Source organism: Triturus cristatus, chromosome 9, assembly GCF_964204655.1.
Source record: "Triturus cristatus chromosome 9, aTriCri1.1, whole genome shotgun sequence".
Taxonomy (NCBI): domain Eukaryota; kingdom Metazoa; phylum Chordata; class Amphibia; order Caudata; family Salamandridae; genus Triturus; species Triturus cristatus.
In genome coordinates this window covers 337,683,915-337,972,272 of record NC_140592.1, presented here as the reverse complement: position 1 = coordinate 337,972,272, position 288,358 = coordinate 337,683,915, and the positions used below count along the sequence as shown (strand labels likewise).

The 288,358-nt window shown below is 44.9% G+C and overlaps 1 protein-coding gene across 1 annotated transcript; it reads right to left on the bottom strand.

The window, feature by feature from the left end:
* Positions 1-63,404: 63,404 nt before the first annotated feature.
* On the bottom strand, positions 63,405-246,030 carry GNAT1 (G protein subunit alpha transducin 1). Its single transcript, XM_085625083.1, has 9 exons — positions 245,699-246,030; positions 152,992-153,034; positions 139,653-139,794; positions 110,107-110,264; positions 76,500-76,628; positions 71,789-71,918; positions 70,799-70,952; positions 69,577-69,774; positions 63,405-65,400 (listed from the first exon to the last, which is right to left on the bottom strand). Exons 1-8 carry the CDS (start codon positions 245,802-245,804, stop codon positions 69,584-69,586), a joined length of 1,053 nt encoding a protein of 350 aa, XP_085481209.1. The 5' UTR covers positions 245,805-246,030; the 3' UTR covers positions 63,405-65,400; positions 69,577-69,583.
* Between the last annotated feature and the right edge of the window lie 42,328 nt (positions 246,031-288,358).

Here is a 288,358-nt window from a genome sequence, read left to right as displayed (position 1 = left end):
GCCCAGCTTTGCATCTCTAATGAGATGCAAAGTGGGAGTTCCTGACCTAACATGACAGGAGAAATGTCACTAAGCGACATTTCTCCTATCATCAAGCCCCACACTATGGAGCATCGCGTCAGGAAAAGTAGCGATAACCCCTGTTATCGCCACTTTCCTTACGCCTGCTTCAGGACTGACTTAGCCATGATATCCTAAGGAAGGTGGATATCATGGCTAAGTTTGTGAGTCCCTATCAGCAAGCTAACACCACACTACGTGAGATTATCGCTGGGTTTCCAGCGATAATCTCACGTTAGGCAGTTAGCGTGAGGATTTTTATCGCTGAGGAGATAAGCGTTGCTAACAGCACGCTATCTCAGCGATAAAAATCCACGTTACCCGGCGATAATTATCCTCACACTAAGAGCGCTGAGCGATAATTTTCGCCGGTTGTTGCTGATATGACCCCAAGTGTTCCCTTGTCTACATTATTTCTCATACAGGGTGGAAATGGTATAACTTGGAATAGATGGGATTTGAATCCTAGACAAACCCCGTTATCACTGCACCAAAAACCAGGAAAGTGGCATTGATGCCAAATGTGTCTTTTCGACAGTGTTCAACGTCAAAACAGATAAACTTAGTTTGGAATGGTTGGCAGAAGCTTCATATTCATGGTTTTAGCGCCCTCTGCTGGATTTAGATTGAACAGCCCTAGCAAGATTACGCTTGTTGTTGCAGTGCCAGACAGTTGTTTGACTTTTCTGCGGGGATCTGTTTTTTCGGGCTGGATGTCTTGACACTCCTTTAGGTAATCAGCAAGATTTCTGATAAGTCAGCAGTTTGGCCTCGCCAGTATCAGTGGACCTTTTCCTCCTCAGTGCACGAAATCAGTGGAGGCTGGTAACATTTGCGTTGCCCCCTTGCTTTTAAGCAGTGCACAGTATAAAACATAAAATCATAATAACTTTCTGTTATTATCATTTTATGTTTCGTGCTGCTTTACTGGCGGGCGCGTGGGCGGCGCTTCTCTGCTGTCGGAGCAGGGCAGGAGTGGTTTACTCACTCCTCAGTGCGCAGTGACTGTTTGGTCGGCCCTCTCTGGCCGCCCAAACCAGTCCTGTGCACTTTCCCTGTTCTCCATGCAGGCTGCATTACAGCCTGCTTGGATAACATGCTCACTCCTCCAGCCCCTGGCAGAGCACCGTGTCATGGCGCTCAGATCAATCACAACGCTGCTGCTTTGCAGCATTGTGATTGGTCAGGGAAGCCTGAATGCTTACCAATCACAACGCTGCATTGCAGCATTGTGAGTGTCAGTGGGGCCTGGCTGTGCTTCCTGTTCCAAGATGAGGAGAGCAGGAGCAGAAAGGGCGACCCGGCGGCAAGGTAAGTTTATATATTTTTTATATTGTGCACCCGAGCCCCCCCCCCACAACCACCCCTCCCCTGACACCCACTTCGACTCGCCACATGTGAGCCATGCCCGCTGCCACTGGGTAGGACGTCAAAGTGATGGGTGAGTCTCTTGTGGCGAGCGAGCCAGCCTGACTATCCTGAAAGGGTTAAGGGGGGTTCTCCCCAAATGGAACATTTTGAAAAAAGAGTGGGCAAATGGTACATATTCAAGCAAATTTGAGAAAGCAAGAAGGTTAATAAAACAATTGTGAAAGTATAGTGACATCAATAATGAGATTTCGTACGATAATGACGTAGGTAGCAGCTTATTCAGTTTAACCACAGAAATTCATAACAGACTTTGAGAAAACAATGCTGGATACCTCACAGATTTCTTTATTTATTGAAATAACTTTTTAAATTAAGGGCCTTATTTGTGAGGTTTTGCCGTAGGGCAGCACCGCAGGCCTTCCTGCTGTGCTGCCCTATGGCAAAAGAAAAGGGCAGAAATGCTCCATATATATCAGATATGGTGCATTCCTGTCCATTTCCCCTGCGCCGGTGCACAATGGGCTGCTGTGCGCCAGCGCAGGCACCTTTGCACCATCGTGCAAGGGTGCCTGCGTTGCAGGGATGATTATTTTTGTGCAGGTAGGGACTCCTTCCTGCACAAAAAGGAAAACCAAGGACAAATAATTATATTTCTCCTCGTATGGCTGGGTCTGAACTGAGGTGGCGAAGTGAGCTAAAGAACGATGATGGATTCAACCCAGATCTGTGACTGTGGTGAGTGTCTGAAAAGTTTCAGCGCTCCATCAATCATCTCCTTGTGTTTGTTTTGTTTGCCCTAAGTTGGCAGGGTATGCCAAGATGTGGGTTCCTTGCTCACTTTGCCACTGGATTCAAGCTAGCCTGGCTGATGAGGGGTGTTACCCAGAAACTGGTCCCAGCATGTTTGTTTGCTATCTAGTGAAGACCTGGCTTGGCATTTCGGGCTGTACTGTTCCCATGTAGTGGCGGCTGGTGACATTTCAAAGTGGTGAGCGGGGGGCATAAATCTGCTTGCTAAGAAACACACAGTGAACAACTTTTGTAAGGGGGAGCGGATCAAAGCACGCGGAGCCCATTATCGGCACCTGAGTTTTAAATATACTTCGAAAGTTGTTCACATAAGGGCCCGAGCACTCCGGTGCCATAAATCTGACACCACTGCCCTGGTTCCTTCAGCGGGGCACAGGCCTGTGGATAGCAGGAAAATGTAATGTTCTCTCTACTGAGAAGGCAGCACACTGACACAGGCGTGGGACGCCACCACCCCTCCCCCTATACTGTGTGAGGCGAGTTTTTAAACATATTGTAAGCAGGCTACTAAGGGGCCGATTCCGATCCGGGTCGGAAAGCACTCCAACCGAGCCAGATCCAGAGTGTTTTCTGGCCGAGCCGGAGTCCTGCAGTCCGACCGAGCGAGTACGATGCGGCCATATGATGTCAGACTCGGTTCGGTCGGACTCCCATAGAGGTCAATGGGAGCCGGTTGTACGACGCGTACATGGGCTCCCATTGACTGAATGGGTACGTCGTGGACAAGTGCGCCCCCTACAGTGAGTACGCATCGGTGCCATCCGCACCGTACATGCCTGTGTTGGGGAGACCCATGGGTCTCCACCTGTGTCCGAGTCGTAGGGCTGCAGGTGACAGGTGGTCTGACGTGGACCCCCAAAGGCAACCACCCGGACGATTTGCGAGCCGGACTCTCCGGCTCGCACAGGCTGTCCGACACGTGCATCGCACTGGCTCGGTCGTGAATTGCATCCATTGCACGCCACGGTTAGCTTACGACCGAGACGTACGGAGAGCTTCGGACCCGGAAACGAGTCGGTCGAATTTCATGTAACTCGCATCGTACTTGCTCGCTTGTACAACTGTACGAGTTGGGCGGAAAACACGCATACTGCGCGTAGTTTTTCCGTCCGGATCGCGTTCGGTGCCCTTCCGACCCGGATCGGAATCGGCCCCTAAGTTTCCGAATTACATAGATTAAATTCACAGTGTACAGCATGGGACAGTTAGGGGGGTGTGAGGCTATCATCTACATTCATATGTGTAGGCGGGGTACAAATATCGCCAAGGTAGGAGTTCCAAGGCCCCCAGACCCAGTTCCATTTCCTGGGACACCCCCTGGCTATATAGACTGACTTTTCTCTGAACATACACCAGTCTAGGTCTTCTTTCCAGGGTTCTACCCCAGGACCAATTAATTATTTTTAATCAATGTATAATTAATTAATAATACATTAATTAACTTAATTAACAATATAAATTATTAAATATTAAATTATTAAGTAATACAATATTTTATTTAAATTAAATTACTTCCCAACCTATTTCCCTATAAACCCACAATCCACTACAGAATTAAATTACGCAAAAAAATTAACATATAATTAATTGATACTAAATAATACTAAAAATATATATTATTACTAAGGGTGGGCGTAGTGGGCGTAGTGGGGCTACGTGAAGCAGCACGTAGTGTGCCCAAATCTACGTACACTACGCGCTTCGCGTAGCCCCACTACGTGCCACCCACCTCCCGCCCGCCCTTCTTTTAAATAATATCAGCAATATAAAATAAATTAAAGTAAAGCGACTTACCGTAAGCGCGGCGTCTCCGGGGCTCCCTCTTCTTCGTTTCTAATTTCTTCTGACAAATGCGCATGCGCGGACGCCCGCGCATGCGCATTTCTCGCAAGAAATGCGCATGCGCGGGTGTCCGCGCATGCGCATTTGCCAGAAGAAATTAGAAACAGAAAGAGGGAGCCCCGGAGACGCCGCGCTTACGGTAAGTCGCTTTACTTTAATTTATTTTTCATTGCTGATATTATTAAAAGGAGGGCAGGCGGGAGGTGGGTGGCAGGTGGCAAGCAGCTACGCTTCGCCCTCGGCGTGTGCGTAGCGCTGCCCTGCTTCGCCTACTTCGGAAAGTGCGAAGCAGGCAGCGCTACGTACACTACGTGGGCGAAGCGTAGTGCTACGCCCGGGGTTAATTATTACTTGTATTCAAACATACATTACAAAAATAATACATACTTTTAACACATATAGTAACACTTAAAACACACACAAAAAAATCGATATTACTAACTTCGATATTGTGGAACCCGATATTTCTTACCTGCATTTTGATATTCTGCACCACTATATTTTTGCAATTCGATATTCTGTCCATTCGATATCAAAAACTCGATATTCTGTCAAGTCGAAAAAAGAATTCTCGATATTGTGACTATTTACCCATTGTAACACAAACCACAGGTTTAAGAATAATGGGGCATATTTACAAGGGCTTTAGCTCTGCTTTTTTGGCTTACAAAGCCAAAAAGGCGGAGATAAAACCAGCGCCCTATTTACAAGAGGGTGCTAACATGCATAATCGCATGTTAGCACCCTTTTCCCCAACGCCTCCCTTTGCATCTCCAATGAGATGCAAAGTGGGCGTTACTGGGTGTAACCACGATGGACTACCTTGCAAATATCGCTGATGTTTACATCGCGATATTTACAAGGCAGCCCACATGATTTTAGCACACGTTAGAATTTGGCGAAACCATCTGTTTTTGCCAAAATCTAACGTTTGCTAAAATCCTGACTTAGCCATCCTAACATAGGGGGTGGATTATGCTGATACGACCCTGTGGGTCGTATCAGCAAGGTTATCGCCGTTTTGCAGGGAACATCGCTGGAAAACCTGTTATGTTCCCTGCAAAAGGGCGATAACCTCGCTATCTCTGGAATTTTTATCGCCCTGGAGAAACGCATTGTTAATAACGCGCTACCAGGGCGATAAATTACAGAGATAGCCTGCGATGATATTATTATCGCTAAGCACGGCCAGGGATAATTATTGCTGGCCGTTGATAATATGCCCCATAGAGTTTTCCGGTAACCTTTCAAATACATATTGTTCAGCCAAGCTCCTTCCCGGAAAGAATGATGGATTCAACCCAGATCTGTGAATGTGGGGGGTCTAAAAAGTTTCAGTGGATTGCGTTGCCGGCTGGATTGTTTTTGTGCAAGGAGGGGCACCTTTCCGCACAAAAACAATCCATGGAAAGAGGAAAAAATAAGGATAAATAAAAACATTTCTGCTCGTTATGCCTGCTTTGGGAAGGTGTTAGGTTTTGGCTCTGCCCAGGTTTGCATGATTTTGTAAATCTGGGGCAGCATCAAAATTCATGGGTGTTGCGTGGGAACCCCCACTGCAAAACCCATGTAACTCCTTCTTGACGCAGAGTAAGGAAATATAGCACTTTGGGCTGCCTTGCCGAACTCCAATATCTATGAGGCATTTCAAAGCCACGCAGGTTTCTTTTTCATTGCCTCATGGATATGAGTGAGAGGCCTGGGCTAACGTGGCGGAAAAAAAAAAAGGTGATGCTCTGGCACCGCAGGCCTCTTGTAAATATGTCCCAAAGAACATACATGTGTCTGAACTATAGAGCTAGTTGGAATAGAGTTTTTTCAGTGATATTGCTTTCTGTCCTCCCCCTGTTCTACAAACCTTCTTTGGTTCCAGCTTTATCATTTTGTCCACATACACTTGTTATTATGGATCTGCTTATTTTCGGCAGATATAACGTGTCTCTACTGACCGCGGTTAAGCGGTTATGAGCGTGGAAAGGGTGTTTCATGTCAAATCCTGCCATCGTGTGGTCATCTTTAGCATATTGCTGTTCAAAATTAAATTTCGTAGTAAATTTTCAAAAACATGCTGACATTGATTGGCCCAGATTAACAAAGGTTTTTGCGTTGGATTAGCATTACTTTTGTAACGCTAACCAGACACTAAAACTATTTGGGGGCATATTAACAACGAGGCGATAAAAAATTATCGCCGCTTTTGCGGCCGTTTTCGGCCGAAAAGCGGCGATAATTTTATCGCATTATTTACAAGGACACGCTATCGCGTGTTTCCTTGAATCAGCTCCTGTTTAGTTCACGCCACACTTTGCATCTCTAATGAGATGCAAAGTAGGCGTTCCCTGCAGAAACTAAGGGAAAATGATCTCTAACTGCCCTACTCCGTATTTACAATACGGCCCATGACACCCTTAGCGATGTAAAATACAGCGTTAACCACTGTTATCGCCAGTATTTTACGTCTGCTAATTTACATGACTACCCTATCTATGACATGGGAGGTGGATTCAGTGGCTGAATCCACATCTCCCTATCATCAAGGTTTTTTCTATCGCTGCGGGAATATCGCTGGTTTACCAGCGATATTCCCGCATAACTCCACTTTTGATGTAAAATTTATCGCCCTGGAGTAACGCGTTGTTAATAACGCGTTATCCAGGCGATAAATTACAGCGATAGGCAGCGATAAATATAAAAGCGCTAAGCGCGCTTTGCGATATTTATCGCCGTCTGTTGCTGATATGCCCCTTGGAGATTAACAAACCAACGCTAACTGGTATTAGCGTTGGTTTGTATAGAAAAGTAACTTAAAGCAGCATGAAACACTGCTTTGCATTTCTTTGACTGAAGGGGGTGTTACATGGGTGGTAAATGGGCGTTCCCATGCAACCACCCATGCTTTTTGCCGCTAACCCCTATCTACTAACCTTAGTAGACAGGGTTTAGAGCCAAAACTCAACACAGGCGTTAAAAGGAGAAATAGCTCCATTTCTCCTTTTTTTCCGACTTTGCATGTGTGCTGCATCATACAGCACACTATAAAGTAGGAAAAGCTTGAAGTGTCTCTAGACATAGTACTTTGTACTGGGAGGGTATCCTTCCTGTACAAACCTATGCTAGACTCAGACACACACCATAGCCCTAAGGCTTTAAAATAAAATGTCAACAATGGAGGATCTCAACATCCTCCGGGTCCTATGGCGGCAGAACCAGGCAGTGAGATGTTTAGGACCGGTGGTATTGAAGACTCTAAACACCAAAATGAGGATCTTAAAAAGGACGTCATCATGGATTGGTAGCCAGTGAAGTTTTCTAAGCGCTACAAATGATGAACTCTATGGGGAGCTTGAGCACCAATTAAGCAGATGCATGTTGTACCATCTGAAGTTTGTGGAGCAGCTGCTTAGAACTTCCTGCATAAAAATTGTTGCAGTGGTCAAGTCTGAAGGTTATAAATTACATCACTAGGTGCTAGGTATACAGATATTCTGAAAATGTTTAACACATGGTTAAAAATAGATGCAAACCAGATGCTGCTGGAGTGTGTTTCTCTGTCTCTTTGTGTATCTGACCGTGGCAGGGCTCCATTAGACAATGCAGATCACAGCAACTTCCTCAGGGATTATTTAGGCACTCTGACCACTCCCTTTAAAGTGATTGAAGCACACAAAGGGATGTGCCATTCAGTGAATAGGATGGGTAAAATAGGGTTGCAAGGACTGCTAGACAATAAGGCCACATTTATTATATTATTGCGTTGCCCTTGCATCACACACGGTGTCGCATATTCAACGCAATACTAAAGTCAGATTAACCAGCCAATGCAAGGCCGCTGGTAATATGCGATTGTGTGGCTATGGAGTTTTTTGCAATTTTTTTTTAGATTTGCCTCATTTGCCACATAATCCATCATCTGTCGCATAATCTGCAGAATTTAACAAAATGTTATTTCTAGCTGAAAAGGTCCAAAAGTTACTAAAAAGGTAGTGTCACATGTTGCTGCGCAGTGGAAGGCCCTTTGCAAATGTTGACTGGTCATCTATCTATTGCTTATTGCTATAGTTGGGGTGTTAAACTAGAACTAATACGGTGCAACCAATTCCCAGACAGTGTTAACAAGTTTAAAAATGGGAAAAAAATGAAAAGTTACAATCACAAAAAGTGCTGCATTATGCCATATAATTTACTTTTTCTTGCTGTTGAATATGTTCAACCCTGCTGCTTAATTTGGCATTCTCCTGGTGCATAAATCCAGTGGACCTGTGCAATAATTGTAAAACTGATTAGCAGTAGCAGCTGCTACTGGATGGGGGTGGTGAGGCATGGAGGGGGGATGAAATAAAAACACTTACCTGGCTACAGTTGGCTGCTGCCTCGTCTCTGACGTCCGCCCTCTTAATCTTCTTATCTTGTGCTTGTCGAAGTCCCGGCAGGGCAGCAGGAAGCACTCGGTCTCCCAGGCTCCCTATAGCCAATCACAACGCTACAATGCAGCGTTGTGATTGGTCTGAGTGCCGAACGGCGCTCAGATAGGCAGTGGGAACCTGGGCATGTTCTCCACCCAGGCTGTAATGCAGCCTGGGTGGAGATCATGGCAAGTACGCATGACGATTTGGCCGGCCCGAGACAGCTGGCCCAAAACCTTCATGCACACTTACAGAGTTTCCCCCACTCCTCCCCCTGCAGTGCTCTGGCGTCACAGAGCCAGCCCCGCCCGTACATAACAAACTGAGGCACTGCAGTAGGAAAAATAAAATGATAATAACGCAGCATTATTATAATCTTAATTTTCATCTTTGAACTCCTGGGGGAGCAGTGGGGCGGCGCTCTTCCACCTTAGCAGAGGAGCCACTGGTGCTGATTAGCCGGTAGCTGCTGCTACCAGCCAAAAATGGAATTCAAGTGCCTCCCATATTGAGGGCTGTACATATGGAGTAAATCAGAGCAAATCCATTTCTGTTGAAAATCTGTATACAACTATATGGCCGAGTAGCTTCTTATTTGCTCATTACTGTAATGATAAAATGAAATCTTTCTTTGTATTTTTCTTTTGTACAAATAAATGAATGAGCAATACTTGTAGAGCGCAAACAGCGACCTTGGCAGGTATCCCAGTGTTAATTCATCTATGCTACCACAAACCAGAGAGGACAAAATCACTGATTTCATCAGTTAAACGTCCAGACAACTCCCTCCGAGCTGTAGAGTGAAAGCCTATAACATGACCAAAAGAACTCACTCACTACCCCTCACAATCAATAAATATATTATTCCCAGGTGAACTTCGGAATTAAGGGGCATATTATCAAGCACCGCGTTAAAATTATCGCCGCTTTAGCGGCAGAAAACTGACGCTAAAGCGGCAACTATGGGCTTGATAATATGCCGCAGAGAATTCCAATAGAAGCCCAGGTTGAAACCAGAACATGGGCTTCTATTGGAATTCTCAAGGGCATATTATCAAGCCCATTATCGCCGCTTTAGCGGTAGTTTTCTGCCGCTAAAGCGGCGATGATTTTAACGCCGTTTCTTGATAATATGCCCCTATGAGTTTTGTTTTTTTCACATGAGATGTTGGCCGCTGAAAGGTGGAAAGCATCCGGTAATAGGTGCAGAAACGCTGATTCCTGCATGTTAATACCCAAAAACATGTTGTAAACATTTGGACCTGATGGTCTTTCAGAAAAATTGGGTGGTATCAACCAAACAAAAATCTTAGATCTGCTGCATCACGTTCAGTTCTGGTCCCCAGTATAAACAAAGCCTCCTGGGATGGCCGCAGCTTTGGGTACACCACCTTTCAACTGAGGAACAAAATGTCATTGCACCTTAAAAATCAATGGAATCAGCTGAAATCCTGGCTCTTTCCTTTATCTCTTTAGTGGGTTGTGCCCCAGATGTTCTTTTGATTCTTAGCGCCAAGACACCTGCGGGTATTCGTGTGCTTTAGAAATGTAATTTCATATATCCCCACCCTCTGAAATGCGGGGACACTTAGTAAAGGCAATTCGGGGACTGGGAAATAAAGGTTTTTTAAGGGGCCTTGGTAAAGGCAATTTGGAGGCTGGGAGATAAAGTTTTTTTAGGGGGTCTTGGTGAAGGCAATTCTGGGCTGGGGAATAAAAGTGTTTTTAAGGGGCCTCTCTCAAAAGGGGATTCATGATAAAATAACAAGTAAATGGCACACCTTAGGAATTAGATTAAATTTGCTTTCGTTCAAAAAGAGCAAACAGAAAATTGTATTTTTAATTTTTCCTTAGTGAGCCAATTAACATCCTAAAAATGTTTGGGTCTATCACAGCGTCCACTGAACCCACGTGATTGTAATTCTTTTTTAAATAGACATTTAAGTCAAGTGCAGCTGCCTATAATGTCCTACTAGATAAACAATATGTGTATATAAAAGGTTTCACAACAATTTATAACATCAGCAGGAATTTAGATACATTTAGGCATTCCAGTTGTTTAATTCAAACAAGAATTTATTTAAGATTTGCACAATAAATACTTTAATATATCCCATCAGTTGAGAATGTCCAATTTAAACCTAAAAGGAAATATATAGTCAGTTTTCTTATTTTATTGTAAATAACTTGTGTTACAAAACAGAAATTTCCATCAAAGCTTTATAGATAAAATCTGCACCAACTTCCAAAATAGCCATTTCGATAATCCTGGAGTCGAAAGCAATTGTAATAAAAATTGTAAAGCATTTCAACTGTAATGTTAGAATGTATTGTTTCCACTTTGAGGGGCATATTATCAAGACAGGTAATAAAATTATCGCCACTTTAGCGGCAGAAAACTGCCGCTAAAACGCCGATAATGGGCTTGATAATATGCTCTATGGAATTCCAATTGAAGCTCAGGTTAGATGTCCTTCACGGCTAACATGGGCTTCAATTGGAATTCCATAGAGCATATTATCAAGCCCATTATCACCGTTTTAGCGGCAGTTTTCTGCCACTAAAGCGGCGATAATTTTGTCGCCTGTCTTGATAAAATGCCCCTAAGTTTGTGTCAGGTCTTAGTAAACCTCTCCAACCCCCTGCCTCTGGGTTGGAAAATAAATGCCCCCTCTCCCGTAGCTGGTGGAAGCTCCAGTACTCGATCATAAATGTGATGCAAACCTGATGCAAAATCTTTTTAAAGCTGAACCTAGAGGTTCCTATGAATTGATGGACCAGTGGAAGTGGGCCACACGGTGGTCAGCGCCACCCTAAGAAAAATTGTCAGCACCAGCATTTTTTTACAAGCAAAGTAAGCACAACTACATTAAAAAAGAATCACTGTTTATCTCTGGAAATGTCTGATGAACCATGTTTCACTTTGAGGATCTCAGCAAGAGACACTTTGCGCTTAGTTTAGAACAGTGGTCGAAGTGGGGAACGAAAAGTAGGGGAACTGTGGGTGGAGAATCAGAGGGTGGGAATAACTCGAGGATTGGATCAGTGGACGGAGTCAGAGGTATGGCCAGAAAGAGCAAAACATCCCATTTTTTTGTATTTGTTTGGCAGACCAGTTACTGCTTATTATGTTATTTAATTCAAACAATGGATAGACATTTATTTAAGGTTTAATATGAGTTATTGACATTAAAAGACAGTCACAAAGTGGGATGCGTTTTGATGTAATGCAAATTTGCTCTTTCATTTGTAGGGGTGCATTATAATCATGGATAGTCCGCACCCACATAAAATCCTTTATCGTATTAACTTAGGACATTAGAATGTGAACTGTAATAACAGGATGGGTGACGTATTAGGGATAATTTCAATGTGCACGTGAAGAAATTAACGTTGCAATCAGATGTGTTGATTTGACAACATTAACGTACAGAATTCATACATGCTGCTGACAATTTGTCACATATTTGATGTGCTTATGTAATGTGTTAATTTAGATATGCTCAGTAATTAGTGTTCATTTTATATATGTAACTTCATGAGGCCTCATGCCATTTCTTGTGTTGGCTGATTTCTGTAGACCTGAATTGTACATTTACCCTGGAAGATCGGGCATTAGATTTAATAGTGAATTTCGTGTGCATGTTGGATATGTTCTTTCTCACGTTTCTGTTGCGGGAGGTGAATTCATCCTTGTTAGCTAGAATAAAGTCTTTGTTTTAGGAGTTAGGCTTCGGGAGAAAAGGATACATTGAACATTGATACCAATAATGAAGAACGGTTGTACTTTCTCATCGGTGTAAGCCTGGGAATCAAGGTCATCTCGCCAAGGCCTGGAAGCGGCGCTGCCTAGTGTAAAATCACCTACGAGGAGGTGGTTGGACTGGATGGTGTGATGCTGCAATGCATCTTGGGATACTACCTGTAATATTGATGTATCAAAGTTAGGGAAAGGACGCAGTGACTTCTTCTTTTGCCTGAGAGAAAGAGCATCTTAGAACGAGTTCTGTATCTTTATGCTACTTGACCCATCTAATGTGAAGAGGCTTCTTAGGAAGACTTCATAAGCTGACACCTTAGAGGATTTTGTCTTGGGAAATGCTAAGTAGGGATGTCACGCTAGTTGTAGTGTAGGGACAGACTAATGCATTATACCCACAAACTTCCAATGAAGGGGAATCTCGATGGCTGCGCTGTCATCTTCTGGATCCTGGTTCTTGAACGGATTATCCTGTGCTTGCTGCACAGACTTAACTTCACCCATAGGTTTGGCTTTGTATTAGTTCAAATGTACTTTTACACTCTCATCCTGAGGTGTCTGTATGTCCAACTGGTCTTGGTTTTGTAATAAACTAACTAAACTTGATCGGGAACCTGTGATTCTTAGGAGTCATGGTAAATAGGAACTGAAATGTTTAATTGGCTATCGATTTCTCTACCCTTCATGCTTTCATGCTGATAAAACGAGCCGTTAACTTGGGGTTCCAGAACAGATCTAGAACGTGGAACCTGGCTCCTTCAGTTTCCAATCACAGAATGTCCCAAATACGCTTAAAAGTGGAATCACAAGCCATTTGTCTCCGAGCCATGCAGTTTCAGTCATCAGCCCTTCTCCTCCCTTTTTCCACAAGAGCAGTTCAAGCATGAATGGCAAAATATCCTAGTTTGCAAATGTTTTCCACTTAATTATGGCTCTGCCATATTTGCCACCTAACACATCATCTGCCTCATATTTTAATGATTTTAACTAAAAAATATTGTAGCTCCAACGGATCAAAAGTTACTAAAAAATGTGACTTGTGTTGCTACGAAGTGGAGGGCCCTTTGCAAAAGTTGACTGGTCACCTTTCTCACTGCTGCATTTGTATTTTACGCTGGTATTAATAGGCAAAATCTTTGCAGAGACTGTTAGCATGTGTAAAGATTTAAAAATATTACAGCATCAGAAAATGTACCGCATTGCACTGCAGCCTTATTTTTGCTGCAACACTGTGACATAATTTTGTCCTCCAGTGCTGCATACGTTTAATGGCCCCAAAGCAGGCAGAAGTTGTTGAAAGTGCTTGTGCATGAAGCTGAGAGACCATAGACCATGAAGTTTGGGAACTTAGTTTGGTGTGCGTGCACATCCTGCATTGGCGATCCCTGGTGAGTTGCTCTACTACTGCTGAAACAAGGCCAATTGAGGTACCAATGGATGAAACAGACTGGCCTCAAGGGTCCTGTGACCTCAGGGACAGAGTCACTGTTGCTCTATGGTGTGCTGCTTTGCAGACCAGCAAACAAGACTGGAGGTGAACTTCAGTATGGATTGTACAGGCCTTCAAGGTTAACCCACACTTGCCACTGCTAGGGTCCACCTTCTGGTGCTAAGAGACCAGGGCTTCTAAGGTCAAGCAAGGCCTTCTCAGGTCTAGCACGGGGATATGCTCTCTCGGGAGAGTGGTCTAGTGGACTGGTCATGAAGGCTGAACCTGGTTCCCCATTTCCAAATTCGGCAGGTCCAGACATAGTGCCACATCCTCTCCCCCACTGAACACCATACTGCCCCACTGAGAGAAACTTGCACTGCCTTCAGCTACAACTCATTTTGTGCCCCGCGATAAACACCTAGATGGGACTTAATTCAAACTATGCACTAGACAAGAGTAATGGTGTTGCAGGGATTCTTCACATGTACAGAACAACGTGCAAGAAACCAGGACCTTTGAGGACAGTGGTGTACCAACTGCCCACCTTAATGCCCGGAACCCCAATCCGACTAGCTATAGTGTCTCATTCGTTCCCCGTACTACAGCGAAGCTACCAATGATTAGACATCCTAGAACATGTAACTCAGACTCTCTCAGTAATCGCGGGAGCAAGAACACTCTTTCGCTAACTCACTCATAATTGTACACAACATAAGTAATCAGAGAAACAGTATAGTTTAAAATTTTATTTTAACTAACGTGCTCTATAATTCAGTACACAAGCCAATTCTATCAGCAAAATGCATAAACTCAATATAGTTAGCATTGTTAAAATTCCATAAAATATGAACGGGGATATCATTTTATAAAGCTAGTGGAAAAAAGGCCTAATTTGCCTTGCCACCCTCCCCATGCTAGGAACTAGTTTATCATAATTATAGAAGACCTCTGAGCTTTGTCAGGGGGACCCCATACCTCCAGGTTTAGATGCAAAGATTTACATCTCCGGACAAACACAGCTCTTCCCCTCTGAAAGGTTTTCTTCAAGTACCTAACATGCCTGCAATGCCATATTAAAAGCACTCGACTTTCAGTAGTACAGTACAGCTGTGGTAGTATTATGTCCAACATGCGTGGGACTGACCAAGGCAGATTAACAGAGCACATTGTTTTTTGATCTTGAACACGCTGTGCAGACGAAGACCGCAGAGTTCAGCAAGAAACGTGCAAGGCAGACAGTTCTTATGTGAGCGGGCGTAAGCGGAGGATTTGAGAAAACAAAGTCATGTAGAAACGTGTGCAAAAGTGGCAACATGGCTGACAAGCATATACTAACTTATGCTAACTTAGCAATGTACGCAGTGAATCCCATATCCTCACTACAATGAAAAACGCAGCACTCATAGGGAATGCAAGATTAATTAGAGCGTGTGAAATGTAAGCCGGAAGAACATGGTTACCGTAACACTTTTAAACTCATTATTCAGAAATCAATAAGTGTTTTTGCCTGAAAGGTTAAGGACATGACTACAGAGCCCGTAAGGGACCTATTTCAATATCTATTGCTTATATCCTTACAAAACGTAAGCAGTATGGTTTAAAGAGACCACACCACTGAACACGGAGCCATGGTAAAAATTTTATAAACTAAAATAAGGAAAACAGTTGATAAGGATCACATGAAACTTTTTTTACTCCACCCACACTAGGTATTGCAGTACCTCCAGGAATGATGCACTTCCCCACCCAGGGAAAACAATGCTGTTCAAAGAAAGACGAGAAAATGAAAGTAGCGCTTCACTGGGCGCTAATGTGTTTGGGCGTTAATAAAACCAATCTGGCCACTTTACAACCACCCTCCCTTGCTCTATTTATTTATTTATTTATTTTTCGTATTTTAAACCTTTTTTTTCTCTCTTTCCCGAGGCTGCACTTTGGAATACAAAAATGACAGTAAAAGACAACATTTCCAGCAAAAGTGTTTCTTTCTTTTTTGGATCCATTTCCCAGGGGAACAAATAAAGAGGAGAGGAAAGAGAGGGTAAGAGCCATTTGTTGAAGTCAAGGGGGCAGATTTACAAGCCCCTTGCGCCATTTTGGCGTCACATTTAACATTGGAAAAGTGACGCAAAAGTGGCGCAAGGGGCTTGTAAATCTGCCCCAAGGTTTTTAGCAAGTGAGGAGGAGTGAGACAGAGAGAGAGAGGGAATAAGAGGAAGAGGCAGGGGAGTTACTGTGTTTAGCAATAACTTACGATTTACAAGCACCTGCTGCAGAGTTCCTTGTGCATTCAGCTTTCAGGCAGCAATAAAAATGTCATGATTACTCTTGTGATTAATGTTTCTGCTAGAGAGAGAGAGATTGGAGTTTTGTCTAGTGGCAGTATTGATTCGCCATAAAGTAGCGCAGAGGGTTAATCTGCTTGCTGCAAAGAACAGATCTGTATTTCATGTGGTAGCTTCGTGGATTATTAACGCCGGCCTTTACCAGTGCTTTCAAACAAATTAAATGTATGTGAGAGAGGGACTATGGAGAGACGAGGAGCACTTTTGTCCAGTGGTAGTGAGGAATTCGAGCAGGAAGTCATGGGGAGGGGAGGGCGACAAAAAATATTGTCGCGCCAGGTGCCACCAGTGATAAAGCAAACAAATGATGGACGGAATGCTGACGAGGGTCCGTGCTCTCCATGCCACTGGAATCAAGCTATCCTGGCTGAAGAGGGGTGAAACCCCGAAACCGTTCCTAGGATGCTTGTTTCCAATCCGTGGAGGACCTGGCATGGCAGTTCAGGCTGGACTGTTCCCATGAGGCACAGGGTCAAGACTGATTTGCATATGGCTGGGTTCAAACTGGAATGGCGTGGTGAGCAAAAAAACGATGGATTTAGGCCCAGATCTCTGTACTGGGGTGAATGTATGACATTTTTCTTTATTCTGTCCTTCAACTGTTGTTTTTGCATTTGTCACCCCCGAGTGGGACGGGTATGCCCAGACGTGGGTACCGTGCTCTCCATGCCACTGTAATCAAGCTATCCTGGCTGAAGAGGGGTGAAACCCCGATACCGGTCCTAGGATCCTTGTTTCCAGTCCAGGGAGGACCTGGCTTGGCAGTTCGGGCTGGACTGTTCCCATGAGGCACAGGGTCAAGACTGATTTGCATATGGCTGGGTTCAAACTGGAATGGCATGGTGAGCAAAAAAACGATGGATTTAGGCTCAGATCTCTGTACTGGGGTGAATGTGTGACATTGTTCTGCATTCTGTCCATCAACTGTTGTTTTTGCATTTGCCACCGTGCTAAACCCAGCCCTGCTTATAAGATTCCAATAAATGCTGCAGTCCTGGCCTCGCCATCATATCAGACTCACTACCATCAAACATTCTTCCGCCACCATTGAGACCTGCTATGCTGCTGTTCTGTGCTGCAGCTGTAGAGTTTCAACATTTTAAAGCTCAACCAAGGTCAAGGAACAGAAATCTACTGGCCAAGTCATAATTCAAATGTCAAATTAATTGCATAAATACACAGAATGTCACAGGATGTTAAAATCATTACTAATAATATAATATGACCTATTTGTTAAGGTCCGGTCTTATGCTGAAAAATGTCAGCTTGTCTTTGTGTTCGCTTGATCAATAATGAGAAGGACAAGTGAAAAATGCCGAAACGTATATTTTCGATTGTCAAGGCTGATTTATACAACACGACCTGGCATTTGCATTTTCTCAAGAAAACATACCCTATCATTTTCATCTTTTTTTTCCATGGTGTTAGACAACTTGAACTTTATTCAAGTAATAGTTGGTAACAATGCATTCTGATAATTATCAGAATGACATGGGTATATTTAATAAGCATTATATTATAGCTCCTTGAAAGCTGTTTAAACTGCTCAGTTTCATGCGGAAGTTGCAGTGGCCAGCAAGGTCAGGTGGTTTCCGGTGCAGAACATTTCTTGTCACCCCCGGCTTGACAAAAGGGCAAAAATATGGGTTTAAAACACATATTTTTGCCATTTTGTCACCCCGCTCAGTAATGACAGCCGGGGCGGCCCCCACCCACCGCATCCCCCTTCCTACGCCACTGGGAAGTTGAACGCCAATGTTTCCATTTGCACCACACTCCAGGGACCATTTATGTCTCTAATTAGACTTTAGTGAAGGGTGGCCTTTCCATCCCTACTCCAGGGAACTGCCACCAGCTACCAACCTGAGTATCACAAGGTAGTGGCAAAGGTGGGCATAGTGCCAATTAGGTGATGGTACCCCTACCTTCACAAGCAGCACCCCAAACTCCCTTCAAAGTTAGGGCCGGTTGGTATTTTCAACTCTTTGCATGGCCTGGCAGGGTGGAAAGATGGGGGTGATAGAAGTGGCGGTGCGTTCCTCCATTTACCAGAGTGTGCCGGGGGTAATCACCAGTGATTCTCTGAGCCCAGGCGGTTCACAATACTGCAGCATCAAAAGACACTCTTGTAATCCCACGGATTTTCTTCCTGAGGCACTCAAAGTATCCTTTGCAGGTAGTGGCACCTTTCCCCACCTCAATAAAATGTAAATGCTGTGATTTCAGTGCCCATGCCTCCTGCATGCACAACATCCAGCATTCCAGTTTTCTTAGGAAGTACTTGCGCATTCCTGGAAAGTTAAAATGATCAGGGTACACTAGCACCCTTGTACTATATATTACCAAAGGTCAGTATCATTTTTCGCAGAAGTGTCATGCACAAATGGCGCTACAGGAGTGCTGGTCAATCCTGGAGCCTATCCAGGGACAGAGATCTCCACCGGCCAATGTTTCTGTCAAGTGGAACTGGATAACAGCATGGCGGTGCTCAGCATCGCTCTGGCATTTTCCCACCACTCCCAGGCTGCCTTGCGAACACAGGCAACTATCACTGATGCCTGGGGTGGGTAGGATGGAATGGGGTATGGTAAAGTTTAGGCTATTAACGTAACTCATGTGGCATTGCCACATGTTTAAATCCACCCTTGTGGCATTACTGCGTGTTTAAGTCAACCCTTCTGGCAGTACCAAGTGTTTAAATCTACTCTTGGGGCATTGCCATATGTTTAAGTCCACCCATGTGGCATTACCACGTGTTCAAGTCCCCCCTTCTGGCATTACCACATGTTTAAGTCAACCCTTATGGCAGTACCACGTGTTTAAATCTACCCTTGGGGCAGTACCACATATTTAAATCTACCCTTTTCCCCCGAATCATTATCTATGGAGAAAATTAACTTCTGTGCACGGCTTTAGAGATTATAAAAAGGAAATTTGTATTTTAATTCTTAGAAAAATCTTTGGATCATGCTCTTTTATGGTCAGTAGACAACAAGACCGGAATGGGAACAAAAACAGTGTTGGCAAAAATGTTCAAACCAGCCGCCCCACTCTATTTTTCTATTCGTGTGTGTCTTTCTCCAGCCATGCACCAATTTTCTGTTTCTCTACTCTTCTGCTCTTTCTCTTATCTCTCGCCATCCCCCTTCTCTCTCTTCTCTTCAACTCTCTTTCATTCACCTCGATCCCTCTTTCACTCCTTGCTCTCAAGGCACAAGGCTGGTTGGCGAGTGTCAGGAAATATACTTTTCAGAGTTCTTCAACCGTGGGTTGAACTGGTGCCCATCCAATTTGAAAAAGAAACTGTTCCTAAAGTTTAAGAGCAAAGAGTACAAAGGAGAGACAACGAGAAGAAACACATTAAAGTGCCGAGAAGCAGACGGATGGACCTGAGGTGGAACATAAATGGAAACCAGGGAACATGCATAGGGAGAAACCAGAAAGTGACAACTTTTAAAAGCAGGATGCAGAAAAAAAATCCTAAACAGAAGGTGTAAAGGGATAGATGTGAGGGTGGTATGTCAAAGACAAGAGGAGAAGAAGAAAGGAGTTGTGGATTTTTCTGAAGTAAAATAATGAATTATATATTTTAGCAAGACCAACATAGAGAGACAATCAGTGTTAGCGATGTGAAAGTTGCGAGGTCATTTTAAAAATGAAAAAAAGAGAAAAAACTAATACTCACAGAAGCAGCAGATTTGCACCATTTTGCCTCAAAGGGGTGCGGCGTGGCTGTAATTTGGGCAGCTCTGCACACACTCCCATAGTTTTTGGCACAAAACCCAATCTACTAAAACTGCCAGACTGGGATATGTGGCAAAAACTAATGCCTCCTTGAAACAGGTGCCAATTTTGATAAAGGCTTTTATTTTACCTATATTTCACTCATAGGATGCATACTGCACAGGACAGCATACATCCAAAATGTGGAATTTGTTTGAGATTGCCTAGGCATAGAATGTTGAACTCGAAGGGTATGCTTCCTGTACCAATCCTACTCTAGACATCAAGCACACATCACTGTACCGTGGTTAAATAATTGTCCCTGGTCTGCTTATGCTCCAACATTGCGAATAACAGCAGCAAAAAGGTGGCGCCCTGTCAGTGCACCCCCTGTAGAAGAAGAGTCGACTGTTGAGGTTGGCAGGGCCGGTCTTGTGGAGTGCCTTGTGTGTGTGGGTGAGGAGCTTGAAGGATATCCTCTTGTTGACGGGGAGCCAGTGCAGGTTTCTCAGGTGGGGGGTGATGTGGCTGTGGCGTGGTATGTCAAGGATCAGTCGTGCCAAGGCGTTTTGGATGCGTTGTAGTTGTTTGATGAGTTTGGTCCTGCTCAGGGTAATCAGAAACACACACTAAATTATCCTGTGCTCACCCTTGGCACAGCGCAGTCAGGCTTAACTTAAGACGTAATGTGTAAGGTGTTTTTGTAAGACTTCAAAGAGTAAAACAGTGAAATCATCAAACAAAAATATTCCACACCAGATTGGAAAAATAACTCTTCGTTTAATAAATAAAACAAGACTGAATTGATAAAAATCCAATAAGTAGTACTTGATATATGAATTTTAAAAGAATAAACTGTAAAATAGTGCTTAGAAGCAATAGGCACTTACCTGGGAAATCTGGTCACACTGGACTGGGACAAAGCCAAAAGTTCAGGCTGACCACAATGGACAGCGGGAAGGTTACAGGGACTCAGTGAGGCTCGCTGAACAAAAGTGGGAAACGGCCACTACAACGCAGCCGTTTCCACACATAACATTAACCACGCATGCCTTACAACGCATGCGTGGTTAACACGAATAGCCTTTACCATGCATACCTTTACTACGAGATACGTAGTAAAGGCATGTGTGGAAAAGGTTAAAATTAAAAAAGGGGGCTGGGGGATCTACCCCCCCAAAAGAATTGCGTGCGAAAAGAAAAGGGGGTTGGGGGGGTCTCCCCCCCAAAAAAACGCACCTGATAAAGTACCGATCATGGTCACAATCGGGAGGCAATCGACGTCATTAGAGGAAATGGAAAGACATGTGCAACGTCAACAAGGAAGATCAAGGAGAAGAGACGACAGACGAGATGACGAGGAGAGGTAAGGGGAATTTTAGATTTAAAAAAACGCAGGGGTCTGATTTTAGGGTTAAGGGCAGGGGAGGGGTATTTGTAAGAAGGGTTTAGGGGTGGGGGAATAACCTTTACCAAGAGTATTCCCTTACCATGCATGAATTTACAACAAAAATCATTGTAAAAATATGCGTGGTAAAGGAATATTCGTGGTAAAGGTTATGCGTGGGAATGGCATTCGCGTTGTAACGCATGCGTGGTAAAGGCATGCATTGCAACAGAATGCGTTGTAACATCATACAACCAACAAAAGTACCTTAATCCTGGTTGCGACAACAAAGATATGGGGTGCTGCTGAGTGATGCGTTGGTGGCAATATCGCAATCGAGGTGATGCGTCAATTTTCTCACGCAACAGCCGCGATTTGTCGGTTCCGAAGGTGATGCGCCGGTCCCAAGGATGAGGTGCTGGTCCTGTTCGTGCAACAGTAGAGATGCGTTGATTCTACTCTCGCAATAGGGGATACATCAGTTCCACTGGAGCAAGCACCGTAGGCTCATTTTAGTGGTCTAGGTACATGAGCAGGGTGGTTGGAAGTATTGTGTGTCCCTGAGACTTCAGATCAGGAGGCCAGTCAGTTAGTGCTTGGAGTCATTCTAGGTTCAAGTGATGTAAGTCCAGCCTTTATCACCCAAATAAGAAAGAGCAGCAGGCAGCAGGGGAACACAGCAAGACAGCAGTTTTTCCAGAGCAGCAGTCCACCAGAGTTTTAGTCCTTCAGCACAGCAGTTCTTCTTCCTGGCAGAGTAGTTACAGGTCTAGAAATGGACTGAAGTACTCCAGTACTTATACCCAGTTGTGCCTTTGAAGTAGGTGGGACATCTAAGAAGTGTCTTTGAAGTGCACAGAGGTCCTCCCTTCCTTCCCCGGCTCTAGACTCACTACAGGGAGATTGCAGACCTTTGTGTGGGGACAGGGCACAGCCTATTCAGGTGTTAAGTGTGCGGCTGTGCCCAGCTCCTCCGTCCCATCTTCCCACAATGGCCTATCAAGTCACATCTAAGTTTCCATTTTCTGAGGCTGTCTAGAGGGAATACAGAAGGCCCAGCTGTCACCCACCCCAGACAAGGGATCAGAGAGAGGCAGCAGACATGAAATGGCTGAAGTAAAAACATGCCAATTTTCTAAAAGGGGCATTATCAGAATTGCAATTTAAAATTCGCCCCCACCATAAGTTGTGATTTTAAATTGTGATTCCAGAGATACCAAACTTGGAATTCTTGTCGCTTCCCAATTGGAAATTACACTTATAAAATGTAATAAGGTAATTCCAATGTGATCCTGTGGGAGAGATAGGCCTTGTAGTAGTGAAAAAAAAAACATAAGAGTTTTTCACTACCAGGACATGTACAACTTAAAAAGGCAGGGCCTATCTTAGAGATGACTTATATGTATTAAAAAAGAAGGTTTATGACTGGCAAGAGGTTTAACTTACAGTTAGATGGAAACCTGTGCACTCATCAATGTACTCTAATTTATAAATAGTTAATAAAATTCCAAGGGTTAGCATGCCCGTGGGTATCACCCTTCGCTCATGGATGATGCAAAGTCAAACACCATATGCATGTATAGAAAACTATGTGTTCCCTTAAACACTACTTCAGGTACTGCAAGGAGTCTCCACTCTTAGTATTAATCAATATTATCGTAGTTTCATTCCATCTGTCTTAATAACAAAAAAGTTACAGTTTTTATGAATCATTCATTCTATTGGTGTTTCATTTCCACACTGTGACCAACTTCAAGCTGTGTAACCACTTATTTTCCATCATTGAAAGATGGCTTTATAATCCTGTGATCCCCCGATCACCAACAATGCATTTCAGGCCTGGGAGGCCTTTTGTCATGAGGAAAGTATACCAGAACCAGAAAAAAACAATAACATAATTAAATATCTTGTATGTGGTACATTTCATCAATAATTTCCAATCGTAAGTTTAGAATTATACATAACAAATTCGGTAATCAAAATCCGTATTTTAGCTCAAAAGCATAAGCTTATTTCTTGCGTACCAGCATTATTCCTAATTATCAATTTAAATCAATCAGATGCAAATCAATAGTACTTCAATCAAATGCTATCCTACATCCTAAAGGATGTGTCCAAAACTGTCACCTAATGTCGAAACAGCCCTATGAATAGAAGCTCATTTTTCATATTGGCAACTGAGTATAATCGATTATGAAGCATTCTAAAAGCACAGTACTCATTAAACATTGAGTTAGCACCCTGGTCGGTCCTTTCCAAGTACCAGATTAATCCATATAGAAAAACATGGTGGTATGAAAACAGCCTCTTTTCTAATGTCTAAAAAAATAACAACCCCAGTGGGAAATCTGCACATACATGCAGGCGAGTGGTAAATCTTCCCTTTATTTGGACAGCAAACCTAACCACAGTGGTTTCCCTAATTTCACTTTCCCCAACAAGTAAGCTTCAAGTTATCTCCTCAAACTCCTGTGTCCAAATATAAAGTTCTGCTAGGAGACCTTGCTATTTATGAGCTCCCTGTTTGGAGATAGAAACAGGACTTGCCTCATGTGTCTGATGTATCAAAAAGTATCGACCACAGTGGATTGGAGTGCCTAGGGGGGAAATACATTTCTCAACATTGGAGTGTCCTCTGTACTCACCCAACCAGTAAACTTCAAGTTATCTCATCAAACTCTTGTGTCCAAATACAAGCTTCCTGTTAGGAGACCTCATTACTTATCTGCTCTCTGTTTAAAGATAGAAACAGGGGGGGCGTGGCTAGGCGCCCGAGGAGATGGCGGCGTTGGTGTGAGGGCTCCGTTCACACCGGAGATTACGGGCGGTTCGCACGCATGCTGCAAGCCGCGAAGGAGAACCTGATGCGTCGGAGGGGCTCTGGACTGTTTTGAGGCCCTCTTCATTGTTGAAATGCACTTACATTGCATTTTATCAGCTTTTTCTTCGTGTTCGCGGCTCGACAACGGCCGCGACCGCCATTTTGTTTTTTCCCGCGAGTGACTCCTTCAGCAGCTCGTTCATGGTGCACTTGGTGAAGCATGCCTTAAGAATCCTCAGCAAACAACTTGCAGTGAATCAGCAGTGACGGGCGATTATTTCCATTAATTGCTTAATATATTGGTTTTTCGGACTTAATTTACTTTCCTCATATCTGGCGGCCATTTTGTGTTCTTTGCCTACGTCTCCTGGCTTTTTTGACAGAACTGCTTGACTGGACTGGCACTTCGTCATAACAAATCTCCCTATTGCTCTTCTTCATACCTTGTTGGTGGTCGTCACCTATATTTTGAAATTACATTTATGGCCGAAAGCTCCGGCAAAACCCAGAAACGCAACTACATCAAAAACTCTAAGCTTTTTACGGAGTTGGCTTATCTGGAAGCCTCTCAGCTTCCACCCAGCAACGAGATGTCGCTGAATATAGATCTCTCTACACAGTCCTCAGCTAAGACAACACCTAAACGGTTAAAAAAAGATCCACCTTCGCCTCCCAAGCCCTCTGCGGCCATCTCGATGGAACTAATTCTTGAGGAGATACGGGCCCTGCGCCCCTTCATGGAGGAGACCAACGCTAAGCTGCAGGTTCTCACGGACAACTGGACCCGAATGGATGAGCGAGTGTCAACGGTAGAGCGTAACATGTCTTCTCTTCAGGACTCAGCCATCAAGGTCACAGTTCTGCACACGCAAATTTCTACCCTTCAGAAGCAGGTGGAAGAATTAGAAAACCGCAACAGGCGCAACAACCTTCGTCTTTATGGCCTTGCAGAGGGCTGTGAGGGAAACGACCCCATCACTTTTTTTAAATCTTTTCTTCCAAAGATTCTGCATTTACCTGGCGACAACCTTCTCAACATCCAGCGAGCACACAGGTTGGGACGAGCTCCCTCCTCTCTTTCTCCGCCAGTGAAGCCCAGAGGTGTTATAATGTATTTTTTGGAATACACTGACCTACTGAAAGTTCTATCCGCGGCCAGAGCCTCTCCTCGCATCACCTGGTCCGGCTCCAATTTGTTTTTCGCGCAGGATTACGCCAGAGCAACTGCAGCCCGCCGTAAGGCCTTCTTGGATATGCGACCTGACCTTCGTTCCATTGGTGCCAGATATGGTCTTTTTCATCCTTGCTTATTTAAAGTCACCCACAATAACAAGACTACGACCTACGAACAGCCTGAGCGACTCCGAAGTTACCTAAACTCCTGCGGACAGGCGGATATGGAACTTTCTGGTCCATCATCTTCCTTTCCACCATGACTTTTCCCTGAATTCTTATATTGATGCTCCAGTTTCTTTTTGCTCGTTTTAGTTTCCTTAATCCTGTTGATTCACTTTGTTTATTCTCTTGTTGAGGGCTTGTTCTTCATAGAAGTATCTCCTATTTGTTCCATATCTCTCGCCCTTATTATCTGTTGCCATTTATTCTTGTCCCCCTTTTTTTTTTCTTCCACAGATCTATGTTATGCGTTCCGTCCCGTGTCTTTGGTTGGACGTTCCCTTGACCCCGAGTGTCCTGCCTTCTCCAGTTGGCCCTACCTCCCTCTCCCCGCATCCACGTGTACCCTTGTCTGTTCCTGTACCTGAATATGCATTTATTCAACGATCCCTTGTGAGTATTCCTCAGTATTATTATATCACGTTTGTTCCTATCTTAGTCTTTTTTACTTTGTTCTCCTTTCTCATACTTTCAAATGTATTGGTATTAGCACTCTCCATGCGATCTTTTTCCTTACTTTTCACTCTTTCCTTGCTTATTTTCATTGTTTATTGGCTATCTCGGTCCACTTTCATTCGTTTTCATTACATTCTTCGATTTTTCTTTCCTCTCCCTTACTCACACTTGCTTATCGATTTTTCTGAATTTTATTTTCTGCTTTCTTGGATCTCAGCACCATCTTGTCTTTTCTTTTCTATCTTCCTGACTTCTATGTATCTTCTATTCATCTCCCTTCTTTCATCTGTTTCCTCCTTCTTCCACTTTTACTTTCTTTCTCTTTTCCCCTTTCCTCACGAGCTTGTTTCTCACCTATATGCTTTATCCTTTCTTTGTCCCTGTTTCTTTGTTCCTTCCTCCCTCTTTCCTCTTTCCTTGTTCCTATTTTTGCACATATGTTTAAATCTTATTTTCTTATCTTGGATTGACGTATTTAGCATTTGTAAGAGTTACAGCTCATGTTCTTTTAGTTACGTTCTTCCCTCAACCTCCCTCCCATTCGTGGCTGTATGGGCTAATTTTGATACTGTTGCCACTTATTCTCTCTTCCTTACTTCTGCTTGCATTGTTGCTTACCTATTTTGGTTCCTTTACTTCAGCATGTCCTTAATGTTTTTTCTTCTTTCTTTGTATCTCTTCTCCTTTTCATGGGTTTTTCTTTCATTGCTTTGCGTTTTCAGCTTTTTTGGAAATAAGCTACTATTATGTCATTGAATATATTGTCTTGGAATGTGAAGGGTATCAATTCTCCTATTAAGCGTCAACGGATTTTAACACATCTAGCTAAATTGAATGTTGATATTGCTTTCCTTCAAGAAACGCATTTAACTGATGTAGAGTCTGTTAAGCTTAAACGTGGATGGGTGGGTGAATTATTCTATTCACAAGGCGATGGCAAACGAAATGGTGTGGCAATCCTATGTCGCAAGTCTCTCCCCTTTCAGATCCTCACCCATGACTCGGATACTTCCGGCCGATGGGTCTACGCCAAGTTGTCACTTAGAGGTGTTCCAATTTCTTTGCTCAATGTCTATGGCCCCACCACAGGTGAACCTTCTTTTTGGGCTGATTTTTCCCCACTTTTAACAAAATTTGTCGATCACAATTTTATTTTGGCGGGGGACTGTAATGAGCCTCTTGATCCCTTTGTCGACAGGGTGTCCTTGACCCCACACACTCCCAATAGACCACACAAGTTGTTTACTCATGCTATTTCGCAACACAAGCTAGTAGACTCCTGGCGCCTTTGCAATCCAAAGCTACGGGAGTACACTTTTTATTCTCCTTGTCACCATTCCCAGTCACGACTTGACTACATCTTTGTCTCACACAACCTCGCTCAATCACTTTTACACTCGGAGATAGGTCCAATACTACTCTCCGATCATGCCCCTGTGCTTACAAGTCTTGACATACTTCCTAAAACTGACGCCCCTAGAAGATGGCGGTTTAACAATTCCCTCCTTGCCGATCCCAAATTTACAACCACTTTTACCTCTTTCTTTGATGAATACTTTTTGATCAACACAGACGATGCCCTCCCTGACCACATTATCTGGGATGCTTTTAAAGCAGCTGCACGTGACTTTATTATTCGCTACGTTGCGGACAAACGCAAGACTGCGCGTAGGGTCACTAAGCAGCTCCTTTCTGACATCAAGAAATTGGAACACACCTACTTTACATCACACTCGGCTGACAGCTTGAAAGCTCTTGTTGCTGCAAAAATGAAATTTAATGAGAAGTCCACAGAGGATGCTTCCCTGTACTTGTTGAAGTCTACTGCTAAATTCTATGGGGGAAGGAATAAAGCAGGGAAGCTTCTAGCTAATTATTTGAAGATCAAACATAACAAGTTAAACATTGAATCTGTATATGACTCCGCTGACAACTTGAAATACACGGATGTTGATATTCTTGCTGAATTCTCACGCTTCTATAAGACCTTATACACATCTGAAACTCAACCCTCCCCCAACTCCCTTGCTGATTTTTTCTCAACCATTCACAAGCCACCCAACTTCCCCATTGATCTTTCCTCTCTAGAGTCTGATGTCACACAGAAGGAATTATTCACTGCACTGCAACATCTCAAACCCAATAAGGCTCCCGGCCCTGACGGTTTTACCGTTGAATTTTACCTTCACTTTTCTAAGTTATTGATTCCACGGCTTCATTCCCTTCTTCATACTTTTATTGATCATGGCGCCTCCTCGGGGACATTCTCAGACGCCCACATTTGTCTAATACCTAAGCCTGGGAAAGATGTAAAATACTGCAAAAATTACAGGCCCATATCCTTAGTCAATATTGACTATAAACTCTTCGCTAAAGCGTTAGCGATCCGATTGGATCACCTTCTCCCCGATCTTCTTGGCGATGAACAATCTGGGTTTGTCAAAGGCCGACATATTACGGACAACACCAGACTTTTATTTAACATCCTATCAAAGTCCTCCCGTTGTCAGCACTCACTTGCAGCGATTGCCCTTGACGCCGAAAAGGCGTTTGATCGGGTCGAGTGGCGTTATCTCTTTCATACCCTTACCTGGTTTGGCTTTGGCCCTAGATTTATTTCCTTAGTTTCCCTGTTATACTCTCATCCCAGGGCTGCTGTTTTTGCGAATGGTCAAATCTCCTCTTATTTTGATTTAGGCCGAGGCGTTCGCCAGGGCTGCCCTTTGTCCCCTTTTCTTTTTAACCTTGCGCTAGAGCCGTTTTTGTCCAAATTGCGCCAAAATCCTGATATTTGTGGTTTTCAGATTGCAGATTCACACATTAAACTTGCTGCTTATGCGGATGATATTTTACTCTTTCTCTCCAATCCTGCAGAATCCGTTCCTGCCTTTCTAAATGAAGTCCGAAACTATTCCTCTATTTCTGGATACAAACTTAACCATGACAAGTGTGAGATCCTTCCTCTGACCAAATTTACTTTCAAACAAGATTTTAGTGAATCTCAGTTTACTTGGTGTCCTTCCCACATCAAATACCTGGGTTTATATATCACCCCCTCTGTTTCGGACACGGTTTCTTTGTGTATGTCCAAGTGCGCACAAAAAATTGCCGATCTCACTGCAAGGTGGCATCCCTTATACCTATCCTGGTGGGGCCGTCTTGACACTATTAAAATGATGATTTCCCCCATTATTCTTTATACGCTTTCTAATATTCCTGTCCCCATCCCAATGAAATTCTTTAAAAAGGTCAACTCAACGTTATCTTCATTTTTATGGAACTCTAAAAAACCTAGAATGTCTCTTGCTAGGCTTATTCGCCCCGCCTCTGAAGGTGGTGTCAACTTCCCCGATTTCCCTGCTTATCAGAAGGCCTTTTTGTTACGTCAAGCTTCCCTCTGGTTACAAGATCCCACGTCTCCTTGCCCCCTATGGGTTAAGGTTGAGCGCGCTCTTCTCTCTCCGTTTTCCTTTGCAGAATACCTTGCTTTTTCCCGCAAACCTTCAATGCTCCCTTCTTCTATCCATAAATACACCCTTAAGCTTTTATTGTCTGCCACCCCCGGTCCCCCTAAAACGGTTGCTGATTTCCTTGCTTCCACCATTTGGCATAATAAATATCTTTTAATCGGTCGTAAGCCCTTTTATTGGAAATCTTGGAGACGCCGAGGATTGGTCTGGATCTCGCAGCTTTTCTCTGGTTCCACCTTTCTCTCTTTTCCTGATCTTCGTTCCTCCTTTGACTTGCCTTTTTCCTTTCTTTCCAAGTATCTTGTACTCAGGGCTGCGGTACTGGAGGTTTATGAGCGACTCTCGGTTTCCCCGCTCACTCCTGTTCCGCTTAACCCTATCTCTCAACTTCACTCTATCTTGCGTGCTACTCCCAAAGCATCTCTCATCTATAAACATCTTCATGCGCATAAGCTACTCAGATCTAAGTCCAAGGTTGAATCCCAGTGGGAAATTGACCTCGGAACAAACTGGCCGATATCTCTATGGGACAAAATATGGACAAAAATCCGTAAAACCTCTAGAGCTGCCTCCCTGACACAATCCCTGTTTTTTATTTACAACAGACTACTTCACACGCCTTCTACATTACACAATCGATTTCCCAATACCTCAGACAATTGCTGGTCATGTGGTTCACCTAACGCTACATTGCCTCATATGCTATTTCATTGCAAGCATGTTCGTGATTTCTGGCTACAGGTGTGGGCTCAAGTTAATGTTATCTTTCACACTTGCATTCCCTTCTCTCTTACTCAATTGTTCTTGGGTAGTTTATCCCCTAGTTGGGACAATGTAGACATGTATGTTCGTATTGTTGATTTACTAATTGCCATTGCCTTCCAGCAGATTACTGTTAATTGGAAAGATACATCCAAAATTTCTTTCAAAGCATGGTGGTATAATGTTTGCCATAATCATAGACTCGATAATGCTTTTATTTCTTCTGTTCACTCAGCAACCAAACGTGCAGACTTATGGCATCCTATTACGTTATATTTAGATAATTGTGTTTCTCGTTCCTCTCGACCATCGCCTGATCAACAAGAGGTTCTTAAACCCCCATGATACCCTTCTAAAATTCCACAATTTTTTCATTGTACCATTTTGTTTTTACTTTCCTGTTCCTTTTCTGTACCTAATTAATTAGATAGGATTGATGCAATTTTTTCTTTTTTTTTTTTTTTTTACTTCTTTTAATACACCCACGATTGCTATTTTACTATTTTATTGTAAACTCTCTCTTACCAATTCTACTTTGTTGTAAACTCTCTTTGACATATTGTATTCTGTACTCCCCCTCCTTACCCTTCCACCCCCTTCCCTTCCCCCCCTCCTACCCGACATTTTGTATTACATACTCATTTTCCTTTGCCTAATAAAGTTCTTTTAAACTTAAAAAGATAGAAACAGGACTTGCCTCTTGTGAATGATGTATTAAAACTAGTCAGCCATTCTTGGAATGGAGCGGGAGAAACACGTTTCTCAGCATTAGAGGGTCTCTGTACTTGCTAAAAAAACGAATAAACAACCTATTTGACCATGTTGATAACCCTAGGTAAATGGGTTCCAGACATACTGATATGAATGTGTCTGCTCTACAAGGGAACATGTGTACCCATGAAACTATTATGTTAAGCCAAATAGCAAATAAATAATCCCAGGATTAAACATGAGCACATGAGAACAGATCATAGAAAACAACTGTATGCAATACAGTCATTAAGACCTTTCTCAGTTTGCAGTTTTCTGATCCAATAAAGTTCTCTTTGAAGCAGTAATTTTCTATTGTCAGTCCCAGATTTCAATGACACTAATTCCAGTGCAGTGTATTTCAATTAGTTGATGTTGTGTAGAGCTGTATTAAAATGTACAGCTACAGTAGATGGAGGGTTCTTAGTTCTGATATTACTTTTGTGTTCAATTGACCTGGTTTTGAGTTTCCTATCTGCTTTTCCTACGTAAGCTACGTAAGGGCATTTCAACAGGTACACAACATTCTTAATATCACAAGTGGCTGAAGTGTGTACCTTTCTTTAAAACATTTTAAGGCTCAATACTGTTGTTGTACTGCTGTTGCAATTTCATACTTTTTGATCTTTTCTGTGTGCCGCTTACTTATTTTTGCTGCTGGGGCACCGACGAGATGTATTTTCAATCGCTCATGTTCAAGAGCATTGGCTTTTTGCACTTGCACTTTTGGGGGGGGATATTATGATAATAGGAACTGTGATTATCTGTGTTTTTTAATTATTAGTCCTCATTCACGTTCATGGCACATGGCACTTTCAGACTTCCTGATTTCCACTGGACAGATATAGAGCTGACATTTTCAGTTGGCCGTCCATCGGGTAAGAATGGGCGGAAGATCTGTGTTAGACTTTGCTTTTTCAGCTGTTACAACCAGACATTTTGATTTTTGGTCTCCTGTTTTTGACCGTTTTGTTGATGGTTTTAGGACTCTGGGCACTTTATTCAGTGATAAAGTGCATATGGTTCCCCTGTAAATTGTGTTTATGGATTGGTGATTCCATGATTGGCATATTTGATTTACTGGTATGTCCATAGTACAGCGCACTGTGTGTGCCCAGGGCCTGAAATCCAGTGCTGCTATTGGGCCTGCAGCACTGATTGTGCCACCCACATGACCAGCCTCTAAATGTAACTCAGACCTGCCACTGCAGTGCCTGTGTGCAGTTTGTAACTTCCATGTCAACCTGGCAAGTGCACCAGCTTGCCAGGCCCTAATCTTCCCTTTTGTTACATATAACTCACTCCTATGGTAGGCCCAAGGTACCCATGTGGGCAGGGTGCTGTGTATCTTAAAGGTAGGACATGCACTGGTGTGCGTGACATGTCCTGGTAGTGAATTACAGTGTATTTCATATTTCGCTATTAAAAGGGTATCTGTCCCATAAGATAGAGTGGGAGTTTATTTATAACATCTTATATAGATAATTTCCCATTAGGACAAGATAGAAAGGTGGAGTTTAGTATGTTTGAACCTAGAATATAAAAAGGCATCATTTAGTAAAGATGATTTTTATATTGTGTGTTTGAAAATATCACTTTTAGAAAGCGTTCCGTCCATCATTTGTGGGCAAAAGAACGATGGATTTAACCCAGATCTTTTGACTGGGCGAGAACGTTTGCATTGTCAGCATTCTGTCCATCATTTGTTTGCTGTAACACTTCACGCTAAGTGGGATGGGTATGCCCAGACATGGGTCCCTTGCTCACTGTGCCACTGGATTCAAGCTAGCCTGGCTGAAGAAGGGTGTCCTACCCTGAAACCGGTCTCAGGATGCTTGTTTCCGGTCTAGGGAGGACCTGGCCTGGAATTTCGGTCTGGACTGTTCCCATGAGGCACAGGGTCAAGACTGATTTGCATATGGCTGGGTCTAAAGTGGGGTGGCGTAGTGGGCAAAAGAACGATGGATTTCACCCAGATCTTTTGACTGGGGTAGAATGTTTGCATTGTCAGCATTCCATCCATCATTTGTTTGCTGTAACACTTTTCACCCTAAGTGGGATGGGTATGCCCAGACGTGGGTCCCTTGTTCACTGTGCCACTGGATTCAAGCTAGCCTGGCTGAAGAAGGGTGACATACCCTGAAACCGGTCCCAGGATGCTTGTTTCTGGTCCAGGGAGGACCTGACCTGGCAGTTCGGTCTGGAATGTTCCCATGAGGCACAGGGTCAAGACTGATTTGCATATGGCTGGGTCCAAACTGGGGTGGCGTATTGGGCAAAAGAACCATGGATTTAACCCAGATCTTTTGACTGGGGGAGAATGTTTGCATTGTCAGCATTCCGTCCATCATTTGTTTGCTGCAACACTTTTCACCCTAAGTGGGATGGGTATGCCCAGACGTGGGTACCTTGATCACTGTGCCACTGGATTCAAGCTAGCCTGGCTGAAGAAGGGTGACATACCCTGAAACAGGTCCCAGGATGCTTGTTTCTGGTCCAGGGAAGACCTGACCTGGCAGTTCGGTCTGGACTGTTCCCATGAGGCACAGGGTCAAGACTGATTTGCATATGGCTGGGTCCAAACTGGGGTGGCGTATTGGGCAAAAGAACAATGGACTTAACCCAGATCTTTTGACTGGAGGAGAATGTTTGCATTGTCAGCATTCCGTCCATCATTTGTTTGCTGTAACACTTTTCACCCTAAGTGGGATGGGTATGCCCAGACGTGGGTCCCTTGCTCACTGTGCCACTTTTAGAAAGTGGGTATTTTTTTGCATAGTCATCCTGTGTGCCTCTGCTGGTTTGTGGATTGACTGTCTGGCTCTGGAGTGACAGGGGAGGAGGTTTGTGTATTCTCTCAGACAGCCACTGGTAAGGGGTGCGGTTTAATGTGTGTCCTGCCTTTCCTGAATAAGTCAGGGCTGGGCTGAATAGACCTGGGCTGCCTTCAGAGTAGTGGGAGGATTTTCACTAGCACCTGAATTGGCCTGGTCTGCATTTAGAGTGGTGCGAGGATATTTCCCTTGCACCTGAAAAGGCCATGTCTGCTTTAGACAATGCTGTCTCCACCTCCTGCAAGGAAGATGGACCAGAGAGAACAGAACTGGTTTGGGCTGAGCACAGGCACTCTCTACCCAAAGAACAAAGAGAAACTGAGTATAAATATTGGGACCCAGACCCCAGAGCTTTAGATTACTTCTGAACTAAGGAACCTGCCAGGAAGAAGGGCTGGAAAAGCTGTTAGGAGGAACTGCCACTATGCTGCGTGCTCTGCTTTGTTGGCCTGCTGCTTGCTGCTTTTGTACTTTCATCCTCCTGCTGTTAGAGTTTTCTCCAAGAGGCTTGAAGTAGAGCTTGCCTCCTGTTGGTAGTCTCAGGGAAATAAAAGACTTTGTGGAACTTGCTGGAAACAAGGAACCTGTCCCTTTGCTGTGTTGTTGCAGTTGCTGCTTGTGCCTTGGGCAGTGAAAGGACTGGACTGAACGTTCTGAACTTGTCCTGAGTATCTCCAAGGGCTTAAAATATAGCTCACCTCCTGTTCTGAAGTCTTGGGGACTGCAAAGACTTCACCAACCTCTGGGTACCACCTCTGAAACCGTTGTTTCAGTTGCCACAGAGGGGGGAAAACTTAGTCCGTCACTGGCTCCGTGTCTAGAAGGCACTGCAGAGGGCACCGTCTGCATCTCGCACCGCAACCCTGGTCTCACCGCCGACCGCCGCCTCCGCCACCGAGCCGCTGCTTGCACCGTGACCTGGGGGCACTGCACTCCTCACCGCCTCACTTCTCTTCTCCACCCTGGTCTCACCAATGCCGTCGCTGCTCGCTGACCGCAAATTTCATGACCGCATCGTGGCTTGGGGGCACTGTTTGTAATTCTCACAACTCACTGCCTCGTGCCGCACCGCAGTCCAAACGGACACCAGCTCCCTGCAACCGGCTCTGTTGCCTGCACCGTGATCTGTCAGCACTGCATCGAGCACCATTGTCTCTCCGCACTGCATCCCTGGTCTCACCAACATCGCTGGACTACCATTACTGTGCCGTTGCCTGCACCACGACTTGAGGGCACCGCACGCCATACCGCTCCGCTTCATCAAAATGGTTGCCACGACCGGCCCGCACCAATGTATCAGCAGCAACACAAAAGGTTCTGTTTATGAGTCTGCCGACACCTCCGACCGACGCGGTCAGACTGAACTGTTGCTTTCAGTACCGCGGTAGCACTGGACGGAGATACCGACTTCAAGGAGCTGCATTTTTAAAGTATTCTTGCAAAGTGCATATTTTTAAGTAACTGTATGTTGGATTTTCATTGTGCCAAGCTACCAAGGGGGCAAACAGGGGTTCTTTTAGGAGTGTAACTCCCTTACCCTGACTAGGAAGAAGGGTCCCTACTTGGAGAACCATTGCCAACTAGAGACCCCCATTTATAACAATTGTTTTCTTTCCATGGCTCAAAAACATAGAATAAACTCCCTAGAGAACTTCGGTCCACTTCAAAGCTTCAAGTTTTCAGAAGAAATCTAAAAACCTGGCTGTTCCAGCTAAATGAGCAACATGATCATCCTTTGGGCAGATGGCAGCTTTTCCTCAATGTTCAACGCCGGGACACTCTTTGTAGTATGCGCACACTATATAAATGCTGTTTCATTCATTCATTCTTTCATTTCATTCATTGGCGCGCCGAAGGCAAACCCATTTGCCCCCAGCTGCGTCCGGATCATGGCCAGCACCAGCCATGCTGCTGGTAAGCCTTCACATTCTGCTCCCCCTATTAAGTACACTAGGACTGAGTAGTTTGCATTGCGCCCTGCTTAGAGAGTACAAATGGGAGTTTCTTACGTTGTTAACCTTGGAGTTGGTTTTAACTGCTCCAGGTGAAGTTTTTCTCTTGAGCTTTCAGAACTTTCTAAAAAGGCATATTTACAAGCCCCTGTTGCCACCACAATGTCACTTTTAGTGATGTTCTGGTGGCGATTAAGGGTGGGCGTAGTGGGCGTAGTGGGGCTACGTGAAGCAGCACGTAGTGTGCCCAAATCTACGCACACTACGCGCTTCACGTAGCCCCACTACGTGCCACCCACCTCCCGCCCGCCCTCCTTTTAAATAATATCAGCAATGTAAAATAAATTAAAGTAAAGAGACTTACCTTAAGCGCGGCGTCTCCGGGGCTCCCTCTTCTTCGTTTCTAATTTCTTCTGACAAATGCGCATGCACGGACGCCCGCGCATGCGCATTTCTCGCAAGAAATGCGCATGCGCGGGTGTCCGCGCATGCGCATTTGCCAGAAGAAATTAGAAACAGAAAGAGGGAGCCCCGGAAACGCCGCGCTTAAGTTAAGTCGCTTTACTTTAATTTATTTTTCATTGCTGATATTATTTAAAAGGAGGGCAGGCGGGAGGTGGGTGGCGGGTGGCAGGCAGCTACGCTTCGCCCTCGGCGTGTGCGTAGCGCTGCCCTGCTTCGCCTACTTCGGAAAGTGCGAAGCAGGCAGCGCTACGTACACTACGTGGGCGAAGCGTAGTGCTACGCCCGGGGTTAGTGGCGATAAGGACTTCGCTTATTTACAAGGCAGCGTTAAGCCACTTAACATGGCTTAACGCTGCCTTGTAAATAAGGCACCATTTCATGCTATACATAGCGTGAAATGGAAGGACAATGGGTGTTGCAGTGGGTGTTCCACAAGGGTTTTGAAAATATGGGGCAGTGCAAAAATTAAGAGCAAAAAAAACCTGGTCTTACCCTGGCGAAACAAGGAGAAATGCTTCATTTCTCCTCGCTTTTACTGTTCCTATGTGTGCTGCATTTTGCAGCACACAGAGAAAAAGCAAAACGTCATTGTGTCCCTTAATGCACATGAACAATCTTTAAAGTAAATCACACGGGGCGGAGCCAAGATGGCGGGGTGAGCAGACGTCCTGCTCGAGAGCTCCCGCTGCGGATCTTTTCAGCACCGGCCTGACGGCCGCCAATAGCGCGGACGACGACCCTGTGGGGCAGCATTCTAAGCCCCGGAGCCAGGGGGGACCACTGCGGTGGTTGGAGCGGCGTCTGAGGTCTGTGGCCCGCTGGCAAGTGAGGCGATTGGCGAGGTGGTGCGGCTGGGCCTCTTTGGAACGGCCGGCGGCCGGTGCAGCGACGGTGGCCCTCGGAGCTGCAGCTGAGCCCTCGGGACCCGGGGACAGAGACGCTGGTGTGGGACGAGCTGTGGGGGCTTTGAGGACGCTGGAGCTGAGGTGAGCTGAGAGCGGAGCCCCGAGCGGAGCGGCGACTGGGCCCGACGAGCCCTACTGCGTGGAGACCGCGCTGGGATCGGCGCGTTGAGGCCTAGAGTCCGGCGGACGGCGGCGGCGGCCCACCCAGGGCCTGGGGAGCTGGAGTGCGGGCCGGTGGCCGTTCTGAGTGGCTGCGGCGAGGGACGGGACAAAGAGCGGAGGCAGCGCCCTGAGGGGTCCGTGGCCGGGACGGGCCCGCCGAGCTTGGGGAGCTGCGCTGGAGAGGTGAGCGGCGTCTTCCCCACCCCGGGCCTCGGAGGCAGTGTCGTGAGCGGCCTGGTCGGCACTGGCGGGGAGCTCGGTGGAGGTTGTGCGCCTGGGAGGGCCTTCCCTCGGCTGTTGGTGCTTGATCGGCGGAAGGTGAGAGCCTATTCCCCCCCGCCCCCAACATCTCTAAGACTGTGGGTGCCGGCGGAGGGCCTCTGGAGCGTGGGGTCCGGGGAGCGACTGGGAGGCCAGGCGGTGACGGACCATTTGAAGCAGACCGCTGAATCGCGCCTTGACGGTTGCAGCGGGGGGGGGGGCACGCCGGTGTCCCGGAGAGCAGTGGTGGGGGCGGAGACCGGAGCAACTGCCACTAGGAGGAGATGCGCAGCCGGCCTGAGCTCTGCGACACGAGGGGGCTACACAGTGTACACCAGCGTCCTGGGCGGAAGCGGCCCACCGGCGGAGCCTGCTAAGCCGTGGGGGATCGGTGATTAGCGGCCATACGGATCGCGCCTCTAGAACCCTGTCCCTCGGGGAAGCTCTGGTGGGGGACAGACGGGGCTCTCGCACGGGACTCTCCGGGTCAGGGGAGTGGCGCCATGTCCGGCCCCAGGAAGCGGCAGGATAAGACCCTCAAGGACCTGTTTTCCAAGGCGACGACCGGACAGGTAGTGTCTGGTATGGAGGAGGGCCCCTCGGGAGGAGGCTCGCCGGAGGCCGGGGGTACAGAGCCCATCACCAAGGCGTTTCTGGAGTCCATGTTTTCCGCGCTGCGGGATGACATCCACACGCTGAAGCGCGAGTTTACATCCGAACTCAAGGAGATTCGCCGAGATGTGGATGGCATTGGAGAGCGAGTGGCGGACCTGGAGGGTAAGAGTGATGGGTGGGATGTAGAGGCGGCTGCCCTCCAGCAGGAGATCATTAGGCTGCATGACCAGCAGGTGGACCTTCAGACTCACCTTGAAGACCTGGAGAATCGCTCCCGTCGCCATAACATCCGGATACGGGGGGTTCCGCTGGGTGACGCCTCCAAGGATCTCTTTGCCTACACGAGAGAACTCTTTAACCAAATCTTAGGGCGTCCCCTGGATATGGCTCTGTGTATAGACCGAGCGCATAGAGTGGGCCCTCCTAGAGCTGCAGCGGCTCCGCCGGCGGATATCCTGGTATGCGTGCAGGACTATCGCACCAAAGAACTCATAATACAAAAAGCTCGCTTGTCGCACCCCCTTCAGTTTCGGGAGCACAGGCCAGTGCTGTACCAAGACTTGTCTGCTCTCACGTTACAGAAAAGGCGCCTCTTCAGGCCTATCACCTCACACTTGCGGCAGCTCAACATACCTTATAGCTGGGGCCACCCCTTTCGCCTGATATTCCGTAAGGAGGATAAACTTTACCAGTTACGCTCTCTATCTGAGGCCAGCAAATTGTTAGGAGTGGAGCTTCCGGAGGAGGACGAGGATACTAGGACAGGTCCCGATGAGGCCGGGCCTCGTTGGAAGCAGCAAGGTTGTAAACGCCGTCTCGGAAAGCTGCGGGCCGTGGAGATCGCGAAGGGCCGTCAATCGGCGTTGGATGCGGTGGCCGCGGAACTCTCTGGCCCGGCCCTTGGCTGACTTTGAACGCTATGCTGAGTCGGGGGGTCCCGTCTCCAATGTCCAGATCCTTGGTGGGAGGAGGGCTTCCTTTCACTGATGGTGGATTACCCGATGACTCTTCACCGATCACCGACGAGTGATGGACTACATGTTCTTTGTTATGGGGGTCGACAGGTTTTTTTTGTTTGGGGGGGTTTGTGGGGGGGGAGGGTTGTTAGTGCTCCACGTCCATTTCTCCTTTGAATTTCTGGGTCCTGCTTGTGGCTGCGCTTTCCTGGTCTGTCTGCGCGCCGACCAGAAGGAGGTTACGCCAACTGTCCTTTCTTTTTTGCAGGGTTCCACATACACTACTCGTCATGCCTCCCGCCACCTTTAAAATTTTGACCCTCAATGTGCGGGGTCTAAACAACCCAGTTAAACGCAGGGCGGTCTTGTCATGCCTAGAAAATTCACAGGCCGATATCTGTCTTCTACAGGAGACACATCTCCTGGCTCGTGACTGGTGCCGAATGAGATCCCGGAAGTTTCCCTACCAGTTCTTCTCTTCCGGGCCTACGAAGACAGCGGGGGTGGCGATCCTGGTGGCTCAGACATTTCTGGGTGAGGTCCTACACAAGGTGGCGGAGATCAAGGGGCGGTTACTGACATATCGCATCGCACTAGGGGGACTGACGTTCACTATTAGCTCTCTGTACGCACCAAATGAGGGACCGGAGAGGTTCCTCCATTCCGCCATCACCGAGGCCACAGCCACACATGACCGCAACATCATCGTGGGGGGCGACCTCAACCTGGTTTTTGATAATGTTCAGGACAGGTCAGCCCAGCGCACGCACCAGGTGGGGGCACTTTCGACGGAGGGGCGGGGGCGGCTGTGGGATCTAGGGCTATGCGACCTCTGGCGCAGCCTTCACCCTGGGGCTCGGGAATACTCCTTCTATTCCAACGCACACAAGACTTATGCTAGATTGGATCACTTCTTAGCGACAGCCTCGGTGCGAGCGGTCACGACCGCGGTCGACATCGGAGTGGCTTCTTTGTCAGACCATGCCCCGGTTATGATGGCCCTCACCCTACCGCCCATGTCCTAACCAGCCAGAGTGTGGCGTCTTAGGGATACTCTATTGCACCGCGGAGAGGTGGTTAAGCACATCCAAAGCTCCATTCACGACTATCTTACACACAATGCCAATCAGGACACCACGCCCGCTACGCAGTGGGCGGCTATGAAGGCGGTCATCAGGGGGGAGTTCATCTCGCTCGCAGCGGCAGAAAACAGGGAGCAGAGGGGCAAGCGGGAGGCACTCGTGCAGCAGGTCCCCGAGTTGGAGCGGGTGCACCAGCGGACGGGGGCTCCCGAGTGTGGCAGCAACTTAAATCTGCTAGGCAACAGTTAACGGCGCTCGACCAGGATCGGGCAGAATATGCGGCATTGAGACTACGACATGCTTACTACGCGGGGGAGACAGGTGTGGACGCCTCTTAGCACACAAATTGAGAGAGGTCCGCCAACATCAGGAAGTCAAGGCAATTTTGCGGGAAGATGGCACGTCAACTTCGGATGACGGGGCCATATCTGAGACATTCCGAGAGTATTAAGCCGTGCTGTATGCAGGGGCCTCCCTGGACAGTTCAGAGGGGGCGGCGTTTCTAGATTCGGTCACCTTGCCTGTCCTGACGGCGGCACAAGCCGAACACCTCGACCGGGCTATTCATGTGGAGGAGGTGGTGACCGCGATATCTCGCCTCAAGTTGGGGAAAGCCCCCGGTCCAGACGGTTTTTCCGCTGTATTCTACAAAAACTTCTGCTCCGTGCTGGCCCCAATTCTCGCCCGGTTGTTTAATACCTTTGCAGTCTCGGGGGAGATACCGAGTGACCTATTGGAAGCCTCCATTACGGTCATTCCCAAGCCGGGGAAAGATAGATCCCGTTGTGGAGCTTACCGCCCAATCTCTCTCCTCAATATAGATTTTAAATTGTACACTGGAATATTGGCGGCTCGTCTCGGCCCCCATATGCCCTGCCTCATTGATCCAGACCAGGCGGGCTTTATTCCCGGGCGCCAAACGTCAGATAACACGAAGCGGATACTGCACCTTATTGAGAAAGCTACACGGACTTCGGGGGAATATATGATGTTGACCATCGATGCTGAGAAGGCATTTGACCGAGTGCACTGGCGCTTCTTGGAGTAGGTGCTGGAGAGGGCGGGGTTGGGAGAGCGCTTTCGCACGTTTATCCTTAATTGTTATCGGTTCCCCACCGCCACGGTCCGGGTGAATGGTCACACCTCCTCTCGCTTCCGTATTGAGCGCGGCACGAGGCAGGGGTGTCCCTTATCTCCCCTCCTCTTTGCCCTTTATATGGAGCCCCTGGCCCAGAGGCTGCGACAGAACCCGGGGATCAAGGGGGTTAAGTTTGGAGGCTTTGTTCACACGATTAGCTTATACGCTGATGATGTATTGATCTCGTTAGCGGACCCGGCGACTACACTCCCGGTGTGCTGGGCGGACTTGGATGCTTTCTCGCAGGTGGCCGGGTTTAAAGTGAATGCGGAAAAGTCCTTAGCTCTGGACCTCTCATTGTCACATCCCACCCGGGAGTTTTTGCAGACTCTACTCCCCGTTCGCTGGGCGTCGGACACTATACCGTACCTAGGGATCCGGCTGGCCCCCTCCCTTCATCAGGTGGTGGACGTTAATTATACCCTGCTTCGCGACAGAGTACGGCGGGAGCTTGATCGGTGGCGGCATTACCCCCTTTCCTGGTTGGGCAGGGTTGCGGCGGTCGAGATGACTATCCTCCCGCAGATTCTATATATTTTCCGCACTATACCTCTTCGGCCGCCGATCGGGTGGCTTCCCAAAATGCAGGCCGACCTGGCCAGGTTTGTCTGGAACGGTCGGAAGCCGTGCATGCGACGAACTCTGCTGTCGTTGGCGCCGGAGGCTGGGGGCCTTGGGGTTCCCGACTTAAAGCTTTATTTCCAGGCTGCTCAGTTGCGATATTTAGTAGAATGGAGCAAATGGGAATCCGAGAAACACTGGCTGTTTCAGGACCAGGCGGTGGCGGCGCGGCCCTTGCAAGAGATCCCCTTCCTGTGTAGGCCTCATAGGCCCCCCAATCTGTACGCCTCCTTTATTACACGTGTTCCCCTGGAGGTGTGGGATGCCACTAGTCTCGCCCATGAGCTCACGACCTTTCCGTCTCCACTCACACCGCTGACTGGCAATCCGGACTTCACTCCTGGGTTAGACAACGCGGCCTTCGCAGGTTGGAAGGCGGCGGGTTGCCGGTTTCTGTACCACATATATGGGGTGGAGGGGGTGCACTCGTTCACTCAGATGCAGGACGAATTTGGGCTACCTGAGACAGAGAGGCTACGGTATTTGCAGGTGCGGCACTGGGCGCTCCAGCCGCAGGTGCGCACTGAGGCCAATAGGCGATTCTCCACGTATGAGTGTTGGCTCCTCACACGCACGATGGACAAAAATCTCATCTCTGATCTCTACAAGCAACTGCAACTCAAACACAAGCACTCACACAACCCTAGCAGGGAGCGGTGGGAGCGGGAGTTGGGCAGAACCTTGAGCCATAAGGACTGGGAGGGCATTTACCATAGGGCCAGACACTCTGCATACCACATGGGGCTCACGGAGACACTTACAAAGATTGTAACATACTGGTATTATACTCCGGAGCGACTACATGCGATGGACAACTCTTGTGAGGTGGCGTGTTGGAGGGGTTGCGGCCAGCGGGGAAGCTTGGTCCACATACTATGGGACTGTACCCTTATTCAAGCATATTGGACCCAGGTGTTAGATGAAGTGGATAAGCACTTCCAGACTGAAATACTGCGCTTTCCAGCATATGTATTGTTAGGCCTTCCTAATCCCCTGACGTACCCATTGAGATCCCGTAGGGGCAGACAGATAGCCATTGCCCTAGGGTCGGCGATGCAAAACATTCTCACACATTGGCGCACCCCTTGAATTCCCACCTTCACCGGCTCGTTGCACCGTTTGTGGTACGTTCTGGGCATGGAAAAATTGGCTCTGGCTCTGGCCGGGGAGGGGGACCGATATTAGGAATTGTGGCAGCCCTTTCTGTCCCTTTTGGCAACTGAGTTTACAGAAATCACATGCCCCCGGTATCTCCGGCTCCTACACTTAACGGGGGTCCCGGGGGAGGGTGGACGATAGGAGCACGAAGGTCGGAGGGGCGCTGGGGAGGACGTGGAGCGCAGGGCAGGGGTGGGGGGGGGGTTCTGTGTTATTTTTTCCAGGTTATAGTTTTCATCGCTTATGCGCATGCAGTTCGGAGGACACTGTTACAGGACTTCCGTCAGGTATTTTCTTGCTGGTTTGATGAGCGCTATGCGCATGTAATTTTGTTTGTCGTGTGTGCATTATTATTAATAAAAACATTTAAACCATGAAGTAAATCACACTTTGCAAGTTCTATGTGTGCTGCATTCTGCAGCACACATAGAAGTTACAAAAAGCCATTGGTGATGTTTATGTGTAGGAAGGGACACCTTCCTGCACACCTCACTCCGTCACTTCATTGTGAATATGCCCCCTAGTTCCTTAACTGACAAGGTCTATGGACCTTGGATTCTAGATGGTGTAGCTGGCGTGTGTCTAAATTCCTGTGAGGCATCTTTCACTGCAGGCCTTTTAAACTGCTGTTGTTACCCAGACGCAAGTTGGTTATCTTCAATCTACTAATTGATAAGAACTGGGATGTAGTGTTCCTTACGGAAACTTTGCTCAAAGACAGTTCTGCTGCCAACATTGCTCTAGCTATCCTCCAAGATTTCTCTATCAAGCGATTTTGATAGAGATAATAAAAATGGGGGTGTGGTTGCAATTATACATTGCACTGCTTTCCCTTGCAATGTCTTTTACTATTACTCTAACTCCCACCCTGGCACCACCAGGTGCACTATTCTACCACCCCCACTGATTGGTCAGCCATATCCCTACAATCCCTCACACTTTATACCAACTTTATCTGCTGCGTGCCAACTTTGTGGTATTAGGAGATTTTATTCTCCAAGTAGATGACCCCAATGATAAATCTACACAGCAATTTGTGAGCACCTTGGAGGGTTTTAACCTTGAGCAACTTGTTACGGTGCTTACAAGGTACAGCCGGTGGTTAATATTATTTGGTCTAACCATGTCTTAATTCATTTTGAGATTATAACTTTCACCCCTCACGCTTTGTCTTGTGTGACAAAAAAGAGGTCTAGACCTTAGAATAAAGTGAATGATTTGCTTCGTTCAGATGCCCTCCAGTCCGCCACTTTAGTTTGGACTGGAGTTCTAGAGCAAGATACTGTGGTCTTCAATGACTGGGTTGAGAAGGCCACTGTCACGATTGCACCTATGAAATCCCACTCAACCAAGAGACCGAACCCTACAACACCTTGTTTCTCTGATGCTCTCAAATCAGAGAAATCTTGATGCAAAAAGTTAGAAAAGCAATGGAGAACCACATATAATGAGGATGAAAAACTGATTTATCAGTCCACTATTAAGAAATATCATGCAGCAATTTGTGCGGCTCAAAACGCATTTATTGCCATGTCTATTTCTGAGGCTGACAATTCACCTAGGGAGTTGTTTAAGGTGGGTAGCTCCTTTCTCTCCCCCTTGGCTACTAAAAATACTCTCACTCCATTGATGTAGCTCTGTGAAGGCCTCTCAGATTTTTTTCATAATATAATTGAAGCAATGTATGATCAATTTCCAATGTTTATTTCCACTCTTTAGAATGTCTCTTCCTTTACCTCTCCTACTCCCTTACTGTCCTGTTATGCCTCTTTATCTCATGAGGACTCTTCCAAGGAACTTGTCAAATGCAAGTTGGGATCTCCACTCAACTCTTGCCCCCTGGCCATTATCAAATTGGCTGTCTCAGTGAGAATCCCATCCTGAACAGTTTACTTAACGATTCCCTTGCCCAGGCGATCGTTCCATCCAGTTGGAAACAGTCTCTCTTACTCCCCCTACTTAAGAAGCCCTCAGCCTATCCTAAGATTCTCAGTAACTTTAGGCCCATCTGACTTCTCCCCACCATGTCAAAGCTTTTGGAGAAAAAGGTGAATAGGCAGCTTACACACTTTTTGGAGGAAAACTGTCTGCTCAATGACTCACAATCAGGAGTTCGCCCTGGTTATAGTACTGAGACCGCTCTTCTTGTGGTCTCTAAATATAATAAAGCACATCTTGATTCAAATCCCCTGGTCATGGTAAAGCTTTTGGATTTTTCAGCAGCGTTTGATACAGTCTCTCTTGTTATTTTGCTTAAGAGGTTGGAAATGATCCACATTAAAGACCACGCCCTGTTATAGTTCAAGTCTTTTGTTAGCAACAGTACTCAGGTTGTTTTTTTTCCTCCTTTCACCTCTGCAGCAAAAGAAAACCCCTGGATTGCAGAGTTCCACATGGTTTGGCTCTTAGCCCTACCCTTTTTAATATTTATCTTTCACCGTTGGCTAATATCATTGAGTCCTGGGGGACTGAGAGATGTTTCATATGCGAATGGCACTCAACTCCTTTTGGCTCTTCACAAAAATGTTACTTCCTCTTTGAGCTATTTAAAGTCTTGCCTCAAATCTGTTGTGGACTGGATGAATACCAGCTTTTTAAAGCTTAACTCAGATAAAACTGAGGTTCTTTTTGTTGGGGTTAAGTCTACCCCTGGGCCCACCCTTCCACTGTGGAAAGAAACCTTGGGTTAAATTTGATTCCAAGCTCACTTTTGAGCCTCAGATTGAAGCCTACTGTTTCCTCACTCTGAGATCTTTGAGACGAATACTGCATCTCATTCTTATGGAAGACTGAACTACAATTGTTCATGATCTGATCACTTAAAAACTAGACTATTGCAACAGTTTGTTGCTAGGGTTCCTGGCCATTCTCAATTTTCAGCGTCAAATTATTTGAACGCTGCTGCTCAACTGATCTTTAAAACCCATCCTTGGGTCTTGATATCAAGACGTCTGTGCTGACTTCACTGGCTTCTGGTGAATAGAAGGATCCAGTTTAAGGCCCTTACCCTTGCCCTCAGGATATTCAACTAAAAGGGACCTCATTAAACTCAGGCGCAGCTGCAAGTTGTCTTCTCAGATCTGCACATTGAGTTCCAACAATCTTAAAATGTTTCAAACTCCCTATATATATAGATCCAGGATAGGTAGCTGATCCTTCACCTACCTGGCAGCCAGGCCCTGGAATGCACTTCGACTTGCTTTGAAAGGCAGCCCTTCAGAAATGTCCTTTAGAAAAATACTAAAAAATGCTTCTTCTTGACTCTTCTACAATTATTTCCTAACCATGGTTTTTCTTTTGAGGACGTTGTGGGTGAAATTTTCCGTTAGCGCCGGGACACCTTTGTGAGGTTGCTGCATGCTTCAGAAAAGTATTGTACTGTATTGCATTGATCTGTCTGCCAGTCAATGGTGTGTGATCTTGGTATCTTTTATGATGTTGTTACAATTACCAAAAGGTTTGGTGCAATAATATGTTGTTAACTGTGTTCTCGACTTTGTTTTCAAAATTTCATGAATGTTTTGTGAACGTTCATAGGCAAATAATGTTGGGTTGATGAAAATGTGGCTCGTCTCGGGTTCATTACTCAAAAGCAGGCAGTTTTTCAGTATGATATGATTACTTTTATAGCACCTGGTTGAGTCTTTCAAAACAAACATACATCGTTTGGATGTATTGGTGCATGGCTTTTTACTTTCTACTAAAGCTTTGCAATACTTAGAAAATGTTCTATCTTCTGCTTCCCTTACTTTATAATTGGGATAACTCCTTTAAACAAATTTGACAATCATCTGCTCTTTCTGTCGGTTAAAGACATCGGGCCGATTCACAGAACTAATCTGAGATAAAATCCTAAACTTACTACTTTTGGTATTCACAGAAGGCATTTAGTAGTAGTAAAGTTAGGAATCCTAACTTTACTACTGCTAAATGCCTTTTGTGAATATCAAAAGTCGTAAAGTTAGGATTTTGTCTCAGTTTAGTCGTAGTAAAGCTAGGAGTCCTATCTTTACTACTACTAAATGCCTTCTGTGAATACCAAACGTAGTAAATTTAGGATTTTATATCAGATTAGTTCTGTGTATCGGCCCCATCGTTGTCTGAATGTATTATTTTCAACTTCAATAATTGAGGATATGGTAGATGATTTAGCAAGGAGAGTTGATACAAGCCTTGACTATGTAACAAATTAGTCTGATCAGTCTTCTTGACATATACCTCAGTCTGAAAAGTTCCATTTTTTATTGTAACTAATACATCCAAATATTATATTTTATTTGAATCTATCTCATATGTGAACTGTAATCTAGTATCCACCTGGTTCAAGGATTGTATGGCTTCCTCGAGTGTATCACTGGATCCTTGCCATATCAAAAATATGTAGTCAATGTATCTTAAAAATTAAGATAAATTGTTGATCCAATGTTTTTATGATAAAATATGATCTTGCTCAAACTTAATCATGAAGGGATTCGCGTAGCTCGGGGCAGCACAATTTTCCATCAGTTAGCTGTCAATATAAATCGTTGCCGCTTTTTAAATAACTCTGGTATAAAGTTAGTTGCATCATCGCCTACAAAAACACTTTGAGGCCTTCATTGTAATCCATCAGTAAGAAAGCTTTTGTAGATAACGATCTATGACTTTGCCAGTATTCTCATGAATAGACTCCTATGTAGATACAATCGGCCTGAGTGGTGGTCTCACTCTCAATGGAAGTATATGTATCTTAGGTAACATGTATATAGTGGGAACAGCAGGATTATCTGGAAGCAGGTATCTCTTTTTAGTCTCAGTGATAATGCCATTGCATTTGGCGTCAGTGATTATGATTTTCAATGCTTTAAGAAATTCATTAGTGGGGGGTCAGCATCCAACATTTTATAGGTTTCCAAATCTGCCACATGTACATTCCAATGGTAAAAGTCATAGTCTATCAGAACCAGTGCTCCACCTTTATCTGCATTTTGGAAGATAATATTGTCATTAGATGCTAGTTGTTTCTGAATATTCAGTTCTTTGTTTGTCATATTTTTGGATTCCAATTTGCTCCCCTAGACACTCCATTTCAATATGGCCTGCACTTTTTGATACATCAGACACATGTGGCAAGTTCTGTTTCTGTTTCCAAGCAGGGAGCACATACGTAGCAAGGTCTCCTAGCGGGGAGTTTGTATTTTGACAAAGGAGTTTGAGGAGATAACTTGAAGCCTACTGTTGGGGTAAGTTAAATTAGGGGAACCACTGTGGTTAGTTTGACTTTCCTAATAAAGGGAGGATTTACCGTTCGCCTGCATGTATCTGCAGATTTACCACTGGGGTTGATATTGTTTCAAACATTAGTTGAGAGGCTGTTTTCATATCACCATGTTTTCCTGTATGGGCTTACATCTCTGTTAGTCTGGTACTTGTGAAGGACGGACCGGGGTGCTAACTTAATGTTTAATGAGTACCGTGTTTTTAGAATGCTCCATAATTGATTATTACTTAATTATCAATATCAAAATTGGCTTCCATTCATACAGCTGTTTGGATGTTAGGCAACCTTTAAGGACACATACTTTAGATTGTAGGATAGCATTTGATTTAATTTCATATTGATTTGTGTCGGATTGATTTAAATTGAGGATTAGGAATAATGCTGATATGCAGGAAATAAACTTATGCTTTTAATACAAAACGCAAATTCGATTTTTAAATTTGTTGCATGTTATTCTAAACTTGCGAGTGTAAATTATTGCTGAAATGTACCACATGAAAGAAATTTAATTGTGTTATTGTTTTCTTCTGATTTTAGTACACTTTCCCGCTGACGAAAGGCCTTCTCTGCCTGAAATGCATTAAGGATCGGGGGGAGCACAGGAAAGCCATCTGTTAATGATGGAAATTAGGAAATTGAGTGGTTACACACCTGGGGCCGTATTATGGAGCCCTTGAAACAGGTGCGCCGGGCGCAAACAGAGAAAGTGCACCCTATTTCAAAGAATGCGCTGCTCCCAGGGCAGCCCCGAACTTGTGCTGCCCTGGGGGCAGCGCATTCAAGTGAAATACGGAGCGGCTTTGAAGCAGCCACTCCATGTTTCACTGTGCAAGCGGCGATCCGCCTGCACTTTTAAAGTGGATTAGAGATCCCCTTGAAGGTGGTTGCTGTGAGTGGCTGCACCCACCTGCAAGGGAATGTCTCCAGAGGGCTGCTTTTAGGGAGTGCACTGAAAGTGGGCACTGTCAGTGCCCCTCTTTTTTGCATCTGCGCCCGTGTCTATAATAATACAGCGGGGGCACGAAGGCAAAAGGATTCTCTCATTTGCATGGGGCACTCTCCATGCAATTGAGGAAACGATCTCTTGAGAAAGCACTGGTGCTGTATGTGCGCCAGCACTTTCAGTATTACAGAATGGACCTTTCTGTAATAACAAAGTGCCCCATGGCGCGCAAAGCGGTCCCAAACGCCCTCTGCACCCCCGGGGCACCTAGTGTAATACTACCCTCAAAGTTGGTCGCACTGTGGAAACAAAACAGTAATAAAATGAATGATTCATGAAAACTGGAACTTTCTGATTATTAAAACAGATGGAATTAAACAGCAATAATATTGATTAGTACTGATTAAGATTGGAGGGAGACTCTTCACAGTACCTCTAGTACTGCTTAAGGGGACGCATGTAGTTTTCTATACTTGCATAAGAAGTTTAACTTGCTAGGTCGACATTGCAGTTTAAAACTGCACACAAACGCTCTGCAGGAGGCCCAAGACATGGTTAAGGGGCTACTTAAGAGGGTGGCACAATCAGTTCTGCAGGCCCACTAATAGCATTTAATTTACAGGCCCGGGGCACATGTAGGGTACTTTACTAGGGAATTATAAGTACATTAAATATGCCAATTGGGTATGAGCCAATATCACCATGTTTAGAGGTGAGAGCACATGCACTTTAGCACTGGTTAGCAGTGGTAAAGTGCTCAGAGTCTTGAAGCCAACATATGTGGCCTGTAGCACTAGGAGCTGCATAGGGGATTGAGCATCTTTCAAGGCCACCCCTCTAGACAGGCATGTGTGGGACTATTCTATTGCCTCAGTTCCAAATTCTCTGACTAAAGACTACATGGTCTGTAGTTCCCTAGTTCATCTGTACCATGCTTCATTGGTACAGCGGTCACCAGTTAATGTACCATACTCAAGAATGGTTGGCTGCATGGACACCCGCTCACATTATGAGGAAAACTCACAGGAATATTCATAGCATAACTAATTGAGGCATGAATGATCTAGCCAAAAACAGTGTTTAAATCACCATATGTCTTCCATCTTGGTCTCAGAATCCTTCTAGGACATTTTGAGTGCGAGTCAATGAAACAGGGAGCACGGTTCCTTCTCGTTCATGTACTCTCCAGCATCAGCTGGTACCAGCACCCATCGCACCACAGCCTGAAGCGGCACTGGTCTTTCTGCTGCAAGTGGCCATGGTGCAAACACTTTAGTGTGCTTGGTACTGATCATGCTAGTTGCAGGCCTTTGCCCCTTCCTTATTTCTTAAATTCTATCTAGCAGGACATCCTATTCCTATGCGTATGCTAGATGATGGATCTTCTTAGCTCTTCAAACAGGGTTTGGCTTATCTAGCTATATACATGAAAACATGATCTTGCTATCAAAGGCATCCAACAATCAGATGTTTTTCATGATAGGCAAAATTGCTTGAAATACCAGCAACTGAGATAGGCTATGCGAGATTGGGGACAATTGTTCGTTGGTGGCTGACTTTGCTCACTCACTAAACCCTTTGCGTGAGATGGCGCCCAAATTCTCAAGCAGGCTCAAATCTAATGAAGAAGTCTCTCACTCAGATCACAATCTCCAGGTTTCTGGACTGAAAATACAGGACTCCCAAGGATACCACGATGTTCCAGTGTATGTGGCATGGCTCCTTCTCTTATGGGACAAAGAGCTCTTCCAAACATCTGAATGGGGCATGAGTACCATTACCCAATTTAATTTAATTAATATGAAGGCATGCGGACTTGTTCCATTATGGTACTTCTACAACTAGAACCAGCTTCTCTACTAGAAGATGTTTATGCTACTGACTTTGGCTAAGGTGCTGGAAGAAGTTCATTCCAACAACTGGCTACATTCAGTGAAGATGCAAGGCACATGTTCTTGCTGAGAAGGTTCCCAGTCAATTAGTCCAATTACTAAGGCATCCATGGCTATCAGTATTAAAGACTGCCTGTATCTCTGAATACAGTCCTTTGAGTCTTTGTCAACATTACCCACCCCGTAGTAACAAATGTGTTCTGCAGATGGCCCACTGTAATTCCTAATGGGATGGTAGAGGTATCTTGCAAATTATCATTTCTACTCAGGACCCTTTATGAACTTGGATTATTACTAAACAACCCAAAATCTTCTCTGACACTGTCCAGAGGGATGTAATCCATTGATACAATACCTGACATGAGGCTGTCAAAAGCATTTTCAACAGACAGTGCCTTTATTCAAGGCCATTTTAGAGGTTGTCTATATTAATCCCAGTCCAGCTACCTTTTCTTCCAATATTAAGGTGAGAGGGCCATGGCCACTACCTGAAGGTGGAATGTTCCACAATTGCAGGTCACGGCCATCAAATACTCAATTGATTATAGATGGTGGGCCACTTGGAGACCCATAAATTAGTTATCTGAGGACCAAATTAAATGTGCACCAAGGTATGCAACATTTACTCTCCAGTTTTAGTCTGCACAGACTTTATTTCCGAGCCTTTACTGTGCATGTACCTTTACTCAACATGCCTTTACTCTGTAGGTAGGTTTTTTTAGGGTTATCGGGTCCGTAGAGGTAAAGGTGGCAAGGGTTATTTGAGGGTTTAGGGGTGGTGGAGTAAAGAGGGAAAGGGTGATTTTGTGGTTCAGGCGTGGATAGAGGTAAAGGGGTTAAGGGTCATTTTAGGGTTTAGATGCGGATGTAGATAAAGGAGGGTAAGGGTAATTTGAGAGTTAAGGGGTGAGAAAAAGTTAAGGAGGGTAAGGGCGAATTTAGGGTTAAGATGTGGGTAAAGGAGTTAAAGGGTGATTTTAGGGTTAAGGGGATGGGTAAATGTAAAGGGGTAAAGCTTTGTTAGGGTTCAGGGATGAATAGAGGCAGAGGGAGGTAAGGTATTTTTGCATACACCCCAAAAAATAAAAAAACTGTTTTTCCATGAGAGGAGTTACTCTATACATATAATAATTCAATCAAGCAATGTCTTCCAATTTGTAAACCTGGGATGCATACAGGAGAACTACTTATAGGTAGCTGAAGACCTACAAGCTGCTGGTTGAAGAAGCCTGCTCTAAAGTATCGCAAATGCAGTCAGCAGGTTTCATCAATATATTCTCAAAGTGCCTAGATGATTTAGTGCCAATAATTTCCACTAAGGCAATCAACAAGGTATAAAGACACCTCCCAAGCGCCTTGAAAAAAGAGTACCTAAATGAATCATGACCATGGTTGGTGGCCATCTTAGGCAGTAATCATAAATGCATAACATTTTTACAACAGTTCTGACTTAAGAATCTTTCTAGTTCCATCACAGGATAACTTTAATTGATAATAGTAAACCTTCAGTCTGGCAAAGTTCAAATTTAAATGTTCAGTTCGACTTTCAGAACACTTGTTTATATTTCCCATATTCTTTAAACAATTCCAACCAACATCAACAGTTCTGTACAAAAGAAATCATGGATGCAGTTAAAGAATCTCATGATTGCCAACCAAAGAGTCCATGGCCATGAAGAAAGTTATACCCATAAATCGAAAGGGCTGCCATGTCTCATAAATGCGTTAGAGTTCAGGGCATTCTGGGAAATGTAGTTTGTCATTGAGGCGCTATTATGTTGTGTGTTCCTCATACACAAATCCTCTCCCCAGACAGCACTGACACTCTACATAGCCGTCAACTATTCCTTCCTGAGATGGACTCCTGAACATCGGATTTGGATCATCGCTTCCCTTGCACTTGCTGATTCTTGGATGTGAAGCCAGGGATCCATCCATGCTTCCTGACACTGTGTTCAGTTATTGGTCGATATCTTGAGGTATCATCAAAGATTTTTGCAGGAATTATGCTGGAGTGGCTGGATGTGTGATGCTGTCAGGCTTACAAAGTAACAATCATCAATAATTATGGATAGCTGACACAATTTAATATTCAGAAAGGTTTGGAAACTTGTGATTGAGTCAAATCTGTACACTTCTCAGAAAAAGGTGTAACAAGGACAAATGCTTTTTCTCCTCGTTATTTCCTCTTTCAATGCGTGATGCATTCTGCATCCATGTGGAAAACAGAAAATGCCTCTTTGGATTGTTTTTGTGCAGGAAGGTACACCTTCCTGTTCAAAAACCCTCCTACCCGTTACACTGGCACCCTTGCAGGGTGGCATAAGGGTGTCTGCATTGGCACTAGGCAGCACCCAGTGGGTCAGTGCTAGGAGGGAGCAGAAGTATGCCATATCCTAGTAGATATTGTGCATTTCTGCTCTCTCGATTTCATGCATTGCTGCCCAGCAACTTTGTCTGCCATGCATTGTGTGAAACATTAGTAAGTATGTCCCTTAATTCCTGCAACATTTTACAAATCAGTGAAAATCTAATTCAATGGTAAGCTCAGAATGTAGAAAATATTTTCTTTGAAGGCTGTTAAAATTTGCCTTTATTCAAGTGGCATAGAAAGCAGAGGAACCAGGCCTAAAACCTTCTGCAGTGATAGCAATTAGATTTTGTCTCGGCCAGAGTTCTGACCGAAAGGTGTCAAATACTGTAATAAGTGCTCTTCTTGCGGACAAAAGAGGCTTTGGCTCTGCTCATAATGATGTGGGCAATCAATCAGACCATGACATATAATTACAGAAGCAGACAATGCTAGGAAGCACCGTCCGAGGCTTGAAAGGTAGTTTTGTGGTGAAAGGGAAGTTGGGGGCAGCTCTCACAAACATAGACTGGAACTCTGTTGCTTCCCAGCTAGGTTCATGCTGTACAAATATTGTTAGATACATGCATACGTTCCTCTTTTTCTTCTAATTCAGTTGTCAAAGAAAGGACTTGCAGGTACATGCATCAACCGTTTTTGCGAGCGCAAACAGTGCGATTCACAAAAATCGGCCGTGTGTGCCCCCAAAAAGGGCATTTGCGATGCATCAAGTTTCAAGGCACTCGCATTTTGAGGATTTGCAATTATTTGCGATTTCTCAAATTGCGATTGCATTTAAGGAATCGCCTTTTGCGATTCCTTAAATGCAATGCAAGAACCACTTTAAAATAGCGATTTCGCTACTAGGGGGTGCAAATTACCATGAAGTTGAACTTGATGGTAATATGCAAAAACTTTGAAAAATGCACTAAAGTTGTAGGTTACACACACACATGCCCTTGGGGCATGTGTGTGCACAACATGTGTGCACAGAGCAATTTCAGGGGCGCAACAGGGTGTCCTTTGGACACCCTTGCACCCTTGAAATTGCAGGCGCAATTTGCGAGAACATATTGGTACTCGCAAACTGCGCATGCAATCTCTCATTAATTCCTATGGGCCTACCATAGGAATGAATAGGAAGCCATTCCTTAATTGCAACTCGCAATTTGCGAGTCGCAGTTAAGGATTGCTTAGGAATCGATATTTTCATAGCGATTCCTACATGCATAGGCTTATTCGAGTCCTTAATTACGATTCCTTAATAATCGCAATTAAGGACTCGCAAAATCCTAGCTTGATGCATGTGCCTGTATGTCAATCAATGCCTCTGAAGCAGGCCTTCCCATAGGCAAACGTGCTCCTCGCTCCAAGTGGGAACAATAGAAAGATGGGCAGTTCAATTGGTTTTACTCTGATGGAGAGCGGGTGGTACTTGATTAGAATAGGCTTATTAATTAGCAGGCCAAGTGAACCCACACTGCTAGGTTGGAATGACACTCCCCATCTCCATGTTTGAAAACCCAGGAATGACACTTCCTGTAATAATTCCTGCTAGAAAATTTAAGCAGTCCTGCAAAACCTAGGTGGAGACAGCAATGGAATTCAACAGGTATATGTGTATGTGCTAAACAATTCACTGATGTGGTGCTCCTGCCAGAGGAGACTGCGGAACGCATGCTTGTGCCAATGGGGGAAAGACTGAAGGAAATCTTGATTCAGTTTGACACTCCAGAGCTGAAAATCATTCTCCCATCACTAAGGTTGGCCACTTAGAAGTTCCCAGGATGTAGAGGACTAAAGGCATTTTGGAAGAAGAATCAGCAGGCCAGTGGCGCTTGACCCCTTGCTAAGAAAGTGGTGAGACGTCTGTCTCCAGCCACTAAGTGTGGCCTGACACTATGGGAACTGTTCCGAAAAGTGTAGGAACTTTGGAAGTGACCAGCAAAAAGACATTAAGTCATTAGCACATTGAAATTGTTTGATTCTCAGGGGACTTGGAGAAGGTGCAGAGTCTACTTAATGGAGATGAACCTTAAGAAGGCAAAATGTTATGGTTCATCTTGCTCTTAGCTTTTTGTATCGAAGTTTGAGGCTTTCAAAGGACCATGCAAACCAGATATCTGATCTCTTGCAGCCCTCAAAGATATGGCTTCCAAACTCGCCCGACTGAAAGCCTTCAAGCTTCGAAAGAGCCACTAAGCCACAACGTTAAACACAAATGGCAGCAAAAGGTGGCAAAGCAATGCCAACAGCAAAGTGACCTTAACAGCTGCACTTTCAATTTCGTAGTACTCTGAACCTTTGGTACCACATATTAAGGCTTCAGCGAGACTGGAAATTCAATGTACGAAACCCTGGAGAACTCACCATAGCCACAGTATCCTTCCTAACCCTGATGAAGATGCTGGAATTCCACAAAAGAGACTAAGGTGGTCAGTTAGAGTTTGTGGGTGACTTGCATGTACCATCAGACTGAAAGGCCACCCACCCTACTTAGAGATATCTCCTGTGTAATGGAAGCAGGTCTGCATTATTTTTTGATTAGCTGAAACAATCGCCCTCCAGTTAATCTGTATTTCTGCAAACAAAAGATAAAATATCTGTGGCCTACACTCACAGGGAGTTTATATGTGGTGTGTTTATTATTTCCTGCCCAGCGCTGCCATGTTTCTCATGGTAATCCGGCCCTGACATTTATGAATTGGAAACCTACCTTAAATAACTCTGTCATTCTGACACATAGACCCACTGGCCTTCTGGATGAGGGTTCACTAGGTCAGGTTTTCCCTGATCAGTGTAGCTGATGGAACAAGATGAGACTCAGTCAGGGAAAACCAAGTAGTTTCCCCTCATCTAAATGAAGCAAGGTAGCTATGAGCTTGCTGGAGCATGAGCCCATCTAATTTGTTGTAGTCTCAAAGGCATAAAAGCCACTGAAATATTTATGAGGAGTTAGTCAATTACCTCCAGGAGGTAAACAACAACAAAAAAATTACATTTTTAAAATACCCGTTGGAAAATAAAGGATTCTTTAAAAACATTTGAAAATTAATAATGTATTAAATCTTGTGCTATTTATTAACAAATGAATGAGAGAGGCATATCTAAAAGGCACATGGTGCACCACTATTCCTGGCTGTCTATTTGCAATTTTGAATCTGAGCTCCCCTCCACCTCCAGCATCCACACCCACACCCATGGGATGAACACAACTTTTCACCTCTCCTCTGGTTTCCCTGCCTCCCTGAGGCAAGTAGCAATGAGGCTGCAGCAGCGATGAGCATTCTAAACACATCTGGTTTGTTCTATCAGAGGTCCCATTACTATACGGATGATGTTAAGGAAAAACAAGGACAACTAGCACTAGACTAAATGGAAACACTTACACATAACGTACTGAACTGCTGCTGCAAGTGTAGCAGCAAGGAAGGAGTGTTATGGCAGCATTAAGGCCTCACTTAGAGATGCGAAAACGATCTGCACCACTTTGTGCACTAGCAGCAAATATGATTTGAGAGCTCTTGCTTTTTTTGTACTTCATGTTATTATTGAGTTCCAAAATGGGTCAGAAAGTACTATTTTTTCAACAAAGTGTAAATAGGTGTCAAAAAACAATAATTTATTTGTACATGAATCCCTTCTGGTGAGCCATTGTTTTTGAAGCCACGAGCTTAGAGCAACAACAACTAGGCGATGAATGGAATATTTGAATTAGTTTCAGCCACTGACATTCACTTGTGCGGCACTACTGTACATTATTTTTCACTCACCATGCCACTCTAGACAGAGGCCTGAATTATGCAAATAAGTGTCAATGATGCTCCTTATGGGAATAGGGTTCTGAACTGAAAGGCAAGGTCTCTTCCAGAATGAACCAAGAGCAATCCTAGACCGGTTGCACTCTGCACTCTGCTTGGGGTTCATCACTAGGGTGTAGCTTGAGTCCTATGGCACAGTGAACAAAGGATCCACGTCTCGGCATACCCATCGCACTTAGGACATAAACTTCATCAACAACAAGATGATGGATGGAATTCTTGAATTATTCTCAACAACTGCTAATCACCCAGGCCACAGTCCAGTCCATGCCACTGTAGAAAAAAGACCTGGAAGTTGATGCTGGACTGTTGCTATTGAAGCACGGTTGAGCTGGAGTTGCATGTGTCTGGGTGCAAATTGAGGTAGCATGGAGTGCAATATAATGGGAGATTAGGGTGGGGCCTGAGTAATTACTACATGGTGAGATTGATTCAAGCATTTCTTGTACTCTTCAGTGCCACCAGCATAGTTACGGGATTCTGGACTCCACTGAGATGAGAGGTTTCTATTGTGGGAAATGAATCTAAATGTATTTTGTTTGACCCTGTTTTTATTTTTTAGGACTTCTGACTACTGCTGGTGGAGTGAGAGAGATCAGAGGAGATGTGCAATTTAGAAAGTGGTGGGAGGTCTTGACCACTCATCCAATCAAGCATTGTGTGACATATGTAAAAGGAGAGTGACCCTTGGGCATTTGGCTTTGTAATCTTTGTTGACAGACAACCTCAGCATGATAGATTTAGTAAGGGTGATGAGTGGGGCACTGTTGGCTGTGTTTGCAAGCAGGAAAATGTTAGGGTTTGAAAAAGCATATCTCCATCTACAGGCCAGATATCTACTACTAAGCAGGTAGCAGCGTAAGACAATTTTGGCCTATATTGCAGTCAAGCCAATTTTCAATGCAATAGATATATATAAGTGGTGCATGGCAAAGACCTGTTTCCATTTAATCATATGGACATAGTATCGTGACTATTAACAAGGCGGTTTTAGCATGTGTGCATGATTAGGCACAGTAGCACAAGCCAAGATGGAAACTGTTGTGCGATTGCATACCTTCATGGCCTTCGTGCCCCATAAACTGACATTGATTCCAATGCATTTTGTCTAAGGCTACGGTTGTGATCATGATTATTTACCTTGTGTACTAGGTGTGCAAAGTGGATTATAGCCACATATTTGCCTTGCTACTTTCTAGAGATTGCAGAGTGGCTACTGCCAATCACAATGGCAACTGAGAAATCTGATGTACCTTCTGTACAATGACATAGGCCTGCGTAGGCTCAATGACAATTGTGCTGCTCTGCCATCCCGCATGCACCGTCCTTTTGTACATTCAATGGCATGTTTCGATGGGGTGTAGCCAAAACAAAGTTTTAATGTTCCTCATTTTGTTTGGTGATGCATAGGTAAAGCTGCATGTATAATTGCTGGCTTAAGAGTAGTAAAGGAATTTCTAGAAGCAAATAATATTGAGAAGAGATTGCAGGTAGATGAATTCAATATGCAACACTGGATATACTTTGAAGAATCCCAGTCTTTGTACTCCTCAAGGTCAGATTTGAATGGTTCTAGTTTGAGTTGCGGTGCGTAGATAGATGAAGAAGGATTTGAAAAGGGGAACTAGATTGTATCTTGCTCAAGATACTTCATCGACCATATCTGGTGAGATCTCATATGGAATTTTGTGCATTTAAGGATCTGGGATTTTTAGCTACGTAGTTTCTGACCATGAATCATGTGGCAGCTGTAATGTAGAAGGCATTGTGTGTCTCAAGACGAGTGTTTGGTTTGAACACCACGATATTGAGATGGTTATGGGACTGGTGGAAAGGGTGGGAATGAGTTTGGATTGAGATTGATGGCAGAGTTGCAGGTTGACATGTTTATGTAGGGATCAAACTGGCTCGGTTCCTCTGTTATGGAAACAAGCTAGCGTCATCCCACTACTGAAGTAACCTTCAGCAGATAGTAAGATTCTGTCTAATTCTAGACCCATACCTCCTCCCTAATTAGCCACCAAAATACTAAAATCTATAGTAAATAAACAACTCTCAGTGCTTTTAGAATCCAATCACTTCCTGCACCCCCCCAGTCAGGTTTTCGATCATGACACAGTACCGAAACAGCACTGCTGGAAGACTCTGAGTCACTAAAAATGTCCCTAGACTGCAGACACAATGCCACACTCATTTTGTTAGACCTCTCGGCGGTGTTCGACACTGTCCCCTATGACATCCTTTAATAACACCAGTCTAATTGTGGTTTCAGGGGTGTGGCACTTGATTGACTGACTTTGTTCCTCTCTGAATGAGAAGAAGCAGTCTGGATGAAACTTCACCTCACCAAGGCCAAAATAATCAAATGTGGGGTACCCCAGGGCTCTGCACTTAGCCCAACATTATTTAATGTGTACATGTTTCCATTGGCCACACTGGTAGAGAAATTCATCATTATGATAGTTTCATATACCAACAATACCCAGCTGGTCTTTTCCTACACAGAATCCTGCAAAGAAGCCTCCTCAAATTGCAAGACAGCAGTTTTAAGTTGGCTTTAAGAAATCCAACTACAACGTAACCTGGATAAAACATAAATCCGGGTTTGGATGGCACCTGGCCCAAAGTTCAACCTCCCCCTCACCTTGGAAGCCAGAAATCTGGGAGTCATCTTCGATAATGACCTATCTTTTAAGACCCAGATTCACTCAGTTGTTAGAAACTGCGTGTGGATGCTCAAAGCTCTCAGGAAATCCCTCCCCCTTCTTCCATGGGAAGCCTGCAAAACCTTAGTTCGAGCTCCGATCATCTCGTGGCTGGACTACAAGAACACCTTGTAGCTGGGTTTACCTGCATTTATAATCCAATGACTACAGGTGGTCCAAAACACGGCAGTGTGCCTCCTTTCAATTTGCAAAAAGGTACCCCCACCTCACCCTTCCTTACCAAACTGCACTGGCTCCCTGTGAATAAAATCCCACTTCCCAGATGGCTCCTCCCCTCCAGAACTCTCTCCACTGGAAGATAGATTGTTGGATTGGTACCTGCCTGAGAAAACCATATCACTGATCAACAATATAGCAGACCCCTTTGGGCCGCTGCGTGAGAAATGGGTGAGGGATGGTATCAAGTTAGATGGCGAAGACTGGCAAGAAGCGGTGTCCTCACCAAGAGTAATAGCAATTTCGGCCAGACTCCGACTAGTTCAACTCAAAATTCTCCATAGGGTAAACATCACAGGGCCTAGTCTGGTACGCAGGGGCAGGGCTGACAGAGGAGATTGTAGGGGAAGATGTGGCCAGGAAGGAAAATTTCTGCACATCCTATGGGAGTGCGAGTACATACAGGTATACTGGCGCAACATCCACGAAGTACTCAGCGAAGTGCTCGCTATTGTCATTCATCCCGATGCACGCAGATGCCTCTTAAACACATGGGAACCCACAGACTTGAATAACCACCGCACACAATGGGCCACACTAGGACTTATGCTGGCAAAGAGGAACATTGCACAACTGTGGGGGGCGGCTCTCCCGCCAACAGTGGAGGCCTGGAAAGAAGACCTTGACTGGTGCATGTATAGGGAAAAGACAGTTTATTCTGCCCGAGGATGTCCCAGGAAGTGGTCCAAAATATGGGACCCCTGGAACTTCTATCGTGGCCATATCTGCAATCCCCCGCTTAACATTGACACAGACGGTCCCTCCACCCCATAGTCTACACCCATGAAGCTCTGGCATAAAAAGGTGTTAAATGCGTTTCCTCTGAAAGTACTGTACTTGATTCCTCTGTATTATATTCCAGATGTTGATAAATGTTAAATAAAAAGAATTAAAAAAATAAATAAAAGGATCATCTTTAAAGCACTCACTTTAACACACAGGGCCCTGTATCACAGCGGTACCAGTTTTCTGAACAATAGAATCAATAAGTGCCAGCCTAGCAGAAATTTACATTCCAGCAAGGCCCACCTCATAGCAATCCCCCGCTTTAAGGAAACTGGACGTGGTCGGACGTCTTTTCTAGTATGCATTGCCAAAATCTGGAACCACATCCCCTTTCAGCTCAGAAGCACAGAAACTGAATCTGCCTTTTGCAAATATCTAAAAACCTATCTGTTTAGCCTATATCTTATCTCACTCACTCTTGTCTGTATCTCCTTGTTGGCAGCGCCGGGATACTAAATTCTGAGTAGCTGTTCGCGCTATATAGATTACCCTCAAACATCCATTAATTCTTCCTAGGCCGGACAATGATTTCTTTCTCCTAACTCTTTTGATAATTTGGTTGCAATTACGTTACTAGGGGTCTATGCATCCACTTCAGTTTGTGATTAAAGTATGCAGTTGATTGAAATGAGATTGAGTGTGAATGTTGGAATACGTCGGTCAGTGCCAGATCTGTTCAATACCCGATAGTCACTTCCATGTTCTTTTGAGTTATGCCACACATTTTGGTGATTTAATATGGAAGAACTTGGAAAGTACATTGCAGAATGCTCGAGATTTGTTTAATAAAGGATCCAGGTAGGTGAGGTCCATGGTCAGAAATTGAGTCTTCCTTCTAAGTGAGGAATTGCAGGAGAAATATTTTCTCTATGGCATGTGCTGGCCTGAGGAAACGAACCCGCACGGGAACCTGGAGTAATGCACTGGTTGAAATACAGGCTATGATAGGAAACATCTTGCGGAGAGTTGTATTGCTGACAATGACATACACATTGAACCCCTCTTCACGATTTACATACAGTGTATTGGTTTATCCATTGAACTTGGGAACAGGATGAATTAGAAGTAAAAATGAGTTATAGTACTCTGTATTCAGAAATATGGAACAGAGACCACATTTAAGGCCTACACCTATAGGTCTTGGTATTCAGTAAGATGGAATATAGAATACATTTAAAGGGTTGCACTGTCACACCATCGTAACAATATCAGAGATGGGTATTATAGTCATTTACTGCCCATGCATTTGACCATGCTAAGTTGTGCGCCATAATATTACTCATCTGAAATGAGAATAGAAACAAAGGCGAGTGATGATGTTAGGGAACTATCACCCAGTACTCCAAAATATTTTTTTTCTGCAGCCTCTTTTATGAAAACGTTTCTTGATCAGAAATAAACTGAGGAGATTATGAATCCTGTTCATCTAGATCAGTCCAAGTCTAATTTAAAATTTGATTGCGTAGATATTGCCTCTTTGAAGGCAGTGGGCATTATCCCTTTTATTGATGTTGAGATGTTTGTACTTAACTTAAAATTTTCACATTGTGACAAGCAGTTTGTGCTAAATCAGTTATGCTGTCCTGATGATGACCCAACTGCATGAGCCACTGCAATGATCATAGGCTCATAAATATGCCTTAGTTTCACTGTTAACAGTGTTAGTGATTGAACACATCTACAGTTTTATTGCAAAAAATATTATTTGTTTTATTGTACAAATATTTACTTAAACCAGTGTGTTTATATTGATGTTCCAAAAATATTAGGGCTACATTTATTCAACCAAAGTACATAGCATTGAATTAAATTACTATGTTATACTATATCATAATAAATAATTGTCCATGTTAGAGGTGTGGTCCAACCTAATATTTTACCCCATACCTTAGATGCAAGTCCTCGAAACCAAGTATAAGACTTAGTAAAAAGATCCCTTAATTGGAAGGTGTGCCTAGTGACAGCAAGAAATAGTCTTGTAGTAGTCCATATCCAGGATTCCCTATTTTCAATCCTTGAAGCTAAAAGATGTGCTTTGGCTACTGACAAGAGCAACAAATACTCAGCCCAGCACCATCTTGAAATATGGTTGTTTTATTGTTCCACCAGGAAAGGCGAAAAAAGGGCACAACTTTCCATCTGGGAGCTGCAGCGGTTGGACTTTTACTTGGGGGAGGTGTGCCAAAGGCAAAGATACATTTTGCCTTTGGTGATGATAATCTTTGCACAGTTCCTTTTGCCACAACGTTTCCTTACAACACTGTGATGAAACAGAGCAAACTAGGGCTACCTAGATCCGGGGGTGCGGGTCAGCAGGAACACCCAGTCAACCTGGAGAGACTACCCAAGGACAATCAGCAACCCTTTAAAATTTACCAGAATACCACTCAACTTCCCAAGAGTCCCAACATAAGGTGCTATATAAGCCTAACAATATAAGCTAAAATTACTAAGAATAAATCCAGGATCCTAAATCGATTAATATTGTTTATTAAAGCTTTACATCTAATGGGATAGCACAATCAAGTTTTCATGCAGTAATAATGAGCCTTAGTGAGGGACACCTTACCTGCACTACTCCTCCACAGTGGATGCTAAACATACAAAATAGTTCCTAAATATAAATGGGGAAATGCCACAATGCCTAACATAATCAAACAAAATAAATTATTTGCATACAGGGTTTTGGATATTGAGCCCACCTATGACTTTCAAACAAACCCCCCAACTGACGGGAGGAATATTTTACAATAAATACAGAGGGAGCAATGCAGATTGATGTACTTGAAGGACCCAGTGTTCCTGTAAACAATGCCTAGGAAGACATTAACTGGTGTTGCTCCTTAGAAGTGAGATGTTGCAGTGTGGGGAAATAAAGTTGTACTGCCTTTTCTCAATTGCCGACTTGGAGATAGAGACTTCAGTAGAAGAACAGAGGGGAGGTTCTGGTTTCCTGGAAAAGTTCAGCTCAGCATATGAGGCCAGCATACTGTGGGGCTTGCAAGATCCTTTTAGGAGGCCTTTCAGCATTCACCAATGTTTTGATCCGCTGAGAAATAATATTAGTGAGCTTATCTGTCTAGGTCTTCGCTGACTGACCACACACATCAGAGCTCAGTTTTTCCTGAGTAATGAGTGTGCACCTATCTAAGGATTTTCCTATTTACACACTTTAATTCAAGAAGCAAATTATAGCGATTGTGTAGCTAGTAGAGTTGCGCACAACATCAACCAAAGTTTTCTGATATGCACTTGGTAAGACTTCTGAAGTTATTGTAGAGGTGGTGGAATGGCAAAGGAGCTGGTGAGGAAATTCAAGTAGCCCATAGAGTGGTGGGAATGCAAGTCTATGACTTTCAACCTGTATTCATGGGCAGAAATATCATCAACAGCAAAGGAAATGCATCAAACTGGTTATTATGGAAGACCTTCCATTAGAAGTTGTTCATGAAAACATGGTAATCTAGGAACTAAGGCTCTGTGGTATGCTTTCATGGAAAAAGCTGAAACTAAGCTGCCCTTACTTATGAGTAATTACAGTGGCATTCGTGTTGCTGGCTGCCCTATTTTGTTTGCTAACTGGATGAAACAATGCTAGGACATGGATACAGTGGATTTGCTATTGAAAGATCTATCCTAGGCACAAGAGAAAATGAAAGAATTTGGGCAATTCCGAAACCATATCTTGTCATCTCCTCCCCTTACAATAGTGGGGTATAGTTTCCTCAGTGGTCTGTAGTCACTGGAATAGACAGAAATCCCAGTGATAGGTTAAACCCATGTTAAAAGTGGTCAGCCCTCAATTTCTATGACGGTAAAGAAAACGGAAAATCACAAAACTATCACCCGTCCATACTCCTTAAGTCGCTTGTGCCATCTGGCCTGCAAAATGGGGAAAACATATGTTAGAATCACTGTCTTTAAAAAAAAGCTCACTTGCCTAGGTCATCATTCATCTAATTCATCCATTCGTTGGGTCAATAAAGTATTTTGGTATAGTTCAACATGTTTGTGCGTATCGCCTATATGGGTACTATTCTTTAAAACATCAGCTTGAAATGAATACCCCAAACACTATAGTAAAATAGGGTTGCATAATGCAGGGAAGACTGAAGATGAAGCTTGAATATGGCTACCATGGACACATATCAAATAGATGGTTCATGAACGTGTCAATCTTCATGAAAGACCATGTACTGTTCTTCACTGGAGATCTCTTCCGTAAAATTGTGTGTCCTTTGTACATGTGCTTCTATAGCCCAGATTCCAGGCCACTGCAGCCTCTGGGAGAGTGCTGGGGGAACTCAGTCACAGTTTTGGGGGGATTTTAAAATGTTCTTGCATCATCAGCGTAAGAAACAGGGCAGTAGGGAAGCGGTTTGCTGCTTTGGAGGGAGGCAGGTCCCCCAAATATCAACGTTTACAGGAATGGTGAAACACTGCTACAGGAGTGATACATCCTATGAGTCCCTGAGGAAAAAGAGAAGAAAAAGTGAGAGTTACTTGTAAGCATTTTAAAACTATGACAACACTAAAGAAGGAGCCTGTGCAAACTGCATCACCGTAACAGTTTAGGAATCCTGATAATATATGCATACCAATAGAATTACAGAGACACTTAGGGGCAAATTTACAAGCCCCTATCCCCGCAGGAATGTCACTTTTAGTGACGTTCCTGTGGCGATAAACCCTTCGCTTTATTTACAACACCACCTTGTTAATAAGGCCCCCTTTTATGCTTATAACAAAAATGTAGGTGGTACCAGTTCCGAAAGGGAAGTAACAAAGGGGCAGCAGCCTATTGCGGTTGCAGCAGGCACAGGGAAAGGAAGGTAGGGTGTTGCTCCACAAGGGATGAGAAGGGTGCAAGTAGGGAGTGGTACTCTAAAGTATGCAACATAGAGATATAGGATTGTCAATGACGTCCCCTGTAATGGATACATGAATGCTGGCATATGTAGTGGTAAGGTCTGGTTAGTAAACGCCATCCCAACTGGGTGAGTAGCAGGGTGCATGAGGGAGATGATTGAGGAACGAAGCTAGCGATGATGTAACCATTAAAAACCAGTGATAGTTTGATGGTTTACTAACCAGACCTATCAGACTCCTCACATGAGGTAGATCTCTTTATTTTGATTCTTGCTAGGACGTTTGTCTGACACATCGGGGTCTCCACCACGACCCAGAACTCCTTAGCAACAAGTTGGGCACACACATTCGTATTAGAGAGAGAGTAAGCACCCTTATTTACCACTACATATGCCAACATTCATGTATCCATTACAGGGGACGTCATTGACAATCCTATATCTCCATGTTGCCGCTAATGTATTTCTGCATTTTTTTACTTTAACTTTGCCAATGACATTAGTTTTGTCTTTGTGTTTTCCCCTCCCTTCTTTTTCCCTTTTTGTCTCCACTAGGTTTGAAACAGAGTATACGTATAACCCGTTACTCATTACCTATCCAGGTATACGCTACCTCATCTACAGGTTTTTTGTAGCATTACAGGGTGTCTTTCCCTGACTCTACTTTTTTTCACGATTTCCTGACGGTCCTGATGAAGCACTTTGGGATCCATTAGGGACCCATGTAGAGCGCGAAACATGTCGACCACCTTTTATTCACAACTTCACTAGAACACCACTACACGGGTCGAGAGTAGAGGGACCATATTCGCTGAACCCTCTCTTTAACCAGCATAAAGTGCAGCTCCATCCCCGCACTGTGTTTTTTAACCTAACCCAGAGGACCCACTAATAAATCGACAGGGTACCGACGGGTTATTGTAATCACACGCACTATCACTAATTGGCCCCCACACCCTCATGCACAACTGCGGCTGCTCCTTAAAAGATCTCCGACAAAGAGCCCTCCAGAAGGGCCCGTGAGGGACTGCAGCGCCACCCCCACGAGGAGCAGTGCCCAATGATGATGCTCTACACCTGTATAGGTGTGTGAGGGCACAACATACTTTGGAGTACCACTCCCTACTTGCACCCTTCTCATCCCTTGTGGAGCAACACCCTACCTTCCTTTCCCTGTGCCCGCTGCAACCACAATAGGCTGCTGCCCCTTTGTTACTTCCCTTTAGGAACGGGTACCACCTACATTTTTGTTATATGTATCCTTTGGAGCATTGGTCCAGGACCTCATTCTAAGGCTCCTTGTCCCTTTTCTTGATTTTTGATTACCCCTTTTATGCTTACCTTAGCGTGAAAGGGGTGTTCAATGGGTGTTGTGTTGGGCATTCCGCCACAGCACCCATTGATCTTGACGCTACTCCCTATTTACAAGGGTGGCGTAAATAGGAGACAGCGTTAGAATTAAGATCAGGGAAAACCTGGTCTTAACATGGCGAAACGAGGAGAAATGCTTTATTTCTCCTCGTCTTTGCTGTTTGAATGTGTGCTGCATTGTGCAGCACACATAGAGACAGAAAATTGCCATGAATGATTGTTTTGGTGCAGGAAGGGACAAGCACTTAAACAATCATTTAAAAAATGACTATTTGCACGTTCTATGTGTGCTGCACAAAGCAGCACATATAGAAGTTACAAATCGCCATTCTGGATTGTTTATGTGCAGCAAGGGAGACCTTCCTGAACATAAACAATCATTCCCTCAAAGCAGGAGCCCTCGCACTATAGTGCAATTGTGCCTGCATTGCTAGGCAGCTGAATTTTTTGCCAACGCAGGGAGAAATGCCGGGGTGCACCGTATTATTGTATATACGGCGCATCCCTGCCTTTCTAAAGTGACGGAGCGTGATGTTAGAAATTTTGGAGCTAACCCGTGCTCAGCCACTTTCTTATACATATGCCCCACGGTGAAATAGGAAATAGGAGATGAACACAGTACCATAATTATATTTAGAGGAAATGAATACCAAAGGTGGAGAGAATAAGAGAATGCTACAGTTGAACAGAGTAATACATGAAGGAGGGTGAGTACAAGAGGAAAGTTAATCCAGATTGACAAAGATCCAATGAAGTTCAGGAGGAAATACGTGCAAACATTATCGGTGGCCGTAAATTCCGATACCACCCACTATCTCTGCACATATTTCCTTCTATTATTAGTTCAATTCCATGGACTGTAGTAAAACTGTGTGGACTTACCGGTTGGAATTTTGCAAAGAATTCCCAATTATATGGGGTTTAAAAATCACATATTTACTACCTTCTTCTAGCATCGGGTAACTGTGTGCAAGTAAACCTGTTCAGTGGGGTGTAAGGAAGAGCTAGGGAGAACGCAGTGGGAAAGGGAGCATGTTGCCTGTAAGCGTGGAGTATTATATGTTCCTAAAATCCCTTGGAGTGGGTCGGTCTAGAGCCAGATTGTACTGTAGCCCTTTCCCCCTCGGTGGGGGAAAGTTGGATTCAATGGGTGAACACGGGCTCACAACTCAACATGCATGCAGCTATAAATAATTGTCCAGACAAATACTTATATTTGTAATAAAACAAGTATTGTATTTTACTACTGCTAACACAAAAAGCAATACTGCATTCACAGACAACAACACAGCCCCCCAAGGTTAGGGATCTAGTGTTAATTTAGTCGGTCATCCTCATCTCCTTCCGGAGATGTGACCAGGCCCCTTCCTTGCGACCTCTCTCTGAATCGAAGAGCACCCATTTAAGTGGCACCTGTCTCTTTACTCTCCAGTGTGTCCTATCCAGTTTACATGAATGCAGCAATGCACAAATCTGTCTGGGGGATTCTCCTACCTTGTCTCCATGCAGGCCTGGGTCTCCCAAAAATGGAACACAGAGTCTGCCATGTATTGTACCATTCACAGGCAGGCACACATACACCCAGCACATGCATGTAACATACTCTCACTGCACAGCACTGCATTCTCCGTGTATCGTATAACGCATAGGCACATATACATCAAGCGCACACATTCAACATGCTTGCACTGCTCTATACCCTTTATATATTATACTACTCACAGGCACACATACATCCACAGCCTGTATTCAACATGCACCACTATGGAACACTAAAGCCTTCATGTACTGTACCACTCAGGCATGCATACATCCAGTGCCTGCATTCAACATGCATGCTCTCTGCACAGTGCTGCATTATTCCTCTATTGCAACCTTCCCAGGCATACATACACACAGCACAGCTACATCACTCATGCACTGAGCAGCACTCAAAAGTAACCCAATGTAGGCCAAGGGGTGAGTTAAGCACCCAGCAGTGGAACTTTGAATGAGTAATACTGTAGTCCTCGTTCCAGTGACACAGGTTAAGGTGGGTGCACTCCCACTGATCACTACATGGTATGTTGACACCACCACGCTTGTGCTGCTTAATTCCTGGTGAAGTCAGTAGCCTTCCATCACTATGAGGGGACCGCTTTGGTGCCCCTTTCCCGGTCCAACAGGACTGCAATCCGTGAGACAGGCCTATGTCAGAGCACACATGCAAGATCCATGTTTGCCTATGGCAACAAAAATCAGCTTTAGGGATTCAGATATCAGTACATTTGGGTCACTCAGGGAAGGGATGCACATCCATTGCCATGCGGAGGACTTTTCCGTCCCATCATAGAGAGAGACTACCAAAATCCAGAGCTGACAGACTGGACTCTACAGCAGGAAGGAGGCAGAGCATCAGAAACCTTACCTGGTGTTTAGAAGAGACCACAGTCTTTCAGGTTTTCCTTTATGATAATGTCTGTAACAGCATCAAACACAAACTTGACGTTCTCTGTGTCGGTAGCACAGGTCATATGGGAGTAGATCTCCTTGATATCTCGCCTTATGTTCAGCTCCAGAAACTGTTGCTTGATGTAGTTCCCAGCATCTTCATATGTGTTGGGTCCTGTGGGCAGACACATATTCAAGTATCAAGGTAAGTTGTCTGCTACTGAAATAAAAGTGTTATTATATTCAAATTATCAGTATTAGTTCCATTTCCATTCACCTAGGTCAATACATTTCTGAGTCAGGTTGAGCGACCATACCAGGATTTGAACAGAAAACATACAGGTTGGAGGCTTGGACACACACACACACACACACACACACCCACACACGCACACACACACACACAGGCACACAAGTTTCCAAAGAATTGCTCCGCTTCAAAGGCCTATTGTGAAACTGCCCCAAGTAGGATATTTAGAAAGGAATATTACTAGGAGAATAGTAAATGAGTTGTATGTGTAGACCGGCATGGGATGAGATTTTGAGTGTGTGGTAAAGGAATGTTTGGCATGTGAAGTCAGCGATAAAAGTATCGAAACCCTCATTCTTCCCAAGTAGCCAATCAGTTGACCACTAGTCTTTGGATCAGTAGTTGCCTTTAATATCATGGATCTTCACATCACACCAGGCAATGCCCCAAAATATGTACTTGTGGTATGAGTTGATTACACCGTGTACATCGATGGAGGCTCACTCAGTCCTTAAAACAGCATGGCACTCTTTCTTGAACTGTTGATCTCATACACTTTAATAGTCTTACTCATCCTTACACTGCTCAGCTCATGTACTTCAGATCCTCACCCACACATTGCTGATCTCGTAAAGTTTGATAGAGCTTCATCCCCAACCCTGATTACTGATTTTGTACATTTTATAGAGTCTTAATTGTTATTGCATTGTTGATCACATTGTCGATCCTATTGTTGATCACATTCCAGGGATGATGAACTCATATCTTTCAAAGGATTACTTATCCATTCATTAACATTATTATATACTTTGATAAAATGTCAATCCTTCCCATATTGCTGATCTCTTACTCTAAACTAAAGTCCTTATATTTCTGGGTGAGGCTCATTAGGTAATGAGTCCAGATTATATTAGGAAGACTACGCAGTATACACCTGTATATCGCTTACCGTCATAATCAGGGAAGCAAATGCTCAGGTGGGCCTTCTTGATCTTCTCCGTGAAGACATCCTTCTTGTTGAGGAAAAGGACAATAGAAGTTGTGGCAAAGTACCGGTGGTTGCAGATGCTGTTGAAGAGATGAAGACTCTCGTGCATTCGGTTCTAGAGACAATTGCGAGAGAAGGAACATTTATTGGGTACACTCTGTCCTATCCCAAACTGGAAACTGAGCTTGCTGAAGGTCAAACATTGATCAATAAATGAATGAAAGGTTTTTGGATTGTGTAGAAGAGCGAGCGTGTGGAAGGATATGTGGGCTAAAACTGGCCTGCAATACCAGGAATGGTGACACATTGGGCTTTACAGATATACCCAAAAGAAAGGCATCCCTGAACTAGAAGAAATGTAAACAATGAAATAGAAAATAAGATTTCCTGTGCATATGCAATTTTTTGGTTTTTTTTCTTCTTCACAGGGAATTTGTTTCCCATGGAGAAATTCCTTTCCCTAGTCCCCCAGCAAATCTGGGGGTGATTAGTTCCACTTCCCACTCTGACAAGGGAGTTACCCCAGCTTTGGTTTAAGGGACAAGAAGAGGAACTTGTGAATAGAAAAATACAGCCATGTTGTGAACATGCACAAACCTCAGAGGCTAAATGTGACTGGAAAACTCACTTACTACCCCTTCAGTGGGATTTATGGGTGCACAGAAACTCAGCACTCATGGCAGAAATTTCTGCGCACGTAAATGGGCTTATGCCTGCTAAGAACCACTTTGTGAATTTTTGGAAGGATTAATTAAGATAGATTCAAATGTAAATATAGATTTACAATTGAATTCACCTTTCCAAATAGGCACCTATGAATCTGTATTTATCTAAGGTAGAATCCCTGGCAGGAAGCATCATTTTCATCTCACTCAGATTGTATAGGTGGTAAATCAGCTAGATGAGTGATTGCCTCCTTCCGAAGGCAGATGGTTTGCATGCCATACTCACCACTTCATCATCTTCCACCAGGACCATGTCGTATGCACTGAGCGCAGCGATGAAGATGATGCACGTCACCCCCTCGAAACAATGGATCCACTTCTTACGCTCAGAGCGCTGTCCACCGACATCAAACATTCTAAAGAGAGCACATAAGTCAATAAATGTATCATTGTTCTTTGCACAAGAGGCATGCTCCTCAATGAGGATGCTTGGAAGAGGCCGACCAAGAAGACATTGACTGCTGGAAACACTAAGTGCTATCTTTTTAGGGGAAAACACGAGAGCATGTCATTCCTTGGAGGAGCAACTAGGCAATCATGGTATCATCTCTTTTGTCATCAGTTAATTAAAGGGGCTTAGAAGCAATCCATCATTGTTATTATGTACTTTTATCCTGTAATTCTCATTAGATTGTTTACCACATGTTTTATGTCCAAGTGCAATGAGCGAAATAAGCAACTTAAATAAAGTTACACCCATAAGCTTGATGGTCTGCCTTCCATGCCATATGTTTATAACGTCAAAGTGTATTTCGGTATTTCAATACGACACATTTTGCATACTTCTTCCTCTCATTATTAGTCAATATTGTCGTAAAAATACATGCATTTGGAAGACGTCCCCACCCTGCACTAGAGGTTTAGTTGAATATTGAGTATTTTAGATGTCCCTCGACCACTTCTCGAAGTAGCATACATTCACTTGCTAGACAGTAAATCTGATTTAGGGCACATTTTAAAATGTGGTGGACAGGGTATTCCGTCGTAATGGCGTTGGAGTAGCCTGTCGGCCAAACTCTTGGTTTGCCTCCCAATTTTGAGTTGGGTGGACCACCAAGTTCAAGCCAACAGAGTAAAATTTGAGAGAGCGGTCGGATGGCTTTTTTACCGTTCACTGCCGCCAGCAATATCCTGGTGGTGAGGGACAGTAGACATAAAAAATACAAAAATTCCCCCTAGGATTGAAAGCCCTTAGCCACTCTGATTACATTTACTTAGTCCATCAACCTCTAAATCAGGCCCTAGTTCTGAATTTCCTTGATGAAGAAGACACAGATCTCCACCCTCTTTTGAAGACTCCTCCACAAATCCATTTTACCTTATAATACCCCCTGGGTAATGTCATAAATGGCATTATCTTAATACAATGGCAATGTTGGCAATCACATCATAATAATAATATGGTAATGGCAAATTATAATTATAATTATAAAGAAGATGAAACCCAATGCATGCTGCACTCCCTCTTTGATCCCAATAGAGAGTTCTGTTAGAGTTTTTTAAATCGCAGCCCTGAGGAAGGTGTGTTTTAAAGTATGAATCATTATTTTCAGGGCTGGGGTTCAGTTCCAGAGTGAAATGGATTAGCAGGACTTTAGGTTGAGTTCCAGTGGTAAAACTTGTTGGGGACGCTGCCTGTCACAAATTAGGTACACAAGCCCCCACTGGAAAAGTAGACGTTGCAGCGGGCCAAGAATGAGACCTTTTCGTATTATACTGATAACCCCGTCTTAAAGCAGAGGATACTTAGGGCCTGACTTAAATCGCAGAAGATGGACGTTACTCCATCAGGGAAACAGAGAAAGAAACTCCATGACCCTGTTGGAGTACACCTCCTCGACATTTAGAGATGTCCATCAGCCCTGCGGACAGCTCTTAACATTGGCAAAAACAGCCGTCAGGGCATTTCCTGTCAATGTGTTACAAGTTTGATTAACGACTCCACCAAACATGATGACCGCTTGTCAAACGTTAAACTTGTTTTTGTTTTTCTCAAAAATAAAATCCTGTTTGGGATTTTGTTTTTGAACAACCAAAAAATAATGACCTCAAATACACCCCTCTCCCCGTGAGTGATGTCGCCCATGGTGTGCGGGTTCATTTATACTTTTTCACTGTCCCTTACTGTCAGGTTTTCATGACGGTGGGGGGGAGTTAACACTGGCCATTCTACCGCCCACTCTAAATTGGGTGGGCAGTCGAATGGCCGAAACTCTGAAGGCCCAAACTCCCTGGGGATGTCAGAGGAGTATGTCTGTGATGGAGCTGGAGTAGGCTCTGTCATCGACATACTTAATGTCAGCCCAACCGGTAAATCAGGGGGGCGGACCTAGTGTTTGGCGAAGGATGTAATCTGTTGCGATGAAGTGCCCTCTCCGCTAAACTCCAACTCAAGCCATTAGTGAGTACAGAAGGTAATGACAACCTAAGGATTCTCACATCAGGAGTTTGGAAAAGTCATAGTGACATTTAAGACTACATAACTTTCTAGAACAATCAAAGCACAACAGAGGATACATTTGGAGAAGTGTGGAGAAGTGTGGCTCAATGATTAGAGCGGCAGACCCTGATGCAGAGGTCTAGCCCGGGACCAGGGTTCAATTCCCCGCCTCGGCGGGTCTTGGGCTCAAAAATTCCACGGACCTGATAATTCTTGCCTCGGTGCCATTCCAATCATGGAGTCCCACTCTGCAACTCTGGGCAATAGCTTGCTTAATCTCCACAACGGCCCCCACAACGCTAAGGATGCCTGGCCTCCACCTTGGGGGTGCCCAGGGGTGGACGCCTCACAGGGAAAGCCAGGATGGGTTTCACAGCGGTATTCGTACAAGCGCCGAGAGGACTCTGGGTAGTCGTGCGCTATACAAGTATCCATACATTTACATTTACATTTACATTACATTTATTACAAAGGAAAATGCATTCAAATAACATTTTAGAGTTAAAGCGGGCTGTCTGCAGGATTGGCGGAGGCTGCCCGCAATATCTAGAGATAGCTTGCTACCTGATGGGGATTGGTATGATAAAAAGGATCACTGGTGTGGAAGATGCACTTCCTTCACTCTTGAATACCGATTAAGTCCATTGTTTTTTCTATCTTCCCCAAAGTCAGAGGTGTATTGCTGAAAATAAAAATGACAAAGGTCCTGCCCCACAGAGAGTTTTCTTCCCGTGTGTCAGCCCATTGTTTGCTTTAGCATGCCTCACGTGGCGGACTGGACAGAGCAATGAGTGTTGATGGTGGCCCTGTCCTAAATGGGACGGCCTCCACCTTTTTAGCCTTTGTAAAGCCATTGGCTCCTTGCCTGTAAATGGGACAGAGGAACCATAAGTTCATTGGGGCAGGTGCCCCAACATTTATGAAGGAACTCCTGAATGGAAAAATCAAATGTATTCTCTACTCTCCTGCAAATAACTTATTTATTTGAAGCAGTAATGTAATACTTCTACACTCCTTTCATGCTACAGTGAAGGCTACCTTCTCCAGACCCTCATCCTAGGTGGAGGGATCCATGCTATGTCGCAGAAACTGCTACGCTGGTTAGACCGGGCAGGACTCCGAGCTCATGCCTCTCATTTTCTCCCTCACACATGTGAAGCTACTGAAAGACCTGGATGACCTGTAGCAGTCAACCACTAGCCCATGAACACTCTTGATTGACTTCACACTATTCTTGATCCCATGGACAGCCTGCTTCTACTACTACTTTCAAGGAGCACCAAAGTAAAGCCTGTATGAAGAGAGAGGGTCTCATTACACAATGTTCACTGCTCCCAGGTGAGCTAAGAAGTGCCAGGGAGCCAAAGCATTGTAGCTCGCAAGCGGTGTTCATTGCATTCCATTGTTTTTACTTGCATTCTGGGATCTGTAGTCTTTGTTTTGTATACTGAATAACAAAACTACAAGTCCTAGGGTTAAAAAAAAAACAGGACTGGATGACCTACCCATGCCTGACCCGGATTAATCTCAAACTCTAACGGAAAATGGAAACTCCCACTTATTATAGGGAATAATAAAACCACCAACTGCACATTTAAAAGGATGCTGCTAGTCACTTTAGAGTTTTGTGACCTTGTTAAAGCACTCAACCTAACGCCACTGTGTAATAGAGATACACCCCGATAACTATCCGTACAATGCACGATTGGGGTGTCAGTTCTCCAATATATACTGTCTGTCTTGCTGCATTAGCACTCAAAATAAGTGGGCACCACTGATTTGTTTTTCACAGAGGTTAATGGCCACTTCAGACATTTTAGAATCAACATCTGGTTCAGGGTTTGCCTATGTAGAGCAGGTTTTTTTAAAATATCCACATAAGATGAAGTCATAAACAATCCAAATATAGGTTATTACATAATAAAATTATCCAGAAAACGTGCTCGGTTCTGGATGTCCTGGGCATATGTTGGAAACCAAAGATCCTGGTCTGACTCTGTCTTAAAATCGTGATTAGTATTCTAAAAGTCTTGAATTTCCTTCTCATCTCTTGTCTACTTTCAGACTCTAAGAAGGCAGAAAGCAAGGAGGTCGGATGGAATTCATAGGATTTACTTTTAAAAATTGGAGGTCTCAATGTCAAACACTTTCATTTCTATTTGCCATTTGTTGAATTTCACAAAACACTTTAACAGCTCTGCCAATGGTTTCTGTTCATCTGTGGTTGGGTTGTCCAATGTTGAAGAAGGTGCATTTATTTAAATGTCAGCATGTTCCTGTTATGTAGCAGCCATATCTATCACTGGTAAAAGACATCAGAAAGCAAAATCTGGGCCTGTTTGGGTGGCAGGAGGTAGGGGTACAAAAGAGACACATATCTTTGATCCTAGAAGTGCTAAAGATCATTTCTCAGTGCATGTCAACAGTTTTCTTCTGTCTCAGAATTAAAACAGTATGAATATTAGTGCCAGAAATATTTCGCTTCACCCTTAATTACCTGAAGTTGAGATCTTTCAAGCCGAATTGGGTTTCAATAATACCCGTTGTCTTGACTCTAGACCTCAGGACATCCTGCTCAGTGGGGACGTATCCTGGTTTAACCAATCGGTCGAGATCGTTCAGGTAACTGTCCAATTAGAAAGCAAAGAGTTAAGAGTTGATTGGCTCTTTTTAGGCACCTTACTTTGCTGACTTCCTTCCGGACTCCCTTCTGTGATCACTGTACTCTTTTTTATGTTGTTCATCTCTTCTCAGTTGAAGAGTCTTCCTTTTTTTAAATGTAACCTTTTTTCGTAATCCTAATTTCATGTCAATTTTCTAAATGACTCTCATCTCCCTCTGTGATATGTCTCCATTTACACCTTGCTCAGCTATGTTTGTAAAGCTCCAGGGTAAGTAGACTATTTCACACTTAATATTTTAATGTGTTTGTGCTGGAAAAAGCCTTTGCTATCGTAGGCCGAATGGTATTTTGGTCTTAAATTAGAATACTACACAGAAATATTGAATTTTCAGATTGTAAGTGTAAGAAGTAAACTAATTTCAATTATACAGATTGTAGGACATTGGGTTATTAGTTGTGTGGCCTGCACAAGTAATTAGGCCACAATTTCCCCTTACTGGGAAACCAAGCAACCCATTGTAGCTCTTGACTGTCAAAGTAGTAAAGGCCTACTCAGGGCTACTAATCACCAATCGCTAGCACGCAGTAATAACACTCAATAAATGACTGCCCAGACAGTGCTTACTCTTTAGAAAAAGGAAGGTACATTTATTACACGCACACTGCTATATACTACACATTAATATATAAATATGTACATTGTCATACGGAAAATACCATAGATGACATTACATGATCACCTTTGACCCCATGCAAACATATAAGGTAATTCTTCTGGCTTGATCAAAGGTTCGGGAGCTACAAACCACAGGTTAAGATATCATTTTGTATGTAATTGCCAACACCAATATTTATAATCAAGTAGGAATGCATATAATACTGTTAATAAAGCATTTTCACTGTGATCCAAAATCACTGCCAACATCATTAAACTAATAAAGCTTTTTAAAATGAGCAAACCATGCCTGAATACTCTTTGTAAATGTTCAGTCATGAAAATGCAATCATAACAAGCATTGGCATAGCCAATAGGTCTCGCTTTTGGGACCTTATAAGTATTTAGTTATGCAGCACAATATCCTTGGTGCAACAACATCAAGTGTTGCATGGCTAAACACTTATAAGGTCCCAAAGGCGCGACCTATTGGCTATGCTTACTTTGTTAGTCATCTTTGTATTTATTATTGTAAACTGAAGACATAGTTCAAAGCCAACAGTGCCTGTTCCTTGCAGTAGTAAGAATCATATTTTCTTGGAATGTGCATTAAACTAACTAGGGTTTCTACATATTCTAAGTACACCTGCTTGCGCGGAAGCACTTGTAATGTTCTTTTTGGCGCTGTCATAATACAGGACCAACACGGCAAACTTCAGCTTTGAGGTAAGATAATGAACCAAGTGAGGTTTTTTTCTTGAATGTCTTTTACGTTTTCAGAACTTCAGACCCCTTTAAGTAGATTGCAGCCCTTGTACCCATTTATGGATGGCGGCTTTCATATATTTAGTTTGTGTTTTGTCAAGGACCCTTAGTCTTTGGTTCACATTTTCTGTCACCATTAAAACAACATTTGGTGCAATAATTTCTTGTTAAATTAAGTTATACTTTTGTTTGTTTTGAAGGCGGAGATTAATCCCATATTAATAAAATGAAAAACTGCTTCTTTTTGTCAAAACTGGCCGCATCACATCGCTTTTTAAGTCTCGCCTGAGGCAGCGTATGCGCTGCCCTGGCGAGACTTTTAGTAAGTGGGCATTCAAAAATCCAATCACATGCTTTCTGTGTGGCTTCGAGCGTGCGGTTACGCGCACAGGTACGAGCAGAGGCGCCATCTGGCTTACCTCTCTCATCATGTGCTCAGCGCATCGCTCGCGGGCTCACAGAAAGCGTGTGGACGCTGCAGCTGCTTTCACTTTTGCCGTCGCCCACTCGCTCCGCTCTCTCCGTCTCCTTTTTGAAGACCGCTTGTTAAATGTAGAGGCTATCGGCGTTCCACTGGAAAGGCGTATCCCTCATCAGTCATCACTGCTTTAGCTACATTTTTATCGGCCTCTTCTCCCATCCCTGCCTGGCATCTCCCTCTGATGTCACTCGTGAAGTCGTACTCTCCTCTTTTTTAGACCCAGGCCACTTTGGCTCTGATGGCAGCTGGTGTGTATTACTGGTAAGTTTTAAGATTCAGGTATCGCCAATAATGCAGCACACCACTTAGTTGACGAGTGTTTCTGCAAACCTGCCTATGACCTATGCTTTTATTGGCCTGTTCCTGTGCCCGGTGTGCACCCCACCCGTGTCCCCTTGGTTTAAATGTCCATGTTTATTTGATATCCTTCAACGTTAGATCTCCGAAACCAACTACCTGCACTCAAATAATATGATCGCTGTTTGGTGTCCTTGCGTAAACTTCTTCAAACCCAAATCCTCCACCCTCTGGTCCTTTCTATCACACAGTTTCTCGTACTCAGCCCTTCCTTACCTTCCATTATCCGCCAAGGGCCACAATGCTAACACATTCCTCTCATTAAAAATTGCCTGCTTGATACAGGACTTCCGAAATTGAGAGAGCATGTCTGCGATGTTTTGGTTCCCCCGGTCGGCAGCAAGCAAGAGCATGAAGGTTCCGGTGTAAAAACAGAAGAAATACTATCAGTACTAAAAATGGAGGCCATGCTGGAAGGATGTGGAATATTGGCTTGGGGGGAATATTGGCGTTTTCTGCAACTATGCATTTCTTGCAGTGCCAGAGAGGGCTGGGATTTCAAACAAAAGGAACCACCTTGGAGTGAAAACGTGCCCCGTTTCGTGCTGTTTATTTATTTATTTTTTATTTAGGATACTTATAGAGCGCAGCGAATCACCCGGGGGCATCTCGGCGCTATACCTGTAACAGTTGCAACTACAAATAAAGGAACATGGTGATGCCTACAAATAAGGTGACGCCTATTTCTGGACAGCAATTGCAGCTTGACTTCAAAGCAAGCGGTGGCTGAAGTGCATGAAAAAGTATGGAGACCATGATGCAAGAGAATGTGGTGTGACAACCAGAGCTTGTGATTTTGGCCTTTGAAGCAGGGGTCGGCTCAGAATCCTGTGATTCGGGACAAATAATCACTTAATTTCCCCGTCCCTACAAAAAACAAGCACTGGCATAGCCAATAGGTCTCGCGTATGGGACCTTATAAGTGTTTAGCCATGCAACAGTTGATGTTGTTGCACCAAGGATATTGTGCTGCATAACTACATACTTATAAGGTCTAATAGGCGAGACCTATTGGCTATGCCAATGCTTGTTTCTTCTTCTAACTTTCAGCCATGCTGCGCAGCAGCCGCCCTGCTGTACAAGATGGCTAAAAGAATTGACAAAGTCAATAGCTCTCGCATAGGTGAGAACTTTTTGGCTTTGCAAATTGTTGTTCTAAGGAGAAGCTGCACGATGCGGCATTATGCCCACAGACTGATTCCTGCCATGTATTTTGAAATCCAACCCACTTGGATTCCTTTGAAAAAAGGCTACACTTCACATTCCAGGAGAATAAATGAGTCATGCTACTGCTGCTTTCCCCATATGGGAGTATCAAATGTCAGTTTTTGGTGAGACGCGCAGTTTCTGAGAGGAAATACAGCAAATGATTACAAGTAGGCTAAAGACGAGCTGGAACCTTTATAGTCGGGCAGGGCCGCACGTTAGCCAGTTTAGAGTTTCTGGAAAGGTCACTGGGTTTGATGGATTGTTGCAATTACTGTCGCCATTCATGTTCCTGGCTTTTCTTGTTTCCAGGCATCATATTACTTGCTCTTAACTTTCTAAAATCAAAACCAGAAGTCAAGCGCTGCAGTACGCCATTAACTGCATTCTTGCACTTGTGACAGGCGCGCTCTGCTTCAGTGCAGAGGCCATGTGTCTGCAGGACGTAAAGTTCAGGTTTTCTTGTCACAAGCATTGCGTGACACGTCCCCCTGCTTATTTTGGGGCTCATCGGCTTTAGCCATGATGTATTTTGCTGAACACTGTGCTTGATTACTACTCTCTACCATGAACGCGAATAGAGTTGTGCGTGCGATGGGCAGACCCGCCAAAGTCACGGCGTTACCCCTTTTAATGGCCACGGAGGTGCTTTAAACTAAGAATGAGCGGCAGGTACACAGATGTCAGTGAAGGCGAGGGAAAAACATGAAATTAATGAATACGTTTAGATACTTTAAGAGCGAAATGGAAAGCAGTCAGTGACAGACAGGTGGAAGAGAGGGAGAGCCAGGTAAACAGGAAAAGGTGACAGAAGGCAGAGGAAGAGAGAAAATGCCGGGGGAGTGAGGGTCATGCGGCGGGAGTATGGAGAGGCGGGCGGGTAGTGGAAGGGACTAAGGTGTGCGAGAGAAACTTAGGAGTGGGACGTAAGGGGTGTGGGGTGGGCGAAAATTAGAGAGAAGGAAGCATGGAGGAGCTGGGGTATAAGTGTATCAAAGCCAGCCGAGGAGAGGGAGTGTCAAATAGAGAGTGGATGGAGTGCTGGGGGAAGTGAAAGAAAGAGTAAAAACTGGCCGCGCGGCCGTGAAAGTGATGGCGATCGTGGGATGTAAGGGTGCCCGTGAGTGATGCACTTAATGAGCCAAGACGAGACAGGAAAGCCAGATGGTGCCTGTGCTCGTAACCGCGCGCGTAACCGCACGCTCTAGGCCACACAAAAAGCGGTTTTTGTAGCCCACTTACTAAAAGTCTCGCCAGCGCAGCGCATGCGCTGGCTCAGGCGAGACCTGAAAACAAAACCCCTAAAGGGCATCAGATTTTGACTACATCACATGCAACCATAAACTTAACCCCTAGAGGGCATACCTTTTTCAAACATTTTTATGTTACCATAAATACAAACATAGAATAATCCCCCAGAGGGCGCTGCACTCCCATCTGTAGTGCAGAAACTTCAGCCTTGGGAGTGCTTTGAATACATTAGGTAAAGTGGGCACTCAGTTGTAGTATCTCTGAACCCTGGTTTTAAATTAACGAGCTTTTTTAAAATTAATGTTCTGTGATTGCGGGGAATTTTGTTTTGTATTCTGTGTTGAGGGGTTGTGAATTTCTCACCTGATTTTGCTGAGTAACCTGCACAACTCTCCGGTCCACCGCAATCGCGCTCGGCGATTGATTGAGTGGAGAGAGTCTGTCATTCAGTCCTCCGATACATCGGGCGCCCATTGCAGCGGTTAGCGCTCTAGTGGACAGCCGTCTTGGAGTATAAATTCGATCGCGTTAGTGGGTGCGCGCAGCGGGCACGCCGTCAGCGCACCAAAGTCGCGCCAATGGTAAGCCCCTCTGCGCCTGCTCGCGCCGGTACGTGGCCAGCGGCCTGAGGATGCGGCCCGTCCCTCGGCAGGCACCGTCTATGGGTAGGACATGCTAGCCACGGGAAACACTCCTAAGGCTCAGACATCTGTCCTCATATACAGGGGGTAAGATTAAATTGCAAGCAGAGAACATCAAGCTGCACGAGGGAGGTTGGTGCTGTGAGTACTGTTGGTGGGCCCTGAGTATACAACAATAGGCTTCCCGTAACCTACAGCGTTCCCCCTATAATGTTCATAGAGAGGGGAAACAGAATGTTGGAGCAGAGGATCAGATAGGGGTAGAACAGAGAGCCTGCATGCAGGGGCTATATTTCAACGCCAGATCCATCGCAAAACATGTAGCGGAAATCTGGGACTTGCTGGATGATACTAAACCAGACATATGTCTCATTACGGAAACCTGGTTGAACAAGGATTCCACCCCGGCATTGGCAATGGCCTTCCCGGCAGGTTATGTGGTCACCCGATTGGATAGACCTATAAAACGAGGTGGCGGGCTAGCAATTGCCACGCACTCTCCTTATTATATTAAGACTCTGGATACAGTATTGTGGAAATATGGATTTTTCTGGTCAGTTATGTCCCCTATCTTGGACCCCAACATTCTAAGTGCATGTCGCAAGTACATGTATGCTCCCTCCAGTTCCAGTAATGATGACGCAACCACATGTGCGTCCACCGTCAACATGTCCTCTGTCAGATCCGCCATAAATGGGCTGGATATTCCATTCCTAAATATGAAAGGCCACCGGCTTTATATGGTTCACTTATGCCATTTTACAGTCCAGGCAAGTAGGCCCTGATTCTGTCATCAAACTCCTCTTGCCTTCTGCCTCTGAAAGCTCCAGTTCAAGCCTGCATCTGTGACCATGAACTTTGTCTCATTCTCTGCGCGGCTCACGAAGCCTGACATCAGCCTATTCTCTGCCAAGAACTGTATTTCACCTTCGAATTATCTGCTTCCCCCTCAGCCGATGCATTCCTGCCTAGTAGCTTAAGTAAACATTCTTCCAGTTACCAAGCAAAAAGGCCCATCTTCTCTGTCCTCATGCAAGTAATTCATAGCCCTGTTACCATGGAATATTCCTACCCCCTCGCATTCAGTGTAGACACCTAGACGCTTGTACACGCACGCACAGTCAGTATAGAATAGATTCTGTCCGAGAGTCCCTCTTTTATGGATAACATAGTTCTTTCAACATAGGATGTTAGATATGATTTGGGATTAGGTTGACTTGACCCCCCAGACTTCTTGTCTCCACACGTAGAGCTAAATGTCAAGTCCCCGTCACCCCCTAGTTACACGTCAATTACACGTCAGACTGCTGCGCGCGCATCAATGCCAAGTATTATCTTATAGATCCACCTATGTATTACATCATAGCCAATCATGTTCCTTTTTACTCATTATTACACCCATTTTCGGTTACGCAAACCAAACGTCAATGTCCTTATCAATTGTTACGCCTACTGTATTCACTTTATTATGATGTATGTATTATAAAAGTTACTGCTTGTCAATAAAGTATGTACTTCACTTCCTGAACTCCCGTGGTGATGGAACTTGAAGCATCCGATTATAATCGCTTATTGGAATAAAGCCCATTCTGAAACTCTAATATCACGGATTCTGCCTCTCATTTCATTGAGCTATTTTACTATGTTCCTGTATCAAATTCAGTCCCGGTAAAGGAGAAATATTTACCACATGATGGCGCCCGAACAGGGACACTTTCTCATCTCACGCGCCGGCGGTGCGTTGCAGGCCCGGTCTCCTGCCACAGCTGGACGGACAATAACGCGTACCAGCAGGATTTCCTGTATCTCCCTCCGGTCAAGCGGGGGCGACTGAGACTGCAATCAACACCCAGACGAGGCGGTGAGAAGTGCGAAGTATCCCGACCAGAGCCTAGCTGAGAGAGCAAGATCCGAGGTATACAGAGACCCACCAGTCCGAAGTCAAGCCCAGTGTCCGACGAGTCGAGTCGAGTCCAGTCCAATCCGAGTCAAGTTCAAGTTACTGAGGCCTTCCGTTTCCGAAGCTACCCGGTGAGTACCATTACTGGGGAGGCATTTCTGACGTGCACATAGGTTGTGCCGGTCAAGACGGGTTTGGGTACACAAATCCGGTCTGCACTGTTTTAGCAGTGTATCTGTACTGTTTAGCAGTATATCAAGTATTCCGAAGTATTCCGAAGTGTCTAGTTATTATCTAGTTATTGTCGAGAATTAAGCTTGGTGATTAGTTATGCAGACGATCATCATTGTTGTTTCAGTTAAAGGTTTAATGTTTAATGTTTAAAGTGTTTAAGTATATCGTGGTATGAATGACTGTTCATTATCGTGTTTATTGTATTAAGTCTGTTCAAATTCAAGTATCAGGTCAAAATCAAGTATAAGGTCAGTTCTCAATATGCCGTTCTTTTCGAAATTAAGACAGATCACTACCAGAAAAGGGGTTCTCGAAGAAGCCGTCCCTATTCCTCCTAGGGACACCCCAGGGCACTTTATGTATCACAAACATGGATTAGACGCTATATTATTTCTTGATTTATGGGTAGACTATACCAAGGGATTACCAGAAAGTCAGAGGTGGCCCACAGCAGGGACCTGGGATGCAGAGTGCATCATGAAAGTCGAGGAAGAGTTATGGAAAAGGAAAGTCAGACAGTCACAGAAAGACGCCGTTGAATTATGGCGTAAAGAATCACATAGACGAACAGAAAAAGCACGTAGACAGGAAGAGAAGAGTAAAGAGAATTCCAATAAAGTTCGAGAGAATCTATTAATTGAGGAAGGTATCCGAGTGAAATCAGAACAAGTAGACAGACAAAGAAATGCCCTTATGAATGGTATGTATCCCCTTCTGGCCGAAGGATTACCTAAGGCTACTCCGGAAACGCCAAAAGACGTGCCAACCCCATTGTTCCCCATAAAGGTACATCCTAAGGGGCATCCTAGAACCGCAGAAGATGTTTTTCTTTCCTCATATTTAGATGACGCAGCTCCCGAGTATGCCAATTCCGCCCCACATAGACCGCATACCAGGGAGGTTCAACGCCAAGATCCAGTACCCGTATCCCTACAGCAACAAATCGAGTCACAAGTTCCGGCAAGCACATCTGTTCCTGTATCCGCTCCTACAGCTACTTCTATGGCTGTGTCCACACCTGTAGTTGCTGTGTCACGTTCAACGAATCCTTTTACACCCGACGCCCCAGATGGGGCCGCGGGAGGAGCTACCAATGTCTTTTCTACGCCACCCAGAATAAATAAACTTACTTTTCAAGAGTCAGCGCATTCACGTACACCCAAACTCCTTAGTGCCCGTGCGCTTAAGGAACTTCTTATAGATTGTAGATATGACCCGGTGCCTGGAAAAGAGGACGAAATGACCCTAGCATCATTGCGTATTAGACGAGCCGCAGTGTATTTAGCGAAGTTACCAGGAATGACTGCGCATCTAGATAATATATATCATTTTGTCCAAACAGGGCGAGATCCAGAATGTATTTACAGAGCTATGGAATACCAGAAAGTAGAGATACAGGGGGAACTGTTACGTTTCCTCATAAACTGTGTGATCAGAAATCAAGACCGACCGGGGGTAGACCCGGAAGCCATGAAAATTCTTACAAGATGGAGCCAGAATATATCAGAAGGGAGACATGATAAACAAAACTGTATAATAGCCATGTGCCGAAAGATCCGTAAAGAAATAGAACGCCTACACGAAGAGAGATTAGAGACAGACGAGTTCGAACAAAACGAGGAAGAAGGGCCAGGACTGCCCACAGGACAGTCAGACACCATAGCCTATGTAGGTAGAGGAAGATCTTGTAATAGGAATCAGACTAGATATCATACTGACTCAATACATCCGACGTGTCCAGATAATAACAGGAATTTTCAAATACCTATAATTAATATAAGGTCTAACGAGCATTCGTTCCAAACCGCCGACAAACTACTCCGAGAACGAAGGGGTTATCATTTCCTCGATTCTATGGATGAACAAGATTTAGCCAGGGCAGCTGTCCATTGGGTGGACAGTCCCGGAAAATATAGTGATGATACAGTAGTACGCACATTTTTGAATCTTACCCCAGATGAACAAAGGTTAGCTGGGATTTATATGATCCAACAACTCATTATACTATATCGGAGTCAGCATTCGGACCCTGGTCCCTTGCCTGGCATACTGACTGAATTACTTATGAATAAATGGAGAGGTCCAGGTACTGAATTAATTAAAGAAATTCTAGAATCAAGAAAGCAGTATATTCTTTTCGTATGTTCAGAACATGTTCCATTGTCCGTCAAGGAAAGAACTACGTATCACATAGATAGACAGAATCCCTTACGAGAAGTGCACCCAATAAAGGGTGAGGACAATGAGTTTAAACGCGTATTTGTATATACGCCTATATCGAAAATAGAATTGTTAGAAATGAAGAAAGTAGTACCCAGTCATGACAAGGACCCAGCGGGGTTTCACCGAGAAATTAAAGACATGTTACTCATGGGAGAGTATACCTACCCCGACATTATGACAATATTAAAGGTGTTGATGCCTGCTGGCATTTATGAGAAACTCAAAGAAAAAGAGTGGGAGGTAGGTGATCAAAAGATAGAATGGTCAGCATTAGAAGCAGAAGAAAGGGCCCGAGGTCCAGGTTCGGGGCTTGGGGACAAAACTAAGGCATTACCAGGACTACTAGTACAGGTACTGCCACGTTTATTAACCACGAAAAAGGAAGATTGGGGTACAATTTCGGCCTGTAAACAGAAGCAAGATGAAGACACTAGTGATTACTATGCCCGTTTTGAAAAATGTTTTGGTATAAATAGTGGCATAAAAGCAAGTAGCGAATCATACCCACATCTGTTTGTAACAAAATTAGTAGAAAATGCTCTGCCTCCAGTAAAGAATAGAGTATTAAAATTCAAAAGTACCTGGCAAGGTAACACTCCAACACAAATGTTACAAATGTTACAGTACCACAACAATAGAATTAAAGAGGAACAAGAACATGAACACAGACGCATGAAAGACACAAAAATGAAAATGCTAGTTTCCCAGACAGTTCCAGCTGAAGGACATAAAAAGGGTATGACACATTCCGATTCAGCAGGACCTGTAAAAGGGACATGCAATTATTGTAAAAAACCAGGCCATTACGTACACGATTGTCCAGTTTTAAAACATAATATCGCCATAGGTAAAACACAAGAAAGATCACGGCCACTCAGACAAGACCAGAATGAACAAGGAGCTATACAGCATGTCCAGGCAATGCCAGCCGCACAACAGCCAATACAGTTTGTGCCAGCTGCACCCCCATTGCCTGTTGCTGCCACACAAACAACAACACGACAAATGTATCAGACCGCACAGTATGAATATCCCGAGTATCAGCGTTACGCATGAACTAGCCTAGAGAGGGAAGTTGACTTACCCCTTATCGAGATTCCTGTAGATCAAGAAGGACCTTATGTACATAGTAAATTATTAGGTCAAGATAGAAAATTTTTACTCGATACAGGGGCAAGTCGAACAACTATAAAACGTAGTGAAGTTCCAGGGGCACCCCTCTCAGGCTCACAGAATATTTCCCTTGGTTTTTCAGGAAAACCTATTGTTAATGAAGTATCACAACCTCTTCCACTTACGATAGGACCTCTGACCCGAACTACAGATTTACTGCTTACTAAATCATGTCCAGAAAATCTATTAGGAATAAAAACGTTAAAAGCTCTAGGAGCTATAATATGTTGTTCTCCGGAAGGAGTAAGATTGTTTTTACGTGATTTTAAAGGTCACTATGTATCTAGAGACATGGATCCCCGACTGCAGACTTTACCTACACATCTATGGGCACAAGGCCCTACTGATGTTGGTTGCATGAATATTACACCATATCGAGTCACGCTAAAGGCAGGAGTGGTGCTACCACGAATGCGACAATACAAGTTACCACCAGATGCTGTAGTGGCTTTACTACAAATCATTGACGAGCTCATTGCCCAAGGAGTAGTTGTGGAAACAGACTCCAATATATGTAATTCACCGATAATACCGATTCTTAAACGAACAGATCCGAAGGCCCCGCCAGTATATCGATTGGTTATTGATCTGCGCGAGTTAAACAAATGCATTGTGCCACAATTCCCTGTGGTCCCAGATATCTCGTCATTACTGACAGCTATTGATTCCGAAGCGACATTCTTCACTGTAATCGATCTCAAGAATGCCTTTTTCAGTGTCCCAATAGATCCGGAAAGCCAATATTTGTTCGGATTTAGTTTAAATGGACGTAGCTTTAAATTCTCACGCGCACCTCAAGGATTTACAGAAAGCCCCAGCATCTATAGCCAAGCATTGAAACGAGAACTTGACAGTATCCACATGCCAGTTAACACGGCTCTGTTTCAATACGTCGATGATCTGCTGATCACCGCAAGAAGTGAACCTGAATGTGAAAAAGCATCACTGACAGTTTTACAATTTCTAGCCGAAAAAGGGCACAAGGTGTCCCCTTCTAAGCTGCAATTCTGTGTCCAGCGAGTTGTTTATCTTGGACACTCGCTGTCCAAGGAGGGAAGGCAGCTTACACCCGACCGCATTCAGTTGATAGCTAACATGCCAATACCCAAGACACAAAAGGAGGTGCGGGCTTTCATAGGCCTCACTTCATATTGTAGACAGTGGATCCCGCAATATGCATTCCTAGCAAAACCACTCATTCAGTTAACCACACAGGAGGCAGCCACATCGACTGTTCTCCCTTGGACTCAAGAACATACACAAGCTTTTGAAAACCTAAAGAAAGCTTTATGTCAAGCACCTGTTTTAGCAACACCATGTTACAGAAAACAGTTTACACTCTTTGTTACAGAACGCGAAGGTACTGCTTTGTCAGTACTCACACAGGAACAAGCAGGAGCACACAAACCATGTGCTTATTTTTCTAGTACATTAGATCCCGTAGCTCAGGCTTTGCCTGCATGTCTGAAATCAGTGGCAGCAACAGCCTTAGCAATCAGACAAAGCGATGCCATAGTGTTAGGACATCCATTGACAGTTCAAGTACCACACGCAGTAGAGGTTCTTGTAAATAGAACACAAACACAACACTTGACCGTAGCACGACTTACAGGGTATGAACTTACATTGTTTCAGCCACATATAGAAATAAGACGCTGTAACACATTGAATCCTGCCACACTTTTGCCAGTAATCGGAACAGACCCACTAGCTCATGACTGTATTGAAGTTATTACTGTAACGACAAAACCCAGACAAGACTTGACCGATGTTCCATTGTCAGATCCAGACCTGACATTTTATGTCGATGGGTCATGCATGAGAACAAGTACAGGAGAGTTAGTAGCCGCTTATGCAGTCACAACAGATACTGAAGTCATTGAAACTAATCGTATAAATACTTTGTCAGCTCAAGCCGCAGAGCTCATCGCTCTGACACAAGCCTGTATTCAAGCCACGAATAAAAAAGTCAACATATACACTGATTCACGTTATGCATTCGGAGTTGTACATGACTTCGGCGTGCTGTGGCGAGAGAGAGGTTATTTAACTTCCCACGGTGCCCACATTCAGCACGGACCCCTCATTCATGCATTATTAGATGCAATACATCTACCCACTGCAATATCAATTATGAAATGTAAGGCCCATACAAAGGTTACTGATACCATTTCCCAAGGCAATTATCTAGCCGACAGAACAGCTAAACTGACTGCTCAAACTCAAACCCCCGATATGACAAAGACAATAGTCCCGACACCGACACATTGTATGACAGTTAAAGATCCTACTCTTGACGTAATTGACATACAGACACATGCTACACCGGACGAAATAAAGAAATGGACTGAATTAGGAGGGATCCAAACGGACCAAGGATGGATGATGAAGGAAAGGTCTGTATGGTTCCTCCCTGATTCAATGGTCCAAGTCATAATTAACACCATACATAGTCCAGCACATCTAGGAGAAAAAGCTATGCTAGACAGCATTCAACACATTTGGTTTAATAAGCATTTACGAGCAGCAGCCAAACAAAAGGTCCGTACCTGTATGATCTGTTGCCAGTTCAACCCAGGAAAAAGTGTTCCCGTAGAACAGGGTGGATTTCAGCCTCCTGATCACCCTTTTGAAGTCCTACAGATGGATTATATCCAGATGGAACGATGTCGAGGATTCAAATATGTTCTCGTAGTTGTCTGCGCTCTGTCCCGTTGGACAGAGGCGTACCCGGTTTCAGATTACACTGCCCCGACTACTGCCAAACAGTTGGTTCGAGAATTCTTCCCACGATACGGTTTACCACGTGTTGTCTACTCAGATAACGGCCAGCCGTTCTCATCCGAATTAATGAAACACGTTTCACTTCTGTTAGGTTATCAGTGGAAATTCCACTGTGTCCGACATCCCGAGGCAGCAGGTCTCGTAGAAAGACATAACCAGATACTGAAAATCAGACTGTCCAAAATATGCAGAGAGAAAGGGGTCGACTGGATAGTAGCATTACCAGTTGCACTCTTTTACATGAGAATGGTAGCACACTCTAGAACAGGGCTATCCCCGTATGAGGTGATCTTCGGTAGACCACCGAATATGTGGGGGACGCCCATACCACGTAAAATAACTGATATTGACTGTAATATGCTGACAGATTACTTGGCTTCCTTGATGTCTGCACTACAATCTTCTCGTTCACAGGTTGCTGCAGCCTTTCCCGACAACACTGAGGTGAAACCCCATGACGTTGTTCCGGGTAATCTTGTCTTTGTGAGAAATTTCGACAGAAAGACTCAACTGGAGCCCAGGTGGAAAGCACCCAAGTTGGTCCTGTTGACCACAAGAACAGCCGTGAAGATCGAGGGCCGCAAGGGCTGGATTCATTCAAGCCACATCAAAAAATTTCATGGACTACCTTCGGATATAGACATTGTGCCCTGCACTCCCTCCCAGACTGATACAAAACTCCCTTTTGTTGAACAGAACAAATCTGAAAATTACAAACTAAAGCTTAGGCCCACCAAGTCGAGCAATTTGATTGTTTAAGTCCTCTCCAAGGTGAAGCGGTTGAATTGTCTCTGACATGTATCCCCTGGACCTAAGTAGAGGAAATACCGGAAAAATGTTGAAACGACAGGCGTATTGTAAATCACTGCGTAGCCACTGCATAGTGACATTATTAATTTTGTTTTTATTGAGTCTTTTAATAATTATTACAAGTATGTTGTTGCACATATATTACCCTATTTCTAGACATGTTTATAATGTTGCTGCTGAACATTCTTTTAGTGACTTACCCCCGCATGAATTGTCTTACAGACTTGCGCTGCGCAATAACACTTTCATTAGTATGTTACATCATTCCCATCAGACTAGTAACGCCACCAATTGTTGGGTGTGTGGCCGACTCCCTCCCTATCAGAATTATGAAGGAGTCCTGCCTTTCTTTCCACATCCATTTACACATAATGGCTCCTGTGGAGCATGGTTTAGTTTAATTAATTCCATAGACTCAGACACAGCAGTTTACCAAGACCATTGGATATGGGGAAACCTGAACCTAGTTTTACTCAAAGTCTGCTACCCTGACAAGGAGGGTCGCCCCAAAAGAACAGGAACTGATCTAGAAAATGAAGTATATGGATTAGGTAATTTTACACCTAATCTCATGATTCTAAATGTCGTATCCGAAGTTGAGCTAGTCTTACCCACCATGTCAGTATTCCCAGCAAAAGGTGAATTATGTGTAAGAAAGGTTGGTTCCATACCTATGGGCCATAGTCAATGCACTACTACAGTAGAATTCAGTGATCAAGGCAAATCTTCATTCAGAGCTTCTCGCCACTCCTACTTTATATGTGGTCAGACTGCATATATGCGTCTACCTCTAGATTGGGATGGTACCTGCTACATTGCATTCCTTTTGCCACCTGTTTTCCTAGCTCCTCCTGATTATTACAGAAATATTCATTTAGTACACAACAGAGAACGGAGAGATCTCCCCATTGTCGATTACACTGAGACGGCATGGGACAAGTATGTAGATTTTAATAAAGGCATCTTTCCCTATATAGGTACTGTTACTAATAGTAAGCTAATACGTAGATTAACTAGAACCCTTGAAGCAGTAGTGAATGAAACTATTTCCGCCTTAGGCAATTTAACAGAAGAGCAGTCTGCTATGCGGATTGTGGTGCTTCAAAATCGTCTTGTCCTTGACGTCATCCTGGCTGATAGAGGCGGAGCTTGTAGGGTCATCGGATCAAGCTGCTGCGTATTCATACCAGAAAATTCGCCATCTGTATATAAAGCCATCACTCGCCTTCATAAGATTGTAAGCCAGATACACCAGAACCCAGGCACTTGGACTTGGTCCAGTTGGTTTTGGAATGCGGTATCAGCCTGGGGATGGAGAGTTTTATCCTTCCTAGGTATTGGCCTTCTCATACTATTCAGTTGCTGTCTATGTCTACAATGTGGACCAGCAATTTGTGGTCTATGTGCCACATCGTGCATTCCACATCAAGATTTTCATTCAAGATCCCGGAAGAAGAAAGAAGAACAAATGATGCTATATGAACAAATCAATGGATTGATGAAGATTGATATCTCTTGAAGGGCAAGAAGGGGACAAGGAGGGAATGTGGAAATATGGATTTTTCTGGTCAGTTATGTCCCCTATCTTGGACCCCAACGGTTCTATGTGCATGTCGCAAGTACATGTATGCTCCCTCCAGTTCCAGTAATGATGACGCAACCACATGTGCGTCCACCGTCAACATGTCCTCTGTCAGATCCGCCATAAATGGGCTGGATATTCCATTCCTAAATATGAAAGGCCACCGGCTTTATATGGTTCACTTATGCCATTTTACAGTCCAGGCAAGTAGGCCCTGATTCTGTCATCAAACTCCTCTTGCCTTCTGCCTCTGAAAGCTCCAGTTCAAGCCTGCATCTGTGACCATGAACTTTGTCTCATTCTCTGCGCGGCTCACGAAGCCTGACATCAGCCTATTCTCTGCCAAGAACTGTATTTCACCTTCGAATTATCTGCTTCCCCCTCAGCCGATGCATTCCTGCCTAGTAGCTTAAGTAAACATTCTTCCAGTTACCAAGCAAAAAGGCCCATCTTCTCTGTCCTCATGCAAGTAATTCATAGCCCTGTTACCATGGAATATTCCTACCCCCTCGCATTCAGTGTAGACACCTAGACGCTTGTACACGCACGCACAGTCAGTATAGAATAGATTCTGTCCGAGAGTCCCTCTTTTGTGGATAACATAGTTCTTTAAACATAGGATGTTAGATATGATTTGGGATTAGGTTGACTTGACCCCCCAGACTTCTTGTCTCCACACGTAGAGCTAAATGTCAAGTCCCCGTCACCCCCTAGTTACACGTCAATTACACGTCAGACTGCTGCGCGCGCATCAATGCCAAGTATTATCTTATAGATCCACCTATGTATTACATCATAGCCAATCATGTTCCTTTTTACTCATTATTACACCCATTTTCGGTTACGCAAACCAAACGTCAATGTCCTTATCAATTGTTACGCCTACTGTATTCACTTTATTATGATGTATGTATTATAAAAGTTACTGCTTGTCAATAAAGTATGTACTTCACTTCCTGAACTCCCGTGGTGATGGAACTTGAAGCATCCGATTATAATCGCTTATTGGAATAAAGCCCATTCTGAAACTCTAATATCACGGATTCTGCCTCTCATTTCATTGAGCTATTTTACTATGTTCCTGTATCAAATTCAGTCCCGGTAAAGGAGAAATATTTACCACAGTATCCTTATCAAATCTAGAATTACTGATATTTAGAGTAGAGCGCGACCTAATTACAGAATGGACGGGAGCGTTAGTATATCATCCTCCTGGAGGCAGCAAGAAAGAGTTTTGCACAACGCTACTGGAGAGGGTGGCTCCGTATATTTTAAATGCAAACACATTCCTCTTAGTCGGGGATTTTAATCATCATCTAGAGATTCTCTCCAATGTAGATTCAGCCAGCCTAGTGGCAGCGATGGAGTCACTCGACTTATCATCAAGAGTTGTTAGTCCTACTCATATTGCCGGCCATATGCTCGATACTATATTTTCAAATATTTTCGAGCTAGTGGTCGAACCCCCTCAAACCTTAGGTTGGACAGATCACTCGGCACTTAGCTTCACTTTGGCGTCTCCAAACCTAACTGCTTGCATGCAAGGTCACATAGATCTCCGCAGGCCCTGGAAAAAGGTAACCGCTGCTGCCTTCACCCAAGTATATAAGGTTCCCTCATTTAGTATGGGTGAAGACTGTGACGCAGCTTTGGGAATGCTTGAGGGTGCAATCATAGAAGCCCTGGATGTTATAGCTCCACTCAGAAGGGCAAGAGTGCAGGTTAGAGCAGCTCCTGCTCCTTGGTAGTCAGATACCCTCAAGAGGGAAAAAGCTACATGCAGGGCCATGGAAAGAAAATTGAGAAAATCCAAGACAGAGCAGCATGAACAACTATACCGAAAAATTCACAGAGCCTATCTTAACAGCTGCAATATAGCCAGAAGAGCAAACTTGGGCTCTCGCATTATTGAGGCAAAGAACTCCCCGAAGGAGCTATTTAAGATCTTAAAGGAATTTACTAATCCTAAGGCTAACAACCCATTGCCACCCCCCACCCAGGAGCTTTGTGATGATTTAGCCACCTATTTCACTCATAAAATTGATGTCATCTATTGTTCTTTTGAACGGGTGGAAGCAGACCCTCCTGGAGATCCTTTGTTGGAAATATTAAATCTGCCTAGGCCAGATTATTTCCCTCATGTTACGAGCGAACAAGTGGGGTCTCTATTAAGTCTTGTGAAATCAGGATCTCCATTAGATCCTGCATCACCGACTGTCATGTCAGATCTCAGCCCGGTCCTGGCTGATACGTTGGCAGAGGTCTATAACATCTCGTTAGACACTGTCACGTACCCAAGGAAGGGGAAAAGCGCACGCATTAAACCACTGCTTAAAAGGTGCTAGCGGATCCGACTGATTTACAAAACTATAAGCCAATCTCTCGTCTCTCCTGCTGCTAGAAGGTAATTGAGTCACTGGTAAACCAGCATCTGTCTTGCTACCTGGAACAAAATAACCTTCTGGATTCTTCCCAGTCCGGATTCCCTACCTCGCATAGCACCGAGGCCGCACTGCTGGAGGTCACGGATACTATAAGGATGACATTGGACGTGGTGACCCCAGTGAACTTGGTCCTTCTTGATTTGTCGGCAGCCTGTGACACCATCTCTCACAGGATCCTGTTGGATAGACTGCGAGCGATTGGTGTCAGAGGCATGGCTCTTAAATGGATACAAAGCTATCTATCAGAGCGCACTCAGAGCATTCAGTTGGGCACCTTTGTGTCACAAACCTCACTGGTGGACAGGGGAGTTCCGCAGGGATCTATCCTGTGTCCCACCCTGTTTAATGTGTATGTGGCCCCTTTGGCGGAAATTATTAGAAGCTGTGGGTTTGAGACCATCTCGTATGCCGACGACACGCAGCTGATTGTCCCCATTGAGGATGACATTGTATCCACTCAATCAAAATTTAAAAGCTGCATGTCTAGTATTGCAATGTGGATGAAGAAGAACTTCCTACAGCTCAACTCATTCAAAACAGAGATACTGCTGTCCGGGAAGGCCGAGGAGATCTGGTCTCCCGACTGGTGGCCTCTAGAGTTGGGAGAGGCTCCTTCCCCCAAAAATTGGGCTAAGAATCTTGGCATCAGGATTGATAGTAGGTTATCAATGGAGAAGCAGGTGAAGGCATTGTCAGGGACTTGCTTTGGAACCATGAGGATACTAAGAAAGATCTTTCCCTGGATTCCACTCTCGGCAAGAACAACCCTTATCCAGTCACTCTTGGTTAGTCGACTGGAGTATGGCAACTCATTGCTTGTCGGAATAAGGGAAGACCTACTATCTAGACTACAGGTGGTGCAGAATACCACAGCACGCCTTGCTCTTAATAAACCGTCCCGCACCCCTTCTGCACCCCTTTTGAGCCAACTTCATTGGCTTCCGATTAGGAAAGGAGCTATTTTTAAGATGCTATGTGTGGTCTTCAAGTCTCTACAGGGGAATGGCCCAGCCTACCTCAATAAGAAGTTTACTCTATATAATCCTACACGGCAATTAAGATATAGCACCGTAACTTCTTGTGCTCACATAGAATAAACAGAGCAAAAATGGGGGGTCGTGCCTTTTCGTATCTGGCCCCCAGTCACTGGAACACTCAACCAGAGAAGATCCGGTCCTGTACCGAGATATCCTTTTTTAAGAAACTCTTGAAGACATGGCTGTTTTAGGAGACTTTGACTATGAGCACTCATTTCTCTAAGCGCCGAGAGATCCCTGTGGGGATGATTCGTTTGCGCTATATAAATGAGTAATAGTAAAGTAAAGTAAAGTTCCAGAGGGGTCCTGGATTCTATGACCCTGCAGACATAAGGTCAGTTCCTTGAAAAACACTCTTTAGGTGGAGAGTTGCTGTGCTCCTGCAGCTCCCCCATAATTGACTTTGTTGGTGGTGTTCCTGCCCTTTTTGGGGGCCACCACAAGCAGAAAAGTAGGCAAATACAGTAGCCCGCAGGTCATTATGGGAAGCCGGGCAAATTTTATGAGCAGCTCTCCCGCTGGCCCAGGGAGAGCTTCTGCCTGGTTTTAGCCTCACGCAGCTTCTCTTTCCTTTGTTTTTATTTATTTTGGTGTGAGGCCAACAATGGGGGGCACAACTGTGCTTTCCCATCCTACTTTGTTCTGGGGGCCAGGGATGAGGTTTCAGCCCCCCTTTTAGTATAAATGACTCAGGGATGGGGTCCTTGGGCATGCCCCGTGCCTGCTGACATAAATAAATAAATCCTGCACTGCCCCCATGCTCTGGCCCACCCGGGGGTAAATGAAGAAACTGCGGCAGAGCCCCACGCATTCCGTCTGTAAAAAGGTCAAAGGTTGCCAATATTTTAAATGCTATAACATGTGCCCTGTTGGCCCGAATTTGACGGTCTTTGGCTCATTTTACCCTTCGCGGCGAGATCTAGCTACCAGGGGCAGACCTCCAAAGTGGTGTAATCCAAAGATGGCTGGTTCTCCTGGCTCCCTGCGCCAGCCTTCCTCCTGGTCTCTGGTCACAGAAGTCCAGAGATTTCACCCAAATGGTCCTCAGGGGGTTTAAGGGGGCCAGCCTCACTGGTCCTTGGGGATACCCACAGGTCCTGGGGTCAACTGGTGTAGATTCCTTAGTCTTTTCTGGGCATAAGGGGGTTCTTGCTGTTTTCCATGGCGGCCCCTGGGTCCAGCAGCGAAGGGCAGAAAAAACAAAGCAAGAGAGAGTCAACCCCTTGTGAAAGATTTTCTAAAGGGTAGGCACCCTTGGCCAATCATCGGGTGCCACGTTACATCACCCCTGTTCCAACCCTTCTGCATAGCATGCTGGGACATTTCAAGATGACATAATCCAAGAGTCACCAGTCGCATCTCCTCTGGGGGCCTCGTCACCGCTCCTGGCTGACATCACTTCCAGGGCCTTTCTCACCGCGTTTTCAGCAGGAAGCTCCCTCCTGTGTTGGCTCCAGAGGTCTGGGCTCCCAGTGGCTAGCCCATCCCTGGAACAGTGTGACAGCTGATTGAGTGATGCAGATCCTTCCGCCCTACCCCTTTCATCTTCAGGAGCTGAGTGAAGCAGTGTTAATTACTCCCTTTGTTCGGGGAGGCCTTTGTTCCTGCTACTGGAGAGAGATGTAGTTAACTGTGCACAGCAGGGTGACAAAAGGTCCGGGCTCTGATCCTGAGCTGAGTCAGAGAAATATGACAATTCTGGATGACCCATAATTTGTAGAGATATCTTTTTGGAACTTACATATTTTATATTCTCTCCCAGGTTACATCCCATCTCAATACATCACTGGTCTCTTTAGGCCAAAGGGAAGCAAAACTGCACTCTGAAGCCATTCCCTTCCTGTGCGTGTAATAAGGTGTCACTACAGACAAAACTCTAAATTGCACTGACATTACCTACTAGTACACACCAACATTATAATGCCTAACCGAGGTCAGGTTCTAATCCCGCAGAGTTCCCACTGTACCAGACTGCCTGTGCAGTTATTGGGCTGCACACAACAGTAGTCTCCCATGCTCAGCCCGCACACGTGTGCACATGCATGTGTACCCGTGTCTAACCAGCCAAGGGCACCTTACCCTTAGAGTGTCACAGCTGCCTTATCTTAAAAGACAGACACTGGCGGCAAACACGTGCAGTCCATTTGCCATGTGATTAGTGTGGGTGAGACACATGTAGTTAGTGAAAAGCACCCCCCGTAAAAAGACCAACACCAGGTGATCCAAAAAGCAAAAAGTCTGTACTTATTGAATTGGTGGTACCCAACTTCAGCACAGATGCAAGTCAAATTTGCTTATCACTGATACAAAATAAGTGTTCTTAAACATCAGTGACACTTTTCTAAACTACTATGAGGAATCCACCTGAGCTACAATCTTCGAGACCTATTCATAAAGGTAAACATACACGCGAGTAGATCTACCCATGTAAATTTACTCTTATAATTTGTAGTGAATTTACTAATTTTTGCAAGTAGCCATTTACTAGTCTAAATTTACTACAAAGTGTAGACTTAAATGTCTTCACCCCCTGAATTGAGGGGGGAAGCCTGATTTATACGTGTAAAATTACTACTAGTAACTTTTCACAACAAGAGGGAGATTTCTGCCACTGGAGCAGATCTCTCTATGACAGGAAAGTAAAGGGAAAAGTAAAAAGGTTTATTAAACTTAAAAAAGTACTAACATACTTTTATATTAAATATTAATGTAAATTGATCTTATATTCATTCTTAACATAGAACAAAATCAAAAATGCCACAGCACTATTAACTTTATTTTGAATTAAATATTTAATTAATTTCAATCTGATAATTTAAAATTATTCTTTACAGATTAACACACACCTAAAGTAAAATATTTATATTTATTAATGTGTAGTAAAAACTACTAAAGGTATGCATAGCATTAATTTAACTTAATTTAATACGTTTTTAAATAAATTTATGTTACATTACAGGGGTGAGTACCTGGACTACTGCGTTGTTCTTTCCTTGAATGTAAGGAAAAGTGCTTGGCTCCCAATCAACAAGTGGCACAGTTTCTCTCCACTGAGTCGATTCAGAGATTCAACTGAGCCTTTGTTATATTTTAATGATTTCTTACTCACTTCTATTTTAGCTTTTATTTTATTTCCTTGTAGTGATCACGGCCAGGGGCCTGGAACACAGGAGCACCCGGTCTCCAATTTGATTTTTATTTTGCTTGCCACCACTTTACTCTTGTTTTTTTGAACTGGGTCACACCCCTCTGCATGGCGCACCTCATAGCTGGCGCTGTTGAGTAGCCAGTCTATACTCTACTTCTGTGTTGTTCTTACCTTGTATGTTAGTAAGGTTCATAACTCCCAATCAACAACTGGAATGGTTTCTCTACACTGAGTGGATTCAGAGACTCAATTGAGTACTATTTTTTTAACTTTTCGCTTTGTGCGCTCTGAGCATCATTTACTGCATAGCACGAGTCGCGCTCAAGGTGGTGCTATTGCATGGCTGCGCACAGTGGGCGTGCATGGGGCAAGGATGCACAAAAATCAAACACCGTCTGTGCTCATCCACACCTCGGCGTCATCTCTCATCAGACCCCATGCTTCTTCTCACCTAGATCCACAAGGTGTTATGTATTACTTTACCTAACACCACCTCACTCATAATTTAGGTGAATATTCAGCCCTTTGTATTGCCTTATGCGTCTTTGGCCAGCCTCTTCCCTCCATTGCAAACGTTTTTTGACATTAGGACCTCACCTAAGCCCACACACACTTGAAGTCCTAATCACCTCTTCATAAACACTCTCAACTGATGCCAACTAAGGGCCATATGTATCAAAAAAGAGTTTTGCGATTCTCAAATTGCAATTTTAGCGAATCACAATTAGAGAATCGCAAAATGCAATGTATGTAGGATTTGCTAAAAATGTTGCGAATCCTACATATTCCTTATTTGCGAATCGCAAATTGAGATTCACAAATAAAGACTACCTTCTAGGTATGAATGGGAAGACATTCTCAATTTGCGATTACCAATTATAGAATCACAAATTGAGAATGCAATTTCAAGGTTGCAAGGGTGCACTCTTCTTTTTTCTTTAAAGAAATGTCACAACTGATTTTGAACACTAGATTTGTAACAGATGAGGTAGGAGTGGTGCCCATTTCTGTGAATCACCAGAGAGAATTGCTAAATTGTCTCTCCCAAAGACGATGAGTTTGGTTTTATTGAAGTTGAGTTTTAAGCCACTCTCATGCATCTAGGCAGCTATGGCAGAATGGCAGTTTTTCAATTGTTGATGACAGGAAGATGTGTAGTTTTCTATGGTGAAGAGTAGCTGAGTGTCATCAGAATATAATTCAATGGAGAATCTGAAGGACCACACAAAGGGGGTGGCATGTAGGCAGTAGCGGCTCGCACAGGTAAGAGCGGTGAGGCGGGGCACGGCGGGAGTGGAGGAAGTTAACAGACTATGGGATACGTAATATGAAATAAATAAATAAATAAAACCACTTACCTTGAGCTCGCGCGGTTTTATTTATTTATTTCTTATTACTTATCCTGTCGTCTGTCGACTTTCAACACCCCCCACCCCGCCTCTGCCCCGCCGCCTCACTGCTCTTACCTGTGCGAGCCACTACTGCATGTAGGCATTAATTAAGGTGGGGCTGATGGAAGAGCCTTGTGGTCCTCCACAGTGGATCAAGAAGGAGGCTGGTAAGCAGGACAGATTGCAATCTGCTAGTCAGAAAAGGCAAAAGCCATTTTGGGGCATGGTGCTGGCATCCTACTTTCTGCAGGCGCTGGATAAGGATGCTGTGGGAGACTGTGTCAAAGGCCAAAGAGCTGTCAAGGGGAATAAGAGCTGCTGACCGCCTGCATCAGGAGTGGCCCTAATCTGTTCTATGCTAGCTAGGAACACTGTTTGTGTGCTATGACTGGATCTTAACCAAGATTGGCTGTCATCCAGTAAGCGGTTATCTTCTGGGTAGTTAAAAATAGAGAATTCACCATCTTTTTTAGCATTTTGGCATGTTTCCAAGTAGCCTCTCTACTGAGGAGTTAGAAAGGTTAAACAGTTGACAGAGAGGGAAATTAAATGTTTCAGTGGCTATTTTGAAGATTTGGGGTGGGAAAGGTTCATCAGGTGAACCTGGGTGGCAGATTGTAAGAGCCTTGTGGGTTTCCTGGTTAATAATGGGATGGGATTGCATAAGGACTGGCTTAGGTTGTGTAATAGAATTACCTTTGACCTGGAGGGAGGGAGATGGAGCTGGACTAGGAAGATGGTGTAGAACATATCTACTTGGCTGTGGAAGTATGTTGTGAGGTTATCACAAAATTCTTGTGAAGGGATGACTCCTTTAACAAAGGAAGTAGGGTTGAGTAGGGATTTGACAATTTTAAAAGCTTCTTTGCTCAGGATGTAGCTTGAATTCTATCTTTGTAGAATTGACCCAGGCTAGCATAATCTGTTTATGCTAAGATGTGAGTGAGGCTTTGTATATTTTCTTGGATTCCTTTGAATACTGGATCCTCCAACTGCATTCAGGTTTTTTTCACTTTTTTCTCTTTGCTCAAAGAGTAGATGAACATCAGGGTGAAGAAGGGGACCAGCTCCTAGGGCAAGTGCAGATATTTATAATATATGTGAAAATATATGCCTTCAATTTATCTAGGTCTTTGGTAATATCCCTCTGTAAGAGGAAATGTTTGAAGTTGAGTAGCCTGGGAGAATTCTCTGAGTTAATTTTGTGCCAGTGTCTGCTGGTGATGGTGTTCGAAGGAGCACACTGGCATGGGGCTAAAAGACATTCAAAAGGGATTACATAGTGGTCCATCCAAGTTAGATGAATAGGGCTGCTGGTATTCAATGTGTATATGTTATAAAAAATGTGGTTGATCATGTTTCAAGCCGTAATTTTAGGGGTTGTAACCTGCCGGGTGAGGTTGAGGTCAGCCAGCCAGGAATCTGGACTTAGCGTCAGTGTGGAAATTGAAATCGGCAATCAGAGTAAAGATGGACAGCTTAAGCATATGCATGATGCAACCTTGGGGGCAAGGCAAGAAGGGTTATAAAAGAATGACCTGGTGAAGGAAAGGTGATTGTTAATTTTAATGCTAAATATGAGGAATTCAGTGTTACTAATCCCTTTTAAGTTTGAATTGGTGCAGGAAAACTCTAAGCAGTGAGTAATAGCTATGCCACCTCCTTGTTGGCTTTTTCTATTAAGGAATGCAATGATGAAGCTGTCAGGGATGGCTAAAGAAATGTCTTGGGCCGAGTGTACTTTAATGCAGTTAGTAATGAAGATGATATTTACTTTGTGTGATATGATAAAATCCCAGAGACTGATACTCTGTTTGCAGAGGGAGAGAGGATTATGGGCCATATGAATCAAGCCTTTTTCCCGTTTGCAAACGGGCAGATTCTCAGAATCGGCCCGTTTGCAAATTGGAAAAAGCCTTTTGGGATGTATCATCCCAAAAAGTAATCGCAAAATAGAGAATTGCAAAATTTGCAATTCTCTATTTTGCGAATGCAATTAAGGAATTGCAAATTGTGATTCCTTAAATGCAATTCTGGAAGCACCAGAAATTTGCTAATTGGCCTTAAGGAATTGCAAATTATCACCAACTTCAAGTTGGTGGTAATTCGCGATTTTCTTTAAAAAAGCACTTTTTTGATTTTTTTAAAGTGCCATATGTTGCACATACTTGCCCTTAGGGCATGTATCTGAACTAACTATAACGGGGGAATTTCATTGGTTTTTTACGAGTGAAATGTCCACCTAACTATAACTTGTGTGAAACCTATGGTTTTTTAAGTGAATTTGCAAGGTTTTTAAAATGCTAATTTCTAACTATAACGTGTGTGAAACCTATGGATTTTTCAGTGAATTTGTACGTTTTTTTAATTGCTAAGTTATGTATGTATTATTATATTTTTTATATATTTATTTTACAATAACTACGTATTAAAAAGTTTTTGGTTTTTTTTTGGATTTTTCACGGTGCGCACACTGTGCGCGCACCCCGCAATTTTTTGAAAAAAATTAAAATGTTTTTGTCTGCCTTTGGGGTCCTTCAGGGACCCCCTGACAAAGGCTAGGGGGTCAGGAACTCTCTACCCTGCCCCCTTTTCACGTTCGCCACCTTCCTTTTTCACTCTCGCACTCAAAACAAACAAAATTGCGGCCGTCACTTCCTGATTTCGACCGATTCGAGCGTTGGCTGACATTTAACCACCAATCAGAATTACGCTCGCGCACGTTAAGATGCACGCACAGTGCGCGCAGGGTGCGCGCTTATAGATATTTATGTGCTTTTAATTCAATATTCTCAGGAACTACTGAACAGATTGACTCCATATATGCAAAAGGCACTTTCCTGACCTGAGGACTACCTCTTTGCCAAATTTCAAGTAATTCTGTTCAGCCGTTCGGGCTGTACCTTCGACTAAAGGTTCTATGGGAAAATGCATGATGAAAACGCGTTTTGGGACCCCCCTTTTTTCTCGGCCCCCACTTGACGAATCCCCCCGAGACTTTCAGGGTAGGAGCTGAGCGGAGCGCCCCATTAGTTTTGAACATTTCGCGAAGATTCGTCAACCGGCACCACAGTTATTCAAAATAGAATTTTGAGATTTCCTATGGAAACACGGTCCTAACTATAACTATCTACTGGCGACCGCCAGTAGATGATATATATCTGTATATATATATATATATATATTTATTTCAAAGGACTCCCGGTCTGAAGGTGCACTCGCAAGCAGTCAATTGACGGCACCGGCTTCACCTCTACAAGATTAAAATCGCTTCGCCTTACGCGTTTCAGAGCGTTTCTGCTCCTTGTTCACAGGCATCTTCCTACGTGACACAGCAGGCAGTCAGGGAGGCTTTTCACAGCGTGCTCTTTAATACGCCCTCCAGTGGGCAGCAGGTGACAACAGCTAATATTGCATGCTGGTATTTGTGGTAAAGAGCACGCTGTGAAAAGCCTCCCTGACTGCCTGCTGTGTCACGTAGGAAGATGCCTGTGAACAAGGAGCAGAAACGCTCTGAAACGCGTAAGGCGAAGCGATTTTAATCTTGTAGAGGTGAAGCCGGTGCCGTCAATTGACTGCTTGCGAGTGCACCTTCAGACCGGGAGTCCTTTGAAATAAACATGATATGCGGCAGACCCAGCCGCGAAGGTTGCACCGCCTGGCCCAGAATGCGGGACCCCAGAGACACTGAACCCTTCGTAGTCTTCACATGGGGCAAGCAGTAAATCGGACTTCAAACACAGAATGCGGCGACTCCTTTATGAGTAACCCACTGGAGGGTAGAATACTTTCCTGAATAGAGTGAAAAGCAGGACCTACTAAGGTAATGAATGGATCACGGGGGCTTGTAACCTACTAAAGGACATGTACAAACCACAAATACCAGCATGCAATATTAGCTGTTGTCACCTGCTGCCCACTGGAGGGCGTATTAAAGAGCACGCTGTGAAAAGCCTCCCTGACTGCCTGCTGTGTCACGTAGGAAGATGCGTAAGGCGAAGCGATTTTAATCTTGTAGAGGTGAAGCCGGTGCCGTCAATTGACTGCTTGCGAGTGCACCTTCAGACCGGGAGTCCTTTGAAATAAACATGATATGCGGCAGACCCAGCCGCGAAGGTTGCACCGCCTGGCCCAGAATGCGGGACCCCAGAGACACTGAACCCTTCGAAGTCTTCACATGGGGCAAGCAGTAAATCGGACTTCAAACACAGAATGCGGCGACTCCTTTATGAGTAACCCACTGGAGGGTAGAATACTTTCCTGAATAGAGTGAAAAGCAGGACCTACTAAGGTAATGAATGGATCACGGGGGCTTGTAACCTACTAAAGAACATGTACAAACCACAAATACCAGCATGCAATATTAGCTGTTGTCACCTGCTGCCCACTGGAGGGCGTATTAAAGAGCACGCTGTGAAAAGCCTCCCTGACTGCCTGCTGTGTCACGTAGGAAGATGCCTGTGAAGTGTGAACAAGGAGCAGAAACGCTCTGAAACGCATAAGGCGAAGCGATTTTAATCTTGTAGAGGTGAAGCCGGTGCCGTCAATTGACTGCTTGCGAGTGCACCTTCAGACCGGGAGTCCTTTGAAATAAACATGATATGCGGCAGACCCAGCCGCGAAGGTTGCACCGCCTGGCCCAGAATGCGGGACCCCAGAGACACTGAACCCTTCGAAGTCTTCACATGGGGCAAGCAGTAAATCGGACTTCAAACACAGAATGCGGCGACTCCTTTATGAGTAACCCACTGGAGGGTAGAATACTTTCCTGAATAGAGTGAAAAGCAGGACCAACTAAGGTAATGAATGGATCACGGGGGCTTGTAACCTACTAAAGGACATGTACAAACCACAAATACCAGCATGCAATATTAGCTGTTGTCACCTGCTGCCCACTGGAGGGCGTATTAAAGAGCACGCTGTGAAAAGCCTCCCTGACTGCCTGCTGTGTCACGTAGGAAGATGCCTGTGAACAAGGAGCAGAAACGCTCTGAAACGCGTAAGGCGAAGCGATTTTAATCTTGTAGAGGTGAAGCCGGTGCCGTCAATTGACTGCTTGCGAGTGCACCTTCAGACCGGGAGTCCTTTGAAATAAATATATATATATATATATAGATATACGAGAGAAAGGCCAGTGCCTCAGCTGAAATGCGTCACATTGGCTGATTTACTGCAATAAAACTGAGTGGATTAACAAGTGATATCCGGTGCCTGTTTTTACTTTATGAACAGGTTGTGAATAGAATATGTATGTATATATGTTTTTGGAGATTTTCTTGTCAGTGAAAGCCCTGTGAGTAAACAGTGTAAAAAGAATAAAAGATTTATAAGACAAAAAAGGCTGCATAGCATCAGCCAGCTACAACCCTTCCAGACATCCGACCCAGTTATTGACTTGACTGAAGGGCTCCTATCACCAGGTGAATTGAACCTTTTGAGCAAAGGCCTCTATTTCTGTCCTGTACCGAAAGACCATAATACTGCCAACATGATGAGAGACCTAAAAACCTTCGAGAGAAGATGCAGACTTGCAGAATACTTTTACAATAATTCTAATGTTGATCTGTCAAGCTACCTTCCAGATCCATTTAGGAAGATTCACCATCCCAAATCATGGACTCCTCAATGTGGTAGAAATCCTGTCCTTGATACATACATTTTGTCCATCAACAAACTCATCAAGGAATCAACACCTAAAAGGATTTTTGATAACATTACCCGAGAAGAAAGAAAAGCTCTTCACCTCCTTCAACAGAGAATGGATGTAATTATAAAACCGTCAGAAAAAGGTGGTGCAGTGGTTGCCATGAAAGTAAGTGATTATATTGAGGAAGGAATGAGACAACTAATGGATACCAACACTTACAAACTTTTAGAAACTGATCCCACAGAAGACTTGAACAAAGAAATTAAGAACATGGTTGTAAGATACAGGAGCTTAATCCTCATTGATGAAACAACAGCAGATATACTTGTTCATCCCGAACCAAGATCTGGGAGATTCCATATGCTTCCCAAAATTCACAAAATGAACAATCCTGGCCATCGCATCATCTCTGGCAATGACACAGACACTGAGAGACTATCTTTATTTGTCGACCTGCACCTCCAGCCCATTGTACAGGAACTTCCATCATTTGTTAAAGATACCAGTCACTTCCTTCAGATTATTGAAAAATTAAACCAAACCTACACATTTGATGATGATACTCTTCTGGCTACATTTGATGTTACATCATTATACACCAATATACCACATGAGGATGGGCTTATGGCATTATCTGAAGCTCTTAATAATAGAACTGCGAATAGGCCATCAACAAATGTGCTTACCAACTTTGCAAGAGTTATCCTTAAATCCAACAATTTTACATTCAATGGCAAACACTATCTGCAGATATAAGGGACTTCCATGGGCACTCAGATGGCTCCATCCTATGCAAATATATTCATGGGCAAACTAGAGAACTGTATACTTGCTACTTCTAGCATCAAACCACTGGCATGGCTACGATACATTGATGACATATTTATAATATGGAATGCAGGAAGTAGAACATTGGAACAATTTACAGCTTATATCAACAATATCCATCCTACCATCAAATTTACCAGCAGCAATACTAAACAGAAGCCCCATCTCCCTTTTCTGGATGTGCTACTCACCATTCATGAACACAAAATTACAACTGATCTGTACCATAAGCCTACAGATGCTCATTTGTATCTAAACTGGACTTCATGTCACACACACCACACTAAACTGAGCATCATCTACAGCCAAGCACTCAGAATAAGACACATCTGCAGCAATGAGGAAACCTGTAAAGACCATCTACAGGAGCTTGCTACATTATTTAAAAGGCAAGGCTATCCTCTACATATCATACAGCAACAAATTAACAAGTCTTTGCAGTTACCCAGAGAAGCACTTATTTGGAATACCAACGGCAGAAACAAAAGTGACAGAACTCCATTTGTAGTTGACTATCATCCATCAGCTCCCAACTACAGAAATATAATGCAAAAAACATTTCCCTTACTGTCCACTTGTGAAAAATTGCAAAAGGTTTTTCAAAAACCGCGAGTCATTGCTTACCGCAGAGCTCCAAATTTACGATCTCTTATTGTGAGAGCTGAACTCAAGCAAGCTGTAACAAATGCAGGGGTTCATTGCTGTGACTCTAAAAGGTGCATCACGTGTGAATATCTTTTACAAACATCATCTGTAACTAGTTCTGTTACGAGAAGGACCTATGCAATAAGGCAGCATCTTACATGTCGCTCATCATGCATTATTTATGTGATTCAGTGCCAACGGCAAAGCTGTAAAAAACAATATGTAGGCCAAACAGTGAATGACCCCCGTACACGATTCAGGAACCACAAATCGGCAATAATTAATAAGAAAATTGACCAGCCTGTAGCCAATCATTTTAACCTTGTGGATCATTCACTATTAGATTTGAAGATTTCCCCCGTGGAACATGTTTCAAAAGAAGAACTACTGGACTTCAGGAAAAACTTCTGGATGTACCGTTTAAAATCACTGCATCCAGATGGACTGAACATTACTGACAACACAGCCTGATTACTGCATATCTCAAGATCTCTCAGGACTGCATTGATTCCACATTCCAAATGGAATCTTCACTCATGATGCTTTTTGAAAATTCAGCTGTGTCATCTTTGCAGCCACAGAGCAAACCATCTTGTACTACCTGAGGAAGGCGGAAGCTGAAACGTTGTAGTGGAAATATATTTTTGTTCTTTGGTGAATCTATCTGTTTGAGTCACTTCTTTCTTGGATATTTTATTTCTTTGTGACTCATTGTATCCTTTGGGATCCAGATTTTTGCCCTGGCTGGCTGTTGTTTTCTTGTCATCCTTCATCTTCAAGTATATATATATATATATATAGACATATATACAGATAGATAGATAGATAGATAGATAGATAGATAGATAGATAGATAGATAGATAGATAGATAGATAGATAGATAGATAGATAGATAGATAGATAGATAGATAGATAGATAGATAGATAGATAGATAGAAGTTAGTTTAAGTCCCTGCCTCCATTATTTTCTGTGGGAGGTGTTGCAGTAGCAGGGGTTGGCCATGTATGGGTGCTGGACTTCTCGAGGTTTGAGCTAGAGAACATTATTTACTACTGTCATGGGTCCTTATTGGCTGTAGTAACTTTATAAGCACAGTTTGTAAATAGGAATGTGATTACTCCTTTATGGACGGGTGCAAGACCCAACCTAAACCTCGCCGTGTTTCTTCATTAACCCCTCCTTACTTCTCCCTACACCACTCCCATTTAGTAGCCAATATTTCCCATTTTCCAGCCACTATTTCCGTCCCTCCCACATGTACTATTAAAATTTAGCTGTACATGTATGGAGATCTCCACACATTAAAGATTGGAGAGGTGTAGGCGGAGGTCTCCTCTTGTAGGTTTGTGAATAGCAATTTGTAGAACATGAGTAGCGTTACTTAGTACCAACAGCAGCATCTTTGGTTAAATCGAAAGAAAAAGAGACACCTGAACCTTGATACCACCACACATGGAACATTTAAATGCTAGAGGGAAGCACAAAAGCAGAGTAGGCATCTGTAGGCTGAAGAAGCTTAGCTCTTTAGTTCTCTCTCTCTCTCTCTTTTCCAATTCTTGTAGAGCCTTTATCTCTCTGTACATTCCCATGTTCTTTAGTGCCTTCTTGTACCCGTCTTTCATTCTCTCTGTCTGTATGTCTATCTCTCTCTTACTCTACTCCTCTTTTCTAGTCCTTCCTTTATGATCTAGACGAGCATCGAGCTCCATGCTGACCCTTTTAACCATCTCGGGCAGAATTTTCAATCTTTATTGTACTTTTAAATAATAATGGGGACTTCACCAGGTCTTCCAATTATCATGGGTGTTAATTATATACATTTAAAGGCTAGACATGAAACATAATATCATCATATTTCTTAGCATCCTCCTAAGTGCCAGATTCAATCTCCCTTTCCTTCCCATTCTTACCGAGTTTTCATTTGAAATCTCTCGAATCCCTCCCTTCTCGGTGATTTTTACTCTGTTGATAAAGCTCTCCAATCAAATATCTCATTCTATCCTGCCTTTATCCCTTTCTAGTCTTCAGTTCTATCCTCTGTCACACAATTCACCCATTTATGTTGTCTCTTACTACCTGTATCTTTCACTGTGCCTTTAAACATTTCCCTCATGGAGAACTTTTGAACTTTCTCCAAGCACCATCACTCTGAAAATACGTCTAAACAACACAAACACTAGCGTCTACCCACTTCATTATGGGAATTTCTACATTCAATTTTCTCATATGCTCTCATATTCTTAAAGATGTAATATTTGCATCAAAAAAATCCCTTACTAGCTGGCCGAGTCATTGAGTTGGTACTCTGAGGCCCGGTCGAAGCAGGCCTGGACGCCTGAGTCTTTCCAAAGACGCGAGATGATGTCAGCCATCTCCTTGGGCATCTGTCCCTCATCAATGGTATCAGCCAAGTGCATCAATTTCCGAGAATCATCCTGCAGGGCAAAAAGTAAGGATAGGTTTGAAAATTTGAAAAGTAGAAAATTGCCTGAAGAGGCATTTACCAACAGCAATCAGTACAATTTGAGGCAAGAGTAAGAGCAAGCACAGCATATAAAAAATACATTATTCAAATTAAGGCTATGTTATCAAGGTACAATTTTCTCTGCAGATGCAGTGCATAAATTATCTTGTCAGAAAATCATATGCACGTGTCAACACCCCAGGGCAAGTGTTTTGGGATTCATTAATTAAATAATTTCTCTGGCAAGAAATTAAAGAAAGAAATTGCTGTAAAAAAATTGGAAGAACTTGAAATCATATCCTGATTAGAAGTCCTACAGACATTATATTCTTCGTATTATTAAGGAATGGCACTTTTTTACTAAACCTTTCAGCTGATACAGTGGTAGAACTTTTGCCAAAAAAGTAATGCTTAGCATTACTTTCATTTTGCCGGGGAAAAAATGGGGGATCTTTTCTTCAGAACAATAAATCATAGTCCTGATGCTCAGGGAGTTTTCTCTGTGCACTTGTGGTGCTTAATAATCTTCCATGCAGAGATCTGCCATGCCTTGTGCCTTCTGGTGCAAAGATACCGGCGGCCTTTTCACAAAAGAGTAGCTGGCCATCGGCATTTAAGTGGGAAGTTAGCTGAGGCTCTGCTGTCAGGACCCTAAAGATTACCCCACCCCTAAATGAGGTGGTGGACTCATGGGTTTGGTGGGAAGGAGTTCCCCAAATTTGCAGCATGATTCCTACTTCACCAAACCATTTGGCCCTCATTACAAGTAGCCTGTTAAATTCTGATATGTTTGGTAACTCCTGCTACTGGGAACTTCAAACCCGAGCCATCCGCACCAGGTTAATGTTCCAACTTTTAATCGCTTCGAGACACTTACTAATCTCGAATCAGTTGACTGACCACGAATGGTGGAACCACCGCAGACTGTAGCACCTAGTAGTACGGGCGTTCTTCTTGGAGAGGGACCTCTGGTTCCACAACCTAGTAATGAAAAAATCCTTCCACATTGTACTGTTACGGTAGTAAATGCAGAAACAGTAAATGACTCAGCTGTTAATACTTTGACCGTTTCTATTCTACCCCCTTCTATACAAGCTGACCCTACATTAACTGACATAGATAATGGGAGGGGGAACGAATGTGGTAAAGAACGGAAGGATAAGTGCCAGTTCCTGTTCTGGAATGTTGCTGGATTAAAATCTAAGGTGACTAGCACTCTTTGGACTGAGTGTGTGAGTAATTTTGACATTTTCAGCCTGCAAGAAACTTGGGTGGTGGATCCTATCCATATAAGTGGCTATAAAACCTTCCATACCCCAGCAATTACATCATCCCATGGCAGGGCAAAAGAGTTTTTTGCACGTATATCTCAAATTACTTGAATATAAGGAAAATTGTACTAAATGTTACTGAACGGTATTATCAAATTATTAGCCTCCATTTAGAACACGCATTCTGTATAATCATACTGAAATTTTATAATAATGCTACACCACAACTGATTGAGGGTATATTGAGAACTGTGAGCCGTCATCTACATAATCTACAGCCTAACATAAATAATGATGTATTTGTTATTTGGGGAGGGGACTTTAATTCTTCCCTACGTCAATACACTGACAAAGCGGTTTGCGGTATTTCCTATGAAAAAGGTTTCAGTTTTTCACATTTCCCATATACATCGTACAGAAATCTTCTGAATTACGTTATGTTTACATCTGATATGGGCTTCACTAATAATTTGTGTTCACCCATGGTCCCTTTCCGACCTACCTTTAACGGTCGAGGTACTTCCTCTACCATAGATTTTATATTAACATCAAGCAGATATGCCTCACATATTAAGGATTTTAATACCCATGAGATCGCTTTAAGTGACCATTTTTCCTTAAGTGTAGATGTGATGGTGTATAGTCAGGGTATCAATGCTAGAGCTGCTCCCTCTCACTCCGTAGATAACATTACCTTGAATAGGCAAAATGGATATGCACGTAGATGGGCTAACTTAGATTCTGAGGAATTTATCAGAAAAGTTGGGTTGAATTGTAAAGATACGTTTTTATCCTGTTTGGATGAGAGGTCGTCACATCAGGAAATTACAGAAAACATTTCTGCTATTTCAAAATATATTAAAGATACACTCCTTGTCAAAGCAAAAAGAAAGTTACATATTAACAAGGATGGTTTTACACCTGCTGCACAACGGCTTATTCTAAACTTAAACGTTCCCTACATGCTACAGTGAGAAATCAGGAGTTTATAAGAGAGGCTAGAAGAGATTACAAGAGGGCATTAAGAAAGAGAAAGATGGCATTAAAAGAGGAAGCATGGCGCGCCATGCATGATGCCTCGGAAAATCGTGATTCTTCTGCCTTTTGGAAGGCCGTAAATGCGCCCTTCCTGGCTGATAAGGATATAGCAACTGTAGAGATCGGTATTACTGAATCAGAATAGATATTACCCTATTCAAAATTCTTTGACATTTCAGTGATAGATAATCAGGGCACCATGCCAATTATGGCTGATATTATGCCTCCTAGTGAACCCTTAAGAACTATCTCTAGATTTTACTCTTAGTGAGGTTAATACAGCAATAAATTCAAGTAAGGGAGGCAAGGCTCCAGGGCCTGATGGCAGTCCGGTAGATCTTTTTAAATCCAATTTAGCACTATGGGGACCTCTTTTAACGCAAGTTTTTAACGCATGTAGCTCACGAGGCCTACTACCAACCTGGTACGAAACTGTAACTGTGCCAATCTTTAAAAAAGGTGATAGGACGAACCCAGCCTGCTTCCGGCCAATTTCATTGCTGGATTCAACAGTCAAGGTTATTGGGCGGGTTCTACTGGACAGAATGCAGGAGGAATAGGCTATCATAAGCGACCTTTATTATGGCTTCCGTAAGGGTCTGGGCACAGTCGAACAGGGCCTTAACTTACATATCATTTTAGATAAATATACCAGGGCAAGAGGGGGTAGATTCTTTTTGATTTTTGTTGACTTAACGGCGGCGTTCGACTGTGTCATCCACGATAAGCTGTGGTTGATTTTAGAGGGCATGGGCGTGGACGTTTTAATATATGCTTTTTTGAGGCAGCTTTATTCAGGGGCTAAGGCGAGGGTCCGCTATGGGTTGGGTGGCGAATGCACTAGTCACTTTAGAGTGTTAAGAGGCGTAAGGCACGGCTGTGTACTTGCCCCGTTTCTCTTTACATTATATATAAATAATTTAGAACATGTTTTAGTTAAGGAGTGCAGGGATCTGCCGACAGCAGCGAAGCGCCCTATCCCTACACTCTTGAACGCGGACGACGCGGTCTTAATGGCTCATACGCCGCTTGGTCTCTAAAGGGCTTTTAACTCTTTTTTTAATTTTATGTCAAATTTAGGGCTTAAGATAAATTGTTCCAAAACGTTCGCATTGAATTGTGGGGCAGGATCAAACAAGAAAATTAATACCCTTTTTATAGACTCAAGGCCTATTGAGTGTGCTAAAACATTTTCCTATTTGGGGATTTTATTTGATTGGTCAGGAGCATGGATTCAGGCAGTTAAAGCTAGACGGCTGTTGTTTATTAAGTCACTGACGGCGCTATCAAACTTTAGTCGCAAATTAGGCAGACGTCCACCGGTGGAATTGCTATGCATTAATAGGGCAAAATGCGTGGCAATAGCCGCCTATGGAGCTGGAATCTGGGGCTATGTCATCATAAATGCACTGCAGAGCAAGGAAAATATGTTTTTTAAGTTTCTTCTGGCAGTACCGGAAAGTACTTCAAATTATATCTGTCACTCGGAATTGGGCATGCCATACCTATAGGACATGATTAAGATTCAGCCTGTCCTTTTGTGGCACAGAATTTGGACGGCAGATTAAACCACTTTTAATCGCCAAATTTTAACAGACGTTTTGGAGATTGACAGGGTCAAATACATAAAATGGTTAGAATATGTCAAAATGTTTCTATTAAAATTAGGACACATAGAATATTTTAATGAGCCACAAACTTAAAGCTAGCTGTATACGTTTTCTGGGTGAAACCAGAGCTATAACCGAAATGAAAAAATCAACGGTTCAAGTTCATCATCTTACTTTGTTGACCCCAAGTATACAACCATATATTTCTTTAATTTTTGGCAATTTTGATCGATTCTTGTTGACACTCTTCAGGCTGAATATTTTATGTAGATCTTTAAGTTTCCCTGTATTAAATGACTGGTCAAGAGTACTATGTAAATGCCCGTGCGATGACGTTTCTGTACAGTCAACCATACACATAATATTCTTCTGTAAATATTATATTAAACCAAGAAGAAGATGGATTATTCCGGTACTAAAGAAATTCGGATTGAGACAATGTCGCCTCGCATTTCTGGCACTGCAATTCTTAGAAGAAGTAATTGTTATTGCCGCTGCTCCCGCTTTTTCCCCAAAAAAATTAATTATCGTAAATCCATTATAATGTGATTTTACCTATGTATCAAATGTGTGCTTAATGGAGCCATGATATGATTATGATTTTTTTATGGAATTTTAACAATCTGTCTATTGCACTGTGCTTTTATGGTTATTTTTATGGTAACCGAATAAAGATCTTTTGATTTGATTTGAACTCCTGCTACTGTTCTTATAGAAATTATGAGTTTTGTGGCTAACACTGCACCCCAACAATTTTCTGGATGTAAATATTGGCAGGCCAAGTCTGTAAAAAGTTACTGCGGGAAAAATGGCCTATAATTACTGGAAGATCATATTTTGGTGTCATAAACCCCAAAATATTAGCATTATTCTGGATTGTGTGCTAGCTACACAAATACAAACATGTCTCCAGTGCCCGATGCTCCTTACACTAACTGTCAATATAGAACAACGTGTCCAGTTTAAAGCCCTATGCATTGCGCATAGAATGTTGATGACTCCTTAGAGTTTAATTGGCTCTTGGATGCACTGGTCAGATATTGTTCATAGTCCTAGGTGTTAACAAAAGTTTAATTGATGAGAGGTCCTTCTGGCTTGTTATATCAAAGCTCTGCAATGCCCGCCCTTTGATGACCCAAGCACTAGAAATCCATCTCACTGTTAGGCAAGCTCTGATAACTCCCCTATTTTGTAAGACCACTGGTCTTTCCTTTCTCCTAGTCTCCCTTGCTGCTTTTAGCACCAGGATGCTACTGGTATTAGTGCGCTTCTTAAGTAACAAAATAATATTATTAATACCCCCAAAACTTGTAATAGGTGCTATTTATCACACAGGTAAATTCCAACTCCAGTGGAGTCAGATTTTATTGGGTGCCGTAACTATTGGCCGAAACACCAGCCAACTCGCAATGTGGGCTCAATTGAGTCCCATTCTATTTTGTAATCTCACATTTCCGACAGGCACATTTTTAAAAGAACCCCTTTACCCTACTTCAGCCAAGAATAAAGACAGGTCGATGCTGCACCTATCACTCTGTTACCTGGCCAATATTTCTCCCGTAGAAAAGAAATGGACAATAGAAACTTCTATTTATCAGAGGCAAATTAAAGGTCGCTTCAGATTCTTACGATAAAACCCCATTTTGCCCGAAACTAAGGCCCTAATGCAGGTGTAGCGTACCTTGGTAGATATTTACGAAAAGCTGTAAATACTGTTTCACAGGTGTTGTAAATACCTCCATTAAGGAGTTCATCATGGAGAAATGGGGAATTACATGCAGAAAGAGATGCTTATTATAACTATGTCAAAATGTAATTGAGTTTTCCTCACATTTTCCCAAGATAAAATTTGGCAAGGGTGACCTGCCGAACATTATCAAGGGAATGCTGCAGGGGTGCAGACATCACCATAAATTCAAAATTTGAATCTTGACGAGACAGGGGTTGAAATTATCCTCCAAACTCACATTTAGGGCGTAAATGTAAGTGATACATTGACACCTGTATCCTTCCTCTAACATGGTGCTTTGGAGGCTCTTGCACAGCAGCCAGTCAGCCATTTTGTATTATTAATAGCAGGCAAGGTGCCCAGTTGTACTATTTCTATTTTGTGCTTAAAACATTTAAAATGTCAGCCCAAAAAACTCTGGGGCATATTAGCAAGGGCAGTATCCCTGCTTTAGAAGCACTTTCTGCCGCTAAAGCGGCGATATTTTTGTTAGCGACAGCTTACAGGCGATAGCACCCGTTTTTGTACCGCTTTGCATGTCAGTGATATTTATCGCTAATGACATGCAAAGGAGGCGTTCCCAACTTGAAAACGACTGAAAGCAGTCGCAAAAACACCTTCCGCCTATTACCAAGGCCCGCGAAGCGATAAAAAAACGCACGCTAACCGCGTTTATCGCTTAGATTTTACACCTGGTAGAAACCTGACTTACTCATTATAGTCAATGGGAGGTGGATTCTACGCTTAAGTCCTCACCTGCCTATTAGCAAGATTTCCATTAGCGATGGGATTTTTATCGCTGGATATCTCACGTTATTGTTTGGATTCGCTGCTATCGCTGGATTTAATATCGCCTTTGAGATAAACGTTGATGATAACGCGTTATCTCTGCGATAAAATCCAGCGATAGCCGGCGATAAAAAAACCAACGCTAAGCGCGCTTTGCCATAATTATCGCAAGTCCTTGCTAATATGCTCCTCTGACTTTAAGAACAACCTATCAAATGAGCTAGATGTGTTAACAGACCTAGGTGTTAAATAGTAATAAACAGCAATCGCCATGGTCTAGGGGCATACTTGAGTGATGCCTTAGTAGAGGTAGATGTAAGGTCAAGTGGTATATGATGGAGGGGTGTGGCTTGACGCCAAAAAAAGATGGCTGCTGGCTAGAAGAGTTCCGTGGCGACTCGGCAGATGTGGCGGCTTCTCCCTGCAGTTATTCACCGTTTTACTGCTTCCACATGAAGTCCTCCGTGGATAAAGGTTTCTGGAGGTTTTTCATCTGAATTTTACTTTGCAGGTGAGCGTTTTACACATCAAAATAGTGGCGGGAGCGTTTCCTTCACGGGACTCGTCCCCGCCATTTTGTTTTTCCTTCAAAAAGCTCCGCGCTCTCTACATGAAAAAAATGGAACGTTTATGCCTCATTGTCAAAGCGTGTTTATTTTTGCCCTATCAATCCTCCTACCAATGGGCAATTTGCATATTTCCATGGAAGATAATGGATAATGAAAGATATATTTTTTATTAAATATCTTTTCATTCAGTCAGTCTTTTTTCTCAGTGCTGTAGTATATGATGAAAATGCACTTTCCTATCTCAAGTAACTCTATGCTACAATTTGACTGAATGGTAGAGCTAGAATTATCTGTTTGAAGAGCACCAATTTGCGGCAGAATATTGCACTCTTTCTCACATGGTTTTTGTCGCTTATCATCATATTTCATCAGTGCCTCTCTGTCAAGCAGGCATGGACTACAAATAAGCTGCCTCAGTTTATTGTTCAATTCTCGCTCTTAGTCCCTTTTTTCCAGGGAAGTTTCTTGCTGTTACTTCAACGGCGTCTCCTGTCGTGCTGCCACGACTTTTCATCTTTACACGCTGTTTTGTTATTTTCAGCGTTTCCAACTTTCTTTCAACATTTTATGGGGAGAACAAAATCTTCTCGTCGTGTTACTGGTTCTTCATTGCCTCTCTCCTCTTTAGCAGACCATAATCCTTATTCCCTGTCATTAACTATGGAGAACTCTGGAAGTAATCCATCACTTCCCATTAAAGAACCACCGATAGCTTCATCTAATATCCCGCTGCCCACCAACAAGCTTACTCCTAAACCAACCAATTCATCAATACTATCTTCTGGAAAACGCATAAAAAGGATCCTCCTTCACCTATTGCATCTCCTCCTACAATCACTATGGATGTACTTCTTGAAGAGATACGTGCTTTGTGGCTTTACATGGAGGAAACGAAAAAAAGGCTTCAAAATCTGGACGACTAGTGGTCTACGATGGAAAATAGGGTCTTGCGGATTGAACAGCAAGTAGATTCAGCTCAAGTTTTGGTGAACCAAGTTCCTTCATTGAAATCTGAAATTGCATTACTTAAAAAACAAGTGGAACATTTGGAGAATCGAAGTAGGCGTAATAACTTGCGCATTTATGGTCTGGCAGAAGGATTGGAATGTTCAAGATGCCATTTCATTCTTCAAGTATTTTCTTCCACAGGTTCTTGGTATTCCTAACTACTCTGTATTGAACATTCAAAGAGCACATTGTCTATGACCTATTTTAAAAATGGCAGCCTCTTTAGCTTAACCTTGAGGAGTTATCATATACTTCCTGGAATACACAGACTTACTGAAAATCTTGCAAGCAGCTAAGCTCAAGGGCCGGGTTTCAAGGCAAGGTTCTAATCTCTTCTTCGCACAAGACTATGCCAAAGAAACAGCGGATAGAAGAAAGAAATTTCTAGAAATGAGACCATTGCTCTGTTCTCTTAATGCCAGATTCGGTCTCGCTCATCCCTGCCTTTTCAAAGTGATTTACAAAAATAGAACTACAAATTATGAAGATCCTGCTCTACTACAGCGGTTTTTGGAACAATGCAGAGAAGAAGATGTGGATGTATCCAAACATGCCATTGTTTAACTTTGTGCTGTTATTTGGTTTAATTTTCTGTGTTGTTCAATTGTGGTGTTTTTTGTTCGTGCCTAACTCAGTTTCTTGGTTTTCCCTATGTTGTATTTACTTTTTATGTTCTTTTCTTTTATTAGGTGCGGTATTCCCTTTGTACATATTTTTGTTATGCCTGGTCTGCTTGGATGATATCGTCCCCTGCCTGGTCCACCCTGCGTTGCCTAGTTAGTTGTGCCATCTTCCTCATGTGGCTTCACCACCCTCATCTTGTTTATGTCTTTTGTAGTTGGTTATTATGTTATTGGATGTTATGGTGTATGTTGCCTATTTGTTCTATTTGTTTCTTCCTCATTTCTTCACTCCACTTATCCTTTTTCAGACATCTTTTTTCTTTCTCTAATGATGTCTTCCTTTATCTCTTCTTTTCTTATACTTTCTCCTCCTCTCATACTTATTTTCTTCTTTCTTGCTCTTCCCCTTTTTCATAACCACACATTTGCTTCCTTACAGGATTTACCTCTACTGTTTCGCTTTTGCAATCCGTTTGCTGATTATTAATGCATACTTCATATTGTTACCTCTTTAGATGTTTTAAATATTAATACATACATTTTTATGTCTCATTGATTACTGTAGATTGCTTTAAAAGTTGTTTAATGGAATGTTAAAGGTTTAGATTCTCCTATAAAAACTTCAACAAGTACTTTCTCATTTATCTAATTTGAAATGTGATATAGCTTTGTTACAGGAAATTCATGTGGTAGAGAAAGAAATCCCTTAACTTAAACGACAATGGGTTGGTCATGTTTTTGCCTCCCCGGGTACTGGTAGTCATAATGGTGTAGCCATTTTATGTCATAAACGTCTTCACTTACAAATTCTTGCTCATGATACTGATGATGTAGGTAGATGGACCTCTGTTTCACTATTATTGAAAATATTCCTTTGACTCTTTTTAATTTGTATGCTCCTACTGCCCCTGATAAAACTTTTTGGCCTACAATATTATCCAAATGTATGTCTTTTCATGATGAATACCTGTTAGTGGGAGGGGATTGCAATTTGGTTATGGATCCGATTATTAACCGCAATTGTCAATCGATATACATTTTCTCACCTATGCATTCTAAATTCACATCCACTATTCACCATTCACCAAAGAGCTCCAGTAGATGCCTGGCGATTATGCAATCCTACACTTCGAGAATACTCTTTCTTCTCTCCAGTACACTCTTCCCAATCTCATTTAGATTACATATTTACTTCGAAGGCGCTCACACAACATATCACTAATTCTGATATTGGCTCCATTTTAATATCTGCTGATGCCCCCGTCTCCTTAGATTTAGATCTTCTTCCTCCTATTCATAGTACACGCAGATGGAGATTCAACAACTCTCTCCTCATAGACTCCAACTTTACCCGACAATTTGATTCCTTTATCACCACTTTCTTTCTTGAGAATAAAACTCCTTACATGTCTCCACAGATTATCTGGGATACATTTAAAGCTGCTTCTCGAGATTTTATTATTTCCTTTGTATCCCAATGAAATAAATCTTCTTTACTCACTCTACAATCACTTTTGACGCACATAAAACATTTAGAGCATTTCTTTTTCCAAACAAATTCTAAATTCTGCTTGGATGAGCTAATCAAAGCCAAATTCGAATTCAACAAAATATCTACTGAAAATGCGAACTCATTTTTGCTCAAATCCTCAGCCAAATATTATGGGGGTCAAAACAAAGTGGGGAAACTTTTAGCCAATTATCTTAAGTTAAAAAAGAACGCACCAAGGTTAGTTCTATCCTTTCTTCAAACAATCACTTAGTTCACAAAAATGAAGATATTTTATTAGAATTTTCTCAATTTTTTCAAACTCTTTACACTCCTGAATCTTCAGTATCCCAAGATAATATACTTCAATACTTATCATTTATTAATCCACCTTCTTCATCCGATCTAGACTTTTCAGTGTTACAGGAGGATATCCGAGAACCAGATATCATTTCTGCCATTCGTTCCCTTAAGCGTGGTAAAGCCCCAGAACCTGATGGTTTCACAATTGAATTCTACTCTTATTTTTCTAAAGCACTTATTCCCAAATTACATCAATTATTTCAATTTTTTATATCTTCCAAAAAGTCCGGGGGCTCTTTTCAAGAAGCTTTGATTTGCCTTCATCCCAAGGAAGAGAAAGTTCATACTCTCTGTAAAAATTATAGGCCCATATCTTTAATTAATATGGACTATAAAATGTTTACAAAAATTCTAGCTTTGCCCTTAGAGAAGTTCTTACCCTTATTAATTGGGCGAGAACAATGTGGTTTAATTAAAGGCAGACATCTCTCAGATAATACTAGACTATTCTTTACTTACTAAGGCCAAATCGTGTAAAGATTCTTTAGCAGCTATTTCTTTGGATGCTGAGAAAGCTTTTGATAGAGTCGGTTGGCCTTTTATTTTCTCCACTTTGACCTGGTTTGGTTTTGGTCCCAAATTTATAAACTATATTTCCTTACTGTATTCTTCTCTGGTTTCCTCCATTTTAGCTAATGGTCCTATTTTGCTCTTTTTATCATATCCACACACTTCTTTGCCTGCTTTCTTATCTGAGGTACAATCCTATGCCTCGTGTCAGGTTATAAATTGAATAGCGCCAAATGTGAAATCCTCCCATTAAACAAAATTTGTTTTTCTGTTGATTACATTTCTTCGGGCTTTCATTGGGCCTCAGATAAAATCAAGTACTTGGGATTATGGTTTAAATCTTCCATCAAAGAATCTATGTTAATACATTTAAGAGAATTACAGACACTGTTGAAAAATACTACATCCAGGTGGAATTCCATGTTTTTATCCTGGTGGGGTCATCTAGACACGATCAAAATGATGCTGGTACCTATTGTACTCTTTTATATTTCTAATCTTCCTATAAATATTCCTGAATCACATTTTAAAACAATTTACTCTATTCTATCGAAATTTCTTTGGAATAATAAGAAACCTTGTATGTCTTCACAGAAACTTAAACGGCCATAACAATTAGGCGGTGTCAATTTCCCAGATTTCCAAACATATCACACCGTGTTCTTTCTTAAACAAGCTTCTCTATTGCTCCAAGAGGATGACGACATTTCACCATTACCGTTATGGACTATTATTGGAAAACAATTCCTTCAACCTTTCTCCTTCCAATAATTTCTATCCTTTACTCGTCGTCCTTTGTCTTTTCCTCTCCCCATTTTTAATAACAGTTGCAGAATTCTCTAACCTTTACTTACTAACCAGCTATCCCCTAAAGATCGTTTTTTGCAGTCTTCAATATGGTATAAGCATCTTAAAATAAATAATAGGGTTATTTTTGGGAAAAATTGGCATATTGAAGTGCTTCAATGGGTGCATCAACTTTACCAAGATGATGCTTGTATTACTTTTCCAGATGCTCAAGCACGTTTTTCTTTTCCTACCACTTACTCACCTAAATATGCATCCTTAATTTCATTGATTCAGTCAACATACAATAGTTTAGCACCCAATTCTCCCTTACCATCTTCGCCTCCTATTATTTCTGTCTTAATTCTTTCTCCATCTGCATCTCAAATTTATAAGCATCTATCATCTTCTCCAAATATTCGTGATAAAACAGAGGTAGAACTTTTATGGAAGATTGCTTTCAAATTGTCTCTTTCTATTCCTACTTGGAATAAGATTTGTATTAAGATTAGGAAATCATCCAGGGCTGCTAATACTACCCAAACTCTATTTTATATTTATAACAGTCTCTTATTAACTTCTGCCTCACTCCATAAAATAAATCCTACTCTCTCTCCTTCTTGCTGGTCCTGCAACGCATCCCCAGCCAACCTTCAGAACATGCTATTTTATTGCCCCCATGTTCATAATTTCTGGAGACTAGTTTGCAGACAGATCAATAAAAATTTCTATTCACGAGTGCCCCTTACTTTTATTAATGTATTTTTAGGTAGTGTGTCTTCTGATTGAGAATTACACTCAAACAATTGTCATATTATAGATCTACTCCTTGCAGTTGCTTTCCAACAAATCACCAGGGCATGGAAGAACACAGCCAATATCTCTTAACAAGCTTGGTGGTATGGGATTTGTTATAACTATAGGCTAGAAGGGGCATATGTCCACACCATTTCCCTTGCTATAAAACGAGAATACTTATGGTCACCTATTACTCCGTTTCTTGATATATCTGCAAATACAACAACATTTCATAATCCCCGAGTTGAAGAAGTGCCTAAACCTGCATGAATTTGTATTTGTTGTTTATTCATTTATCTATGTTTTACATTTATATTATGTATATTTTGCATATCTTTCCTTTACTATAACAAATCATTATTTATTAATAATTGTATAAGTGGGTATGATTAATATTAATATCTCATAAACGTTACCTTCCCTCCCTCTCTTTTCTCCTCCCTTTCCGTTCATTTATCACCTTGACAAACTTTCGCAGTTAAGATTGTATTTTCTTATGTCTGTATTTATTAAGATGTTTTATATTACATCAATAAACTTCCTTTTCAACAAAAAAAGTAGTGTATGATAGGATATAGACCACATTTTAGTGGAAGAGAGCTTGATCTCTGTGGCGTAACGAAACTTGGGTGGCGTAACATAACTTGATGTGGCCCCACTGCAAAATACATGGAGACCCCCACCGCCCCCGCCGGAGTCAGTCAGGAGCTCTCAGGCTAAGGTACTGTGCTGAGGAGGGCCCCCCGGAGCTCAGGGCCCCTTGCACCACAGGGGCTGTGGGGACCTATGTTACACCAGTGCTTGATCTAGGGGCTTTTGGCAAAAAGAGTTGGCTTAGGTTAATAGCTGGAGGTGTGGGTCATGATTAACAGCAAGAGATCTGATGTGTAGAGGCTGCAAGCTGGTGGATAAAGGCACGATATGGTGTCCAGTTGTTACTCTCTGGCAGCCTTCATCTCACCGAAGGAAGGTGATGCCTGGACTCATCTTCCCAGCTAAGGAGGAAATAGATTTCCCAGAGCATGCTCCCCCTGAAGCTCTTTCTGCTGCTCCAAAAAGCCTCCACTTCTGAGTTCTGCTCCAGGGTCTCCTTCTCCTCCTAGGTTAACGGAGATACCACTAGGCCTGCTACGATAGGGACTCTGTCATTCTCCTGTTTTCCTTTGAGCTCGCTCCACGGTGGTCCCCTCTCCTGCACAAGGAGGCTCTTCCACATCAGGTGAGATATTTAAACTTTGAACAAATTTCTGCACCTGATCAACACTTTCACTGTTGGATTGCAGTGTTGACTCAACAATCTCACCTACTGGTTGTAAAATATACCTCCATTATTTTCTACCAATACCGTCATTTTGGAAGGAAACGCCCTTCATAGTAACAAGCAGACATGGAGAGTATATCACATAAACCTAAGTTGTTAACATCACTGCATTTTCACCTGAAAGCCAGGAAGAGACTCCAGCAATTTCCAGGCAACAAAAAAAATGTCAAGGTAACTTCAGTGATTAATGTTCTTCTTGGAGAGATATCAGACTTTTCTCTAGTTGAGGTTTTGACTGATCATAAAATAGCACAGAGGATTAATATGTTTGCTGCAAAGAACTGTGCCATGCAGATCACAAAATGCATATAATGTAAACAGGTCAGTGGACTACTGCTTTTCTAAGAGACATCCTTTCGTTACTTGCAGTTTATAAGTTAAAATCCTGATATAGAACAGTGAAAAAATTTACTGTCATCAAAAAACTAGCAAGCACACTGCAAAGTATAGATTAGAGCATAGATTAATGTTGCAAAAAGGGTTCATTTGGGTAGAAATCGATTCTTATTATTAAAGAGAACCCCCAACTATGGTGTTCAGTTTTCAGTTCTAAGTTTGTGCTTCTCCAGACCAAGCACTCTTAAACTATACTGCCTACCACTATAGATGACGTGACTCCTACACCTTGTAGTCCTCTATCTTATGTAACGTTTCCTATACACTGATTTACACACATATGATTGATTATCTCTGTTTAATGTGTGTGTGAGGCAAAGTGCTCTGACACACTACAATGGTATGAGTGGCGCTATATAACTAATTAAATGCATCTGAAAGAGATTGGTTATGGAGACTTGAGGGAAAGATGTTGGTGGTGAGGGAATCCATGATGAAGGGGGGCATGACATCCACCACGAATCAGGGGGACGTCAACAAACATTGTCGCACTGGGCGCCACCAGAGCTAAAGCATGCCCTGGAACCAGTTCAGGGGATGCAATGTCATGCTCCCCTGGCAGAGGACCACCTACCAAATTTAAAGAACTCCTCCATGCAGGTAGGTGCGGCACCTTCACTGAATGAGCTGAAATTTGCAGGGTGGGAGCAATTTTTGATGCACTTGTTCAGAAAATTATTTTGTTAAACTGGTATTTTGATCTTTAAGAACAAAATAACAATGGACCTCAGCGCGCAGGGACTTTTTCTCTGTGAATGAGGGCCAGTGCGTGACTTCTGTAGCTGGGAGTGCTATATTATGTATGGTGTTCCTGGCAGGTAAAATAACCTGTGTGAACTGACCTTCACTGACCTGCTGGCTGCAAGCCAGCTGGACATGGTGGTGGCTCCCCAACCTCTATATGAGGTTGGGAAAACTTGAATTCGGTGAAATAGTGCACCCTGTTTTATGGTGGATGCCCTATTCCACCATACTCTAAATTACACTATGAGACTGTTCTTCTCCATGATAGGCAGACAACGATGCAGCCTGTGATTTTAAGTTATATTAAGGAAAACAGTGACCTTCTGGATCTACTGCAAACCAGCGGTTGCTGCTACTTAACGGGGGTGATGGGGCGGTTAAAAGAAAAACAAAGAAAAAAATCACTTGCCTGCAGGGCTCCCACCGCCTCTCAGTCCTCTTTGGATTTTCTGTCGAATCCATGAGCAGGAACCAGGAACTAGGAAGCACCCAGGCTCCCAGACTCGCCTAGCCAATCACAAGACTGCCTTACAGCAGTGTTATGGTTGGTCTGAGCGCCGTGGTTCGGCACTCAGAGAGAGACTGAGAGGCTGTGCATGTTTTCCACCCAGGCTGTGCAATACAACTGGTGGAGAACATGCAAAGTGCGCATGAATGTTTGGCCGGACCAAGGCGGCTGGCTAAACAGCCATGAGCACTTAAGAGAGTGCCCACCACTCCTCCCCTGTTCCTGTGACAGACCAATCCTGCCCATCCCTAACGAGCAAAGCCACAACGGAAAAGTAAAATGATAACATTCTGTAATTTTTCTTTTCTTTTTCTTTTTTGAATTGCTCATAGAGCAGTGAGGCAATGCTGCTCCGCCTCCCTTTTTGCCACCATTTTCACAATGAACCTGTAAGACAACCTGGCTGAAATCTCTCACACCACAGTGAAAAGCTACAGAAGTGTAACAAACTGCTCACCATGCATTCCCTCAATCATCACACGTTTTAACCCCTTCGTCGCAGGGGTAATTCCCCCGCGGTGCGGGGGGAGGGGGCGGCGGCGCTGTGCTCGTGACGAGCCCAGCTCGTCACGACCCCGCCCACTGATTGATTCTCCCGCACAGGCGGGGAATCAATCGCACGTGGGCGGGCTGCGACCGTTATGACGAGCCCAGCTCGTCATGAGCACAGCTCCACTGTGCCTCATGACAAGCTGGGCTCGTCATGAGCACGGAAGCGGTTAAAAGACGGGCATCTTTGGGAGGAATCTCAAACATTGCATCAGTGCTACACTGCCAGTGAAAAGCACTGCACTGTTTACCTCTCATTGACAACAACGAGAAGCTCCCATTGTTCACTGACAACAACCCCAGAGGTACAGCCTGTAGACCTTTGAATGGATCCAGGTTTCTACAGCTATACTGCCACGACAATGGCACCAAAGAGGATATGAAATCCCTCCATATGCATGATACATCTGTCAGAACCTTGGGCACATTTAAACCCATAGCAACTATACTATGTGTGATGTAGAGAGAACCAACTATCACAAGGACGCCTTTATGAGCACAAACAGCAACCAGCAACAGCAAGAGTACGGGTCTGCTCCCAGAAAGCAGCTACCTCTCCAAGCACTCCTTGACTGTGTCCCTGCCTTTGACCCCATATTGTACTCAGTCGCCTTTTGGCTATTTTTGTGCTATACAAAGAACACTTATTTTCATATATATAGACAGGGGAATAATTTATGCCTAACAAGACACCTAAAGTAGTGAGTACCAAACTGATGCCATTGCAATAAGAGAACAAGACCCAAGAGGACATGTCAGTGCCCAAACAGCAGGACCATGTTGCCCATTTATTCCATCGTCATTTCCAAACAGGGCCTGGAGCTTTTGCAGGCTGGTTTGATTTTTGAAGACAACAAGCCACTACAGGTGCCCTTCCCAATTTTGTCCAGCTCCACCAGATTAATTGCAGTAGGCACAACTGGTGCTGTAGGAGAGAGAGATACAGAGAGTGAGAAAGAGCGATGCGAGCAGAAGAAAGGAGACGGCTGTTTTTTCCAGGTTGCTTTTGCTTCCCAGCCCAGCCATGCCACAGGAAAACCTTTTTCAGAAAGGCAGTTCAGTGTTGTAAGGGACACTCAAGTCTCCAATATCTCACAAATATTCATAGGCTTTGGGCTGAATGGGGGTCCCCGAATGCATTGGGGTCCCCTCAAGAATTGGAGGACCCAATGCTTCGAAGAGGATGCAGAGGCCTGCGTTACACCCCTGAGGCAGTTATCTGACCTACACTGACATAGGCCTCCTCAGAGAGAGAGAGAGGGGCTTCCAGACATTGCACCAAAAATCTACCCAAAAAAGGCCCAGAAGACCGCGGCTGACGTTTCGCATTGTGCAAGAACTGCACCCCTCCACGGTTTGATGGGCTTCACAATGATGGACAAACACAACCCGATGCTCAGTAACAGACTGCAGAATGCAGTGGATCAAAATAAAAATTCGCTGATCAAGAGGCTTGGTGATAGTATTAGAAACCTCTTTTACTATTACCCAGGGCCCCTCGCAGGACTGACATTGTGACACTGTTCCACTGTGCCAATATAGTGGCACTGATAAAAAAATAAACAACAATTGTATCTATGAAACTGAGGCAGTAAAGCTAAGGCCACACTATAAAAAAATCATGGAGGTCAGGGAAAATGTATCGGCCAAACATACCATCAATACATTGCTTCTCATTCTGTTCCTACCCTGTACCCTTTTCACTGCAGTGGCTACTGTGCATCAAGGGTCTGTATTACAGAAAGTTCTCCCAGGGGTGCAACAAGTGTTTGCCCTACTTTTTTTTTTTTCACCTAAGGCACTTTTATATTACTGAAGTTGCTGCTGACACATGTGCAGCCCCTACTGTAACATGGATCACACTAGTGCACATTTTTCGCCACACGATTTTAAGGGGGTTTTCCCTCATAGGTAAGGGAGCGTGGCACCATGCAAATGAGGGAATACCTTTGTGTTTGCACCTGCACCAAATTACAAATGTGGGCTCTGGGGCAAGCAGGCCAACAGGATGTGCACTGAGTGTGCACCACATATGAAGTACCACACTTTTATCCTCTTTGGAGGGAGATGTGGGGGTCCCAGGAATCCCCCATGTATTCAACTGCGGCTGGGTGTCACCTACAAAACGTGCTGCCGGTCCCTGTAGCTGCCAAGTTTTTAGATTGCTTATGTGTGACATTTCCATGGTTTCAATGTACTTATGAGTGACATCAAACAGCCAAATGTGCGACACTTAGAGTGACACTTTATCGCAAGTTAGACCAAGCAATGAAGTTCATGAAAAGAGATAATTTCTGATATGCACACCCTTTTGAGCAATGAGAAGCTCTGGGAAAATCTGGAAACTTCTGTAAAACCCCGAAATAGGAAGTCACTAACCTACTGTCCCTATTTTAAATTAACGACTTCGATAATTAAAGTGCTTTTGGTTGCAGCCTGGGACATCATAACAATATACACGTCACTATTCTCTACTGAAGCAAACAGGATTCAATCACACACACACTCTCCCTCTTTCTTTCTCTCTCTCTCTCTCTCTCTATCTATTATAGTCTGGGACTACAAATACACAAATCAAGGCCCGATTTGTGTAATCATGGCAGACAAGTGTCACCAAAAATGTTATGTTTTTTTACTTTTTACACTTTGTAGCCCAGCAAAAACTCCTGGCCTGGCTTATGATGACATTGCAGCTGCTCACACAGCCACCAACACATAGCAATTCACCCCACTGTGTATAGGAGTGCTGCAGTGCCTCAGTGCACATACGCACTTTAAACCTTCCAACCCAGCTGTCTTAGACAGCTTGGTTGAGAGCAAGCAAAGGCCTCTAATGCTCTTTGGAGCGCTGAGACGGACTGCTCTATTCAATCCCGGCTCTGCTCTCATGCTGGTTAACAGCATGAGAGCAGCACCAGGATTGGTTAGGGAAGTTGGCTGGGGCCTGCGCTGGAGGAGAGAAAAACACCGGACTGGAGCGAGGACGTGCAGCAGGTAAGTTAGCTTTAATTTTATTTTTTATGTTTTAAATGTATTTTATGTGTGCGGTAATGTACACTAAATGATTGACTAAATCATTGACATGCAATACATTCCCGTTTTAATTTTGTTAGAGTAATTCACCCACCACCCATTTGCCCGCCTCACCACTCTCCGTGAGTGGCAGCTGTCACTGGTCCCAGGAGCTTTAATATGCGTGACTAATGCATTTTTAGTGGGGTGCTTTGGCCACCAGCACTAAAATGCGTTTTTTAACCCTTGATGAGTGGTACTTGGCAGGGCTGCTCTGAAGGACAGGCGATTCAATGTGGCGCCCTCCCCAGTAAAGGCGTATATGTGTCCCTACGATGGGAGCAGAACATTTTAATGTAAGTATGCTGTACTGTCCCTGACTGCGTTGTGCGAACTCAATTGACCATGGGATTGGCGGAGACTAGGACAGGTCATTTGAAATATTACGGCCCCTGGTTTCTTTGTCGACAAAGCGTAGCAGGTTTCTGATTGTACACACCTTCGAGCATTTATTTGTCAGTTGAGAAACTTCTCCATTTCACATTCGGAGTACGGGTCTTGTGAACAGCGGTTTCAATATTTCTTTATCCTGTTCGGTGGAAAGATGGGTTAAGTCTGCCACTAAGTGGCCAAGGCGAGAGTTGCAGGAGATTTGTAAGTACTGCAAAGGTCAAATAATTTTCTAATGCAAATAGCAGAATAATCAGAGAGCTGCAGGTCCTTCAGTGGGAGCGATACTCCTCTTTTGAATCGTCTTCTGAGAAGTAATGCCAATTCAGCTCTGTGACCCTGAGAAATTATTGCTCTAATGTCATCGGAATCATTTTTTATCGAGAACTTGGAATCTTGATTAACAAATCAGTCAACCAGGAGCTTTGATTTGGAACTACCTTTGGATTTTAAGTGCTACAGAAGAACGTGACGTGATTGATTGATAAGTGCTGCCTGTCTCTTCCATGACCGAAACTGAAAGGAAAACTTTGACTCTCAAAATGGACGGTTATAGAAACAAGCATTGGTAATGCAATAGGTTTCGCATTCGAATTGTGTGCCGTGGTGTGGAGTGGATTTGTGGAGTGAATTTATGAGGCATGGTGTGCAGTGTAAATATATGAATAGTAATTATGTGGTATATAGTGTACTGGAACTATGTGGACTGGGATTGTGTGTTTATGCGGTATGCTGTTCAATTTTGTGGCATTTTGTGGAATTCTTTGTTGTGGATTGGATGTATGTGGTTTGTTGAGTAATTGTGTTGTAAGTCAAATTATGAGGTTTGAAGTCGAATTCTGTGGTGTGGATTTGAAATGGGTGGAGTTGAATTGTGTGGAGTGGAACTGTGTGGATAGCTTTGGTTTTTAGGTGATGAAAAAAACAAAATCGGTAGAAACTGTGACTTTGGATGTAAAAAAAAAGAATTAGAAAAATAAAAAGAAGTTAGCTCTAAAAGGCATGTTTTGTAGAGTCAGGCGCCTCTTAGAAACCCAAGGCCCAGATGCATGCACCCTACACAAAGATATAAATAAACCCCCATAAGCAAAATGGTGTAAGTAGTTTTGGGGAATTTTTGTACACATGCACCTATAGTTTTTTTTTTTTAACACACTTCATTGATGACTTTAACATTCTGTCCAATGCAGTGGGTATCATACAGAGACAGTCTTTTGTATTTGTAATATGTACAGCATATATATTGCATGTAAATTCTATACGTTTTTAGCTCTATGCGATAAGAAACGAAGGACAATGATCTCTAATGATAACGTTAGTACTAAAACATTGTAGTCACAGCAAAGAAATTGTCAGTAGAAAGCCCTTACATTTCCAGTTAATGAGAAGAACTTGTTCAACCATGTCCCCTCCCTCCCTAACCCGCCCAACCCCGACTCCTGGTCAGTCTTAATGTAACTTCCATAATAATCAAAGGAGGATGCTAGTGGTGTAACACTGGGAGGCAATGCCCTTGGGTTATAATGCATGGGTCTGAGACTCGGAACCCAAAGATAAAGAGTCACAGAGCGGCTATGGGGGTGGGGTATCCTGCGGGGGTAATAAGTCAAGTGATTCTAACTTGAGTAGCATGATCTCCCAGTCCATCGAGATGGGTTGCTTTCTCAACCCCCTCTCTTCTTCTCTGCAAAGACCTGCACCCTCTGCCCTCCCCCACTGAAGCATGTCGGCCTGCCAAGTGGATACCGCAGGACATCTGGGGGATTTCCACCTCATGGTGAGGGCTCTTACTGCTAAAATGAGGGCCAAGTCTAAAAACCTCAATCGCACCTTCTGCACCTTTGTGCGTCTACGGAGACCCATGAGACAGCTCAAAGCATCGTCCGAGACCGGGATTTGTGTGACTTCACTCAAAGAGTGACGGACTCCCACCCAGTAATCTCGGAGGCAGGGGAAGGACCAAAGCATATGTAGGAAGTCTGCCTCATCTCCTTTACAGCGGGGGCAGCAGTGGAATGAGTCTTGGAACATTCGATGAATCCTCTTAGGGTTGTGGTATGATCTATGAAGGTCCATCGTCTGGATGAACTTTAGTTTCGCATTACGTGACACTTTTTTGGGTTGTTCTAGTATGCACTTCCAAGCCTTGTCAGTAATTTCGATATTAGAGTCCTTGGACCAGTGCGCTCTAAGGGACGTGAGTGCAATTGCTGCATGTGTCCGGATACCTGTCTATAACCACCGGACCAGGTGCCCCCCATTTCCCATGTAGTATAAGAGGTGTACCAGGCTATGTTGTGAGGGTTCACTATGCTGCGGGGCCCATGTGTTCCTAATGTAATGGGACACCGCTGCGTGCAGTAGGTATAAATGTGGTGGTGCGCCCGTAGTCTGAAGAAAAGAGTCATCATCAAGCATGGTACCATCCCCGAAGAACGTCCCGATGTCCTCCACTCCCGCGTCTGTCCAGTCCTGTATCCTCGCCTTTGTGAGCCTGCCTTGTGGTGTTGGAATACCCAAGAGGGGGATGTTCATTGCGTAGGGGGTCGCCAGGGCGGTATATGATAATGCCTTCCTCCAGCACTGTAGAGCAGTCTTCAATGGGGGGGGGGGGGCTATCCACGGGAAATTTGGCTTTAGGCAATAGCAGTGAGTGCTCCTCACCCCAGTCTAAGTCTCAAGCTGTATACCCGATTTCCTGTAAATTTTTCCCCGTAGTCCAGTACGATAGCCATTGGAGCTGACTGACGTGGTAGTAGGCCCTGAAGTCAGGAACTCCCAGGCCGCCACTCCGGGTCTCCAGTTGGAGCTTCCGTAGACTCATTCGTCTGCGACCCGTTCCCCAAATAAGGTTCACCAGTATAGTATTCAGTGTGTTGAAAATGGACTGCGGAATAACAACGGGCAAGTTCACAAAATAGTATAATAGGCGAGGAAGCATCACCATCTTCGAGATGGCGATTCGCCCCATCACCGATAACGGCAGAGAGGACCAAAAGGCCACACTGGCACGAAGGGCCGTTAGGGCCCGCACTATGTTGCCTTCAATTTGATCCGCCTGCGTTCTGTAGACTTGAATGGCTAAATATTTAAAGGTGTAGGGGGCCACTGGTATGGCGTAGTCCCCAAACTGCAGGTTATTCAGGTATGGTATTTCCTGAAAGAAGTAAGCTATAGATATTCCCAGGTTTATGGCCAGACCCGAGAGACGTTCAAAATTGGCAAAAACATCGGGAAGAGGGGTATTGTCAGCTGTCAGATCCCGCAAGTACAAAAGGATGTCATCTGCATAAATGTAAATTAGGTGGTTCGCACCATCGATGGGTATGCCAAGCCGGTCTGCTATAGCTAGGGGCTCCAGGGCAATAACAAACAACAGGGGGGATAGCGGGCAGCTCTGTCTCCTACCCCTATGGATAGTATATTGGTCTGAAATGTAACGACCTGTGCGTGCTCTGGCTGTGGGGGATGTGTATAATAAGTGTGCATGTACCTATAGTTGATTAATATCTTGCTGCACATTTGTGCTGTATCTGGTGTTTTTAGTTGTGTTCTTCTTAAAGCATAGCTGTGCTTAATGATATTGTTATAATTGTAAGCAAAACGCATTGTTGATGCTTTCTGCCACCACAACACAGTTGTAAGAAAACAACTAAAGAAGAAGAAAACAAATGAAAACACCAGTTAGAACACACGTGCTCGTGCTGCTGTTTATGTTCTGTTGTATTTAACACTATTTTATGAGAGCAAAATGCATCCTGGCATCCAGAGTAAGCTGTGGGTAAAACTACCTACCCCAAGTGGACATTTATCAAGCAGCTGCTTTCACTCGCTATTCATTTTCTGTTTCATCTAGCACTATTTCTTAGCACAAAATGCATCCTTGCAGCGATTTCGGACACAAGGGGGCATTTTCGTGTTAAAAATATAGTGCTAGATGCAGAATTACTCTTCTCTCATAATTCCGCATAATTTCACAGACTTTTTGAGTAACTCCACATTATTACACCACATGGACTTTGTTACGTACCGAACATTGACCGCTGTCCACTCTTCAGACCAGCCAATGCGGAGGGATTTCTGGGAGAAGGCCGCCGTCCTTCACCGGAAGATGCAGGCGGGCTTGAAGCATGAAACATTCGGGTGCTTTGGCGCCATGGGAGCAACAGAAATACGGCTCCCAGCAGCCTGTGCGGTGCGGGGCGCGAGCACCGGAAGTGACGCGGCATTGGCTACCTGTCGGCTACTTAAGCCGGAGACGGGGAGAGGAATGCCGCATATTATCCTGTGATGTTCGCAGAGCCATACCGAAGGATTCCATAGCTGCCACAGTGCCCGGTGGGGTGACGGTGTCAGTGACACCACCAAGTGCATTCTTTCCTCTAACGCCGATATTAGCGGCCGAGTACACCGCGTTTGTAGAAACTGAACGTGCAAGTTCTTTTCATTGTGAAGAAACCAGATTCTTTTACCAAACACTAAGTAGCAAACCCGTGGTTTCTACCAATCTCCCTATACTCCATTGCCTTGACTTGCTACATATACCAGGTGGTATATTGTCCTCATATCAAAGGCGTTTATGCACAACAAGGAATGGTTGCATTTGTTATCTGTTAATTTCGGTATGAAAGGCTATCCTGGATGCTCAGATACTCGTTAGTATATATGTTGTAAGTGTGTGTCTTCTAGCAGGGGGAAAAGTGAGAGGTGGCTGAATTAAGCCCTATTCATTCCTTCCTTGTGAGGCCCATGCACACACCTCTACTGGTGGGTACGATAAATCACAAATCGCAGTGTCTATGGTCTAGAGGTGTTTATGAGACATTGCCTAAATTGATGTTTGTTTGTTCGCAGTTCATACGCCTGATTACTGTGTAATCCCTTCTAAGCCTTAGAAGACATGGTAGCCAAGAGAAGGTCTTTGATGACTACTCAATCGCTGTTCCCATCCTTTCCTTCCCCCGATTGACCCCCTTAATCTTCTGTGACCTAATGGCAATTCGGAATTGAGGTTGTCAATAGGTGGACCCCATTGAGCAATGAACTGATCCTGAGAGGCCTCCGAGGGACCGTGACAGACTTAAGCAAGTTATGCCCACCCCTAGTAGTGGAAATTGAATCACTAGTCGAGTGCCTTTCAATGTGAGTCTTTTCCAATGCTAAACTAGTTCACCATGGAAATTTCAAACTGCTTTTGAGCCTTTGAGGCTGCAAGATTGATATGTTTTGCAACTCTTCTCAACATCTGTCCATAATTGACGACCAATGAAGTACGATACAACACTGAAAGATGGCTTAGAAATCAAGGCTCTAATGTTTTCTTCCTATTTGAGGGCAGTTGAACAAGCCTGTTTTGATTATGCACTCGAGAAAATCTTTAGCCACTGATGTATGCCTGCTACTAATGGTGAGGCAGGGAATGGAATAAAAAAATTAAATCAGCAGAACTTTGATCCTTTCTGGGGCAATTAATTATTTAGAATTTGTTGTCCTGTAGCTGAAGGTCTCAGCTCTTGATCCCAGGGGCCATATTTGTCTTGGGACTCTGAAAATCATTAGAAGAGGCTGGTAATCCACGATGATTGAGGATGGCTTGCCAAGGATGAACAGATATATGTGTGTCCAGGTTCAAACAATGGCCAACTCTCTTTCTCCGCTTGAAAGTATTTATTTTTCGAGCTTGTTAAGCTACAACCCGCTCAGGCAATCACTTTTTCTGGGACTTCTGAGTCTGTTTCCACTGAGCTAGGACGCCACCAAGGTCCACTGGAATTGCATCAAGAATAATTTCAGGGCTATTCTACCAAGGGTTGCATGCTCTTTGCACCACGTTGTGCAGTGCATAAGCGATGCAAACCTTGAAATAAAGCCACACAAAGCCCCCTTGCATGGCCCTGAGTGGCTTGATAAATTCAGAGTAATGCCACAGAGCGCAAATCACTGTGTTGCATTACTCTGCGCCAGGGAGGCATTCCATCGGTGGTGCATGGGTGTTTCCATGCAAAACCCAAGGATTTTGCCGCATTCTCAGATTTACCATTACTGGTAGACCTGGGACTGCGCCAAAATGCTATGCCTTCCCAAGGGAGGCGTCACAAAGAGAAACATCTTCATTTCTCCTAATTTTTTCTAGGTGTAGCGTCCTTCCCCACCTGGTAGCACGCAAATGAGCATGCTACACACGGAGGTCTGTAGTGCACATCTCTATTCTTCAGAGTGCCACCGTTAACTAACTGTGTGCATTGCGTCATGACCTTTATAAACCACACCCAGATACACCCAAACAATTACATCATTCTTCTACATAGTCCATCAGGTACCAGAAGGGTCCTGCTATAGTATTTACAAGACACTACACTAGGGGTGGGCGGTACTTAAGGCGTTTTACTTCACGAAATTCCGGGGAGTTACCAAAAACTCTAGGGATTCTGCAGAGTTCCGCAGGCAGCAAAATTCTGATACATCACACTGCTCGCGTTAATTTGTAGACCCAGGAGCTTGTCTAATGCTTTAAAATCACTGCGAATGGCACCACGCAGGGCACTAGAGGGCGCTGCGCCTTTCTGCTGCTCGAGTAGATTTTCTGTTCAAGCGGCAGCTTTCACAATGTGAGCGGCAACTTTCTCAGTGCAAGTGGTAGCGGCCTACCGTGACCGCCTGCTTTGAAAAATCTTACTGAGAGGCGGTCTAGTGTTCGTTAATGTTGGCCAGCCACACATGAGGATGACACCGCCATGTGGCAGTTGGTGGAGTTTTTGCCGAATTGGGCAAAACCCCGTGAACTCCACCTGCGGAGCGCAGTTTATCACCCACCCCTAGATTTTTCCTCTTTCTATGTTTTTTCCTCTTTCTATATTCTGCAGCACACATAGAAAGGGGGAAATGCCTCAGGGGATTGTTTTGTTCAGGAAGGTGTCCCTTCCTGCACAAAAACAGTCCTCCTTACAACACAGACACCCTTGCACCATGGTGTAAGAGTGCCTGCATTGGCGCTAGGTAGCACATTGTGTGCCTGCGCTGGGGAAAGGCAGAAATGCACTGTATTGTGATAAATATGGTGCATACCTGCCCTTTCCCTGTAACACAGTGCAGCAAGGTGACTTGCTGCACTGCACTGAGTTACAATTTGATAAATATGGCCCCCAGTTTGTAAAGCAGGATTCAAGTAGATTAGATTCTGGGCTTCTTATATTATTTATTTCATTGTTTCAATTGCTTGAAATGCTGATTGATATTGCGTTGACCTTTTCTAAATGTGCCCCTTATAAGTCATGTTTCTGAGGAGAGAGCTTGGGGATGCAAATTCAAGTGGGTATATGGCGCATTAACTGGCCATGCTCAAGAAGTATCTTAGAGTGGGTACATTGCCTGGTGCAGGAACGAAGGTGAAGGCCACAACCTTGTCATAATCTGGGTGCTTGCTATCCTGAGTGATAAGAGATTAGAGAATTTGTGGCCAGAGAACTTTAGAACAGTTGAGTGTCAGGTTATCTCAGGATGAGCTTGACAGACTGTCAGCTGACAGATCTTCTCCAGGGTATTATTATTCTTTGTAAGTGTTTTGCGAAGCACTACAATGCCATTGCTATAATTCAAGCGGTTTGGAATGCCTTTATTAATTCTTCTGGTCTACATTTTTGACAAAACTAAGGTGCTGGCATCTATAAAAAAAAACAAGATGCATTTCAGACCTGGTCATGTATTGGGAGCACTCCCCCAGCTCCTGCTGGGGGTACCCTTTGTTTAGATCAAGGTTTGAAAAAAATGCTCCATTCATCTGGTGGATCATGTCTTGAAAAGGAGAGCATAGTTTATCTCTGTCTCTCTAAATGACAAGGTTTGGCTAGCCCATATCAACGCAGATGTGAATGTTTCCTCCAACTCAATGTTTTGGTAATGGAAGTATGGGTGAAACCCATGGTGTGGATCCTTTAATAGGATCTGGATATTTTTTAGTTTACCTATGCCCTGGAATAAGCTAGGTATCACGGGACACGCTATCACATCAGTAACAGTCACAAGGGCCATGAGTGTGCACCAAACTTGAAGAAGACCCATTTTTACTGCAGCATTGCAATCTAAGTAGAGGTAAATAGGTGTGAACGTATGAATAATAATGATTATATTATACTTATCATGATGATGTAGAGGCCATTCACGTAGTGGATGTCAAATTATTGTATGTTGATATTATCCACCATGTTCAAGTGTTATCAGGGCTTTAAGTTTGATGAAAAATCTGGGGTGGGTCTCTCAAAGGGGCGTGGCCAATGTGATTAAGGGCGTGGCTTAAAAACACATAAGCTAAAAATCTGTGCTTAGCATAGTGTGCTACCCCCGACTTGTATTTTGCGGTTTCTGTTATTGCACTCAGATATATGATACAACAAGTAACATTGCACCTACAACAAGCCAGGACTATTGGCTTTGCCAATGGTTGTTAGTTGCATAAGATAAATAAGCAGCAACTTTGGCTTGTATATAATATTGAAAAAGCTCCCACTTAAAGCCCTGGTGACACCATGACAATGTTGCGGCTCCTGAGTTTCAAAAAGAGAAGAGAAATCCAAAGAGAAAATGACCTTCTTTAAAGGATTTCCCTTCCACTACAACGCTCACCTGACATGACGTCATGCTGTAACTTCTCTAGTGAGCAGTGAGCAGTGTGAGCTTGTGCACATCCATGTGCCTGCTGTCACTGCAGTCCGGAAAAAAACGGACCGCCTGTGCCAGGGCACAAAACAGAGCCCGATAGAGACCCGTTTCGAGGCCCCCTTTAAAAAACTGCAGGTGCTCAGACCGGGTGGAACCCGGCCCACTTAAAGCCCTGAGTGTTATACAACCTTCAAACTATAATCTAGTCGGACATGTACCCCTTTGCTGAAGCACCCTCTGTAGTAACCATTAGACTGTTGACAAATCATCAGACATTACTAACGAAGAAAGCATCTCTAGGAATGACTGGCAACATTATAATGTATTCTCATTAACGTAATATTAGAACATTGGAATGTTGGGAGCTCCATTGAAAACAATGGAGCGCTCCGGGCTTATAATGGCTGGTATAAGCCCGGAGCACCAACATTCCAATGTGTCTTTGTTCACAGCTCTGGCTGTGAACAAAGGCTTCAGGGAACCGGAGGGGATTTCAATCCCCTCGCGCTCCCTGAAGGCTTTGTTTTGTTAGAACATTCTGCCCTCTAGTGGCAAAATGTTCTAATAGCCTTATAGCCCTTCGTAGCAGGGCTATACCGGCTTTTAACCCCTTCGGTGCTCATGACGGAACGGTTCCGTCATGAGCCACGGTTGAGCTGTGCTCATGACGGAACCGTTCCGTCATGACCACGCCCGCGCAGGAAAAGATCAGCACAGCAGGGGAATCCGTCCAGCATGGAAGGGGTTAAAGTCCCTCAGCTTTGTTAAAGTCCCTCGCCTTCGGCTCGGGCCTTTAACGCTGCAGCGGGCCTTTAACAGCCGATATAGCCCGCTACGGCGGGCTATAAGGCTATAGTAAATGACGACATCTATAAAAAATCTAAAAAAAACTGAGAGGATTGAATGTTGACATTTTTCTTCGGTGGCCCAAAAAAATCTTCTTGAGATATTTGCTTTGTCAACATGGCGTCCTATTTTCATGCTGTTGGCTTGCCCTCACTTCGACGCTGCCTATGCTCCGATGGCAAGGGACAAAGCAGAGCGCCTGGGCAAGAAACAGATGTCTGGGTTCTATGTGGGCGCTATCTTTGTGGTTAAATGAGATTGGAGCTACACAATCTTGAGATCGCCTTAGACTCACCTGTCGGCCTGAGTCCCCGTAGCTTATGTTGAGGGTGTTCATGGCCCGCACAATGGCCAGCATTGACTGCAGCGTGTTGCTGTTGATGATGGAGATGAACTCCAAACACTCTTCCTTTGTATAACCATCCTGATGAATAATTCTGGGTAGGAAGAAGGTGATAAAATGCATAAGTGCCGATCCATAACTAATGATATGACTACACTGCGTACACAGCAACTTTACCAACTACACAGGAGCAGTGCTGCATGTTATGGATGACTGTTTTTTGAATGTTTGAGTATGAGCATATATGAGAGATTTAATACGTGTAGTGCCTGTGGTAAATGCTTGTAAGTGTTGTCTGTGAGGGGTAATGCACAAGGGCTGACTGTGTGATATTGTAGATGTTTTGGCCGTGAGGAATACTGCGGCAATGTTCACTGTGGGAGATCTTTAGTGTTATCTGTGAGTCGTCTGTTATGTCACTTGCTGCAAGGTATCTTTAAAAAAATATATATATGTTTTTTTTATTTGAGAGCGAGGCAAAGAAAACACTTTTCTCATCCCACCTTCATTTTATCCCATGCTCCCCCGCTCCCTCCACCCTACCCCCGGCCCACATTTATCCAGATTCTGGTCCCACGGTTAAACTCCAGCAATCCTCAATTATACAATTTAACAAGTTTAAAGTGCCATGTGCTAAAGTGCGCTAAACAATATATCAATACTTCTGATTGCAAGCTTCCATAATATAGCAGCAGAGAAAATGGCAGTTTGGGCAAGTCCCCACAGGTAGTTATTACACAGTGCACGGTGCAATGATACTAAGGTGCCAGGTGCCCAAGATATAACAATAATCAGTCCTCACAATACAGTCCTATTTTGAATACATATTCACTGAGGGGCATATTATCAAGACAGGCGATAAAATTATCGCCGCTTTAGCGGCAGAAAACTGCCGCTATAACAGCGATAATGGGCTTGATAATATGCTCTATGGAATTCCAATTGAAGCCCATGTTAGACGTCCTTCACATCTAACATGGGCTTCAATTGGAATTCCATAGAGTATATTATCAAGCCCATCATCGCCGTTTTAGCGGCAGTTTTCTGCCGCTAAAGCAGCGATAATTTTATCGCCTGGCTTGATAATATGCCCCTAATTGATTAATAAATTGAGCAAAGACAAGAATATAAGGTGATCATTCAACGTGCTTAGTGCGAGTATCAGTGAAAGTATCAGAGAAAGTACCCATTATTCTATCCAATCTGAAACAGGCTTCCATATTTCCAATCCCTTCTTTTGAGCCCTACTTCCCTTGCGCCTATAGATTGCCTTTTCTAGGTTATATATAGCCAATAGCCGCTCCACCCATTGTTGAATTGAAGGGGGGATCGGATCCAGCCAGGACGATGCTATACATATCCTATACACCTCCTTCTCTTTCCGTCAGGCTGGTTATTCCCAGCAAGATTGCTGGCGCATCCAGTTCGACCTGCAGCTGTAATTTCTCCTTTAAAAACCTCTTTATATCCTTAATCAGGAGGGCTAGCTTGTCACAGGTCGCAAACATGTGGATTATGTCCGCCATGTGAAGAAAGCAGCGTGGGCAATAGGCTCCCTTTCCATCGCTCCATTTTGCTATTCTGTTTGGAGTGTTATAAAGCCCGAAGCATGTCTTGTAAAATTGGACTTGGAGTTTGGCCGGTATTAAAATTGTCTGGGTATTTAGGAATATCTGTTGGAACATAGCCCCCAAAATCTCTAATCTTTCTTGCCATTCCACTGAACATATTTCCATGTCATCTTTGAATTGTTAGTTCAGAAGCTTATAGTCACAATTCTATTGGGGGGAGGGGGGGAGGGGGGGGCAGGGTAATTCTGTCCACAAGTTCACTTCTCTCGAGCTGGTCCATCTTGCCCTCATTTTTTTGTAAAAAGTCCCTAATCTGTAAATATTTAAAAAAGTCCCTAGGTGTAAGGTCAAATTCAACTCTTAGTTCCATATATGATCTAATACCCTCCTGAGAATAAAAATAGCCTAGCTGTTTAATACCGAGTTCAAACCAGGTCTTAAAAGGTCTATCATTAAAAATATCTGGTAGATTTCTATTCTGCCATAATGGAGTGTAATAGTTAAGTGTTCCTATTCCATTTAGGCGCCGTATTGCCCGCCAGATTTTAAAAGCCGTAAGTAGTGTCTTAAACCGGACTCTTTTGTAATACCCATAACTTAACTGATGCCAAAAGGCACCCCCACACCACATCCAATCACCTGTTCCCATAGAGTGGGAGATTTAGATTGTCATGTGCTATTGTCAATGCTCAAAAGAGTAGTAAAAAGCGTAAGTGAAGTTGCCCACCAATATAGCTTCAGGTTAGGGAGGGCTAGACCTCCGAAATCCATAGGCAACGATAAAAATGTATATGCTCTGCTTGGCCGGGAATAAGACCAAATAAATTGTGCAAAAATGTTTTCAAATTTTTTAAGCCAAAAATTTGTAAAAACAAGCAGTATTGCTCTAAAAAAAATAAAACAATTTTGGAAATGAAATAATTTTTATTATATTGATTCTGCCAATGAGGGTTAAATGTAGGTGGTCCAATTTATTTAGCGCTTTCTTGGTTTCCTCCGCGCAGTTCCCCAAATTTTCATTGACCACCTGATCCATATCTCAATTGATTTTAACCCCCAAATAATTGGCTTTTTTAACCACCCGCTTTTCGTTAAAAGTAATAAATTAATTAACTACTATTTGGGTTTTCTCCCAGTTTAGGGCATAGCCTGAGAGTAAGCCATATTCTCGAGACTCCTCTTCTATTGCCCCCATCGCCTGTTCTTGGTGAGGAGTTACAATGGCTGTGTCATCTGCATAGACCAAAACTTTACTCTGATGATTATTTCTCACTATTGGAGGAACGTTGTCGGCTACAGCAAGTTGTTTAAGAAAGGGGTCTATATACAAGGCAAATAAAAGAGGTGACCAGGGGCACCCCTGCCGCGTCCCCCTCATGATTTTCAGTGGTTGGGTCATTTTGCGATATATAAATACCCTAGCTTCCAGGTCTTTATACAAGGCTTGAACTGCTCTTATCAACCTATTCCCAATCCCTTTCTTTTGCATTGTCATCCATAAAAAGGCCAGAAGACCCTATCAAAGGCCTTTTCGGCATCTAAAAAAATGGTCGCCACAGGATCTCCGGACACTTGGTTTACATTGAATAGGGTAATGGCTCTTCGAAAACGCTCAATAGTTCCCTTCCCGGGAATAAACCCATGCTGTCCCTCAAATACCATTTTACCGATAACCTGCGAGAGTCGTGTGGCCATTACTTTAGAGTAAATCTTAACATCCCCATTAATTAAAGTTATAGGGCGGTAAGAGCCCAGCTCCTGTACAGGCTTATCTTTTTTGGTAAAGACTATGATTTTGGCCAGTGCTCAGGTTCTTGGTGGGGCAACCCCTTCTGCTGTCTGAAGAAACATGGATGTCAAGGTTTCTTTGAGTTCCTCCTTAAAGATTTTATAAAATTCTGTGGGGAGTATGTCGGGCCCTGCCGCTTTCCCCCGGGAAGATTTGACATTGCCCCCTAAATTTCTTTTCAGACAATTGGAGGCTCTAACGCCCCCCTCTCATCTTGCGTCAGTACCTCCATCTCGCAGGCGTCTAAGTATCTGCCTATTTGAACTGCCACATCCCCTCGCACTCTACCCACATCCTCCATGTAAAGTGATTGGTAAAATCTAAAGAAGGCTGCACGTACATCCTTAGACTCCATTAGCCGCCCAATTACAGAATCGTTTATTGACAAAATCTCGCTGCGTGTCACCTCTGATCTTGTTCTGACGGCCAGTAGATGACCCACCTTTTCCCCACATTCATAGACTTCCTCCCTATGAGCTGATGCCTTATCTAGAGCTTTCCTTAATAGTTCACCTTGGATTTCTGCCTTTGCTAGGGCCACCTCCTCTTGTGCTTCTGCTATTCCCCAATTTTGTCTTAGGGCCTTAACTACTTTTTCCTCTGCCTGTACTAGTTTTTGCAGTCTGGTGCTCTTAAGATTTTCTTCTTCTTTCCTTTTCCTGCTTGAATACTGTATTGTCTCGCCCCTCACTCCTGCCTTTAAGGTGTCCCATACCATTCCAAGTGGTGCCGACCCCAAATTTCTCTGTTGAAAGTCAGGTATCCATTCCTTCAGGTGTCCTACATACTCTTTGTCTAGTAGAAGGGCCCTCTCAAAGGTCCATGCCAAAGCTTTCTCGGTGAGTCCTCCCTGCTCCAGCTGTAATACCAGTGGTCTGTGGTCAGATAGTACTCTAGGGTGCCGATTAATACTATTTCTTCCCACCAGTGTAGAGGAGGCGAAGAAATAATCCAAGCGAATATGCTTCTGATGCAGGGCGGAGTAATCACATGTTCCTCTGGCCTCTGTAGAGACCATACATCCACCAAGCCATGTACCTGTCATAAATTACAGAGCGCTTGAAAAACCCTTGGCTTCCTACCCTTATATCTTTGATCTTGTCCCCATTTGGAGTCGAGATTGATGTTAAAATCTCCACACATGATTAATGGCAATGGCCAGTGTGCCAGTTCGTTAGGTAGCCATTCCAAAAGGGGCGAATCGTCCACATTACTGCCATAAACCGAGCACATGGTGAAGTTCGGCAGCTCTGGGGCCTTCCAGTTTCTAATGACCCATCGGCCTAGCCCATCTGAACGTGTTTTCACAAATTGGATTGATCTCTTCTCAGATAGAATCACAACCCCCCTTCTGTGGGTTCCCAACATCGTGGCCCCAACTACAGTGTAGTCAAGATATTTCAATAAATCTTTCTGGGACCCATCAAGGCGGGTCTTTTGCAAGCAAACAATGTCTGCTTGCAACAGTTGCAGTCCTTGCGCCACTACTTGTCTCATTTTGCATCATTTAGCCCGCAGATGTTCAATGTTGCTATACCTAATCTCCCCATTTTCTTAGTTGTATTTGGTTGCCACGTTTTTCATATTCCTTATATACAAAAAATAAAATCCTAACTGCCACCTGTTTCAATAATCTCACCCGCCCGTGCCCTCTTTTTGTGCACCTGCACCACCCTTTGTGTGAGCCGCCTCCCATCCACCCTCCCACCCCTTCCCCCGCCCTCCCCTTACAAAAAGGCAATCAGGCATTGCCTGATCGATGTACAGCTGGCCAGCTGACCCCCATCTCCCTCAATCCATGAAATCCCCATTTTTTCTTAGACTGCACAGTATCTATTATTCCCAGTCTTGTCCATAGTGTTTGTTACTGTATCATTTTTCCTGAAATCTTTCCCCCTTATAATTTTTTTTCTTAATTTCTTCTAAATATTCCTGCACTTATACTTCAGAGGTGAAGCTGCGTGTTGTGCCTCCGAAAATTATCTTTTATCCGGACGGTTTTTGCAGGAAGACCTCTGCTCCAAGTTTCTGTAAAAGAGAGAAGAGTTGCCTTAGACGCCAACGTCTTTCCACTGTTGCATGTGCGAAATCTGGGTGTACAAAGAACGAGACCCCATTGCTGATCTTTGGAGCGTTGAAGCGGGCTTTATCAAATATAATTTGTCGCAGCAGAAAGTTAACAATGAAAACCAGCATTGCTCCGGATTTCTCGTCAGTGTTCTGCGTTTGGTTTCTCCTGAATAGAGGGAAGCAATGGGCCCTCTGTATTTCCATATCCCAATCCCAACTTGATTGTTCAGAAAATGCATCTTTTAGGAGTTTTACCATGTAGCTTCTGGGGTCATTCCCCTCTAGGCCTTCCGGTATCACTAAAAAGCGCAGGTTGTTTCTCCTCCGACGGTTTTCATAATCTTCCAATTTGGTCATGACATCAACCATAGCCGCGCCTTGTTCTGTACTTTGCGTCTTAATCGATTCCATGTCAGCTTCCAGTGCCTCAGTCCGCATCTCAACTGAGGTTATACGATCTGCAATTTCCCCACATGTTTTATTCAACTTGCGGATTCCGGTTTGAACTTTTTTTGCAGCAATCCTGGCTCTGCGTTCCTCTTTTCTATTTTCTTCCTGCATTTGCTGAATTGATATTAAAATGGTCGATAGGGAAGGTTCTTCAATTCCAGCCAACTCGTCTCCTTTCTCGGTTTGGTGACAGACCTTTGTGTCGGAGTAATCCCATTTGAGTTGTTTTCTAGTCCTTTTTTTTAGGCTTCCTTTCCTATTTTATTTTTATCCCTTGATTTTTTCTTTTGCATTGATTGGGAGGAGGAGCTGGAGCTGTCTTCAGAGAGAGATTCCCCGCTTGATGACCTGTCCTCCAGTTCTGATACCTCGGACTCTTCAGTTAATGAATATAATTTTTCCACTCCATGGCTTTCTGGTGACAAGATGCCAACTTGTGCAGATAGTTTTTTAGATGTTCCTGTGCCAAGGGGCGTTGCCTGGGTCTTCTCCCTCACAGTTTCTTCCCCATGGCCAGCCTCCTTGACATAGATCCCATCTACCTTGGGTATTGACTGGGTTTGCTCTTCTGTTCCTAGTTAATTCATACATTAGTTTGACTGAGAGGAGGGTGTTCCCTGTTTGATCCCCATCTATGCCTGTCGAGGAGCTCCTGGATCCTTCTTCCACCCCTGCAGCCTCCTTCGCTTGCTGGGTCTCATTCGTTAATGTCCTGTCACCCCCTTCCTCCAGTACATTGCTTTTCTCCAAAGTAGTCATTGATAGATTAGCAAACATTGAGGTGACCATTGGCTGGGTTGGCCCCCCCTCTACTTGCACTCCCAACCTGGCAGCAGTTCGTTTTTTTATACCGGCATCACACTTCGTCTTACTGTCCCCGCCGCACTGCTTCAGTTCCAGAGGAGCTCCATTGCCATCCGGTTGGCCGCCTCCTCTGTGCACTCCGCTATTGCCAGGGGTGGCAGAAACTCGCCCTCTCGCCGTTCTCCTGCCTCTCAAGGCCATTCGGTGGGTCAGTGTTTTCCTCGCCTGCCGCCGGGTACTCCGTTTACATTGAAATAGATATTCCCCTAACGAGGCCGCGGTGAGTCGTAATACGAGCTCTAGTGCCTCCTGCCACCAACTGCCTGCTGTGCTTTTCGCTGGCTCACTCAGGCCGTGCAGTCGCTCACTGAGCATTCGATCCATCGAGGGAGATGGAGGAAACGGCGGCTGCAGTTAGTCTCCCGCTATCTATGCCCAAGGTATCTAATGCAAATATTAATTTTGAGTTGGTCTGTAAGAGTGTTGGCTGTGAAGAATCTTTTGAAGCACCGGTTATAGGAGATATTGAGCCAGTTTTAGTCATAGGTGATATATTACGGGGTGCTGGCTGTGTGGGATGTTTTAGGATGTTTTAGGATTTAGGTCATTGTAATACATTTCAGGGCTTATTTACAAGCCCCTTGCACTGCTGGTGCGTCACATTTTTTGATGCACCGGCGGTGCAGTGTGCCTGGCCATATTCACAAGGCCACATAAAGCCACCATGAGTGGCTTTTAATGGCCTTGTAAATATGTCCCCATTTCACGCATTACTCTGCATGAAAGGGGCGTTCCATGGGTGTTGCTGTGGGAGTTCCCATACAACATCCATGGAACCTGACGCATTCCCAGATTTGCACGGTTTTGTAAACCTGGGAAACCTGTCAGATTCCAATGCATCCCCAGTGGATGCGTAAGGGAGGCACAACAAGGAGAAATACTTTTATTTCTTCTTGTTTTTCCTTATTCTATGTGTGCTGCATTCTGCAGCACGGGAAATAGCATTTACAACGTGGACTTAACTATGTGTGCCGTTTCAACATAGGTGGAACATCGGCTTGCCTTAACCAAGCATATGCCTTAACCACACATATGTGTGGTTAAGGCAGTCGGCACTCTTGATGCAGAGAGGATCGGCGGGGAGAGGAACAGGAAGGATCGTGAAATGAAGGACCGGGAGGTAAATTAGTTAGTAGGACTAGGACCAGGAGGTGGAGGGGTTAGGGTAGTTTTTAGGGCTGGGGTCAGGGTAGTTTTTAGGGTTGAGGGCCAAGTTTTAGGGCTCAGGTGGGGGGGACAGTTTTCAGGGCTGGAGGCCAGTCTTAGGGCTCGGGGGACTGGGGTTGGGGTCGTTTTTTGGGCTGGTGCCGGGTTTTAGGGCTCAGGGTGAGGAAATGGGTAGTTTTTAGGGCTGGGGTGGGTAAATTGCAGGACTGGGGTCCAGGTTTTAGAACTCAGGGCAGGGGGGGGTGTGATCTTTACCACACGTATACCTTTACCAATCATGCCTTTACAACGAAATTCGTTGTAAAGGCATGTGTGATAAAGGCATGTGTGTTAAAGAGGTGGTCATTGTTAAGACTGCGTTGTTAAGTCAGGCGTGGTTTAGAGAGTCGTTGTTCCTTCATACAACCTGCAACACATGTAGAAAGAGGAAAGCACCTCTCCTGATTGTTTTTGTGCAGTAAGGTTCACCTTCCTGCACAAAAACAATCACCCCTGCAACGCAGACACCCTTGCACCATGGCGCAAGGGTGCCTGCGTTGGCGCATGGCAGCCCACTGTGCGCCAGCTCAGGGGAAGAGAACAGGATTGCGCTGTATCTTGTAGATACTTCGCATTCCTGCCTTTTTCTTTTGACACACGGTAGTGCAGGAGGAAGGCTTGCTGCACTGTGTCATAATATTGTAAATGAGGCCCACAGGGCTTATTTACAAGCTCCTTGCGCTACAGGTGTGTCAATTTAGGGCACACCTGCAGCGCAGTGTGCTGGCCTATATTTGCATGGCCACGCAAAGCCACCCTGCGTAGCTTTTCATGGCCTTGTAAATATGGTCCCTATTCATGCAGTACTTTGTGTGAAACGGGCGTGCCATGGGTGTTGCTGTGGGTGTTCCCATGCAACACCCATGTATGAATTCTGCTGCATTCCCAGATTTACGTTTTGTAAACCTGGGAATGCATCAGAATCCCACACCTCCTCAGGGGAGGCATAAAAGTGGAGCACCGAGGAGAAATACTTTCAATTTTTCCTTGTTTTTTCCTCTTTCTATGTGTGCTGCATTCTGTAGTACAAATAGAAAGAGAAAAACGCGATCAATGATTGCTTTTGTGCAGGAAGGCATCCCTTCCTGCACAACAACACTCATTCCTGCAATGCAGGCACCCTTCCACCATGATGCAAGGGTGCCTGCGTTGACGCACAGCAGCTGTTATAGCGCAGAGCACAGGAATATGTGATATAGCTATAAATACGGTGCATCTCTGTCCTCTTAAAATGACTCACCGTGGCGCAGCAAAATGGCTTTTGGCACTGCGCCGCATAATTTATTCATAAATGAGGTCCTTCGTGTTTTCATAAATATATACTCAATAAAGGGATGTTGTAGGAGGCATGACTGTGAGGAATTTTGTGTGAGCAATGGTTACAAGAGATCTCCATCTTGTCGGAGGGTTGTCTGGGAAGCAAAGACTCTGGGGCTATTGTGCCACATTCACTGTGGGCCTGATTCACAAAACTAACTTAAGACAAAATCCTAAACTTACTACCATTTTGGTATTCACCGAAGGCACTTACTCATTTTGGTATTCACAGAAGGCACTTACTCATTTCGGTATTCACAGAAGTTAGGAATCCTAACTTTAGGACTCCTAAATGCCTTCTGTGAATACCGAAAGTCTTAAAGGTAGGAGTTTTCTCAGTTGAGGAGTAGTAAAGTTAGGACTCCTAAATGCCTACTGTGAATATCAAAAGTCTTAAAGTTAGGATTTTTCTCAGTTTAGGAGTAGTAAAGTTAGGACTCCTAAACTCCAACAAATTCACACATTTATACAGACATGCAGGCATGCAATGATCATGCAGAAACATAAAAGGTACCTGTCCTGCAGCTCTGGGAGAGGAAATCCTCAAAGGTCCCAGGAGGGTTGAGAATGCTGTCTTCTCTCACTGGCAAACCTTTGATCAGCCAATGAGGCGAGGCAGCAGTTCCTCACTCGTCACAGAGAAGGATGGGGTCAGTGAAACTGCTGAGCCCACCACACCCCACTCTGTGACGAAGTGTCACTGATTGTCACTTGGCTCTGGGCACTTCAGGGCTTAAAACAAAGGTGCCCGATACTGGGCAATCAGTGACAATCTCCCTCGTCATGAGGGGGAGGGCCTCAAGGCACTTTTTCAAGGCTCACAAGGTCACGCCCACAGAACTATGAAATTCTCAGCCTGGCAAAGTTCAGCTTAGACAGCCAGGAGCCTGTGCATTCAGCGCATGTCTAGCACCTTGCTACCTGACCTGAACAAGACACTCTTCTTCGCTGGAAAAAGGTTAAAGGCATGGCCCCTCTGCCCATATGGATAGGCAGCGGCCATTGGTGAGAGCCCCAAAGCCTAGCTCTCTTAGCTTAGAATGCTCTTTTCCTGATCGTATTTATTTGAACATGAGAATTACCAACTTGGGAGATCTCTGGTAGGTACATATTTGTGGAGCCTGCTGGTTAGAAAGTGAGAGGTGTGGTGGTCATTGAGGTGGACCATGTAGAAAGCCTTGAATATGTCATTTATTCTTATGGGTAGCGAGTGAAGGTTGACAGATTGGATGTTGTTTGCTCTTCATTACTAGGCCTAAAGCACCAGTCCAAATTATTTGGAGCTTCTGCATTAAGTAAGAAGCCATGTCTTTGTACAGGCTGTTCCTGCAATCTAGTCTGAAAGATAGAGGATCAGAATTGACATGAACTTTTTAGGTTTTAAGAAGAGAGGAAGGATGTTTCTGAGCATTTTCAGAATTTAGTAAACTCAGCTAGAGGTGGCTTTCACTTGATCATCCAGGAAGAGACACTTGCTCAGTGGAAACACTAAAAATTATTTTCTTTTGTAGTTTTGGTGACTGCAGATACCTTGTGGCTAAGGAATGACAGAGCAGAGTTTGTCTCTTTAACTGAACACTGGTTCTTGGTCTTGCCAAAGTTTAACATGAGTTCGTTTGTCATCAATAGATGCTCAATGTTTGACTTGTGTGCCTTCATGCCTCCATTTAGAAGGAGCAAAATGTGCATGTTGGTGTGGGAGTGGAAGACAGCTATATTCATCAGAGAAGCGCGAAGTCAGGAATATGTTAAACAAGGGTGACAAATATAACAAGAACTATTAGCTTTGCAGGTTGGTCGGGTTGGCAGAGTTGGGTTGGGTTAGAAGTTGGGTTAGTGGCTTCTGAGATGAACCACTGGCATAGGTTAGAGGTTCTGGTTGTCAGGACTTGTGTCACTGTGCGGGCAGTGGGAAATGCCCTTGTTGTGTTAAATGTGAAGTTGTACAGGATTGTATGATGTGGATGATGCAGAAGCTCTGCCTTTTCGAGGAGTGTAAACACTATGGGGGATATTCACACGGAAGTGGCGGAGAGAGGCGTTAGCCTTCTTGGCTTAACGCCTCTCTCCGCCACTTTGGAAAAGCAAGGCTGCACCATATTCACAAGGACATGGTGCTGCCTTGCTTTTCCCCTGTGATGGAGCTAAGTTTCACAAATTAGCGCCAACGCAGGCACCCTTGCACCAGAGTGCAAGGGTGTCTGCAAACAGGGAGGTTTTTTTATGTACAGGAAGGTGTCCCTTCCTGCACATAAACAAACCTAAAATGTACAGGAAGGGACACCTGGTGGCGATAGGGACTTGTGAATATGCCCCTATGTGTAGTGTTAATATATCCTATGTGATATTGATTGATGTAACAGTGCTGGCAGTGTCAGATCTTTAAACAGTGCCTGAAACGGTATATAATTTATGAATTGTGGATTCTTATAAGATCGTCTGGATTAAACATGCAGACAGTAGTTACTGTATTTGTAGTTGTATTTATAGACCACCTCATACCCTTGACAAGGAGTCAAAGGACTTTAGTTGATGAAAGTTGAACTGCAGTGTGGCCTAGACGAGAAGCTTTTTGGTGTAGTGAGTGAATGTCCAGAGTGTTGCTGGTATGCTAACATGAATCACTGTGGCCAAGCATGTAATGGAAGAGGAGAGATTGATAGATGGCATGCACTTTACCTTAATTCATTGTTGTTGAAATAGTGTGGGTTATAGGTATGGTCTATGTGGATATTCTTATGTGTTATATAAGGTGAGTAGAGGAAAGCACTCGTCTCATCTCTGTGATGTTGTTGTTGCTGCACATTCAAGTGGAGTCGAATAAATAGAGAGAGAGAGCTGCACATGCAGAATTGTCTAGCACCCTTGAGAAGGAATAGGTTTTGCTTCTTGGGTTAATTTGAGTGGTACTGAAACAATTCATCATGATGCACTAATTACAGGCACCAAGGGAAAATGCTTTACATAGGCCACACAGGAGAGACAGAGGAGGAACCCAGATGAATGCACTTGATTACCAGTGGCGGCCTGTGCAAATACGCATGGTGGCCCGGGGTTGGGTGGGTGGTAGTCAACGGGGTAGTGAACATAAAATCAATAAATAATAAAAACCACTTACCTTGCGCTTGTCGCAACGCCGACTCTGCGATGTGGCGAGCGCAAGGTAGTGGTTTCAATAATTTATTTATTTTATGTTCACTGTCCCATTGTATGTCAACTTACAGCCACACCCCGCCCTACCCCCGCCACGCTTACCATCACAGGCCACGACTGTTGATTACAGTAGCCATGGTAAAGGTTCCTTACAGAAAGGGCAACCCCCGGGCTTACAGTGGCTCTAGGTTACAATGGTAAATGATTTGAAGACTAATTTAGGAGTGGCAGAGGGGTAACCCATGACATATGCTCGACACAGACAGCCATAGTGTACAATCAGCAACAATGCCCTGGAGACAAGCAGCCAAGGTAAAATGCACTACAGAGCCCATCCAACAGCGTCAGAGAAGTAATCCTGTAGTCTCGGAAAAAGCTATTTAAACTACCCAGTGGTGATATATGAGCAACACACAGTCCTGCTGTGTGTACTGGTAGGTAATTGGTGAATGAATAGCAGTGTCTGACTTAGGGGATAGTCTTAGAGTTGTGACAATGCATGAATGTGAGAGAGGGCAGACTGTGGTAAATAATATTGAAGTTCTTAGTGTACCAACTTTATAGAAGTGTTGACCTTAATGGATTCAACAAGAGAGGTAGTTGATTGTAATTGTAAAGCCGCGCATTCTGTGATGGAACTGGACACAATATGGAGAACAATGTAGTAGTGCTGGCAGTGGAAGTGTGTTTAGGAAAATTGAGCCTGGAGAACTTTATAGGAGAGATCACTAATGAGATGAGGGAAGTATCCTAGCTGCATAGAATGATGCTACTCAGTACTGTACTGAGAACTCAGTACAGTACTCTGTAGGGTGAAGGTTTGAGCAAGGCTTGTGAACATCATCCGGAAGTGTGCGAGACATATACTTACTTCATCTGCTTAACAATTGTACTTTTCCCAGACTCACCAGCTCCTGAAAGGAGAAAGATAAGAGCATGAACAAAATGCATCAGGATGACCTGTTCACAACTGTAAAACCAGCCACTTTGCATAGTTTTTACACACATGCATCCATCTTTAACTGGTCTGTGTGTGATGCTCCACAATAAGGATATCGAATCACTAATATCCCGTTGTAACAGAAATGACATTGCGCCTCCCATCTCTCCATGATCACACAGGAAGTGATGCCATTCCTTTGACTTTGATGACAACATTGAATGTGAGGTCAAGTGCTATTGGACCCGAATGTCATAGGACATTTTAGTGAGGTTATATGAATAAAAGTAAATTTCTATAAAATTACTAAAGTATTTGGGGGCATATTATCAAGAAACAGAGTTACAATTATCGCTGCTTTAGCAGAAAACTGCCGCTAAAGCGGCGATAATGGGCCTGATAATATGCCCTTGAGAAATCCCATAGAAGCCCATGTTTTGGTGACAACATGGGCTTCTATTGGAATTCTCCAGGGCATGTTATCAAGCCCATTATCACTGCTTTAGCGGCAGTTTTCTGCTAAAGCAGCGATAATTTTAACTCCATGCTTGATAATATGCCCCTTGGTTTGCATCTCTTATATGATTGACGATCATGAAGTTTCTTTGCATGGGACCTGATTAGGACTGGGCGGAACTTAAATTACCTTGGAGTAATTTTGGTAGTTCCACATTATTCTTTGACACAGAATTACCTCCTCATGTAATTAAGAGTAATTTGAGAGGAACTCCTAACCCAGAGAACATTTAGCAAGTGGAAGCAGCTGCTCATGCTTGCTATTCGTGTTCTGCTGCATTTAGCGCTGTTTCTTAGTGCAAAATGCAGCCTCGTGTCTATTTTGGACACTAGGGTGCATTTTGCATAGAGAAAATATTGATAAAAGTCTGTAGTACATTAGGGGAAAATCCTACGCCAACAGTGCATTTAGCAAGTGTCGCAGCCACATGTGCACGCTATTCATGTTCTGTCGCATTTAGCACTATTTCTAAGTGCAAAATGCATCCTTACGTCCATTTTGGCATTTTTGCACTAAGAAGAAAGATCACTAAAGGCAGAACTACTCTTTAAAAAAAGATATATTATTGAGCAGAGTAAAATAAGCATAATATACACAGTAATCAACAGGAAATTTAACTAACACTTTTGGATCAAAAAACCTCATTGAATATTCATATGTAACCAACATGGATTAAATACCCCCACATGGACGGAGAGCATATTGCAACAGTAGTCTGGCTGTATCCTAAATTATTTATAAATGAACAGATCTTGCTTATTAATATTCTAAAGTACTAGAGTGGCACAGTGACCAGAGATAATCACACTAAAATTGTTCGGGGACCTATACATTTGAATAAAATCAACATAAAAGCAAGGATAGTTAAAATCATAGTCGAACCATAGTTCAACTATAACCTTGATTTTAGGGCACTGCTTGAAACAGTATCTCAACCATTCACAAATGTCCAAGGATTTACCTGCAAAAGTGCTGCAGTGTTAAAGTGCTGTCGTGCCATTTTTAAAGTGCATATCGAGTACGCCAAAAAGTGCAATGTGCTGTAGCACTCCCAAGTGCTGAAGTGCAAAATCTATAAAATTTATATTCCCACCATGATTTCAAAATTCTCAAAGTACTTCCAAACTGCAGTAAACTTTCTTGTAGTGCCTACCCTCCTAGCATATGCTTCTTCAAACATCATGGTTCGTTTCATTTTGTTTAACCATTTTGAGTAAGAAGGTACGTCTTCAAACCTCCAATTATGGAGGATTAGAGAACGCGCAACAAGGGAACAAATCTCCGTGAAGGTCTCTTCTGCTTTTGTCAGATCTGCCCTTACTCTAGAAATTCCATAGAGGGCTATCTCAGCCTCTGGATCGAACCTCTTCTGAATTGCCTAGCTTATAGCTGAGAAAATCCGAGGAATGTGTGTAGCCAAGCCTCTTCACCTTCTGCCTGGCATCGGTAACATCTATTCTCCACTTCCGGATATCTTTTAATAAGAGTTTTAGGAGTATAGTATGCTATCCACCCAGATAGAAAGCCCATCCTTTCAAAATTGGCAACTCTTAATGCCTTACTCCCTAACTGGGCTATTGACTGCCACTCCTGGCTAGAGAAAGAACAACTAGTTTCCCGTGTTACTCTTCCTAAGAATTTCTCGGCCAAGGGGGACTCGTTACATTTTCTCAGCTGAGAGTAGCAGTTGCCAACCCCCCTTAATTTAGCTCGGTAAAAAACCCTCACCTGCTTTGTTTGGGCACCACTTAATGATAGATTATATCTATTTATAAAATGTACAATCTGTAGATACTCAAAAAAGCCAAGCTTATTATGTTTGCCATATCTATTTTGAACCTCTTGCCAGGAAATTACTTTATTGTTCATGAATAAGTGCCCCAGTTCTTCTAAACTAAAATCCTTCCAACTTTTAAGATGACTAGAGTGGATTGAAGACCCAGGTTTTTACATTCCACTAACTTTAAATAGTGCAATATGGAAGAGCCGGCTTGTTTAAAAAAGGATTGCAATCTAGAGGCGAAGCCCTGTACTGTCTTATATCTGGTCTTCTCGGTGTTTTTAGAAAATATCGAAATTTGCAAACCATATTCCTGAACCATTTTGTCAAAGAAAAAATTGTCTAATAATCCATTTGACTGGATTGGATATTCGGGCATTCAACCTTGGAGACACTACAGGACTGGATGGTGTGGCACATGACATGGACTGCTTGCCAGCTATGAACAAGCAAGGTTACAGTTCATGTTGTAATCTTCATCCCCACTTTTATTCATTCATTCTGATGTCCTGATCGTCCGGAGCAAGAAGCCCGTCTTGCTGCCGCCACTGCTGCTGTCTGTAAGGAGGGGGGAGCGGACCCAGGACTACAGGTCCCAGGCTCCCTGTGGCTTGCTGATGCCACCAACGTGTTTCTCGCCCAGAGGCGACTATTTAAATCTTTGCGGGATCCCGGAGCGTGGGACACGCGCGGGCGTGCCCGGGTTGCGCCCGGGCAAAGCCCATCTGCGCCTCTCAAAGACCGGAAGAGGCTGGGCTGGGCCATCCCCCATCGAAGTCTTCTACTGCAGCTATGGGTAAGCGGAAACAACCTTGTGGTCGGAATCAGGGGGGTGTAAAAGCCAAAATGCCAAGGAACTCTGCTTCCATTATATCCTACCTGACTTCCACGGTGGGAGCCCTAAATAAGGAAATAGCTAAAGCGGAGAAGGAACTGAATTTGGGGCCGAACCAAGACTATGGGGACTCTGGGGATGGGCAAATTGTAATTGACAATAGTCATACTATCTCTGTTCCCTTGGAGCCAACTGTGCTGATAACTAATGCGGCAATCGGGAGGGAAGTACCAACACACGATTGCACTTTCACAAGGGATGCGGTTGGTGAGAATAAAGTCAATATGCCACCCATGGTTAAGACAACGAAAAGGGCCCACATAAGTCTTCCAGGGAAAAAGAGGGTGAATAAAAAGGCAATCAAATTTGGTCAAGCACCCGACGATGGCATCCTCACACAGGCTGGTGGTATGGACTCGAATACCCAATTGACACTGCGGAAACTCGTGGAGGAGATATTTAGTTCTCAACTGGTATTTATACTCACGTGTATTGCCAAAGACATTACTGATACATTGAATACTTGTGTTGAGGGTATTTTAAGGAAATGTGAGCGCCTTGAAACTTTTTTAAGGGATATGAAAACTCGATGTGAGGCTATAAATACTATCACAATGCCTCAGGTGCAAACACAGCCTAATTTCCATACTAGAGAGGATTGCCCGGGTAGTCAACCACAACCAAAGGATAGGTTAAAGTCTAGCCTTCTAAATAACACAGATGTAATCTCAGGGAGACAGGTAGGGGGGAGCACCACCCGTCGTGATGAGAGACCTTTAAGCCCTTTGTCCAACTGCATGATTTTGGCTACTAGTGGGATCCAAGGTACTCAAGAGGTAAAAATTATATCAAATAGCTGTAGACTTAATCTCCCCCCAGAAGCCACTCCCTGGTAGCTGTTTTTATAGGGGTGCCCCCCACTTAGAGAGCGCTGCCGTGAAAGTACCTTGGTTCTTTTACGCAAAACCAAATTTTGGTGTGATCAGCACTGTAGTGGCAATTCCAAGGTTTCACCACATATTATAATGGCTAGACGTGTGGGGTGGGTTGGCAACTGTCCCAAACAGGTTGACGGTGATTGTATCGCCATTAACTTTGATAAAAGGGATATAGATGGACGGCTGTTTGGGGACAGCTCTATGGAGGGGATAGGGGGCATTAGGGCTTTGCCCCTGGGTTTCTTTTACTCACCAGCAGGAGGAACTCAGGTACTTGGCAGATCCCCAAGTGGGTTCCGTTCAATGATGTACAACCAAGGTGGTAATCGTCCCTCTTTAAATGTTGAGGTAGTGAACCGCTCCGATAGGCCTAGTTGGAGATCAGAATTAGCCCCACAACCATTATCCCTCCCCACTGTGAGGAATGAAGAAGGAGGTGGCTTAATTTTAAAAAATAGATTTCTCCCGCTGTCCCAACTAGATGTGAATGACTGACTGAAGACGACCCGGTGTCAAAAGAGTTTTTCTAGGGACAGCAGTAACGGTCAGGTAATAGATGCAGATGTAGTCTCCAATTGTAAGATTATTAGTTGGAACATAGCGGGCCTTAGAAGCAAGAAAGATGACCCCAGGTGGCTGGGTTTTCTAAAAAACTATGTTATAATTAGTTTACAGGAGACCTGGGACAAGGCAGATAACTTTTGGTCGGATGGGTATAAATCATACTGTTCCCCAGAACGTCCCGCTCCGGCAGGTAGGGCAAAGAGGGGCCTCCTTATGCTATTTTCGTTAAAATTGAAAGGGCCCCAAAGGAGGTTGGAGGCGGGGTCTCATAATTGCCTTGTAATAGAACTGATAACCCCTAGTCTCCCCAAAATGTTATTTGTTAATTTTTATAACTCTGGAGAGAGCTGTTTTTTAAACCAACATTTATTCAATCAAAAATTTTTTGGGAAGAATATAGGATGAAGCAAACCACTTTTTATTTGATTGTACTTATGGGCAATTTTAACATTCATGTGTGTGTGACCTCTGTGTAATAACTCTTTATTGTTTGATTTAAAAAAAACATTTACAACTGAACGTGCTAAAAATTGAATAATCAAGTTAACTATATATAAAAGTTTTAAAACAATTAATCAGTAAAATAAAATTTAATGAACATAAAAGTCTGATAATATTCTAATACAAAACATCACCCTGAATTTCATGTAGTCTCTGATTTAGATAAATCGTCTTTTAGTTCAGAATCTCTACTCTGACTAGAATGAGAGTTTGGCTTCAAGAAGTCTTGACGCTTTATGAACAAATTTCGCAAGCCCAATATTTAACTTGATGTTAACAGGGTTGAGGCCAGCCATTATTGCTTGACGGCAGGAGCGTACACCCAACATAATATATTGGCCTCTCAGCAACTGCTGTCTGGCTTGAAGTAATGCTGGGCATACACAGACAATATGTTCCATTGATTCAATATGATAACCGCACAGCCTGCAAGCAATGCTACTGCCCGAACGGCGCCATACCGGGAGATTCTTCAAAAATGGCCATTCTCCCATCCTAAGGGCTAAAACCTTACGTTTCCAATAAAGTGCATATGTGCTAGACAGGTAGGGCAACTGGACGCCCACTTCGTAATTGGCGATTACCGCCCAGGCATGTCCTCTCTTTGATAGTGTTGCCCTGTCTGAATGGAAGGACCACAACCTAACAGATTTCTTTATAACAGATTTTAACACTGATGGAGAGGGATTTGAGTCCCATAGATCGTTTACACCTAGCAGCTGTAAACTGTAATCCAAGAATTGTCGGTGCTTTTGACTAGTAGGCTTTTTCTGTATTTCCTGCCAGAGTCGGGCCTCCAAAGAGCCCTCCCGGGCTTGGCGCAGTCTATGGCACAATTTAACAAAAGCACCTGCCTCCACGCCGAGGCGATCTTGAAGTCCCAGTTCTAGTCTCACCTGGGCTGGCGATGCAGATTTTGGCAGCCAGAAGGCTCGTTTGAAGATTTTTGTAGTTAATTTATTTATTAATTTACTGGTTGAGCCCTCGGTGATCTCATGACCATATGTCAATGAATTGATTACTTTGGCTTTCATTACTTTCAGCATGGGTATGAGGCTGGGACCTAATAGCTGGTTTGACAGTTTTGCGGCGGCAACCTCTAATAAAAGCGCTTTTGTTTGTAATGCTTCCTTGTGCTTACCAAAGGAGCTGCTTGCCTCCAAAAAGATGTCCAGATATTTGTAACTGGGAGTTGAATCCAGCTTTGTTTTATTAAAGTACCACCTTTCTGTTGTCCTTTTTTGTTTTCCAAAGGAGATAGTCTTGGTTTTTGAGAGATTAAGTTCTAGATGGTTTTTTGTCGAGTATGACAACAATTCGTCCAATAACCTCTGTAGACCCACTTTTGTATGGCTTAGTAGCACCAGGTCATCGGCATAAAGTAAGTTGTTAATGCGGGTCCCATCAAGTTTCGGAGGATGACAATTTACTCTATCAAGTGCTGGGGAAAGGTCCGATATGAATAGGTTAAACAGAAGTGGGGCCAACACACATCCCTGTTTAACACCAGTTACAGTTTTGATCTTCCTAGAGACATGACGGCCTTCGCCCAGCTTGATTTTAATCCATGTTTCAGTATGAAGCTGAATTATTGCCTGTAGAAGAGACCGTGGTATTCCCCATGATTTTAATTTCTGCCATAACAGGCTTATGGGCACACGGTCGAAAGCTGCTTTGAAGTCTACGAAGCAGCAATGCAGCTGTATGTGTTGGCATGCTGCTTTATCCATCAAAACTGTTAATGTTAGCAGATTGGTAATTGTCCTGGTGTTGACTACGAAGCCCGTCTGATTGAAAGGGAGACACGCGGTTGATTCAGCCCAGGCCTGTAGTTCCTCTAGTAAGATGTTTGCAAAATACTTGGACTCCACGTCAAGAAGTGCAATCATTCGATAATTTTTTGGCTCGTTTCTCTTTCCGCCTTTATAGATTAGGTGAATGACTGCTCCTCGCCAAGATTCTGGGACCGTGTTGTTTAATCTGCAATAATGGAACAGCGGGGTCAAATAATCTGACCATAGATTGATGTCAGATTTAAACATTGCTTGGGGGAGGCCGTTCGGACCTGGAGCTCCATCAGCTCTTGCTTTCCTTATGTAATTTGAGATCTTATTTTTTAATACTGCTGGCGACACCGTAGGCTCTGGTAAGATGTCATTCCGTTCCATAGGGTCCTTTTTTGTCGGGTCTTCTGGTGGGATGTTTTCGGGCCGAGCCCTCCTCTGGCTCTCTGGACATGAGAGAGGGAACTTAAGGCTTCCTGGGCTGGCAGAATCGAGACCAGCTTTGTCGTCATGAGTGTCTCCAAAATGAAGAGATAAAAACTTACTCCAGTCTGCTTCGCTGATGTTTGCACTGCCATGCCCAGTTACATTTTGATTACTCCTATTCACAAGGGACCAGAATTGCTTCGGATTAGGATTTTTACATTCATGGATGAGCTTCAGCCAGAATTGTTCCGAGGCCTTTAATTTTTCTTTTTTGATGGCAGTTCTGAAGGAAACTTGCGCTTGCTTGTAATTATTGAAGTAGATTTTGTTGCTAGGGAGCTTTTTTGAGAGACGGAGTGCTCGGTTTCTCTCAGTTCTTAATTTCCTTGAGGCTTTTGAGATAAAAAATTGAGGGGTTTGGTTTCTCGGGCCCCTCCTTATGGGAAGTTCATTGAGAAGAAGATTTATGAGGGAGGCCCAACCACTGACCACGTGGGTATTTGAGTCTCGAGATTGGTGTAGCAAAACTCTACTTTTTTCCATCAGAGATGGAGCCATGGTATCTGACCACTTTAACCGCTTAAGATCCTCGGAATGGCTACCTGAATGAGTATGAGCCAATTCCTGATGATGTAAGTCGCCAGTGGATAATGTTATTATTTGAGCCCGATGATCACTATCTCCCTGTTGGGCAATTTGATAGCTCTTAATCCAAGGCAGTATTTCTCTGCTCCCTAAGGTAAAGTCCAAAAACGAATGGGATATGCCGTTTGACCAAGTCCAAGCAGGCGGGGTATCAAAAGAGAAACGCCCATTCAATATGGTAAATCCCAAGTTGTTGAACTGTGTTCCCATGTATTCCCCCAATATTGATGATTTATTCCCAACGGGGATTACCTGAGGTAGAAAATGTGAGGGGGTTCTTGGCGGATCCGGGCATGTATCATCTGCGTGGTTGCAAAATAAATTAGTGTTGAAATCACCCGAGATGATGCTTGGTGTACTTCCATACTTGCTGACTAGATCGCAGATGCAATTGATCAGATTATCCATTTTAGATTTTTTCATGTGTGTGACCTGAATTATCAGGTTGATGATTATTCAGGGCCAGTCTATACCTCGACTCCCCATTTTGAGCATACATTACAGGGGGAAGGCCTGGAGGACCTTTTGGCTGGGGTAGATCTTTTTGAACCTAGTTTTAGTGATCCCACGGACCGGATCCCCACTTTCAAAGCGCAGGAGTGGGATACTGTTATAGGATATATATTTATCTCCCCTCCATGCTATCTCATGTACTGTTTTATAATGCCAGGTGGTCACCTTATAGTGATCACAACCCAGTTATACTTGTGCTAGATAAAGAATGTGGGGGCATATTATCAAGACAGGTGATAAAATTATCACCGCTTTAGCGTCAGAAAACTGCCGCTAAAACAGCGATAATGGGCTTGATAATATGCTCTATGGAATTCCAATTGAAGCTCAGGTTAGATGTCCTTCACATCTAACATGGGCTTCAATTGGAATTCCACAGAGCATATTATCAAGCCCATTATCGCCGTTTTAGCGGCAGTTTTCTGCCGCTAAAACGGCGAGAATTTTATCGCCTGTCTTGATAATATGCCCCGTGGTCTTTTGGGGAATCTAGAAAAGTTAGGGGGAGCTAATAGCGTGATAACAAGTGATCAGGGGTGGAGGCTTAAATGGGCCAAGGTAACCCCGGACCTCTTTTTCTTGGACCTTTGTGAGAAGGCTAAAGATAATATCGCAATCTGTCTTGATAATACCACCCAAGGGAAAAAGGTTCTTAGAGCCTTTGAGCATTTGTGGTCAGGTAGCATCTGATAATGATAACTAAACCCAGATCAACTATGGGAGAAGGGTGGTTTGATAGTAACTGCTCACGGGCCCACCGTAACCTGGCTCAAGCTTTGAAAAACATTCAACGAGATAAGGCCCAAATAGCTATGCTGAGGAAACAGTATAAGATTGTGGCTTCTATGTGGAAAAATGAGATTAAAGAGGAGGCTTGGAATGCCCTTTTAACAGTTGAGGTTCTTAAGGACAACTCTAGATTTTGGGCCTTTGTTAATAAACCCGTATTCTCTGGCACAGAGAATGGCTCTCTAGAATGTAATATTACAGAAGCCCAGTGGCTTTCCCATTTTAAAGCAATATATGGGTCTAATGTTACTGCGGATTTACCTGTGAGTTTAGAGGTTAATAGGATCTCTCTTCCTGTGGTTTTTAATGAAGATGATGTAGAAAGGGCAATAATACAGATGTCTAGTAACAAATCTCCCGGCTCAGAAGCCGTTCCGGCTGATCTCTATAAACTTAATCCAAAATTTTGGGCCAAAATACTGACTAATGTATTTAATGTGTCAAGTTCCCAGGGATTTCCCACATCAGAGGCTTTATCCACGATCATTCCAGTTTTTAAAAAGGGCCAGAGAGGGGATCCACGGTGTTATAGACCGATATCTCTAATCGATTCCGTTGTGAAAATCCTAGGGAGAGTGATCCTATCTAAGGTCACGGACTGGGTGAACAAAAATGAGATCTTATCTAACCTACAATACAGCTTCAGACAAGGTAGGAGCATCATGGATCAGTGCCTTAATTTACATTTATTAATAGGTAAATATACCATAGCTAAAGCAGGTATTTTACAGCTGGCCTTTATGGATCTCTCCTCGGCCTTTGATCTGGTTAACAGATCAAAGCTGTGGTCTATCCTACTTGATATGGGCATTGATCCATGTTTAGTCCATTTTCTGGTGGATTTACACAGGGATTTTTCAGCAACAGTTAGGGTCACCCAGGAAGGAAAATGCACAAGGCACTTTAAATCTGGCAGGGATGTATTCTGGTGCCACTACTTTTTACACTTTATATCAATAATCTTGATAAATATTTAGATTTGGCTAGTTTGGACATTCCGCGGGTAGGGGAAAGGGGTATCCCTGTTCTCCTATACTCGGATGACGCTGTGTTATTAGCCTGTACAGCCATAGGCCTTCAGAGACTACTGGATGCCTTTGGGGCCTATATGAAGTCCTTGGACTTAGTAGTGAACATATCGAAATCCCATGTTATGTCTATGGGCCAAAGATACAGAAAGGTAAAATCCTTTTACTGCAACGAACCGGAGGTGTCTAGGGTGTCATTTTTTACCTATGTGGGGGGGTCTTATTCGACAAGAGAGGTTCCTGGGTCCCCCAACAAAAAATCAAAAGAAGTGCAATGATAAGATCAATGGCTGCTGTTCAAGGGTTTGCACTGCGTCTGGGGGCTAGGCCCATCGAAGCCATGCTTAATATTTATTGATCTAAATGCTTGGCTATTGCTCTGTATGGCTCTGTCATCAGGGGTTACAAGCACTTGGAAGGGTTCCAGATAGCTGAAAATAAATTTTTGCGTACCCTTTTGTCCGTCCCTCAATCAACTCCAACCTTTGTTATCCATCAAGAATTGGGGCTTGGATTTGTGTCAGACATGATGAGGTTGGCCCCAGTGGTTTGCTGGCTTAAGACCTGGCTTAACCAAGATCTAACACTGAATCATCAGATTATTCGTGACTGTGTTACCCTGGAGAAAGCGAGTAGTATCCTGTGGTTACATTATGTTAAGCATATGTTGTTAAAATTGGGGCGTCTAGACCTTTTTAATTATCCGGATAGGCTAAAAAAAGAGGATGTTAAATCCCAATTTTTTAATTTATTAAAAATCGGATCGGGAGGAGTGGGAGTTATTGTAACCCTCAGTTAGGGCTCACTTTTTGTTAAAAACTTCCCCTCGGATTGAGCCTTACCTGAGAATTGTTACCAAGCCCTTTCATCGCTGGCTTTTAACTAGGTTTCGTTTTAATTTAATTAATTTTTCCTTAGGTAATCTGCAAGGTTGGTGCAGACCAGAGGAACTAGGTCCATGTCCCTGTGACAATTTTTCGTCACAGGACACGATGCACTTTATAATGTTTTGTGACTATTACAGTGAGATTCGTAGGAGGTTTTTAGTCTCTCTGCTAAGGGGAAAGGGGTTTTTACAGGTTAGACCTGCTTTATTTGATCTTTAACTGCTTAATGATCCATGGGAGATTTTTAACGTTGCCAGCCTCTTAGTTGCAGCGGTTCGCCTTAGAAAAAGAAGGGACCCTATGTTAAAATCTGTATGAGCTCTGATTGTATAGAAAACTTCAGTTTTAACCCTTTATGAAATTATCTTTAACTGTGTTTGAAAGTTTTCATTGATCTTGCTGCATTAATTTTTTTTTTTAAGTCGCTCGTATGTTTTATTGGGTTATATGATTTTATCATATTGTGTATTGTGTAATGATTTTAATTAATCGAATAAAGTGGTTTGACTGACTGACTGACATTTGATTCCAGTAAACGAGCTGTAAGATCTAAAACCACTGCCTCATAATGAGTTTGAATTTTCGGCAATGCTAAACCACCCTGATTGATTTCTAGCTGTAATATTGCTAGCTTGACCCTGGAAGCCTTCCTACTCCAGACAAATTCCCTACACATTGATTCTAGCTCTTTAAAATAATTGGTATTGATTTTCAAAGGTACGTTTATAAAAAGGAATACTAATAGGGGAAGAATAGACATTTTTATTAGAGCTACATGGCCTATTAAAGTTAGGGGCAGAAATAACCACTTATCGAGCAATACTTTGATTTTATTCTGCATTGCTAGATAGTTTAAACTGAATAGCTGTCCGTAGTGGCTAGAGACATATATTCCCAGATATCGTATTGGTTCTGCTTTCAAAGCCTGGGATTTGAGATTTGAGGGGGAAAAATTACAGTCAACATTCGATGTTAAAATCTCAGTTTTGTTTTGATTTATTTTGTACCCCCCCAATCAATTCAAATTGACTGAATTCTATTAGTGCCCGGTCCAGGTTCAGGACTTAAATATAAAACAATATAATCTGCGAACAGTTTTAATTTTGCTATCCCTGGTATTGGAGCTTTAATTTCTGGATTTTCGCTGATTCTTATGGCCAGAGGCTCGATGAAGAAGGTAAACAGTAAGGGGGACATCGGACACCCTTGTCTGGTCCCACGATTAATATTTACAGTCCCAATTGATTGGCAATTATCACCACCTGAGCCTGGGCACCCTGACAAATGTTCCTCAACATATTGATGACCTGGACAAGGACACCAAATTTGACCAAACCAAAGAAAAGTGGGTCCCAGTTAACTAGGTTGAACGCCTTTTCAGCGTCCACCATCATGATGAGCGTTGGGGTTTTATTGTTTTAAAAAAAGTCGAGAGCCTGAATTAAGAACCCAATATTTGAAGACATAGACCTCCCCGCAACAGACCCGGACTGATCACTATGAATCTGTTCCTGGGCTATGGGGATGAAGCGTTGGGCCCAGACTGACTTTCATCAGAATCTTATAGTCAGCATTTAAAAGACTAATCAGTCTATAGGAATTGACATCTTTGTAGTTTTTGCCCTTCTTCACAAAGCTCACAATTATAGACTCTTTAAAACTTGAGGGGACACAGCCCCGACTTAATATTATTAAACAGCTTCGCCAAGAAGGAAGTCAATTCCTTAGAAAATGTTTTATAAAATTCTACCTGCAGCCCATCGGTTCCACAAGCCTTTGCCCCTGCAGTAGATTTCAGAACTTTTAAAACTTCTGTTTCTGATATGTCAAATTGGATTTGTTCCACGAGCAACTCTGATAAACTCGAAGATTTACCCCCACAAAGTATTCCTGAATTAGGTCCAATCTTGCCTCATATCTAGTGGCGTATAACTGCTGATAATGTTCCATAAAGACTTCGGCTATGCTGTCCCTATCCGTTATCATGTCCCTGATCTTAGGATCAATGATCTCGGAAATCAAGGCTGCTTCCTGTTTGGTTTTAGTTATCCCGGCTAGCAATTTACCGACCATTTGTCTGTCCTCGTACACACGTTGTTGGTACGTCCTAGAACTATTTATTTCTTCAATTAAAAAGAATTCCCTAAGTGCCTATTTCGCCCTCTCAAGCTGACCCCCTGTTTCCCCCTCCCCCTGTGACAGGGTATTTCTCTGGCGCAAGGCACTATCCTCAGCCAGCTGAAGTTTGGGTATTTTTTCACGCCGTTGTTTAGACTGGGCGGCTGAAAAAGCAATAATTTGCCCACGCAAGGCTGCCTTGAACCTCCCCAAACTGAAAATACTTCTGCCGTTCCTTCCTTAATCCTAAAGTATTACAGTATCCATTCTTTTACATCAGCTACCTATTGGGGTACTGAAGGAGGAGACGATCCATCTGCCACCTAGATCTTGTCCTCCTTCCATCCTCAATTTCCAGCTCTAGTTTTACAAGGGAGTGGTCAGAGAATGAATTTGCCCCTATTTCTGTATCTATATGTTGCAAAGATCACGATATTAGAAAAAAATCAATACGAGAAGCCGTTTGAAATTGGCAGGAATGGCATGTATTTTTACAATTTGTCGGGTTAATTTGGAGCCAGGGATCTAGCAAAAGGTGCTCCTGTTTTAAAGCGTCTAGGACTTTTTGGGTTTTTGGCTTTAACTGCTTCTTGTTTTCTTTAGAGGTGTCTTTCTTCAAATCTTGAATGAAATTAAAGTCCCCTCCTAAAATTATCTTCCCTGGTGTCCCCCCAAGTAGCTCACTGACTTCAATAGTACTGTGGGATCGTCTATAACTGGGCCATAGTAATTTACAAAAATAGCTACCCCTCTTTTGGCCAGCACAGCTGATGCATAGAAAGCATGAGAAAATATTCTGGGGAGGAAAAGCTTTGGGGAATTGGTTTTAAATGGGTTTCTTGAAGAAATAACACCTGCGGCGAAAACAAAGCCAACCACCTAATAAGCCCTCTATACTTTTGTTTGCTTAGTATTCCATTCACATTGACCGAAATAATACAGCACTTATTTGTCATTTCTAAAAACTTTCATACTGCAAAAGAAAAATCCCACAATCCCATTTTCCTTTCCCCACTTGCTATTGCTGCTGCTCTTTTTACTGCTATACCCATCCCTGGACCAACATCCCCCCCCCCAGCAAACCCCCCTCCGGAAATGTGGACCACCACACTAACCACATCTCGCCCCCCTACTTCTCTAATGGGTGTCATGGAACCACAACCTGTGTGACCGCCCTCCCCTGGCAATAGAGAGCTTCAACTAAATAACTATCTGTCATATCATTTCATTTCAAAGAAGAGATCTCCTTCAGAAGACCCGGAGCATCTTCTAAATTTGAAAACATGTGAAACTTATCCCTCACAAGAACACGCAGCTTGGATTGTTGGGCTATTGACGCCTGTGCGCCTTGAGCTTTAAAGAGGAAAAGAAGTTTGACAAACTGACATGTCAGAAAATATATGACATTTCGAGGTTCTTTGTTGTATGGCCTTAGCCAAAATCCTTTCCTTGATTCGATAGTCAGCGAATTTGACCAAGATGGTGCGTGGACTTTTGGAGTTAGGCAATGGGTGAGAGGGAACTCTATGAGCCCTTGTGATTGTTAGGTCTCCATTGTGCTCGGGCAAGAGCCTCTGCTTGATAAAAGATTCCACCCATTGCAATACCTGAGAGCCCTCACTCCCCTCGGGAACCCCCACTAATCGTAAGTTCGATTGTCGCAAGTGATTTTCAAGTTCCTCAAGTTTGTTCTCTAAAACATTCTTATCCTTGGTGGCTTTGTTTACTCTCAGGAGCATGGAGCTCATTTGGTCCTCTAACTGGGCAATCCTTGACTCTGCTTCTTGAATTTTTGCTGGGAAGCAGGCCACTGCTTCTTCAATTTTCCCGAGACGGTGATGAAGAGAGGCTATTTCATTTTCTTGAGATCTCTTCATTTCTCTTATCTCCTCAAGGATCAGGTTTAGCAAGGTCCTAATATACATCTGTTTAGTGAGGTCTGCATCAATTGAAGCTTCCATTGAGGCTTCTACAGGTTCTGAGATAAGCTGTTAAAAGTTTCTTTTCCCCCCTCTCACCCTCCCAGGGGGCTGGCCCAGTGGTCCCACATTATTGCCATCGGACAACTGGGGCGGGTATGTTGCTGTGCCTGGGACCCTGGTCACAGTTCAATTGACTCTACTGCTGATGTCTGAATGAGCTAGGTATGGAGTAGGGAAGTGGTCCCTGACTAAGGTGGTACTGCCTGGCTCACGCAGCTTTGGCTGGATTCTTGTACTGTTAAGTCACCTGGGACAGCAACCTGGGCCAGTAGTAATGCAGATGTAGATGAAGTCTGTCACAGGCTGTTGTGGATGTCTTCTATCCCTTCTATCCCTTCTTCCGTCAGCCGTGGTGCTTGGGCAATGAATTTGAGGGGAGCCGCCTGGGATGCCTTTTTCGAAAATAAAGAAAGTTTTCGTGTTTGTTGCCTCGTCTTGGCTAAACCTTGCTGTAAGATCAACAGCCTGGTTTTTCTCCATAATTACAGGATCCTCCGTCTGTTGCAGGACCGTGGGAGCCCCAGCTTCCAAAAACAGCTCTACAGGCTCCTCTTTCGAGCTCTCAAAACTTGAGCTGAGGCCAGGGCGGTTGACCGAATGTTCAGCTCTAGCCTCTGAAGATAGCACTTTAGCCTGTGCCAAGCGAGTTTTGGCTTTCAGTTCCGCCGCAGAATCAACTTTGGCAACGAAATTCATCTGTTTGTGATGCTTTCCCATCTTTGCCTCCCCCTTTTTTTTCACTCTCGCCCTTCATATCCTTAATACTCCCCGTTGGATGAATCCACACAACAGATATTCAAAGTCCAAGCTGAAAGCGCCTTGATTTGTGAAACATGTTCACATTCAAAAATTGAAAGAGAAATTAAAAAGGAGATTCTGACTCCAGAAAGATAGAAAAACGTTCTGCCCTCAGTTAATTTAATTAAGCTTTTAAGCTTTTAGACTGCGGAAATGTCCGTGCTTCTCAGGGCTGGTTCACCTCACCTCCTCAAGGAAAGAGTCTTCCCAACAGGCCGGCCGCTCCTGCTCCGCCCAGCTCAATTCCGCCCAACTCCGTTTCAGATATCCTTGCCTCGTCCTGCTGTCCATGAATCCATTACCATATGGGCCTCATTTCAGCTCCTGCTGGAATGTTACCGCCACCTCCCCGATCACCGGGCACACCGCAAACACGTCAGGCATTTCTATGCACCAGCCGCCAGCCAGCGAGTTCTCAGCTCTGTACGTGCTGTTCAGAAACGCCGATCCGCAACCGCCATTGCCGGAGGAGGAAACTGCGGTCACCTGTGGCTACGCGGAGGCGTGGTTCTCCGCGGCCATCAGCCTGCCCTCATTCCCAGGCAGAACTACTCTTCTTGCATAATTCAAGGGTAATCTTGCTAAATTTTTAGATAATTCGGCGTGATTACGCTACACTGAATTACGCGTGTTATGCCCACCCCTAGACTTGATGAATATATCTTGGGCCTCAGGTATAATAGTAGTAGTGTAATAGTGAATAATAATGAACAGTGAAATGTATATAATATGAAGCATACATTCTTTGAGAATAATAAGGTAAGCTTATCAATTACTAAATGAAAATGTGCTAAACCTGTATAGTAGGACACATCACTTGGTTTACAAATAAGGCTGAACTATCCATGAGCCTTATCAGAAATTGATATATATGTGTGATAGAATGATAAATTTGGTAGAAACAAGACAGCATTGTAACTAGTTTTTTACGGTGCATGATTTTGTCGGCTTTGGAATGCTATTAGTCAGTCAGTGGTTAATTTGTAAAACAAATAAAGTGGCGGGGCTCTCGTTTGGAGGCAGCTTCCACCATCACATTTCTCCTGTTAGCAGCGCCTAAAACAGAAGCCATGAAACCCTACAAGTGGGGAGAGGATGTGGTGTAATGGCCAGGGCTGCCGAACTCGAAGCTAGGTAAGTGGGTTTGAGCCTCATCGTTGGCTCAATATCCTGTGATTCTTGGCGAATGACTTATTCTCCCTGTGCCTACCAAAAATGAATGTGTCTTTAACTAGTGCTCAAATGCCCGTGTTGATGATTAAGTGCCTGTGCTGAGCACCGGAAACCACCGTCTCATATTAAGCACTGCTGTAAGTTAAAATCAAAAGCATTTGCTCTTTAGAGAAAAGACAGAAAGTTGCTTATCAGTACAAATACCGGCAGATATCACATTTGCTGAGCTACAACTCGTTGTTAAACACCACAAAGCCTTATTTCAGTACATCCCCAGGAGTATAATGTTAATTTGTAAAACCATGTACATATTTATGATAAAAACATGGCAATACATTGCACAAGTGTTTGGAGCACGTTTCCAACATTTGAAAACTTAGAAAAATAACATCGCAAGTTGAAAAACTGAAGACAACTTAAAGCGAAGATGTGTGACATTTACCATATTTAAACAATAACACGTTCCCCCTTTTGTTCTGTTATACCAAAATAGAACGCATCTGTGTATTAATGCTGCATTCTTTTATTTGATTTCAATGTGGGAAAGAAAATAGAAACTTTTTCAAATGTTATGCATTTTACTTACATTGGATGGCTCACATAATGCATCATTATTAGAAACACACTTTCGAATGCATCAGCAGAAGATGGTCAAGGGTCTAAAGAGAGGGCCCTGGCAGGTACTTTTGTTACTCATCTTTTTTATGTCATAGTCTGCAAACATGATGAAATACATGACAGGAAAAAAGCCACACACTGCTGAGCATGAATGTAAGAAGATCTGCCCGACCAATGATTGGCCATGTTGGATCACTATTTAAAATACAGACTCAGAGGAAAAAATGTATAGTGGGGATAATAGAGTTGATTATTTAAAACACTTGGGGGCATATCAACAACAAACGGCGATAATTATCTCTAAGCGCACTTAGCGCTAGGATAATTATCGCCGGCTAGCGTGAATTTTTATCACTGAGATAGCGTGCTATTAGCAACGCTTATCTCAATAGCGATAAAAATCCTCACGCTAACAGGCTAACGTGAGATTATCGCTGGAAACCCAGCGATAATCTCACGTTACCTTGTTGATAGGGACAGGCAAACTTAGCCATGATATCCTCCTTCCATAGGATATCATGGCTAAGTCAGAAAAATACCAGACGTAAAAAAGCAGCGTTAACCGCGGTTAGCGATGCTTTATTTGTCTCTAACAGGGTTAGCGACATTCTTGATAATAAGAGAAATGTCGCTTAGCGACATTTCTCCTATTATTTTACTCTGGAACGCCCCCTTTGCATCTCATTAGAGATGCAAGGGGAAGCGTAGAGTAAAAGGGTGCTAACATGCAAATTTGCATGTTAGCACCATGTTGTTGATAGGGCGCTAGTTTTATCTCTCCTTTTTTGGCTTTTAAAGACTAAAAAGCAGAGATAAAGCCCTTGTTGATATGCCCCTAACTTCTTTATTGCCTGCCCCTCGAGAGGTGGAAAGGGATGGAGTTCTAATCTGCTGGCCTTAAGTCCCTAATGAGTATGCAAAACAAAGACTGTATTTACAAATACTTTCTTAGCACAATCAGATTGAGGGCTTTATCTGGTAAATGAGGACAGGGAGGATTATCACCACCCACCAGTGAGGTCTACACATGCTCAGCAGGCTAGGCCTACCTAATAGTGCAGCTACCATTGAGAGAAGAGTGAAAGCAATCAGTCAACAAACTGAGCCTCAAGATGGGTATTAATGGTTTATGTCTCATCTTTAGTTTTTATAGTATGAACGATGCTTGGGCAGTCTCCTTTAGACAGCCTCTCTTAACAATGGTATCTATCCTTTCCTACCGGAAATGTACATCTGACATTCTTAACTTTGGGTCACAACACTTTATGTTTTTATTAGACTTGAGTCAATCCTTTATGGGTCCTAAAGTAGCATGCTACTCGCCGAAAAACCACTGCAACACCTCATCAGTGGTAGCAAGCGCTATATAAATGCAAACCTTTTTTCTCTTTTATCCCTCCACTATCCTTTTTAATCCAAATAACTGACTAACATATCCACCACTCAAATTACTCTCATATTTCACTATACTAATTCACCACTAATCCTTTATGGGTTCCGTAGTAGTGTACTACTTACCAAAAAATAGCTTTGACACCTCGTCAGGGGTAGTAAGTGCTATATAAATGGAATTGCAATAAAATACAGTTTAAAATAGTAGCCTCCTGGCTCAGAAGAAGGATCCTTTCTGTAGACCTGCCCTCTTCCTCTGCCAAATGTAGTCTTAGACTGCTTACATGTCAGTGAGAATCGAGAACACACCTAAATTATAAAGAAAATAAATGCAGTGGCCCATTGTTGTTCTCCCCTAACAGTGGGCATGCGCTGTTGGTGCAAGGGGTATTGTATACAGTAAAGGGCTTGGAGCGACCCATTACTTACTATTTGCTGAAGTGGAGTCGGTGGATGGGGTAGACTGGAGTGGAGTAAGAAGATTGGAGTGTAGTGGTGTTGAATGGAGTGGAGTGGGGTAGATTGAGGTGGATTGGAGAGGAGTGTGGTAGATTGGAGTGTAGTGGGGTAGATTGATTGAATTGGAATGGGGTAGATTGGAGTGGAGTGGGATAGAGTGAGGTATATTGGAATGGAGTGTGGTAGATTGGAGTGGAGTGGAGAAGATTGGGGTGGATTGGGGTGGAGTGTGGTTAGTTAGAATAAGGTAGATAGGAGTGGGGTGAAGTGGGGCTCCACTCAAATCTACCCCACTCCATTTCAATCAACTCCACTGCACCCCACTCCAACCTATTCCAATCTACACCACTTCACTCCAACTCAATCTACCCCAATTCTCTCTAATCTACCCCACTCCACTTCAATATACCCCAATTTACTCCACTCATCTCCAATCTACCACATTCTACCCCACTCAACTCCAACCTACCCCACTCCACTCTATTCTACCTCACTCCACCCCACTCAAGTCTACACCCAATTTACCCCACTCAAGTCTACCCCAATTTACCCCACTACACTCCAATCTATACCACTTTGCTCCAATCTACCCCTCTCCACTCCACCCCCCTCCACTCCACCCCCCTCCAATTTTCCCCACTCCACCCCCTCCAATCTACTCTAATTGTATCCACTCCACCCCACTCCAATCTATACCACTCTACTCCAATCCACCCCAATCTACCTCACTCCATTCCACCCCACTCTACTCCACATCGGGAAACATCGTTTACAACGCATGCGTTACAACGCGTGTCATTGCAACAATTTGTTTTTAATGCGAAATCCATTACAACGCATGTCATTGCATCGCATAATCCATTGCAACGCATTCCCCAAAGTAATGCCCCAGCAGAGTTAGAATAGTAATTGCGTTGTAATGGATTATGCGTTGTTATGACATGCGTTGTAACGACGTGTTGTAATTGATTTCACATTGTAAAAAATGTGTTGTAATGACACACGTTGTAACGTGTCCTATTCCTCTATCCCAGTTTATCCCAATTTACTACACCCCACTCCAATCTACCCCACTTTAATCTACCTCACTCCACTCTGCTCCATCCCACTCCACTCTACCTCACTCTTATCTAAATAACTCCAATCTAGCCCACTCAAATTTACCTCACTCCAATTTTATCCCTATGCAATCAATTCTGCTCCAATCTACCCCACTCCATTGCAAACGACCACAATCTTCCCCACTGCAATCTACACCACTCCACTCTAATCTACCCCACTCCTCTCTACTCCAATCTACCCCACTCCAATCTACCCTGCTCCACCCCACTACACCCCAGTCTACACTACTCCAATCCACCCCACTCCACTCCCCAACGCTACTCCATTCCACTCCAAAATCCATGGGTTTTGCTTGGGAACAAGCTTCCAAAGAGTCAGAAAAAAAAGAGAGACATAATGAAACGGAAAGAAAATATAGATGGATAGAAAAAGAGAGGAATGGGAGGCAAAGAGTAGAGGGACAGAAATAACAAGGTTCAGACAGTCTTCATAGAAAGAAGGACTGAAGGGGAAGGGAAGGCAAAGATGGGGAGATGTGGAAAGATGACTGTAGGAAAGTAGGATCTACTTCTTATGGTTACCCCCACTTTTTGTTTGATGTGATGCTGTTTTTGATTAGTCTGACTGGGATCCTGCTAATCAGGATCTAAGTCTATCTGCTTTCTCCTTAAAGTGGAACTACAGGCCTGCCATTGCATCCTGTGTACGTTGGTGCATGCACCACTTACTTGAGATATAGGTTTACTATATCTAAGGGCCACTGCACTTAAAACCTATAAATCACCCCTATAGCAGGCCTTTACAATCCTGAAGGTAGGGTGCTTGGTTCTAAGTGAGAGGGTGCCACTGCATGAGCAGGACACCCCTGCAGCCTACGGAGTTTATTTTCCTGGGTTGTCAGTGAAGCAGACATATACGACATATAGAGGGGCATTATGCGACAGTGTGATGAACAACTCTAAAACGGCTGAAACAAGCCCTCTTGTGTTTGTTGTCTAACATATTGGAATCATACCCCTGCAGCGGTACCCGGTGTGGGAGGTATGATTCCACCCCTCAAAGCGAGCTTCGCAGGGTCCCTGGTGTTCCCAGTACCAGCCTTCTAGTCCAGGAAAGCACAAAAGGGTTGCTGCTGACCAGAAACGCAGTTCTGCCCTCCTGCTGCTGAGCTAAGCTCAAGCAGGGGAAGGTAGAACAATAGGCATCCTGGCACAGGGAGGTGTGACCACCTCCCATACAGGATTTAGTGTATTAGGACTGGGTGGGTGCGCTTGCTAGCGACTGAAAGTCTGCATGAGGGGCACATTTGGTGTCCCTGTGCATAGTCTAGTTCAAAGCAGTCCTGGAAGCCATTGGCTCTAGCTCTTACACGAAACTGGACAAAGGACATGGGAGTAACCTCCCCACTGTCCAGACCCTCCCTTGGGAGGGTCCCCTGAATCTTGCCAACCGTTCTCCTTGGGTACTTAAGGGCTTACCTGGCTGTAGGACCTTAGATTCGACGTGGACAAGATTCTGAACAAGAAACCACTGCACTTTGACCGTCTGGACACTCTGGACTTTCCTGGACCTCGTTTGGGCCCGACTTTGTGTCCCTCTCAGTCTGCTGCATCGTCTGTGCCCATGCACCATACAGGACCATGTAGGACCTGTGGAGCATCAAGGACAACCAAAGATAATCTCCCTTGGAGTGAAGGAGTCACTCCGATGCATTCACAGGCACCTCAACACTGCTGACCTGTCTGTTGATCCCGAGCTCCTATGGACTCTGAAGGGTCCAGCAACACAGGAGGTAGTATTCTACCTCTCTTGAGGCCTGAGCTACCCTTTTACCATTCCACGAGGCCATTATCCCTCGTGGGGGTGCAACACCTGAACCCCTGTCTTCTGTGTGTATTTGCAAGTGCATATGCTTGTTGGCATTTCTTGAACAAGTGCATTGGTCTCTGAGTAGCCCCAACCTCTGGCACCATTTCCTACCAAGAACTTTGACCTCCTCACACTGATTGCTCGGTGGGCTGTTTGGTGAAATCACTTGAGGTCCTCTTGTGACTCCTGTGCCTCCGGCCTGTGGGTCCAATTGATGGTCAACTTTGCTTTTGTTGGGCCCCCCTGGTTGCTCCAGGCTCATCCTGACTCCCCTGTGTGTGGTGAGTCTTCTGGGCCTTGCTGGTCCGAATCCGAATCGTACACTCCCTTCACCTTCTGCTTGGCTTGCCGTTGCCAAGGCTTGTTTGTGCTCCCGCCGGACAACTACCCCTCAGCACTCGACATAATTCATGGGACAGCTCGCATATGGCTCCTGGTTGTCCTCGACGTCTCCTGGTCCCCGCAGCTGCAGAGTCAAGGACTCCATCAACCAACCTGACATAGGTGGGTATTTGTCTACCGAGCCCCTGGTCACTCCCCGGTGATCTAGACTCCGTCCCCTCTGCTTTCAGGTACTCCTCGACCAGAATTCACCTTTGGATTCCAACGTACACTTTTCTCCCTTCGAACAGCGGCTCTTCTTAGAAGTCCTCCATTGGGTTCAACGGCAGTTTCCGACACCACTTCAGACCTATGCACCACGGGTGGGGTGGCTCTCCAACCTTCTGTCTTTCACTGGGTTTCTTCAAAGTCCAGTTCAACCGCAACTTCCCCATAGACTTCAACGGAGCACACAGTTCATGTCCCCACATTGCACACGCACTGCGTGGGGTCCCTATCAACTCACCTTGGGTCCTTAGGATCCCAGCAATTCTATGTCCTCTTGACACTGTCTTGACTCGAGTCGTGGTTCTTATACCACTTACTTAGTATATGGTTTGGTCCTCCCCGGGGCCCACTGTGTATTAGTGGTATTTCCTGTCATTTCTTGGTTTAAGTATTGTGAGCCTTGTGATTATCTCTGTGTAGGAGATATTGTGTCATACTAGATAGTGTTATATTAATAAATACATATAACTACTGTGTGGTTCTCCTTTCCTTTAGTCAATACATGGTTGCATTCTGGTAAAACAAGCTGCTTTACATTCCTTCAAGACTAAGTCTGAAAGCTGCTCTCCACAGCTACCACTTGGATAGCTTTCTAAGGTTATCTTTGACCTCTTAAATCACCATAAGGGTTGTTTGGACTGGTGCAAGGTGCCCACTTGAATTAGTGGACATCATATACCAGGCCAACTTCTCACAATCACTAAAAGTTCTGAAAAGGAGTATGGTGCAGAACAAAAATACAGACTTGGGAGAGCATGGTGGGAGGATATAGAGATGCAGTAGAAGGGGAGGAACAGGGAGAAAAAGAAGGAACAAATATAAAGAGTATATACTAACAAAAGAAATGTAAAGTCGAAGAGGGAAAGAGTTGAGAAAAAGACACTGTTGAACAGGAGGGGCACATGCTGCAATGCCTGTATGAGCTAAGGAACTTGGAGAAAGCAAAAGAGAGTATTAGAATGATGAAAAATACTGAAAGATAATTAATTTGATCAGGAAAGAGAATTAGAGAAAGAAAACAAGAGGAAGTGGGATGATGAGAGGTGACAAGTGGAAAAAGGACAAGGGATACAGGAACCGAGGGGACTGAGAAGGTAGGAGTCTGGAAAAAAGGAAACAATGAGCAGAGTACTCAAAGTGGACTAGTCGTGTCTTGATTTCCCACTGTCTGAATCAGGCTGTGAAACCTGCTTGATACATTCTTTTTTAGGACGAAGCCTACTGGTTTGCTAAAGACATTTTGGGGACCCATTACTTACTGTTGGATTTGTTGGATTTGTGGTTTTTAACTCCCATTTACCTGATCACTATTTGCTGGCTTTATTTGTTTTAGGCTGTACACCATTTCTTCATCCAGTGGAGTATATTCTTTGTACTGTATTCTTTCACCAGTGCTCCCATTCTGTAAACAGGCCTTTAAAATGTGTTCTTATCTCGTCACATTTGCTGTCAATGAGGTCAAATGTCAGGCTCTGTCTTCTGAGTGAGCTTGGTGTTTACTTTTCTTTTTCTGACTTCAAATTGGGAGGCTCTGTCTGACGATCTGAGGGTGTCTTTTTCCGCTTTGATTTTGTGTAGGGTTTTCTCATCTTTTTCATTTGCACTCACTGCCTCTGTCACAGCTTTTAGGCCGTGACAACTCTGGGCACTGTGCACTCCACAAATTTATTTTACTTACTTACTAAATTATTCTTTCTAGCACACAACTAAATTTAAATGTGTGCAAATGAATTGTACAAATATTTCAAACTATATCAGGATTAGGAAACCATAAATGAAGCATATTTTTTGGTAATTCTGAAGTGTGCTAGAAACAAATATTTGAATACGAGCAAAACAAATCAATACAATAGGTGATGCTATTTCCACACTTTCTCGTTTGTGTGCTGTATAGTTTTATCAGTAAAAAATGTATGTCTGTGCAAATGTAATGGTCATTTAATTTGTAAATGTGTTGTCTGTAATGGCAGAGCACTACCACACCATACATACTCCACTCTACACCACTCCACTCCACCACACTCTACTCTACTCTATGACACTTTGTGCCCCTTCACCCTATGCCACTCTATGCCACTCTACTCCATGCCATCCACTCTACTCTACGTTCTGTTGCTCCTCTCCACTCTAAATGCCACACTATTCTACTCCACTCTACGACACTCTACAACACACTGCAACAATCTATACCACTTCACTCTATGACTCTGCCCTCCACGCTATGCCACTCCACTCTACGCCACTCTCGACCACTCTACCACACTATATGACACTCCACTCAGCAACATCAGTAGCAGCCACTCATACTGCAAACTGGTGGAGTGGGGGGAGGGAGAACACACAAAAACAACTAAGTGCGTCATGAGCACTTGGCAGTGCCCTCCACTTCCCCCTCCTCCCTGGTGCTTCAGCTGCAGCATCAGGATGGGAGGCCATGCCCCACCCTCGGCTCGCAGCCTGCAGGGCTAAAAAGAAATGATAATAAAAATGTTTTATTATCATGTTATCTTTTTCCTTTGCCTCTGCTTGTTTTCAGAAGGGGGGTGAAGCTTCTCTTCCATAAAAGAGGAGCCACCTCTCTGCAACACCCCATTCTATTCCCCTCCATTTTAGTCTACTACACTCTATGAAACTCTACTTCACTCTACGCAAATGCCACTCTACACCACTGTACTTTTCAACACTCTATGTCAGTTCACTATAGGCCACTCTACTCCTCTTTACGACACTCTGCTCTATGACACTCTACTCTATGCCACTCTATCACACTCTACTCTACGACACTCTATGCCACTCTACGACAGTTTATGCCACTCTATGCCACTCCACGTTACTACACTCCATGCCAATTTATTTACTCCACTCTAAGACACTTTACTCCACTCTAAGACACTTTACTCCACTATATGCTATTCCACTCTACACCCCTCCAATCTACACATCTCCTCTCTACAAGACTCCAGACCACTCTATGCCACTCTACAACAGTCTACACTACTCTACATCACTCTATGCCACTTCCCTCTAGGCCACTCTACAACACTCCACTCTATGACAGTCCACTCATTGACACTCTACTCTACGACACTCTATGCCACTCTACACTACTCTGAGCTACTCCACACCACTCTACTCTACTCTACGCCACTCCACGTTTCCCCACTCTATGCTATGCCAGTCCACTCTATGACATTTTACTCTGCACTCCTCCTATCTACGCGCCTCTGCTCTACAACCATCCACTCTATGACCCTCCGCTCTATGACATGGCACTCTATGAGACTCTACACCCCTCCACTCTATGCCCTCCACTCGACGGCCCTCCACATTAGGCCTCTTCACTCTATTCCCCTCAACTCTATGACCCTCCAAGTCACTCTACAACACTCCATGACATTCTACAACTCTCCACGCTACTACGCTCTATGCCGCTTTACTCCATGACACTCTATGACACCCTACATCACTCCACACCACTGTACACCACTCCATGCCACTCTACGCTACTCTACTCCACTATACTCCACTCAACTCCAATCTACGCCACTGTACTCTATGACACTGTGCTCTATTCCGCTCTACTCTACACCACTTCACTCTACACCACTCCACTCTACGATACTCCACTCTGTGCCACTCTACAACACTCTATGCCCCTCTACCCTACTTTACTCCAGTCTATTACACTCCACACTACACCACTTCACTCTATGACACTTCACTCCACTCTACTCCACTCCACTCTATGCCATTCCACTCCATGACACTTTACTCCACTCTAAGACACTTTACTCCACTCCACACTACGCCATGCTATGCTCTCCAATCTACACCTCTCCTCTCTACGAGACTCCACATCACTCCATGCCACACTCCACTCAATGCCACTCTACAACACCATAATCTACGCCAATGTACTCTACTCCACTCTACTCTACTGTTTGCCACTCCACCCTACACCACTCCGCTCTACACCACTCTATGATACTCCACTCTATCCCACTCTGCAACACTCTATGCTGCTCTATGCCACTCCACGCTACTTTACTCCAGTCTACGACACTCTACGCTACATCACCACACTCTATGACACTTTACTCAACTCCACTCCACTCTCCTCCACTCCACGGCATTCCACTCTACACCATTCCAATCAACGGCCCTTTACTCCACTCTAATATACTTTATTCCACTCTATGCTATGCCGCTCTATGCTCCTCCACTCTATGCTCCTCCACTGTACGTCACTCCAGTCTATGCCACTCTAAGATACACCACTCTACGCCACTTTATGTTACTCTACGCCCCTCCACTCTACGATACTCTACGCCATTCCACTGTATGCCACTCTAAGATACTTCACGACTCTCTATGCCACTCCACTCTACACCACTGTACTCCACTCTATGACACTCTACTCCACGACACTCCACTCTATGACACTCCACTCCACAGAACTCCACTCTATGTGACTCTTCTCCACTTCATGCCACTCTACTCCACGACACTCCACTCCACAACCATGCACTCTACTCGACTCTACACCACTCCACTCTGCTCTATGAGACACTACTCCACTCTACTCCATCACTTTCTCCACACTATGCCACTCTACAACACTCTGTACCACTCTACACCACTCCACTTTATGAAATTATACTCTACAACACTTCATGCCACTCTTCTCTACGCCACTACCTTTTAGCCATGCTAAACAGCAGCAACGCTGGTATACAACGTGGCTAAAACACAATGACAAAGCCAATAGCTCTTGCATATAAGAGACTTATTGGCTTTGCCAATGCTTGTCTCATAATAGACTTCCACAGTCACACTAGAAAGAGATGCCAGCTGAGGCAGGCCAGATTACCGGCTCTGAAATCAATCTTATCCCTGTGTAGGTGGATTACAATTACCCCCCTTAAAGTGGCCCTGCAGGCCGTAAGCAGATTAGAGGCATTAAACATTAGAATACAGGTCAAATAGGTTCAAGGCCAAGACAAGAAATGGAGCACTCTGAAGAAACTTCTTGGCAGCTAGCATGAAGGCACACTACGATGTTTAGTTAAGGAAATTGTCATCTCTGTATATGGAGATCACTTAGCTATGTATTATTATGCAAGGAAGCAATGCTCCTCTGAAAATAAGGGGCAGATCTACAAGGAAGTGCAGCAGCGTGGCACCGCAAGCCCTTTGGCTGCGCCACGCTGCAGCACTTCCGAAGCACAGGGATGCAACATATTTACAAGAATATGTCGCATCTCTGTGCTGCCCCCTGCGCTGGCGCGCAAACTGCAGCCATGCGATGGCGCAGGCACCCTGGCACCATGGTGCAAGGATGCCTGCGTCGTGGGAAGATTGTTTTTGTGCAGAAAGGGGCACCTTTCTGCACAACAACAATCACTACAGGCATTTTCCTCTTTCAATGTGTGCTGTAGAATGCAGCACGCATTGAAAAAGGAAAAAACGAGGAGAAATAAAAACATTTCTCCTCGTTGCGTCTTGCTACGCCACCTCTAGGGTGGCGTAGCATTCAGACGCATCTCCAGATTTACGATTTCTCGTAAATCTGGAGATATGTCTTGTTCCATGGGTGTTGCGTGGAAACACCCACAGCAACACCCATGAAACGCCCCTTCAACGCAAAGTGCTGCGTGTGAAGGGACTGTATTTACAAGGAGAGGAAAAGTCACGCAGGGTGGATTTTGCTATCCTTGTAAATATGGAGTAGCCCCCTGCACCACAATTACGTCACGAAAAGTGACGTACTGGTGGCGCAGGGCGCTTGTAAATCTGCCCCTAAGTTCTTTTGAAAGTAGGTGGACATTACTCAATGCATTTTAGCTCCCAGAGTGGAATCTCTAAGCTTGTGACCTAAGGTGGGCCATGTCTGCCTCACATCCAGCTCTACAATCCTTGGGCGGTAGGCGATGCGGTTTGGCTTTAAGCGAATTCTTTCGATAGTCAGTGTAGGAAGCTGGCTCTCTATATACAATACCAAAAAGAAGTATAGTATGCAGAACATCCAGTGGATCCCCAGAGGCTTTACAGAGGATAAAGTAGATTATACTAATGCTCTCTTTTGTGGTAGTGTGGGCGAGCAGCTAGGCTTATCAGAGAGCAGGGTTAAGTATTTGTTGTATACACAGTGGTAATAAACAAGACACACACTCAATGAATAAATCTGAGATCAATTTAAAAAAATAATACTTGGTTACATTTATTTTGTAGAACCACAAAATTTAATTTTGGGTAAATACGTTTTGCAATAGATATACTTTTCAATATCAAAAGTGGACACAGTGCATTTTTAGACTTTGCAATGTTAACTTATGGGAGGAAGAAAATATTTAGCACACAGATAGGTAACATCGACTTACAAAACCAGTCTTCAAGGGTTAAGATCAGTATTGAGCAAGGTTCAGTTCAGCACCAACAGTGGCGGCTGGGTGCAGGGTGCAAATACGGTGCCGGGCGCCCAATACAGCTAAATGAAGAATGAGGCAATCGGACAGATGCTAGTTACAGGTAAGTAACCGCTGTTCTCAGGAGATCTTGATCTTTGTTGAAGACAGGCAGTCCTCCTAAGGTTATGGAAGTCGCTGGTCTGCAAGACGTGTCATCTTTTGGTGCAATCATTGAGGGCTGCAGACAGGCCGGGCGGGTTGGGGCCAAGTCAGTAGTTCTCTGCATCCTTCTCAGGTGGAGTGACTCAGTGGTGTCCGTTTTTTTTTTTTTTTTTTTGAAAAGATTTTATTGTGCATAAAAGGGTTACAAACACGGGCCTACAACCACCAGGGCCGGCCGCTAGTAGTCAAAGTGTTCCAGCATATCAGAAAACAATGGCTAGCCCACAGGGGCTCCGCACTATCACAGTAAATCAGACTGCACATAAAGGAAATCAGAATACACACTTTTAGTATAAATAACAACAAAAAAAGAAAAATACAACAAACAAGGCGAAACGACTTATGAAGGGCGGCGAACACCAGCCGGGGGAGTCAACACCCAACCACCCGAGGGCGGTCAAGAAAAGAAGACCTGAGAGGGAGGGGGGGGGCCCAACGAGAGAACCAAATCTGTACTCCGAAGTACGAGATGCACAAGGAACCCTCAAGGATCAGGGGGACGAGGCGACCCCGGACGTATCTACCAAAGGGGGAGCACAGATAGACCCACGATACGCGTTCCACTGCCCCCAAATTTTACCCCAAGCCCCCGGTTTACCACGGGCCACATACACCGTTTTTTCCCTGAACATACACCAGTCCATGTTTTCCTTCCAGACGGACACGGTGGGAGGCCGCTGGGAACCCCAAAGCTGCGGAATATCTCTCTTTGCAATCATGTTCCCCAAGGCCGCCCACCGAGCCTGAGCCGCATTGCAGTCATTGGGCTCCCATACATTCAGCACACAACGACGCACCTCCGGCAGCAGAGCGACCCCGGTGACTCGTCTCATAACATCATGCACCCGGCGCCAGTATTCCGCCACCTCGCGGCATTCCCATAGGATATGGAGAAAAGTAGCACTGAGCCCGCAGCCACGCTTACAGAGTCCGTCGTCTGAGAACCCCATCGAGACCAGGCGGGGGCCCGTCACATATACACGATGGAGAATCTTAAGCTGGACCAGGCGGAGACGGGCCGGGATGGCCACCTCCTTAGGGGATGACAGTGCAGTCTGCCAGTCCTCATCGTCCAGCTCCACCCCATCTCCCGTCCATGCCTCCCGAAGACGCACCAAGAGGTCAGCCCGATTGTTTATCAGTTTTTTGTAAATCAGGGAAATAGTACTGTCGGGGACGTGACCGTCGAGTATGCGGTCCTCGAGAGGCGAAGAAGAAGGGACCGTGGTCCCCTCCCCAAAGACCGAAAGCAGGGCGTGCCGAACCTATGCATAACGGAAGAACTCTCTGTCACTAAGCTCATACTCGCGCTGAAGCGCCGCGAAGGATTTAACCGCACCTTTAACCCACAGGTCCCCCACTCTGCTGATGCCGATTGTATCCCAGCGCTCGAAGCCTTTCGTTGTCCAGAGGTTTCCCAAGCGGTCTGAGTCGAATAGAGGAGTGGCGCACGTTAAACGCTCACTCCAGCCCATCGCCACGTTAGCCGCCTTCCATACACGGACCGCAATCCTGGTAGGGCCCGTAAGGGCCCTACCAGCAGACCGCGAGTAAAGCGCTCTGTTATAGTTACCGCCGGGGAGCAGGAATTTATCCATCTCATATGCCGGGTTCGAACCAGGAGCGTACGTAGCATGGTTAATGGCAGACAGCTGGGAGGCCCAATAGTACCGTCTAATATCAGGAAGCGCGATGCCCCCGTCATACCAGGAAAGAGTCAGCTTGGCCAACGCGATACGCGATCGCCCGTCCCAAACCAGTCTCCTCTGCAAACTCTCCACCTCCCTAAAGTAGGCCGCAGGAATGACATCGAAGAAGTTCTGGAGTGCATAAAGGAATCTGGGAAGGGACATCATTTTAAACAGCGCCGCGCGACCAAGCGGAGACAAGGGCAGCTTACACCACCGAGCCGTATCTGCCCTCAAACGCCGAAGTGGAGACAGGAGATTCTGCTCATAGCGGACCGCCGGATCCAACGAAACGTACACCCCCAGGTATTTAAAGCCGGACTGAGATATTTGGAGCGGAAGCCGAGGCGGCAAGAGAGGAGAACCACCAGAGATAGGATACACACAAGATTTGGACCAGTTGATTATCAGACCCGAGTTTTTCCCGAAGGAAGTAAGGACATCAAAGAGAACATTGAGCGACTTCCGCGGTGAGGTGAGATACAAGAGAATATCATCCGCGTACAACGAAACCCGATCCTCGAAGCCCGGGGCCCACCGGAGCCCTCTAATCGAGGGCTCCCAACGGAGCCAGGCAGCGAGCGGCTCCAGGGCGAGAGCAAAGAGCAGCGGGGACAACGGGCACCCCTGCCTAGTTCCCCTCCCGAGAGCAAAAGGCCGAGAAACCCGCCCATTGACAACCACCTGAGCCATTGGTCCAGCATAAAGGAGCTTCACCCAGCCAAGGAACCCCTCCCCAAACCCAAACTTCGCCAAGACGGCCCAAAGAAATGGCCATTCAATGGTATCAAAGGCCATCGTGGCGTCTAGGGAAACCAATATGGCCGGTTCAGTCAAGTACTCAGCCCTAGCAAGGACGCCGTGCAGACGCCGTAAGTTAAGAGCGGTATTACGATGTGGGATGAAGCCACATTGATCCGGATGTATCAAGTCACATATAACGCTCAGCAAGCGATTAGCGAGGACCTTAGCAAGGATTTTGGGTTCGGCATTCAGCAGGGAAATAGGCCTATAGGAGGCACAGCGGTCACGTGGCTTACCCTCCTTGGGAATCACTACTATAGTAGCCAGACGCTGGTCGTCAGGAAGGGAACCCCTCTCGAGCGATTCCTGAAACATATGACGGAGGAAAGGCGCGATTTTATCCGGGCGCAACTTATATAGTTCAATCGGCAGGCCGTTGGGGCCCATAGCCTTGCCCGAGCGGAGGGAGCGAATCGCAGTAGCAATCTCTTCGACAGACAAAGGGGCATCCATCAGCTCGCGGTCATCGACGGATAAGCCGGGCAGGGCAATATCCCGAAGCAGAAGACGAGAGTCGTCCTCATCTCTCTCGGACACCGAGGAGTACACTGCACGGAGGTGGTCAGCAAAACACTCAACAATCTCACCAGGCTCAGTCACACACACTTCATCCGACACCCGAAGCTCCGGGACCACACGATTCACTCTCTCCTTCTTATCCAACCAGGCAATCAGCCTACCCGCCTTGTCTCCGGCGTCATACAACCTGCCCTGCTGCTCCCTATATATAGTCTTGGCAGCATCAGTGACGAGAGACTTATATTCAAACTGCTTCAGGCTGAGGGCATGCAGCCCATCCGGGGTGACACCCGCCTCCAAGGCTGCCTCCAGCCCCGATATTTCAGTCTCCAGCGTCACAACCGCCTCTCTCTTGACCCTCTTGGCCTCCACTATCTGGGACAGGGCATGCCCGCGGAGCACTGCTTTGAAAGCTTCCCACAGGGACACCGAGGACAATACCGACCCCTCATTCTCAGAAAAATATTGATCAATCGACTTAATCAGGCTATCACGGATCTTGGGGTCTCGCAGGTACCAAGGGTTAATAGGAGCGATCCGCCCAGCGGACCGCGACCCGGTGTCAAAAAGCAACCACAGTGGGGAATGATCAGAAATACCCCTGGCCAGGTGTTTGACCTCTCGAATCCGAGTAGCCTGGGCCGCGGGCATAAGGAAATAATCCAGTCTGGAGAGACTCCCATGGGCCCCAGAGTGAAAGGTGTACTGACACTGTGCCGGATGCATTAACCTCCAACAGTCCACCAGACCGAAGGTCTCCAGGAGCCCGCCCAGCCACGCCTGGGCAGCAGGGAGGGCCCTGGGCGGATGACGGTCCAGGTCACCCGAGACAACCGAATTAAAGTCCCCACCCATAAGCAGAAGACTGTCAGGAAGCCCAAGCAACATACGACCCAAGTCTGAGAAGGTGGAGTTCTGGAGGCCCGGGGGAACATAGACTGAGATCAAGGAAAGGGACTGCCCCTCCCACCTCCCAGTCAGAGCCACATAGCGCCCTCTATCGTCTGGGACCACCCTGGTGATCTCCAACGGAAGTGAAGCTCGCAAGAGAATGCCCACCCCTCTCGAACCAGTGGTGAAACCAGAGTGGGCCACAAGTCGATATCCCCCCCTGTTCATAGCCCGACAAACGTTGCCAACCAGATGCGTCTCCTGTAAGAACACCACATCAGGAGTCAAACGACGCAGATATTGCAGCACAACACCCCGTTTGATACGGTCCCCCAATCCATTGACGTTCCAAGACATCAGTCTCAACCCGTCCCCCCCCATCCCATCCAGTAGATCAAGGGCCCCCTAGCAAAGAGCTCAACACCCAAGGATGAACCGTAGCCAATACTTCGCCTTGAAAACAAAAAACACAAATGCAAACAACCCCACCCACCCACCAACCCCCCCCCCAACTCCAACACCCCCCACCCTGCACCCCTGCGGTTCAAACCACCCCAACTTGCAGTGTGCCTGTCGCCCTACAAACCCCATTCTACGAAAAGACCCCGGAGGAGGGAGGGGACCCGTCCCCGCCCGCTCCCCACACACAACATAGTGAAACAAAATGTACAAAAGAAGTAGAACCCAGCCGAACAGCACAACCTGGCAGAGTCCGGGACCATAAGTCACTCCAAAGGAGACCCACCACCCTCGGTACCGGCGGAGGGCCCAGTCCGGTCACCCCGGTCTGGCAGCGAATCCAGCCAGTCACTCACAGTCACAGGAGAGTCAAAAAAGGTAGTCCGATCTTCATGTTCCACTCGGAGCCTTGCAGGATAAAGCATAGAGTACTTGAGACCGAGGTCCCGGAGACGCCGCTTCACCCCCTGGAAGCCCATCCGCTGTTTCTGGACAAGTTGGGTGAAGTCCGGGAAAAAGTTAATGGACGAGTTTTCATGTCGGACCGGGCCATGAACCCGTGAGGCCTGCAGAATCGCGTCTCGGTCTCTGTAGTGGAAAAGTCTCGCAACGATAGGCCTCGGGGGGGCACCCGGTCGCGGCCGGCCACCTGGGACTCGATGGGCCCGCTCCACAGCGAAAAACTTACTCAGGCCAGCGGGAGCAAGATGTTCGAGGATGAGCTCCTCGACCAGAAGATCAGCCGGGCGGTTATCGGAGGTCTCCGGAACGCCTATGACGCGGATGTTATTGCGGCGGGCCCGTCCCTCGAAGTCTTCCAGCCGCCGGGCCATCAGATCATTGGCCGACTTGAGATCGCCGAGAGTGGCCTTCAGGTCCGACACGTCCGTCCCAAGGGAGGACGTCCGCACATCCAGCGATTGAACCCTCTCGTTGGTCTTAGAGAGATCCGCCCGGATTAGGGTAATGTCAATGGCCACCGTGTCGATTTTACGGGCCAAGGCCTCGTACTGTGTAGCGATGGTCTCTCTGATGCCCCTAATGGCGCCCATGATGTCCTGCAGGGACAGATCCGGAGAAACGGACGGGCCACCACTGGTGTCATCCGGGGGGACATTGGCTGTCCCGGGGGATCCTTTACCCTGAGTGTAGCGGTCCATGTTGTTCGTCTGGACCGGTCCCCCACGTAGGGATGTCTTGGTCTTACGCCTCTCGGGGTCTCCCCTGCCTCCCATGAGAACCTCGATCGCCGAAGGGGACCACCGAGGAAGCGTCGAGGTGGCACAGACCAGGCAGACGTGTGTCGCACCACAGGCCGCAATATGCCGGAGTGAAGGGACCACCGTCAATGAGCACACTGGCAGCAGACGAAGCCACCGGCATCAAGCGAAGGCAAAATGGAAGCCCAGTCGCACCAGGCAAGTCCACAGTCCAGCCCCTCAAAGACCAAAAGTGAAACCGAAAGTTATGTGACGGCCACTGGCACCGCTCCGCTGCCGTTGTTGTTCAACTACGCCCCGGCTCCACAGATCACCCTCGCATCGGGCACTGCCGTAGGGTGGGCCTCAAAAGTTTAAACCACCATAACTCCGGATTGCCAGGTCCGATTTGATTTCCGAAAGGAGTTTAGTGTTCAGCCAGCATTCGTCTCCCAGATTCCATCAACCGGGTCAGGATAGATTCAGGATAAATTCCGAGGAGCAGCGAGGGTCCGGGGAGCCCTGTGCTCACGCGACCATCTTGGATGCGCGCTAGGCTCCTCCCTGTCCGGTTTTTCTTAGGTTGTCAGGAACAGAAGTTCAGGGTCTGGTGAGTCACCTAAATATTAGATTTAGGTGCATTACAAGGGAGTGGCAGGAAGTGGCCAATGGGACCCTTAAGTCGGCTGTCTACACCCTCTATTATGTCCACCTCCTGTGGTAGGGGGCCATAGTCTAGCGCTGATTGGATAAGTCCCACCTGCTTCAAGATGGTGGACACTAAAAAGTGGGGAAAACACACAAGGTCCCAAGAACAAAGAGAATTATAGCTCAAGCTTTCTAGAACAATTTAAACTCAAAAACAAATTGTGTGACAAAGTAGTTTGTGATTTTTATATTATACAATGGGAATCAATTGTAGTGAGTCAAACACATATAGAGAACTAATCACAAAAGTAACTCAATTATTAAAATGTATTCAAACTAGTGCACATTCAAAATTAAAAACATTTCATATAAAAAAAAAAAAAATAATAATAAAAAACATTTCATATAAAAATATACATATATTATACAATAGAATATATAGACAACAACAAGTCGACGCTGCGTGTGTACCTCACCTCGACTCTGGCACCTGAGGAGTAGAGTTGACAAAGGATGGGGGGGCACATCTCCTATTCTTGCTGAATATTCCTGCCTGTTCTCCCACCAAAAGGGGGTTAGGACAGAAAGGGGGGGCTGATCATTCTAACAGGAGAGGCTGGGGTCATGTTACAAAGAAGGCAAGGCCTGTGAAGCTCTTCGCCACAGATGGCTCTTCCTGACCAGGGGGCGGTGTGAACTCCTCAGCCCAGGAAAGGCATTGCTCTCGGCCTCTGAGCGCACAGGCACTCACCCCATGAGGTCAGAACACTGTTGGGTGGTAGGAGGCAGGCTTAGGCCAGTAGGTGACCACACTAACGGTTGGTAGGTTTCAGGGGACCCCTCTAAAGAGTCCTCTGTGTGCAATTTTTAATAAATCTGACACTGGAATCAGTGCAGGTTTACTATGATGAGATGTTTGGTACTAAACATCCCATACATCAGTGAAGCCATCATGGAGCTGGGGAACTCGTAATGACAAGTGTCCAGCCCATGTACTTACAATGGCTCCCCTGATCACTTACAATATCCAGGAATCGACAAAGGTATTGCAAGGGCATATCTGCTGATGCAGACATTCCCTCACATCAGATATAGTGCACCCTGCCTTAGGGCTAAGGCCTGCTAGAGGGGTGTCTTACCTATATCCCATGCAGTGTCTGTGGGCATGGCACCCAGGGATGTGTGCCATATCGACTCCTCAGTTTGGGCTGCACCAAGACATGCAGGCTGCAGTGGCAGTGTGCATGTGCTTGGTGAGGGGGCCATTAGGGTGGCACACTTTGTGCTGAGGCCCTTAGGGACCCCCTTTAGCCACAAAGCCCTTTGTATAAGGGGTCCCTTTTACTAGTGTCTTATATGTGAGCTAAAGAGGTGCCAATTGTGGAAACAACAGGTACAATTTAGGGTAGGAGCTCTGGCGCAGGGGACCTGGTTGGCAGGAATCCTGTGCACTTCCAGTTGAAATTACACCATTTTCCAGGCAAAACATGTGGGCTAACCATATCCAAAAGAGGCACTTTCCTACAGCCAGATACAGGACATACAAAGCATGCATTAACCAAAAGTTGTCTAACTGTTCTAAATGTACCGTAGTTCAGCAGATTTTGTCTAATGGAATTGGAATCTGATTGCATCACAACACCACCATCCGACATCAGGATTTGACACAAGTTTGGTTGTTGACTTTTCATAACAGAAACAAATCTTGATCAAATTGGAGATTTAGAGATTTAGAGTACCACTTGTATTCTTCGGTCCCACTGGACCTGGACTTTAGGCATACCAGCAGAGAACTCAGCATGAACATCAATATGATGGATGAATCCGGCTGTCTACGATAGATACAGGTTCACCAAAAATGTGTGTACTGTCAACTAAAGGGAAGGCAGGGGTAGCAGCTACTATGCTCTGCAGATCCTTTTAGCTCCCCTGGCACTGACCATGATACACGTGATCACATGGGTCATGAATGCAGAGTCAAGTGGAGAAAATAGGCAGTGCTCTTTACACTCTTTTTATGTACTCTATATTGCACAGCCCCCTCCCTCTTCCTCTAGCCCACTGAAAGCAACAAGAAGACTACTGGGGCTAATCACGGGACACGGAGTCAACCCTGTCATGTCAACAGAAGTCGAAGGGGGTGTGACATGACTTCTGCTAGCCCTGGTGTTTTGGTAAACCTGCATACTTGGAACTTTGTGGACATTTGCACAGCTACTGGTCAAGCCATTCAAGGTCACTGGATTATTGACTTGTTGTAATGTGTAGATACACACCTATAGCACATCAGATATACCTGCTACAGTGAAGCAGAAGAGAAGATAATTTCATTGGATTCCTATCCACTCTTGCATTGACAATAAACAGTTGTTTGTGGGAACGAAAGCTATGCTGAGTCTGATTGAGACATTGGAAATGTGCCATAAATTATATTTGTTTGCTTGGAATTGTGTATGGAGTTTAAATGGGGATGAATGGTGAATGAGAATTGTATGAACTAAGGGAATGCTGTAATTTGAAGTTGTTTTTCGTCTAGTGTACAGAAGGTATTGATATGTTTATATGTGTTTTTAGAAAAAAATGACGAATAGTTTGAAAAGAATTACTAGAAAATTCAAAGTCTACTAAGAATGTCTGGAATAAATTTAAAAGAATTGAAATAATAAATAGGATTTCATGGACTTCATTTCTATGTACCTTTAAAAGTGTAGTTAGAAGTTTTTTCAGTATTGGCAATTGTGTTTGTTCTTTATAACTAAGGCTCAGCCTTACTGTTTTGAGCCAAGAACCTGTGTTGGTTTTTTGATAAATTATATTTAAGCATGACTGGAACAAAGCCGGGGCTATCTATACTAAAAAAGCTATTTTCAACCCTGACCGCACCAGCCAAAAGCCAAAGTATTGTGCGCGATTGAGAAGTCACTGTGGAACACAACTGGTGACAGTAACAATTGGACTATTTGATTAATTATATAACCAAAAAGGTATCTTGGAGTTTATTCCACATGACATTCAGCTATTGTGATTAGATCTAACTCTGGCCTGGTTTGTGAACATAGTCTATACCTGTGGATAATAAAAGAGTTTTTAGACCAATTTCTGAAACCCTAAAATGCTTTGGCCAGATTTATCTTGAGCCTTAGGTACAAAAGAAAGGACATAACCAGATGAAACGTGTAGTAGTGTCGTGGTTCTTATACCACTTTCTTAGTATATGGTTTGGTCCCCCCTTGGGGCCCACAGTGTATTAGTGCTATTTACTGTCATTTCTGTGCTACAGTATTTTGTGATTATCTCCGTGTTCGAGATACTGTGTCATACTAGATAGTGTTATATTAATAAATACATATTTGTATAACTACTGTGTGGTTCTCCTTTCATTTAACCAATACTTTAAGATTGCATTCTGGTAAAACAAGCTGCTTAACATTCCTGAAGGCTGCTCTCCACATGTACCACTTGGATAGCTTTCTAAGGTTATCTTTGACCTCTTAAATCACAATAAGGGTTGTTTGGACTGGTGCAAGGTGCCCACTTTAATTAGTGGACAGCATATACCAGGCCAACTTCTCACACAGGGTTGCTTGCTCTTTTACCATCTTTGCTCTTTGAAGTCTGGGGTTTCTTTGGGGGGGTTGTGGAGTCTGATGTGGCTCTGACATTAGATCTGCCCTACTCTGCTGGTGGCAGTGGAGGATACAAAGCCTGAAGTGGACCTCGGCACAGGCCATCATGTGCTGTACCGTTTTATGTCTCCTCTGGGGCACTGCTTTGAAGGTTTTGGCTTATTCTCAACCTTCAGTAGATGGTAAGAATGGCTTGCAGAAGATGACTGCGGTGCATCATCTTCTTGCTGCTGGTTGATAGTGGCAGTGGGCTGCCTTGAACCTGTCGGTGTTTGCTAAGGGTTCGATCTTTTGGATGGGATGCAATGAACCACTATGATCAAAACTCTATTGTAAGGATCATGCTGCTGCAACCACCTTCATTGCTGCTGTGTATGCCTCTTCTCACAATGTTACAACTGGATTATGACACTTGTTTTTTTAAGTGTCGGGCCGCCGGGACAGTCCTCGAAAAATCGTGACTGTATGGGCAAATCCAGTATTTCATGTCACTCTACTACAGGAATTCATTTTTGGGGAAAGAGGCTCATGGTTTAGGTCTCTGCTAAGACATCTTTTGCTGTCTGTAGGCACCCTATTTCCCAATACTATATGCATACTTAGAATGGGGTTTGGGTCAGTCCCTTGCTCATGATTGGGTGGCTATGTTGTCAATTTCAGTTGTCTGCCCTTTTCTTCAATGGCTTTCCAACCGTCAGCACAGGAGTTGGACTCATAAGAAAAGGTATGGTCCCTTGCCCTTAAATTTATTTTACATATATATAAATTAAGCAATTTTTTCCATAAATATGTGGCAGGCAGTTAGGCTGTTCTGGTCCGTTTCCCTATGTGCACCCATAAGCTTTCAAAAGAAAGCAAATTATCTGTCAGCTCGATTCTGGCATCCCAGCACCATGGAGGGTGGGGTGAGGTACTGGGGTGTAAAGGTGAGGTGAGTTTAGTTGGAGAGCAATTTAACACTATGCATCCGGGCAGGGCTTTAAGTGGGCCGGGTCTCACTGGTGCTGAGCACTGGCAGTTTTTTAAAGGAGGCCTCGAAACCGGGTCTCTATCGGGCTTTTTTTTGTGCCCTGGCACAGACGGTCCGTTTTTTTCTGGACTGCAGTGACAGCAGGCACATCAATGTGCACGTGCTCACACTGCTCACTTCGCACCAGTGGAGAAGTTACGGCATGATGTCATGTCAGATGAACGTTGTAGGGGGAAGGGAAATCCTTTAAAGAGAGTCATTTTCTCTCTGGATTTCCCTTCTCTTTTTGAAACTCAGGAGCAGCAACATTGTTGTGGTGTCACCAGGGCTTTAAGTGGAAGCTTTTTCAATATTATGTACAAGCCATAGTGGCTGATTATTTATCTTATGCATCTAACAACCATTGACAAGGCCAATAGTCCTGACTTGTTGTAGGTATAATGCCACTTGTTGTATCATATATCTGGGGGCAATGACAGAAACAGCAAAATACAAGTGGGGCAGCACACTATGCTAAGCACAGATTTTTAGCTTATGTGTTTTAAGCCACGCCCTTAATTACACTGGCCACGCCCCTTTGAGAGACCCCCTAGTTTTTTCATTCAACTTAAAGCCCTGCATCTGGGATGAAAAAGACTCTAGTACCTCATTTCTAATCTAAACCCCGGCCTCATTAAGCTGTGTATGCGCGGATCTGGGATATTGGAGAGCTTCGCCCTTTGATCTTCTGTCCAGGGTTTCTCAAAACCACAGCGCAGCGTCAGAGGGGGGCGACTAAAATGTGAGACAAGGTCATCTTGGGCGCCATATCAATCAATTATTGCAGCATCCCATGAGTTTTATACAGCACAAGCAGGGCTTTAAGTGGGCCGGGTCTGTCCGGGTCTGAGCACCGGCAGATATTTTTAGGGGGCCTCGAAACGGGTCTCTATCCGGCTCTATTTTCAGGCCTCGCAGAGGTAGCCCGTTTTCTTTTTTTTTTTCTCTTGGACTATTGTTATACACATACTTAAGCAAATCAAGCTAATAAGCTCCCAGTACCCCTGGTAGCCCTACACCAGCTCGATCAGAGGCGCAACTAGAGTGCTCTGAGGAGTCCTAGAGCTGACGGCTTGTCAGAGCAGGGGGTACTGCTACACTAGTTATCTTTATTCAGACCACGCCCCTACTTAGATAGGCCGCAGCCCTTTGAGGTTTGTCCCGCCCCTTTTAGAGCACCCCCAGTTTTTTTCCCACTTAAAGCCCTGAGCACAAGCTACTGTGATTTCTTAGCACTGCACGGCAACCGTTTCTCATTTCCATAGAATTCTAACTAAAAATGTATTTACACTGGAAGTATGAAAGACTGAGTCAAATATGTTACTGTTCTTTAACACGTGGGCAACACACATTCCAGAACCTTGCATTTGAGAAAGAGAGGAGGGAGAGGGCAGTTGGCGCCGACATCACATGCAATGTGGCACCAGAAGAAGTGGGCGGGCTTGTGTTGGACGCACACAACGGCCATTGGGTGCATCCAACACAGGTCCCGTACACCGGTGTATGGAATGGACCATTGGACTTTCTGGCACTTCTGGGTGGAATGTATGGGGTTGCTAGGAAGTAATCACCTGCTACGACACCGCTCTGAAGGCGTTTGCCAATCCATGTCAAATATCGTGCCGCAATGTGTGTCCTTTAGGCAGTGCTTTAAATGGGCTGGTACTCACCGGCACTGAGTACCAGCACTTCTTATTTTTACCAATCTGAGTACCGGCACTTCTCTGCTGCCAAGGAGACTACCGGTACTCATAAACAGTAGGCGCCTTGGCTGTTAGTGCTGGTGACCTGTCTGACAGCCAAGGCACTTCTGTAGCAATGACTGGTGAGCTGAGCCCCCGCTGAACTATTCAGCGTGGGCTCATTTGCATAATGTCCAGTGTTCACATCCTGCTGTGTTGCAAACACAGGATTGAGGCAGCAAGGTGACGGCGCGAGGTTAAAAGGGCTTTAATCTTTCCTGATTCTTTTGCTTGAGTGTCTGCTTATGTTTGTCTGTTTGCCTGTGGGTGGTTTTGTGTGAGGAAAATAGTGAGAGAAAGGGAAAGGAGAATCGAGACACTCTTGGGAGGTATATTAAAGGAAATGTGGGGAATGCTTTGTGTATGCACGTCTGCTTGTTTGTGTGTGTGCGCGTGTGTGTGTGTGTTTGTGCGTGCGTGCACACTCGAGAACAGGCGCGCAACACCCATTGGACTCACAGGGCTTCAGCCCCCCCCCCGTCGTGTGTGGCAGCCCGGGATGAGACAGCTTCCCACCCCTTTTAGAGCACCCCCAGTTTTTTTCCCACTTAAAGCCCTGAGCACAAGCTACTGTGATTTCATAGCACTGCACGGCAACCGTTTCTCATTTCCATAGAATTCTAACTAAAAATGTATTTACACTGGAGGGATGAAAGACTGAGTCAAATATGTTACTGTTCTTTAACACGTGGGCAACACACATTCCAGAACCTTGCATTTGAGCAAGAGAGGAGGGAGAGGGCAGTTGGCGCCGACATCACATGCAATGTGGCACCAGAAGAAGGGGGCGGGGCCTGTGTTGGACGCACACAATGGCCGTTGGGTGCATCCAACACAGGTCCCGTACACCGGTGTATGGAATGGACCATTGGACTTTCTGGCACTTCTGGGTGGAATGTATGGGGTTGCTAGGAAGTAATCACCTGCTACGACACCGCTCTGAAGGCGTTTGCCAATCCATGTCAAATATCGTGCCGCAATGCGTGTCCTTTAGGCAGTGCTTTAAATGGGCTGGTACTCACCGGCACTGAGTACCGGCACTTCTTATTTTTACCAATCTGAGTACCGGCACTTCTCTGCTGCCAAGGAGAGTACTGGTACTCATAAACAGTAGGCGCCTTGACTGTTAGTGCTGGTGACCTGTCTGACAGCCAAGGCACTTCTGTAGCAATGACTGGTGAGCTGAGCCCCCGCTGAACTATTCAGCATGGGCTCATTTGCATAATGTCCAGTGTTCACATCCTGCTGTGTTGCAAACACAGGATTGAGGCAGCAAGGTGACGGCGCGAGGTTAAAAGGGCTTTAATCTTACCTGATTCTTTTGCTTGAGTGTCTGCTTATGTTTGTCTGTTTGCCTGTGGGTGGTTTTGTGTGAGGAAAATAGTGAGAAAAAGGGAAAGGAGAATCGAGACACTCTTGGGAGGTATATTAACCCCTTGCATGCTTCTGACGGAACCACTCCGTCATGAGCCACGGGCGCCGTGTGCTCATGACGGAGTGGTTCCGTCATGCTGCGGCCGTTGGCGGCTGCTCTGCCCACGCGGCGCTGTTTCCCCGCCTGTGCGGGCGATCAGCGCAAGTGGGTGGAGTCATGACGGAACCACGCCGTCATGAGCACAGCTCGCCCGTGACTCATGACGGCGTGGTTCCGTCATGAGCATGGCGGTGCCGCGCTCGTCCCAAACCCCCCCAGCGCTGCGGCGGAATTCGCGCCGCAGCGAAGGGGTTAAAGGAAATGTGGGGAATGCTTTGTGTATGCACGTCTGCTTGTTTGTGTGTGTGCGCGTGCGTGTGTGTGTGCGTGCGTGCACACTCGAGAATAGGCGCGCAACACCCATTGGACTCACAGGGCTTCAGCCCCCCCGTCGTGTGTGGCAGCCCGGGATGAGACAGCTTCCCGGCGCACACACAGCCGCACCCGAGCACTTCACAGGTCTTTAAAAGACCATTTGCATGTGAATGAGGCCTTGCTGTTGTTTCACCCCTTCTAAGAGCCCCTGCAGCTCCACTCTGCCTATGGCTTAAAAGATTCAGCCCCCCCCGAAATTTTTTCTTAGCCCCCCCCGAAATTTGGCTCTAGTTGCGCCTCTGCTCGAGAATATATAGTATTGTGCCAAGCAACACCAAATAACAGTATGGAAACTTCAAATATTATAAAACAAGGAAATGTTAAACATCCCCGCCTTTGGCTTTTGTTAGTAGTTAACCTATTTTGTTTATAGAAACGCATTTCTCGTGTGTTTTGGTACCTGTTTCAACTAGTACTGAAGTCAATAAGTAACAGGATGTTTTGCTCTTAGTTCCGCCCCTAGCCCCGCCCACTCGCCTCATTTAAATGAGTACCTGCACTATTTGTTCCCCATTTAAAGCACTGCCTTTAGGCATATTTTCCTGTCAACCTATTTTTAGGTGTTAAACAAAGAAACCGTAAATTGAGGTTCGTGCTACTCTTCCTCCCAGGGTGCAATGTGAGGCGGTATTGAATATTTTTTTACCAGAGCTCGTTCAGTCTGAAGTCCAGTCCTCTCCTCTGTCAGTTATCCACTCTAATGTAAACATTTGTTCTTTAGCTAGCAGCGTCCGCCTAGCCAATGGGCAAAACGCTAGAATCCAGCGATTGTAGGATCAGTGTAATAGGGCCCGGGAATAACAAGGATTAGGGGATTAAACGTGTCAGTTTCACCGAATAGCTCGGTTGCTAGGTGATGGACAGGACAACACCTGACCTTGTCTCGGTAAAAGGAGGTCGCGAAAGTCGAGAACGGATAACACAGAAGGAAGGCATGGATGGCACGCGCGTTGATGCTGCTTGGAGGCACCAGGCCTCTGATGTTTAATATCCCAAGGCTGTGTTCAGCTGCTTTGCTCGTCTAGCAGTAACAGCCTACCCTCTCCACATATGAACAAGCATAGGTCTCGTTTTGGTTGAGTTAGAGCTATTGGCATTGTAAATGACAATATCTTTTACCCATGTGTTATGGAGTTTATGTAAGTGGTGTGTATTGGAATTATGTGCGGCGGATTGGAATTGTGTCGTGGAATTGTTTGGTGTGGAGTGGATTTGTGTAGTGAAATGATGTGGCATGCGTGCAGTTGAAATATGTGGATTATAATTATGTAGTATTGAGTGTACTGGAATTATGTGAAGTGGGATTGTGTGTTATGGAGTATAATTATGTGAAATGTTTTTTGTGTTGTGGAGTGGTATGTAGTGGAGTTTAATTATGTGGTGTGCTGCTAAATTTTGTGGCATGAAGTGTAATTTTGTGGTGTGGATTGGAAGTATGTGATGTGTTGTGTAATTGTGTTAAATTGAGTTATGTAGTTTAGTGTTGAATTATGTGGTGTGGATTGGAGATGTGTGGAGTGGAATTGTGTGGCGTGTGGATTGTGAGGATGGCTTTGCCTTTTTGGTGATTAAAAAAACCAAAAAGGAGCCAAGTTCCAAATCTGTGTTTTTGGGTGTTTAAAAAAAAAGACAAGGAGAGTGAACATTTAATTTTCTCTCCACTAATGACATGATAGGGTTTCCTTGGTGTAATAGTTCTTTTAGTACTTCTCATTCTAGCCAACTTCTCCATTTTCAAAGTGTCTACTATCACCTAATGAAAACAGGACTGTTGCTTTTAATAAAAATTATGTTATTTTTATTTTTGCGTAAAAGGGTGGGAAGGTGATTGAGTGAAAGGATGGATGAGTGAAATGCTGGATGGGTGTTGAGTGAAGGGGTGGGTGGATACATGCATGGATGAATGAGTGAAAGGATGTATGTATGGATGGATGAGTGAAAGGGAGGAAGGAAGGATGGTTGAAGGAATGAATGGATGTGTGAAAGGGTGGATGGATGATGAGCGAAAAGATGGATAGATTAATGAGTAAAAGGATGGATGATGAGTGAAAGAGTAACTGGATAGATGGATGGGTGAAAGGCTCGATGGATGGATGTGTTGAATAGGATGATGAATTGATGGGTGAGTGAGTGAAAGGATGGATGTAAGGACGGATGAGTGAAAAAATAAATTAATGAGGGAAAGGGAGGACAGATGGATGGTAAATGAAAGGGTGGACGGATGGATACGTGAAAGGCTGAATGGATGGAAGGATGAGTGAAAGGGTGGATGGATGAGGGAAATCATAAATGGATGGATGTGTGAGTGAAATGGTGGATCGCAGGTAAGTGAAAGATGGATGGATACATGCATGGATGAATGAGTAAAATGATTTAAGGATGGATAAATGAAAGAGGAAGGATGGATGAGTGAGTGAAATAATTGATGGATGGGTGGATAAATGGATGGATGAGAAAAAAGGATGAATGGATGAGTGAGTGAAAGGATGGATCAATGAGTGAAAGGGTAAATAGAAGGATCAATGAGCCGATGGATGGACTGTGTGGAGGGTGGTTGGATGAGTGAATGGATGGATGGGTGAGTGAAGAAATGGCTGTGATGATGGATGAGTGAAGGAATGGATGGATGAGTGAAAGCGAGGCTAGATTGATGAGTGGAAGGTTGAATGGATGGATGAATAAGTCAAAGGGTAGATGGATGAGTTAGTGAAAGGATGTTTGAGTAAAAAGATAAATGAATGGATAAGTGAGAATATGAATGTATAAAGAGGATGGTTGGATAAGTGGAAGGATAGATGACTAAGTGAAAGGATGGGTTTGTGTTATGGATAGGTTTAAAGATAGAGGGCCATATTAACAAGAACGTGTGTAACATTATCGCCGCTTTAGCGGCAGGAAACTGCCGTTAAAGCCGTGGTAAGGGGCTTAATAATATGCCCTAGAGAATTCCAATAGAAGCCCAGGTTTGATGTTCTTCCCACCAGAACCTGGGTTTCTATTGGAATTCTCTAGGGCATATTATCAAGCCCCTTATCGCTGCTTTAGCGTCAGTTTCCTGCCGCTAAAGTGGCGATAATGTTATCGCCTGTTCTTGATAATATGGCCCAGAGGGAGAGGTTTGAATATGGATGTGTGGATGGATAGACGGAATGGTTACAGACTAAATGTTAGATGAAAGACTGAATGGATGACAAAATGTAAGGATGAAATGTTGGATATCAACAGCATATCTATGACAAATTAAACGAAAGGACACCGGACTCCGAAACAACTCCCTCCTCCAACAACGCCATCAACCCACCTTCTCTGCCTGGACCCCAACCACCACCGAAGACACCGAATCGACCATGAAAGGCATCCACTCAGGAGCACCCATGGACCCCTGCCCTTCGCACTTCTTCCACAGAGCCGCCATCGCACCAGAACTATGACACACCATCAACACCACCTTCATAACCAGCATATTTCCAGACGACTGGAAACACGCAGAAGTCAAGCCCCTGCTCAAGAAGCGCACAGCAGATCCTTCGGATCTCAGAAACGACCGACCCATCTCCCTCCTCCCCTTCACGGCCAAAGTTACAGAGAAGACCGTCAACGCCCAAATAATGACATTCATCGAAGAGAACTCCATCCTCGACCCTCCCAATCCAGATTCCGCAGCAATCACAGCACCAAGACCACTCCACTTGCCGCCACTGATGACATCCACACCCTCCTCGACCAAGGCCACACCGCAGCACTGATCCTATTTGACCTCTCTGCAGCTTTCAACACCGTCTCCCACCGCACACTCACCGCCAGACTCCACTGCTGGCATATTGGGAATCGCCCTCGAATGGCTCCGCTCCTTCCTCACTGGTAGAACCCAAAGAATCAGACTGCCACCATTCCTCTCCGAACCCTCAGAGATCAACTGCGGAGAACGTCAAGTATCGTCACTCAGCCCTACTCTCTTCAACATCTACATGGTCCCCCTCGCCGCCATCGTCAGACAGCACAGACTCAACATAGTCTCCTACGCTAACAACACCCAGCTCATCCTCTCCCTCCCGTCACCACCAGACTCACCTTCCAGGAAGGAATGAAGGACGTCCCATCCTGGATGAGCAGCAGCTGTCTGAAGCTCAACTCGGAGAAGACAGAGGTCCTCATCCTCGGACACTCCCCCACCGCATGGGACAACACCTGGTGGCCAACCGCCCTCAGCAGCCCACCCACCCCCATGGACCACGCCCGGAACCTCAGCATCGTACTCAACTCCTCCCTCTCCATAACCCGACAGGTCAACGCAGTCGCCTCCACCTGCTTCAACACCATCTGCATCCATTGAAAGACCTTCAAATGCAGCTGCTTACCCCCACCCCCCCAATCAGCGCCTTGAGACCCTCACGGTGAGTAGCACGCTTGACAATTCCCTGATTGATTGATTGATTGAGCAGGTGAATGGAAGGATGAAAAGATTAATGAATAGATGCTTGGGTGGGAGAGACAAACAAGTTCTTCCGGGGAGGGTCACAATGACTTGCTTAGCCTGCTTGGTGCCATAAGACCTTTGGTTGAAAGTGGGGTGTATTTTAATTTTCTGGCTTCTCCCTTGATCTGAGGAACACCTCATCACCTTGCCTGTTAAATGTATGCAAGATTGAACAGCAGTCTTCAGAGTCTCTGATCAATTCAAGTACTTCAATGAAATTGGGTCTTTGATTTTGAATTGGTATAGGTTGGAAACATGTTATTGCATAAACTATAGACATTCTATCTCTCCTTTTAAAGGCTTTCTGATCTCAATTGAATTTTTGTGGAATTTATGCAGTCTCCTTTGAAAAGTCATGTCTTGCCTGACTGGTTTAGTCCGTCTGTCCGCAGTCAGTCAAACAACAAATGTCGGGGCATAGTAACAAGCCCATTATCGCCGCTTTAGCGGCTGTTTTTGGCCGAAAAGCGGCGATAATGGCATCGCAGTATCAGCAAGGACAGGCGTGTTTCCTTGTCGTAGCACCGGTTTTGCTTACGCCTTGCATCGCATCTCTAATGAGATGCAAAGTAGGCGTTCCCAAGCAAAACCACAGGGAATAAGTCGCTAACCGCACATTGCGGTATTTACAAGGCGTGCACTGACACCCACAGCGATGTCAAAACCCGCACTAACCGCTGTTATCGCTGATAACTAACGTCTACAGAAATACAGACTTAGCTATGTGTGTAATGGGGGGTGGAATCTCAGGCTACAACCACCAAGGGCTATATACAAGTAATTCCCTATCATTGCAGGAATATTGCTGGATTTCCAGCGATATTCCCGCATTTCGCCGGCTAGCTTTTGATTTTTATCGCCTGGGTGATCCGCGTTGTTGATAACGCGCTACCAGGGCAATAAAATCCAGCGATAGCCGGCGATAAGAAAAATCGCACTACTCGCACATAGCGATATTTAGCGCCCGTTGTTGGCAATATGCCCCGTCCTTTGTTGTAATTTGATAATACTGGGAAGTGAGAGGCAAAGTGATCTCTCATTGGTCTGGAAAAAATACGATTACAATTTTCATTTTCCTGCACGGCATTGGCAGAGCCATACACAAATGTAACATAAAATTAGAAGGTGGTATGAACTCAAAATTAACATGATTTGCAACAACAGCTTATTATTTTGATAATTTTAGAGGGTCATACGTAAAATCAGATTCCGCCCTGAATTTCTGTGCACTAAAGTGATACACTGAGCACAAACTAAAAAAAGTTATTGCCTATTACGTTTCAGCCAACCAAGCGAGGCTTTGAAGAAGGAAAAGCTAGAATTGAATTTTTCCTTTTGTGCAACTTCGTTAAAATGGATACTGGAATCTATGAAAACACCATTTCCACATGCAGCATTTATGAAAACAAACAAAGTCCATCAATGTTGTTCAGCGCCACTAGTTTTTATTAAAAACGTACAGATACTGATCGTGAGGAATTAAATGGAGCGCATTGAGTGCTCGGGGGGTGATTCAAGAGCTGTTAATTTGTAGGAAAGTTCTGGTACTGGTGCGCTTGCGTAGGGTCTGTTGGTGAGCAGCGGCATTCAGTGGCTTGATGTGCTAACTAAGGGGCATATTATCAAGAAACTGCGTTCAAATTTTCGCTGCTTTAGCGGCAGAAAACTGCCGCTAAAGCGGCGATAATGGGCTTGATAATATGCCCTGGAGAATTCCCATAGAATCCCATGCTCTGGTGTCAACATGGGATTCTATGGGAATTCTCTGTGGCATATTATCAAGCCCATTATCGCCGCTTGATCCTTGCTTGATAATAAAAACCCCCATATAATTGTGGAGCACTAATTGAGGCTGCAAGGCAAAACATCACAGGAGCATATAAGGTTTCCAAATAATATATTGAGCTTCGCGCGGTTGGCTTCATCATGGTGCTGGTTGCTTTCACTTCTCCACGTTTAGCTCATCATTAGGGATGAATTCATGCTTGTTGTTTGCACTGTTACATTGTGTGTCCTAATGTTTTGTGTGTAGTCACGTCACCACGTTTGCCAAAAAATGCATTTTTATACATAAGGTATATAATTTAAACAAGGGAGCAGGGACATTAAGAAAGTTATTTAAAAAATAGATTACGGAAATGAATGCCGGTCTGCTGGCACAACAGTGGTGTGAGTCAGTGTTATGGTTTTATTGTAAACATCCCAATAATTTAGAGAAATGTTTCTATTAGTAACATATTTGGACAATTATTTCCATAGAAGTGCCTTCATTTCTTCAACAAGCATGAGCGCGCTTCGACAGGTACTAACGGCTCTGCATGTGAGGACAGCGCTAGTTTGAAGTAGCCTCTTGTGCTATTTCAACAACATTTATGGGTAGGATCTTCTTCGTCTCTGTTTACTCAGAATTTAGACAATTTATTTGGCATGCAAAAAAAACGAGAATAAGACCACAATTAGAAGTGGAAAACTGAGGTCTTGCCCTATAAGACCTACGGCTATACTATCAAGCCTCACATATCAATTGGTTGGACTATAATAATTCAGGAGACATGCTCGATGCACATTTCTTTCTTACCCTAATGCTCAAGGAATCCAAGATTGGCCTTGCTCTTTTTTACGCACACCTCAACTTAACAAAAAGTCACTCTATAAGATTCCAAGAGTTATCACTTCGCATTCTCAAAAAATCTGGGGAGTACATAGAACTGGTGGCTCCATCCCCAGATGAAACTAGAGGAATGTAATCCTCTGGGGCTCCAATGGTCTCCTCAGAACTGCGACCAGTGGGCAAAGCTGGGGTTTCATGTATTACAAGACTTCTATCAAAACGACAACTTTCTATCCTGGCAGGAAGTTTTAAATTATAAGAGCAATATAAACAGCGTCCTGATGTTCAGCTATGCACGGATGAAGCAGTTTTGCTTAAGTTTAATCATCTCAGAAGACAGTGATGGCACACTCCTTGGGAAGGGACATTTCATGTCAAGAAATAAAGAGATAGGCAATTGGTATTGATTATTCAAATCTTAGGAGAATAAACAGGTGATTTCAGACCATCTTGAGAGGGTGGGCTATGCTACATGCTGTAGCTTTAGTGTTCAGCAATGACAGAATTGCAACAAAATGACAGTAAGGGGTGCTAATTTAAGAAGGACGGCATGGTTCAGCAAATGGATGGTCTACTATACCCCTGATAGATTCCACAAAATGCTTCTCTCTATTGATCCTAGATGCTTTAGATGTGGACTTGTAACCGGGGATTGGCTTCATGTTGGGTTCACATGTAGCCACTTAATGGACTTCTGGCAAGATGTCTTCTCAGAAATTAGTAACAAATTGGCAATTAACCTCCCCTGGTCCTTTATCCGCTCTCTTTGGTAGAGCAGATATAGGCAAAGAGCTAATCCTGGGTCAAGGCCAATTCATTTTCATTGCAACATTAGCAGCAAGATCACTTATCCTAGCCAATTGGAGATCCAAGGTGAGCACGACAATTTCCCAATGGTTTACTAAAATGCAAAGAGTTTTCAAGCAGGAAACCATCTATGCAAAAAGGGTAGGCTCCGTTGCCAAACTTAACAGAATATTGCGGAACTGGAAACGAACCACTTTAGCAGCTGATAATGTAAGAACCAGCCAGGTTTAACTAAGGTATTTTACAAACTGCAATGAATTCCGTATGTACAGTTATTATCTATTTATCTATTTTTACTATGAACTTGGCACTTTATTGGCCTTATAATCTCTGAACTTTTCATACATGTTAGGGAAAACCTATCTTTTGCTCTTTTTATTAGAAGAAAAAACATAAAACCTTTGCCAAGCACTTCATTAATGGGATTCAGATATGCAGATATGTTTTATTCTCAGAAACATAATGTATCAGGTTATATGTACTTTTTTCAATGTAAAACTAGATAGAGTATGGCTGAACTGGAAATGAACTATTTTAGCAATCGGCATAGGATAGGTTTAACTTATGTATCTTTCTAATTATAATTAAATCTGTTTATACTATTAATATTTGATTATCTATTTTTAGGATGAACTTGGCATAATTTTGATAATACTTTTAGAATACTTGATGAAAATTTAGTTCTCTACGTGATGTAAGAACCTTTTGAAGCCAGGGCAAGGGGCGCTCTTAGAGTAAGATGATAATTCTATCCTAAACATTTGAACTTTTTATCCACACTAGGGTAAACCTATTCCTTGCTCTTCTTTTCTAGAGGAAAAAAAACTGGGAAACTTATCTCAAGCACTTTATTATTGGGAATCAGATATGCAAATATGTTTTATCAGCAGAAATGAAATATACCATGTTTTATGTCCTTTTGCTATTTCCTTTGAATTCTGTATGCAATGTTTTTTTTATTAACTAGATCAATGATGAATTTCAGATTCTGTATTTTTGCAATTGCATTATACTGTTTTTTTTATCTCTGTATGGACCTTTTTTTGCTACATTGCATATAAAATAAAAATAAAACATTTATGGGTAGGATGTCTTTGGTTTGAAAAGTCGAGTTTTTTGTATAACTGGTGAATGGAGGGACAGCTGGAGAAAACAGGAGGGTGTGTGAGGGGGCAACATGGACAACAGCGGCGTGGGCTGATAAAAAGCAGACTGCGCTAGGCATGTAAGACCACTTATGTTTTCTGCGGGGTGTGAGGTAGCACGGAGGCATGGACAATGGCGGATGGCCATTCCGGCAGTCTGTTTACCAAGTGCAGCAGATGTGCATGATCGTGCGCAGAAGCAGCCTACATAAATTAGGAACCAATGGCGTCCGGAGATCGACTATTCAAGTCGTCAAATGGGCCAGCTTTTGTAGGCTCATGGATCTTTCTAAAAGTTTGCGTCTCGCACAATTCTCTGTGACCAGCGAGGGTGTGGGAGAGTTGGGGCTCATGTGCAGCACTGCACTGCACATTCCGTTTGAACATAAAGAAACAGAAACTAAACATTTTAAACGCAAAAGTGCACCGAAAGTAACTATACATATTTTAAATGCAATGGTGCAATGAAAATAAAAAGAAACCTATTATGACAGCCCGTGTGAAAGGCAGTTGCCCCAGCGGCCAGGCTAGACCCTCCTCGGTGTGGTGGCCCCATCCACAGCCTCCCTTTGAAGGAAAGAGGCAGTAAGAGGCAATTATACAGCACATTAGCTGCATTCATATAACTGACTGTTCCAGACCCATGGTCGGCGTGTCTGAAATAAGCTCTCCCAGGACTTAGAGTTTCGTTTTGCAGTAGGACCCCAGTGTCAGAGTTGCTGGGGCAAGGGTGGAGTGAGGTGCCCGATATGTGAGTGTAAAAATCAACATCCGTTTTAAAACTAAAGTGGTCGTGAAATCATAGCATCTCTTTCGACAGCATGTATTTGAAAAGCAGGTCCTATGGAAGTTTCAAGATGTTCCCTTCTAAGGGCCTGATTCTGATGCGGTTAGGAAGGCCTCCTAACGGTATTTGCTCCGTCCAAATCGGATTGGGAATGTGTCTTTCAACCGACTCGGAAAGGTTTGCAACCGACTGAGTATGATGCGAGTTAGGCGTTAGGAATATCCCATTCCAAACCCGACGGTATTTGGAATGACCAAGCCGTACGGAGCAGAATTGTGCATCTCTACGGGCCGCGATTCCAAACGACCGAGTACGATGCTGGATTTGGAAAAAGGATCTACTAGAATGAAATAAAGAGACTGGAAGAGTGAGGTGATGGAAGAAAGAGGCCTGAGGTGGAATCAACACTAGGCAGCCTGGGTATGCAGTGACCACAGCATCCAGCAGTGCCTGCAACAAGCTCTAATGAAAAACCTTAGCCTCCTGCATTTATTTAATTTTTAGTTTTTCAAATTCACACTGGCTACTTCCAAGGTTTATTTGCCAAGAGAATAATTGGCAGTCCTTTACCTTACAGTCTTCAAATTTAATACAGACATGCGCTTAACTGGAGTTCTAGAAGGCCCAAGGTGTTCCACTCACTAACCCTCTGCAGCAGGACCATGCCTCGCGTGAGGATTCTAGAGCAACTGTCAGTTATCATTCCAATGACTACGAGGCCCAGGCAGCTGTAAATCCTGAGTTCCAGAGAAGTGTGTAGTAACTTGTTTGGGTTATTTAACATTATGATGTAAATAGCCACGCACATGTTGGGTATGTTTCTTTAACTAGCTATAGTGTTGCTTAGTTACAGTGGAATGTGTTGATTTCATCTTGAGCTTGGAGTCTGTTGGAGCTGGCTGCTTCCAGGCTGGCTCCTCATCCTTGTAACCAATAAACCTTATTACTCAAGACAATTTCTGCATCCTGCTTCATTACTACATTTTACTATTTTACTGACGACGAGCTGGTTACAAGGACAACCCTGCGTGCATCATCCATTCAAAATTCTACAATCAAAATCAACCAACTTCTTATGCCTTATTCTCTACACCTGTTTAAAGAATCTGCAATTTTATGGAAGAAAAACCTATTTCAAGTCTCACACGCAATACAGGGCTTCTGCCATTATACGATTCAATGTGAACACGCCTCAACTCTGCTGAACATGGTAGGGTGACTTCAGAACTTTGTTTTTAATTGACTGTGCAAAGATTTGTACTGCCGTCTCATCGCATTGGGGGCTACTCAAGAATGACTGTTACAATCGTTTCATAATATTGGGATCTATTTTCGCTAGCCTCCGCTGCAGAGTAAAGCGTCATTCAAATACTCTTAACGCACCATACGTTCATGGTTATCCTCGTGCCAGCAGTTTGTCTCTGTCTCGAGCTTTTCCTTGGTGCGTAGTGTTGTGTGGAGGAGCGTTCAGCGCAGACTCGACCCCTGTCGTCACACTGTGCATGCTCTGCGCTGCTTCCACGTCTCTTTACTCAAGACAGCGTCTCTTGGAGCGTCACAGCGTCACGGAGCGTCACAACGTCTCGTTGCCTAGATACACCCTCTATACTTTGCCGCTACTTGAAGAAAACGCTGACGCGCACAGCTACTCGCGTCATAAAGGGCATCACTCTACGTTGCCCAGCTACAACATCAAGGTCTCTACCACTACGCTGCCGCGCACAGCCTCTTGTTTCAGTCTGCGCGTCTGTGTTTGCAGCGATCATCTACGCTGACACACACAGCTCTTCGTGTGTTAGCTCATCCATTTATGCTGATACACACAGCTTTATCGTTGATGGTAAACACTGCAGTGGACGGATACGCTTCTTATCTCTGATTAGCTCACTTATTCACGCTGCTACACACAGCTTACCGCCTTGATCATTGTGTATCTCTCAAAGTTCTGTTATCACGCTGATACACACACTTTATTTATTTTCTTATTACATGTGAGTACAGTACTCTCACCCGAGTAACCAAAACACTGGATTATTTTTTTTTCTTAGCTTACATTGTTGTTACTAATACTTCCAGTGGTGAAACTTAACTACAGTACAATTCTTTAACAGTTTATTGTATAAAAAATAAAATGGGTACTTTACAATCTGTGAATCCTCCTCCAGCCTTCCTTGATACACCAGGTGAACCAACAATTAGATGGGAAGTCTGGCACGATGCCTTTGAAACCTATCTGGGTGCTATAGGAGCATCAAGATTTAATGCTGAGAGAAAGAAATACCTTCTTTTGCATTCTTTGGGTGTCGAAGATAGATCAATTTTTAAGCATCTCCCAGAACTTCCTCAAGATGATCCACCTTTGAATGATCCTTATCTTGAAAGTGTTAAAAAACTGAAACTTCATTTTGAAAAACAACCAAGTCTAATGGTTCTCAGGCACAAGTTTTTCAAAAGGAAGCAATTAGAATCGGAAGACATTGATTCTTATATCTCTGCTCTACGTAGGTTAGCTGCTGACTGCCGCTTTGATAATTTCTCAGACCAACATATTAGGGATCAATTTGTGTGTCACTGTAAGGATAAGAACATTAGACAGAAGTTACTAACTATGGGTGACCCGTCTTTGGATGAAACTATAAAATTGGCAAAAAGCATAGAAATTTCCATGACATCTCTAAAAGAGTTAGAAGAAAAGGTTGTTGAACCCATCAATGCTATCAATTTAAATTCTAACAATTCATCTGTGAAGTCATCAAAAGTTTTCAAAAGTAGCACCAATAATCCAGGAAAATCTACTAAACAATTTGGGTCAACCAAAATAGATTCTGGGTCATGTATGCGATGTGGATATTCCCTCCACCCAAAGGGTTCACGTTGTCCTGCTTCAAACGTTACCTGCAATTATTGCAAGAAAGTGGGACATTTTGCAAATGTCTGTTTGAAATTGAAAAATCAGAAGAAATGTAAGAAACCCACTGTATGTATGATTGATTCAGAATCTTCTTCAGATTCTGAAGTTGTTTCAGTTGTTACTGATTCCAATAGTTGTGATATCATAGAAGGTGACCCTAAATGTTGTGTAGATCCTATTGTTGATATTTTTGTGGGTAGCAAATGCATCAAGCTTTTAGTTGACTCAGGTGCTAAAATAACAATGATTACCCAGAAATTGTTTAATGAGACATGGGAAGGTACCATGCCACTTCGTCCTCCAGATCGCTCACCGGTATCCTACGAAGGACGAAAAATTGATCTTTTAGGTTTCTTTGAGGAAGAAATGTCCTTCAAAGGTAGAAGAATAAGAGGGAAGGTATATGTTGCTGTCAAGGCGCTCAATATATTAGGCTGGTTCCATCAAGGATTGTTTGGAATGATCCTTAAACCTAGGGCAAAAGAACAGGTTCTTATTGTTGGGTGTCCTGACGAAGTACAAATTCTAAAGGACAAATTTGCATCTGTTTTCAGCTCTAACCTAGGGAAAATTTAGGGTTTCAAGCACCGAATTATAGTGAAAGAAGGATCCACACCTGTGAAACACAAACTTAGAGGTGTACCGTTTAGCGTTAGAGATGATTTAGAGAAAGAACTGTTGCAATTATGTGAGAAGGGAGTCATCGAGCCAATTGAATCCTCTATGTGGCTTTCGCCTTTGGTCGTCGCCAGAAAGAGGTGTGGTCAACTCAGAGTATGTGTTGACTTGAGGTCTCTTAATAAAGAAATCTGAGTTGATTCACACCCTCTTCCTAAGATTAACGATTTGTTTGCGTTGACCAAAGGTGCAAAATTCTTCACTAAACTTGACCTGGCAAGCGCGTATCACCAGGTGGAGTTGCATCCTGACTCTCGTCATCTGACGGCGTTCGTCTCTCCTCTAGGCACGTTTCAATATGGATGCATACCTTTTGGTTTAGCTTCCGCTGCGTCGTTGTTCCAACGTGTGATGAGTAATATTCTCAGAGGAGTGGATGGAGTGCTGGTTTTTCAAGACGATGTACTCATCTGTGCCAAAGATTCCGCCTCCCATGAACATATACTAAACAAAGTGTTAGGTCTATTTCAGGAGCATGGGGTGGTTTTAAAATCAGAAAAGTGCAAGTTTTTTTGTACTGAGGTGGAATATTTGGGTCATATCCTAAACCAAGATGGTGTCAAACCAAGACCGGGACTTTTGGAGGCCATTTCCAATGCTACTGTTCCCATTGATAAAACTGGAGTCAAATCACTATTGGGACTTTGTGAGTATTATTCCAGGTTTATTCCTCACTATGCCACGATTGTCCGCCCCATTAGCAATCTTCTCAAAAAGGGGACTAAATTTGTTTGGAGTGATGAATGTGAGGTGGCTTTTCGAGCGGTTATAAATCTTTTAGGAAAGGGGTCTGTTCTTAAACCTTTTGACCCAAGTCTTCCATGTTGTTTAACAGTTGACGCAAGTCAAGTAGGTCTAGGTGCTACCTTGACACAGATTGACGGTGGTGTTGAAAGGACCATTGGATTCGCTTCTAGAGTGTTAAGATCTCCAGAATTGCAATATTCGGTCATCGAAAGGGAACTATTGGCTTGCGCTTGGGCCATTGAGAAGTTCAGATCATATATATGGGGAAAACGATTTTTACTTCAAACAGATCATAAACCCTTAGTTAATATTTTGGGAGGGTGTCTCACTAAGTGTTGTACTCCCAGAATAATGAGAATGGTCACCAAATTGCTCCAATATCATTTTGACATTAAACATATCGCGTTTGGGAAAAATGGTAGAGCGGATTTCCTTTCTCGGTTTCCTTGTGCAGATTCCCACTATGATGATGAGATTTCTTTTTCGGAATTGATTGATGAGAATTGCGAAGACTGTTTTGTGGCTGGAGTGGATATTCCAGAATTGAAGTTTTGTTCGGAGGATGAATGGAGAGAATGTTTTGCAAAGGATTGTGTTCTCCAAGATGTATGTAAATTTGTGAAGAGTGGATGGCCTAGGGAAAAGGTTCTTTCTCCTGCTCTCCAATCCTTTACCAAAATTGAAGATGAAATTTCTATGGAGGATGGAATCTTGCTGCGGAATGACAAATTAATCCCGCCGCATTCTTTCAGAAAAGGTATTCTCGTTAGGGCTCATGAGGGTCATTTAGGAGCCTCTTTCACCAAGGGTCGCATTCGTGACACATTTTGGTGGCCTGGGATGGATTCTGAAATTGAAGAATTTGTAATGGATTGTTGCATCTGTAAAGATTCTGACAAATCGCTTGAAACTTTTGTTCCTCCTCTTATGCCTGTTGAGTGTCCAGATCGCCCATGGTCAAAAATTGGTGTTGATGTCATGGGACCGTACTTGACTCTCAGTGGAAATTCTAGATTTATATTAGTTTCAGTAGATTATGCATCGAAATGGCCTGAATATAAATTGGTTAGAGAGGCGGATACCAAATCCATTATCACTTTCCTGAGTGATAGCTGGACGAGAGAAGGTTTCCCTGAATTTCTTGTATCTGATAATGGGAAACAGTTTACAAGTAAGGAGTTTGAACTCTTCCTATCTACCTCTGGTGTAAAACATGTTAAGAGTTCTCTTTATCACCCTCAAGGAAATGGTCTTGTGGAAAGGATGAATCGGGTTATTGGGGACTGCGTGAAATGGGCTAAAGCTAACAATCAGGATGTTGTCAAGTCACTTAACAGCATGATTTGGTTTTATAGAACCACACCACATTCATCCACCAAAGTGTCCCCTTTTGAGTTAATGAGAGGAAGGAAACCTAATACTTCGTTCCAGCCTGGTTGGATGTCTAAATGGATCAATAGTGAATTAGATGTTAACAAGTTGATGTCCCTTGTAAAAGAAAATGTCACTCTTGCTCAAACTAAACAAAAGGACAGCTTCGACTTCAGAAGAGGTTCAAAGTTGTCTCTTTTGAAGGTCGGGGATATTGTGAAGATTAGAAAATCATTACAAATTAACAAAGGTGAGAGTAAATATGGTCCACCGGTTAAGGTGGTTAAGATTGTTGGTAATGCTATACAGGTTGAGGGTGGATTCTGGTGGAATTTGAGCAAAATTGCTAAAGTTCAATGTTCAGCCGGAGTCTTGTCTCCCGATTTGGATGGCAAGATACAATCTGGAAAAGACTTTGGGGCATATTAACAAGCTAGGCGATAAAATTATCGCCGCTTTAGCGGCAGTAAACTGCAGCTAAAACGGCGATAATGGGCTTGATAATATGCTCTATGTAATTCCAATTGAAGCCCATGTTAAATGTGAAGGACGTCTAACATGGGTTTCAATTGGAATTCCATAGAGCATATTATCAAGCCCATTATCGCCGTTTTATCGGCAGTTTTCTGCCGCTAAAGCGGCGATAATTTTATCGCCTGGCTTGTTAATATGCCCCTTTGTATCTACCAACATTAAGAGATCTTCTCGGATTATCACCAAACCAGCGAGATTCAGGGATTGAAACGTAATGTTTTTTTTATGTTCTTTATTTTAGTTGTTTATTATTTTTGTTTTTTGTTAGGAGAAGGGAGGGTAAATGTAGTAACTTGTTTGGGTTATTTAACATTATGATGTAAATAGCCACGCACATGTTGGGTATGTTTCTTTAACTAGCTATAGTGTTGCTTAGTTACAGTGGAATGTGTTGATTTCATCTTGAGCTTGGAGTTTGTTGGAGCTGGCTGCTTCCAGGCTGGCTCCTCATCCTTGTAACCAATAAACCTTATTACTCAAGACAATTTCTGCATCCTGCTTCATTACTACAAAGTGATATATATTTATCCTGAAGAAGGCATCAATATTGATGTGGAAAACCTGAAACTCATTGTATCAGAATTGTCAACTGTATATATTGATAATTCGAGAGCATAGTTTGAGATACATTTTAGGAGTTATCATAAACCCACTATTGTGTAAATGTATTGAACACAATCAGTTTGAATGTAGTCATGAAAGGCTTTGAGTTTGAATGAGTGTGAAGGTCTCTGTGCAAATCTCGTCAGTGTGAGGATGCAACTACAGACAAAATTGTTTATAACATATGTATAAAGTGATGTAGGCAGGTTTTGATTAAATAAAAAAAGATAATACTAAAATGTGTTTAAAAATTTGCACATTTTGGTTGTCGAATAGTTCAATTATAGAAAATAAAAGCCAACGCAGGTTTGTAATTAATCGATTCCACTTCCAACAGCCTTTTCTATCTTTAGAACTATATGTAGGGACAATCTCATCTACCTTTGTGAGTAAGACTCTTTGAGGGTTCAGTGATCACTTATTATTTTTAATTCAGATTGGGTTCTTAATTTTTAAATAGACACATTATTGTTGCTGATTAATTAAACTTGTACAAAAAAGAGATGTAGAGTTGCATATCCAGTGGTGTAAACATAACAACAGTATGTGTCTGGAAATAACTGTTTAATATGTTGAAACAGGAAATAATCAAAATGTACTTCCTATGGACCATACTGCTGTTTGAGAGACGTGTAGAAAAGTAAAACATAAAACAGGTGTAACTAAGAAAGAAATACACTCTATTGTCTGTGTGAGACATTTTCATGTGGAAAAGAAAAATTGATTGTTGTCAATAATTTATGGGACATTGGTTGGGTCTGGAGAGTAACAAATGTGGAATTCCAATATTGAACACGAAAGTGTGATAAGGGATTGAGAAGTAGCAATGAGGTCTAATAAAAACAGTTCAGAAGGTTCAACAATACAGCCAACTGGCCTCACAAGCCAAGGTGATGAAAAGGGAAAAGGCTAGTTATGGTTAGGTGTGATGCAAGGGTAGGTTGGTCGGTTTGTAGGTTAGGTGGTGGTCAATGTCAAGGGGCAAGTGTTGCATAGCTTGACTGACGATGGTTAAGGAGTGACTTGATTGACAGTCACCTGTAAGATTAACATGGCTGAGTCACAAGTGCAGACAAAACCAGACATTAAAATTTCAGAGAAAAATGACTAAACCTCACGGATGGGAGTGATATGACAGCCAGCCAGCGGTGAGATTCATCTCACCACTGGCTAAAAAGAGTAGGGATGACTGAAACAAAGATTTAAAAAATGAACAATTCGGGGCATGGCCAAGATGGCGCCGAGGTAGGACGTGCATCAACGACTCACCAGCCTGCCGCTGGCCCAGATAATGCCTCCCGAGCCTTGGCTACTGCCTAGGAGCTGCCAAAGAGAGCAGGTGTGCCCAGAGAACAGCACGGAGCTCCAGAGCCTCGAGAAACCTGCCTGTGGCCAGCCTGGTAGGAAGAGACCTGAGCGCCCGATGGGCGACGGCACGGATGTCTGAGGCCTAACGCATGAGGCCCACGGCTGGGGCCCAAAGACTCCAGAGAGAAGGGCCGCAGAAGAGTGCCGCGTAAAGCGGCAGCCTTCGGGAGGCGCTAGTCTGCCCTGCGTGACCTCTCAGCAACTACACCACGGTGAGGAGGGGCTCTGTGGCGGGATTTGGGACCTGGGCCAAGGTGCCTCCAGAGATGGCAAGCACTGCACGCAAATGGTCCCATTATGGCCGGGTGGCTCGGCCAGGACAGACAGCAGAGAGGGGGTGTCCGGTAGCACAAGGGGCCCCGGTGCAGTTGCATCGTGCCACGGAGGGCCGCCATCTTGCCCGGGAAAATCAAACCTTGGATCTGCGTGAGGCCCGGAGTGGGAGCCCTGAGAGAAGTGGATGACGGGGGGCGGCTCTAAAGCCAGGAGGGGCTGTCCGTGGCCCGTGCATGAGCGGACTTGGCCCCCCTCACCTTTGCCAGCCCCCGTGAAGAGGACTATCCGCGGACACCCACGAGAAGAACATGCGAGCGGCTCGGGCTTGCTGACTAACACAGCACACCCTTTATACACCCAGGGACCCGGGGCGCTACTTGAATGCAAGCAAGAGCAGGGAGGATGCACTCCTGAAATCCAAGGGGCCTAGAGAGCACCGGGGGTCACAGTAGCCAGTGCCCCAAACCAACAGCAGATCACCGGAGTTTGTGGGGCTGCACCTGCATGGGAGGGAGCACCATCACCGCTGCCCCGCTCAAACAGCACCAACCTACATCAGGGGCGGAGGAGGGACACCGAGGCCCCACCAGATGATGCCCTGCTTCTGGCAGAATCCACAGTGAGATATTAAGACTCCCACGGTGATAGGATCTATTGGCGGCTGGACGCCCTAAAAAAGATCGCACAATCAAGCAGCTGCTCTCCCGCCTTGGGGAGGGCCCATCCGAGGACACTACCCAGCAGTCGGAACTGGTGGGGGCCTGGGACGGTCAGTCCCCGGAGGAGCCAGTGATCTGCACGTTCATGGAGACGCTCTTCACATCCCTCTGGGATGATCTCCACTCCCTCCGGCACAAATTATCCCAAGACATTAAGGAAACCAGGAGAGATGTGGACGCTCTTGGAGCACGGGTATCGGATTTGGAGGACAAAGAAGGGGGCCGGGACGAGGAGACGGAGGCACTCCAGCAAGAAGTCCAACATTTCCAGGAGCAACACATCGATCTGCAATCACATCTCGAGAACCTGGAGAATCGGTCCCGGAGGAACAACGTGCGCATAAGAGGAGTGGCGTCCAAGGCGGAGGGGGATGATATCTTTGGCTTTGTCTGCAGCCTCTTTCATCACATCATGGGTGGCCCTCCGGAGTCCAGCATCAAACTGGACAGAGCCCATCGAGTAGGGCCCTCCAGACAAAACGCTTCTAACCCACCGGACATCCTTGTCTGTGTGCATAACTTCCAAATCAAAGAGGAGATCTTGAGAATGGCGCGCAATAAGCACCCCATCGCGTATCAGGGACATGCCCTGATCCTCTTTTTGGACCATGCGGCCCTCACACTTGAAAAACATCGCTCATTCCGTCCCATGGCAGCACACCTCCACAGCCATGGGATTCCTAACTCCTGGGGCTACGCTTTCCGCCTGATCTTGCGCTGGGAGGGAAGGTTTGACCAATTGCGTTCACTAACAAAGACTTGCAGAGTGCTGGGAATCGAGCTCCCAGAGGAGCAGCAGACAAAGGGGTCCCCAACCCCTCCCAAACAGAGTGGAAAACTGGATGATAGAGAGTAAGACGTAGTTGAACAACAAACAAACAGGATCCGGTGGAGTTTGCTAAGGGGCCAGCAGGCAGCCCTGGAGGCAGTTCCCTCCACTTTGGCAAAACTTGAAGGGACCTGAGCACCGGGCCTTAAACCGGCACTAACAGTAGACTTGGGGCCCTGGCAGTTGGCGGGGCAGTCGGAACCACTGGCCACATCAAAACCCCACTGGACACACCATGCAGCCACATCTGGCCGCAGGACTATTTGTAAGACAAATCATCGTTTATACATTGTTGTTGTTAATTTGTTTTGGTTGGGTCTTGTTTAGGGCACACACTCACCTCCACGCGGAATGCATCACAGTACACATAATTGGATCGTAATGTGTTTTGCTCTGCTAACTACAACCCGTGGAGGGGGGAGGCAGGTCCAGGACGGACAGGGGCTGGCGACACTCCTTCGACCTTATGTCAGGTAACTCTCTTAGGATTCTCAGACTCAATGTGTGCGGTCTCAACAACCTGATTAAGTGTAGGGCCATACTTAATTACCTTGAATCCACGCAGGTGGATATCTGCCTCCTACAGGAGACCCACCTCCTTGATGGAGACTGTCACAGATTGAGGTCAAGGGCTTTCTCGCAGCAACTTTTTTCTTACGCCCCTCCCAAATGGGCAGGAGTGGCTATATTGGTGGCTAAATCTTTTCGGGGCATAGTGCAGCAGAAGGTCGACAAGATCAGGGGCAGAATTCTAATACACGGTTCTCTCTTGCAGGAGGTCATTCATAGTGGGCTTAATTTACGCTCCCAACGAGAAGCAGTAGGTGTTTTTACATAATGCCCTAGAAAGGGTGCTGAGACTCGGGGAACACCTGGTATTGCTGTGTGGGGATCTCAACTTAGTATTCAACAATTCACTGGACAGGTCAGCCCAGAGACATGGTCAGATGGGGGCTCTGTCAAGTGAGGGTCAGGCGCGACTGCACTAGCTAGGAGGTGGACCTATTGAGGGCAAGGCACCCGCAGTCCAGGGAATACTCCTTCTATTCTAATGCACATAAAACCTACGCCAGGCTGGACTACTTCCTGGGCACATAGGAGATTCTCTCGCTTACCAGAGACATAGACACTTTCACACAGCCATGCTGTCAGACCATGGGGCAGTCGCAGTCTTGCTGTCCCTCCCCCCAGTGGCCCCTCCCACATGACACTGGTACTTAGGAGACTCCATGTTGCACCGCCAGGAGGTCATAACGCAAACCCAGCACTCACTTAAAGACTTCCTCATACACAACAACCCCCCTGAGACATCACCCGCAGTATAGTGGGAAACACTTAAAGCAGTCATTATGGGAGAACTCATTGCAATTTTATCAGTGGATAATAAAATCAGCAGGGAAAAGAGGGAGGACCTCAACAAACGGACCTTAGAGCTTGAACACATACACCAACGCACTGGTGCCCCCCGGGTTTGGCGTCAGCTTACTAACACTCACACTCAACTGGCAGCGATTGACACAGACAGGGCAGAATATGCCGCTCTCTGCTTGCGCCATTCATACTATGTGGGGGGGACAAGTGCGGTGGCCAATTGGCTAATGCTCTACTGGCGAAGAGACAAGAGCAAGGCATCCAATCGATTTACACCACACAAGGAGAACTGGCCTCTGATGGCCCGGACATAGCACACGCCTTCAAGGAGTTCTATGCACACCTCATATCAACCTCTGGACCCCGGGGCCTGTGCTCAGTACCTCAGGAAGGCTCGCACTGCCTCACTCACTCCTGATCAGGCAGAGTCTCTTGATGGGGACTTCCACATAGAGTAGGTCATTTCCGCTATTGCACACCTTAAGCTCGCTAAGTCACCAGGGCCAGACGGGTACTCTGCAGCTTTTTATTAGACCTTCTTAACTCTTTCTTGGAACTGGGGGCGATCCTGGCCCTGATGCTCGTGGCCTCTATAATAGTCTTGCCCAAACCAGGTAAAGATAAAACATGCTGCAGCTCCTATAGACCCATTTCTTTACTGAATATAGACTTAAAATTATTACGCATTAAGGATAATGGGGTAACCCAGTAACCCTCAGAACCTGGGTATAATTGCAAAACAAAGAAGTGGTTCTGTCGGGAATCATGAAACCTGAGTTTCTCTTGTACTTAATAAATTGAATGTATTAAGTACAAGAGAAACTCAGGTTTCATGATTCCTGACAGAACCACTTCTTGTTTTTTAAAATTATTTAGGAGCATCATTAATAACAGGCTCATTCCATGTCTTCCCTCTCTAATGGACCCGGACCAGGCAGACTTTATTCCCTGTAGATAAACTAGCGACAACACTAAACGCATCCTCCATATTATTGACAAGGCTAGCAGGGTCAAGGGGAATATATGTTATTAGCGGTATCTGGAACAAGTTCTTAAACACTTCGGGTTCGGGGACAAATGCAGGACACGCATTCTTAACTGCTATCAAGCCACAATGGCAGCAGTTCATCTCAACAGGTACACATCCGCCCCATTCCCGATCCACAGAGGCACCAGACAGGGCTGCCCCCTGTCTCCCTCACTCTTCACCCTCTACCCGGAACCTATGGCCCAGAGGATTCGGACCATCCAGACATCGCAGGAGAGCCGTTCGGCGGTGATCGCCACTCCATCAGCCTGTACTCAAGTGACGTGCTGGCTACCCTGGAGAACAGGCCAATTCTTTCCCAGACTTTTTAAGGGAGTGGGGGGGGGTCTTTGGGGTGGATTCCGGGTTTCAAATCAATATAGGGAAATCTCAGGCCCTCAACCTTTCCGTGCCTCCCCACACCGTGGAACACCTGGTGAAACGTCACCCCATCAAATGGGCCTCCAAGATGATCCCATACCTGGGAATTCACCTAGCCCTTACGTCCCGGTCAACAGCAGATTGCAACTACAAGACACTTCTTCGACACATTCAACACGTCCTTGGCAGGTGGAGGCACCTCTAAATCTCCTGGCTGGTACGGATAGCGGCTTCCAAGATGACAGTCCTTAATAAAATATTGTACCTCTTCCAGACCCTTCCCCCCCACCGCCGTCAGGCATGTTCTCTAAACTCCAGTCTGAGCTAATATGGCAGGGAAGAAAGTCCTGCATGAAGAGATCCCTGAGCTACCTTCCACTGGACACTGGGGGCTTGGGTATTCCAGATCTACAACTCTATTACAGGACTGCGCAACTACGCTATCTAGTAGAGTTGGGGCGCCCAGGGTCGGAAAAGCACTTGCACCTTCAAGACAGGGCTGTCGCGGGTACATCCCTCTGGTAGATCTCCTTTCTCCCCAAAGCACTTAGGCCCCCAAGTTTGTATTTATCACCAGTAAACCCATGACCGCTTGGGATCAAACCAATATTAGGGGTTGACCACTTATCCATCCCTGCTGACTCCCCTTTTCGATAACCCAGACTTCACCCCGGGGACCGTGGCCGGGGGATTCACGACCTGGAAACAGTCGTCCTGCTGCTCTATGGGCCACTTCTTTAACACAGAGGGACTACTCTCCTTTCTCCAGCTGCGTGAAGAATTTGGACTCCCGGAAACCGAAAGGTTCCACTATTTACAATTTAAACATTGGATCATGCACCCACTAAAAAGACCCAGGGCCTCATTTATGAAAAGTGACGCATCACTGCGTGAAAACAGTGATGCGCCACTTTTCACTGCGCCCTCCCTGCGACTCCAGTGATGCGTCATATTTACAGTATGACGCATCATGTCGCAAGGAGTCACAGATACGTCAGTATTTCTGACGTATCTGTAGGCGCAAAAGTGACGCATTGCTGGAGTGTGTCACAAAAGTGACGCAACTCCAGCAATGTGTCCTTTCACATGGGGCAAGCCCCATGTGATAGGGACTGCGTCAGTCTTACGCCTGCTGTGAGGCAGGCGTAAGATATTGACGCATTTGCACCCTAGAAGTGGCGCAGTGAAATCTCGTAGATTTCACTGCGTCACTTCTGCGATGCTTACTTACGTCGGAACGCCCACCCTGCATACATTATACCTGACGCAGGTATAATGTAGCGCAGGGGTTTGCAAAGTGACGCATCTAGGTAGATGCGTCACTTTGTAAATATGGCGCATCATGGCGCATGTTTTACGCCACTGGTGCGTCACAAAAAGTAACGCACCGGTGGCGCAAAAGTGACGCATGGGCTCATAAATGAGCCCCCCAACGCGCAACGCCATCTAACCCGATACAAGAAATGGCTCATGGCCAAATCGTCCGACAAACGTCTTATATCCAAGCTCTACGCCCTCTTACTCCAAGCGCATAACCACACATTTAAGGCAGGGCAGGCAAGATAGGAGGAGGAAATTGGGCAGACTCTAAGCGTTAGGAAATGGAGCACATTGCATACAGGGCTTACCACACAGCCCACAGCATGGCCCTCACTGAGACCCTAACCAAAATAACAACGCACTGGTATAACACACCAGTCAGGCTACACAAAATCAAGCCCACGCAGAGCGAGAAATTCTGGTGGGGATGCAGGGGTGGGGGAACTTTGACACACCTACTGTGGGACTGCCATCGGATCCAGAAATACTGGTCACAGATCATAGATTGCATAGGCACCCACCTAGACAATCAGCTCCCGCGATTCCCAGCCTATGTGTTGCTCGGCCTCCCGAACTCTTTCACATTCCCTCTAAAATCCAGACGTGGCTGCAAATAGGCATGGCAATGGGGGCAGCCTTTCAAGCTATTCTCGTCCACTGGGGCACTGCACTCACCCCCACATACACACAAACTGGTTACACAGGATATGGCACATATTGGGAATGGAAAAGATAACTATGTCCCTAGCTGGGAAAGGCTCTGAGTTCTCAGAGTTATGGGCCCCATTTGTGCCATTGTTATCGGAAGAGTTTCGAGAATTGGCATGTCCCAGATACCTCTGGCTATTGCGTCTACTGGAGATGCCCCAGCCTGCAACTATTTGAGAGCAGTTAAAGAACTCATAACTACACAAAGGCTACTGTTCTGAATGGGGTTGAGTGGGGGCTTGGGCGGGTAGTGGGGTGTCAGGGAAGGGGTTTATTTCCTCTTCTTTGTTTTCCTCCTTTGTTACCAGCACAAAATAATGCTTTGTAATGCCGCACCCAGGTTAACCTACCCTCGATGGTTGGAAATCTGCTGCTGGTAATTCATGTTCTATTTGAAAATGCTAATAAAATATTTAAACCATAAAAATAAACTATTGTGGGAGCTGGATTTCCTATATCACAATCTTCAAGTGTAATCATTAAATAACCCCCGACACTGGTCTTATAGCCCTTACTTAGTCGACAAGGAGAAATAAGGAGCAATCATCTACATAGCAATAAATCTCTCAAGACATTTAGTACAATCATTAAAGAGAATTAGTGTACGTTAAAGAGTTTAATTTTCAATTCTTTTAGTTTTCCAACTTTTCATTTATTGGGTATTAATCTTTAAATTCAGCAAAAAATGTCAATATAATCCATCAATTGACACTTAATTATAAAATAGAATAAAATGTTTGTTAGAATCACAGTTATCATTGTAATAATACAGCAAGCGTGTTCTATAAAGGAAAATTCTAATTCAGTTGGAATAATGTGAGAAAATTAAGTGTCAGTTCAGATACACATAAAGAGCACTGATGAGAGAATCAATGCACAAGCATAAAGCCTTTGCATAGTAAGCTAGAAAGTATTCTCAGCTCAAGTTATCAGCAGACGATTCAGCAAAATCTAAGTAAGGCAACCACTCATGAAGAAAGGCATCAGAAACTAAAAAGCGAGTCTCTAGTCAAAGAGTCGGGTAAGGAAATTCTCAAGGAACACGCACTAATATAAACATACATTTTCCTATGTTGCAAGAATATTTTCTTTCATCCTCTGAGCCCTTCAATAGAAATTCAGCAAACTTCTGTGAATAGGCAAACTCCCCTTTTCCCAGCCAGACTAAATAGACTTTCAGACATTAGACCTTGAAAGGTTACATCATTGATATTTTGTGGTCGAGACAGTTCTTCTCATGACTCATTCTTCTGGGCGCCTCCTCTCCTCCTAGTTAGAACTCACTATCAGTGGTCTTATACAAAACAAGGGTCAATCCACTAACTCACAAAAGGCTTCAAAGGGAAGAAGAGATGGCTTTCTGATGAGGGGTGGGTGCAGCAGGTGGAATCCATAACGGGTGCCACTTAATCCACCCAAAATAGAATACAATACATTCAACATAATTTGATTCTGCCTCGGTGTGAGATATAAGAGCAATTGCACAGTGCAAAATATTAACAAATGATTCAAAGGGACATAGAAGAAACATTATATATTGAATCACTTATAACGGTGGCCGAAATACAAAAAGAATGCCACATATTTACTGGCTATCTTCTGCAGTCTGAGAGTCTGTCACATGAACTCTGGGAAGGGGGCTGATGGTCTCCCCCTTTGGGCTCCCCTGCTTAATTTGTAAAGGAAGAAGTGCTGGTGCCCAAAGCTGTGCTCAGAAACCCACAACCAGGGCTATTAAATGTTATCACTCTGAATACCAAGGCTGCAAAGTCTTCAATCCACCTCATGCCTCTTTAATCCACTTCCAGACACTCCTTTCCCCTTTATCTCACTCTTTCAGGTTACTTCTTTCTCCCTTTGTGACATTTTTTTCATCTTTCTCTTCCCCCGTCTTTCCGTTTTGTTTGTTATTCCCCTCTCTTATTCTCAGGAAATGTCTGAACAGGAAAAATAAGTGCTGGTCCCCAAAAATTAACACCGGCCCTACCGGCAACCACCTCCTAAAATTAAGCACTGCTCCTGCTCCACTTAACTGAAAGGTCATATTGCACCCACCATTAATTTTGAATCCGTTTGCAGTATGTTAGGTTCCCCTCTATGATCCTTGACACTCTATGTCTTCTCCTGATTGGCACTATGGTGCCTTGTCAAATGTCTGCCAATTCTCTGGTGGTGCATCATAAATCGGTGAATCTATCTTGTTATGCCTGGTGAAGAAGGACCCAGTCAAACTCATTTATATTTATGATTTCCCTCGCTAGCCATAAATTAATATAAAGTTTCTAATAATATTAGCATCCACATTTTATTCAACAGATTGACTCTTGATTAATTTTTCTAAACAACCATTTGTGTTTTTACCAGCTCATCAGTCTGCATGAGCATTATCATACAGGATTTTTGTAACTATTTTTTTTAATGTTTTTCTGGCGCAAAACAATGCAAACATTAAAGCACATGAGGATACAATCACTTCCAAAGCAAGACTCCCCTTCTGCCACCCTCCCAATTTTCCCCCAGCCCAAGCATTGAGGTAGATGTTTCATAGTTCCCTCACGGAAATATTTCTTTATTCCCCCCTCCCCCGAGGGGGGACCTAATTGGGGGGTAGCAGTAGATGGTGAGCCACCTATGTATTTATTTAGTCCATAGTAAGTTCTCTAGTTCCCCCAGACCCTGTCAAGTTTCTTCTGGCATCCTCTTCCTTCATATACCACCTTTTCCTCCTCCATACACCTATTCATACCCTCCTGCCACATGATTTTCATTGGTATTTGTGTCTGCCCCCACAGTTAGGCAAATCCAATTTCATCACTATAAAGCCTTACATGCAAAACACAAATTGTGTTCTAGGGATATTTACATCATTTGGGATGCCCTGTATAACCAGGTGAGGCATCCTAGGAATAGCTATTTCCATCATAGTTTGTTTGCAATTCTTGTATGACTTCCCCCAGTACACACTCACCATGGGACAACTCCACATTGTATGCAGAAATTTACCCTCTTCAGTGATACAACATAGGCAATATGGATTTGTCGCTCTCTGCATTTTAGGTAATTTGGTCCTATTGTAGTATATCCAGTGTAGAATGTTGAACTGTATTCATCTCAATCTAGCTTTGATTTCTACCTCCCTGGAGTGCATCAGAGCCGCTTCATAGTCGATATATCTAGGGTTCTCAGATCAATCTCCCATCTATCTAGGAGGTTCCAGATATTAACCATTGAAGATTTGTGGACAACATTTAACACTTTAAATTTAAAAGCAGACATACCATGACATTTAGAACATATGTTCATTAAGACCCTGTTGAGAACATTATCATACCTTTCATGAGCACCTGGCAAGTGTATCATCCTGTTCACTTTATCTGATCATGATGTTTACATGATTCATTAACATCTGTACATGATAAGGATAAGTGAGTGTCTCATTTATGAAGTCCCATCTGAGGGCAAATGCACGGTGCTTGAATTTGCTTTACATCTTTTTGAAAAACACAAAAAACCATAATGTCCATGAGGTATCTGATTTCATCCCATATGTTGTGCCTACTTGTTTCACAGTCAGGGCACATTCCAATGTTGCTTCATAAATATAAACCGAAAACCAGTGTTTATGGAACAATTTTTACACTGGGGGTGTTGTCGTCAATGTTACATCCCTGGAGTCACAGGATTATGGACAATCCAAGCAGCACACAAAGAGCAAGTGTAGCAAATGAGCCATGTCCATTCAATAAATGAGTGAAAAGCAATGCTATTCAGCCGGTAGTGCATTTTGGAGCACGCAGTCGCAAATATATTATTAAAGCACGATGTGGTAGTACACTGTCATTTACAGACAGCATATTTTCCATTAAAATGGCAACTAAATTTGCACAGACATGCAGTTTTACTGCTAAACTTTTACACCGCACAAACGGTAATGGTGGAAATTAGGTTTTTGTGAATATTTATCATTTGCACATCACCAAGTAAAGTATCTTGATTTGTTTTGACCCAATTAAAATCTGTGTTTCCATCACACTTCACAATAGCAAAAGAAGGTGCTTTATTTGTATCCTCCTAATTGTTGATGTAGTTTGAAATGGTTGTACAGTTAATTTACAGGCATTTAAGTTTTGTTGTGTGTTAGAAAAAAATGACATCCTACCAATCAATCAGTCAAACTTTGTAGAGCGCGACTCTTCACCCGTGAGGGCATCCAGGCAGTAGGATATTTCTGGGCTCAGTCGAAGAGCAAGGTCTTGAGTCCCTTTCTGAATTCTAGGAGAAATTGGGTGGAAGGCAAGGTAATTCCAAGACTTGGTGGTGAGGTAGGACAAGGAACATCTTCCACTGTAGCTTCGGCGAATGTAGGGGGTGTGTGCAAGGGCAAGTGAGGTGAAGTGGAGGTGTCTGGATTGTTGGTGGAAGTTCAGGCAGCAGTTAATGTATGCTGATCCCTGGTTGTGGAGAGCTTTGTAGGCGAGGGCCAACATCTTGTATTGGCACCTTTTCTGGACCAGAAGCCAGGGGACGTTCCTGAAGTGGGGGTAATGTGGGTCCTTTTGGGGAGGTTGAGGATGAGTCTGGCTGCTGAGTTCTGTATTGCCTGGAGTCTCTGCAGGAGCTGGGCGGTGATACAAGTGTAGAGCATGCTGCTAGATTAGAGTTTGAGTGATGGTTTTTCTGGTGCTGACGGGGAACCATTTGAAGATCTTTCAAAGCATGCAGAGGGTGTGGAAGCAGGCAGAGGAGACTGTGTTCATCTGGTGCTTCATGGTGAGTTTGTTGTCAAGTATGAGGTTGAGTTTGAGGGCGTGATCTATCAGCTTGGGTGCGGGTCCGAGTTCAGAGGGCCGCACCAGATGTCATTCCACGGAGGTGTGTTGTTCCTGAAGATCAGCACTTCTGTCCTGTCCGTTTTGACTTTCAGGCAGTTGGCCTTCATGCGGTTGGAGACACTCATCATACAGTTGTGGAAGTTGGTTCTAGTGGTGGAGGGATCTTCTGACAGCGCCAGGAAGAGCTTTGTGGGGCTGATTCACAGAACTAATCTGAGATAAAATCCTAAACTTACTACTTTTGGTATTCACAGAAGGCATTTAGTAGTAGTAAAGTTAGGACTCCTAACTTTACTGCTACTAAACTGAGATAAAATCCTAAACTCACTACTTTTGGTATTTACAGAAGGCATTTAGTAGTAGCAAAGTTAGGACTCCTAACTTTACTACTAATAAATGCCGTTTGTGAATACCGAAAGTTGTAAAGTTAGGATTTTGTCTCAGTTTAGTAGTAGTAAAGTTAGGAGTCCTAACTTTACTACTACTAAATGCCTTCTGTGAATACCAAAAGTAGTAAGTTTAGGATTTTATCTCAGATTAGTTCTGTGAATCGGCACCTGTGTCATTAGCGTAGGATATGATGTTGAGGCCATGGGTTCTGACGATGTTGGCTTGTGGTGTTATGTATATGTTGAGTAGAGACAGGCTGATGGATGAGCCTTGAGGGACACTGCAGATGATGCCCATGGATTCTGATGTGAATGGTGGTAGGCGGATTCTCTGGGTACGTTCGGTGAGGAAGGAAGCGATCCATTTGAGTGTGTCTCCCTGGATCCTGACTTGGTGGAGTCTCTTGATGAGGGTGTGGTGGGGTGCGGTGTTGAATGCAGACAAGAGGTCGATGAGTATCAAGATTGCTGTTTCACCTTGGTCGAGGAGGGGGTTCTGGTGTCCTTGTTAGCAGTGATCAGGGCCGTTTCGGTGCTGAGGTTGGGGTGAAAACTGGATTGGAAAGAGTCCAGCAGGTTGTGTTTCTTAAGGTGTTTGGTGAGCTGGTGGTTGAATGCCTTCTCGAGAACTTTGGAGGGGAAGGGGAGAAGCAAGATGGGGTAGTAGTGTTTGAGTTCACTGGGGCCGGGGAAAGGTTTCTTGAGGAGGGGTCTGACCACAGCATTTTTCCAGCCATTGGGTATGCAGCCATGGTGATGGATGCGTTGAGAATGGAGGTGAGTTTGCTGCTGATTTCCTTGCTACCGAGGTTGTAAAAGTGGTGGGGGCAGGGGTCAGTGGGTGCTCCGGAGTGGATGGAGTTCAGGATGGCTGTGGTGTTCTGGGCGGTGAGCTGTACCCAAGCAGTGAGCAGGTAGTTGTGGGTTGCGTTCATGTGAGGAGGTTGTGGAGGTTGGTGGGCTAGGTTTCGAAGTTGCTGTAGATGGTGGATATCTTATTGTGGAAGTAGCTTGCCAGGGTGTCGCAGAGTTCCTGGGAAGGGGAGATTGTGTTCTCAGTGGCTGATGGGCAGGAGAACTCTGATGATGCTGGAGAGTTCTTTGCTGTGGTTGGCACTTGCTTCGATACAGTCTGCCAGGGTGTCTCTTTTTGTTTCCTTGAGGCATTGGTGGTATATGTTGAGGGCTGATTTGAAGGTGGCTCAGTCTGTGGGATCTCTGCTGGTGCGCCAGCTTCTCTCCAGTTATTTGCAGTTGTGTTTCATCGTCTTGAGTTCTGGTGTATACCAACTGAATTGTTTGGTGGGTCTACTGGTCTTGGCTGCCTTTATGGGGGCAACTCTGTTGGCACAGTTGATGACCCAATCAGAGAAGTTTTGGAAGGCTTGTTCCAGGTTGGTTTCAGGGACTGGCTGGCTGGTGTTGATAGCATCCGTCCATTGGGTCTCTGTCACTTTGTTCCAGCTGCGGTGGGGTAAACTGGGGGACCTGGTGGTGGAACGTGAGGGTCTAGCTATGGTGAAGTGGACGATGGCGTGGTCAGTCCATGTGAATTTTGTGACACAACTGTACTTGATTCTTTCACTGGCGGTGAAGATATGGTTTAGCTTGTGTCCAGTTCTGTGAGTGGGGTTGGTGACCAGTTGGTTGAGGCTGATGTTGCACATGCTCCCTAGGAGGCTGGGGGTGTTAGCGTCTTTGGGGTAGTCGAGGTGGAAGTTGAGGTCCCTATGGAAGATGTGGTGCTTGGAGTCAATAGCTAGAAGGGCGATGAATTTGGTGATGGTGTCGCAAAAGCTGGGGCGTGGTCATGCCGGTCTGTAGGTGAGGGTGCCTCTTATGGTCGTTCTGCCATCAGTTTGGAGCTGGAAGTTGAGGTGTTCCATGATGAGTGTAATGTCGTCTTCTTTCATGGAGCAGCAAATTCTTTCTGTGTGTATGATGGCGATGCCACCTCCGTGTTTGTTGGTGCCGTCTTGGTGTATCATCTTGCCTTTCATTTCACACTCCTACAGCCTTTCCTTTCACCCTCCCTATACCCTAGCAAGATTGTCACATAGCTTACTTTACAAAATCCTCTCACTTAGCAGTCATAGAAAAAAAATAAACACCAATATCGAATGCTAAAAGAATAAGCAGCAACTTTTGAGAAGACTGAGCCTGAAGTTGGACCTTTGTGTCAGGATAAAAACTAAGGGGCAGATTTATATCGAACTTGCGCCACTTTTACGCCGCCGTTGCGTCACTTTTGTGACGCAGCGGCGGCGTAAACCCTGCGCCATGTTGCGCCCCATTTACATCGTGACGCATCTATGGAGATGCATCACGGTGTAAAGCCCTGCGCCACATGAAACCTGCGTCAGGTTTCATGTCGGCGTTTCAACTCAGGGGGGGCGTTCCGTCGCAGGAACGCCCCTGAAAAGTGACTCAGTGAAATCTATAAGATTTCACTGAGTCACTTTCCCAACGCTGATGCGTCAAAACCCTGCGCCTGCTTGAAGCAGGCGTAAGGCTTGACGCACCATGTTAGGGATAGGAAAGGTTGGAACAGTGCTGGAGTTGCGTCGCGCTTGCGACGCAACTTCAGCGCTGCGCCAACCTTTACGCCGGCAGATGCATCACGTATCTGCTTGTCCTTGCGCCACGATGCACCGCATTGTAAATGCGGCGCATCTGCGGTGGCGCAAGGGCAAACTTGCGTGATGCATCTTCCCTGGCGCATCCATGCTGATTTGCAGGGATGCGCCAGGGAACATAAATCTGCCCCTAAGGGGCAGATTTATATCGGACTTGCGCCACTTTTATGCCGCCGTTGCGTCACTTTTGTGACGCAGCGGCGGCGTAAACCCTGCGCCATGTTGCGCCCCATTTACATCGTGACGCATCTATGGAGATGCGTCACGGTGTAAAGCCCTGCGCCACATGAAACCTGCGTCAGGTTTCATGTGGGCGTTTCAACTCAGGGGGAGCGTTCCGTCGCAGGAACGCCCCTGAAAAGTGACTCAGTGAAATCTATAAGATTTCACTGAGTCACTTTCCCAACGCTGATGCGTCAAAACCCTGCGCCTGCTTGAAGCAGGCGTAAGGCTTGACGCACCATGTTAGGGATAGGAAAGGTTGGAACAGTGCTGGAGTTGCGTCGCGCTTGCGACGCAACTTCAGCGCTGCGCCAACCTTTACGCCGGCAGATGCGTCACGTATCTGCTTGTCCTTGCGCCACGATGCACCGCATTGTAAATGCGGCGCATCTGCGGTGGCGCAAGGGCAAACTTGCGTGACGCATCTTCCCTGGCGCATCCATGCTGATTTGCAGGGATGCGCCAGGGAACATAAATCTGCCCCTAAGGGGCAGATTTATATCGGACTTGCGCCACTTTTATGCCGCCGTTGCGTCACTTTTGTGACGCAGCGGCGGCGTAAACCCTGCGCCATGTTGCGCCCCATTTACATCGTGACGCATCTATGGAGATGCGTCACGGTGTAAAGCCCTGCGCCACATGAAACCTGCGTCAGGTTTCATGTGGGCGTTTCAACTCAGGGGGAGCGTTCCGTCGCAGGAACGCCCCTGAAAAGTGACTCAGTGAAATCTATAAGATTTCACTGAGTCACTTTCCCAACGCTGATGCGTCAAAACCCTGCGCCATTTTTATTACCTATTCTAACTAAGTGTCAGAACGGGTCAGGACAAGTCTCTCGGTAAGTTTTTCAAGACGAAGTCCCTCAGCATCGATCCTCAGCAACGCAAGTTCACGCGGCAAAGGTACCAAATGGGCGAAGCCCAGGAGAGATAGTATATATAATGTGAATGACATACAGTACCTAATTACATCATACAAAAACCATAGGACCTGCGGAACATCAGATCGAAAATACAACATACGACACCAAACACACCCAGAAAGTGTTACATGTACATTATTAACAGATACCCGACCACAGAGAGTCACAGTCAATGGACTAAACAGGCGAGTTTCTGACCACCAATTGTTCAATGGGATCACAGGAGTCGGACTGCGATAGTGGGGGCAGATTAATACCTCTGCATGTGGCCCAGCGAGCCCAGATCTTCCTGTGTTTCTGTGGGCACCCTCTCGCCTGAAAAACTACAATTTCTGCCATCATACACCTGTCCAATGCCTTTTTCTATCCAGCAACACTAGGGGACAAAGCCTTCCAGTGCTGTGCGATATCCCTCTAGCCTTGTTATTTTCAGGGTGCTGCAGCAACCCCAAACGGCTACTTCTAGCACCTGCGCAGGGAACCGCCTTGTGGGAGTGCACTTCGCAATTGTGCAGAAGCATGTAGACCATTTATTAAAGAGCCATTTGCTGTTTTCGTCTTGTGTCTACTTTTGCCATGTTCAGATCGGCAAGGACCAATGAATGCAGTTGGTTCAGCCTGGTCTTACCATACTGTCTACTGACATTTGCCTTCTGTGTATGTCTCAGGTGGTGCACATTGAGTGCGACCCCTGTCTTGAACTGTCACTTGCAAGACATTTTGTTTACATTCAAGGGGCTTAAAGCCCACTCAATACTTACCCCGGTTGGCTTCATCGTCACTTTTATTTCCTTGCTTCAAATTGGTCAGGTAGTGCTAGTTTAACTTTCTCTTCGCGTGGTTGTCCTTCCTGTCTGGCCAGTGTCCTTCCCTGGTCATGCACTTCCTGGCGTACTTTTTAAATTTTTAATTTGTAGCACTCTATAAAAGTGCATGTGTTTAAAACTCAACTCCCCCCCACCTGCCTCCATCCTGCTCTGTGTTTTTGCTTGCCCATCCTCCCCCTGTGTTGTTGCCCTGTCATCGTTGCTTTCCCCCATCTGGCTCCACCCTCCCACATTGCTGCTTGACCCCTTCCTTCCTCCTCCCTCCCCGTTGTTGCTTGCCCCATTCCCCTCCCCCTCCCATGTTATTGCTTGAACCCCCTCTTACCCCATTTTCCTTACCCAATCCCCTGGATCACTCCCTCTGTTGTTGCGTGGCCCATCCCGGTCCCTCCCCTGTTGTTGATTGCCCCATCCCCCCCGACAACCTCTGCACATTGTTTCTTGCCACTTCTACCTGACCTCTCCCGTCAGAAGGTGCTATTACGCAGCCAAAGCAAATTGGTCTTGCCTATTGACTGCATCATATTTTTTTTACTTTCAGCCATGCTACATAGCATCTTTGCTGCTGTACATTATAACTTAAAAAACCTTGACAAAGCCATTAGATTCCGCATAATCGAGACCTATTGGCTTTGCCAATGATCATTACCAATGCAAAAACATGGAGCATAAGCAGTAGATGGATTCAATTTTTTCAATAAGGCCAAGCCTCCATTCATATGAGTGAACACCGCTTGCCACTGACCGGGCACTGACTCTCAACCCAACACTTATTGCAACCAAAGGAGCTGCTTCTGTATTACAAAACTATCCTGGAGTTCAGACATGGCCAAATTTCTGTAGCCTGAAAATGTTGATAATACTACCCTGTGCCTGTAAAGCTAGGCCCAGTGGATAGTTTCAAATATTGCTGCTTTTGTCACTCTGGACTTTTAAAACATTTTATTCCCATTGAAACAAGCATTGGAAAAACCAATAGGTCGCACCTTTGTGAGATCTATTGCCTTTGACAAGGTTTATTCGCCCATGTTGTAGAGCAGCGCAGCTGCTGGATGGCATGGCTGACAGTAAAAAGAAAAGCCCTCTGATGCTATCAACTTTCAGCCATGCTGCAAAGCAGCATCACTGCTCTACAGCATGACAAATGAAATGACAAAGCCAAATATCTCAAACATTTGGCTTTGTCAGTTTTTATTTTGTTTGCTTTCAGCCATGTTGCACAGCAACCGCGCTGCTCTACAGCATGGCTAAAAAAAATTTACAAAGCCACTAGATCTCACATAGGCTAGACCTACTGGCTTTGCCAACACTGGCTTTTCTAAGTTACCTCTAGGTTCCAGTCCACCCCAGGGCTGGTCGACTTTCATTTCGAAAGAGAAATTTGTTAAAGTTTAAAGGAAGAATTTGAAGGATTTCTTAGAATGGAGATGACACTCTGTAAGCTTGTGCTTTAATGAAATATGATTCTGGGTGGAGGGGAATTGCACCCAGAACTGGAAAAGCCCTGGACACGAGCTTGTTAAAGGCAATATTCTCCTGCTACGTGTGCTGCAGATTGCAGCACACAGAAAAAGCAAATAATGAAGGGAAAATAAGTATTTCTCCTTGTTGCACCACGCTAATGCTTACTTTTCAATGGCATTCGTTTTTGGCGCAGCCTCCGATCCTTGTAAATCTGGGGCAGCATCAAAAAGTAATGGGTGTTGTGGTGGAACGCCCACAGCAACACCTATTACACAAAGTGATTCATGAAAGGGGGCCGTATTTACAAGGTCATAAAAAGCCCCGCAGGGTGGCTTTGCGTGGCTTTGTAAATATGGGCCAGCACACAGTGCCACCAGAGCGTCAAAAAAAGTGATACTCAGGTGGTGCTAGGGGCCTGTAAGTATGCCCCAGAGTGCTGCAGAAATGGGATCAGAGCACATGCATCACTGGTAAGGAATGGGCCATTCTGAAGCTGCCTTTCTAACCCTGTGATAGTCCCTTTACAGGCAAGCAACAACAACGGAACAAGAAACAATGGGACAACAACAATGGGTAAAGCAATAGCGGGGAAACAACAATGGGGAAAGCAACAATATTGAAACAATAACAATGCGAAGCATTGTGGAGGAGATGGCCAACAAACACATGCACTCTTATGGAGTGCCACAACTAAAATAAAATAAAAGTACCCCCGAATGTGAGTGTGCAGTGGAAGGATACTGGTCACTGAAAGGTAGGAGTACCTGGGCTATGCTCCAAAGGAGGGACACACATACGAAGAGGAAGTTAAGCCAGAACGCGATGAACAATGAGAAGCAAGGAAATGAAAGTGGCAATGAAGACAACCAATGATAAGCAATGGATGAGCACTAAACCCCATGACCGCTAACAAAATGACTTGCAAGCAACAGTGCATGCTCTGTCTCAGGCAAGACCTAAAAAGGGGTAACATTGATGCAGAGATGTTGTCAATTTAAAAGCTTCACAGTTGTTTGAACAACTTTATACTGTTTGCGCGATCAAACATGGTGGTGGGCACAACATCATCCAGCGGTGGATCTGCCACTGTCTGTGCTCTGCTCCTCAAGGAGTTTACACTGTTTCAATGGTCATGGAGAATGTTTTTCTATTAAAATTACTGACATAATTGTGCAAGAACTATTGGTTTTGGAACCTTGCTGAATTCAAGGAGATCTCTTTCATAGCATAATGTTGGTGGAATGGTCCACCAGAGGACTTCCTCACCTGTACATTTGAAAGAAGAACATAGCATTTTATAAATTGCCTTAAGGCACTGTGAATTTGCTGGCTACTAATGAATGACTCATTAAGAAGGGGGTCCAGGAGGACTTGTTCCACTAGGACTAATGCAGAAAGCAGAGAGCTTACACTTCAGCCCTTTCCTCTATAGAGGCAAAGAAATTGATACTGCTGATGATGCTATGCTCAGAACTTGCTAAAATTCTACACAAAGGTTACACTAGGCTATCAGAGGGTACATTAGTAAATGTAAAATATAACTACCTGAGTGTATTTAACCTCTTGAGTGCCCATGACGAGATGGTCTCGTCATGGGCCACGGTTGCGCTGTGCCCATGACGAGACTATCTCGTCATGAACCCCGCCCGCTAATGAAAGGGCCGGCACAGGGCGGGGAAAGGGCGGGGCACTCAAGGGGTTAAGTAAATGTAAAACATATGTATCATGTTTTTATATTATAATTAACCCTATGTGTCACCCTTTTTTGAATCACTATCAATTTAGTAAGATAATAGAACTTAAAGCTTGTTTCACAGGAACCACATCATCTATTCAAGGCATTCAAAATCATGTCTTGTGAAGCCGCAGTTAGACACTTAACCAACAAACTAACCTCCTTTTTAATTCCCAGGCTTATTTAGGCCTTGCCTCTGCATCCCTTTAATAAGAACCATTGTTGGTTTAAATTATGTTGGGCACTGCTGCAAAGTCAATGCTCTGCAACCACAAGAGCTAAAGGCAAGTATCTCTTGCACTCAGTCTATGGAAAGATAGTAGGGAGAAACCTTTACAATGGGTCATACTCCTGGACTAAGTTTGTCCACAGAAAAGAGAAAGTTGTGACAGTGTAAGGAACCATGGTAGTTTAATGTTCTTGGGATAATAATACTTGACTTTTCTACTTGAAAGTCAAGATTTCGTCTCTTTGTCTCATAGAAGAGGTGCTTATTTTTAACCTGAGGTAATTCAAAGCCATGGTGGCTTCTAGTACGTCTTGAGAGAGAAGGAAGGAGATGAATACATGTTCATCAATCCAAGGTCTTCCACTATGTCGAGTCTTCAACGAAGATGCCACACATCACAAAGTCTGCCTTTGGAGGGGCATCTTGCAAAGTTCAGAGTTACTCGGTGGGTCACAGTACAGTCATTGTACCTAAGCCCTGTGTACTGCTAATAGATGGTGGAGGGTATAATCCATTCACAATTTATTTGTTGACAGTAAATGGCTTGTCTCAGCCCCACCATCTCATTAGAAATCACACCCTTTTCTGGAAAAAGATGGCACAATAGGTCAGTAATGTCAGCAAACATGCCAATACCGTAATTGGCATACCCATCTATAATGTACCCCCAACGGAAGACGAGCATTGACTGGGTACTGGTTATTCTTTCTTTCTCTCTATTTCTTCTTTCCTCTCATAACTGTTCGGTGGGTCAGTACTACCATCTTACACCCACTCACAGTTGGAAGGTGCTTGTAAGATTCTACAAGTCTAACTTTTTCTTTTTTTTGCTTTTGATTATAGAGTGACCAGATTTTGAAAACCAAACACTGGGACATTCCATACACGTAGAAGAAGGACTACTATTTTATGTCAACTGAGAGGAACAGAATGGCTTAAATGACAGCGCTGACCAGTCGCAGCTTGTTAGATCTGGGGGTCTGTAGTTGGCAGAGGTAGGTACCACTGTCCAAATAGGGACCCTTGCTTCTAGTCAGGGTAAGGGGGATACACTCTTTAGATAACCCCTGATCACCACCTTGGTAGCTTGGCACGAGCAGACAGGCTTATCAAAGGCAATGTGTAAAGTATTTGTACCAACACTCACAGTAACACAGTGAAAACACCACAAATGGACTCCACACCATTTTAGAAAAATAAAAGTATTTAATCTAAACTTAACAAGACCAAAACGACAATAATCCAACATACACAGTCCAAGAATATGATTTGTAAAGAGTTCTAGGGTTTGCATCAAAATAATTCACAGTTGCATCACATTTAGCCCAAAGTAACTGTAGATGCGACAAAAGTTCCAAATGGAAGCTGCAGCGTTGAAAAACAAGCGATGCGTCACTCCTGAGACTCTGGGGAGGTGATGCGACAGCCCCGCTGCACGCAGCGGGCGTGTTGTGACGAATCCGGTCTGTATGGGGAGGGATGCGATACCTTGTATGGATTCCGGTGCGCAGGTTCGTTAGGAAGCGTCTTGCGCAGGCACAATGAGACGATCTTCGGGCGGCGACGATCTCAGGTGCGGCGGCGATGCGTGGCGCAGCATCGATCTTCTCCTCTCGCGGTCCCTCAACGCGATGGCGCTGCGACGATGTTCGCAGCGCCGTGATGCGGTCCGCAAGCAAGCTATGCGATGATCTCACTCACTGACGACAGGCTCTGCGACGATACTCACAGCGACAGGAATCTTCCCGCACCGGGGCGATGCGCTCCGCAAGCGAACGATGCGTCGGCTCTTGCAGCGGCAACATGCGCTGCAACGATCTTCGAGGCGACGGGAATTTTCTCGCACTGTCGACGATGAACTCCGCAAGCGAGCGATGCGTGAAACTTGCAGATCTTCTTCTTTTCTTCTTGTCCAGCTCCCCAAACAGCAGGCACAACTTCCAGAGGCCCCACAATTGAATCAATCGCTCTAGGAAGGGCAGACCTCACTCAGCAGAGTTCAGGGGGGGAAGCTGGGGGTGAAGTCCTTTTGTTCCTGGGACTTCTTAATAGGAGGCCAGCTCTCCTCAGGCCCTTGAAGATCTCTTCAAGCAAGGGAACACAGCAACAGCAAAGTCCTTCCCCTCTCCTTGGCAGCAAAGCAACTGCAGGTCAGCCCACAAACACACAGCAGGGCAGTCCCTCCTCTTCAGTCTTCCAGCTTTCTCCTCAGCAGAGGTTCCTTCTTGATTCCAGGAAGATCTAAAATTCACGGGTTTGGGGTCCTGTACTTATACCCCAAAAAGTCTTTGTTCCCTTTGTGCAGGAGGGCTCTGAGCCCAGCAAAAACCAGTTCTGGGTGGATTCTGTCAGTGGACACCTTCTTCCTTTGAGAGAGGGAGGCAGGGTCGTCAGCTGCTCAGCAGGAGGTGGAGCCAGCATTGTGGAAGGCAGGCGCAGCCCTATTCAAGTCCCAGGTGCAACTCCTCCCACTACTCCAAATGCAGATAGCTCCATTCAGCTCTGGGCTGACTCACCCTGCCTCCTGGAATTTCCCAGTCCTGTCACTCAAACTCCAGACAGCCAATTCACAAATAGGCAGAAGCAGAAAGGTTAGACAAGAAAACAGCCACTTTCTAAAATGTGCTGTTTTCAAAAACAGGATTTAAAAACCATCCTTCCTAAAAGATGTGTTATTAAATTCTGAGTTCAGGGATGCCAGACTTTTATTTTCTATCTTGCTCCTATGGGAAGATATGCAGGTAACCACTATACACAGCATTCCCCATTATAGCCTATGTGCAAGATAGCCTTTCAATAGTGAAAAACGAAAATGGCTGTAATTCACTACCAGAGCATGTCACCCACACTAGTACATGCTCTACCTTTCACATACACTGCACCCTGCCCAGGGGGGTACCTAGGGCCTTCCATAGGGGTGTCCAATGTGTATAGAAAGAGAAGGGTTGGGCCTGGCCAGTGTGGACACTGGTCAGGGCAGCATGGCAGTTAGCAACTGCACACAGGCACCGCGATGGCAGGCCTGAGACACCATTTTAGGGCTACTCATGTGGGTGGCACAATCAGTGCTGCAGGGCCACTAGTAGCATTTGAATCACCAGCCCTGGCATACTTGGTGCACTTTACTAGGGACTTCCTACTAACACAAATATGCCAATCATGGATAACCAATTACAATATCAATTTACCTAGGGCGCACTTGCACTTTGACACTGATCAGCAGTGGCAAAGTGCCCAAAGCATCTAAACCAGCAAAAACGAAATTCAGCACAGCGTCAAAAATACAGGAGGTAGAGGCAAAAAGTCTGGGGAAACCACGCCAAAGATGCCAGGTCTAACACAGCTCATGCAGGTAAGCGTCATGGTGGCTGGGGGGTGGAGTCAACAGACAACAGAATAGGATTTATTTTCCCTATTCCGTCGTCTCTCGTCTCCCCCCCGCGCCACGCCCAACCCACCGCTTACTGGCAGAAGCCGCAACTGGTGCTGACCAACACAGAAAAACACACAAGATGATGGACGGAATGTTGCACATTGGCAAAACATTCACCCCGAGTCACAGATCTGGGTTTAATCCATCGTTATTTTGCTCAATACGCCACCCCAGTTCAGACATGGCCATATGCAAATCAGTCTTGACCCTGTGCCTCATGGGAACAGTCCAGCCCAAACTGCCAAGCCATGTCTTTCCTGGACCGGAATCAAGCATCCTAGGTCCGGTTTCGGGGTTTCACCCCTCTTCAGCCAGGATAGGTTGACTCCAGTGGCATAGTGAGCACAGGACCCACGTCTGGGCATACCCTTTCCACATAGGGCGAACAGCAAAACACACAAGATGATGGACGGAATGTTGCATATTGGCAAAACATTCACCCCCAGTCACAGATCTGGGTTTAATCCATCGTTATTTTGCTCACCACGCCACCCCAGTTCAGACATGGCCATATGCAAATCAGTCTTGACCCTGTGCCTCATGGGAACAGTTCAGCCCGAACTGCCAAGCCATGTCTTTCCTGGACCGGAATCAAGCATCCTAGGACCGGTTTCAGGGTTACACCCCTCTTCAGCCAGGATAGCTTGACTCCAGTGGCATAGTGAGCACAGGACCCATGTCTGGGCATACCCTTCCCACATAGGGTGAACAGCAAAACACACAAGATGATGGACGGAATGTTGCACAATGGCAAAACATTTACCCCCAGTCACTGATCTGGGTTTAATCCATCGTTATTTTGCTCACCACGCCACCCCAGTTCAGACATGGCCATATGCAAATCAGTCTTGACTCTGTGCCTCATGGGAACAGTCCAGCCTGAACTGCAAAGCCATGTCTTCCCTGGACCGGAATCAAGCATCCTAGGACCGGTTTCGGGGTTTCACCCCTCTTCAGCCAGGATAGCTTGACTCCAGTGGCGTAGTGAGCACGGGACCCACGTCTGGGCATACCCTTCCCACATAGGGCGAACAGCAAAACACACAAGATGATGGACGGAATGTTGCACATTGGCAAAACATTCACCCCCAGTCACAGATCTGGGTTTAATCCATCGTTATTTTGCTCACCACGCCACCCCAGTTCAGACATGGCCATATGCAAATCAGTCTTGACCCTGTGCCTCATGGGAACAGTCCAGCCCGAACTGCCAAGCCATGTCTTCCCTGGACCGGAATCAAGCATCCTAGGAAGCATCCTAGGACTGGTTTCGGGGTTTCACCCCTCTTCAGCCAGGATAGCTTGACTCTAGTAGCGTAGTGAGCACCGGACCCACGTCTGGGCATACCCTTCCCACATAGGGCAAACAGTAAAACACACAAGATTATGGACGGAATGTTGCACATTGGCAAGACATTCACCCCCAGTCACAGATCTGGGTTTAATCCATCGTTATTTTGCTCACCACGCCACCCCAGTTCGACATGGCCATATGCAAATCAGTCTTGACCCTGTGCCTCATGGGAACAGTCCAGCCCGAATTGCCAAGCCATGTCTTCCCTGGACCGGAACCAAGCATCCTAGGACCTGTCGGGGTTTCACCCCTCTTCAGCCAGGATAGCTTGACTCCAGTAGCGTAGTGACCACGGGACCCACGTCTGGGCATACCCTTCCCACATAGGGCAAACAGCAAAACACACAAGATTATGGACGGAATGTTGCACATTGGCAAAACATTCACCCCCAGTCACAGATCTGGGTTTAATCCATCGTTATTTTGCTCACCACGCCACCCCAGTTCAGACATGGCCATATGCAAATCAGTCTTGACCCTGTGCCTCATGGGAACAGTCCAGCCCGAACTGCCAAGCCATGTCTTCCCTGGACCGGAATCAAGCATCCTAGGACTGGTTTCGGGGTTTCACCCCTCTTCAGCCAGGATAGCTTGACTCCAGTAGCGTAGTGAGCACAGGACCCACGTCTGGGCATACCCTTCCCACATAGGGCAAACAGCAAAACACACAAGATTATGGACGGAATGTTGCACATTGGCAAAACATTCACCCCCAGTCACAGATCTGGGTTTAATCCATCATTATTTTGCTCACCACGCCACCCCAGTTCAGACATGGCCATATGCAAATCAGTCTTGACCCTGTGCCTCATGGGAACAGTCCAGCCCGAACTGCCAAGCCATGTCTTCCCTGGACCGGAACCAAGCATCCTAGGACCGGTTTCGGGGTTTCACCCCTCTTCAGCCAGGATAGCTTGACTCCAGTAGCGTAGTGACCACGGGACCCACGTCTGGGCATACCCTTCCCACATAGGGCAAACAGCAAAACACACAAGATTATGGACGGAATGTTGCACATTTGCAAAACATTCACCCCCAGTCACAGATCTGGGTTTAATCCATCGTTATTTTGCTCACCACGCCACCCCAGTTCAGACATGGCCATATGCAAATCAGTCTTGACCCTGTGCCTCATGGGAACAGTCCAGCCCGAACTGCCAAGCCATGTCTTCCCTGGACCGGAATCAAGCATCCTAGGACCGGTTTCGGGGTTTCAACCCTCTTCAGCCAGGATAGCTTGACTCTAGTGGCGTAGTAAGCATGGGACCCACGTCTGGGCATACCTTTCCCACATAGGGCGAACAGCAAAACACACAAGATGATGGACGGAATGTTGCACATTGGCAAAACATTCACCCCCCAGTCACAGATCTGGGTTAATCCATCGCTATTTTGCTCACCACGCCACCCCAGTTCAGACATGGCCATATGCAATTCAGTCTTGACCCTGTGCCTCATGGAAACAGTCCAGCCCGAACTGCCAAGCCATGTCTTCCCTGGACCGTAATCAAGCATCCTAGGACCGGTTTCGGGGTTTCACCCCTCTTCAGCCAGAATAGCTTGACTCCAGTGGCGTAGTGAGCACGGGACCCACGTCTGGGCATACCCTTCCCACATAGGGCGAACAGCAAAACACACAAGATGATGGACGGAATGTTGCACATTGGCATAACAGTCACTCCGAAACCGGTCCTAGGATGCTTGTTTTCAGTCCAAGGAGGACCTGGCTTGGCAGTTCGGGCTGGACTGTTCCCATGAGACACAGGGTCAAGACTGATTTGCATATGGCTGGGTTCAAACTGGAATGGCATGGTGAGCAAAAAAACGATGGATTTAGGCCCAGATCACTGTACTGGGGTGAATGTATGACATTGTTCTGCATTCTGTCCAGCAACTGTTGTTTTTGCATTTGTCACCCCGAGTGGGACGGGTATGCTCAGACGTGAGTCCCGTGCTCTCCATGCCACTGGAATCAAGCTATCCTTGCTGAAGAGGGATGAAACCCCGAAACCGGTCCTAGGATGCTTGTTTTCAGTCCAGGGAGGACCTGGCTTGGCAGTTTGGGCAGGACTGTTCCCATGAGGCACAGGGTCAAGACTGATTTGCATATGGCTGAGTTCAAACTGGAATGGCATGGTGAGCAAAAAAACAATGGATTTAGGCCCAGATCTCTGTACTGGGGTGAATGTATGACATTGCTCTGCATTCTGTCCATCAACTGTTGTTTTTGCATTTGACCAACACAGAAAGCACACACAGTGAGGTACTGAGGGACATTAAAAGAATCTTTAACACAGTGTTGTAGGTGTTAAGTAAATGTCTTTGCACCAAGGGCTAGTAATAAATAGTTCACTGGAACACAAGACATTATGTCGACTCTCCCGGATAACCGAGATTTTCTAAATTTAGTGAAATTACCTGGGACAGATACAGAAAAACCAAAACTCTCCTAGAAAATCTGGGATTTCTGGTCACCATATTTGATCATTATTATTTTGTGCATATTCAAGAAATTAAATTGAAAACCTCAAAACAATACATAATGCCAAAACAAGTATACTTCAAATACACAAATTATGAAATATTTTATTTAATTCACAAACGGAAACATATGCAAAAATCTAATTTTTATTTGGAAGATTTGCGCTTTTCAAAATATATTTTTATTTCTAGAAGACAGAGCAATATGCTGGAATCCTGCATATCATCTTGTCTTTCCTGCTTCAAATGGATGCTCTCTTTTTTATCAGCATTTTCCAGTGCTTCAACTGGGGCCACCAATCGTCCATACTAGATTCCTTTTGCTGTACTTGTGCTGCTCCCACAAATCAGATTAAGGATATCAACTTATTTTTTGTCCTGCAATTTCAAATTCCTTCACATAGACCCTCTTAAAATTTAAAATATTACTTTTTTGTGTATATATACTTCCTAATCTAATAATTTAATTTAATTTTCTAAACAGTATTAGACCCTCTGAGTAGGTGTTGCTGACTCCCAGTGATCCACCTCAGGCTATCCGCGTTGCTGACCCAATTCGTGAAGGACCTCAAGCACTGGCTCTTTGAATGATCCTCCACCTAGTCCGACCAGCAGCCTCCTCCCCCAGCGCCTTGAGAGCCTCACGGGTGAGTAGCCGTGCTTCACAAACCCCTGACTGAGTGATCCGCTAACCAGTGGTTAAGACTGACTGTCTTAGAAAACAAGTGTTCCGTATCCACAGAGTCTAAATACCTACGTGACTTGTCAGTGGGCAATCTATATCTCATTGGAGGATACATGGCTCTACTACCTCAGCACTGTGCTGTCCATGCAGGGATGTAAGAATATTTAATGATCTACGTCTGAGACACATATATGGGTTAATAAAGTCAGAATATCCGCCTTGGGCCTTATTATGAATACGGTGGAATTTCCCTGTTTGCACCATGGTGCACCTTTCAAAAGGTGCTCTGATTGCAAACAGACACTACTCGCAAATTCAAGTGAAATATGGAGCAGCTGCTTTTAAATCACTCTGTGCTTCACAGTGCAGGCTGCACTTTGAAGAGGGGAGAGAGATACCCTTGCAGGCCGGTGCAGTGACTGACTACACCCGCCTGTAGGGGGTTGTCTGGGAGTCCATAGGACCCCCTTTCTCCCTTACAGAAGAGTACCTTTAGGAGGTCCACTGAAAGTGTGCCACCTCTTTGTGGCGAACTTTCAGCGCGCCTTCTAAAGGCATGTTTGCTTCGGCCCCCGCTTCCATATTACACTGCGGGTGCAGAGGAAAAGTGATTGCCTCATTTGCATGGGACCACGCGACCCCTTCTGTAATACCATTATACCCCGGGAGCGCACGAAGTGGGTGCACACGCCAGTTGAATCCTCAGGGCACAATGCATAATATGTTCCCTGATCTCTTAGTTATTCATTTCTCTTCATCTGTGTTCATCTAATGGAACAGGTCTCTGATCTGAGCTCCCAGAAAGACAGTTTAATCATCTATGTTTAACTTAAAAGCACAAGTTTGGGGGGAGAGCCAAGATGGCAGACGGGTAGGGAGGGGAGTTGGAGATTATTTAAATGTGTTGCATTATGTTTTCATCAACCTTCTCCTAAGAACTGCGACAACTGTTGTTATTGGCTCACTATTCTTGTATTGCCATGCGACAATAAAAACAAAAAATGTTAACTATAAAAATGCAGGTTTGTGCATTCTGAACCCCTTTGTGACACTCAGGGATGCCCCACAGTGCTAAATTGTTGCCAGTGTCATTTGGCTGGCACCAGCACTCATTTTTACGACACAGAACTATTTTTATAGTCAACAAACTTTGACCCAGAGCAAGAGAGAGAAAGAAAAAAGGGAGAAAGAAGGTAGAGAAACAGAGGAACACATTAACAGCCGAGGAAAAACAGGGAAGAAAAAGAACTGGTAATAGAAAAAGGCTTGAGGTGGAATCAACACTATGCAACTTTGGTATTTGCCAAGCTCGAAATTCGGCAGCATCGACAGTGGGCTTCTAAGAAAAACTTTGGGTGCCTGCACTTTTTAAATATTTTTACAAATTAAGCTCTGGATACATGTCAGCTTTATTATGAGCAGCATTAAATACAGCTTTACTGCTCAGTGCACTCTCATCACAGCAGCTTCCAGAGCTCTCAGACAAACAGGCAACATTTCAACCTATGGGTCTCAACTGAAGGCATTGGCTGTATAACCTGAACACTCAGCTCTCGAATTATCTCCTGCATTGTAGGACGCCCTGATATACATTCTTTCACCTCTGTCCAAGCTGAGGGCACACATTTGCACTGCCCATGCTCCCAACACAACTCACATGAAGACAAGCATCCGCGTTCCTCTCATCTGTCTTTCAAATGAGGCTGCAAAAGTGTGTTTCACTTCTTCTGCTCACTACAGCCCTCAGGGAGTATGAGCTACACATGCTCGTGCTACAACTGTTCTATGCATTTCATATTGTAATTGCATTTATATAGCGCCTACTACCCCTGGCAAGGCGTCAAAGCACTTTTTTGGGCGAGTTGCACGCTACTGCGGAACCCAAAAAGGATTAGTGGTGAATTAGTACAGTAAGATATTAAATTAATTTGAGAGGTGGCTATGTTAGTCTGTTGTTATGGCTTGAGAAAGATAGTTGAGGGATAGAAGAGGGAATGGTTTGCATTTATATAGTGCTTGCTACCCCTAATGAGGTGCTGAAGCGCTTTTCGGCGAGTAGCACGCTACTTAGGAACGCAAAAAGGATTAGTGAGGAGTTAGGCTAGGAGAAATATGAAATTAATTTGAGTGGTGGACATGTTAGTCTGTTATTTGGATTGAAAAGGATACATAGCACCTCCAAGGTGTAGCAGATACTCTCAATCAGCTCAGTATTAGGGTTCCTGATGAGGTGCTCAAGTACATCAAAGCCAGACGCTGTCTATCATACACCTTTCTGCTGTTGCCGCAGAGGGTAGGTAGCAGGAGCGGGTGTCCTAAAGAAAGACCACCATTTGCCAGAGACCCAAAAGCCTACGCAAGCTTCCAAAGCATCACATTGGATTACTAATTTCAAAAGATGGCATTTACCCAGCAGGAGCAGCTTGACTGTGCGGGCATCCATCTCCGCGTCCTCCTTCAGCTTCTTCTCCAACTCCCTGGAGTGCTTCGCCTCGGCACTGGCACCGGCCCCCATCTTCTGGAGTCACAAGGACCACGGTTTCACAGGCAACAGCAAATGGCTGATTTTGTGGAAGAACCCCTTTTGTCAGGGCTTTTTCCAGTTTTTTCAGTTTTCCTAAGCCCTCTCCTTGCTTCAATGGCTTTTCAGATTTTTTTGGGGGGGGGTTCCAGGTGGGGAGCCCCAGCTCTCGCCGCCTCGCGCCACGTTCGTCCTTGCCTTTCACTGGCTCAGGATGCAGAAGGAATGATCGGATAGATCCCCCCCTCCCCCGCCCCCAGCTCTGTCCCAAATCCCCGCTGCTCTACTTCTTAGAAGGATTGTGCGGTCCACGGTGGTCATCTGGTCTCCAAGGACCAATGGCAGCCAAGGACAGGTGCCTAGGTGGGCAGCAGGTGTGATGTGCAAGCCGTGGCTTTCCCTCAGAGTTGCTGCTCTCAGCTGAAAGCTAAGCCACTTTCTGGGATAAAGGTCTTTAAGTCTTTCCTTGCGCTGAGTCCAGAAGATTTGATTGTTGGGACCGTGTGACCCGTGCTATAAAATGGCAAGTCTATGACCAGCGCGAGCCACCTCCCATATCCGCCGCCTGTTCCATCTTTAGCAAAGAATTAACATACTATTTATTATGCCCCAAAATAAAGTTATCACAATTTTTTTAGGCTTGGCCTTTGAGCAAACTACACTTCCTTAAGAGCGAAATGCTCATTGCTCAGTACAGAGAAGAAGGTTTGTGTGTGATATTAGACATGACATCACCTGAAGTTTTGAACTTTTCAGTGCAAGAAATTAAGGGGCATATTTACAATGTCTGGCGCATCTCTGCAAATCAGCAGGGATGCGCCAGAACAGATGCGACACGTAAGTCTCCCCTTGCGCCACCTCGGATGCGTCGCATTTACAATGCGGCGCACCATGACGCAATGATAGGCAGATGCTTGTCGCATCTTGTGGCGTAAGGGCGGCGCATTGCTGGAGTCGCGCCGCAAGCGCGATGCAACTCCAGCAATGCACAGGGGCCACCTATACCTAACGTGGTGCGCCACTCCTTATGCCTGCTTCAAGCAGGCATAAGGTTTTGTCGCAGCCACCTCGGAAAAGTGACTCAGTGAAATCTTGTAGATTTCACTGCATCACTTTTACGAGGCGTTCCTGCGCCGGAACGCCCACCCTGCGACAGAACGCCCATTTGAAACTTAACGCAGGTTTCATGTGGCGCAGGGCTTTACAACGTGACGCATCTCCCTAGACTCGTCACGTTGTAAATAAGGACCAACGTGGCGCAAGGTTTACGTCACCGCTGCGTCACAGAAGTGAAGCAACGGGGGCGTAAATGTGTCACAAGGGTCTTGTAAATCTGCCCCTAAGTGTATGAAGAGATAAAGCCAATCGCGATGTTGACAGGTCCATTTTAAAGTGGGCAAATGCATAGTAGGGCAAAGAAGGAAGAACATGAAATTGTGAAAAAGAATTTGAATCCAAAAAATAGTGCAATTTCCAGAAAATGGCTATTATCCCATGGAGCAAACAGGCAGCGGGCTCAGATACATTGCAGCTGAATTCCCTGAGATGCAAGAATTGAACACCTCATTTGCATGTACATATCGAAATTTCATATGTGAGCGTGGCCAGAGCAGCAGCTGCAGAGCAAAAAGAAAACGAAGAAACATCTGAGAACAAACAAATGAGCCACTCCGAGCAAAAACATGCACATCGCACCCAGGAGCAGCCGACAGTCAATTTGCTATGAGCAACAATATGCGTCTAATATTATATGATACACATTGATGTACAAAGCAAATTGATTTAATGACCACAGAAAGGGATAACATGGACAACAATCACACAATTGGATGCAAAACAAGTGCATTAGTGTTACATCAGAATCCACTGCATGATGTGCATAAGAACAACTTCGAAAAGCACTATACTTGACAGGCAGCTGCAGGGCTTTATCCCACACATGAGACTCGTGTTTAAAGTGAAGCACTGTACATAATGGACAGGATAGAGATAGAGATTTTCTGTCTGGAGCTGCAGGGCACACAAAAGCAAATATTGTCGCATAGACAGAAGATTAGGTGAGCAGGCAGGTTGACTACACCTATTGGCAATCCAGTCTCCACTTTGTCACATTGCAGAGCAGCCCACAAGATGGCAGAGGCATCAAAGGCAGCTTTCTATGGCACTTTATTGATTCATGTCATGAAGCAACCACACTGGATTCCAGTCTTGGCAAGACATAATCAGACACACTGCCTTATTTGATGGGCAAACAAGATACATATGTGCACATACATGTGACATTGCACATATCTACACCATACATCCCAACATTTTATGGATTAAATCTTTTTATTGATATATAACCGAGCAAGCAGTTTTAACAGCAAGGTGCTTACAACCCCAACTGGGTCAATTTGCTTAATAGGATGCATGAAAATTAACTGAATTTGGGGTACTAGCTGGGGGAGGGGGGGTCAGTGGGTAAGAGTATGATACACAGCGGTGCGCCTACAACCTAAAAGGGCCGTCTGCGTAGGCCCCCCCCCCCCCCGAAGTAAGCAATTAACTACAGTTCTATGTGCCCAGTGGGGGATATCAGAACAGAGGTCACCAAAATGCTGCATGCAATATATGTATCACCTTGCTCAAACAAATAACATATTGCCACAAATTAACTTTACAAAATGAAAATAAATCCCACCCTCTCCCTCCCCCTTCCTACCTCCTTCCGAGGATGCCCATGTGAATGTGAGCCTATGATGGAAAAGCGGGGAAATTGCAAGGTGCCTCCCCTCCAGAACCCGATTGTTACCTATGTAGGTGGAACCAGTTTAAGGATACGCAGGTATGTCGGGCTGGTCAGTTCTCTAAATTCTCTAGACAAGTTGGAGACGAATGGAGCCCATATTTTCGCGTGGGTTGCGCGGTCAGCTCCAGCCGGCATGGACAACCGTTCCATGCCTAGCACTGTTCACAGATGGTGGAGCCATTGCCAGTGATCTGGGACTCTACTCGGTCCCCACTGTGCCAGGAGAATTCTGTTTGCTGCGTTAAGGGCCATAGCTATCTGATGGCCCCTAATGGACCGTAATGGTTAAGTAAGGGCGTTGGGAAGGCCAAAGAGTGCATATGCGGGGAAGCGAGAGATCTCCGTCTGAAAGGCCCATCCAAATCGTCTAGCACCTGCTCCCAAAATCTTGTTAGCTTGGGGCAATTATACAGCAGATGTATTTATGACCCCGGATTACCACATCCCCTCCAGCACTGGCCATCACAGAGTGCGGTCCATCGTTGGGTGCGTGAAGGGGTATAATACCAATAGGAGGTGATTTTGTATGCGGTTTCTGTGTGGCTTACATTGGACGTTGTTTTATGAGCCCTATAAAATATGTCCCCCAACTCTTTATCAGAGAGATTGCGTCTCAGTTCTGCCTCCCACCGCCTCTGATCCGGTGTTCTCTGGGCATGTGACGTTTTTGACAAGAAGCGGTAAAGCTCGGAGATGAGTTTCTTATCGTCTGATTTTAATATTAGCCATTTCTCAACAGGGGTCATGGGTCTACCTGCCCCGGGTTGTATGCTAGGTCCAAGGACCCAGTGGGTGAGCTGAGTGTGTGTGAACCTCTCTTGTTCCAACAAGGAGTATTGGGACTTAGGCTCATCAAAAGGAATGAGGCCATCCTGATCAAAGAGGCAGCCTACTCTTACACCCTCCCGCCAACCACTTCTTAGCTTCCCATGGCCAGTGGCGGCTCCTCGTGGGAGTGCTGCAGGGCAGTGAAGCGGGGGAGGGGGAGGGTGGGGGTTAGTAAACTCCGGAATATGGCCGAACGGAGTTAGGTAAATAAATAAATAAACAAAACGAATTACATTGCACGCGCTGCATCGCCATTTGGCGATGCAGCAGCGCGCGCGATGTAGCAGTGCGCGTGATGCAGCGTGTCCAGGGTGTCAGACATAGGCCAACAGAATGGCCCAGTCCAGGTCCAGTTGCCACGGGTTAGCTGGGTACTTCCAGGAATAGACCTGTTGCAGCTTGTTGTTGTCCTGTATTGAAACAGGAAATCAGACAACTGACCCTAGAGTTCATTTTTTTGTCCTAGGTAAAGAGGAAGCAAGTTCAGTCTTTTCAGGCTCCTCTCAAGTTACAGTCAGCAGGTCCCTTTCTCTTCTGATCTTTTGCAGGACCAGAAAGTGTTTTGATGTGGGTGCCTTGAGGTGTCTCATTTATGCCTGGAATTAGCTACAGGGGTGGGGTGACTAAAGGGCAAGCCCTAACCAATGGAGTAAAAGTTCCTCTGGCCAATCCTACCCACTTTTTCAGCAGTTTCTGCTTGCCTTACTCCAAAAAGGACCAACATGCCATGTGTCAAGGCATTTTAAAAATGGCAACAGTCTTCTGCCACACTCAACTTGGTCAATGAGGGCTAATGGTATGTGTTGGGCGTGTACAATGGTAATCCTAGTGTCCTACCACATCTAACAGTAAAATCCAATTAGAGGTCAGGTCTGGACCCACAATAAACCCAGAAACTGAACATTTGTAGAACAAAAGCAGGGTCCTCCAGCAACCAGATATTGGATATACAAGACTTATCCTGGCATCCAAGTATGCCCTAAGTGTTACATGTGACTCAACAGATCTGTCAAGCAGGATTTGACACTGTAATGCTAAACAGGATGCCCACAGCCCTGGCATGCATATTATGTGAAGTTCAAAGGAGCCATCTTTGGCCATTCAGGTCAGGCTATTGTTTGCTTCTAGGAGGAATTTCACACCTTTTTCACACGGGCTGAGATGTTTAATTATTTTTCTATCTGGTCCTATTCCCAAGATACAGTGATAGTATTTTAATCTGTACTCTGGTTTTCTACACAGGACAGCTAGTCCTACCACAGTGAAAATAGCTTTTAGGGCATTGTCACTGTAGGGACATGGCAATATTAATTTTCTACATGTCCGACTGCTAAATCACTTGAACCTTAACTTGTAGGTTACAAGGCCTACATAGAGCAACTTAATAACATTTAAAATGAAGGTTTTCTCCTTTCATAAAGGATTATTTTGACAGGTCGTACTGCAGAGTTTACATTGCAGCAGACTGCACAGGGAAGCCCTGAAGTAATGTTTGCCTTGCCACTGTAGTGGATGGCACAAAAGGTCCTGCAATCCATCAGTAGCATTTAACTGCCAGGCCCGGGGTGCACTTCCTTCACCATATCCTTGCAATGCTTCACCTGCTCAAATCCACTTGGAATTTGGATTGATCCAGCAAAATATAGCAAGAAGATGCCACTCAATCAAATCCTGGCATACAATACGAAACAACCAGTCTAGCCCTCTAGTCAGCTCTTTATGGCGGTCACTGATTAACGCTACAACAAATACTTGCTCTCTTCATTGGAAATAACCAATACAGTTGACTTATGGGATCTAAATTTGACACTTTCCACTTTCTGTCAAGTGATCAACAAAGCAGAAAAAACGAATTCGCTAGTCGAGGATAAAAACATATTTTCACGGCGATCACATGCCTGGATGACAATTCAAACATACGTCCCCTTGAAACAGGCAGCATACCTTCTTCTAACGTATCCAGCGTATCTCAAGAAAACGTTATTAGCTATACGCTTAGGAGAACTGTCATCCTTAGCAGATAAACCTCTATGGAGATACAAAGGCCCAAAAACTTGGGCTGTCCAAGTATTTTAAAGTAAATGGGAAGCAAGGATAGGCTGTTATGTTATGTTATGATTGCTTGTATGGTTTGCAAATCACCCCGGTGGGTATCTTGGGGCTTGGAGAAGGAGAAACTGCCCAATCTATGGCCTATTGGAAGAACTAGGTTTTCAATTTCTTTCGGAATTCTAAGCCTGTGTTGGCACCTCTGATTTGGAGGAGATCATTCCAGACTTTAGGAGCCAGGCACAAAGAGGCACAGCCATTGGTTTGAGGTTTTTGGATACATGGGACAGAAGAGAGCAGAAGGCTAGCTGAGTAAAAGTGTAGTAAAATGGGTTCAATCTATTCAGTCCAATCAGATGTTTTACTTTTTAACACAGTTTTTGGACCTTTACTGTAGGTGAGTCTCCCTACTCGAGTCTCATTCATGGTAATCACATGGTAATTGGACTGCAAATGTTTACTGTCAGTGTCTGACTTTCAAGATGAGGCTGCTGCGACGCAGGCAGGGTAAGGGCACGTTGTTGGTTACATGTGAACATGTGTGCACACACGTGTGTGCACATGGGTGGGCTACACATGTGAGACTACTGTCGTGCGCAGCCCAGTATTTGTGCACAGGTAGCCTTGTGCAGAACAGACTCTGCAAGGATAGATATTGACCTGAGATAGGCCTTATAATACAAGTGGGTATTCACAGATAAGTATGTAGGGTTACTGGATTATCTGTAGTGTTCCTGTATTATATGCATAGGCAAAGTCAACTTAAAGTCCCTTTTTGCTCCCCCTAGACCAGCACATTCCAGTGAGGTGTCAAAATGGGTGTTCAATTATGCAGGGTTACAATAACCTACATGTACATCTTATGGGTCTTCCATCATTGTCAGAATCAGATTCCAGGCCAAAAAGGGGCGCGCTGGAGGCGCAAGGGGCTTATAAGACATATATCAGATGTGAGTCCTGGACAAGTGATAGGTCCAAAATTGTCTTTTTACCAGGATTCAAGGGCCAGATGTACATAGGATTGGCTTTGCGATTACTAAATAGCAAACGTTTGCAATTTGCTAGTTGGTAATCGCAAACACTCATGTACTACTGTGTTTTTGACAAAATTTGTGATTGCCTGTGAGTCGCAAATAGATCTAAATCATTAATTAGCATGAGGTAGGTCTCGGTTTGCGACCCACTGGGAATCACTAAACTCACAGAGATAGTGGCCTGCTGGGGTCAGCAGACTACCATGTCTGTGATTGCTTTTCAATAAACCATTTTTAAAAAAATGCAACCCGTTTTCCTTAAAGGGAAACGGAATGCGTTTTAAAAACAAAAATGAAAAGTAACATTTTTATTTTGTGGTCCGTGGGATGACTGTCTGCTCTTAATAAATGTTTTAACCAACATTCACAAAGCAGAAAGGGTCCCTTGGGGCCCCCTCCCACTTGCAAATGGGTTACTGCCAACTTGGAGTTGGTGGTAAAATGCAAATGTTTTGTGACCGCATTTCAGTTTCAAAACCTCACACATACCACTGCGAGTTGGTATTAATACCATATCGCACACCCTATTTGCGATTGCGTAATTGGTTACGAAATTGCAAATAGAGCTTGGTACATGTAAAAAAGCATTTGCAAACGGACCGATTCTACAAATCAGGCCGTTTACGGACAAAAATTAACTTTTTACATCTGACCCCAAGTGCCCTATTGTTGCATTTGACTCTGTCAAGGTAGAGAAGCAGAGCAGTCCAAGGTCTATTCTACGGTAGTTATATGGGCTAGTGATCTCCTTTCACTTACACCCAACAATAGCACTCAATACATCATTGTCCAGGTAAAGTACATTGATTACACACAAACTACTAAGTACTATATATTCAATTGCAAATATATACAGCAGGTAAATGAAAATACATTTCATGACATTCTCAAATCACATATGACCCCTAATGGGTCATAAACCCAATACTCACAATTCCCCACACCACCTATACCAGATGCAGCATCACAACATAAGGGGTGTCATTTTATATTAGGCATGTCTATTGGCTTTGTCAATGAGTAATCACAGCAATATAGAAAGCAAGCCCTATTAGCTTTGTCATTGGGTCTTTACATCAATAGATAAGACAAACCTATTAGCTCTGTCCAGGAGTCTCCACATGATTTAAACAATAAGCACCATTTCAGACTAATTATTAAAACAATTGAAGTAATCATAATTAAATGCATTAATTAATAGGCATGACAATGTTCAGTAACACCATAATTAATAGAACATTTTAAATAAAGCATTTTTGGAAACAATCACAAACATGTCTCCACTCTTTCTTTTACACATTTAGGCCACACAATGCAGCCATGAGACCAACCACTAGAACTCCCTGCACTTCGGAGACAAAGAGCAATAGCTACAACTCTAGAATGCTTTTAAACTAACAATAATCTCTCCAGGGATCAGGAACTCAATGACCCAGGAGACTTAGAACTCAATTACCCAGGAGACTTAGGGTCAAGCATTTAAACACATTCCAGGGGGGTTGCTGCGCTCCTTGCAGCCACCCACAACACTTTTGAAATGTTGCTAGTGCCGCTGAGCCTTCTTCGGGCACTACAAAGAAGAAACATTTGCCAAATACGCCAGAGCAGGGCATTATGAAGCACTCCTTGCCCAGCTCTGTGAATACTTTAGAGGGTCTCCCAATAATGGGTAAAGCTTGGATTTTGTTTTTAGGGATTTGCAGTGGTGCATTTTTGTTTGTTTATTGTGACCTTGCGCTGCATAAATGTTTGTGTTTTGGTGACCAGGTTCCACCCGGGGCACCTACAACCTGTTGAGTGATATCAGGGTAGAGTAGTGCGAGCCCATTCACGGCTGCCCCTGCCAGTTCCCTGCCTGTCCGGCACTGTTGGTTGCCGGTGCTGGAGTAGGCATCTCCATTCACCAATCCCGCTCCATTCAGACAGGGTGTTTATTCGGAGGGGCCGCTTCACTTTCCCCCCGGACATGGGCAAGGGAAGTGGGCAGCACACCACCACTGGGGGCGGTGCAGCAGTGCTCCCCCCCCTATGGTCCTCACATTGGGGTCCAGGGATGGGCTCCTGGACCCCAGTAAATATTGTGCCAGGCCCCAGGGGAAGGGGTCCCCAGGGACGAATATAAGTTTGGGGAGGGGTCCCAATACTCATTACTCACCCACACCATGCGCAAATTAAATAAATTAAATTGAGCTTCCTACTGGCCCCAAGGTCTTGGCCCACCCCGGGGTTAATTTTTAATGATCGAGGCGGTGCCCCACCAGCCCTGTTTCTCGATTTCTGAGAAGGGTAAAATGTTTAAACAGCAATATTTCAGGCCCTATTGCACCAATTCTGAAGATCTTTGGCTCGTTTTGCTCCTGGGCGTGGGCTATAACCACCTGCAGCATTTTCAACAGGCCACCTGGACTGTAAAGGGTGCTCTTCGTGGGGAGCTGGTTTTACTGGATTCCTGCACCAGTCTTATTCTCTCTTGACTTATGATGCTCTTCTCCTGCTGTTGGATGCATTTTGCACTGCCCCTCTGCTACCAGCCAGCATAGCACCTTCCTGTGAGCACTCCAGGCCCCCAGAGCCTCCCAAGTATGTTGCAAAGCACTTGGGATGGCAGATGAGTCCAGATATTCTGCGAATTGGTCCTCAGGGTCAAAGAGGGGCCAGTGCCACTGGCCCTGGAGAGACCCACCTGGTCCTATGGTTTCCTGCAGACAAAGTTCTTTGTCCATATCTGCAAGGCAGCAGATGGCCATCCTCCTTCTAGCTGTCTAAATCTGCTTTCAGGTCCAAGGTCTTGTTCACTGTCTCTTCCTTGTGCAAGGGTTAATATGTGAGGATGGAAAGTTCTAGATGTCAGACACCCCTGGCCAATACTAGGATGCCATCTCATCCCACCACACCCTGTCCCAAACATTCCACATAGCATACTAGTACAATCTAAAATAGTGCTGTCGATGTTTCTCTGTGAAGAGCTTCTCTGAGAGCCTCAGCTCTACCACTAACCAAAACCACTGCCACATACCTGCTCACCAAAACTTCAAGGGAGAGCCCCTTATGTTTAGGCTCCAAATCTCTGGGCTTCCTCCTTTGTTCAGTGGGTTTAGGTTGATCCAGCCTAAGTGCAGTGTGAAAGCTAGTTATCAGATTCAGATTTTCCCACTCCCCTTTCATCTACCAGTAACTGGGCAACCACTGATAATTTCTCCCTTTGTGTGAGGAGGCCCTTGCTCCCTCTGCTGTGAAGCATAATAATTTACTTGAGCCAGTAGATGGGACAAAATCCTGACATCCGATCATGAGCAGAGAAATATGAGAATTCTGGATGGCAGATAAGATATAAACGCATGTTATTGGAACCTGCTAAATTACTAATTGGACCAAAGTAACTCAGCAACAATGGACAGATGCCCACAGCACCTTTCAGCCCAACATCACTGCCAACCTGGACCAATCAGTATAGAACTTCAACGCCTGGCTCTCCAATGCTGCCAACTAAGCCACCCCCTCCAAACCACCAAAAATGCACAGAACCACCAAACGAGCTAGCTGGTACATGCCAGAACTCTGCACTGCTAAAAGTAAGTGTAAGCAGCCTACAAAGGAATTCTCTGCAACTACCACCACCAGCTCAAAGCTGGAAAAAAGGAGGCATTCACCCGCCGCATCGAAAGCAGTGGCCAACCAAACCAAGGAACTCTTCACATCATCAGAGAATTCTCTTGACCCCCAGCAACAGAAAACACAATCCCTCCATCACAAGAACTTTGCAACTCCCTCATCTACCACTTCCACAACAAGATAGCAAACATCTACTAACCCTGGGCGTAGGACTACGCTACGCTCGCGTAGTTTGCGCAACTACGCGCTACGTGAATTGCACGTAGCACAGTGCAAAAACGCATAGCATAGCTGGCATTTTTTGCTTGCTCGCGGTCCTCAACATCAAGTTGGAGGCCGCGAGCGAGCAAAATAACATCCCGGCGAGACTTTTCCTCGTTTGCGATCAGCAACATCAAGTTGCCGATCGCGAGCGTGGAAAATAAACCTCCCGGCGAGATTCTTAACGCGGGAGGTCAAGTTTCTCATTGCGAGTGGTTGCGTATGCTCGCGACCGCTCGCGATGAGAAACTACCAGTCAGCGTTGAGAAAGCTGCAGCTCGAGTACAAATCGACTCGAGCGGCAGAAAATGACCGCTTGCACTGTGCAAGATTCCGTGTGCAATGATTGCACAGTGCGGACAAGCATCCGGCACTGTGCAATCAGTGTGAACAGCATTTTGCACAGTGCACTACACAGTTCGCGTAGCTTCCGTAGTGCGAAGTGCACTTCACTCAGCTACGCGTAGCGCTACTACGCGAACTACGCCCAGGGTTAACATCTGCACAAACTTTGAACCCTAACCTTCCGACATCCTCAGCAACTCATAGACCACAACCACTCGCTCACCACTTGGGAACAATTCAGCACACCAACTACCACCACCCATCCACTCAGTGGCACCAACCAGCCCCTGTCCCCATCGGCTCTTCAACCTCGGAAGCAACAAGATCACCACCATCCTCAATGCATCCATAATGATATCCACCTTCCCCAACTCATGGAAACTTGCAGAGGTCAGACCCCACCTCAAGAAACGGTCAGCAGACCCCAGAGATCTCCAGAACTACTATCCCATCTCCCTCCACCCATTCCCTGCCAAAGTCCTGGAGAAGGCCGTCAACTTCCAACTCACTGATCATCTGGAGAAAAACAAGCTACTGGACCCATTCCAATCAGGCTTCAGAGCCAATCAGAGCACCGAGACAGCCCTCATCGCAGCAACAGATGGCATTCGAGCCCTACACGACAGAGTAGAAACAGCCATCCTCATCTTCCTAGACCTCCCCACAGCCTTCAACACCATTTCCCACCACACACACATCCAGTGACCTGACCAGATCAGAATCACAGATGATGTGCTCAGATGGATGGTGTCCTTCTTCACAGGACACACCCATAAAGTCTGTATACCCCCTTCACCTCACACCCCAAACACACCATTTGTTGAGTACCCCAAGGCTCATCCCTCAGTCCCACCCTCTTCAACATATACATGGCACTACTCGCAAACATCGTCAGATTGCACAACATTAACATCATCTCCCACGCTGATGACATCCAACTTGTCCTCTCTCGCTCAGCAAACCCCACCTAAAGACCAACGTCCACAACTGCATGAAGAACATAGCTACAACTGCCTCAAACTGAACACAGACAAGATGGAAGTCCTGAACTTTGGGAGACACACCGCCCTCTGGAACGACTACTGTTGGTCGACGGAACTCAGACACACCCCCATACCGAAAGACCATGCCCGCAACCTAGGCATCGAGCTAGACAGTGAACTCTCCATGAATCGCCAAGTCAAAACCGTTGCCTTGGCATGCTTCCACACGATCCGCATGCCCTGAAAAATCTCACCATCAGCAACATGAAAACGGTGACTCAGGCTCTCATCACCAGCCTGCTTGACTACGGCAATGCACTCTATGCTGGCACAACCTCCAAACTCATGCAAAGACTCCTGGAAATCCAGAACGCAGTAGCAAGACTGATCCTCAACCTGCCCAAGAGAACACACATCGCCTAGTACCTGAAGGACCTCCACTGGCTCCCCGACCAGAAGAGATGCCAATTTAAGCTCCTGTCCCATGCCTACAAGGTCCTGCGCAATCTATGACCACACTACATGAACCACTGCCTGTCCTTCCACCAACCATCCAGACACCTATGATCCACTCACCTCGCCCTCACACAGATGCCACGAATCTGCCACAGCTGCACCAGAGGACGATCTTTCTCTTACCCCACCACCAAAGTCTGGAACAACTTCCCTCTCTACCTCTGCACCTCTCCCATGCTCAACCACTTTAGCAAAGGACTCAAGTCCTGACTCTTCGACTGAGACCTGCAGCACAGCACCTGAATACTCCTCGGAGGGATTAGTCGCTCTATGCAAATACTATTTGATTTGACTATTTGATTTGAACATTATAAGGCCTACCACATAATAGTACCTATCCTTGAGGAGTCCCTTCCTCGCCTGACTAACTGTGCACAATTACTGGCCTGCTCACAAAGGTAGTCTGACACATGACCGTACATGTGTGCACATATGTGTTCATACATGTCCACTTGTAACCACCCACGTGCCCCATACCCTACTAGAACTGCAATGGAATTTTATTAAAAGGCGTACACTGGTGGTAAACAAGCTCAGTCCAAATACCATGAAATTGCCATGCGTGAGATTCAGGAAGCGAGACTCAACCACAGTAAATGTCCAAAAACTGTTTGATCAAAAGTAAAAAATCCTGGTGGACTGAATGTGCGGAATCCATTGGCAACTCACTTTCCTAAACCACATTTTTTAATTGAACTGGCAGCTTAAACCTGGTAGTTTGACAAAGAGGTCCCAGAACTTTATGGAAGCTAATTTAGATTCCATAAATAGGTGGGAAAGGGATAATATGCAGAGAAACTGTGGTGATAACATCTGCACATTAGTCCTAATTTTTGCTAAGCATTTCTTCATTTTTTGTTCACAAAGATTGCAATTTTAAGTAAAAGCAGCCAGGGTATGAATATGTGGAAAAGATGTAATAACAAACTGCATTTTTTTCTCAAATTCACCGCAAGCTTTGCGCAAAATAGGGAAGAATAAATGAGGCTGTTTCAGTATGCATTAGGCAGTATGCTAGGATTATTGTAATGAAATAAAGACACTTCCTATGGTAAAGTCGTCTCATGAAATATACATGCCAATCAGCGACGGACGGCTCAGGTAAGCAGGTTGGGCGGAGCAGGGCGCAGCAGGAGGGGAAGCCGACAGACGACGGAATAGGTATTATTTATTTATTTAATTATATCTATTTCGTTGCCTGTCGGCTAAGTCGCACCGGTTCACCGGGCTTATTTGAGCCGGCCGCCGCTGATGCCAATGCTCTTGTTACAAGTCTCCTACGGGGCATATTAACAAGGGCTTTATCTCTGCTTTTTTGGCTTTAAAAGCCAAAAAAGCAGAGATAAAACTCCGCCCTATTTACAAGAGGGTGCTAACATGCATAATCGCATGTTAGCACCGTTTTTCCGGACGCCTCCCTTTGCATCTCTAATGAGATGCAAAGTGGGTGTCACTGGGCAGTACAGCCTTGCAAATATCGTTGATGTGTACATCGCGATATTTACGAGGCTGCCCCAGCATTTTAGCAGACGTTAGTTTTTGGAGAAAAACGCTGTTTTCTCCAAAAACTAACGTCTGCTGAAATCCTGACTTATCCATCCCTAACATAGGGGGTGGATTATGCTGCTACGATCACAGGGTCGTATCAGCAAAGTTATCGCCCTTTGGCAGGGAACATCGCTGGAAAACCAGCTATGTTCCCTGCAAAAAGGCTATTTCCCCCGCTATCTCTGGAATTTTTATCGCCCTGGAGCAACGCGTTGTTGATAACGCGCTACCAGGCGATAAATTCCAGAGATAGACGGCGATGAATAATAAAGCGTAAGTGCGCTTTGCGTTATTCATCGCCATTCCTTGCTGATGTACCCCTACGAGTTTTGGTATGTGTGGAAATGCCTGTTACCAGTTACACCATAATTTTGAGTATAGTATCAAACACCACTCCCCCCACAATTTTCCACAAATAATCGATGGTAGGTCAAATCTGCAAAAATTTAGCAGGGTAAAAAAGGCTGGTAAAAATCAGGGCATGCAGATTTTGGTGCGATAAGCACCAAAATCTACTTGCCATGCCCCATTTGCAGGGCACAATTCAGTATAGGCGATAATTATCACATCAAAAAATTCTAAATATCTCAGTATTGGATTTTATCTGGTGCAATAATTTTTAGAGCTATCACAAAAACAGTCAAAGTAAGGGCCTGTTAGGAGGAGATTCACGATGTTCATTTTAACTTTCTCCCACTTAAAATAAACCCCTACAATTCAATGCAATGTAACGAGTAAAGTATATTCTCCCAAGTTTTGTCCTAAATCTTACTTTGATCTGTTCCCGGACATTGGTATGCATAATGATGATGGAATTCACTCCAAACTGGAATAAAGGTGAATTAGAATTCATTGTGATCTGTCTACAAATGGCAAGCACACTTGGAAACGCAGAGCACATGAAGCTCCTTCAATAGTTAAATTAATATTTCTTATGCGAGGCAGGGAGAAAGGACCATATACCTCACATTTTTAAAGATGGATTGTTGAATACTTTCGAGTGAAATGGGATTAAACCACGAACGTCATTGAAGATGGATCAAGCGAGGATTCCCTGTACTAACTTAATAGGATAAAATGTATGAGAGGAAGTGAGGGGGAAGGGAAGAGCAGCTAAACAGAGAGAAGAGTAATTGCCTATGGACTGGTAAAGGCAAATAGAGGGATAACAGAAGGAAGACCAAAGTGGACCAAAAATCTTTACAACTGAGATAAACATTAACTCCCATTAGTACATAATTCACTAGCATAGCTCAAAGCCACGCAAATCATTGGATCGATTTACTAACCATTACAAAATCATGCAGACACAGCAAAAAATTGCACAGTGTCAAACGTGTGGCTGCACATCCCTTAGTAAAGGTGCAGTGCTGTGCATACCCCTTTTTCCCTTCCATAAGTATGTGAGGGCACCGAGGGGTATCCACTCCAGTGCATACCACTCAGGGCCCTTACATACTTCGGTAAGGGCACGAGGGGTATGCACTGCAATGCATACCCCTCGGTGCCCTTACATACCTATGTAAGGGCACCGAGGGATATGCACTGCTCATTGCCGTACCCACTCTACCCCTTCACGGGATTCCGTTGAATTTCGCAGGATTATAGGCCTGATTCACAAAAATAACTTACACTTTTGAGTAATTTACACTTTTGAGTAAGTTTACTGCTTTTTAACTATTCACAAAATCCAAGTGTAAATTTATTCCTTAAATTGAACTTACACGTCTCCACCAAATTGAAGTGCTGGGGAGCCATACACTTTTGAATAATTTACACTTTGGAGCATGTTTTGTACTTTTTGGTAATTTACAAAATCCAAGTATAAGTTTACTCCACAACTGCAATTTAAACTCAGATTTTGTAAATGTCCATAAACTAAACTTACTCAAAAGTGTAAATTACTCAAAAGTGTTTAGCCCCCAGGTTCTTTGACTTGGTTGAGACATGTAAGTTGCCTTTGTGAATCAGGCCACATAATTCTACTCAGGACCTTTACTTTGTATTATGGGAATTTCTTCAAAGATCTATAGACATAGTTGGTTCAATGAGTTGCTGCTTTGTAAACTTTCAAAACCAACAAGGCGATGGATGGAACGCTCCAATTAATCTCAGCCCTGAACCAGAACACAAGCAACCTAGAACCAGTATCACTCTAATTAGGGCTTTTCAGCCAGATATAATTTGGTTCCAGTGGCACAGTGAGCCTGGGACCGGCGTCTGGGCTGACCTGGCACCCTTAGGGTGGTATATGCAAAAACGATGTTGTGGATGGAATGCTTGAATTAATTTCAGCCTCTGGCAATCACTCTGGGCCACATCCCAATCCATTTTTTTGCCCACCATGCCACCTTAGTGTAGACTAAGACATATGCAAATCAGTCTTGACCGTACTCCTCATGGGAAAAGTCCTGCCCGAACTGCCAGACGTGGTCCTCCCTTAACTGGATCACAAGCAACCTATCACCAGTTAGTGCAGGACTGTTCCGATTGGAGCAGGGTCAAGACTGATTTGCATATGCCTGGGTCCAAACTGAGGCGACCTGGTGTGCAAAATAATTATGGAAAAGGTTGGTCACCTCATTTTTCCAACCTACTTGGGAGGAGATACTTTTGATTATATGCATTGTCTCTTCTTGAACAGGTGATACATTTAGAGAATTTGGTCCTTATTACGAGTCTGGTGGAACAAAATGAATATGTGCTTTCATGCATTAATGTCTGCGTTTAAGTTCCATCTGATTGCCAGTTGTTGGGTTTCTCCACATGCAATTTTTCTTGATGAGGACAAACCTGACTAATATTTTTTGGGAAACAGCCTTTATAACTCGAGCTCAACCTTCAAGCCATTTCCACGCAAGCAGAACAACACTTGCCTACACCAAGCATCTGCCTTAAGGCAGTCAGCGGTCTAGATGTGCGGATGCGTGGGGAGAGGAACAGGAAGGATCAGGAGAGGAACATCCGGCAAGCGGCCTGGTTACTGGGGCTGGGTTTGGGGGGCGAGGGGTAGTTTTTAGGGGTTGGAGTCCGTTTTAGTCCTCAGGGCGCAGGGGGTCTGGGTAGTTTTAAAGGCTGGGGCCAGGTTTTAGGGCTCAGGGCAGAGGATCTGGGGTTAGGGTCGTTTTTTGGCAGGGGGAAGGCTTTAGGCTTCAAGGCGGAGGTAGGGAAACTGGCAGTTTTCAGGGCTGGGGTTCAGTTTTAGGCCTCAGTTCGGGGGGCTGGAGTCGGGGTAGTGAATGCATGGTTGCATCATACAACCATGTTTTTTGGCCCTTAAAACCATCTGGTAAAATCGCATGAGAAATGAAGCATAAAGTGCTTGCCACTGGTAGAAAAAAAATTGTAGAATGATGGTAACCTAGATGATATATGCAAAGACATTGTTTTATCATAGATTAATTGTGTAATGGTGTATTTTTTATTTTTATTTGTCCTCATTTGTGCAATAATCTACTAGGAAGAAAATTAGAGGGTTTTTGCGTTTCCCATTAAGGCTGTTACTGGGTGAAACACACTTACCCCTACTTCCTGTCCCATGGAATCCAATCCCGTATGGGTTTGAGGGGTAGCCGCGTGGAGCTCCAATCCCATTCCATGGATCTGGGAATTATTGAAGAAATTGTTTAATCATTGGACATTTTTGAGACCGGTCATACTCAGATTAAATATATTAAACCACCCGTGAAAGTTAACTTAGCTAAAAATACCAGATCCCATATGTTCCAAAAGTCAAGCTTCTTTAGTCTCGCCCTGTTCTTATCCATCTTTCGCACCCTTTGTATCATGTCCAACCATTCACTCTTAGACGGGGGAAGTGGATATATCCACTTGATACAAATCTCACGCCTGGCTAGCAGTATCAACATAAATATTAGGTGTTTCTGTTTCCTTTCCAAGCTAATCCTTACCTCCTCCTCCTCATTCAATACCCCAAAAATACATAAAGACATGCTCACCTCCAGATCTATGCCCAAAGTTGTTGTGAGGACCAAACTTACATCATGCCAGAATACCTGAAGGCTGGGACAGCGGAAAAACATATGGAGATCATCTGCTTCTTCCTTCCCGCACTTGGGACAACATTTGATCACCTGCCTGTTCATCCTTGTCAGCTTTTTTGGTGACCAGTAGGCCCTATGTATTGTAAACAGATGTTTTTTTCTAAGGGGAGCAGCACCAACAACATGCCATAGCATAGACATTGATACTTGCCAGAGGGTCTGCATGTCTCCTGATGAAAAGTCTGTCCGTCAGATTTCCATGGGAAGAACAAACTCCTCCTCTCCGGCTAGAACGAATGGTGTATTTTACAATGTTCGCGTAATGGTAGGTAATTGTTTGTAAATGGTTTTATTTTTGAAATTTGTGTATTGCTTTGTACGACACATCTAAAGAAGCATAAATATAAATAGATACGTAAATAAATACATTTCACCAACCTGTTCAGGGATCAGAAGGGACCTGGTAGAAAAGTAACAATATACAAAACTAGTAAATAAATAAATATCTGAAGCATTAGCATTATATATAAGTCACACCAACAATTCTCACTGGCCAAGAGATAATCTCAGGAGGGTGGGATTAAACCATCAGCGCAAACACAAGGAGAAGATGGATGGAGCGCTGAAACTTTTCAGACACTCATCTCCAGTCAGTCACAGATCTGGGTTGAATCCATCATCATTCTTTAGCTCACTTCGCCACCTCAGTTCAGATCCAGCTATATACAAATCAGTCTTGACCCTGTGTCTCATGGGAACAGTCCAGCCCGAACTGCCAAGCCAGGTCTTCCCTGGACGTTGATGGGTTTAACCCAGATCTGTGACTGGGGGTGAGTGTCTGGAAAGTTTCAGCGATCCGTCCATCATCTCCTTGTGTTTGCTTTGTTCGTCCCATGTTGGCAGGGTAGGCCCAGAAGTGGGTCCCTTGCTCACTTTGCCACTGGATTCAAGCTACTCAGGCTGATGAAGGGTGTTACCCAGAAACCGGTCCCAGGATGCTTGTTTACGGTTCTGGGAAGACCTCTCTACGCAGTTTGGCCTGGACTGTTCCCATGAGGCACAGGGTCAAGACTGATTTGCAAATAGCTGGGTCTGAACTGAGGTGGCGAAGCGAACTAAAGAATGAGGATGGATTCAACCCAGATCTGTGACTGAGGGTGAGTGTCTGAAAAGTTTCAGCGCTCTGTCCATCATCTCCTTGTGTTTGCAATAAACCATCAGCACCATGCCTTTTGTAAGGAGGCTGATGTGAGAATGAAAAGGGATTATATAGAAATAAAAATACTTCTTGTACGTTTAATGTTTTCCTGGATCCTTAATGCAGCTAAACAAAATGTCGGCCTGGCAAAACAAGCATGCAACACTTGGTCCGTAGAAGTAAACCACACAATGAATATACTGTTTTCTAGCCCGTCCACTCTCAATCCCTTTACTCTTCCAACCAATTATCAACAGCTTTGGAACCCATGTCACAATATTTACTTGAAGGCATAGATGACTTTTTATGTCTACCTTGGCACCGAAATAATCACATTTCAGTGTTTAATGACTGCTAAAAAAACATTACAATGAAAACTTCTGCATGCACACCATGAGATCAGAAAACCACAAGCAATTTATTTTTGTTGCTAATACCGTTTTGAGTTTGAAGTCCTGAATGAATCTTAAGTGTGTTTTTACTCATTTACATTTTAAATTCCTGATAAATTCAGCTTTAAAAATAAATCATGTATTAGAAGGAATGACACAGGGAACGCAATTCTTAAACCCAAAAAAGCAACATATAGAAGTTTGCACTTGATTAATCTAATATGCTACATAAGACATCATTGAAGAGATGGCATATCCAGAGAACATGAATGCTGCAGCATAATGTGGCTTCTATAATAGGCTGATAAATTCCACTGATGCCTTCTCTGGTGAAAAAAGATATACGAAATTGTGGTACTTAGAATGACTGGAAACCTAAGTTTAAACTAGCAGAAAAATAAATGCGTTAATACCTTATTTGTTCTCCACAACTATCTTTGATCAACAACATATCATACTGGTTCACTCTCCTTCATTTAAAACACATACTTTTATGTTTATTTAATCACTCGTTACATATAGTTTTTAACGTTGTTTTTTTCAATCTTTTACAAAAATCCAATACACAACAGTTCATTAAAGAGCTTCAAACAGCACTATCCACTCCTACGCACCTACCTATTCTTTCATCAGTTCTTATACAGATATCAAGTCTCTCTTGTTTATGCCATTGAACAGCGTTTCTTCTATAATTCTTTGTTTAGCCTTCATCAGGGCTTGTTATATGACTGCCCCAGCGCCTTGAGACCCTTACGGGTGATTAATTTGCGCTTTACAAATACCGGGTTATGCTCTTCATATTCGATAATCTATGGGGCATGCACTTCCCTTTCAAGTATAAACATTATGTCAGCTCTCAACTGTTAATTACACTAGTTACAATGTTTTCCCTGGATATATAATTAATTCATAATATCCTCAATAAACAGTTACACAATCATTAGTGGTACAATCATGGTAGACAAAAACAAGTGTAATTTACAAATGATAATCAAATATTTAAATAAATACTATTAATCCTAGTCGAAACCTGTCAAAACACCTTTTTGGATTCTAGATATTCAACAACTTTTCCAAAGATTTTTGAGAAACCTACATTGGAGTCAAAAATGGTCTTCAAGATTAAGAGGCAAAATATAGCAACAAGGGCTAGAAATACTAAAGGCGAGCTATGATTTCTACTGAGAGGTTCATATTGCAATCTCAAAATATAGAAAAAAAGAATTTCAGAATGGCTAAATGTCTGATATCATAATCGCTGTTTAATATTGATCTAATTCTCAGCCAATAAGGCCTACTACAAAAAACTGATTCTCTAACTAATACTGGCAGCCCCAGGGAAAAAGAAACCGGTATCTAGGGAGCCGAATGGACAATCAAGCCACATCTGCCTCTATAGAATAGACAGGTTATGTAGTGATGTCCAAGGGAATTCCGTAAAGAAAATGCAAAGCAGGTTGGGATGGTGGTGAAGTTCTACATGTCACAGAGGAAAATGGTTTTTCCCTCTTCCCTAACCAGAGGAATCCTTCATAAAGTGCCACCTTAAAGAATTATAGGCAATGTATGACAACTAATCCTTAGAGACCGCATCTTTTTGTTAACATACTGAGCCTATCTTTTAACAGATCCTAAATTCGAGTGAAAAATTATGCAGCAGCAAAAAGTCTAGAAAAAGATACAGGGGGTCTGTTTACTTAGATTTAACGCCATGTTTGTGTCACAAAAGTGACACAAAACAACGCAAAATCCCTTTTGACTAATTTACTTTCCAGCGCTAAACTTGTTTGGCGCTGGAAAACACTCGGAAGTAGCACAAAGCAGCCTTTAATACTGCTTTGCATTACCTTGCACCAAGGGGGTGTACCATGGGTGGTGCATAGGCATTCTTATGCATCCACCTAAGGTTTCTGATGCTTAACCGCTTCGGCGCTCCTGACGAGCCCAGCTCGTCATGAGGCACAATGGAGCTGTGCTCATGATGAGCTGGGCTCATCATAACCGTCGCAGCCCACCCACGCGCGGTTGATTCCCCGCCTGTGCGGGAGAATCAATCAGTGGGCCGGGTCGTGACGAGCTCAGCTCATCATGAGCACAGCTCCACTGTGCCTCATGACGAGCTGGGCTCGTCACGAGCACAGCGCCACCGCCGCCGCCACCTCCTCACCCCCGCGTGGAAGGGGTTAACCCTATTTACTTAAAAAGTAGACAGGGTTTAGCGTCAGAAAATAGTGCTCATTTCAAATAGGTACTATGAAGGAAACATGCTTTCATTTCGCCTTTCTTTTCTGACTTTGTATGTGTGCTGCACTGTACAGCACACATATGAAATGGGAAAAGGTTTCAAGGGCTCCCTTCTAGTACAAAACCTATGCTAGACTCACAGAGACACCCTTGCCCTATAGTGCAAAGGTGCGTCCATGGCGCACTGCTCCGGCACTGGGGAGAGCGAAGGAGAGTGCCATTTCTGCAAATATGGCACTCCCCTGCTCTCTCCTTCTCACACAGCACAGCACAGCATTTGCAGCTGCTGCACTGTGCTGCGTGAGAAACTAGTAAATCTGCCCCACATTGTTATATATTCTTTACTGGAAAATCACTCACAACCCCTCCAGTTCCAAGAAGAATGGAGAACTCATAAATGAATTAACAAATATTCTGAGGCACATATTCTTCCACTCTTTGGAGCATGAAGTAGCTGACAGTCGGGTGTGTATTTACCAATAGGCAACACCATAGCCCAACTAAGAAAGAAGCTGACAAAGCTTGCTTGGTACTTCAAAATATCCAATAGTGGTGCTCCAGCAAAATAGCTGATATTGTCAGCTCAATTACTGTGTCATCGTCTTACATTACTAAAAGCAAGCATTACAAAATCCATTAGTGGAGGCAAAAAGTTAATTAGGCCAGTGAAGCCTGGAAAATACACCCACTGCTTGGCCAATAAGTCTTTCTTACCATTTTCCTATAAAGGCAGTGAAGCAAGAAGCACATCTCACTCCTTCTGGATTACCAACCCTCAGCTAACTTGCCTCTGCCTGCTGCACAGCCTCAAGCTTTACTTTTCGAAAAGCAATTTGCTGTATCATTCCAACACAAAATGAATATCGAGAAAAGGGGGGACACAAAAAGTAGAATCCCCCAAACATGGTGAATCGAGTCTGTCCCCCTTGGCTATTGTATGATGACTGCTTGTAGCACAGACCGATGGAGTCCAAGTTCAAAAATGCTTTATTCAATTTAGCAAACAAATCATAAAAGCACAAAGGCAAAATTTCATTTTCAATTATTATTAATAAAAATGTAAATAAAAGTGCACTGTTGGAAAAAAAACACATCAGTCAGTGTAGATAATAAGCTCAGGCATATAAGTAGAAAAAAAGGAACATCAACCCACATTAATACTGATCCCGTACTCTCACATATTATAAAACATCAAGTATCACTGAGTAAATATGTCTAAAATATATCTACAGATGTAGGTCTCTTAAAACTATTTTATCCATACCGCTTTCTGATTGCAAGCGCTCCTCTTATAAAATTTATGTCAGCAGAACAAATCTCAATAGAATCCAGTGAATACAAATAGCTAAAACCTTCTCTATAAGAACTGAAGGAGTCTCTTTTTAAGACAATCCAGGCAAACTTTGCTGCTGTACAGCAATGCTTCATCGATTAAGTATTCCCTGAAGGCTGCCCTTTTTTCGAGTTGTACAGTCCAATTGAGCAGCGAGCCATTTTGGGTCTTGGAGAGGGATTATCATGTTTGGAGTACACTTGTTTTTGTCCACCGTGACTGCACACATTTTTAATGAAGGAATTGTATATGATGAGAAAAGCTGCAAATAATGTAGTTTATAATGAGAGCTGACTTTATAGTTGTATTTGAAAGGGAAGTGCCTGACTCTAAGATTATGGAATAAGAAGAATATACCAAGTCCTCTTGATAAAGGCTAAAGACATACATTATAGCCAAAAAGCTGAGTCAATGACTCAAACAAGGGAGACTTGGCATCTCTATAAGAACTCATGAAAGAATGGGTGGGTGTCCAGTGGATAGTACTGTTTCTGACTCTTTCATGAACAATTAAATTTTAGATCTTTGTAAAAGACTGAAGAATACTATTTTAAGATCTATATATAAGGAATGATGAAATAAAAATAAAAGAAAGTGTTCTTAAATGAAGGAGAGTAAATGAGTATGGGCAATATGTATCAAACTCCCTTTTTGCAATTTCCCAATTTGCGATTTTTTGCTAACCACAAATTGAAAATCACAAAACGGTATGTAAATAAAAAACGCATAAAAATAGCGATTCTGTAAAAATCGCTATTCCCATTGCAACATGTCAAATAGCGATTCCTTAGTCCAAAAAATCGCAAATTTGAGAATTTCTCAAATTAGAGAATCGGAAACTCAGGTGCAGCATGATGACATCACAACCAGGAAGTGTGACTACCCATGCTGCACCTTCAGAAGCACAGTGAGAGAGTAGGAGTGGAAGTGAGGGATCACTGCAGTGCTACAAACAATGGCAGAGACTGGAGACATGGCCAGCAAGGACAATCATCAGCAGGGGAGACACCCAGAAAAAGAAAACAAAAGTTCTCTGAAAGTGAGCTGGAGGTCCTGATTCAGGAAATGGTCTTTAGCCACGAGCACCTCTTTGGAAAGAAGTCCCTGCGTGTGCCTGAGACACGCAAGAGGAGGATTTGGGCTGATATCCAGCGTAAAGTAAACGCAATTGGCGTCACCCAACGAAGCATGAAAGACCTCAGGAAGCGCTGGTACGACATGCGCCAGCGTTCAAACGAGAAGGTCGCTGCCAGGTTGGAGCAGGCCAAGAAGACCGGTGGTGGGACCTCTACTGCCACCGCCACAACACCACTAGAGGAAATGGTTAAGGGGACCCTGCTTCTGGAGAGTGTAATGGGCGTGGCAGACCTGGACAGCTCCAACCCCCCTGAACCAAGACAAGGTAAGAAGCATGCCATCACACCCCGATACCCCCCTACTTTCCCCACACACCCAGGAGAGACCCAGTGGCACAACAAAACTAAAAGTCCAGTGCAGGTACACAAGCACACACAGCAATGCGTTATGGGAGATGTAGTCCCATGCACATAACAGTGGAGCATTGACACCCAGCCAGTCCCAAACAGTATGTGCGCATCATGAAAGGCAAAATACAGACAGACAGGTAACTCCAAACAGTGAATTGTAATGCATGACAGATGCAAGTCAGGACAGAAAATTAATGTGTGCATTTACGTCCACAGCACCATCAGGAACACAGGGAACAGTCAGTGGAGGCGAGGATGAATCCCCTAACCCAGAGGCAACAGGGCAGGAGGAGGAGGGAATGGAGGAGGAGGGCAGCCCAATTATCCCTCCAAAACGCAGCAGGCGGAAGGCAGTGCCACCATTGCCCCCGCTGGAGGAGGAAGCCCAGGACACCGATGGCGATGTCCAACCAGTCCCGGGACAGTCACAGCCACAACACCGTGCTTGAGCACGTGCTGATCCAATACCATCCAGGCGCAGGGCACGTGCATCCACCAGTGCAGCAGTCCCAGGAGAGGACACAGTCTTCAGAGGGCAGGAGGGGCACATGTTGGAAGTCCAGCGCCTGCAGGCAAGAAATATTAGGTCAATACAGAGGCAAATCAGGGTTGGCTTCATGAGCATGACGGGTGCCCTGGAGGCACTCTGTGCTGAACTGAGGGCGGATCGTCCAGCTAGGCGCAGGGAGATGCAGCGCCTAGACCTCTACACCAGGGTGGTCAACCGCCTTTCCTCAGCCACCAATGTGCTGTCAAGGATCAGCATCAGTATGCAGCATGAGGTGGCACACAACACCCAGGACGTGGCAAGGGTCCTGGTACAGGTGACATGTGCTTTGGATGAGCTGCGGGCAGCTCGCACTACTGGCCCAGAAGTCCTCACTCCAGCAGACGAGGACGCCCAATCTGGCAGGAGCAGCATTACACCCCCGCCCCCCCCAGGTAGGCGCCGTAGTGTGCGTCACAGAAGGGCTTCTGGGACAGGTGAGGAGGGCACTGTGCACCCACAGCCAGGGGCGACGGGCCGACAGCGCCGCAGTTGAGGAGCTCAGACTTGGACAGGGAGATGGGTGCATCAACCCAGTGTACACGGAAACTTTGTCCAGATTGTTAATTCGCACCGTGATCCTAACATGTATTGGGCATTGAACAATACATTGTGTGCTACACAGGTTGTGTGCCGATATTAATCCTGTAGTAAATGAAATAAAACACAGCCTCGTAATTGATATTTAGCATTGTGTCATATTTTCTTACCTAGAAATAGTTCTGTGTGATCTCATCTCGCCTCTGGCGCCCAGCAGCTGCACCAATTACAACGGCTGGCATGCGCCCTGGCGCTGGCCCCTCCTCATCTGATGAATTCTATTCACTGAGCTCCACTGGTGTGCCTTTCCTGGTGGCGATGTTGTGCAGCATGGCACATGCTACCACTATCTTGCAACAGGTCTTGGGGCTGTATTGTAGTGCCCCTCCACTCTTATGTAGGCATCTGAATCTGCTCTTGAGAATTCCGATGGTCCGCTCAATGGTACATCTGGTTGCTATGTGGGCACTGTTGTACCTCCGGTCCCCAGCGTTGGCAAGATTCAGGCAAGGAGTCATTATGAATTCACGGACCGCATACGCACCGTCACCTGTGGGGTGGGAGGAATACAGATAAACACTGTCCTACCAATGCTGTCCTTAACTAGTGTGTCCTTTATACAAATGCAATTACCTAGTAGGTATCCCTCACCAAACTCCCCACTTGTGAGTCGATGGTGTATCCCACTGTGGCGGAAGATCAAAGCGTTGTGCGTGCTGCCTGGGTATTTTGCGACGATGTCGGTGATAATGTGCTTGGCATTACACACCACCTGTATGTTCAGAGAATGACAGGATTTGCGATTCCTAGACACATATTCGTTCTGGGAGGGGGGGATATGGCGACATGTGTCCCATCTATGCATCCAATGACGTGGGGAAACTGTGCAATTTGATAGAACTCCTGCTTCGTCTGGTCTAGTGCCTGTGGTGTGCTGGGGAAGTGGATGTGGTGATGCAGCCTCTGTACCATGGCATCAGGGAACACGTGGAAAAAGCGCGACAATGCACTCTGTGAGACCCCTCCTGCTGTGACTATCGCCCCCTGGAAGCTACCTGATGCCAAGAGGTGCAGTGAGCACAGGACTTGGATATGGGTGGGGATGGTGTGTGTCCTACGTGTGGGGTGTTCAAGTATAGGTTTGAGCTCCGCTATTAAATCCAGGATGCTCTCTTCATCCAGCCTGTAGTTTGTATGGATCTCCTCCTCAGTCCTCTGGAACAGGGTTATGCGCGCTCGAAAGATCCTTTCCTGGCGTCTCCTTCTCTGTGCAGCAGCTCTGAGTCGCAGCCTCCTGGCTATCACATACAGCCCAGCCATTGTGGAAAAAATCTGTTGCATTGTGGGCCTCCTTAAATAGTTTGCACCTGGTTACCACCTGCTCAGACTTGGAGGTAATTGCGATTCTCTAAATTGCGAATTTCGGCAAATCGCATTTTGTGATTTTTTCATGCATTCCGTTTTGCGAATTCGCTAATTGCGAGCTCAACAATTGCGATATTCGCTATTGTTGAGTCACATTTTGCAAATTCACAAACAAATCGCAAAGGAGTATGAATCGCAAATTTGCTAATAGCTGATTTTGCGATTAGCAATTTTGCGTACAGAATGTGTCTCTTACATAGCAAAGCTGTGTTTTGCGATCGCATACACCGTTTTTTTGCGATTCGCAGTGTATGTGATCGCCAAACTGCTTCATACATATGGCACTAAGACATTTTGTGGACAGAAGGTATTTGTGGTGAGCAAATACGTTTTTAAGGCTTTTTAATGCAGTAATGTTACTAAAGGAAACATACGAAAATAGTACCAATATTTGTATGGAAGCAATTATGGGCTGCCAAGCTACATTATTTTCTTACATAAAAAAACAAGCAAAAATGTTCTTGGCTATTTAACAAAGCATATAGTTCAACTAGAGATCTGGGGTTGTGTCACCTAAAATGCAGCCCTGCACAAACAGCATGCGTTGCACTTTGTTCTGCAGTGCATATTTTCGTAATGCAGAAAGAGAAAAGGTTGACTCATCCTATTTCAGAAATCTGTTTCCTGGTGTTGGTGCCATTCTCATGACTTCTGGTACAGTACCCTTTCTGGGCTCCTATATGATGCAGAAGGACAGAAGGGTCTGGCATCTGTGAGTTCCAGTTTACGAAAGTGTCAGTCCATGAAAAATCATATCCTTAATCCCGAAGACCTCTGCTAGACCCTGAAATTCATCAATACAATTCTACCTCCCCAGTCGCTGTGAGAATCAGCAAAATGATCACAGGTCCATTCTTAGGATCATGCTCAAGAGCGATGGAACCAAAGTAGGAGGCATCAGCTGCGAACCCTAGTATAACACCACTTTGAGTGCCTGACACAGCTGGGGGAATGCAAAAATCCAAAGAAGACACCCACTGTGAAGGAACAGGCAGTCCACACCTGTCGATGCTGGTGATTGCATTTCCCAATGGTTGACTGCAGATTGTCTCAGTTGGTGGTGGTGGGGGGGTGGGCAGTGGTTATGCTTTGTTCCCAGGGAACAAGTACCATCAGGCCTTCTTCTCAGTAAGTTGCCGACATGACAGAGCCTTCCATCCATTTGTCGTGACTCAATCCAGGCGTGGCCGGTACAGGTAAGATCTGGGGGGTGGAGGCAGGTGGGAGGGAAGTCGACAGACAGCGGAATAGAGAATATAAAAAGAAAAAAAAAGAAAACCACTTCCCTTGCACTCTCCACGTCGCTGACTCGGCGATGCAGCGAGCGCAAGGTAAGTAAATGGTTTTATTTATTCTTAATTTCTTTTCTCTTCCGTCATCTGTTGACTCCCTCCACCCCTGGCGATGCGGAGAGTGTAAGGTAAGTAGTTTTCTTAAAAAAATATATTTTCCCTATTCCATCGCCTGTTGACTCCCTGCCCCCACCGTGCCCTGCCCCCGCCGCACCGCTCCGCCGCTCTTACCTGTACCGGCCGCGCCTGCCTCAATCTCTTATTAGTTCATTTTAGTGTTCTATTTTTCACTGCCCTTTCAGGCCTTTGTGAACTTACAACCCTGAGGGTGAACCTTTTATAACTGTCTGTCAAAACGCCATCAACAATGAACATACAAATCGAGGGCATGGCCAAGCAACATGGCCAACAGGACTTGAGCTCTCTAGACTCCCAGCCGGCCAGCCAAATAATCCTGCAAATCTCCTGTCATGAGGCGCCCCCTGAGTGCCACCTGCCTCTCTGCCATGTTCCCCCTCCACTAAAGTCTCTGCCAGGGGAGTTTGTGCGAAAACGAAGGTGCCTGACGCCACAGACCGGACATGATGCAGCCGGGACAAGGCCTGCTTGATCCGAGGCGGCCACCGCTGGGCCCGGGGACATCGCCGGCACCCAATGACTGCCTCTGATTGCTGGGGGGCCCAAGTCTTGTGATGCCCTTATCTGATCTGCTTGTAACATCCTGGGCTGACCAGTGTGCGAAGAGAGCCAGAGGAATTGGTGTGTCAGCTAGCGGCTGCAGCCACGTGACTGGCCCGAGTTGGGAGAGACAGGAAGTCCCCTCCGCCCAGCGAGAGGACTGTGGCGCCGTGGAAGGATGAGGGATTCTGACTGGCAGGGCCCACGCTGACTGTCCTCGAAGCGGCCCTGGACTCGGAGCTGGACTGGCGGCTGGCCCCAGACATGAGGAGGCCTGGTGAGATCCAAAGGACGAGATGCGGCGGGGGTGAGGCCTGTCAGGATCGAGCAGCATGACCTGAGCTAGTTAGTGGACCTCCACCCGCACCTCCTGGCAGCGCCGAATTGCTGGCGAGTTGAGTGGTGGAGTCCCTGCCTGATCTGCTGGGTCCATCCTGGGCCGAACGGTGAGAGAGGCTGCACGGGGGCTACAGGGCGTCCTCTTGGACGAGAGTGGCCTTGTGTCATCCCCCCCACCCCCCGAGAGAGTCCCGTGATGCTGCAGGGAAGAGAGAGATCAGGAACTGTGGGGCCGACTCCGGCCAGTCCGGGAGCAACCTTGGACCCAGAAACTGGCTGACTGCTGACATCGGGCCCCTCTGAGGGGGCGGCTTGCCTGCAGGGGCTTGCTATTCGCTCTGCTGAGCCAGGATCTTCTCGGCCTGAGGAAGGAGGACCTCGCTGGCGCTATGGATCCCCGGGGCATATAGAAGCGAGTCGGAGTGAGAATGGACAGGTATCTCCCCCCACCAAGGGGGGACCCGGGGGAGCAGGCCGCGAGCCAGTCTCCCCCTGGGCCTTTTCGCACAATGGAATGGGCCACCAGGTGTGATTAAGGAGTCGTTAGGGAAGCTGGGGCGCGTTAGCATCTCTATATGTAGAGTTATTGGCGGGCAGAAAAAAAAACTTGCATCATAGGGCGGCGGGCAGATAATCAATTATTTATTGTAATTTTCAAGAGTCGTCATAGCTGAGGCTTAGTTTTAGGGCTTTATGGCAGGCCAGGAAGACATCAGGGATGCTATCAGAATCCTTTGTATGGCAGGCAGGGAGGATTTGCTCAAGCCAGGGGTTCCGGGTGAGGCTTGGGTAGGGCTGGAGCATCCTAAACAAAAAGCAGTTCACGGCGTGGCGGTCGCTGTAGCTGCATGTTTGACCGCGAATAAAACCCTAAATGAGGACAATGTAGAATCCTTACCGGTTCATTCGCCGGGTGACGTGAGCCTCCTGGGACCATCTGTTGAGCTTCCCACGATGTCTAAAGTTGCAGGGCAGGCAAGGGCCGCTAGAGGCTTGGAGCAAGCGGGCCGAGAGCCTGCAGCAGCCTTAAAGGGACAGAAAGTGCGACGGGCCAAGAGTGTTTGTTCTGGTGAGCCCAAGCCTCGCATGTTGAAGGAGGCAGGCTCCTCTGCTGTGGGTTCTATATCAGACTTCATTCTGCCTGACAGTGAAAAAATGCCTAATATGCAAGGCCAGTCTTATTTGTTCAGCGCTGCACCGGCTAGTAAATATGCATGCAAGTCACCTTTGCCCATGGTTGTTTAGTTATGGTGTAGAGATGGGGGGCAGGTTTTCAGGCAATCTGTGTACTGAAGGATGAGGCTGGCAGACTGCTTGTGGAAGGGAAGTGATACTACAGACTGAGCCAAATGACCACATTATGCATTCTAAAGTGCTCAGTTGATCTACACAAGACGTATACATGGATGCCCCATTTTTGGGTGGCACTCCCTTGGACAGGACAGTTAATCAATAATTAGCTTTTAAACAAGATTTGCTCCCCTGCAACGAAGCAGTTTTGAGACAGCATCACCAGAACATGGAGGTGAGAGTGCAGAAAGAAATCAATAATTCAGGGGCAGGTCATTGGGTTTGGATAGAACACGATGATAAGGGGTCAGCACTGAGCAGGTTTAGTTAGTTGTGTATGGAGGGTGGTTTTGGCACAAAGGATCAGTCAGGTTTGAGCGGCTTGAAGAGAAAGGCGCCAGTTTGCACAGTGGTGAAAACGGCTGGCACGGGAGGTTTGTCAACAGAGCACGAAGCGGCTCTATTACTTTGTCCTGAAGAAAAATGAAGATCTAGAGCGGATTTTCCTTCTACATCTGAAGAACCTAAGCTTTTGACAGAGTCTCAATGGAGGCTTTACGATGGTGTGGTGAGGGATAGGGAGATTCCGAGTGGGAGTGAAGCTGGTTTGGGCATTTATGAAGAACCATTGATCGATGACGAAGATAGCGAGGAACTGTAAGAGGGGGAATTGAGAGAAGGGGATTGTGGAGAAGATGGGGAACATACATGAAAAATGTTGGGGATCAAAGGGGTTTGTCGGGGCATTTTGTCTTGGAATGTCAATGGCCTTCTGGATCGTTTCAAACGCATGGCGGTCCTCAAATATGCACAGCGTATGGGGGTCGACGTGCTTCTCCTGCAGGAGACCCACCTTCTTGGCAATAAATGTCCCTTTCTCGCCCGTTACGGGTACGATAGGGTGTGGCACTCAGACTTTGCAAGGGGCTCCCGGGGGGTGGCTATCCTGCTCAGGCGGACTTTTCCCTTTGCTTTAACCCAGGTGCATTTCGACTCCCAAGGTATGGCCGTTGCTGTTTGTGGTACTCTCGAAGGGCGGCCACTCACCCTGCTGTCCCTGTACACGGCGCCATCCCTGTTGCAAGCTGCCCTTTCATACACCGCAGACTTACTTCCAACACTTCCAGCGGGCTCACTCGTCTTAGGGGGGAGGACTTTAATGCTGTCTACACGCCTAGTCTGGACTCGACGGGCCCGATCTCCCTCGCCAGACCCGCTCGCGCGAAGCAGCTGTCGAGTTGGGTCGAGGCCCAGGGCCTGTGCGATGTATGGAGGGTTTGGCACCCACATGCTCGTCAGTATACCCACACCTCGACGGGGCACCATTCACACGCCCGGATTGACTTAATCTTCGTCCCGTCTACCGAATGTGCAGGTGTTCAGGACGCCCGTATTCTTCCTAGGGGCCTCTCGGACCACTCGCCACTGCTTCTAGCTCTTGGCCCGCCTCCCTTTTCAGCCCGCCCGGTGTGGCGCCTGAACGCCTGGTTCCTTCAGGACAAGGACTTTCGGAAATCGGTGGGAGAGGAGATTTCTAGCTACTACCACCATAACGTGGGTTCTGTTTCTTCCTCGGCCGTCCTTTGGGAAGCCGTCAAGGTGACTATTAGAGGGGCTGCCAGGGGGCTCGTGCAGCAACAGCGCCGGAGACACCTCCAGCAACTCGCGGCATGCGAAGCACAGGCCTTGGAGCTTGAGCGGGACCAGGAGGCGTTGGGTGACGACACGCGGGCGCGGCGGTTGGCCTTTCTGCGGGACGAGATACGCATGCACTCCATGGAGGCGGCGAAAACTCTTTGGAGCTCCTCAGTGGCCCGGGAATACGGTTGGGGGGATAAGAACGGTACGCTTCTCCACCGGATAGCCACTTACCCCCGGGCAAACCAGATTATTCCGGCCATTGTGGGCCCTACGGGCGAGACTCACACAGTCTCCGTAGCAGTGGCACAGTCCTTTGCCGATTATTACTCCCAACTGTACCGGGCCCGGGCACCGGGGATCTCCCTTGCTGAGCTGTTGGAGGCGAGTGGAGTGGAACTAGAGCACTTGGGACGGGAGTCTGGTGAGACCCTTGATTCGCCTTTCACGCTGCAAGAAATCGATGAAGCGATCAGCCACCTGGCATCCGGGAAGACCCCGGGGCCTGACAGCTTCCCACAGGAATATTACGCCCACTACCGTGAAACCCTTGCTCCGATGCTTCTGGACCTCTATGCTGAGGTGGTGGAGAAAGGTTCGTTCCCACCGGAGACGGACATGGCTACGATAGTCGTTATCCCCAAGACACAGCCCCCCTCACAGTCCTGCTCGGACTATCGGCCGATATCTCTCATCAATACCGAGATTAAGATATACGCTACCATCCTTGCGCAAAGGCTGCGCCCGCATCTTACTTCACTGGTCCACCCGGACCAATGTGGATTTATGCCGAACCGAGGGACTCGGCACTGCCTGCGGCGTCTGCATCTCGCCATGGCTCACCGGGGGCGCCTCTCTCCTTACCTGGCCCTGCTGCTGGTCGACTTTGAAAAGGCCTTTGACTTGGTGGGGTGGGTTTATCTCGGAGAGGTCCTGGAGAGGATGGGGTTAGGTCCCCAGTTTCGCGCCATGGTCCGGGTCTTGTATGCGGCTCCACGAGCCCGAGTGTTGGTGAATGGGGCTCTATCCCACCCGTTTCCCAATGGGCGGGGGACGCGACAGGGTTGCCCGCTCTCGCCCCTCCTCTTTCCCCTGGCAATGGAGCCCCTGGCCGCTCTGGTCCGGTCGGACCCTGCTCTCCCTGGGTGGGACTGGCCGGGGATGGCTCCTGATAAGATAGCTCTGTACGCGGATGATGTCCTTCTTTATCTCTCAGACCCGGCTGTCTCCGGTCCTCTTGTTCGCCGGATTCTTCGCCGGTTCGGTCAGGCGTCCGGTCTTCTTCTAAACCCCAGGAAATCGGTCCTGGTTCCGTTGCACCCGTCTAGGGATTGCTTCGACTGGCAGTCTGATATTCCCCTCCGGAGACTCTCCTTTAAATATTTGGGGATCTGGGTCACCCTACTTCCGGAGCTCTGCTGGGCTCTCAATGTGCCCCCCGTGGTCAATAAGGCCAGATCGGACCTGATGAGATGGCAGTCGCTCCCATTGAATCCACTGGGGAGGATTGCACTCTATAAGATGATGATCCTCCCCAAGTTCCTCTACATGCTGCAGAACACGCCCTGCTCCTTCTCCCGCCCCTGGTTCCGGGATTTGGACAAGATGGCGACTAAGTTTCTCTGGGGGGGCGGCAGACCCCGTCTGGCCCTGGACCGTTGTTGGATTCCTACCTATGACGGTGGTCTGAGCATGACTAACCTTTACTTGTATCATCTTGCAACTCTGCTTCTGGTGGTCCATGATTGGTTCTCGGGCGGGTGGGATGACCCGGCCTACAGGCTGGAGGTGCAGCTCAAGGGGTTCCCCTCCATTCAAAACATGCTCTACGGGGCGGTGGTTCCTCGGTCGCTCCCGGACGTTATACGGGCCCCCTTCTTGGCATGGCGTGCTGCCATACGGCATACTCGTTTGTCGGGGAAACTGACCTTAGTTACACTGCTCTGGCACGGCACTTGGTTGCGAGAGGTAGCGGGGTTAGAAGGGTTTCGAGCATGGGATCTTCTAGGGATCTCTCGTTTGGGTGACGTGTGGCGGGGGAGCCACATGTGCTCCTTCCAGGAGCTTCAGAACCGCTTTTCGCTGCACCCCTCACAATTCTATAAATATCTCCAGCTGCGCCATGCGAACCAGTCTCACGTCCCTCTAGATTCAAGGATCCCTGACCATAACCCGCCCGAAGCTCAGGTGATGTTGGGGTGTCTTGGTAAGGGAGGAATCTCCCGTATTTATCGGACCCTGGTCAATAACACCCCGGTGGATTGGGACGGAATGAGGCAGCGATGGGAGACTTGGGTGGGACCATTGGACGAAGCTGATTGGAGGGACGCCCTTATGGCACCCAGGATGATTACCTCCTCCGCCAGGCTGCGGCTCATCCAGCTTTATTACCTGCATACCGCCTACCTGACCCCGGACCATGCGGGCCTTTCTCCGGACGCTTCATGTCCACGTTGTGGGGTAGACCCGGCGGACTTCTTCCATATGGTCTGGACCTGCCCGCGCCTGGGGAACTACTGGGGCGAGATTGAGCTTGAGTTAACTGAGACCCTGGGGTGGGGGGTCCCCCATGACCCCAAATTGGCTTTGCTGGGGATAACGGATGGATTGGACGGATCCCGCAATGAAAAGTTTTTTATCACTACTGCTCTGGTTGTGGCTAAAAGAGATATCACAGCTGCCTGGAAGCAGATCAACCCACCCAAATGCGCTACATGGAGAAGGGGGGTGGACTGGTACGCGACCCAGGAGCGAAGGGTGTATGCCGCTCGGGGTTGCCCCAAAAAGTTTAGCAGAATATGGGGGAAGTGGCTAGGGGGTCTAGCCTAGGGGAGACGGTGCGGGTGGGGGGAGCGGGGGGTCGGGGGAGGGGGCGGGCGGTTTTGCTATTGATTGTCACTGATTCCGTGATATGTCACTTTGATGCCAGTTCAATTGGACTGTTGTATGTGTTTTTAAGTTTGTTCTTTCACAAAATAAAAATGTGCTTATCAAAAAAAAAAAGAAACTTCCTTACATGGGTATTGGTATGCCTCTAGGTTCTCATTTATCAGATAATACAAAGTATAGAATACGGAGGCATGTGTTCGGCAATGTTATTGAACTTTTACATAGAGACATTCAACCCAAGGAAGGCTCTAAGGAAGAAGAATAGGAATTAGCAAACATAGGTGCCGATCACGATCCGGTAAAAACCGGGTACGAACCGTCAGTCGGAGCGTTTTCCCCGTCCGACTCGTACCCGGTCGTAAAACTTTACAAACATGGAATTACGATTCGCACGGAAACACCATTTCCGTACGAATCGTAAGAAACACCGACCGACGAAAATATACAGACGAATGTGATCCGGGAATGCTGCGACGTGACGTCGGGACGCTTTCAGGCAGCGTCTCACGACCCAGGAATTACGATTCGAACCGACAGCAGTCCGGACGGCAATATTTTCACGGCACCCAAAAAGTGCCGCAAAAGCGAAGTACGGCGCGAATCGACCAGAGTAGGTGGCCCGGTACGCACCGTACCCCCCCCGCCCCCGTAGGTACGCGCCGTCCCCCCCAGCCCCCGTAGGTATGCGCCGTCCCCCCCAGCCCCCGTAGGTACGCGCTGAACCCCCCTGTATGTACACCCGTGTACGTTCGAGTCAAACCCCCCCGTGTACGTTCGAGTCGTACCCCCACCCGTGTATGTACGGTGCGTACCCCCCCGTGTACGTTCGAGTCGAACCCCCCCGTGTACGTTCGAGTCGTACCCCCACCCGTGTATGTACGGTGCGTACCCCCAGCGCGTACATACACGGGTGGGGGTACGACTCGAACGTACACGGGGGGGTTCGACTCGAACGTACACGGGGGGGTACGCACCGTACATACACGGGGGGTACGCACCGTACATACACGGGGGGGTACGCACCGTACATACACGGGGGGTACGCACCGTACATACACGGGGGGGTACGCACCGTACATACACGGGGGGTACGCACCGTACATACACGGGTGGGGGTACGACTCGAACGTACACGGGGGGGGTTCGACTCGAACGTACACGGGTGTACATACAGGGGGGTTCAGCGCGTACCTACGGGGGCTGTCGGGGGGTCGGCGCGTACCTACGGGGGCTGGGGGGGGGTCGGCGCGTACCTACGGGGGCTGGGGGCGCGTATGCGGGCACGTCTCCATGGTTGCTATGGGAGTTCGGTGCGGACGGTGATTTTTCCATCCGGTTGTAACCTCGGACGCACGGGATGGATCGTGATTCCTCGGTCGGACTTCACCTTTCACGTTTGTACGGTAAATCGTCCGAGGACGTGTCGGACACATTTTCCGACCCGAGGACGTGTGGGGAATGATTCCCAATGCGGTTCGTATGGACTTTTTACCATGCGAATCGTGATTGCCAGTTCGTACGGCACTTGTACGATTCGTACGGTAAAAAGACCGGATACGAGTCGCACGGGGATATTTTTTACCGGATCGTGATCGGCACCCTAGAGTTCCCAAAACAATTAAAAATTGGACATCCGCTTTTCTTATTTATGCAAGCATTTATTGTGAACGGTATCAGGATAGAGTGGTGACTATGTTTAAATACATGGATATAATCAGAAAAGTGCAAATGTATTTTGGTGGGTCAGCTTGGTTAAGTTACAATGAGGAGTTTAGAACTAGGATGAGCATTTTTAAGGACAGGCCATGGGGTGATGTTGACTCAGAGCTGTGGCTAAATGGATAACTTCTTCTCATCCGCCAGCTACAACACATACAGCAAGTGGTTTACCGGTCACTTACCGGCCCTTTCAGTATCGTCCCGCCCAGTCTGGGGTGGGGTATTATGGGAGGGGTCAAGCACAAGTTTCAGGGGCATGCTGGAACTTTAACAGAGGTTTTTGCAACAGACAATTTTGCAGATACAAGCATGAGGGCTCACAATGTGGGGGGAAACATCCACTCACTCAATGTTTTGTGGGCCAGAGGTTAGGGGAGCAAGGGAGAGGGAAGAGGGGAAGAGCCAGCCATTTCAATTTGCAGCAAAGTGCCCATACACCAATTAAGCTGGAGATTTTGTCCAGATGGTTGCAATCATATCCAGACTCAGAGGCGGCATCCAAATTATTTTGGGGATTTAAAGAAGTTTTTAAGATTGGTTACCAAGGACCTAGGCTAAACCGATTGGTCAGTTAATTTAAAATCAGCTAAAGAGTTTCCCCAGGTTGTCCAGCAGAAGCTAAATTCAGAAATAGCGGCTGGTAAAGTAGCTGGTCCTTTTTTACATTGCCCCATGGATAATTTGATCATCTCTCCTCTGGGCGTTGTGCCTAAGAAAGCTGCTGGGAGTATCGTCTATTACATCACTTATCGTGGCCAGAAAGCTAGTCAGTTAATGACTTTAACTCACAAGCAGACTCCAATGTGTCATATGCATCAGTGGATGATGCATTAAAACTGGTCAGATCAGCTGGAAGAGCTGCTGAATTGGCAAAGAGCGATATACAGTCAGCCTTTCGTCTTTTGCCCATCCATCCTACTGATTTTGAACTTTTGGGCATGCATTTCAACTGCGCATTCTATGTAGATAAAGTATTTCCTATGGGCTGTTCAATATCATGTGCTCTATTTGAGGCATTTAGCACTTTCTTGCAATGGTGTTTTACATAGCTTAGTGGCCATAATATTGTTTGTCATTATCTGGACGACTTTATGTTCTTTGGTGTAAGGAACACTGACCAATGCCACAAGGCTTTGCACAATTTTCCGGTGACGGCTCAAGATCTTGGTGTACCTTTGGCACCGGAGAAAACTAAAGGCCCAAGCACTAAGTTGACTTTTTTGGGAATTGAAATAGACACAATGGAAATGGTAGCCAGGCTACCAGCTGAGAAAGTTCAGAAGATAGCGGCCTTCTTGGTGTCGGTGATCAATGAAACGAATCTTGAGCTCAGAAAAGTGCAGAGATTTTTGGGTTATCTGAATTTCAGATGTAGAGTGGTCAGGGCAGGCAGAATCTTTTGTAGGCGTTTGGGTATATCCATGTCTGGTGCCTATCTCCGTCATCACAGAGTGCGGATGTCCATGGCTATCAGGGCTGACCTTCACATCTGGTTGAAGTTTCTTGCAGATTTTAATGGTGTATCTTTGTTCTTTGCGGATGAAGATATGGTCTGGCAAATACAGATATTCTCTGATGCATCTGGTGCATATACTTAGTTATATTCTGAGAAGGTCGTTGGTGTGCTGAAATCTGTCCGGTGTATTGGCTGTCTCAAGGCCACAGCATAGCCTTCTTAGAGTTCTTCCCTCTACTAGTGGCATTGTTTTTCTGGGGAGAGGAATTCAATAATAGACCAATCCTTTTCCATGCAGACAATTTAGCTGTGGTTGAGTTGATTAACAAGCAGAAGGCTAAGGATTTTAGAGTTCGACGACTGTTATGAGCCTTTATGCTGAATTGTTTACAACTGAACATTGCTTTTAAAGCAAGACACATTACTGGAGTTAATAACAGTATAGCAGACGCTCTGTCTATTTTTTAGTGGAAGAAATTTCGAAATCTGGCACCTGGGGTGGAAAACAAGAAGACTCAGATCCCACCCCACAGTGCGTTTGGGCCTGGGGGTAGTGAGGATAGTCGAATTGGTAGAGAACTCAGGGGCAGCATCTGCATGAAGAAGTTATCAACAAGCTTGGAAATAATTCATAAGTTATGGTAACAATGTTGCTCAGGATAGGAAGATGGTTAATGAAGAGCAGTTTTTATTAGGCTTCATGCTGCAGTTGATCAATAAAAGTCTATTGCATACTACTATTTCGGGAAAATTAGCAGGAATTTATTTTTATGGGCAGTTGTGGTGGGGTAGAGATCCGGTGAGAGGAGTGCTGGTAAAAAAGGGTTCTTATAGGACTGAGGGGCATATCAGCAACAAACGGCGATAATTATCGCTAAGCGCACTTAGCGCTAGGATAATTATCGCCGGCTAACTTGGATTTTTATCGCTGAGATAGCGTGCTATTAGCAACGCTTATCTCATCAGCGATAAAAATCCTAGCGCTAACTGCCTAACGTGAGATTATCGCTGGAAACCCAGCGATAATCTCACGAAGTGTGGCATTGGCTTGTTGATAGGGCCTCACAAACCTAGCCATGATATCCACCTTCCATAGGATATCATGGCTAAGTCAGTCTTGAAGCAGGCGTAAGGAAAGTAGCGATAATAGGGGTTATTGCTACTTTTCTTGCCGCTATGCTTCATAGCGTGGGGCTTGATGATAGGAGAAGTGTCGCTTAGCGACATTTCTCCTGTCATGTCAGGTCAGGAACGCCCACTTTGCACCTCATTAGAGATGCAAAGATGGGCGTTAAGAACTTGTGCGCTAATGCAAGGTTTCACGCGTTAGCGTGACCTTGCTAATTAGGCGATAAAATTATCGGCGCTTTTCGGCCAAAAACGGCCGCAAAAGCGGCGATAATTTTCTATCGCCACCTGGATGATATGTCCCGGTCCAAATTGTTGCGTGAACCAGTGACTTTTGAGTTCTTGCAACAAATGTTGTTGCACTTGCCATTTTGTTGTTATGACGAGTTTGAATGTTGCAAATTTAGATTATGGTTTTTGTGGTTGTTTTTCGGGGCTTTTAGAGCATCCGAGTTGTTGGGTTTAAGAAATAAGGCAGGTATACGGAGCTATGAAGTTCATTCAGATTAAGGATATGGTTGAGGGCATCTAAGACGGATCAATCAGGCTGGGGTAAATGGGTGTCCTTGAACAAAAGCAGGGTGGGGGGTTGTTGCCCTGTAGTGGAAAGGGATACTTTTCAAACTTCCAGGTTTTTCACACCAGGGGAAATCTTTTGCCACGCTAATGGGAAAATGCTTTCTATTGCTCAGCTAGTAGCAGTATTGAGAAAGGTGATCAGCAGGTCGGGGAAGAATCCTATGTTTTTTGGTACTCACTCTTTTCGAATTGGGGCAGCGACGGAGGCTGCAAGACTGGGTTGGTCATGGTCAGATATACGTAGAATTGGGAGATGGAAATCTAAGTGTTGTGAAATGTATGTTAGAAAAATAAATTAGTTTTATTCTGTTTTTGTACTGTTGCTAATATTTGTTTTTCTACCTAGGTTGTGTACAAGGGTTTGTATCTGGAAAGAAGAAAACTTGGATAGTGTGACATTCCTTCATAAAATGGTCAGCTTTATACGCTGAACAGCAGATTTATGGCAGATCTCTTGGACTTCCAAGTGTTAGTCACGAGGTGCTATGGAAAGGAAAAGGGGTAATGCGTTGGGGGGGGTTTATTCCATATATTGTCTCTTATGTGCTCTAGCGGGGGTTCGCCTGATGTATTGATCATTCATTAAGGTGAAAACGATTTGGTAAAGTTATCAGGTCTGACCTTAATAAAGCAAATGAAGCTGGGTTTGGCGGTTATAAAAAATAACTGGGGTGGTACAACACTAATTTGGACGGAATTTGTAACTCGCCAGCTTTGGAGAGGAGCACGAAGCCATGCAGAAATGGAGAAAGTGAGACGTAAGCTCAATGGAGATATGAGAATTTTTTGTGGTACTTTGGTATCCACAGGTGGGGTGGCTCTCCAACCTGCTGTCTTCCACAGGGTTTCCTCAAACTCTACTGGGAAGGGTCCCTAATCTTTAAAAATCCAACCGCGATTTGCACATAGAATTGTACGGAGCACGAGGTCGTGTACTCACACTGCACACGCTCTCCGTGGGGCCCCTATCTACTCACCTTGGGTGGTTCCTTGGGGTCCCAGCACTTCTGCGTCCTTTCGACACTGTCCTGACTTGAGTAGCGGTTCTTATATCACTTTGTTTGTATATGGTTGGGTCCCCCTTGTGCGCCCACTGTGTATAGGTGCTATTTACTGTGATTTATTTGCTATAATATTAAGAGCTTTGTGTGTATCTCTGTGTGGGAGATACTGAAACGTACTAGAGAGTATTATATAATAAATACATATTTATATAGGGACCTTGTGTGGTTCCCTTTCATTTAATCTACACTATAAGATTGCATTCTGGCAAAAGAAGTTGCTTTACACTCCTTCAAGACTAAGCCTGAAGGCTGCTCTCCACAGCTACCACTTGGATATATTTCTAAGGTTGTCTGAGACCTCTTAAATCACCATAAGGGTTGTCTGGACTGGTGCAGGGTGTCCACTTACATTAGTGGACATCATATACCAGGCCAGCCTCTCACAGAGCCGATCTACATAAAGTGGCAGATAAAGTTTCAACAGCTGAGGGGAACATTGTACAGCTTAAAGGAGAGGTAACTTCGCTAAAACAGCAAGTGACACAAATGACTAACTCCACAGGAGAGTTGGAGCGTAGGGCTGAGGAGGCGGAGGGCCGCGCACGCCACAGCAACATCACAGTCCTGGGGATACTTGCAGGCGCTGGGGAGGGCAAGACTGAAATCTTCCTGGAACATTGGATATGTACCAAGCACTGTCCCAGGGGCCTCTCGGACATGTTTGTGGTGGAGAGGGTGCACCGGGCCTTTGTTCCCACTCACCTCGAGGGGCTCCCCGCCCCCCCAGGGCAATAATCGCAAAAATCTTGAACTACCAAGATAGATACTGTATCCGGGGTAATGACTGAACTATGCAGGTGGAGACCCCGGATCAGAGTGTCTCCTCTCCACAAGCGACGGAGCAGTGATCGGTCTCAGTGCCTGTCCCAGCAACGCTAACCCTGACAGAAGAAGCAATCCCTGAGACCATCCTAGACTCAGCCTTGTCCCTACAGGACTCTGGATGAAAATATGGACTCAATGATAACATGGTTTTAATCTGGGAGGCTATTTGGAATAGACACACCAAGGTTTACTTAACTGCTCATGTGATGTACGACCAGTGAGATCCCTAGTCGGGAGATGGGGAGGGGTGAGGGCGGAATGTTTCTCGGGGGTGTGAGGGAGTCTGTGTTGAGCCGCAGCCCAGCGGGGAATCTGATAAAACACATATATACACTAGGGAACCAGTGTCCTGAGGAGTATAGACCTCTTTTATGAGGGCGCTTATGGGATTGGTCTTATTGCTCCATTGGCTGGGCTATGTCAGGATGTCATATGCGCTGGGGAAGTTTTACGGCCCTATTGGGGCTGAAGGGGTGGCTCTGCATGTCCTGGCACAAGCATGGGGAGGGCTTAA

Coding starts and splice junctions, on each gene's coding strand:
- GNAT1 (XM_085625083.1), bottom strand. CDS start 245,804: ATGGGGGCCGGTGCCAGTGCCGAGGCGAAGCACTCCAGGGAGTTGGAG. Junction 76,629..110,106: donor CTCAATGACTCGGCCAGCTA/GTAAGGGATTTT, acceptor CTAATTGGACAG/TTACCTGAACGATCTCGACC. Junction 69,775..70,798: donor TTGCTTCCCTGATTATGACG/GTAAGCGATATA, acceptor GTCTGCCCACAG/GACCCAACACATATGAAGAT.